Raw genomic sequence first — 217,918 nt, 5'->3', positions numbered from 1 at the left:
CCTGTCGTGGCACAGTGCCATTTTAAAGCTCGAGCACTGCATTAGTGCAGTTGTATTTTGACACTTTGGGGCTCAATTTTCCAAGTGAATGTATTAGTGATGAATGTGCCTGCTTAGGGGCTGTTTGTTTTTTCCACGTTTCGCAAAAGTTTTCCACAGCAAGGCTCTGGGAAGCACGGACTGTTTGAACCACAGGGCATCCATCATTTTGTCACTGTTCTGCACCCGGCCACCTAGGAAATGAAAGAGATCGAGAGAAAGGGAGAGAGAGCAGCAGCCAAATTGTGTCACTACTATATGCCAAAGCCTGCACCTTAAATTGCCCCTCTGTCTGCCCAGTCTCACAAAGCCAGTGACTAGCCCCTTTGAGCACCTCGGTAAATTTGACAGTGACGTGTTTTAGTGCAGACAGGCCCGGGAGGGGCGGTGCGGGTAGTAAATGCTAATGTAATTAACAGTGCTAGGTCCTTGACATCCGCCCTTTGACACCTGACTGATATCGAGGCCCTGCTGGAACACTTGGCTGATGTGACCCCGTCACTGAAGTACCTAAGCCTGCTGGGAAATGAGGCCTGCCCCAACCAGCTGGTCAGCCCGGATAACGACGAGGACGACTACCAGAGATACAGGTCAGTAACAACATCCACTGTGCTGATGTAACACATAAATAAGAAAAAGAAACTACTGTGACCCGTTTAGATAGATGGATAGATAATGTTCCGTGTCTGTGTGTTTATACTTTCAGTCAGACAGTTTTGATGCTAAGCTATTCAGAGTGATAGCTTTTTGTAAGTAATGGATTTGGAGATGTTCCTTTTTTGAACATCCAGCCCCCTACATTTCACAGGCAGACTGTGGATGTAACCACATCACTCTAAAAGCTTTGTCAACTGGCCCCTCTACACTGCATTTTGCAAAATGGATTTCATGTGTGACTAGTCACCACCACAAATGAGTGTTTACTACCCTGCCTTACCAGAGCAGATGATGCATTAAACATCAAGCGAGGCCTCAAGCCATGCAATATGACCACCATTTGTCAGGGACCTTTACATGAAATGCGATAAAAGGCGAAAAGCATACTCTCTTTTGTCTGTTTTAGCCCTAAGTGCTTGTTTCTGACTCTGCGATGCTTATTAATCATTTACCACCCATGCCTTTCTTGAATAATCTTTCTTCTCTCTTTTTGTCTACCTTTCCCCCCCCCCCCAGCCCCCTCTCTCACTTTCCCCTCCTCCCCCGTTCCCCTCTCCTCGCATGCTTATCTTGCTGGTGAGGAAAGCTGTTCTGTTTTGACTGACAACGTCTAGGGTCCTGTAATGTAATATTCATAATGTGTCACATAGTAAAACATCAATTTGAGCGTGATGCAGATTTCATGTCTGACAAGGTTAGGCTGTATGCAGGTCGTGACAGCACTGGCCTTGGGCAATAAATACCCAGCCCAATGCCTCGGGAGCTTTTGGTCTCTCAAGTGAAATACCCTGGTGCGTTGCATCGGTGCCCCAATTAGTGCAATGACATAGAAACAGACTATTCGTTCACACAGTGTTGTGTAGTGTGCGCCGAGGTTAAATGTTGTCCTGTTCTGAGCCGACCATGCGTACGATCAGTGGCCATTTAAAGTACTACAATAACACATGAGTTTAAGGCTGTTATTAAATTATACCACAATGGTTACTGATTTTGTGGCATTGTGCTAACAGGAAGCTGTCTCCTCACAAAACGTCTCATCCCATTCTCTCTGTTTCTGTGATGTTTAAAGATTAACATATTTTAATGTGACATTTTAACCTCTTATCTTGAGGAAAATTATCAGTTTGTTCAATCTCCTTTTGTGGCAGATCAAAGAGTTTTTCCATGTGGCGCCTAACCAGCAGCTGCACTTTGTGCTCACTCAACCTTCTTTTCTAAATGCTTTAAATGCAGTTGCTGAATTTTTATTTAAAAAGGCTATAACTATTTTTTTTTTAATTTTTTTTTTCTTTCATAGATGTTATACTAATTATAATGACTTAATTTTCTTAGCAGGTTCCATTGTTTCCTAGTGTCTTCATTTCTAATTAACTATTAGTTAAACTTTAACCAGAATTACAATCTTTAAGAAAAAAACATGTCATTGTATTTAGCATTTATAGGCAAAATTACAGTAGAAAACAGAGAAACTATGTTACTATTCAATACAAATAAATGCATTACATTTTCCATTACAAATTAAATTAATAAAACATTTAAAAAATATATAATTGGGTACCTGATCATTTTCCATATCAATTCAATTGTAAAAAAAATATGATCAATTATTATCATTTAGTTGACTTTAACACAACCGCTTCCAAACAGCACATATCATATTATTATCAAATTTTTCGAAAAAAGGATATGAGTCTGAGGTTTTTTTCCAGGCATCTCTCCTCCCCCTACCCCCCTGTGCTCTCTTATCCTCCCTCTTTGGTTGGGTTGAATCATTAATATCCCTACTGGCTGACAGAGCCTTGTCATCTGCTCTGACCCTGTGATGGTAGGTTACCTATGGAGAATAACCTCCCTGCATGTCTCCCAAGGGCATCTTCACATCTCATCATGAAAATGCCCTGAACAAAGTCCTTTTACAGGCAGGGAGACACAGGATGCGATTTGGGCCTCTTGTATTTGAGTGCTACTGCTCTCATAGGAAAACATGCTCGTATAAGGGGTTAGGAGCAGGTCATTTTACCTTGTAATAATATTCCTATAAGAATACATTCAGAGCCATGTCATAGCGTTTAATCATTTTGTTGTAGATAAGCACTCTATGTTTTCATTTAAATGACATCAGATCATTCTTAAATTCGCACAGAGATATTTTCTATTCCGTGTCAGTCTAAACGTTCTCCCAGCATCCCCTCCTTATAATCCTCAGGTGATGAAAACTTGACACGGGCTTTGCCATCTCCCCTCATCGCCATCGCCATCATCAATTTGCCACGGCTCTTTGCGCACAGGTCTTTTCTGTGCCCATATCCCCCGTCCTTTCTCACCCTCCACTTAGGTGCTGCATGCATGTCCTTTTTGGCTACTAGCTCAGCCCTGACATACTGGTTCCTCTATCCCTGCCTGCCTGTGAAAGGATCTGTTGTCATCTATGTATTCCAACCATTATCTTCTGACGTTTCTCTCCCTCCCAATGAAAGACAGAGTGTGTCTGAAAGCTTAGAGAGATATCTGTGATGCTGCCAGAATGACAGCTCTGGCAGACGGGTTGTATCTCCTTTCGTGCTATTTATATGTCGTACTTATTCTTATCAGCTTTGAAGGTTATTACATACAAGAAAATATCACCATTAAATCTGCACCACCATTACATCTCAGTAAACATGGCTTCTTTTCAAGTTGTGTTGATGCGTGCATTTACATATTAGAATGTGTGTCAGTTTGATTAGTGTGTCACGGTTTACACACTTCCTCAGATTCTCTGTTTGTGTCATTGTCAAGAACAGGCCTACAAGGAGACCTTTATGGCAGCTGTACGGTTTACGAGTTTTAAGTTGAATTGTTTTTTTCTCACAGATACTTTGTTCTGCACAAGTTACCCCAGCTGAAGTTCCTGGATACCAGGAAAGTAACCATAAAAGAGGGGATGGAGGCGCAGGCAAGAGGAGCATTCATGAAAGTGGTCAAACCCAAGTCGGAAGCTGTAAGTTAAGCTCTGTTTTTTGTGTGTAAACCCCGTTTAAAAAAAGTAGTCCCTCTGAAGTCTTGAGTGGATTTGTCACATTCATCCCCTTCTTCCCTTTTCCATTATTTTCATTTATCCTTCCTTTTTTTCTTGTGCATACTTGACTGTCAGTCTCTATTTACAAAGGTCCTAACACTGTGGCCCTTTGTAAAGAGGCTCTACTATGGCTTAAAGTGTATGTGTGTGTGTGTGTGTGTGTGTGTGTGTGTGTGTGTGTGTGTGTGTGTGTGTGTGTGTGTGTGTGTGTGTGTGTGTGTGTGTGTGTGTGTGTGTGTGTGTGTGTGTGTGTGTGTGTGTGTGTGTGTGTGTGTGTGTGTGTGTGTGTGTGTGTGTGTGTGTGTGTGTGTGTGTGTGTTGTCTCTGAGTGTGTGTGAGTGTGTAACTGTGTGTGACCACAGCCTGACCTGATTCCGTATGCATGAGCCCAGATCAAAGACGACGGCCAGCTGTCCGGTCGCGGTTGTGTTACCAAGTGTGACATGGCTGCCGATTGGAGTGACAGCTCACGTACATGCCGCTCACAATCGCTTAATTATCCCTAGCCCGTGCACTTATTCCTCGCTCTCTTGTTTTGGGCCACACAGACTAATTAGAGTTCGGGAGGTTCATAGATATACCCACTTCACCCCTTTCCATCCCCTTTTTCCCTCCGTCTTCCACCCCTTTGATAATGCAATATAAATGAACGGCTTTTGCCTAGATTTGATTTCATGTAATTGTAAGGTCATGAAATATTTACTCTTTGGATCAGCTAATCTTTGTCGTTTCAAGGTCTCTGGGGCTCTGACAGTGAGCTCGGGAGGTACACATGGATCCAGAGTAGCAAGAGCAAAGGGATCAAATGACAAATCAGAAGCATGTGTGTCTGTTGAGTTTAAAAGTGCACGAGGAAAACAAAATATTTATTGTTTGAGACAATCAGCTAAGATAGTGTACTCTTTTAGTGTCAGTTCATACTATGCTTTGTTCTTGATTCTTGATACAAGTGGCAAGCGGGAAAGCAAAACACTGAAATAATTTAACCTCAGTCTGGCATGTTTGGTAGATAGAGAAAAGTGGAATGAAAACACTGTTCATCCACTTTATATAAAAAGAAACTAAGGACCTCTACAATGCTTTTTGGCAGGATAAAGCCACTTCATGAGATTTTATTTACATAGCTTGTCAGTAAAAAATAAATGTTTGCCTTTGTCGCCACAGCCTTAGATGAAAGCAGAGATAATCACTGATTCTAGCTGACATGATGTGTGTGTTTTTCTGTCTTTGTGTCTTTGAACCTGCTGTATATGATTATTTATTCCCTATGCAAACTAAAATGTTACAGCTTTGATAAATACACGTCTACCTTACTGTATTGTGTGTGCTTGAAAATACAGTACTTACTATCTGACGTTCAGCAGTTCCTTTTTATCAGAGTCTACACATTGAAGATATTTTTGCCAGGACATATCCCGTGTCTGGGCCCTGGACTGCCGCAGCAGCATTTCCATAACATTTGTTTTGAGTTAGATGAGACGTGATGTGTCAACTATCACAGACTTGATGAGCCATGAGTACCTCCCGGCTCTAATTGTCCACATCATCAGAGTGATTGTAAGCTGACCAATAGTGCGGGCCACCAATTAATGCAACGTCTGCAACAGAAGAGGAAAGCGAGGAGAGACGACGGCATAATTAGATATTTGTGTTTGCTTTTATGTCTGGTACAGCGGGGTGTTGCTCATAACAGTGGCTCAGGGTACAGTGTCTGCCATTTGCTTCATTACAAAGGATGGTAATTAGCTGTCTTGCTGTCGCTTGCGCTACCATTTGAGTCTCAATTAGCGCAAGTATTAAAGGAAAAAAATACGGGCTACAGCCATGATTTAAAAGGTTTATTTATACTGTAAAAAGTTTTTTGCTCCGCTTATAGTTATTTTTCCTTTAGGACCTCATATGACAAATCTCCTTTCCGATGTTTACAGTAGATAAATTGAAACCATAGAAACAGCAGCAACTGTAGCAGGGTCACAGTTATACATGCCCATTCATGACAGCATTAATCTGAAGAAAGAGCCCCGGCTCTATCAGATCATTCCCATTGCATGATGTGGGTATTGGAACAGTTAATGGACTCGCTATGAAAGAGACAGTGCTGAACTTTGGAGACCCTCTCTTGAGTCATATCGGAGTGGATTGTGACCACAGTTTTAACTCCTTTTCAATCATGCCATTATGGCATGGCACTGAGCGCCGCCACATGGTTCTGATAAAGCAGTTAAGGTCTTGAGCACAACCTGAACACCATAACTTTTCATACATTCCCAATGTTTTCCATGTTGACTAAATCACAACCAGACAGTCACAGGCCGGTTGTTTGCAGGAAAAAGGCAGAAAGGCAGACAAGTGATGAGATTTGTGAGGGCAGAATTTACCAAAACGTTTTTTTAAATGTGTATATCTTCGAGTTAAAACTTTACTACTAAGTCAAACAATTGGACAAGGCATATAGTAGATTAGCCATGCTCATACACTGAAGATAATTGTGTGACTCCTTTAATTGTGCCTTCATGCACTAGTGGGCATGACACCATTAGTGGGTGCTGAGCTTTCTCTGACTTGCATCAAACTTAGAAGTTGGTCATTTTCTCTTTTTGGGTTAATGTTACAGTATTTTGCATCTCTCAGTAGAAAAGACAAACAGCCGGATAGAGTTAGAGGCAAAATGGCGAAGAAAAAAGAGTAGAAAGAGGAAAAATATATATAAATACCTGAAGTAAACAACAACAAAAAATGCAGCGGGCACGATTGAAGTGTTTTCCCAAAACCACAACACTAAGCAGAGTCAGAGTGGAAAAGCCTTGAGCTGTATTTTGGGAAATTGGGCGTGTTGGAATGCTATAATGTGATAATTCTCTTTGAGGATTTAGAGGTCATGGAATGAAATGGCGTTAAACCACGTAGAGCCATTTGGACTGTGTTGAGCAGCTTTCGGAAAATACATGTGGTACGTTTTGGCTCGGTTCCTCCACCTCCTTCCACCCTGCCACGGAGCCCACATTATGCTGTCGAACCCTTGGGTTAAACTGGCCATGTCTATCAAAACACTATGACAGTACATTCTGTTTTTCAGATCCCAGGCCCTGCTAAAAAAAGGTGCGTAGCAAATTTAACTAGTAGAATAACATTTACCCCTTGCCACATGTTTAAGAGTGTATCACAGTGAATGAAGTAGGTCCTTGGTTCCCCCCTTACTAGGCACGGCTTGGTAGCTACGTCAGCGGGTATAAATGTTCCTCGGATGTCACTTAGATTTTGTCTGGATGGAGTATTTGACTTGATTTTCTAGCATGAACACAAGTTTTTCCCCACATCCTTCTGCGTATAATGTAAAGCAGACTGCATTGCAGGGTGGCTCGAGCCAGCTCCCGGGTCCCATGAGTCTCTGCACACAGGGTAACGGTTCTTCAGCAGAATTGACAGTGACACAGCCAGGAAAGTCCTCAAGTGGATCTTTTCAGTTCTGTTTTTTCTTCCCCAGACACTAACCTGTTTTACTCTGCAGCAGACGGCAGTTCATTTTAAGTTTGCGCTGAAGGAAACAGTCCAAATCTAAGATCGACAGCATGGTTTAAGACCCATGACTTTGCATTATGTGATGCATGATTGTGGCGTTGTTGAAAAGCAACAGTGGAAAAAGAGAAGGCCATAGGTTGGTTGTTTTGCTTCCTTTTCAAGTCTCAAATGTACCCCGTAAAGTATGTTGCCACGTACATCTGTGCTCGAGAGTTATGAGTTCCCCGAAGCTCTCAAACATAACAAACAGCATGCAATATAGCGCTTTGTGAATGTGCCTTCAGTGGGTTTGCTGAATCATTTTACTGAACAAATGTGTCCTCAGAGAAAACTCAAAGAATATGGTTCTCAACAGGGGAAGGCAATACAACCCAACAGATTGCTGTGGAAGCAGGTTTATTACCACTCTCTGCTTTCTGCTCGGTTCTGTATTTGCACCAGCTATTATACATTTACTACGTTACTTTTCCTTCACGACACATTCCTGAATCAATATGTACAATATACAAAAGGTTGATTAAGGACAGCACTGCGGATTGGGTAGGCGTTGTGGGCAAACTGTAACCATACTGAATGCCGGTCTGCTTTATGTACAGACAAAAATTACTTGCTGACATATTGTGTTCTGCTTGTTTTCAAATGATGTTCTCTTTCCCATCTTAGATAATGTCTTGTTATCTCTTAATAGCATCACTTGAGACACGGCTGTTCTCCGTCTTTTAATGACAACATATCCTAAGTGTTAAAACAGCTGTTTATAATTGTTTGGACGTGTTTAGTTTGTATATTAAACAAAATACACGGCGTGGTTTGTGTCAGATTAGCCCATGTTTGTTCTCTCAGGTATGTGTGTTTGTCATTTTTCTGTGAGTGGTTTGCCTGTCCCGTGTTTGGATCAGTGCAACAGGCCCGGTTTCAAGCATTCTGGCAGCTTAATCTGTGAGGTCATGTGGGGGTTATAAACCAGGAAAACAACAGCCATTAGAGGGAGTGACTCAAACTCTTCACATAAATCATCCGGGCCCTGCATATCATAAACACACTGTAAAACTTTAAAGCACAATTAATTGTAAGTAATAGCGCCAAGATTGATTTATTGCCTCTTTCAAAGCCTGGAGACATGGGGTGCATGACCTGAGTGTCACGTCACTCTTGCAAGGGAAAATGATGGATGTATTACTCATTTTTGGCTAAACGCACAGCATAAAAACAAACATGTGTTTTTGTGAGGGCTTTTATGAGACGCTGAAGTGGCCGCGTTGCATTAACTGATTTTCCTCCCCTTCTGCTGGCATCCAATACAGAGAAGGAACGCCTCTGTGGCGAAGTATTTGTTGTCTCGACGTCTCTTGTGTTTAGCGGTGGAGTTTGAGGCCTGTCAGAAAACAGGCCAAGGCTGGCCAGCAATAATGAGATGTCTCCCTCTCCCATTTTGATATAAAGTTTTCATAAACTTTGCAAATCATGTGATCGCTCACGTAACTTTTCTCTTTTTGTATCTGTATAATGTAAGTCTTTGTTAAGTTTTATTAGTGCAATAATATTGAGTGCCTGGGATTGGCAAGCTACTAAGCCTTTGCTTTTTACACAAACTGTTCCAACTAGATCATTTATAAGGCTTTGGGAAGGGCCGTGTTTTTTATAGTGATTTTTCAAAGTTCCTTTAAGACACAAACACCTTCAGGGAAATAACTTGCTTCCAACTTCCAGTATTATTTAACTCTTAATGCTTTAAACAAATTTAAAACATATTCTGCACGCAGATCTAAATCTCACTGTTATTTCGTTTGTTTATGAAACCGAGTCTTCTTTCATTGCTTGCCAAGGGGTTGAAAAACTCCACCATCTCTGTACACGTACTTATAGCAACAATGTTATAGCCACTGAGGCAACTCTTAAATTACACTTCTTATCAAATGATGCTTTTAGCTATTACACAGTGCAGCGTCCCAGTGCGTTGGCCTATCAGTCCAATCAGAGCTAATCCTCCCAGTTGGTCTCTTGGTGACTCGAAGATGCTGCTAGCCTAATGAGAGACAGCTGGCTTACTGTTTTCTGAGCACAAAAAAAAAAATCCATCTTTCATTCTTACCCACTACCCCACCGGGTGTTTCCAGAGAAATGTGCCAAACTTTAAATCTCTGAAAGAGATCAGTTATTTCTTTGACTGTCTATTTTAGTTGATGTTGACAGTGCACATTAATCACTATTTCAGCACTCGCATTTATAGTTTACTTTGAAGTTGATTGTCATGTGCATCCTCTCGAGGCAGCTTTGCTTTAATTCACATTCAGATTTTAATCAGATAATTCAAGTAAATTGTTGTTGTTTATGACTTGCAGATGTTGATATGCTATTAAGAAAGTTAATGAATGTTCGAGCTTAAAATCTGTGTTAGATAAGGTGGATAGTCTGTGCGAAAGTGACACTTTTATTTATGATTCACCATTGTGTCCATAGTAAAAGTTTATTAGTGTGAAACAATAAAAGGTGTTCTCCTTTAATATGCACATACGGTGGCATAAGACTTTTCCTTAAATCCATTATACCAGTTTTCCTCAGTGAATTCTTAATGAGAGTCTTCTTTCAGCAGCGACTTTCAAAAGCGTGCAGCCGAGGACGGCGCTAGAGCTGAAAGTCCCTCCACTGAAGTTTGTGCTTACACAGACCTTCTTTGTGGTTTTTAGAGCTTGTCAGACATGTCAAGCACAGGCTAGAAAAAGTATATTGTTTCCAGCCACTTGGATTCCTTTCCCCCTGACATCTGCCACTCTGCCAAGATGATAAATTCTTGCCTCATTAAGCGTGGGTGTGGGATTACAGGCTGACAACACATTAATCACTGGGCTGGGTGGCAGCAGCCCCGCACCAGCTACAGGCATTGTTAACCAAACTTTTCTAATGTGTCACTCTCCTCCCTGACAGCCCATAATCAATCATCCTGATTGGCAGGGCTGATAGATTACACTATTTATACTTTGTGTAATGAAAGCTAGCGTTTCCACCTACTGTCATTGTGGGGACGATGATAGGCCAAACCGTCCAGCTGAATGAGAAAACATAAAAAAGAGACAGGGAGAAAAAGAAAGGGTAGGCAGACCTTGGAGCCGCTTTGTGAACTTTAAAACGGACACTGTTGAGCGCCGTGGTGGGGGAGCCTGTCTGTATTGTCCCCCCTGCATGGTATAGCTTAAAGGCAGTTTTCACACCATCACTGGGCTATTGTGATCTTTGTCGCTATCAGTGCCAGGCCGTGCTCTCCCAGGTACAACTATGCTTTGTCTGCGGTGGGATTCGGTTTCTCTGTGACCCCATCTGTGAGGTGAGGTATTGTTGTTAAAACCTCTGTTCTGACAGAAAGTGAATGATTTACACATGTATAACAACAAAATTACACGACACCATATACTGTATGTGGGTAGTTGTCAGAGTGCAGGGGTCGACGGGATAATGGATTTCCCTGCTTCCTTAATAAGGGCTTTAGAACTATGTTACATCACTTGACAGCCCCCCAAGCAGTCATTTTTTGCATGGGAACTTGTGGATGAAATGACACACTGCTGGTAGCCTTCAAACATAATAAGGTTATGTTTCTTTTTTGTTCATTTTCAGCCGTGCGTCTTTGTCTGGAATTAGAGATGTCCTCGGCACACCGAGAGAGGATATTGAATATGAGCTCTTAGTTGAGAGGCTGCCAAGCATTTTCAGAAAGAAATGAGAAAAAAACAAAACATTTCATCATGTTTTTGACAGGCAGTAAATCTGAGACTTCTCTTATGAGACAGCGTGCTGTCAGGAAATTAGTTAACTTGACCATATTTTTGAGCGCCAGGTAATTTACCCTCAGAGATGCAATCGCAAATAACTAGCAGGAGGCCGCATCCCTGACCTGACATTGCTTTGTGTATAATGCAAAATCTGGTGACATGCTCAATGGGTTCTGTCAGCTGCAGGATTGAATTCTCTGCCTACTGCGTCTCAGTTTGGAGCATGCTGGTCAATTATTTCTGAGGCTGTCAGTGCGTAGGGAGACACTGTTATTTAGTATGTGTTAACTTGGCATCATTAAGACACTCACCTGACAGAGAATAGCACACCTGAAAGTTATTTATTTTGATTCCCAGACAGGGATAACCTTCAAACACGTTGACCTCTCCCTATTTTGCGTTTTGTGAAATCCCACTCGGCCCATTAGAAACAGAATCTGTCGAGACGGTGGGGAATCAAATGGCCGAGAGTCGTATAATCTAACGCGGTAATGCGCAAGAGGAGCCTCCATTTGTTTGGACAGATTGCTCTGATCACTCAGTGGCAGTTCAGTGTCTATCCACGCTTGCCGAGTACACATTGTCTTTAAAGCACATACAGAAATGTCATATTAGATCCATGTTTTTGCCCACAAGCAAAGTATTGAACACTCAGAAATGGATGCAGCAGTTTTATGTTGTGTTCCTTTTAAGTTTCCCTTGAACAGAAACACTAGCTATGCAATATGCTGTCTACGCTTTGCGTAAACAGCCAGATCCATTGCACCGCATGTAATGATTTAACACTGACATAAAAAAGGGCTAACAAATGGATATTTGAGTGACAATAACATCAGAAAATAACGTTGTTACATTATTTTGATAACATTTTTAGGCCAGTTGACATAGAGAGTTTAAAATGTGACCTTTGTGGGAAAGTTAGAGTAATCATTATACCCCCCATATCCTCTCCAAAACCATCACCACGCCCACCACCAACCAGCACCGATGACGAATGGGAAACCTGATCGAGTGAAGCCTCAGCATCACCTCTGTACAGCAGGATGACATGATTAGGAGGTGACAGCTTCTGTAACAACATCTCTACATTTATCTTTTCCTGCTCTCTACCGTTCACCCTCTGTGTCTCTCCCTCTCTGTCTCTCTCTCTCTGTCTGTCTCTTTCCTCTCAACAAGTCAGACTACTCTATAATTAATGTCCCCGAGGGCTATCCGCAGGTCAAGCAAGGGGGGTGCTGTTGAGACAGGTAGTCTTGACACCTCCAGCTTTGTAGCTTATGCATGCAGGTGGGTACACGGCTGCGGAGGGGTGAGAGAGGCCAATGATGAGGGCGAGAGCATGTTTAGGTTGGAGGCTAAGACTGAAGGAATAGTGTAGGTTGAAGGAAGGCGGGCCTTGCTGTGCGACCTTTCCACCTGAGAGTCAAACTGAATAGTTGTTCACAGGATTAACCAGTTAAATCTGGTGCATTAAGGGCTTAGCCTGCCAAGAGCTTCACATTTGAGTGACAGAGAGAACATTCATTTTCAATAATATCTGCACAACACATCAATTAGCCTGAGGAAGGCATTTTAAGTGAGTCGAAAAATAATTTAAGGATGGCAGATTGTGAGTTTGCAAGTACACTGGCAAACAAATAAAGGCTTTATTTCATCTGGTCCAAATGTTCAACAAAGGTTTGCACAGCAGCATGGTGGATGTGAATTAATTCTCACGCTTTGAAGGGGTGCTGCCTCTCGACTTTAGAGACTCTTTAGCTGTTTTGTTCCTATATACATTTGAAGTGTGCCCTTACACTGTGCACTTCTCATATGCATCTGTCCAAAATCCACACACTCGTCCAATTTTCACAAACACAGCAGCCCTTTTCCCCCCTACAATCACACTCTGAATAGCCACTCATCCCTACGGGTTTCTACTGGTGGAAAAGGCTCTTTTTTTATCTGAGTTTTGAATAGAGGCAGAAAAGGGGATGAGAGCAGCAGGGTGATGAACAGGGCGACGGGAGAATTGGACAGCGATAAAGAGGAAATTAAGTTGAGACGAAGGAGGAGGAGGGAGACATTATTGTTTAGCAGTGGAAATATGTGAAAGACTGAGGGCTACCCAGGGTGCACTTGAGGTCATTGCGGGGGCAGAGGGGTCAAGTGACACTCAAACCACATTCTTCTGTCATTCACGGGAGTGTTGGAGAGGGCTGTGAAGGATTGGCATACACCTACAGGGCACAGATGGGCAGTGAAGTGGGTCAAGATCCTTAATGCCACACTGTTTCAGTGTCACCATTCTGCAAAGAATGTTTCCTCTTTGTTAGCTTGTGTGGTTGTGATGAGAGCTTAGTGAAGGTGAAGCTTCATTCTTTTGAAACGCGCGATTAAAGAACTGCATCTGAATCCTTTACAGGCTAAAACAAAGAGTATTAAGCTCATCATCTTTGTATGAGCAAGGCATGTTTTTGAATTGTCAGTGTCAAATTATTTGCATCTTTCATTAGTTATCAAAGGCGTTATAACCTCTGACAGTTTCTATTTGCAGTTGGTGTTCAGTTGCAAGCTGACAGGTTCATAGGGCCTCTTCCCGGAATAGGTCTGACTTGTATGCACTGTACTGTAAAGGTCTATATTACAATATCCTGTGACATGTACTGTAAGTCATGATTAAAACATATTTTATTTCACGGATATCTTCTCTAGGCAGTGTGGCACAAAGCTTTGTCATTTCATCAAGTCTGATTAAGTGAAAGTACAGAAAGTACAGTACTGCGGTAGTGTCTGGCAAGCAAAGCCATTTGGACACACAATGCATCTCTATTTCTCTTTATTACTGTTTGTCTGTCTGTGTTAATAAACCACTCTCAAAGGTGTCCACAGTCAGCGTGACAGATCTCACCTTGTAGAACAAAACACACTGTGTCCCTTTCTGTACAATCTATCATTACATCTATCTTTTACTTTGTTAAGACATACAACTGTAACCCATAGCCCAGACATTTAATATGATATGATAATAGGTATCCCCCAGGAACACCTGATATGCTGTTTCCATGCAGCAGGCAGATGGGCACACCACAACGGGCATCACTTCTCAGCGATTTGCCTGCCAACTGGCAACGTCCGTCAATAGACGTGTTCGGGGTAATCCGAGAGGTGGGCCGAGCTGCGGTGGCTCCGACTTTCATCACACCTGTGCTAAAAGCACGGTGAAGAGCAGCCTGTCCGTCCCATCTCCCCCCTCCCCCTCACCCCCCCTCACCCCCTGTAGGGGAATGTTGAGACGGCAGTGGATCAGATGGGCTCACATCCTGTCAGACTCATCAGATTTCAAGACGACTGAGTGCTTTTGTCAGCTGAATTCCAGACATCTTCTCCCTTTCTCTCTAGAAGGGTTTCAAAGATAATGTGTCTTAGGACGTGACCCCCCTCGTAACAATAGTATCATTGATACTGCGATGACTCTAACTAATGCTAATGGTACATTATTCATGAGTTTGATCAAGAAATGAAGGACAAGACTAGAAACCAAACCAGCAGGCCAGAAAAGGAGGTAGATAACAAGTCTGATGCTCATCCTCTCATCTCCTCCAGCTCCTCTCTCAGTGCCCTCTGTCACAGATGTCATTCTTTCCTGACACCTGTCTGCTCTTCCCTCTTGTCTCGCTGTCCCATCTCCTTCTCTGTGGGGTGGAACTGTTTGTTTTTGGAGGTTTGTTTTTTGGGGGAAGGAATACCCCGCTGCTCCAGGCCGCCTCCAGTCTTTCAGCTCATCACACGGAACATGACAGCCCTCCCTCTCTTTGGTGCTGAGATGAGCTGCTTCTCCTTTTCCCCATGGGGAGTCAACATTTTCTGCTGCGCTTTCTCTTGAACTTCACTTCAAGACAGCAGATCGATAATGTGTGCGCAAGCAAACGCTACCTGCTTTGGGCTGTGTACACAAACATTGTGTAATATTGCAGCGATGTGGTTCGAGGTCGTATACCAGTTCAGTCGAGGAGGAATTAATGTTTCATTGAATGCGCTTATATCTACTTTTTATTTTTTTAACAAATAAACCGTCCTTGAATGGAAATTCAGTTAAAACTAAAATAGGCAGTTTTGGAATTATCATATGTGTGCCAGAGGCAGAAATGTACGAACGGCTATAAAAGCAAAGCTGTGGTTTAAAGTGCAAAATCTCCAAATCATTTTCTATTATTTAACACTGTATAATGCCCGTGTAATCTGCACTGTTTGGACACTACAGCCTGTAATTATTACAATAAAATTAGGCATCAACTCTAGTAAACATGAGCGGTTAAAAGACTATGATTGGCCTGTAAATGGGAACAAAGTGAAATCAGACACTAACAACTTGTAACTTGTAATTATGCTATTTTGCTGACACACAGTGTCATTATGTTGCTTACTTAAGCAATAATGTGTTAAAAACTCAAGTGTTGCCATTTATAATGTCTCTAAATTAAATAGGAATCTAGTACCCTGAAAATGCAGATTATTGCAGTGTGTTTTTTGGATGTATGTCTGTCATGGCTACCATCTCTACCAAAGGCCCAGACCATGTTTGGTTTGCTGACAGCGGAAACTCAGGTTCATGGAAAATTGTTAATACCAATAATCATACTGGGTGGTCTACCACTGGCCCTCTAAGGCCTGCAGGACTCCACCTAGCACAACGTCACCAATTTGTGAAGCCCTTTTCAGGCTTTCGCATGTCTCCTTCTTTCTAGTTTCTAGGTTTCTCTTTTGAATATTCAGCACAATGATAACCTCAAGGTATAACAGTTAAACCTTGAGTTCACACGCATACACTGAGACGTTGTTTTTGTCTGGCTGATGTGTGCAAGTTGTGTGTATTTCTTCTTTGTATCTCTTTTCTCTCTCCTAGCTTAGAGTTAGGACTGAATCAGCTGTTTACACAACCCTCTCACATAGAATATACACACAGTCAGACAGACAGACACACACACACACACACACACACACACACACACACACACACACACACACACACACACACACACACACACACACACACACACACACACACACACACACACACACACAATACTTGGAGATGCACAAAAGCCCAATTGCACAGTAGCAAACACCATTTTTTTGCACACAAAAAAACTCACACACCTAAAGCGGGGGCTGTGCCTCCGGGGGCCACGTCAGTTACCTGCTGACACACAGGCTAGTGATTGATGAGACGCCGGGGGCGCTGGAGTAGACTTTGTCAGCTGCTCATAATTTATACATCTTATCTCCATCAGAAGAAAAGACAGAGTGCCGCGTTGTGTGTATGGAGATGAAAACACTGGGCTTGTTTAGGCAGCGGTGACAGGGTAGCTGCTAGCTGTTAGCCGTGGCGCAGAGTGATAACTCAGATTGCTATCTGTTAGTTTTCTCACCAGGTCCCTCTGTGGCCACAGCCTTCACTCTTTGCCTGTGACGAACCCTCTGTCTGCCAGTCATTCTCACTCACTTTCATTGCCTCTCTCTCATGTTTCCTTCTCCCTTTGTGTCTTCCTTTCTCCCTTCTGTGACCCTCTCTTTCGCTCTTTCTTTCTGTTCTCCGTCTATCTCCTGTCACATTCTCAGACCAGACAGGCCCAAGCCTCTGCTGAAAGCTGCTGGCTCTTCCTCAGTCCACACACAGGGCGAAGGTCAGGACAGAGGCCAGGCTTGAGTTACAGAGTAGTTAGATCTGTCAGCGTCATGTTGAAATCAATGATCAGATGTTGTTTGAGGGTGGGCCAGAGGATTTAATTTGTAACATTCTGAGAGTTCGTTTGTGTTTGATGTATTTAAAAGATCCATATGTACTGATATTAGGGTACAAGCGACAACTAGCAAATGTCATGTTGCATTGTGGTCCTTTTTTGGTTTTGTTTTAAATAGATAATTTCTTTGTCAGCACTACAGTAGTTTGTAACTATTGATGATTAGAGGGTCAGTGTTTCGGAAGATTAGAAGAAGCCCAAACCTCCTATCTGATAAAAACAAATGCTGCGACTCATTGAGTTAGTATTTGTGGTTGTAGCTATTATGATTTTTATTTAAATGTTACTCCGGTTCAAGTCAAAAAACAAAGGAACGTATCACTGATCCTTCATAGAGCTTGTCAGTGGTAAATTAATATGACTTCTGCTGCCCTGCACACTCAGCGTTTGATATTGCCTTCCTAAATGTGAAAAGCAAGTTGATCAACCCACATAACTTCACCTTACTCTCCTCCAATTGTCTTTTTAGCACGCTTTGTTCTCGCAAATTGTATTCAGATGTTTTTACGAGTGTCAGTTAACTACCGCATCAGCAAAACAACTTTGATTCCATAACCCCTTCCCACTATTGATCTTGCCTCGTAGATAAAAGAGTTCTCTCTCTGAAATCATGCATTTTTCATAGTGGTATCAATGGCAGCCTTTGCATTTGGCAACCCACTTAGCTTAAAGCTATACTCACAAATCCTGTCTGTTTTGCTCTATTGATTCAGAGGGTTTGTCTATTTGAGATATCAGTCCCTTTGCATCATTTGACTTTGTCTTTGATCAGCCTGATCGCTGTAAACAGCCACAAAGAATAAAGCAAATTATTCTAATTAATGTTTTGTTTTTTTGTGAAGATAAGCATTGTGCTCTGCTTTAAATATTCAAGTTGAAACATTTCGAAAGTGTGCGTGACTGCTACTGCAGCTGCTTTGTCTGTTTGGGCAATTATTTTGTGCATAAAGTGCTCTTACAATTTGACACACACGCACCAAATCAATGAACTGAATGTTTCTTGAGAATATGTATGTACTATTACTTTAAAATGTTCAGACACACTCACAGACATTGAGAATAGAAGCCAATATTACTGTTCTCACCGAAAGGTTGTTGGCATTGGGGTACTGATGCTTGTCAGGTGTTAAACAACACTTTGGACCAAGGACAGACAAATGAGAGATTCCTCCTCTCTAATAGATTCTAAAAAGATGAAAAATATAGTGCAGGAGGCAGGAAGGACTAGTCAAAGAGGTGACCCATCAGCATCTCAGCAGCGAGGCAAGGCAGCCTCCAGCCTGCCATGGTGTAATTGGAGAGAAAACATATATGGGAGCAAATAACCCCCTGTCAGGGGCATTAAAAGGAGATGTTGTGACGACTGAGAGCCCTGCCAGCTGAGCACAGCAAAGTGGAGGGGAAGAATAAGGCCCTTCAAATGGAAACTGCTTGAAGAAACCGTGCATCCAAATATTTAAGATAATAGTTGGCGGAACGGAGCATCTGTGTTGGTTTGTGGAACTTTCCTTCAAGAGGAAAACTTGACGTGTCGGCTTTGATGAGTATAATTTGAAAATAGTAAAGGATAACATTAACAGTAGAAGTGTCCTTATTACTGTGCTGGAGTGACATAAAGGTATTTGATGGAAACAGGGAGAGAAATATGACTGACTGTCAAAACTCAGAGCTAAATTGTGAGAGGGAAACAAGCTGACACAATTTCATAATAATAATTTCAAATAAACAGATTGGTTTATTCTTTAGGAACCATTTGAGTATACCAAAAACACTTAACTGCAACTATTTTATTACATATGTTTATTCTAAACAGTGTTTAATTTAACCACTATTCATGTGTGAAGTGTTTAAGCTTTTATCGGATGCTTTTAATAAGAAGAAGCCTCTTGCTGATATTTTTGTGTTTATCTTCGACATTAGTTATGAGGCCCCTGTGGTGCTATTGAAACCATCCTCCGCCAACCTTTGTTTGGCAACTAAAATATCTCCTCTAAACAAATTAGATTTTGGCATAGCTTTCTTATTTCAGCTTCTTAAATTATTGAATTACCCAAGGCTCCCATGTCTACTTCCCGATGATCTCAAAAATAATTTCCCTTTCCCTCTTCAACTTGGAACCTGACCCCTCCATTTAACTGAAAGTGTCAAAATGTTAATGAGAATCCCCCCAAAAGCGCTTAGAGGTTAAATAAAGTCTTCATAAGCTGTCGGTCGAAATTCAATAATCTATTTTCTTGGCATGTTTCCACTTTCCCTGCCACTCTGCCTCAATTCTTGTTCCTATCGAGGGACAGGGCTTGTCTTGTTCTGTTTTGTTTAATTTTGTTGTGTGCAGGCAGCTGTGCAGGCATCCTTTGTCTGTGTGCGAGATTGCTGCTTTAACTCGGTGGCCCCTCTCATTAATCATCCGGTCAGACTATTTATAATGCGGCAGCCAAGCCGCCACCTCCGTTGCCATTGGCTTTTGTCACCGTGGCACCGTGTTTTGTGGCAGGAGGAAGCCTAATTATTAACTGTTAAGATGACAGCCTGTACTGTCCCGTCAACATGGCTGGCAGACAGTTAGACTCAAGTGTTAGACCTGAAGCTGTTATACTGTACACCTCAACGTCTTTTGTCTTTATCTGAAAGGTATATAATGATGCTTTGAATTATATATTTTATAAATTTCCCAGATGAAAAAATATATTTGATTTAAGGTTTCATATTAAAACTAATCCGAATCCACTGTATGAAAATTCCCTGTTGAAAAAAAAATATTGTTTGAGGATGTCATCAATATGCATGAACTTTCAGAAGTATTTGTTTCCAGTAAACATACACACCTGTTTAATACAGTAATTATTTGATCATAATATATTTCCAAGAAAATTGCAGCTGTCAAAATGTGGTAGAATTGCTCACCTCAATGACAGTGCTCTCTTATATGAAATGGTTCTGGCAGAGGATGCCATTCATGAAGTCTGTTTTTCTTATTATTAATCAGTTGTGTTCCTGCTGGAAACAGATATCAAACTATCATGGATAATTGAATCACTCCCCTTGCAAAGCTTTACATATCTTGCAAATCTAAGGAAGCATGAGATGGCACTGGACTTGAAATGTCAGAAGGATATATGTATCTTTTTTTGTGGCGGGGAAAAAAAAGAATTAGTTAAAGCCTCCTGGAGAATGACAGTCTTTGTTATTTGTCTTCTGACTCCTTAGCAGACAGCTATCAGGAAGAAAGAGAAGTCACTGTGCACCACCGAGAAAAGAAAAAATGTGAGTCAGACTTTCCCCTCCTCCCTCCTTTCCCCAAAGCTTGAGATCCCCCTTCCAAAAATGAAAAGGATCAAGTTGCTGTCACTGTCACCGAACAAACATAAACTTTTCTGGCACCTAATAAATAGGCAGTGTGGCATTGTTCTCAAAGCCAGACAGGTGTGTCTGCCTCAGTGATGATGGATTCTACTATTCTGTATGGAAAGCCTGTTGGCTTTCTTGTCATATGTTGTCACACATCTCTCTCCTGAGAGAGAAAGGTTTGAAAGATGGCCAAAAGTAATTACACAGACGCTTCCCTGATGCTGTTGCCATGTGTTTTCTCCGGCTCATCACCACTAAAGGTAGAAAAAATCTGTTACTCACAGCTATATCTCACAGGGGGAAGAGGAGTGCAGACATGTTGGTGCTCTGCTGCTGTTCTTTTTGTGTTGATTGCTAGCTCATTAACCTGTCAACTTTATTTCTTTCCTATCTATGAACACTAGCTCTGGGAAAGGGCCCTGGGCATTTTTACTCATCACTAAGGTGGAGCAGCAGGCCCTGATCCGGGTGTGTGGTGATGACATTATTTTGCACCTGAATGGCAGGTACATCAACATCTCCTTGTAAACGTATCAAAGGAAAGACTGTGGCACCTTTGTTCTCCTCACAGCCCACTTGGGTTGCTGACAGCTTGTTGATTGATATTATCATTCTTAATGTCAGTAAATAGTGCCATGCCAGATAAATAATCATTTTCCTCTTGGTTCTGAAGAGCTCATTTATCTTTCTGCAGCTCGCCCTGGCATATGCCGAAATTGGAGCCGGAAGTAGTCTTCTATTTCAGTCAGAAAGGGACGTGTGGTTTTTCCCTCACCATCTTCTAATCTCTCCTCGGTCTCGGTATCGCTTTTCTCTCCTTGTCTCGGTCTCCCTGGTTATTTTGATTCTGAGCGAGTGAGACTTAACTGAGGGGAAAGATAGAGCTTAAGTCAGTTGTAATATGTTAGGACAACTCTTGATTAGATTCTGTCAAAGTGAGGTCTTTCTGTGTCTCTGCTCCTCCTGCCTCCCCATCCTGGACCACTAGCTGAACAACGAACAGATATCAGTCCACTGAAAAGCCCTTCCATAAATGTGTTACAAAAATAGGTCCCTTGTTTGAGCGATTCTTCTTCAAAGGGTGAGCAACAAAATTATCTAATTGTGCCCCATGTGTAGTTCCTCTTCCTCTTCTGAAGGGGTCATGCATGTAATGAGTTCTTGCAAAAGAACCAGGCTATAAAAACCTGCCGACAATAAGCCTTTCTATAACCGTACAGTGGCCACCAAAGGTCTTAGAGACATCATATTGAAAAGGTTAAACACTGACAGTGAACAAGCCTAACATGGTGGGTACACAACCTCCACTGAACAGCAACCAATGATGGCATTTGAAAAAAAGAAAGAACAGGTACAGGAAAAAAAGTCAGTGTTTTTTTTATTTTAATTTTAGACAAGAATCAAAAGAGAACAGGTAAAAACAAGCCTCACTTGACAAGGCTGGTGCATCAGGGTCACATTGCTCAGAAAATAAGACACACATACAACTGAGTGCTATAAGTGCGCTTTTCAAAGTACCTATTTCCATGTTTTTCCTCTCACCCCTCCCCTCTCCAATCCTGTTACCCCCTACCCTTTGCTATTATGTTGACAGACAGCACTGATATCTTGTGAGCTGTTGATAGATACGTCATATCTTGGGGAGAAACGGGTTTGTCCTCAGCAGGTGAATACGTGGCTCCCCCATCTTCCGAGTAGACAGTCACACATGACACTTTTCGACACTCTCCCCCTGATAGCACTTTGGCATGCAGGCAGAATCAAAGGGGGCATCTTTCACATGCAATTAGAGCGGGAAATAAAGACGATGAAGTGCGATGTACAAAGGAAAGCTGGGGATCAGAAGGCTGTAATGAAAGGTGATTAGAGGAAGAGGCCCCAGCCAATGAGCTGCAGAAAGCTGGGGAAACAAACTCATCCTGCTAAGGCGCTCTATTGAAGGCACTATTAGACAATATCAAAGCTGATAATGACAGACAGCCACTGGCAGAAAGACATGACTCCAAGCTATACTAGATCAATGTGTTTGTGTGTCTGTGTTTAGGCTTGCTACATTTCAAACTTGGTCTGAATAATAATGATACATCAAAATGAGTGGTGTAAATAGATTAAAAGAAATAATTGCATTAATCCCAATAATATTCTGTGATTAAGCCAGTTAGTCACACGTTTAAAATACTATTTACTTGTATTATAGGGGGAAATGAAACAAATACACAGGTGGTCAGAAATCATAGGGTTTTTTACTCTTGGTAACGTTATTTCTGAGTTATTGGCATTAATATATTTTGACGCTTCGCGAAAGAATCTGGCACTATCATATCGCGAGTACTATCTGTTTTTACAGGGCTGACTTTGGCTGCTGTTTCCCACTCATTTGCAACTTCATGAAACCAGCTTGGGCATGCTCCCATTTTCACCACACTAATACAAGGATATTTATATACAGATTGTATTCAGATTACTTTGGGTTTGCCTTTTCTCTTAACTTTCATCTGAATCAATGTTTCATCGACTTAAGTCTGTTAACTTCTCATATCATCCTATAACATCTGAAGCCGTCAGCTTCCTCACTGTCAAATCTGGTTCACCTCACTTCTGACTGAGAGTCTTTTTTCCTCTGTCCCTCCTTTCCTAGTTGTTTGGCCTCAAAAAAGCCAGCCGTCTTGCTGGTACTGAGTGAGTGAGTGATGGACATTTGTTTCACTTCTCTGTGGCTAAATTGAAGAGAAGGAACCCCATTCCTCTGCCTGCGATTGCCAACTGAGAGTGGTTGTCAGGGTTGGGGCTGGTCCAGGGCCTGCTAATGGTGCTGTCTGTCTCAGTCAAGTCCTTGAGACCTCGAGTCCCTCAAGAGACATCACGCTCCAAAGTTTGACTGGGATTAAGCACCTGGTGAATGAACAAAGGGCAACTAGCCTGTCATGGATGAAATCATTGTGACATTACAAATACAGTTCACGTCTTAAGAGACCATATTTGAAGATGTCGTGCAGTGTTACCACGATGAATGTTGGGATAATCATTTTGTCGAACCAGTTGATATGTGCAGTGTAATTCCTTGTATGCTTATAATAGTTGGAGTTAATATTAATGATCATACAAAAAGCAATAAAACAAGAGTAATCAAACGCTTCACTCACAAAAGCACATTCAATCAACGCACCAAACTAAATCAAGCATGTAGGAAATGGGTTATTTGGCATCTTAACAACAAGTTGCAGTTTAGGCCCATTCAGATTGTCAGCAAACATTACAGGCACGCTGTGTGAGAATCAGAGGCTTAGCAAAACAACGGGGCTGCAGCAGAGAGTTTAAGACCAGCACTGTAGCTATCACGGGATGTCAGAAAATATAGTTAATTGAAAATGATTAAGGCTCTCATAAAAGCCGATCAAGTCAGGGTTTAGGGAAAAGCAGAAATGTCCCACATAATCCTGCCTGTCGCTGTTCCTTCATCTGGATGAAGAGATCAAAAAAGAAGGGATTTGTAAAGGCCAGACCTCCCTGTGCCGCAGCCACTGAACTCAGCTCCTCTCTCCGGTATTCACTCTCCTTTTTAAACGCACGTCCTCCTTCTCGCTCACTTTTTGTTACTATGTTTCTTTTTGTCTTTTTCGTACTAATGCTTTCACTGCTCACAAGGTATGTAGAGGTCATCATACAGCCCTCTGCTGTGATTGTTGCCCCTTATATCGGTCTGCTTTGCATGAAGCTGTGGATCATGATGTGTGCTTTTGTGACAGGATGTTTAGAGATTGCACAGTATTGCCCTTCATTATCAGACATCAAAGAAAGACACACAAATGCGCTCACCCACACACAAGCCATGGGTTGTACTCCCATGTCTTCCTTTATCCATCTTCCAGAAAGAAAAGAAAAAAGAAGACAAGAGGATAGAAAGCGGTCTGAAATGAAAGCCAGAGGGGCCTAGAGAGAGTCAAAGTGAGACACACATAAACATTCACACACAGAGGAATCAGCTGTGAGCTGAATGGATCTGTGTTAGAGGGGAGTACACTGCCCTTATGCCCTCTCTTTGAAGTGAGGCATAGGCCGTATGTACAGGCCCCAGAGAGGGGCATGTCTACATCCCCCCCATAGGCTGGCTGAAGGCAGCGGTCCGAGCGGGGCACACAACACAGAGAAAAGAATGCCGAGTCTTAACTGAGCTGCTTTCTCTGCTCACACTACAGGGATTGTCTTGAGAGACAGATTGTTAAGGGCAGTGCAACCCGCCATACTTGATGTATTGTCTTTGAATGTTTTAGGATATAAGATACAATTTGAGAGAGTGGTTCTGTGTGATTTTCCTACTCGTTTACAACCCTGTGGTCTTGATAAGGATGGTGTAAAGACTTTTTAGCAACCTACGAACGCTGCTATCAGTCACTCTAAAGTGATAGCATGGAGCTAATTCACGTTGCCCTCTGAAAGATCTGCATTGGCCTTCACTATTTATCTTGAGATTGATGTAAAATAAATTCCCCTAAACAGAACCATGAGTGATGGGTGTTTAGTCCTAGTCTCAACATTTATGTTTATGTCAGTGGATGAAGAGGGATCGTGTCCATTTGTGTTGAGTGCAATGCCATTAACCTCTAGCCCGATTAGCAGGCGAAAGAAAAACTCTAAGCAGATGATTTCCGTCACTGTAATGTCACACTGTTGTTCTCAGCTGTCGAGGGCGCGCTCAGAACACTCCCTGTAAACACACGCCAATGCACTTTGACGGACTGTTCCCAGCTTGTGCGCCCGGTGCTCGGCTCACGGGTTGGGTGGGAGACGTTGAGACGGTGTGAGGTCTTGTCTGCTCTGGTCTGGTCTGGGCCACTCTTGCTCTGCTCTGGCCTCGGGGAATGTTTGGCGTTAGATAAGGCTGTGTTTGAAGAGGAGCTCCAGATGCTCGTATATTACAGGTTGTCTTGTCATGCCGCAGATAAAGCCTCAGAGAAGCTCCTGTCGCCAGGCCCTACCACACACAGACACACACTCACAAGGGAGATAAATGTTTACAGGAGGCATTCACCCTTCCACAGTGTCGGGCTGTGGACGGTAGGGCTGTCAGAGCTCTACCATTTTTAGGCTGCGGCTCATGCCTGCAGCATTTAGATTTTGACAACATGTTATATGTTGCGTATCGTTTCCTATAAACATGTAATTATATTTCCCAAGCTCTCAGATACTTCCAAAGTCAAAAATGATCGTTAGCCTTAACAAACTCTGACTGATAGCTACACTGGTAAAGGCCATGTGAAAAACATGTTAGCATGCTCTGGTTTCTGAGATTAGATTTTAAAGTAGTTTGTTATTTGTGACTGGCCTTCCAATTTCTCTTCACACTCTGTAAAACAACTGTGCGGATGTAATTGTAGTTCCCTAAAGGTGAGATTGTGAATTTGTCACACTCATAAAGATATAAAATGTTGCTGTGGGGTTCTCTGTCTGACTGTCATGCTTGCCTTAAGTTTATTATGCCTGGAAATAGCTTTTACTGTAGGTCAAATCTTTACAGAGTTAAACTGTGGTTTGCCGTTTACTCTCAGCTGGTAACCTGTTGAAAAAGGTTCAGTCTAAAAGCATGATACTTAATTGGTTATTTCTTCCCATCATTTAATTTGGCTAACCTCTGTATCTTTTAATTGTAAGTCTTGTCATCACATCTCCTTGAGGCGGAGACTGTGTCCCTGCTCTCCATCCAACCTTGAATTAAGTTATTCATCACTAATAAGACAAGAGATGGGTTGGTGTAATGCAGAGACAGGTTTCCCTCTGTCATTAAGTCATGTGTTTGCTAAAGTGGAATGGTATATTGCCTGGCATAAAACATGGCGTGTCTTCATTTGTCAGGCTCGTAGAGCTGTGAGACAAACGATGTTCAGAGTGTATGTCTGAGGGCCCTCTGAGACCACAGTTGAGCGGCTGCTCACTGGTGCGTTTCTCATGCTAATGTCATGGTCTCCCAGTCTATCTGTCACCCCATTACGCTAACATCATTATGCATAGGGGCCTGTCTCTGCCGTTGAAAAGAACAGAATCATTCCTGTCTCATTTTGAAGCAAATTGTTTGGGGAACATTTCTGGCTTTCTTTTTCCAGTGGTAATGGTGGGCCAATCATTTTGCAAGGCTCCAGGTATGCAGATGAATGAATAGCTATTTGAGCTGTTTGGTGAAAGGAGTTTTTGTATTATTCATGAGAGGGATGGTGTGTCTGAAAGAGAAAGTGTGTAAGTGTGTGTGTTCACGCGCATGTGTGTAAATGGGCAAATGTGTCTCTATCAAACACGCATTCACACACAAGCACAGTGTACATGCATTGTACAAGCATGCCTGAATCAACCATTACATTCACCCTACACAGTGGTGCTAAAAACGTTTCAGATAAATGTGCCCATGAGGGAGGTCACTGCTTTCCATTAGTAGTTGACTTTTTAAATCCTCAACTAATGGCTGAATGCAAAATATATTAAGCTTTTGATAGATTTGTATAAATAAATCAATGAACCCACTGACACTGAAAACCCCTACAGACTGACATTATTGTATTCTCTGAGCTGCTAGGTGTTTCTAAGTGATATCTATCCTTTGTGATATTTTCCGCTCTTTTCACTTGGACTCTTTTCCATCTCACCCAACACAGCTTCAAATCCAGGTTAAAATCCTTGTCTCAATCTATATCTTTCAGTCTTGGCTGACTGCAAACATTCTGATCCGTTATCTCAGCAGATTCCCTGTGCTGGTGTGAATCTCTCCTGCATGTGTGCCGTCTCGCTGTACGGGTGGTATGCTAGCCATGCAGCCAGCTGCTAATTCAAAAGCTTCAATCAGCTCAGCTAACTGAGGAGACAACCCTGGGTTGCAGTAATTGCCCTAGTGACAGTGCTTCGGCGACAAAAAAAAAAGGCCTCTGTGTCATCATTTGCACAAAGTTATGAATAGGTTAATAAAATAAAATACTTTAATTATAGCTTAGTTGCCATATTGTTAATGGTGCCAGTGTGGCTCAATTGAATAATACAGTTTCTACTATTCATTATCTGAAAGTGAACTTGCTTAAATGATATTTTACAGCCCCTTGATAAAATTACCGCTAGAGGCAATGTAATGATAGACAGACAAAGGCCATGCACAAATTATCATAAACTATTAGCTTGTTTCCAAAGGGTTTTATGTTAATCGTTTAGCGCTTAAGTACCCTGCAATTAACATATCAGGAGGAGCTGCCTTCCAGCTAGGCTTGCAAATTGAAGTCCTCAGATAAAAAAGCTATTGAGATGAAACCCTGAAAGAGAAGAGGAGCTATCGCACTGAAGTGTGCTGGAATTTTCACTCGTGTGTGTGTGAGTGTGTGTGTACATATGGAAGAGAGGGAGAGCGATAGAGAGAATTTAAGAGCACTGAGACAAAGAATGAGTAAAAAAGAGAGCAAGATGCCGTGAGAGTGTCTGTGATCAAGGATGTATAACAATTCCATTATCTCTCTTGGGTGATGACATGAGATGTCTCTTTCAGCCGCTTTCCCTTTGTCTAATGCTACACAGTGTGCGAGCTATAGGACGTTTGAAATGGCTCTCATTGGCTGCGATGGTGGCATCTGATGGAATGTGTTTACATATCAGGCTAGTGGCTTGATATGTAAATGCAGCGCGTTGAAAAGGCTACAGGGAGATATGGTTCATTGTTAGGTCTTCACAGTCTGTGTTCCCTTTTATGCTAAGCACAATTGTATCCACTGAGCGAGCATCTTGTAAAACACCCGTTGCCTTTGGTAGGTTAAACCCACAAAGGAGACCCATGCTTTGGAAGATATGCATGTTTTATAGGGTAATTGGCAGCTTTGCTTTGGTCTGCTTTCTTTGTTGTCTACACGTAGCAGCTGACACTTTACGACAATTAAATGAAAATACCCCTAACACATTTCTTTTTTTCTAGTTTTCTTGTCTTCTTACTTACTGTATGAAATAAAAGAGGGTAATTATATTTTTGGGAGTATTATTCAGATTTTTTGTGAAGAAAATGTATTATATTTCTAAACCCATTTTTTATGTTATTAAATCTCTTTTTTTTTCTAGCATTCTAATGGTTTTTGATCGAGCAGCCTATTCTGTTTGTAACCGTATAGTCATCATCACTGTACGAAGCAATTCACTGTGTGCGGGTAATGAATTGTTAGACCATCACACAAGGCATTCTGTACATCCTAGTACACATCAGTCCTGACTCAGTGAAACCATATTGCCCATAGAGTGCTCTGATATTTTCCTCCATCACCCCAAGATAGATGACTCCACTGAGGCCTTAATCTCATGTTAAAGATTTGTTGGCCTCTAGAAGTCGGGCCTAGCATTGAGATGCCTCGTCTGATTTATATTCACTGGCATGGAAGGGGAGCCAAGTGCACTATCTGCAAAGCAGATGCTGCAGCAATGCCCTTGTATTGGGCTTTATATTTTACCTGAAATATAACCGGCAAACAAGGTCATGTCCTTGAACTCCATCTTTTTTTATTTCTCTCTTTGTCTTTTTTTTTTTACTCTAGTCTATAATAATGATAACCTGACAAAAAATATGAGGTATGTACTTGAATTGGAAAAATAGCATAGGAAATAGCACAGTGTCCTAACCCTTACTCTGAGAGGTTTTGATATTCTTGCAGGCTAAATATGAGAGCAAAAGAGAAACTTCGTCCAAAGCAGGCAAAAATCCTGATGAACACTGCCTTTAAAAACACATTCTTGTCTGTCAGCCCCTATAATTTATGGGGCGGAGATTACAAAGCTACCGATACAATAAATTAAACTGATGGACAGAATTATGCTCAGTGCTTCCTGCTCTCCCCAATGACGCACACTAACTTAGCACTGGCTGACAATGAGTGTGATTTACCACCCGGGCGAGAGTGGAGAAGAGAAAACATTCACAGGCTGAGGCACCCAGGCCTCACTTTGGCCCACAGCCTAGTGAATAAAACCCTGCTTTAATTCACCCACAAACGTGTCGCCATTAAGAGACTAAGAATAGGGATTGCAGATCATAAATATTCTCTGATTTATCATCTTACAACAAAGAGCATGAGCCCGGCCAAGGAGAAGGGAGATTGTTTGACAGAATGTTGTCAAGGAGAGAAAATGAGAGGAAAAACACACTCATGCTCTCGTTCTCACTCAAAGACACTCTTAGCTAAATCTGACCGGGGATGTAGCCCAGTCCTATCTCCTACAGCAGCGTAGGAGCAGATGTGTCTGCTCTCTCCTCAATGTGTGACAGACAGACAAGATAAACAGGGAGAAAAGCAGGGAGAGAGGAAGAGACCAAGGGAGGGAGGTAAAGAGAGCAGGAGCTGGCATGGCACTGGCTAATTTATCTCGCTGAGAGACAGATTAAAGAGAGAGGAGAGTGAAACAAAGTTCCACTGGCTTAATCAGCGGACAGCCTGCTAGCAGAAGACATGATAAATCAGAGCAGGCTCAGTACAGGAGAAAGCCTTTGCTCTGGGAGGGAATGGGAGACATCCTCAGCCAAACTGCAGTATCTTTTACATGCACTGTTGTGAATAGCAGCTCGTGAACTCGCTATGTGTATTCTTGCAATCGATCCTCATTGCTATTGTTTGAACAAACATTGTTATACAGTAGCCTCCTGCTGGTATTTTTAGTAGTGGGTGAACAATCCTGCTTAACGGTGTTGTGTAAACAGGACGAAGAGACATGAAGGGCCTGGAGTTTCCTATTGTGTGCAGCCGTGCCTTTCGTTAGCTCCGTGTCTGACAGGGGACTAACCTAAGGGCCTAACCCAGGGACAGGAAAAGGGGCTTAGATATCCCTGTGTCATTAGTTCACTACGGGGTTACACGGGGGCCACTCGCAGCATGATTACACCCCCTGATTTATCTGCTTTGGAGCCCAAACACAGATAAATCTCCTAGCTCATCCCCGCCATGGGATCCTCACTGTCTGATAAACGGCCAAAGCTGAATAAACAACCACCAACCCCCCACCCCCACAAACACCCAACCCCTCATACGTTATGAATTATTCATTCAGATTGCGAGCTCTGTTAAATGTGTATATTTTGTATCTTAAATGGCAAAGGTGCTTCTATGATCTCAATCCAATCCTCTGTGCATGCATTTGATGAAATACTTGCGACGCGAAAGTTGTCGGACATTTTGTTTTGTAGTTGTGAACTTTATTACCTCACCCCGGCTGTCATCCTCTAGCATTTCCACATAAATATACTTTATGCAAATATGTCGCGGGTTAGCCTGCACCGCAGCTCCTGTAGATATTGGCCTGTCTGCGACTTTATGACAAAGTTTCAAATCATTCATTACAGTGACCCCTGCGGTAAATTCACTCAGTGGAAAATTGCCCTGGCTCTCCTGTTTGGTGTTTAGATGTAATCACGAGTGCATTTTTAACTTAATTAATTGTCCTTTTCTGTTGACAAGAGATGTATGCAGTAATAATTTGCTCGAAATAGATGCAGAGCGCAGGAAATGAGATATACATCAGGGCGCTTGTGTTCAGCCAGCTGCACCGCGGCTAATATGAAAGTATTTCAGGCTGCTCAGACCCTGCTGTTTGCGCAGTCAAGATTATATATACCCACGATCCATTGCCTGCCTCAGAGGCGCTCATGGAGGTCTATGATAACAAAGACTATGTGATTTATGGCCTGCTGTGAAAGCAGAACTTGATGAGATTAAACAATTTCATAGCACGAGTGTTTCTCAGAGGGCCCTCTGATTTGTAGCAGCAACGCCGACAGTAAATCAGGTTTATATATCTGAAAGCATGCTCAGCAAAGGAGTGCAATTACTGTTTAAGACAGCTACTTTTTATTTAATTTTTATACCTGGTTTGTCTCTTTTATTCCTGGCCTGTCATATAGCCACTCACCTTCATAAGTCCTTCTGAGGGAAGGGTTGAAGATGAGAGGAGGTGGGGAAGTCGAGGAAGGGTAGAGAGCAAGGCACAGTGGTGTGGGCCCGCTGCTATCTCTCCTCCACAGCTTTTAGAGCAACAACAACAACAACAACAACCAGGGGACAACAACGGCCACCAGCAGAACAACACGGGCATCCATAGAGCAGGGGGAAGCACTCACTTTTTAATGCATTGTTTGCCTGCTGCTCTGTCCCTGTCTGGGTAAATGGAGTAGGCAGAGTGTAATTAGAGAGCCAAGCTTTGCTCCGTGCCATAAAGATGACATGGTGTAATGATACAGCTTACAGGCCCGCAGAGGCTTCTGTCTCGCAACGGAGGATCTGGGTCGTTTGCCTGTGACTTATGATAGGTGTGGAAGATGACAGTGTTATCATAGTGACGTGGAACTCAGAGATGTGGATGGGGGACATTTTTTTCGAAAGGTTGTCAGGAATAGGAGGCAAGCAGAGATGGATCTTGAGCATATGAATCATTTGTGTTTACAGTTTGTCATGTCATATTTTGAAATGGAAATAAAGAGGAATTTTCAATAGCTTTTTTGTTTTTATGTAGATTTTAGTGATCTTACTCAAATAAATAGGATTAAAAAACACAAAAATAAGCCAAATTATTTGTATTTGATGCCACTAAATATGTTTAACATTGAGTCGAGGTCAGACTAATTACTTTTAGATAACTGTGGTTGTGCTGTATTTACATCATACAAGTCTGCATCTGTACTGATCAACAAATCAGTTAGTGTTTGTGCGTGAATGTTAGCGAGCATGTAAGTACATGTGCATTAGTGTTGCATGCATCCAAATAATGTGAAAGGCTGTGTGTGAGCTTTTTAATGTGAGTGCATCACACATGCAAATCCATGTGTTTTGAAGTTATGGTTAAATGTTCCGAGGTTGTGTGTCTGTGTCCTTGGGTGAAGATGTGAGTTGTGCATCTGTCTGCATCATCCCATATTTTCCCAGAACACATCAAGAGATCTCATTATTTCGACATATCTCCGTTTTTTTTTTACTCTTTTTCTTCTACCCGTATGCCTTGAGTCAAAATTAGTTTTCCTTCCCTCTGTGATCTTACTGACTGAAGCCGGCTCAAAGTAAAGAAAATCGCAGTCTTCGTAGCGAGGCTGAGTCAAACACACACTTCACACAGCCGCAGTCTGAGTTAAGCATTGCTAAGTAACCTTCACATTTCACTCGTGTGAAGAGCTAATTTCCTTTAAGTTCACATGTCACTTTTTGTGCCTCTTTTTGTGGGTCCTCTTCAAATGTCTCTCGGCGTCTAATTGCATAGGAAACATTCTAGACAAGCCGGTGTGACAGGCCCGCTCCCTGAGTCTTCAATTATTAAACATCCTACACTCTAGAAAACAGCCCTGACGTTAGATACAGCCCCTAATCAGAACAGAAAGCCTCATGATATGTCACACTCCTTACTTACTGTGTGTGTGTGTGTGTGTGTGTGTGTGTGTGTGTGTGTGTGTGTGTGTGTGTGTGTGTGTGTGTGTGTGTGTGTGTGTGTGTGTGTGTGTGTGTGTGTGTGTGTGTGTGTGTGTGTGTGTGTGTGTGTGTGTGTGTGTGTGTGTGTGTGTGTGTGTGTGTGTGTGTGTGTGTGTGTGTGTGTGTGTGTGTGTGTGTGTGTGTGTGTGTGTGTTTGTGTGTGTGTCTTTGTGTGTGCGTGTGTGAGAAAGATGAAAATATTTCTTTTCGCACCAGTTAAATAAGGCAAAACTCTGACAAAGATGATATTTGTTGTAGGTAGATCAGAACATTCACATTCACCTTTTTTCTCCTATTTCTCCTGAGATAAAATAAATAGTTTGTACATTATGAAACAATCAGTTGTGTTTTGTTTAAAAGTTTGTATGTAAGTGTTCTTTTAAGTAATAAATACAACATTTTGGGTTTCTTTTTTTGTCTTACTAACTTCAAAGGTCATGCTAGACAAAAATAAGAAATAGCCTCAAGCTAATTGTACTTGTACCTGTAATGTAGGCTTACATTTCTGCTTTAAATCACCTACACTTATTCTGCAAGACACTCAAAGTAAAGGTCGAATGGCTTTTTAACTTTCAACCTAAAAACAAATACAAGCTTATTACCATCCACCATCTTATTACCATGAGTCTCCGCTATGCATGATTAACATCCAGCAACACTCAACCTTTGCCCATTTGATGCTTAGCCGTACACAAAACGACAATGTTAACTGTTGCTGGTTCGCTCTGTGTGCCCCGTGCCCCGAGCGAAACATCGGAGCGGTTGCTCTTGTGATCAGGGATCATATGATACATTTACTCGGAGCAAGTTCATTGGAGTAGAACTGGTAAATCATTAAACACACGCTCAGCAGTCTTCCTGCTGAGCAAAAGACTGCTACACTACAAGTGCAGACACCATTACTTCAAATGTTCTTCCCCGTGCTATTACCTAAGAAAACAGAATTAATGTTTTTCATGCGCACAACAGCAATTTAAAACACGTTATTCTCTTCCCTCCTAAGCCACGATCATTAAGGTCAGATATAAAAAACATTAGAATTAATAAACTACTGCTCTACCTTTCATGCCGGTTGAGGCTGTTGCTGGCAAAATATGCATTTAAATGATTTTCCCCCAGCACATATATGTTTTTTTCCAGCTATATAATAACATTTAAATATAATATTGTGTGTATTAGTACACAATAATATTAGGCTTCGGTTCAGAAAGCTGAATTATGCACAGGAGTCCTGTGTGTGCATGTATATTACGGCTTGATTCAATCCCTTGTAGTGAATTATAGCATTTCTCATTTCATCATAACATGCTGTAAGACTCTGCAAGCTGGTGCTACTTATTTGTTCCTTTATTGTTTATTTCTGAAAGTGTTGTATTGTTCCTAACCCCGAACTTAAGAAGTATGACACATGGATCATAAAAATTGTTATTTAGTGAAGAAATAAACGTGTCATGCCAGCATTAAATGTTGACTCAAATAAGTTCTCAAGTTGTGTCTCCTCTGATCTCTAACATGATCAGAAAGCAGCACCAGTTTACAGAGACAAGACGAGAAAAAAGTTCCATGCACAGACACAAAAGAAATATTTTGATATAGACCCAAAGAGAAAACATATCAAAAGACATTTTTATACATGTCTTTTGCAAGCACAAAAAGCAGAAATGGTGTCAAGAGAAAACAAAACAGAAGGCTTGTTTCTTCCAACAATTGCTTTAAGCTACAAAAATCTCCTTGAGTCCCTAGCCTCCCCTCAATGTCAGCCCCCCTCCCCTCGCCCTCCCTCCCTCTCTCTTCTCTTTCGTTTCTCTCTTTTCCCCTTTTCCCTCTCTAAGGCGGGACAGGGCCCTCTTTGCACCCTGATAGGTTGCGAGCTGATGCTTAGCAACAACATTCCTGTGCCCTAAGTAGCAGTAAGCCTCTGGCTGAACTCTTTGATGTGGCTGTCAGGCCACATTTATTTCCTTTTAGCACTTTGTCTACTTGTCCAGATGTATAAGGAGATAAAAAGGCCTGGTGTTTACACTGGTCTCCCTCTGTAGCGCGGCTGTAATTAGATTGTATTGCTGGTCAGTCTTAAGGAGGGAGGTGAGGTGAGGCCAGGCAGGAACCACCTGTGTCAGGATGAGCTGTTCAGGGTGAGACCTCAGATCAGTGTTCTGAAAAGCAATGTGTGTAACACGGAGCAAAATACTGACTCTGTACATAGCGCTGTGGCAGCCAGCATCATAATCACATTCTAGGGAAATCTTCCCAGATCAGTTGTCACCGTTATTTTCTGTAATATAACATCCATCAAAATGTGAAATCGACAGCCAAGCTTGCAAAACTTTGTAAACTTTGTTGCAGTTGAATCTGAAAAACACCTCGATATGCGTCAGCCTTCCCCAACTCACTTTTTGGTATCTCGTATTTTTCAGGAAACCCTGCTGTGGAGATGGTTATGTGTTCCATGTGGCTCTCTTTGGGTTTTGCTTTTCTTGTCTTTCCATCCCTCCCCTGTCCCTCTCTCTCTTCCTGCTCCCCTCTCACGGTGATATGTTGGAAGTAATAATCATTTTTGCCTCTGGGTTTCAACTTTATCAGCATTTATTCACATAACAACACCAACAAGGAGAAGACAGACAGCATTGGTGTGATGTATGATCCAGTACGGGAATCATCTTTCATAATGACATCCAACAGAGCTTCCCCACACTGCCACCGCCCTTTTCTCTCTCACACACGCACTTTCTTCATTTCTTTTTCCCTATTTCCACTCCCCTCTGTCCACCCTTTATTATCGCAGAATCCATGGTGCTCCCCAGCCTGTAAATTTGTGCCGCATTATCATAAGCTGTGGTGATAACTCACATTGCACAGAGACAATAATGATGTGAACACTCAGCATATGCCCCGGGCCCAGCAAATTAAAACAATGCTCAGCCTGATGAGCAGACTAATCTGGACAGCAGAGAGACTGAGAAAGAGGGAGAGAGGAAAAGGGGGTTCAGGAGCGTCTTAAATACACGACACAGCAGCACCTCCCTCTGTTCAGTGTAGGTACAACTGGAGAAAACAACGGGGAGAAAGGGACAGGAATGAAGGATAAAGGAAAGGGGGAATAAGGGCATTAGAAACATAGATGAAGCGACCATCAATGTCTTTTATTTTTTATATTTTGTCCTACAGGTGTAATCAAACAAAGTCATATTTATGTCATTTAATAGTCAAAACTAAAATAATGTGAATCTTTGGATTTTTTATAATTTGCTGTGTAGCACTCTTTGTTTACCTTAACAGTTCAGTGTAAATGTAAGTAAGCAAAGACTAGTGGTGTAACCCATTTGTGTATATATAGTATATTAAAATAATCACTGTTCACTCCATCAGCCCCTTTTGAAGCAAGTACAAGAGAGAAATCTTTCCTTCATTTATTCTGCATGCTTCCTCATTAAAAGCATTGCGCCTTTGACATCCTCTGGACAGGTCATTGACTAAAGTGAAAGAGTTGTGGAGGGATAGAGAGGAAGGTCTGCGAGGAGAAAAGGGAGGATAGGGACACAGGAAAGCTGGCTGATTGATGTTCTGTGGGTGGGTTAAAATGGTTGTGCTGGATAGGACGGGAAGTGACAACCACAGATTGTTGAATGGGTTGGGTGTTTGATCAGCAGGCATGATACTGAGGAGGTGAAGTGGTGGTGTCATGCATAGCACGGGGACTGGGTGGGCGGTGATACTGAAAGCAAGGGGACTGACGTCCCATAGGACCAAAACCAGCCCAAGGCTTTATCCAGTATCCAGCTAACGCAAGCAGTCCTCCCTCTCCTTCTTCTCTCCAACACCCCCCTAACATAGTCTGTGGGTGGTGCCGTTAATAATGTGGCAACTAGGATGATTAATTGTAAGCAAGCAGCAGGATTAGGAGGGGCTTTTGGGGGCCAAGCAGGCCAGAAGAGGCCCAGGCCTTGTGATCTTTCAAGCGGTCCAGGAAATGAGGCAAGCAGGGGCGCAGCTTCACGGTGGCTCAGAAGAGCATGGAGGTATACATCAAATAAAATAGGCTCACAATTCATGTATTAATGCCTGAGTTGATCTGTTAGGCCATAATGATTGTCATAGACAGACTCTTCTGTGTTCATCATGAGAACCATTAGCAATTTAACCCTCAAATGGTAAAAGGCTAAATTAGGGCATCAAGAGCCTTTTTAAGATGCAATGTGTGTAAGTGTTGTTCCCATTCCAAAATTATTTATTTATTTTGTAGGAATAACATGAATACCTAATTGTTTTATTCACAAATGAGGATTTAAAAAAAAAAATCTCAGGACAGCATGTTCTTGTTTTGGGTTGTTTTACAGCTTATATTACATATTACATTCAAGTACAGCATACAAGCAAGGAGTGGTCTGGGATGTTTCTAAACAGGTTTCAACCACTCCAGAGGCAGCAGGTCTGCTGTCACAATAATATTTATATTTCAAGCTGCTTCTTTTAAAAGCATAGTCCACCACAGTATATGTGGTAAGGTCTCATAATAAACGTATTTAGCCATTTTTCTCTTTGATATAATGTGACACACATGCTGGCCAGACCTTAATGCCTTTCAGAGATGCGATCTGAAATGCACATTGCTCTCTTTGCCCATGAAGAATATGGTTCCATTTAATAGTGAAGACCATTCCATTTCTCAAGGTTATGCATGGGCATGTAGAGGAACAACAACAAAAGTGGGAAAAATGCAGCTCCAACCCTTCTCTAATATGTATTTGTCAGTTGAGTCTCTTGTTATGATTAAAGACCCAGTGAATTCCTTCCTGCAGGAAAGGAAAGTATTTTCTACAAAGGCATCGGATATCGCTGTGTCATGATAAACTGCCTGCTCCACTAGCTAAAAGGCTAAGGAAAGGAAGAGGATGTTTTGGACCTTGAAAAGTCCACGAAAAAACAACATCACAAGAAACTCTTGACCTGTTTGGGAACACGCTCTGAGATTCAGCCTCTGTTTTCTCTTTGTCTCAAAGCAGCATTTGTCACACTTGTTTATCCTTAACCTCTGACTTTGCTCACAATGAATAGCTCTTTCCAGTTTTGCAGCCAGGAATCTATGCACATATTTACCTCACATCTTAAGTATTTGACATTAAATAAGGTTAAGATGAGCTTTATTCAAAGTGAAAATTGCATTTCCTCTCTGTCGAGGGGAGTGCTCTCACATGACCATGCTACATTTGGCTGCTCAGAGTGAGTGACGTTTACCCTTTAGTTGACCACTGAAGGAGGTCATGGCTGAATGAAGGTTAGGACCTCTCCTCCCAAACCAGGTCGTAGATCAGATCTTCAAAGACAGGAGTGAAGCTCCACAACACGTGAGAAGTAATCAAACATGACCTGCCACATTATGTCATAAAAAAGGAGCAGTGTTTCCAACGTGTCCTGCACGAACCCCAAAGGGTTTATGACACTCAGTCAGCTACAGTGTTATTTGATATTTTAAAACTTGTCAAACCTTTTTTTATTAATCCTGTTTGTATATCTCCTTTCCCCTATAGCCACCAAATGAAGCTGGATCTGAGAGTCACCCTCTGCCCTACACTCCTCTACCCCAAGGATCCAGAGATGCCAAGAACCACAGAGGTAAGGGAAAAAAAGAAAAACCTTTGGATTTCATAACCTTTTCACTTAGGCGGTTTGTACATACATTTGTACAGTTATTCTTCAAAGTGAAGCAGAAGCAACATGATATATTATTATATTTCAGCCCACAGATTATGTAAATAAAAGTCCTAACCCCAACGGCTACAGTGAGTGGGAATCTGTTGACCTTGCGACTGAGCTGAATATATGTTATCTATTCTTATTGATCTAATTTCATCTGTGTGATTTGTTGATAGAGGGAATAAATCTGAGTAATCCAGGTTAACTCTGATCTGAATGTATGCGTGGGAGCACACAGCACATATACAAGATGAAGCATCCTTGATCTGTTGATACTAGACATTGATTAGGCCCCATATTGACCCGGTGTATTCGGTTGATGAAACTGTGTAGCAACTCCTTAACATCAAACACTGCACTATAGGAAGACTGCATCACATTAGATAAAAAGGCACTATGTCCTACATCCATTGTGCAGGCCCTGGCCGTCCATTTTATTATATCATACCCATACATCAGTTTCTATGAAAAATGTGTTTACTTCAACATGGATCCTCCGTAGTGTATCAGTTTCAAAACCATGTATAGCATTTAGTCAGTTTCTGTGTCCTTGGACTACAAACATGCATTTCTTTGTATATGAAAGATAATTTCACACTGTAGCTACATTGTAACCATTTAACAAAAGGTGAAGTAAAAAGTTTCAATATGACTTAAAGGTAGGGCATTTTAGCATATATTATTTCAAAACAAAAAGTATTAAGCAGGTATTCTCCATTGCAAATTGTTCAAGGTCTCAAATGTACACATAACCAGGAGTTCAGTTGGCAAGAAAAAATAACTGAGATTGGTGTTTCGTGACCAGATGCAACAGTTCATCCAGAGTCAGGAGCTACTTTTCAAATACGCCCCACTTTTCTCAGGTCTTTCTTAAGCCTGAGACATTTATCAGTGTCGTCACTAAGCACAACACCTTTGATGGGTTGACCACCAGTATGGTAGGCCAACATGTCAGCAGTGAACATATCTACCCCCCGTTTATGGTGCCAAGGACAGATCTATGTCATAAAAGTGGGGACGGTGGCAGCTCGCACTGGATGTAAGGACAGGAAGAGCCCGTGCTTTGTCAAAATCCGACCTGGTTGGGAAAAGTCCATTTAAAGGTGAGGGGATCTGACATGAAATATTTTCCCCTCCGTCTAAGATCTGAGCAGCAGTGACAGTCTCCATTTGTTATTTTTATGATGCAGTGCTGCAGTCTTAGATAACACAGCCCTCATCTTCGCCCTTCACCTCCTCTTCATGTCCCTGCCTCCAGCCCCTACCCCAGCTCTTTGTTATGCTTTTTCCTTTTATTTACACTTCTTAAACATACTTGAGTTCTCTTTATTGGTTGAAGACGGTCACAGTAACTCCTTATTCAAAGAGAACAAAGCTGTGGCAAAGCAGCGCTACAACAAACAACGTTTTTCAGAAAATAATTTCAAAGCATTTACCGTGTTAAATTCAGGGTAGAAACAAAAGGGCTAAAACAATGTGCAGAACAATTTGATGTAGTTAAATGCAACACTCATTTCAATATGAATAGAGAATGAAACAATCCGCTCCATGACTTTGTTGAAAAAGAGATTTTGTTTTTTGTATTGTAAGTCCTGTTCATGCTGTTGAATTGATTTTGTTTGGTAGATATAATTCAGCAAGTAGAGGCACTCTGCTGTTTTGAAAATATTTTGTATTATGTAATGTAATGAGATATATAGAATCAAGCCATGATTTGGAGAATTACATGACATTCTTGGGCAAGCAGCTTAAGAGTTTGTTAGTACACACAAATATGTTAGTGAAAGTGGTTATTTTTAAAGTTGTTCCGGTACAAGGAAGGTTATATAGTTGTATCATGACTGCTAGAGTAGCAGACAGATCAGCAGCACTTCTCACATCGCCCTGTCGGCTGCTCAGAGAGAACCTCCCTTTCCTCCTTCCAATCCTCTGCACCCACCCCTCCAGCGTGTCACCTTGTGTGCGAGCCCCAGAGCCTGGGTGCCAGAGGTAATTACAGCGACTAGAAGCTCCCAGAGGAGGGCAGCGCTGGCAGGTCACTGCCCAGGGAGAGAGGGGTGGAAACCAAGGACAGAACTCCAGGAAAAGCTCCTGTCTTAGTTGGGTGGAGGAGTCAACCTGGAGTAGGCAAAGCAAAACAAGGCAGCGAGCAGAAGAGCAGACGGAGTGAAAGGTGAGGGAGGAAGGAAAACATGTGGTAGTGAAATCTAAATTAGGATTTCACAGACCAGATCTGACAAGAGATTATTAGACAGAACAAGAGGGAAAGTTAAATAAGAGAGGAAATGACAGTAAGAGGACCAGCGTTAAACAGTGTAGAGACTTCAAAATGAGAGAGCTAGACAAAAAGACAAAGTGAGGGAGGATGGTGGGGGCTCCAGTGTGTCTTGGTGAAGGCGTGACACAGAGTGGAGTATATAGTCTGGCAGAGGGGCCTGAGGATCCTCCACTACTGTCACCTTGACTCTAACTCTCAGTACTGGTCCAACTGTCAACACAACTCTAAATCTAACCGTCCGAAATGGAGTCCCAGCCTAAAGTACTGTGTGTCTTCACTGGCCTACACCGTACTCTTAGCCACAGCCAATGACATGTTGTGTTCCTGTGCCTTACCATGAGGAATTATCATTTCAATATTGCAAAACAATGTGCTGGGTTATTTATTACCACCTTGTCATTTTCTTAGGGTGACACATTTTGAAGTGCAATCCTCAAGTTTATTTCATAGATCTAATTATAACTGTAGTTCACAAGAATATAAAAGAAATACTTCTGACTTGATTGATAGATCCATGTACACAGAGAAGATTTTTAATTAAATATTTTTCATTTCGTCTGTATATTTCAATAAATACGCAGATTGGAAACTGCCATTTTACAGGTATCAGATTAGATGTGAGTAGGCCATCCCTCAGCAGTGACAGCGGTAAATGAAAGGGGATATATTTGTACAAGCAGAGTAAGCAGACAAGGAAAAATGCCTGAAACCCGCCTTACAGTATGAGCCCCGGGCCCTTTTAATCGTGTTGTTCTGGGCCCGCTTCCAGCTACTTTGTATGTATGTATCTTAAATGGTGCACAACTGTTATTAAAATCCCGGGAGAAAAGCAGCCTTCAAAGCAACAACAAAAAAACACCTCCTTGACGACACCCATGGGGTTTCTCGCATTTGTTTGCCGGTTTACTTTCATTACATGTTGGGGTGATCTGCACCGCAACTCCTGCTAAACTCCCCCTCGCTCCCTCAACGCCCCCCAACAAAAATTGAACAACGGGAACAGATCCAAACTAAGAGTAAACTGTTTTATAGTTGCTGCACAACAAATAAACAAACATCTGGAAGCATTCAGAGCGGCCCATTAGAAGGGCTCTGGGCTTTGCCAAAAAGGGGTAAATGATGAGGAATGGGCTGTCGAAAGGCTGGCGGAGACAGGGGAGAGGCCAGATGACGGAGCTGTGGGTGCTAAGCACTGCCTTTTAGAGCTCAGCTGGGCTCAGATAGATCTACACCTGCTGCTATCTCCTCCTCCCCGCCTTTCCTCCACCAGACATCTGGATGGGATACATGACTAATGGATGACTAAACTGCTAGTGTTGAAACTTAGCTGTTGTCATTATGAAGGGGAAGGTTGTTGGTTTGACTGATGACTTAATGGTTTTTGCACAACGCACTTGGAAAAACTAAAAGCAAGTTTGATAGCTTTAAAAATGTTAATGTATCAAACAGATAAACAGCTCCCTAATGTTGGTTAATTGTCACTTGCTTAATAACCAGAGCTGATTATTGTGTTTATAACTCCGTGGGTCATATGGCGTTGTGAATACAAATATTAACTTTCCATAAAGCGCTGTTATTTGAAGTAAACACATAGTACTAGTAACGGAATCTTTTAATTAATACATTCCCTCATACATCTGTTTTCCGTGCTTATCTTGAGGGATTTTGTTCTCTTCTGTTTGATGTCACGCTGTAGTTTAAATGAAGATCATCTTCCTGATGATAATCTTCCTGTTCTGGTTTAGATCGCCTTGGCATGTTCCATGAGTATGGAAATGTTCTCTCTGGAACGCTGAGAGAAAAGACAGAGCACCTTTTGACGTTTCCCATTAGACACATGTACGTGCTCTGCAAGACATTTCACTCAGCCTCGTAATGATTATACCAGCAGGATCTGTCCCCTGATAAACATCACTCTGAAGCACAGAGACTGGCCCCCACACAACTAAAATGAGGCGTGTGGAAAGAACAAAGTGTAAGCTTTTCCTCCACCATGCTCCAGAGTAGTTATCCGTTTCAGATTTGCGTTTTATAAACTTTTTTATGATAAACTACATGCGTGCATTCAACATTGAGAAATGACAGATGATGAAACGTTTCATAGAGAATGATATATACAGATCTCCCTGCCAGCCGTGCACACTGAGCATGTGTTGAGTGAGCCTCTGCTCCAAAGTCTACGAGGTGAATTGACAAAGTAAAGACATGGCCTTCTTCCCGGGTAAAGAGACCATAAAAATGTTTCCCAAGCACTCGTCACGGCATTAATGTTTTATTTCTTTGCAATGTTTGCCAGTTTGCGAGCTTATGAGGTGTTTATGATTAACTTTTAATGACAGTGTAAGCTTTTCCTGCACATAAAGCCATAAAAATTAAAACCACAACAGATGGTCTTATTTGTTAGTACGAACATAAAAACGTACCCCACAGGCTATACTTAAATATTTCAAAAACCATAATAAGTACTCCAGTGTTTGAAACTAAAGTATCTTTACTGAAGTATTGTACTACCTTACTATATTTCTCTTGTTTTATAGATATTTTAATTGAACAGCTGCTTTTTTATTAGGGTTAATATTTTTAAACATAATCATGTCATCAAACTCATAGCAAGCATTCTTCTGGATACAAATAACAAAAATGATCTGTATACATTCTTTAAAAACAAGCTTCACTTTGACAATATTGAAATGCATCGATAATGATATTCTAATAAAATATATCTGTCAGGACCTCGACACAAACTGATGGACCCAAATGCACGACCTAGAGACAAAGTGTTGAATGTAACAAAAATGTATCTTTTATTTCAAAGATCAGGTAATTCCTTTTAACAGAGTAGGTACTGGAATTAACAAAAAGCACTCACAAGGAGGGAAAAACTATGCATAACAAAAGAGAACTTAAGAAAGAAACGTAAGCCTACAAAATAAACAAAACAACAAAACCTGACATGAGTAAAAGCGATCCTTTCTTAGCTGAGGCTTGGCATGACCATTCAGGGAAACAAACAAGACGAACTGACACAGGACAGGGGAGAGACAGAACTATTTAAACATGAGGTGAGTTGGAACAGGTGGAAACAATCAGGGGCGGGGCAGACACTGATGATGGCGGGAAAAACACACAAGGGGAGGAAGGAACAGGGCCTGAAATGAAAGACAAGAAGTAAGTACAAAATAAAACAGGAAATGACAAAATACATAAACAACTAACACATTTGACGAGACACAACAATATCATTATTATAACCCTCTCAAACCTTTTGTATATTTTCATTTAAAATGTAATGCTAGACTTTTACTTTTAATTAAAAATAAACAAATACAAATGAATAGGATACAGATATATGCAGATATAATTAAATAAACATTAAGTAAGTTGTTTTCTACTCTTTCTGGTCCAAGATTTGTTTTAATCCATCGATGTTTAGGTAAATAATGTAATAAAGTATTGTGTTACTCTGTGCGTATGTAGGTATGTGTGATCTACTCGAGCAGACACAAATAGGACACTAACAGTTAAACCTGCCATATCATACATATTTCTGACCAAGACTTGTATTGAGTGAACAAGAACCTGAAAGTTTAGTCAAAATCACATAAATATATTCTTTAGCGTGTCAGGTCCTGCTGAGTATCACAGTGGTATATACTCCCCGTATATGAGGACAGGCTCTATTTCCTTTATGCGAGTCAGATGATGTGATATTATTCCTCCCAGGAGTGGATTGGCTCGGCAACATGAATACTCATTAAAGCCGGTCCATGGAGATGGATGAGGGGAGAGGGGACGAGGCGAACTGGGCCTGCAATCCTTCATCGCGGCTTCAAATAACACTGCACTGTCCGCATCCAAAGTGATGAGAGCTCATTTTTGGAGGCAAGCCTGTCCTTGTTATTACTACCCTGGAAATCACCTCTACGTTTTCTCCTTCAGAAGCAGGCTAGATTAAAATGCCAGTATAACCTCCTCAACTTCACTGACAGGCTTAACTGCCGAACTCTGACGTGTCAGCTCTAAACTGCTTTGAGAAAGCTGCCTTCCACCAAGCGTCATTATCTCTCCGTTATCGGATGGCACTCCGCTCACAGTGTGTGAATAATTCTGTTTGTGCTGGGTTTGGGAAAATGTCAGTGACACTATTGTTTTTACCTTGCCGTTTGATGTAGCTGAGAGAGTCTCCTGAGTGCCTTGAGTTCTTAAAGTGATGTTGGACGTATACAGCAGAAACTTAAAGGGAAAGATGGGAATGTCAACTTCTGAGCCATTTCAAGATATTTGTTACTTAGTTTTCCTAGTGGTATGAAAGTGAATATTTCTCTCTCTGATATTCTGCCTTAATAAGGGGTGTTTCATAGTCAAGTTTAAAAGGACTTGTTTTGACTTAAGTGATCCAAGCAATTTAATTATGATGCCACAAGGAGTTCACAGATCAAATTAGATATTTCCTATCTCTGTGTTGTTAGTCTATATCCAAACACAATATTACTTCACAAAGAAAATAAATCATTTTTAACACTTATCCTGAAAGCACACTTTTGAATTTCTGCATCCATCTCCCCTGAAATATGATTACAAACCATATGTAGCCTTCTAAATCTTAACCATCTGTGACCATTGCAGACAAACCTTTCTTATTTACGATGATACAAACCCAACTGAACCTACTCGTTAAAGCTTGCTCAGCCAAAAAACAGACACACATTTGATCCAATATGTTGGCTTTTACTCCAAACGCCTCCGACTGATAGACAAGGACATGATTTTCTGCCAACCCGGCACAGCCCTGTTGGAAAAACACACTGCTGGTGCTTTGGACCTTGGTCGATTTCCCAGTTACACTGGTCATTCTCAGGAAAGTAGCAGAACATGAATCACCCAAAATGGATAGGTCTTACTATGAAAGTCTGGCATAGCTATGCTATTTTATATTTTCAACCATGATTTGTTGTTACGATTTGGGTCAACTGAGAGGTGGCCTGCGCTTCCCATCACTACTTTCAGTCAGACGTTTGGGCAGACTTGTGTAGACTTTATGGTTTGCAAAGGTAGGAGTCTATCAAGAATTTCCGAGAGGGTTTAGCTGCCAGATGGGTTTGGATATTTTTACAGCAGGATGGATGTTGGGTCCACCAATTTTCTTCTGTGTCAGTACCCTTTGAAACAAATAGCTCGGTGAGCAGGCGGAGGCTGTCTGTGTGCGCTACCCTTCATTCTGATGAATAGCTACTAACATGCTGGCAGATGCTGGACAACTTGTCATGCTAACAGGGACAGGCTTGGACCTCAATAAGTCCTTGTAGATTGTAATTATAGTGTATTACCAGGGGTGTTTACACATAGACATACAAGGTCTCATATTTAAGATGGTATGATACAGCAAGTTAACACAATGATATACAGCAGTTGTTAGATATATTTATTGTGTTGGTTAATTTAGGTTCATACATACTGTATATCTTAGTCGGGGTGTTTTTAATAAATTATATATTGAGTAGACTGTAGATTGTGATTCCAGGGTAACTGATATCACCCAGTAATCATTCAAGATGAAAAAATACCTAATGCTAGTCTGGTTAATGGCTTCAACAAATTAGATTCCAATTCACTCAGTGGATAGTTTATCATGCTGGGTGACAGCATATTCTCTATGGCTTAACAGCTGTGCTACATCATTGCATTTTTTTTGTCAGACATGATCGTAACGGAGCTATACATGCCATAGATTAACTTTGTAATGAGAAAAGGGGCCACCAGGGATAATTTAAAGAGCTACAAAATGTGATGTCCTGTTAGAGGACAGGCTCCGAGTGGAAATCACACGGGAAAAAATTAGCAGGTTAGCCATGTGCTACAGTATCTAACCTTAAACATGGAGGCGCAAGATGAATGTGCAAAGCTAGGATGGTGACAAACTCCAATCGTATTTAAAATAAGAAGATCAGACGTTTCATAACTATATCCGAGGTCATGAAAGCACACACATGTTTTGGGAAAACATACACCCAATCATCATGGATCATGGAAATTGCTTTGCCTAGAACTTTAAAAATGAGGTCTTAGACCGTGATGGATGTTTACAACAAACAGTTTGCTTCATAATCTTCCTCCAAAAAAGTGGAACTAGTCAGAACTTGTACAATAGCGAAAAATAAAAAGATGGACCCAAATCTTAATCTTAAAAATGTAAATTGTCCTCTAGACCTTAATACATTTTTATATTTGTTCAGGTTTGTTTTGGGATAGATATGTTGATGATGACATTTTCCGAAAATTGGAACAAAATGGACACTGCTCATTGGCTCCAACTTTCCTTTCATGCTGCTGCAATTTCTCAGGTTATATAGTACTGTTGAAATTAGGATTTTTGTTTATTTCATGTGGAACTTGAAAAGCTCTATGGAACTTCTCAAGTGATTCTGACATTACTTAGTATTTAGCCAAACATTGTTGTGTTCTCCAAGGCAACAATATACAGTATGATGATGTGCAGATGTTCCTGAATTATTAAAAACTGATGTTATTTACTAATGCCCAAACATGTCAAGTGTGTAATGCAATCATTCGAAGTTGAGAAACCACTGTTTCTCTGGAGTATTGTGGTTCATGAAACTTTACGCGCACACACACACACACACACACACACACACACACACACACACACACACACACACACACACACACACACACACACACACACACACACACACACACACACACACACACACACACACACACACACACACACACACACACACACATACACACACACACAAAATCATTCCCAGGTACCCTCAATGCTCTAAAGCTATTGTGGCAGAAAGAGCTGATCTCATCTGTCAATTACGGTAAGCTCCATTGGGCCACTGTCTAAACTGTTTTCTCACTCACTGGTGAATCCAGTGATTTATTGTCAACTGCCTCAGCATCAATATACAATTGGGAGACACTAAGCTGTGATGTCTGAACACAAACTATTGTCGGAGTATCAGCATAGCTCACATTAAGTGCCATTTCGATTATTCATTGCATCGGGCTGTGTGAAAGCCTTGTTTGGATGTTCTGCTTGTATAAAGAAAAGAAGGCCATTATTGCTAGGATTCCAGTGCTATGGATCTGAGCTTCTATTTACTTACATTTACTGTCCGACTGAATGAACAACATCTGCGCGGCACCAAACAGAGACACAATGTTTCAGATCTTTGGGTCAGCTTGTCCTGCCTTAGAGTCCATAGGGTCAACTGGATATGAGCTATTTTGTTGAACTGACATGCATTTTATCTCTCTTAGAATATAAAGGCGAGCCTGGGTAACAGGAAGTAGCAGGTCTTGTGTGGTTTGTACTGGCATCAACATTCCAACTCAACAAATGAAAAGAGCGAGGTCACCGAAATGCCAGGAAGTCCAAAACAACCTTTTAATCTGTCCTTTTGATTTACTGAAGTCTCTTTAAACAGACCGAGCAGGTTTCTCTGTCATGATGATATGAGCGGACAAGTTATTTTACCATCATAATTTGATCTCCAAATCGTTTCTGGCACATTGTGTGGCTGCAGAGCAAGATGATTGGATTGACTGAGTCGTTTTAGATAAACACATGAATTTATCCCAGATTGTTGTGATTTAAAGGCTGTTTACTTCCTCTGAACAACGTACTGAAAACAAAACTTCAAAAATCATATCCATCAAACCTTATCAAATGACATTGGAAATATGTAATTCTTTAAGTATTGATTTGTATACAGGATGTTGTTTTTATTGAGAGAACAAGCTTCAGTTTTTTTTACTGTTTTGAAATATATATAAAAAAGAGAGACAATAAAGCCTCAGTGAGAAATGTATGTAAGGAATAAAAACTTTAAAAAGTGATTATTACAGTGTAAATAAATAGAAGATTTCCATTCTTTGGGGTTTTGAGTGCCTGAAGACCTTCTAAAGAAAGCTAAAATATGTCTTTCCATTTGACACCATTAGCAAGTGTTAACACGTAACCTTTGGCAGCGCTGGCCAACTGCTCTACACCATTTTAGGCATCCTCTGCAGCAGCAGTTCTGAGCGAAAGATTTGGACAGCTGGATAACAGAGATGGGGAAAGAGGGCAAGATATTGGATTAAGTGAAATGAACATGTTCACATGTCTCGCGGTGGGATTCTTTGTTTGCACACTGTGACCCTGAGATGCAATGTCTCAGGGCTAGCCTACTGTTTGTTTATTGCCCTCTGATCCATGTCCATGTGTTTCTGGTAAAAAAATAAATAACGAGCTTCCTTCTTAGCATTGAACCCTTATGGTAAAGAGAATTTTACAAGGGTAGCCCTTTTGTAGAATGTGTTGTACCAGTGTTATTGTTTTTGCTTTATGTTGCAGGCAGTATATTGTAATAGCCTAACTGAAAGGATGATATTAAGATAACCTTGGGAGGAAACGATAACACAGCCATGGGCTTTTGTCCTTCCTGCCATCACTAACCCACTGTGACATTTTGGCTGAGGAACGGCTCAAACTATAGGACTAATGACTTAGAGATTTTTTCGAATACTTGAAGACATTTTTTATTTTTGCTATTCTACAGTTTTTTGTAAATGTCCTCCTTGGTCAGCTTGTATTGTGATATACTGTTAGCCATTACACTATGGCGAGATAGTCCTGACAAACACAATGAACAAATCAAGAATATTAGTGCTGTGATGTGCAGTCGATAATATTTGGCTTCATTAATTCCCATGCCCTGAGATGACATCCAGCCCCTATTAGGTTTGAAATCTCATCCCCTTCTCCTCTATACCTCAGCTGTGGCTCAACCAAGCAGCCAAGCAGATAATACGCTCTGAGCTCTGAAACATGTACCATTATAATTAGCTTTGTCAGGTCCTAGCCCCTACAACCCTCATGCAGATAATATGATAATATGTCTTCATAACCGGCTGACCTTACATGCTCAATATTTCTCCCCTTATGAAGATTACATGTCAATAAAGTAATTGAGTCCCGGGGTGTGTGGCAAGTGAAGATTTAGGTTATTGGACTTTTCGGGGCAGTGATGTACGAGCGTTATTATTCTACCTGTCAGGAGATGTGCAGGGGGCTGGGGACAGTCCGAGAGTGTCAGGGGGGAAAGGAGAGGAGAGGAGAGAAAAGAAGAGAGAGGGAGACAGAGATAAGGCAAAATAGAAAAAGAGGGGAGTGCGCAGAAAGACATGAGGTGAGCCAAAGAGAGACCGGGAGAAGGGAGAGTGAGGGAGACGGAAATGAAGAGAGGAGGGAGGACTGGGGAGAGCAGAAGAGGCTAGCTCATTTCTCATGAGGAGGGACCGATCCACAGTTAATCATTCCCTCATACCTCCATCTCTCTGTCCCCTCCCTCACTCTCTGCATATGAACTGGGGATATGTCATATTAATTAAGAGAAGTAGAGCTTCAGTGGAGCCATCCGTCTGAATGGGGCCCAGGGAGGCCAGAGGAGTATGAAATATTCCACACAACACAAAGCTATCATCACCTCTGCCTCACACCTGATTGGCTACTGTGGGTTAATTTGTTTAAATTCCTGCAAGAAGCGACAGCATGTCATTTGACACAACCATATACATTTTTCACCGCTTCAAGCTTACATTGAGAACAATTACAGTATTTGTTATTCTTCATTCATATTGACTGGCTGCCATGCATACTTTTTTCCTGTAAATAATTTAGAAATGTTTGAAAATATGAAGTCTTAATCTATATTTATAATAATCACATACATAAATCAACATTCTTTAAATATGCCAATCAATACCTTAAAACTGTAGTCCTTTGGCAATATTTCTAAAGCCAGTATAAACATGCTGTATATACAGTTATTATGAATTAAATAAGACATTTCATTAATTAAAGTATTGGCAAAATAAAGACCCAAGTGGGTGGAAATTACATTTATTAAGTTTAAGTATATTCTCATATGCATATGCAGTCATTCTCATTGTATTGACTTCCAAATGCTTAACTGTCAATAAAACAAAAAAATTAGAAACCACAATTTGGGTTAAAATATAAATGATAGAATCCCTGATTTTGACACTGCACATGTGTGCTGATCTTTTTTATTTTATTTTGTATTCCCAGATATAGTCACACATTGTGCTAAATGCCACATGTCAAGGAACTGTTTTGTCCATCATAATTTGACTGTCAGTGCTAGAGACAGAGGAAATGGGATGTGAAAATGAGTATGGTCGATTGAGGTCCAACAATGAAGGTTACACCCATTCTCAGCTGTGACAGCGACAGAAGCAGGAGACACAAAGCCAGGGTGGGAGAGCAATGTTAAAAGATATTTTACCATGTCCTCTTGCATTAGGCCTGGAGATTGATATCTTCCAGTCAGATGAAGCTCTGATGTGAGTGATCCAGCCCCTCCATCATTGTGACATCCAGCTCTTGGCTAACGCTCATCCGTGTTGATGGGCCCACCCTACGCCACAAGGGCCCCGGCTAACGTACCCACCTTCCCTCTCTCCCCGTCTCTGTCCGGCTCACTCTGCCATCTCTGTTCTTTTATTTCTATTGCCCTTCTCCCCTGTTTTCTGTCACCATGTCATGTCCAATCACTGTTTGGCTGGCCAGGCACTCAGTCGGGCAGGCAGGGAGCAGGAGCCCCAGGTAGAGAACTGCCTAACAGGCGTCAGGATGGGCACTGAAATGACTCTAATAATGGGGTCCCCGTGTGGCCCAGACAGGCCAGTCAGTTAGCAGGGCCAGGATGGGGAGTAATAAGTGTTTGATGTCTGCAGGGGAAGGAAGTGTGAAGGAGTACAGCCAACTCTGGACACGCCAGTCAGGCAGGTGCAGCCAGCCAGGGTCTGAGGGGATCGACTGTGGAACAAGACGTCAGATTAGTATTGATATGTGTCACGCTGGAGGTTGCCAGGCTGTTTGTTTAAGAGAGTGGTAGAAGCCATGCGGTAATTGATGTCTAGCTCATGAAGCTACAGGGAAAACCTAAAGTAGGTGCAGAGTGAAAGACAAGAGCTTTGTGAAACAACTATTTTATGGTGTGATGCAGGAACACAATTCTGCACAATGCGCGCCATGTGTGCATGTTTTTATGCATCTGTTAAACTCAAGCAGCAGTTCCTCTCTTGGCTAAATTGTCTGGCCATCTTTGATTTGATGGAAATTGCCACTGACAGGTAGTGAGGTGCCATTTTGTCCACTGATGCGTTAAGTCCATCATTGTCTGTGTTGTTGAGTTTAGTTAACATGGCACTTAGCGACTGACATTGCTTTAGAGCAGGCAAAACACTGTCATTGTCATGTCATTTATCTTTTGCTTACCAATTTTCAATGTGTTCCTCGGTGAGTGCCTCGCTGAACTCTTCCCGCTTTTTGCAGTAGGCTTGTTCAGCTTGACAGAGTTTCAGTGCCCTCTAAGTTTAAAGTGTATTTCAACCCCTCAATGCATTTAAAGTCCAGCTATCAGAGGGAAAAGGTCGCCTAGCACCTTCCTCCGATAAAGCCACTGCTGTCCTTTCTAATACAGCTATCTGGTAACAAGCTACTTCCCTTTGAACAGTTTTATGTGCTTGTAATTGACCTGACAATGGGGTTCATTATGCAGTCCCTTTCATGCTGTTTTGCCTGATAATTATTATTTAATGTGTTCGGATGGAGAGCATCATTAATTCATCCCTTCCTCCAATGTCAAAGAGATGAACAGTGAAGTTATCACTCTCTGGTGATTAATATTATGCTCTTTTGTTATTGAATCCTGTCCCAGTGATTAAACCTTCATTGAGTGACTCACCAGCCGCTCTTATTAACGGCACCATTACCGAACAGAGCCAAACCTCTAATTGCGATTTTCACTTTTTCTTTCTATTTCGGTCAGGGTTTTGAACCACTTATCTGTGCTTTTCTTTTAATTATAAATCCTGGGTGTAATGAAGAACACAATCGATCAGTGTCAGGCCGTGTGCTGTGCGAGAGGGGTGATTTGTGATCCACATGTTGACGGGCAAATGAGCGCTTATGATTACTGGCGTCATTAGAGGTTTCATGTGCCCTTAAGGGGAGACGAACCTTTTCAAAACCTAACGTGTCATTACAGGAAAGATTTTCTTTTTTGCATGAAAGGTGTTGTCAGTGAGCTGGCTTTATGGATGCCTTGAGAGAGGTGCTCCGAGGGGATTTAGGACTTTGTAAACTGTCTCAATCCCCCGCCTTAAACAACCTTCCTCTTATCTCCCGACTCCAGAGCTACTGTAACCAGTGTTCTCTCTTGGCTCTATGTGGGATAAATGTCAGTGAAATTAATTTTTTTTTTTTTTTCATTAGACCCCCCACTACTGTAATCTCTTTCTTCAGTCAAAATTGATGTGCCCTGGAATTCAATTTCCTTCTCATCCTCATAAGTTGGAAGTACAACGACTGATAGGCATTTATCTGGTTATAACTGTTACTCACCCATCAATGAATAATGCCATCCTCAATTTAAAGTGTTTGATTATAGCCATTTAGTGAAGTGACAGTGATGGAGTGTCATTGTTCAGTCTTGAACCAATGTTGCAGATAAAATCAAACATACCCAATACATGTTTGATTATTAATTAACTGCTTTATTCTGTATTTTAATTAAATTCCTCTGTTAAATGTGTCAATATTGACCCTAATAATGTGACTAGCCTCCTCTATAGCACTAGCTCTCAGTTTCTGAAGCATGAGAAACCATACAGAATGTGTTATTGTTACACTTTAAGGAGAATCATGTGGCAAAATCAACCTGTTATTGATCAGAGCTGGTTGAGCCACGACCCAGCAACTTCCTCCTGACAGCCTATCAGCCTGTGGCTATAGCAAATCTTTCAACTCTCCATCTCCCACTCACACACTCTCTCTGTCTTTTTTATCCTTTGTTGGCCCTCTGTGTGTGTGAGGTTTTTACCTGAGTCATGGACACAGTTCCTAAATCTCCCTCCTATTTCACTCGATCTCTGAAGGGAAATGAAATAAAAGTGTGCGCTGCTACAGTGGAAGCAAAAACACAATTCATCATATTGAATTAAAGCTCAAGAATGTGTTTGTTTACATTGTGTGTTAGTTTATATACACTGTGGTGAAAACATGACAGACGAACTGCTCACTGACTGACAGGAAGTATACAAAATGGCAAATATGGGAAAGTCTGACGTTAAACAAAAATCAACAGTAATGCTGTCTTTCTCCAGTGTAACTGACAGGTATATCATTTTCTGATCAGGCAAGAATATCAGTGCAAATTATAATGAATTAAGCCTAATAGCGAAAAGTTGGTACTTTTCTCTATACTTCATGATATATCTTTTTAATATTTGTTCATGCTGGAGGTTTTACTGTCCAAGGGTGCATAGCAAGGTTGGAGTATGGTTAAAGTACTCCTCCTGTTGTAGGCAGTATAATCCCCTCCTTCCATCCCTCTTTCTCTCTGCCTTCTCCCCAGACTCTGCCTGGGTGAAAAATGGGGCGCATTTCCCTGATAGCCTGTGTGGATGTGGAGAGTATAAATGGCTAATGAATTACAGATGAACATTGACGCAAATTAATCTTCCTGATGTCCCAGGGTTATATGGCAGCTATTTAAAAGTGTAATCAATACGCTGAAGTTGAGAACATGCAGGCGCTGCAGTTGTTTGGCCGCAGTAAACAGCCAGGAGGCGAACAGGGAAGGCCTGAGCACAGGGCATGCATCATAATGACAGCTATTTATGTTTAATGGACTAAATATTTTGTATTGGGAGAGGACAAATGTCACTTTAATTTTCAAAGTTACACACAGGAGTTTTGTTTGAGTCCCAAGAGAGTTGGTTGACATATCAGATGGTAGATGGGTAATTAATTGGCAAAAGAGTCTCTTTGTAGAGGAAATATGGAGCAGGATGGATTTAGTTTCAACATGTCGTCTTAAGCCTTCATTTATTTTGTGAGAAATGTCGGGGGCATCCAAATGTTCTGCTAAAGCGACTTTTCCCAGTGCTCTTTTTTTTTACTATGCTCACCTTTAATACCACATACACACACACACTTTTTACAATGACCACACTACAAGAGATGACATACATTTATTTTGTATGTTTATCATATGTTATGGTTGAAAATAGCTGGTTGATGTGTGGAAGAATACTCCTGGAGGTAAAATGTCCTGTATGAATATCAAAGTCTAAGTCAACGTTATTGTCTATCTTTCAGTTTGTGTGTAGTCACATTTTGTCACAAGAGCAAATACCTATTCCCATATTCAATGAGAGGCTTTGTAAATATTACAAAGAAAACGTACACACACTGACAAACATATTCAGCATACCAATACTGAGCAGAACAATGCCATTTCTGTTTGTGGCAATGTGCTGTGTGTGCCAGCCCGCGTCTCAGTAGGCTCAATCACAGTCCACTGGCTGTTGGTTTATGGGACGCAGGGGAGTTATCTATCTGCAGGCCTCCCTATAGAGAGGAGGTGGCGACTCCATCTCATGACGTTGGACTGAACTGATAAAAGGACAGCCGGAGATGGATTGTGTCCACAATAATGGCCCTGGCTCACAGCAGCCTACGCCCCAAGCTCATAAGTCACTCTCACATCAACTCTTATGGATGCTTGCCCCCAGCTCCACCTGACCCCCCCCCGTCCCCCCCGTCCCCCCCCCCGTCTACCCAGCAGTGTTATTTCAGTCCTTGGAGATAATACAGAAAGTGTAATTGCCCTGTTAATTGGCTTTTTTTCTCATTGCTTTTTTTCCCTGAGAAATGGCATCACTGATGGAATTTCGACTAAGTGCCGAACTAGAGGGTCGGACAAAAAAGGAGAGGATGCAAAATAATACAGAGAGCAAAAGAGAGGAATCAAAGAGAGTAAATAAGAGAGTAAAGAGTGTGGTGAAGGAGAAAGACAAAGTGGAAGCAGTTGAGAGGAGAGGAGAGGTTTGATATGAAAAGGAGGTAGTACGAGAAACGGGAAGCGGAGGGAGTGGGTTCATGCCGAGAATAGATAACCTTGATGTTAAAAGCTACATCCGTTGGATGTGTCTTTCTGTGACATATTGATGGCCCTTGAAAAGAGTCAAGCTGATTTTATGCAGGAACAATCATTAAACCCACTCCATCTCCTTCCTCTCTCTGACTCTCTCTCTCTCTCTCTCTCTCCCTTGTAAGTGTGTGTGTATACCAAGCATTCACAAAGGTGTGTGTGTGCTGATTCAATGCAGGGTTTTGAAGCAGGCTATATGAATTAATGTGGCTATAAATTACGAACAGACGCCCTAGTTCTAGTGCTTGATCTGAATTTAGAAAAAAATCTGTATTGACAAAGTATTCTCTGTTAAATCATTTTGTCAGTTGTTTTTAGAGGTGCTGAACATGTCAAGCGGCAGCCTCTGCAAGTAAAAAAAATAAAATGCATTTCCTCTAATGGCCACTTGAGGCTGGCTCCTGAAGTGAGTCAATCACCAGTCCCCCAGGTTAAAATGTTCAACTTTACAGCAGAATTGACATGTTTACAGCCCAGAAAACAAAGGCGTTTGGTCCCTGTAACTGATTTCCCTGTTGTGGAAAACCGTTTCGTTCAAATAAAATAAGGACCTAAATGTATGTTTAATTAAGAGCTGAGAGGTTGAGGATATCCTCTCAGGTTGCTTGTTGCTAGCAGTCTGTTCTGCTACATCACCAGAATCTCTACCAACTCTAGTGATTGTCAACCTTTTTGCCCATTTTAGATCAGCCGGGAGCTAGGCTATGTCAGAACTCCCGAAGTAGCCCATGGCCGCTCACAACAAGCCTCACAATCATGTTTCGGTAGACTTTAGTACGTCCATATTTACAAATGATGGTATATTAAAGGTGGGGTAGGTAATTTTGGAGAAACCAGCTCGAGTGCGCTAGAATTTCAAAATACGCCGGAAAAAATCTGCCACTTCCTTAGAGAGCCCCTCCTCCAACACACACAAACGCGCACATGAACAATGTCAAAACGAGATAAGTTTGTGCACAGATGGAAGGCTGACAGGCAGGTAGGCCATCCAGTTATTTTAGCCGGGCCGGCTAAAATGATTGGTCATGCTTTTTACAGCGCTACGGCTTCCAGAGATTACATTTTGTTATGGATTTTTTGTCAAAACACTTAAGATATTCATTGCTATCGGGATGTTAAGAGCATTCCATGGAATATAACAAAAAGTGTATCTCGAGCCGGTTTCTCAAACTTACCTACCCCACCTTTAATGTAAAATTGACAGTGAAATCTAAATAATGGATAATTGCATAATTCTGAGATCACTGGAACAGGCTAGAAATAGATGGTACTAGTATCTACTCAGCAAGACAAAATCAGACAGTCTTTTAAATAGTCGGTTTCACTTCAGCCAGAAACCTCAGAAACAATTCACTCAAACTCTTTTTTTTTTTTTTTATAATTTATTCAACTAAATGCATACAAAAACAAAGAAGTATAATTCATACACACAAAATGAACACAATTAGCAGAAGTGGGAGGGCTGAAGCATAGCTTATGGGAAGTAGCCCTCCCGTGAATCATCATTGGCATCAGAATAACATTGGCATTATTGCGTCAAAAACGTATAGAAATTAAGGAGTAGACAGAAATAAAGAAAAATTAAGAAAACTGGAAAAGAAAATGCATATACTGTATATATATATATACGCTGAACAAAAATATAAACGCAACACTTTTGTTTTTGCTCCCATTTTTCATGAGATGAACTCAAAGATCTAAAACATTTTGTATATACACAAAATAACCATTTCTCTCAAATATTGTTCACAAATCTGAACAAATCTGTGATAGTGATCACTTCTCCTATGCCGAGATAATCCATCCCACCTCACAGGTGTGGCATATCAAGATGCTGATTAGACAGCATGATTATTGCACAGGTGTGCCTTAGGGTGGCCACAATAAAAGGCCACTCTGAAACGTGCAGTTTTGCTTTATTGGGGGGGTCTGGGGGGGTCCGAAAACCAGTCAGTATATGGTGTGAGGGTTAGGGTTAGGGTTAGGGTTAGGGTTAGGGTAATGTTGTGAATCGAGTGGCCTGTGTTCATCGTCCATAACATACGTCTGCCCATACCATAAACCCACCACCACCATGGGCCACTCGATTCACAACATTACCCTAACCCTAACCCTAATCCTAACCCTCACACCAGATACTGACTGGTTATCTGAACCCCCAGACCCCCCCAATAAAGCAAAACTGCACGTTTCAGAGTGGCCTTTTATTGTGGCCAGCCTAAGGAACACCTGTGCAATAATCATGCTGTCTAATCAGCATCTTGATATGCCACACCTGTGAGGTGGGATGGATTATCTCGGCACGAAAATGTTTTAGATCTTTAAGTTTATCTCATGAAAAATGGGAGCAAAAACAAAAGTGTTGCGTTTATATTTTTGTTCAGTGTATATAGGACAAACTAGATATAGGGTCATTTTCTGCACATGTTAATAGCAGTTTCAACTACCCTTGTAGAAAATGAAAATACTATATATAAATATATACATATATACGCATGTATAAATAACAAATAATGATAATAATAACATACTGTATGCATATAAACGTTTGGAACACTTATTTTCAAGTGACTTTTTTACATTCATATGTTCACACATACACAAAATATAAATAAACACCATGTGTTCAAGTGTATAAGTACACAAATGCACTCATACACCAATACAAATATTGCAAGGCAATTTCCAGGGCTGAAATAATAATTCAACCCCATAACAATGAAAATAAATAAGAAGGACAACATAAATTACGAGTAATGTGGACCAGTGGTTCTCAACTGGTGGGTCGCGACCCAAAAGTGGGTTGCGGACCCGTTTCGAGTGGGTCGCGGATGTGTGAGTGAAGAACAAAAAAAAAAAATTGGATTTTTTCTTTTTTCTTTTTTTTTTGGGGGAAAAAGTCAAACTTTTATTTTGAAGGCCCGATTTTCTAATGCTATGCATGCAGTCGGCGTTGGACTGGAAGTGCCGGAGACCATAAACGGTTTTGAAAACTTCTGTCACGTAGTGATCATCTTCTCAATAAAATATCTTTGCCGATGTTTTTTCGAGTCTTCTGGCCAATCAGAATCAAGATTGTTGCCGGAAGTCCCCATCGAGAATAACTTTGCGGTAGAACTCTTCTTTATACATCCATGGGTACAACTTCAGATACAAATGAACACATAATGAAATATGACCCCCGGTTTGATGATTGACAGGTCCTATTGGAAATGGGGAGCTATCTACCCTTACCCACAATTTAAATTAAGTCACAAAGACTATCTCCTCTTTACTCTTCTCGCAGCAAGATGTCAGAACAAAGTGAAAAACAAACAATGGCATAAAATATTATTAATTTGTCGGGTAGTAATAGATTTATTTATTTTCTTCTCAGAGTGTACCAGAATGCATAGTTTATGTTAGTATTTCTAAAAAATCTCCCCCAGACCCCCCTGCTGGGGTTGGGTTTTCAGCGTGTGTGCCTTTTTATATAGTTCAGCTTTGATTCCAGCATCTCATTAAACCTTTTTTAAAAGCATACTTTAGTTCTGTGAAGGGATATATGCACTGTACTTCATTTGTATTAATATTGTATGCTGAAAAGCGTATATATTACAGCATGTTTTTTTTGTGGAATAGATTTGAGTGCTTCAAAATGTTGGGTCGCGATGTACTGACCAAGTAAAAAGTGAGTCCTGAGGCCTGACCAGTTGAGAACCACTGATGTAGACCATATTAAATAAATTAAAAAAAGGTTTCTGGGAATATCCAATATTTGTTAGCTGGAGTAATCTGCAAATAGAATCTTTTTTAATTTAGTTTTGAATTGTTGATGACAAGTGATACTTGAAAGGTCTGGGTGAAGTCCATTCCACGTTTTAACTCTGATTATAGATAAGCTGTGTGATTTGATGGTTGTTCTACAGGGCTTGCTACACAACCAGTTAGGATGCCTAGTTGGGTATTTCCTGACTGTAGTTTGGAACTGCTTTTGAATGTTATTAGCCATTTTGTTATGGAACATTTTGTGCATAATCAGTACTGTTTTAAGCTTTACTATGTCAACACATTTTAATAGATTGAGTTTTTTTAAATATGGGAGTTGTGTGTTCATATTTACCAACACCACAGACTATTCGTAATACTTTTTTGGGATGTTATTATTACGTGTTTCCCCATATTTCGGAGCAGTATAGGTAAGGGAGAAATAGACTGTTATAAAGAGTTTTGAGTATTTTTTCCTCAAGAATGTTCTTAGTATGATACAAAATACCTATTGTTTTTGACAGTTTAGTTTGTACATAATTGATACGATGCTTCCAGTTGAGTTTTTCGTCAACAAGCAGTCCTAAAAATGTACATGCACCAACTTTTTCTATCTCAGTATTGCAAATCCGTATAATGCAGTCATTTCTACTCTCAGACTTTGTATTGAATAACATGTAATTTGTTTTGGCCACATTAAGGGATAATGTATTAACTGCAAACCAGTTACATAGTATTTCTAATTCTGCATTCACAATTTTAAAGGTCCCATGACATGGCCATTTCTAATGATCATAATTTCATTGTTGAGGTCTACTAAAATAGATTTATATTGTGCAATTTTCCAAACTCACATTGGTTTCTCATACAGCATCTCTGTATAGTATGTGTATTCACTCTCTGTCCTAAACGGCTTGTTGGAGCTCCTGCCCCCCCCCCCCCCCCCTCCCTGTGAGCCCAGTGGCCGACAGCGAGACACTGCGGAACTCACACACACAAACTCCCAGCCAGGCTGCGGGTGTTTGTGTGTTTCGGGCAGGGTTTCGTCCGACCCCACACCAGTGAGCCAGCTCACACTGGCCAATCCGCGGAGCCGTTACGTTACGTCACTATACCCAAATACGTCACTATACCCAAGAAGTAAACAATGGAAAAAGAGAAATCCCCAACGAGGCGTTCTGGGGCAGCATAAGACAGGTCTTTTCTGTGTTAGAGTTTTACTCGCTACAGGGTGTACTTTGAGGGTTTTTGACTTTGCAGACCGTTTACATGCATAAAAAGCTACATAACACACAAGGGGACGGGTAATAACCAGAAAAACATGACATGGGACCTTTAACAAGATCGCCAAGATTATGATGGGAGCAGAGAATGGTGGTATCATCGGCAAACAAAATGAATTTTAACAGGTCAGAGGTGTTGATAATGTCATTAATATCAATCAGACACAGTTTTGGACCTAAAATTGATCCTTGAGGGACTCCACATGTTGTAGGAAGCTTGTTTGATTTTGCTTCGTCTATATCCACATATTGTAGCCTATTTATCAGATAACTCTTAACCCATTATTTTTGCTTGACAGCTTATGCCATAATGTTCTAATTTATGTAGCAGTATGGTTGACAGTATCAAAAGCCTTTTTAAGGTCAATGAATATACCAGCTGTAATCATTTTTTTCTCAATGTTGTTGGTAATTCCTTCAACCAGTTCAATTAGTGCTGAAGAAGTAGAGTGATTTTTCTGAAATCTATATTGGCTGGGGCATAGTATATTACATTTGCTGAAGAATGACTCCAGACGGTTGTTGAAGAGTTTTTCCAGGATTCTTTTAAATTGTGGTAGTAAAGAAATGGGTCTATAGTTATTAAGACTTGATTTATCATCAGATTTGAACTGATCTTAACTGAATTGATCAACCATTGTTTATCTTATGCAAGGAAATCAGGTATAACACATATACCTCTGTCAGAATTCCATTAAAGTCCTCAAATGTCTGCAGGATAAGTTAATGGCCCTATACTTCATGTAAAAAAATGTTGTCTTCAAAAGAAGAAAAAACTTTTGTTACCATATGTGTTGATTTGGTGTTTGAGCACTGTTCATAGGAGGCTTTGTACAGCTGGCTTATTCACACTGTGGCAGAATGGCCCATCAAGCCCCCGTAGAGAGGACACATGCTTTGGGTAATCAGCTCTGGAAAAGACCAGACTGTCTGACGATGAACTTACACTGCAGCATTCTCCAAGAGGAAGATAGAAGATACAGACTGTACAACCTTTTAATAAAGACAAGAGGGTTAGCTACTCCCCTTAAAAACAACAAGGTGCCGCGTGACATATGCAGAACAAAGACCTGATTGTTCCTCCACCAGGGCATGATGGAAACAGTAGCCGCCACATCACTTTGTAAATCTGTCCCTTTAATGGCTGCTCCCACTGTTCTCACTGTGTGCAATGGTTGTGTGCATGAGATAAAAGTGTACAGGGATAATGTGTATATGGTAGACTGCGTGGGTGTTGATTCAAGTTTGCTCAGCCATGGCTTAGGATACACAGAGGATATTGTAGACTACTGGGTTTGGCTCTGAACCACTTGTTATTAAGTATCCGTTCATCAGGCGGAACCCCACAGGCGTGAGCGGGGCCTCAGAAGGCGTTATATAAGAGTGAGTCTGGCTTAGTTATTCCCTCCTGTGTCTCCAACCAGCCCATATTTCTCCTTGTTTCTCCCGTAATAGGAGCAAGCTCTCGCTGTGAAGGGAATGCAGCGAACTGGAATGTGTTTATGCAGAAACATACTGCTTAATGTACTGCTGAATTGTACCCAGAGCTTGAGCCAGGTTGCACAGAAAATTAAGAGGCACTTTTTCAAGGTACTTTTCACCCACTGGGAAACAGACCTCATCCTTGGTACTTGTTCTGTTCTTTCCCTTGATATACTCTTCCTCTTCTCCTTTGATCACAGTTATAGCTTTTGGTTGAAAGCGCTGTTGGAGAGTTACAGGTCACACACTGCCAGAGTTTTCTGATCGGTGCAGGAGATTCTCAGAATATGTTCCCTCCGATCCTTCTCAGTCCCTACGGGTTAGTGACGAGCTCAGCAGAGTGTAGCGTCTTGAGGGGCATTTAGCTTTAGTTCCTTCATCTGTGAAGGTTATCTCTGAAAGGCTTTGGTTGCAACCTACAAATATATCCCCTCCAGGTAAAGTCATATAGGCGTCTTGGTCCTGGTACCTCAGTGGGTAATCTCTTTAAGGGACCCACTCCTGGAGAGAGTGAGTTTCTCGCCGGGTAAGCTGTGAATATGTGAAAGGCCCCTGACGCCCATGTGATCAGAGTGCTGTGAGACACCCCGAGTCCTGTGGTGTCAAGCCCAGTCTCCAGCCGTGGCACCTATATCCCCAGGCAAATCACGGCAGCTGGAATTCACCCTCCCCACCCCAACCTCCTCCTTGTCACAGGAGCGCATACACACATGCGCACACACGTATATGTTCCCCTGACACACCGGGGGAGCAGGCAGGCATGGAGCTGGTCTCGGATTTTATCGGAGGTGACAGCTCCTCACACTTCAGTGTTTGGATCACCTCAAGTAGCTGGGCTATGAGGGGAAATGAGCACTGCTCCACTACAAAGTCCAGATTTAGATTGACTGAGCTTGTCCCCGGGCCTGTGGGCTGCTGCTGCTGCTGCTGCTGCTGCTGCTGTACTGCTCCTCCGCCTGACAGAACACCCACTACTGCTGCGAGGGACTGGTGTGTGTATGTTTGTGTGTACGTCTGCGTTATGTATATGTGCGCATGTGTGTGTGGGACTTGTTGGAGCCTACTTTGAAGAGTCAGAGAGAGTGGGGGAACGAGAGCGATGTGTCAGGTTTGGTTAGAATTGAGGGTGGCATCAGAATATGCTTGGCACTAATATGGCACCAGTATCTCTGTCCCCGTCTCTGCTTTCTGTCACTTAGTTGCCATTCTCTTCCCGCCCTTGACAATGTCTCTTTGGATTATGTGATTGGACTTAGTGCTCGGAGCACCCCTCATCCCTCTGCGACACCGCCTCTCCCATAAGTCTCTCCTTTTCTGCCCTGTCTTCGTCCCGGCCCCCTCCTCCTCCCCTAATACACTTGATGTCTATTTAAAAAGCCTGGCGAAAGCTGTATCTGTTCTGCTGTCAGAGGATCATTGACAGCACTAATGCCACTTGTCCTTGCCTCATTTGGTGAGAGGTGACACCTAGCTGCAGCCCGGCCACATTCATCAAGTGGCAGGGCTGTGACATCCGAGCAGAGCAGCCACAGAGCGTAGGGCAGCCCCCTCTCTGGACAGCAGCACCTCTCATTACGAAAAGAAAACACGGACGGCCATCTTGAATCCCTGCTCTGGGATAAATATAGAGGGCATGTTGCTTCTTTTTAAGAATTTTAACTAATGTATGTACCTGAGCAAACATTTGCTCAACTTTTGCTATGAGATACATGCAACTTCTCAGTAGCTCCGGCACCATAAAATATATTGCATAATTGGTGCACTGAAGAAAGTTCTGAACTCCAAAATGTATCCGTATTATCAAGCATATTTTAGAGGTCTAATTTGGATAAATGAAAATACCATGCCTGCTAATTATTTAAATAATTGTTGCTGTGATGGGTCAGCGTGTGTGTCTGTGTGGGTGTGTGTGGGTGGCTGGGAGCTTGTTACTGTCAGTCCCTGCCCCGAGGCCACACTGGTCTCTCTTTAGAACAAGATGCTCTTATTTCCCAGCAGTACCTCCCAGCCTACAGTTCATGCCTTCCATTTGAAGCTAGACCCTTTGGATTTGTTGTACAGTGTTAAAAAAAACATGTCTTTGTTTGCTTTGGACGTGTTTTACTGAAATTCATCGTGTTTGTCCTTAAGGTCCAATGAATTAAATGCAGGTAATACATCCTAAAATGTTGTTTCTAAATGTCTCTACATTGGTACATTGTTTATAGATCCCTTGAGAGGTCTCACCCTACAGGTTCGGGAATATTGCTGCTCATATATAAATTATACACTGCTATTATATATGTGAATAAGGCAAGAAACTAGGGACTGGCAATGTGTAGTTGTTGTTTTTTCAGTTTGTTTCTAAGATATACCAAGAGTTACAGTGCTAATCCTGATAGAAAAGGAGGTTAATTCTTTCAAATGTATTTATTCTGTCAATTTCTCAGTTGTTTTACAAGCTACAAGCTCAATTGACTGTCTCCCTCTGGTTTTAGGGATATTCGCCAAGTGTCGCTACGTCTACTACGGCAAGCACTCAGAAGGCAACAGATTCATCCGAAACGACCAACTCTGATGGACAGCCACTGAAGAAAAAAGAGTGACAAGAGATGTTACCAGAAGGAAAGAGAAGAAAATCAATCTCCTATTTATTAAAGACTGGTGATATTTGAGTTACCTAATCTCCCACTGGAAGAAAAGATTTAAAGTTCACAAATAATATTTTGTTATTCAAGTGGAAGGTTTTAGTTTTTTTTAAAGTTTGCATTCCAGCCCTATAGTTACGGCCCTCTCTGCTGAGCTGGGTCTGATTCTGCTTTCCTGCTTCCAGCTCGGAGTCAGAGATGACACTCCCACTGACATGATTGCCTCTAAGCATCAGCATCCGCACAACTACAGACACACACAACACACACAAGCACGCAAAGCCAGCATCTCTCTTTCTTTCTTCTCTATTCTTTTCAGTGACAAACACACCCAAACAATTGCATCCTTTTCTTTGACAGCCATGATGGATCACCCGTCCACTATGCCACTAATCAAGGGTGAAAGGGGTGACGGTCACACACCTGGGGCTTGACATGGACTCATCTCTCTTGTGCTCTCTTTCTCTCTCCCCCTCTGTCTCCATTTCACACACACACACACACACACACACACACACACACACACACACACACACACACACACACACACACACACACACACACACACACACACACACACACACACACACACACACACACACACACACACACACACACACACACACACACACACACACACACACACACACACACACACACACACACACACACACACACACTGCTGTTTAAAACATTTAAGGCATAAACATGTTTATAAAGCCTTGTTAAACTTTTCTAAGTGTTTTAGTCCAAACTTAAAGGAGACCTATCATGCAAAATGTTATGTCTTTTATACATGAATATGTGTCCCCGGTGCGTCGGGGAACTCACGCAGCGTCAGAAAATAAATCCCTCTCTCTTTTGCTCCGTACCCAAATCTTTTAAAAACAGGTTTACAGCGAGCGGATACAGATTTTCAAACGAACTGACGTGTCCATCTGTGGTGACGTCGGCTGACCCACAGAAAGTTGCAATCAGAAACAATGCCTGACGTGTTTTGGACGTCTTTGTGTACATTAGCAAGCCTCGCTAACACTCAGAGCTAACCTGTACTGAAGAGCGCATGTGTTTAAAAAGCAGGAAATAAAAAAAGAATTGACCTTGTGATAAACCTGCAAGAGAAAAAGCATTTGAGCTCCATAGGCTACTATTTCGGAATAATCCTTGACGTGGTTTAAACAGGATGGCATTTTATCACAACCGAATTTAACTTTATCTCCGGTATTATTCTGATCAGGCATTAGCTCCGCCTCCTCCTCCTTTTATTATAAGCTAAGGACCCAAAATCCACGTTTCTCTAACAGGGCTGCAAACGAGGGGTTTGAGCAATATGAGGCATGGCTACAATGGGTGATCTGTTTGGTATTTTGAAAAAAAAACTTCACAGACATGTTTTATATAGGTATGAACCTATAATATATTTTTCAAATATAGCATGATAGGTCCACTTTAAGGCAAGCTCAGTCTATCTTGTTAAGTTTGTGTCAGACTGAAGAATGTTTTTCCCTCTTTTGTTTGAATGAATTTGATCTGTCTCTCTTAGAGAATATGAGCCATGATTTGGTCAGTTTCTGTTGCAGGTGTGTACTGTATGTTAAAACACATGTGTAAAGAGGTATTCAATGCAGCTTTTAAACATTCCAATACCAGCTTCAAAGAAGAACACAGTTGTAACCTAGTATGCATTCCAGGTATGGCGTTATCTATTACAGTATGGTGTCATGTTCTCCATGTTTTAATTGTTCCCGACTCTGTGCCATAATTACTTCATACTGAAATGGTCCCTTGACTAACAAAGCAAAAGGCTTAGTCTTCAGAAAATTGTAACCACTGTCATATTTTCTCTACAATTGTAGTGTCCAAATGCACTATTTTAAATATATATATATATATATATATATATATATATATATATATATATATATATAAAAATTATTGTATGATCACTATGGTTTACGGTGCACTGGTTCATGTGTTTATTTATAATGTTTAATGTGCAACAACCTGAGGTAACTGCTATGATAAGTTACCATCTAGTTACCGCTCTACAGGCAACCTTCGATTCTGAAACATGCACATGTATAATGTGATTTGGATGATCTGATATGAAATTGCCTTTGCTGGATGTCTTCAAGTTATTAAAAGGGTTCAACTAAGGTGTCTGTTGTCAAATCTGTTATGCTTGACCCAAGTCTCATTGGTAAACAGGTACATTTTCTCTTAAACCTTTTACTACAGTATACTAACAAAGGAGCATACAATTGGATAAATAAGACTTTACACTACACAAGATGTATGAGAGTTTGAAAATAGATTTTTTATTTTTTTGTGGGAATGCTGATACAGCATTCCAACTATCTGTTCTTCGACGCATGAAATTCTTTATTATTCCGCCGGGTTATTTTGCACCTCTTCTTCTCCCACATTCCACATCGCAGAAACTCCGTTCAAACATCAAAACGTTCAGCTCGGTCGGGAATCGATTGCTATTACTTTTCTCATTTGTAACTTTCATAATTCCAGAGATCGACCCATAATTAATCACATTTTTAACATGGAAGTGAATGTAGAAACTCCTCAGACTTGAACAATCTTCATTCAACTTCAACTGCCAACTGCTCCTTCATACTTTCACTCAGAAATCATTCCAACTTTAAAATGTTACACATCTTTCTGACATTATTCGTGTAACACAACTTTTAAATCTGATTCTCACTTTTAGAGATTTTAAACATTGTTCAGACCTTGGTAAAGAGGCGTTCTTCAGATTTTAGAGTGCGTGATGTCACAGCAAGAGTGGAGGACAGATTTAATTTTGCCTTCATATTTTCTTTTAAACATGCCATAATTCCCAAACCCTACATTCCTGAGACATAATCGTTCATGAGAAACATAGGAAAACCTCTCGTAGCTTGAAAAAAAAAAAAAATTAAGCAAAAAAAATTAAACAAGGGCATGAAGTGACAAAAATATAACCACCTGTGTCATGGAACATGATGATGTCATAACTCCAATTGACATGCTCAAAGCACCAGGCTTCAGATAATCTTCGTCAATTATGGGGTGTCATCATATGCCGTTTCCATTGAAACTCTCCCTCGCCATAAAACAAGATGTCGCTGTAACTCCAATGGACATGGTCCGATCGTTCCCCAAACTTCACTTGTATATCACCAGTCCATGCCTCGACAGCTCTACGCCAAATCTGAGATCTCACCATAGGCTGTTGCCATGGAAACGCATCCCTCGCCATAAAACACAATGTTGTCGTGATACCTATGCAAATGGTCTAAAACAGCAGCAGACTTCAGATAATGGTTAATGGTCCGGCCTTCAACAGCTCTGTCAATTATGGGGTGTCATCATATGCCGTTTCCATGGAAACGCATCCTTCGCCATGAAACACGATGTCGCTGTAACTCCAATGGACACGGTCCGATCGTCCCCAAACTTCGCTTGTATATCACCGGTCCATGCCTCAACAGCTCTACGCCAAATCTGTGATCTCACCATAGGCTGTTTCCAGGGAGGGAAACGCATTCCTCACCAAAAAACATGATGTTGTCGTAACTGATATGAAAATGGTCAAAACACCACCAGACTTCAGACGACAGTTAATGGTCCAGCCCTCAACATGTCTATGTGCCATTAGTGAGTTTTCCTCAAAAAGTGCTCAAACTTTACATGTGCTAACAGTCCAGCCATGAAGACATCTACGTGACGGTTTTGAAATATCTTCAAATGCCGTTGCCATGGCAACACAATGCTTGCTATGAAACATGGCTTTCTCATAACTTCAGTGAAACTGCTCCATACGGCCCTAAACTTCACAGGTTTGGTAACGATGCAGCCATCAAAACATCTAAGCGTATTATTGGGTGTCGTCACTGTTGCCATGGCGACAGATAATTTGTCGTCAAGTTAGTTCAATAGTTTGCAGTTCAAATACTCTAATGCTTTTCCAAGTGTTTTTACTTTCTTTTCTTCTCTTATCACACATTCAAGCCCCCAGTGTTCATGTATCATTTAAATCTAAATTCTTCACTTTCTTCTTACACATTACATTTCAGAATAGCAATTCAGCGTCAGCTTTTCAGCATAAAGCATACCCACTCACAATTTCTTCAGGAATTGCATTCTCTAGTTTATGATGATGTTGTTAAACATTCCTCTATTAGGGAGGCATGTGAAAAAGTTGTCTTCACAAATTCATGTGCATCACATTAATAATATGTTCCTGCCAAAAGAGTCATCAGCATTTTAATAGTCCTGTGTTTATGCATCATTACAACCATAAAAAAGGCTACAAATATATCCCAGACTGACTTCTCAGGTCTAGCCGAATGGAATGATTATATACTAAGAGGTGAAGTAGCTGAACACACCATTGTGATGAATTTGAGGGAAGGGACTTGCTGTTTATGGGAATTGAACAAAACCATGTTGAACTTCAATCAATGCAATTTTTCTCTGTTTATTTCTTATTTCTATTAGTTTAACAATGTTGTGCTTGTAAGAGTATACATGCTCGCTGGCCTGAGCTTATACGCCACTTTTGTGTGACCATATTCCAGCTGACATGCCATTCAGGAGCCTGGTCACTAGTGCCAGGGTTTCAAAATGACAACATTTATTTGTCTGTGTTTTGACATGCTCAGAGGAAACTGGGGCTGACAGCCGGAGGAGGTAGGAAGAGGGGAGCCACAACAAGTTCCCCCCCCCCCCCGCACGACACAAAATGTCATCCTTCCCCTGGCTGCGGCGCGCGCCCAGCCATCCTGCTGAAAAGAGCAGACATTTAAAACTTTGTGACATGTGTCACAGGCACTGCCATTGAGCCAGTGCCACTGACAGAGCTCGAATTGACAGGCCCCGAGCCACCGGAGCTGGCTGGGGGACACACCAAGTTTGGTGTGTGTCACTTCCTATCCTCGTCAGGGACGTATCCTAAGCTGCCATACCAACACAAACTGCATTATGGGATGGGCGGAGAGCGCCAGAGTAGGTTGACATATGCTTGACGTGCGCCTTTGTTCTTGTACGGGAATGAACACGAGGTCTGGCATCATGGACAGTAGATTAATTAAGGTGTGAGCCGCGGCTTTCTACCTGTAGGCGATGCCCTCCATGACCCCTACCTCTGTCGCTGCTGCTGCTCCTTGGGAACTTCCTGGCTGAACAAATGGCACGCCACTTTATCAGAGCAGATCAGTGACATTCTATAGTAGCTGCAGGCTGCTCTGCCACATGTGTGCACTCGAAAGGCAGGCATACCTCTATGTCTGTATATTTCCTGTGTATATCCATACTTGAGTGAGCAACTGCTGGATGCCTGTGTATAATATCTGTATTGAATTTCAAATACTTTTAATGTATTTTGTATTATGTGCCATTGAAAACATAACACCAAAAACTAAACATTTGAAACTTGCATTTTGTAAAAGTCTATATTGAAGTTTGATTTAATCCTATATATAAAATAATTTTTGGAGTATCCAGTGCATTCACATTTGTGAGAAAGATGTTGGATGTTCTTTTAAGCAGCAGTGACTCTGGTATAACTCATGACAATGATATGCACTCATCTTTGATATTGTTTACAGTTGTCATTCAGTAGTTTTAGGAGGTGTGTGGCGCAGTGGGTTGTGCCTAGGTGTTCGGATCAGTGGGTCTCAGGTTCAAACCCCACTGCAGTCAGCATGTCGTTGTGTCCCTGGGTAAGATACTTCACCCCAAATTGCTCCTGTGGGGATTGTCCACAGTATTGAGTATGTAAGTCGCTTTTGATAAAAGCGTCTAACAAGTAACATGTAATGTAACATGTAATGTTTTACCAGCAGGTAAAATGATTGCTAAACAGGAAGGTTAACTGAGTTAATACTCTAGATTATATCCTGCAAAAAAGACATTCAAGTTGAATATTGTTGAGCGTTGTGTGATTTAGAAATATAAATTATCTGTATAATCTTGGTAAGTGTATGTGATCCATCAAATGTTGATGCAATGTTGAAGATTATTTGTTAATAAATGTTTTATTTAGTCAATTATTTTAGTCTTTATCAAATGTAAGACCCTTATAGGAACGGTTTGTTCAGAACTTAGTTCAGAACTAACTTTTTTTATAAGGGATCAAAAAAGAGCACATAAGAGCGGGAAACGCATCAAATTGGTGTGTGTGCATGTGTGTTTGTTTGTTTGACCGGGAACCCCATGGGTGTTACAAAGTTGACTAAACAACCCAAAATTCAATGAATGTGGTGATCAGCACTTTCATATGTTCAAATGTCTACTGTGGAAGATATCATCGAGCCTCGATGCAATCAAATGTAAAACACACAAAAATAATGAGTGATGAAAGTAGTAAATCGGTCAGATTTGACCGGAACACAACAGGAGGGTTAATGAACACGGTTATACCACAATGCATTGCATATGAATTGTTTGTATATAGTGCATATTGTATTTTTTAAATTACATTGCAAAACAATATTTTCCAGATTTTTGGTATGTTAAAATGTATCTAGATACTGTATAATCTCTGAGCTCTATATTGCATTGGTGGCACAGCTCATTCACCTCCCCAAAAGGCACAGTAGTGCATGACTCACTGTCAAAGGGACTGAGGACCAATCACCCTGTCACTACATATCATCCCATAGCCTGATGACGGATTGGCATGAGCTAATGCAAATTTACAAGGAGAAAAAAGGGACTTGTCTTCATGAGTGACAACTGGCCATTGATAGCAGAACAGAAAACAGGATGGGGTGAGATTTAGATTTAACTGTCCCCATGGCTTTAGAAAGCTCTTTTCCCCTCACACCCTGCCCCCCCGTCTGACATACAAACTCTTTCCCTCCTGCACCTGAAGTCATTTGGCAGCACACTGCTGTCTCACTTGATCCAGAGAAGCCGAAGGGGGGGGGGGGGGGAAAGTGGCCCTTATTTCCGGGCCCGGTCTTAGATGAGTAACATTTGTCATTCAGGGTTTTGCTGTAGTAATTAGCTTGTCAGTGGGCACTAGGCTGAGTTGGCTCTTTCTGCTAAGAAAGATGGACAGACTGACACAGGAGCTGACAGCCAGTCGATAATGTGGCAATTAATGTCATAAATAATTCCACTGCCAATTATATCAAAATGGACTCTTTCACAGGGCCTGCTACTCCCTTATCATTTCCTCTGATAAGGGGAACAACCGTCTTCATCCCCCCTATAATTATGGGGCTTTTTATATGGAAATACCAAATGGCCTTACTCTCGCCACATGTTTATTGCACAGGGGTGAAAAGTAGACAGAGGGAGACATGGACAATAAATGTAACATGCTAATGAATCCGTGTTTTGTGCCCTTTACCTCGGGTATTTCAACGGGTCATATAACAGGACCTTGAGGCTTTCTAAATGAAATTGGCATGTGCAAAAGAAAGAAGACAGCACATGATTTGAAAATACAGACAATTATGTGAGAGAGATCAATTGAAGCTGATATTCTAAAGGTTGCAAAAGCTTAACCAACAGTGGGAATATTGATCCTGACGCCACATCACTCGGTGGGAAAAATGATATCCAATCTCTGTCTACAAGATGCAGGTCAATCAATCGCAACAGAATGGGCTGTGAGCAGGAATCAAAAAGGGCTCACTGAATAGTAAATGTGCTGTATATTGAAGGGAAATAAAAAGGGAAAAGTGGGAATTTGCTTTGAAATGCTTATTATCCGCCGCCTCGGCCTGTATCCATGGGGCCATTTGTCTCGACAAGTGACTCAGTCACTGTGAATGGTCCCCCATCAGCCTGACACTAAACTCTTCCTGTGAAATGTATGAGCAAATAAAGTGAGCTCAGCACATGTAAAGCCCTCCTAATGCATTGTAAAACAGCCTTAAACACATCAGATGTATCTTCGAGATGGGAAGGTCGCTCTGATGGTAATATATGGCCTGCGCTGAGAAGTCTCAAGGTCGTGTCAGATTCGCCTACATAATGCATGATTTCCCGTTACTCTTACAGACTCCAATCATGCCGTGCAAGCCTTGAGATGAAAATGTTACTAAGTAAATCAGCCACCTTGCTGGCATTTCTATTACCCCTCTGTGTGCGCTGACAGAGAAGATGAATAACGCTAAATAATAACACGTGGTAACAAATCATATTTACTACTCAGAGAGAGAAGCTGCAGCGGATGTAAAACCGTTAGCTGGGTTTTGTTATTCTTTCATCTTGCCTGTATGGATTTTACTTCTCTTTTTTTGTTGTGTCTGTGCGTGTGTGTAAATGTGTTCTTTGTACTTTATGGAGATGAGTGTGTCACTCCTCCACTTGTCACTGTCCTCTTGTTAGATTGTGTGCGTAATTATTGTGTCATTTATTGCATGAGAATTGCTTGCTTTGAATAAAGCCGTTAAATGACCCTGTTAGCATAATTAATTTAACCATCCTGAGGGGCTGAAAAGTCGCAGTCTCATGAATATTAATTATTGTCAGTGTCAGTGCTAAATATTGTACAACAACAATGCAACATGTTTTTGTTTTGTTTCTGTTTTGAAGTGAAACATTGTTTGATGCAATTTTTGAGTGAAATGTTGACTCTTTGTTCCAAAATGTTCTTTTAACAATAGCACATTTACACATAAGAAACATGTGAAATACAATACTTTCAAATTGTTGCATTTTACGAGATGAATATTAAAAGAGAATTTTTTTGACATCATTAAAACAACAGCTATATATTTGTTGGCAGACAACATACAGTAATTATACAGAATGGTATGGCAAGGGACATGCAATCTTGGCATTTTAATGTTCGCACCCTAAGGCCCCACAGCTAATACTTAACATGACACAAATCATCAGCCACTGATTTTACACGCTTGACTTGAACAATCAAGCATTTGAAAGAAAATTCCCGGAAATATTGGCATTTACTTATGATTTTCTACCAGGTCCTGAGGGTGAAGATGTTTATTTGATGTGTGTGTTGTGTGTGTGTGTTTATCCGATACATGGACATGAACAAGAATCTGAAAAAGCCCTCTAGAGAGTCGGGTGATTTTCTGGGCAATCCTGTATGACTCCATTGAGGCACAAGAGAATACTTGAACAAACAGTGTACTGTACATTTAGCTAAGTGATGTGTACCTATTGATGATATCACACTCTCTCGTGTAGCTGGCTGCTGCAGTATATGTGACTGCCATTCTAGATCACCATGGGAAGCCTAAAGCATGCAGGATATTACACTTTGAAACAAATATCTCTCATGAATGTCTTTGAACTGTAAACAATGTACATGCATTTCATATGAATACACACTTTATGGGCCCCACAGCAGTTTGACCCGGGGAGGAGTGTGTTTTGTTGCGTATGAGACTGTGGTATTTCCTGAGGCTCTTAAATCCTATCTGGGGGGGGGTCCTCCGGAGGGCAGCCACTCAAACTGCTCGACTTGGCCTTGGACGATGACAGTGACATACCGAGGCAGTCCATTTTTGAATCACAGCTCTGACTAATTGTGAGGAAAAGGTGAGGGAGATTTGTTCTGGGGCCATTTTTAAGGACATGGAGATCCTGCCCACCTCCCCGGGGTGTGGCTTAGCACAAATGAAATCCTTAGATCATGAATACTCTGAAGGTGAGCAGCTATTTACTGCAACCAATCTTGCTTTTATGGGAGCAATATTGGCGGTCAGTGGTAGGGAGCTCATGTTTTAAGTATGTTTTCCCTCTCTGTGGATAGCATGCATTTAAAGGAAGCTTATTGGCTTTCATTTGTCTTCTGTAGTGTAGCAACTTGGCTATTTTCAATGTGTGAAATGTATGTAATGCACATACATATCATTGGGAAAAAGCTTGTTTCAAAACTTAATACAAATTGTAAAAATCAAAGTCTAGTGCCATATAGCTTGACATTATTTGAAACTTCCAAAGAAAAAGAAAAGGCGCAAAATCAATATTGCATTACATTTATAGATTTGTCAAATACAGTTTCAAGAATAAAAAAATGAAAGTCAATCTTTTGATATTACAAACAGGATTAACCGGTAGCAGCTTTCTAAGTGCTTGCAACAACATGCTAAAAAGACATGTACAAAATAGCTTATACTGTACAGTATATGTTGAAGTTTAGCATCTATAATATTTACATTGTTCAGCGTCATAGTTTAACATTTGGTGACTAGCATCAACACAAAGAAACAACTTAAGTCCAATTAGAACGATATTAGTTTTGAAGGTATTTGTGGTCATAAAGCAAAATATTATTCAAACCTCATGATATACATGGTCTATTTCCACAATGATAATGTCTGTACAAAATTGCTTGGCATGAGTTATTTGACATTGGATCTAAACCAGAATTGTGCTCGAAGTTGTTTGAAAGTAGAGTTCTCACAACAAACTATACAAATCATTCACCATTTTAAATATGCATATGTTGATTCAATGCCAACAGCACAAAATATTGAGTTTCTCACTAGAGTTAGTTTGGATGTCCCTGAGCTAAAGGTGTATTGGTTGTTGTGCTTCTTCCTCTCAATGTGTGGGTAAATTTCAGCCGTGAACCTTCGCATTTGGGTATTAGCAATGTTTTCTTTTTCTCTCTCAGACAGGCTGATAGGCCTAACCTTGTCTGTCTCTCCAAACATATTGATTAGCCTGTGAGAAGAGAGAGGGTATACTTGAAGCAATACACTTCCCATTGTTTGACAAAAGTTTTTTGAAGCATTAATTGCATCTGAAGATGGCAGAGTAAAATGATCTGGCTTTGAACAAATAGTAAAAATGGCTGGGAATATCAGAAAGATGATTTGCAATATGGCAACCCAAGCCGCCTGATATGATAACACAATTTTGATTCTGTGTTAAAGCGCCAGGTACAATGACAGCTTGATAGTGTTTGTGTGTCAGATAGAAAATCCAACATCAGTGACGGGCTGAGACGAAGATTAGCCAACTTTTCCAGAAAAAAACAAATTTCAAATGGCAGTGTCAGGCAGAAAAAAAGAGAAACGCCAACCTCTGTGCCTTTGTTGTTCTCCTTTAATTCTGTTAATCACCCCCAGGTAAAGATTAGCTGCTCTTGCCAATTTAATTCAGCCTCAAATGATGCTGCTACAAGGTCACTTTTGCTTTTCTTCCTCTCTTCCTCTGTGTCTTTATCCTCCCCCTCCTTGCCCAACCCCCCCTCCCATCTCCTCCATTTCTCTTTCCTTGAGCAGGATTGAGTTGTCATGTAGTTCTAATAGGCAGCACAGGGAATCATTAGTCCACCTCGGCTCCCTGACTGATGGGTATTTCACTCCAATCATCTGAGTACCGTGCGTGTGTTTGTGTAGGTGTGTGTATGTGTGTACGTACGAGCGTGATGTACTCCCGCTATTTCCACACACACACACACATAGACGCACGTATCCTCCACCACACACGTCCCCCCCCCCTCCAACCACCACAGCATTATTTGCGCGCCTACTGCTATTGACGGACTGTCAGAGCTGAGGGGAGATGTCTTAATCAACTTGGACACACTGGGCATTGATTTGACAAGCTGCTGTAATGACCTTCTTGTTTGCGTAAAGGATCACTGTTTATCTGGGCCACAACTGATGCGCTGAGCATGCCTCATTGTCATGGAAACTATTATCACGGCTGAATAGGGAAGGGGCTCACTCTGCCGATCGCTTTATTTCTCTCTCTATCACAAGCACACTGTCTCTAATGCACACATGTGGCCACACATATTGATACAGTATGTTTGGTACGTAAACTTTCCATGTGTGTGCTTGTGCTTGAATGTGAGGTATAACACCCCCAGTCTAAATCATCAGGGGTCAAAGGGAACGGCTATAATTGGTGTCAACATCTTTTTACATCAATGTTATGGAAATCATTACAGACTGATGGATTGACTGAGACTGAGAAGGCTCAATAATCCCAAGACAGCCGTTTCATTTACCTGCCTCCAAGCTCTTTGGGAAAATTATTTTAAACGTTGTAGCTCATTGATTTACTAAGTGACCCATAATGACATCTAAAATGGATAGTTTATTCTCACAGGGAATTTAAAAAGAAACATAAAAAATAAAAAAATGATAATGTTTTTCTAAGCATTACATTTTGTATCGCTCTCCTCCTTGGTCTGATGTCAGGCCTTACAGTATATTAGAGGCTATATGACATAGATTTGTTTTCATATGAATTATGACCTTCTATCAGCCAGTACCTGTTTAAAGATAAAGAGAAAGATTGCCTTTGTCTGTGTTCATGCTCTAACTCATGGACGGTGTTGTGCTCCATCACCTGGTTCATGGCCACAGGCACACCCTGCTGTCTGACGAAGAAGCCACTCTGCTGAGTCGATTTGCAGGGATCTCAGGTTCAGGGTGCTGTCAGCTTCTGTCAGGGCAATCAGCAACACTCAGCCTCCCCTGAATAGCCCGCACAGCAGACGGTAAATATTATTGGCATTCTGACACCCTCTCGCTGCGACCAAGTGTGTAAAATTGTTAATAAGGAGCATGATGGGGCCTCTGCATGCTGTCGTGAGAATGGAAAAGCTTGCTCTTGTTGGCAATTATCCAAATAACAGGATGAGGACAGGTGATTTAAGTCCTTAGCAGAGTGGCGGAGAGGTTTGTTTTGGCAGGCAGGAAGTGAGGAAAAGTCACAGAGGTCACATGGTAAACATTGTCCTTGTGTTATATCCATCAATATAACTCCTTGTAAAATGTACCCCTTGTATGCACTGTTTGGAAAAATTGCTGAAGACACTGTCCAGAGACGAGGCACTTCAACACTTGAGGGCTATTCTACATTATATATGATAGTCATCTTAACAGTACTAAAGCAAGTAAAGGTTGTTGGTGTGTCAGTGTTAAGTATGGCAGAGGACGAGCTGCTTGTTTACTGAATTCCACTGTTATTAGTTATTTCTATGCGTCCCCCTGAATGTCTCAATGTGACACTGCGATAAGGCAAACAGTATTCCTTCCCCTTGCATATAGCACGTTAGTCATTACTTTTAAAGGCATAGTATCTCCAAGTCGCAGAAGGACACGTTGATAGCAGAATAAAGTACACAATCGTAAACGTTCATGCCAGTGTTTCTCACTGTATGATTACATTTTTATTGTTCATATTCTGATATGGCTTGTTTTTGCTGCCAGTGTCAAAGCAATGAGACAGGCCCAGAGGTGGCATTTCTCCTTTGCTTTATGGGGGGAGAGATGCTGAGGGGAGAGTCCTGCTCGGTTTTGTTCGGTAAACACACTGCCAAGTTAAATGGCTGATCAATCAATTTCAGTGGGATCGATCTGCATCAGTTCTGCCTGCATGCACACACCCGGAGCCACTTTATTGTAAATCAATCATTTTGAAAACAACTCACAGAGGGGCCCGTCCTCACTAACAAGCCATCAATTCCAGCTGCCTGTGTAGCACCCTTATCAGGCCACAAATCAAACGCCACACAAACATCTGCTCCATTTCCATCGCTTTCCCCCTCTGCCTCGCTCTGTCTTTTACCCCCGCTCTGTCCCCGCCGCTTGTCGTGTTTTGATGGTGTGTCTAGCGGGGAGAAGAGAGGAGACGCTGCGAATCTTCACCACACCACTTAAGATAACCCAAGGGTAATAGTGTTTGCACATTTGAGAGAGCAATGAGGACAAATGCCAGGGTGGGTCATACATTCCCCTTCTGACCGGCTGTTTGACATTGGAGTGTGAAATTGCACACTTCAGCTGAGGAGGAGGAGGAGGAGGAGTGGGCAGGGCCCAGAGACTCATGAGATTTCCACTGATTTCTATAGCTATGAGAGAGGAGTGGGTCAGTTTCTGAGAAGTCATCCTGCCTCATCATAACACCTCAGAATTGGTGCTGCTTATGATGTTTGAAGGATTCTCCAGAGATATATCTCTTGACACCAAAAACAGTGTTTAGAGCAGTGTATCTAGAAGCCGATTATTTCAGTTATTGCAGTACATAAAGGTTAAATATATTTGGGTCTGTTTATTGGCATGCTTACGGCATGCTTACGGCAGTTCAGGCCATTGGAGATGTTAAAGCTCCAACATGCAAAAGATTACTTTCTTAATATAACATTTGCCCCTGGGATAACTGGATCTGTTATCCACATTAGGTTACCAAGCATCTCGATTTTATGGCGAAACATTCACATATCCCTGACACGACGGCAAAGAGAGATACCTGATATGATGTCCTTCGCTCATCCACTGTCATCGTCTCCATGGAGATATACGAGCCAATGCGATTCCAATGCTATTCCTACCCATCACTGTGGATCCCTGTTGATTGACAGTCTGACAGGTGAAAGTGATGGAGCAGCTAATAGCATGTCAGTTAACGTAAATCAAGACTAATGCCAGCCTCAAAGGATAAGCGGATTGGCGGTGTGACTTGGACCGTGGGGTCACCGACCCTTCCGCAGGGTGGGGATTGGTAAAATACAATAAACATTTATCTCAGGGTCCCCATGGTGATAGTCAAGGTCAGGCACTGGGTCTCCTGCAATTTCACAGTACCTGTCTATTGTATATACACCGTAAAGTGGAGAAGTGACATGCATACCACTGATCCTTCTCATGCTTTTTGATGTGGTTGTACAGTATATACATTCTTTTTAATGAATTGATAGCTATTATCTGTTTTAAATGGAAGTTCTCAGATCTGAGGCGTATAGGCCTCACCAACATCAGCTTTTTTTAAATGAGCCATGAGGCCCTTTATGAACATTTTTCAGCCAGTAATGTAGTAAGTAATCGTTTTTAGTACGTTTTTGTTTTTATTTTTTATATCGAGTGATTTACGTATGTTTGTGCTCTTCCAACTGGTTTAAAGAGGGCAGGGCTCTGTAAGCAAAAAGTGATGTCATAAACATCGGGATGAAGATATATTTATAAATGGGATGACTTGTTGTGCCTGTATCTTAATCATTATAAAGCGTATGACATATAATAGTTTTTAATTACATTTTTTTAAACATAATATACTAGAAATTCTTTATAAAAATATTTTTGACATACTCTGATCTTTTTGGACATACTATGCATTTTTTCATAAAACTTTGACATCCTATACTTTATTACATTTTTGAAGACATACATTTCATTGAGTATTTGTATTAATTTCTATACTATGACTTTATTCATGACTTTTTCACAACAAAATATCATATTACTTTTTTCTTTCATTTATTTTTTACAAACTATACAATGACATTTTTTCATTACGTTTTTTTATATACTATGACTTTTTCATGGAATTTTTAAGATGGACAATAATATGACTATTATTACTATTGTATGACATTTCATATGACTTTTCTATGGACAAATATATTATGATGAGATTATTAATAAAACCTTATGGTATAAAATACTATTCCTTTTTTTAAATATGAAGTCAAATGACCTACGTTGTTATCCTAAATACATGTATTATAGATGTTCTTACTCTGAGGATTGGAACGTTACTAAGGGAGCACAATAACAGAAGAAAACATTTCTTTGTGATTCAAATAAAACAAACAGGAGAGTTTCCAGGTTTAGAACACAAATACATCCATTTTAATTTGAGAAAATACAAAAAGAAACCATGTACAATCTATGTACAAACTTTTTGTACAAGACAGTATATTTATCAGCAGATGATATTTGACGGAGTCAGGTAGATCAACTCAGCACCATCAAATAATCCTTGTATCCGTCATATTCAGAACACATCCAAACTAATTAGACTGCTATGTCAAACTCCTATTTGCTGCGATGATGATCTGTGTATTTACGCAAAAGCAATGTCCTGAATTCTTTTCCTGAACTGATAGGCAACCAAAAAAATAAACAAAAATTGCAACTTTTCTTTAAAAAAACAACAAAAAAATTGCTGAATGCAATTTTAATGTATTGTTAAGACTTGAGACCCACGTCCCATCCCAATAAGTAGTATATGTTCTATTATATCTAGTACAATTCCCAGCAAATAAGTTATTATATCCATCCTTTACAGCAAAAAATAGATTAACAAAAATAATGCAACATACTGTAACAGTAACGTATGACGCATCATAGTCTTTGATTTGTTCAGTGGACACAACACATGTGATGTTACAGGCATGTGCCCCTATGTGCATCTTTCAGTCATCCATATCTAACTACACTACATAACACAACCTGATAACCCAGCACACAGTGGAGACAATGTGTGTGGTTTGACAACTGGGGCTGCTATCTGTGGGCCCCAGCTGCCTCTCAGGCTTCCTGAATGCCACTTTTCGCTATAGTGGGACTTTATATGGGCCCTCCTCTTGACCTTTTGCGCTGCCTGGCACTATACTGGCATGGAGGCATTGATGGCTTGGATGTTCTCCATGCCAGTATAAGAGACCGTTCTCACAGTGGAAAACACTTGGACTCAGCTCCCTCAGAGTGAGCTTTTGTCCCTGAATGACTGAAGGATGCTTGCTAAACTAAACTCTTCATGGCACTTCAAAAAACACTCTAAAAAACTTTAGAGGTATACAATGCAAAAACCTAAAACATCTAATAGAGACATATGACAAGGTTTAGGAAGGAGAGACATCTCAGTCCAGTGTTATGAATAATGCCAGTCTGAATGAGTCGCACGGTGATGGTTCAGATAGAAAAAGCACAGTAATCAAGTGTTATGAAAACAAATGGTGCATTACTTTGTGAGTTTCTTGTTAATGCCAGTTTGCAGCATGTACCGTTTTATTTCTGAACAATGCTATATTTAAGTAACTCATAAAATACTCTGTAAACAAAAAAGAAGCAGTTGTGACAGATGACATGCTGAAAAAATGGAATGTAAACCCTGTAAAAATGCAAAGTAATAAAAACAGGAAAATTAAGGGATGCTCTCTCTTTTAAAAACCTCTGCTGAATTGGTGCTACCTTACGTCTTAGTGATGGCTGATTAATCAGATCAAATTTCTATGTTTCTTACTAGAGTACTTTCCCAGAAGAATCCAGGATCTTTCCTTTTCAAAATAAACATTTTGTCTTTTTTTGTTAACATAACAATCAGTTTGTCGATTCTATGTATAAGTCACTGCCATTATCAAATGTTAATAGTTCCTTACTGTTCAGGCTAGCAATTATGCCATTAAGAACCCAATTAAACATACATTTTACTCACATATATTTTGAAAAGAAATCTATATGCTACAAAGTGTGACAACGATGTAATCACAGTTCAAAAGTTCACTTTAGGACGATGTGTATGAGGCTTCAGTAAAGTTGCACCACACCCAAAAGACGGATATTGAAGCTCAGATCATTTTGTTTGAAAAATAAATGTGGTTTATATAATGGGTGAATTCAATTTACACAAACATATTAAGCACAATATTATGTTCTTTTTCCAAATGTTTTTTAGATTTACTTTAACTTTACAGCATCTAGAGGAGAATCACCGCATTAAACAGACAGCTTCTCACTGTCATATTTAAAATGATATTATGTGGAAAACACAGGCACACTGTGCTTTAGTGCACACACTCTTCCTCATCACGAGGGACCTAATTTAGGTCAAACAATGAAGGTCATTCAGTTCTGGCCTGCGCACAGAGGGAGCGACTCCATTATCTTCTTGTTATTATTACCACTCTGATCTGCTCTTCAGCTAACTACAACATTTACCCCCTAACACATCATTACTGTTCACCTTTCTTTCTTTCTTTCTGCGTGTTCACAGCCAGGGATGCCTAGTATCGGACACATTATTTTGTAGATACCACTCATCTGTTGCGACTAAAAGAGGTTCCAGGTGTGACTTAATCTATGTCTGCAAGGACTCAACAGAGCTGAGCTGCCAGGCTGAAGATGGTGGTTTCACAATGCAAGCTAGTCTAAGCTTTATTGGCTCCAGAGTGATGCAGTTTGTTATCGAGGGGCAGGACGAAAAATAAACATTTTGTTTTAGTATGATGTGAAAAAATGTTGATATAGTCAAACACAATATTCTTTGATATGTAATTGTAATAAAGATATTATTTGAGTCTTTTTTTCTCTCCCATAGTACTCTTACATGTTTATTCTATAGAAAAATAAGTATAAATCGATTATGTTTATGGATACAAAATAATTATGTTTAAATGTATAAGTCCACTTACATATTTGCATGATATTTATGTATCAGGAGTACAAGGCTCAAGCCTCCATCCTCCATCTCTATCACATCTGGGTTTGGATCCGTATGGCCGAAACAAGTGCAAAATACACGCTCGTGTTGTCACAGGCTAGCATAAAGAACACTGGTTCCTCGTCAGTATCCTTATTGGCAGTCTGTGGTATTGTTGCATTTCACCCCAACTATTTTTGAGCATTTCCCCATGTTAGAGGAACGGACATAGCAGCTTAACTCCTGAGAGTTTTGAGGCGTGTGACATCTGGATTGGCTACAGAGAACATCCAAGCTCTTTACTGCCTCTGTGCCAACCCTGTGCCAGGCAGCATTGATCAAAGGAGGACCCATTGATGCCCACTTTATGCGACATGTGGCATTTCCTTCCTCAGACATTGACTTTTTGTAACAGACATAACATTCAGAAAAATACACCACTCTTCGTTGTGATCCCAAATTCTGCCGCAGTTTTCACGGCAAAACGTTAACGGTGGGCACGCAGCTGCTGTCCGCATTAGCTCAAGGATAGTTGGGGAATTTGGTTTGTTTTTGATGCAACAATATCATTTTAGTTTTAGATCCAAACCCATCTGACTCATCTACTGTTTGTTTTTCTACCATGACTTTCATTTTAGAGCAAAGATCCCACATGCTGCTCCTCTAAAAGGTGCACCAACACATACAAAGCGATGGAACAGATGATCACGACGAGTGGCTGTGATGCACACGCGCAGACACACACACACACACACGCACACACACACACACACACACACACACACACACAGCGTGCATATAATGTAAATGCTCCTGAATGCATGAAGCTAAGGGTAGGTTGTTTCAAATCCTTCCCATGTTTTCAGGTTGATCAACTGCACTGTATCCGTTATAGAGGGGGCTCAGGCACATATCATGCGATAGGAGCTTAAAACAGAGTCACAGGCTTCATGATCGGACGTATCAGCAGAAGACATTTAGGTACAGGATTCTCCTTAGTCGGCACACACCAACACCGCACTTCGAGTTTTCAGACTACTGTTTTGCAAGACGATTTTCTTCTGCAGGACTGGAATGCTCTCACTTAACATGACAAGTCAACGGTGAAGTAGCAAACCTTAAGCAATGACATGATGTATAACAACCTAAGAAGATTAGTATGCCTTCAAAGCCAAGCAGCCCTCCTCCCTCTTCTTTCCTTCCGTCATCTCCTCAGCGACATTTTATTGAGGGGGAATCTGGTGGTTCCAGTTGTTCCGACAAAAGAAACTTGTTCAGTTTTAGTGCAAATAGAACAGAAGCAGACAGGAGATATGAAGTCGGTGAACCCAGCTGGATAGACGTAATGCATCTGGGCGGATCTTTGGGAGATGATATGATCAGTTTATCGCCGCAACCCTCATCCTCCAAGAACCAGTCACCTTAGCAATGGAGTCTGGTCACACGAAGAGGTGAACTATTGCAAAGAATTACAGGAAGTACTCTCTTTTTTTTGTCAACTCTTAAAATAATTCCAAAAAGTGCTAGGGGGAAGGGGCTGTACAATCGTTATTTGATTGTCATTATGTACATCACTATGGATACATTAATAAATAAAACAAAGTCCAAGATCATGGAAGTAACATTAAAAGGTATACACATAGGAGGTCCCTTTCCACTTTGGGTTTCTGTCCAACCCCTGATTTTAACAATGAGTGAAGAGAAATGTGTCAGTCTTCAACATCCCTGTCACCATCATCATCATCATCACCATCAATCCTCCATGGGTGATCTTCTATCTCCTTTGAAAGAGCGTACAGATGTCTGGTGGGTCAGCAAGAAAACCCTGTGTTCAGCATTCATCTTCAACTTCTCTGATCGGTGGAATCAGACTACTAGTGGATTTGTATTGGTTGACTTGGTTGGCCATGTGAGTGCTCATGGGCTTGATCTGAATGTTCCGTGGGTATGCATTTTCTGGTTCATCTGTAAACCATTTCTTTTCTGGAAGCGAGGGAGGAAGAAGAGAAGACAGAGTTAGTTTGAAAAGTAAGGAACTTTGGATGACTTAAAAACCATACTGCCTCAGTTTAAGTGGTACATTTGCATGGCATTCTTTGTGATTAGCATCAAACTTTGAGGTCCAGGTTTAGTCGGTTTTCTGGAGCACTGAGCCATTTTGACATTTACAGTGGGATTGTGTAATCAAATACAGATGTGTAAATTGATTGATAGATTAATTTCTGAAGTATTCAATTTTAAATAACTTCATCATATGGGTATTTTTTTAGATCTTTATTATTATTGGGTCATGTCTCCCACATAACAAAAAACTCACTTCCTCTTCCATTCTAGCAAAGCAGACACTCAAATGTGTACAGATTTTGAGATTTCTGATGCCATCTCAATACAATATAGGATCATTTAATTTAGATTGTGTTGCTCATAGCAACAGTGTCTCCCATTTTCAATGGAACTGCTTTGTATTCTTTAGCTCTTAAACTGGTTCAATGGATTATCCAAACTAGTTTCTCATCGAGGTGTCAAGTGACATTACATTTGACTATTAAGTCAATGCAAAGATGCAAGAGCAGGGCCGAAACAGACGTGAGTTTGCATTGGGATGCACAAAATGCGTTTCAAAATCCCCATCATTTAAAAAAAAGAAGCTTATCTTGAGGCTTTCTGACTCCATTTGGCGCATGTATACAGACAAAGGAAAAAGACTGGAGGAGAATAATCTGAAGGGCTTGAGTTTTTGTTGAGTTCTGAAACAAGTATGTTGCTAGCTAACTACAGCTAACATCTTTGAAGTCTGCGAATAACCTTTTAGTTTTAGTTTTGTTTTTCAAATGTGTGCAATCACTGGATTTTATTTGACTTAATTTGAAGGGAGACCATGTTGCTGGGAAGTAATGTCATTGTAGATATTTTACGAGTAATTTCCCATACTTTGAGCACCACAATCAATATTCAATGTTGTGGAGGTGGAGGCAGAAATCTAGTATTTGAATAGCTACTTATCACACATAGTGTTATACACAAAAAATATGTTTTTTTGGAGCTGGCCCTTTTAGCTGCCTTACACATGATACTATATCTTAAATGTGTACAATCATGCTTAAAGTTAAATATGGTATGGAAGAACTTTGGAATATTTGAATATGTAATTTCCATGTCATGTTTAAAGTGGACCTATCATGCTATATTTGAATAATATAGTGTAGGACCATACCTATATAAGGCATATTTATACTTTTAATTTTTCAAAATACCAAACAGATCATGCATTTTAGCCATTCCTCATTTCACTCAATTCAACACTGTCTTTGCATGGGCTGATTCTGTGAGAACAGCACCATCTACAGGCCTGGCATATGTACTACAGCGTCTCCAGCGCTTTCGAACGGCAATGTCCGTCGCTGTCTCCTCCTGATTGGTGGAGTTGGCCCAATAGAGATAGCGCCACTTCTGTGATGTCACAGAAGTGTTCAAATCTGGATCAGTCTGAATCAGATCCGTTGCAGCCCCTTTTTAAGACGATTTGGGTATGGAGGAAAATAGAGAGGGTTGTGTTTCCTGACACTTGGTGAGTTCCCTGGAACACCGGGGACACATATTCATGTATAAAAGACGTACAAATGTGCATTTTGCATGATAGGTCCCTTTTAAGTAGGCTATGAAAACACTATTTTTGAGCAAAGGGAACGGTGTATACCAGGTGTCAGAAGTTTGTAACCTCTTCACAGGTATCTGAAATGCCATTCAAGATGTCACTTCTGTTGGGTGAAGTTCAAATTGTCAAATTGTAACTTTGCTATGTGGAGCAGACCATGTGTGTGAGAATGTACGTGTGTGTGTGTGTGTGTGTGTGTGTGTGTGTGTGTGTGTGTGTGTGTGTGTGTGTGTGTGTGTGTGTGTGTGTGTGTGTGTGTGTGTGTGTGTGTGTGTGTGTGTGTGTGTGTGTGTGTGTGTGTGTGTGAGCAAGCTTTAGGCTGGGGGGCCATGTGGTACAGCACAGGCATTTGATGTGAAGAATTGTGCCCGAGGTTAAGCAAGATGTCTGCCATCTCTCTCCAGAGTATGCTGCTGATACGGTGAACTTAAACCATCACATCAGGTGCACAGGGTGGGAGGGAACTTATAGACTCATATCCCCCTTCAATTTAAACTTTAGATTGGTCACACCTCCCACTTTCTTGGTGTGACTGATGGCACAGGGCTGGACACACTTTCATAAAGTTCTGTGAAAAAGTAGTAGTCAGCGATTGGCTGCATCAGGGGGATTTGAATCAGTCTGACCTACATGTGAGCTATGATCTGAGTATGTTCAGTCAGGCAACAAGTGGTGCATTTATTCTGATGCTGGTCAAATTATAACCTACTTTACTCAAATAGAGAACACATAATACATTTCAAGGTATGCTACAGTCATCTAATAGCATTCAATAAGAGGGAAGATGTGGAAACACACAGACCTCTCACACAATGCAAACCATCTCAAGTTGAAATAAATCATAAAGACGCATGATAAATGATGAAAAGAAAAAGGGAAAAAAAGGATTTGTGTGGAGGAGAAAATAACTCATATCATCAAGTGAATGACTGAGGTAAAGGCATAAAGAAAAAGGGGGGTTTGGTCTCAACCTCATGCAATGTGGAGATGGTCCTGATCATGGCAGGGAGGAGGCAAGAGCAGCAGCAGACATTTTGCTTTCCAGATGAAAGCAAAACTTAAACTGAGGCATGGTTTACTTAACATCTGAAGAACATACTAAATAAAACAAACTCGCCTCGTCATAACAACATCCACAGAGGAAATAGTTATGACCAGGACCCCAGGTAAAGGTTGCTAAGTCATGCAGAATCGTTAACTTGCATACCTTGGCCCATTCTATTCATCCTTGTTGCACTTCAGAAAAAAAGGCAAGTAATCTACTGTAAGTAAGTAGTATTTACAGTCAATACACAACTGACAAATGACTACCAGTCTAACTAAGGCTTACATATTATTTCTACTATAGTATTTAGGCTAGATCATACATCTTTATTTTAAGATGTATTGAGGAATAATTATCTACCATTGAAAGATTCCTTTACGTGCATAAAAAATCTGCATGCTTTTTAAATAATGTCACAATTCCAAAATACTTCATTCTCCCATAAATAAAATGCAAAGTTTATCTTTTTGGGGGGAGAATAAGAAGTATATAACATGTAGGTAATCATATTTCGAACTATCCTATTATTTTATAATAAACAGAACAGGAAAGAAGGCTTCCAACATGGACATGCAATAAAAAGCAGTACAAAAGCACAAACAAAATATCAACACTGCTAATGAGGAATGGTTTCATGAGTAACAGCTTATAAGTAATGTAAGCCAAATGTGCTTTATAGTAACTACAGTGGGTAAATCATAAAACATTACATCCATGATCAAGGCGTACTGATCACGTTTGTTAAATAGGCACACATATCCAACGCACAACAATTAATAAATCACTACACATTAAAAAGAGTGAGAGACAAACACTAAATATTACGACAGATACAACAGGTAGACTGAACAACAAACTGAATGTGTGTTGTGTGATGTCAATATATCTGTCTGTGGTTGAGGCCTTAACTGAAAGCTTGTTTCCAACCACAAAGGCTGTGCCATCTAAACAAGTGGTTTTACTGTTTACAATGCCACAGACTTAATTAGTAAGAAAAGACTCTCTACAGTCTTTGACTATGATAAATGAACTTTCCACAAAGCGGGTTTACCATTTTGTTCATGTCATGTTATGATTGCTGTGATGCGAGAGTGAATACCACATGCAGATGATTATGAAGGAAACGTACAAACACCGAGCATCGACGCAGAGCACAAATCTCACAAACAAACACACACAACACACAGTATTTATCAGCGCATGTGTCACCGCAGTCTGCACACAAACACACACACCAGGTCAGGTTTAAAACACTTAACATGCAGGCTAATACTCTACAGGCCACTTTAGTGTACGTACTTCTGTTTGTCGCGGGGCTCCCTGGTCTTACTGCTGCGGTTCTGCCGGTTGGAGGCCGGGATGGAGTGGACGGAGGAGCTCTTTTTGCTGGAGGAATGGGAGGAGTGGGAAGAGTGGGACAAGTTTGTTCGGGACTGGCCTGCGTTGTGGTCAAACTGCATCAGGCAGAAGATCAGGTCTGAGGGCACCAGCTCAAACTCATACGGTGGGTTCGTGATCACATATCTGCCCAGAAAACAAATGATAGGGAAGATTAAATGTGTATAATACTTAAGGGGAGGCTTTAAACAGAGAAGGATACATCAAAGACAGAAAGGTATGCTGTATATCGAGTACGCTTAATCCCTAAAACATTAAAAGGAGGAATATGAATAGATGTATGAGAACAAATGGATCAAAACTAAGGAGCTCAGTATTGCACAGTATTTACTTAAGGACGTTCAGAGACTTTTTAGAATTTCGTTGTAACTAAAAACACTGTATGTGCATGTGGAAATGATAAAGCAATTCATTGTATACAATAAAGAGAACAATTACTGCAATATTCATTATATTTAATACATGTTTTGTCAATAAGGAACAACATTTTAATTACATTTCATAGATGTATTCATTACAATACAACATAATAATAGTATAATAATCATGAGGCAATGCCATGTATCATTTGAATAATGGGTTTAAATGGAGACATCTATGTCTGTTAAACAGTACGTTATTTATTTTGTTTAACAATTAAGGACCATACTGATACGTTTTGAGCAATTTGTACTTGACTTGCAGTTATCTAAATGTTTATATTATAGTATATGATTATCATTGGGTAATATATATTCAATACACGTCCAGGTCAATGTCAAAGTATTATCATTAGTCTCTTTTTTAAGTTTGTATTTTATTATTGAATATCTAAGACACACATTTTAGATTGAATTAGTTTAAAGAACATTTTGACACAGATGAAAGGCAGTGTTTGTACCGCTTTGTGCACGGGCTCGGTCCATTGATGTGAGCGTCTCTTAATCTGTAGATTCCAAAGCACAGCATGTTGTACGTCTTCAGCGCTTTACAGAATAAGTCCCCATAGCAGCCGCCGTCCTGATGAACAACAGAACAAAGACACCATCAGTGAGGTCTGTGTGAGGAACTGCATTGGTGGCAGTTCATGTAATTCTCTGTAAAGTTGTAGGGAAAATGCAACGTTCTGCATTGCTGAGGGAATCTTGTGAGCAAATGCAAACTGTTGGCAATGTAGACTGCAACAATATGCAAGGTTATTTGCTAATTCAATACAAATGATGCTATAATTCATCCAAGAAACAAATAAATACAGCATTGCAAGTTGTGAGTACAAATAACCAAAACCTGAAAATACGAAGTTGGAACCAATCGAATTTGGAATTTCTTTGATGGTGTTATTGTCTTCTCTAAAGCCATCTTCCTTCTCCACCCACTAAGGCCTGCTTTCCGTGATCACTGTTCTTCACATTGGATTAAGAGACGTGAGGAGCGGAGGCGGCCCGATGTGTGCTGCTGGGTACTGCCAAAACGTGTCATCTTCGCTTAAACATCCACTTACCCCCAAGTCTGCAAAAGGCCCGTCGTAGAGGGCTAGCTGGGCGACGCGACACCTGTCTCTGTTGGCCAGTGTCTGCGGTGTGCTGTATCCTCCTCTGAGAGCGTTCTCCTCAGCCAACAGGGCCTCCAGCTCTGGTGTGGCCCCCCCTGTGACCAGCGTCCGAATCAGTGTGAGGATGTTATCATTGAAGTATGTCTGGGGAGAAGAGAGAGGGATATCAGTGAGCAGATGCCGGTAGAGTCACAAGTAGGGAGGTGGTAGATGAGGGAGAAAAGCAAAGCCCATATAGTGACCCTCAGACCCTCGTCTTTTCACATAGTGATGACTGTGAGGGGAGGAGAAGACTATAGAAAGACTATAGAGGGCTCTGGCAGTAGCTTCTAATGTCTTGTTTTAAAAAAAAAAAAGATATATATATATTTGCATTTACCTCTATTGGTATGAGGCTTTGCAAATAGCTCTGCTTTTATCTGCTCAGGGTTTTGGAAAAATGTCTTTGAGACCCCTTTCTACACACAAGATACATTTCTGTTACTTTTGAAAATAGTAAGACCTCTCTGTACTGTTTTAATTAGAACACATTTCTAAGAAGCAATTCTTTTAACACCAGACCGTTCGACTAAATCAAAGCAAGACATTTCGCTGCTGAATTCTATAAATGTTTTTTTTTCAGGTTGGATGAGGCAGCAATCTTGAGACGGTTTTATTGGATCAGATTTTTTAAAACATCTCAATGCCTGATGCATGAACATCAGAGCTTAGTGAGGTATTATTTATTTTTAATAACACCCCTTAAGTTATTCATTGAAAATGTATTTTATAAGGTTAAGGTAGAATGTCCATAAATCTATCAAATTTAAGAGAGACATGATATTTTGATAATCACAGTATTGTAGGATCATTCCGTTAAATAAAACAGTTACTATTCTTTCCTCTAGCATCACTGATCTACACGCTGTATGGTGTCTGCTTCTGAAACAGCGATTTGACTGCTCTCTGCGGGTGTCAGGTTCTCTTGTCCTTCAAGCCGATCAGGAACTGCTTTTCGGCGTGTGAAGACAGCCGATGTCACTCCGCAGCGGGGCCAGAGTGGCAGCTCCTCTCCCCGGGCCCCTGACAGGCCTGCAGAGCCTCATGATGGATGAGCACTGTCCATTAGCTGGCTTCACCTCTGACCAGTGCCAGACTACAGCTGACGCCTGCTCTACTCCCCGCTCAGCTCCGCTCTGAACGCCCCTCTAACCCCTCACTCACAGAGAAAGCTGCTGGAATTAAGCCATCACAGCACCGAGGGGAAAACCACAGTTGGGCATGAAAGAGGGGAGTGGAAAAATGAGGTGTAGAGGAGGATTCTTTTTTATCTCCCAAGCTCCCCCTTTATAATTTCTCCAGTGCAGCAATGACATTGTCAAGATGAGAGAGTGTTCCTCTGGCTTGTTACTTCCAAGCTTGTGCCATCACCATTACACTAACCTTCAACACTTTCTTTGTTAAAGGATCTATTAAGGCTCTTGAAAGTTGAATTTATAATGTTAATGTCAATGGAGGTGGCAGGCATGGGCGATGAATGCAGTATACATTTCATTTACCAACTTCTGCCTACTTAAAATGCCAAAATCGTGCATCCACTATCCTCCTTTTTCTCTACTGGGTAAGCATTCAATCTCACAGATGGCCATTAGCTTTCCTTTAATGTTAACTACTGATATGTCTCGCAATCATTTTTTTATTTTTCTAACAATTAAGTTGAGTATTTGAAAACAATTTTCTAATTGAATGTGAAATAACGGAAAAACAGCGGTATAAACACCAACAAAGGCAAAAGAAAACTGAGGAATTCACTAGATTCTGGGTTTCTGGGGTCCGACTCAGTTCTGCTCATCTTTTTCCGCATGCTAAAGTTTCTACAAGTGCAACAACATAAAAGTATTACCCGGTAGGCACAGCTATGTACTTTGCATGAAACCTCTCTCTACCTTCTATTATTGTGAAGACTCAGTAAGAGCATCCAAACACACAATTTGTAATCTAAAAAAAATGGTATTGAAAAGCACTAAAGTGTGTTTGAGAACTCACCGCGCTCATCAGGGAGTCGAGTACACTGACAGCGAAGGCAGTGCCGCAGGCAAAGGGCTGAGTGAGGTACAGCTCCGTGTCTGGGTCGTCATCATCGTCTTGGTCCAGGAACTGAACGTTAGAGTCGTTCACTGAGAGACGGGAGGGGGAGAGTTAGAGACGGGCGCGGTGAAGAGGCATTAGCCTAAACACACACCCAGACACTAACACACCTGAGGGTTTATTGAGAGTTACATTTGAAAATATTTGGATATATTGTAGTATATAAGTAATGTAACAAAACCGTCTCAGGTATATTGGTATTGATCAAGTCTGGCAATATAATGTAACAACAGATGCACATTATATTTTGCTAACACACCTGTGCACATATTTCTTTAATAAAAGATTAAAACTTACATTTTTCTTAAAAAATGTTTACAGGTTTTTGACCTACAGTATGAACTGATTTACCGATAATCAGTTTACAATTAAACTATATTTTATTTATAATATCTTATTTTTTGTCTAATAGTCTGTTTAAAAATTAACTAAATATGTTATCTATCATTTGTAATTTTTTGTCAACAATTTTTTAATAGTTTTGTTTATGTTCATGGACTATACGTTTGTTTGGATTTTTTTGTGGAATACTTCCAAATATTGAATATTGAATGTATTGTATATCACATGCAGGGTGCATTTTATACATTAAGACAAACCACACATAAAAGAGAAGAGTCTTTTTTTTGCATACACAGTGATAACCATTGTCGAAGTCCTTAATTCTGAATAATTCATACATTTATCCTGCATTAGTACATTAGTAGCCACTGTATCTTGATATTTTGTAAACACACCAATTCTCAGTCAAGACACAATGTCCAGTCGGTGGGTTGAGTAGCCAGATAACATAAAGGACATTATCTTTTCTCAGAAAAACGTCAACTATTTCTCGTTGTATCCAGTATATAAAAGAATCGAGACTTCAACAATGGCTAATATGTCACTTGAGAAAATCATGCACTTGTAAATTCATGCTTTTCAGAGTTTTCCTTGATAAATGTGTTTTTTCACATCATCACCTTCAGAAAAAAATCATCTCAAATATTTACCTTTGCTCTGAAATTCAAATTAAAGTCTGGTAACAAAACACACTTCCTATCTCATGACTAATAATAGCCAGGATCTGCTACCAAAGAAACATTTAAAATGAAAATAAACCCAAACCAAAATAACAAAGATATGTTTTGTTTCTCAAGTATGGTGTATATATGGCATAATTGGTGCACTAAAAAACATAGTGTTCCCCAGTGTGAGCCTTTTTTCTTAGATTGTGTTTCTGTCAACAGTGGGCAGGGTGTATGAACTTGAAAAAAAAAGCATCACACAAGTTTTGTTTGACTCCTCTGTTATCTGAGCTTTAGAGATATGGTCTGGGAGGGAAAAAAGAAACTGGAAAATACATTTAAAAAATAAATAAACAGCCTAAAAGATGGTTTGATCTTGAGTTTGTTGTTTTTGAATCTGATTTCTGCTCAGGCTTCCTGTGCGCTATGGAACAGAAATGTCAGTCAAAGAGACAAGAGGCTGACGCAAACGGGCCTGGGCCAAAGGATTGAAAATGTGTGTGTGTCTGCGTGTCTGCGTGTCTGTGTGTGTGTGTGTGTGTGTGTGTGTGTGTGTGTGTGTGTGTGTGTGTGTGTGTGTGTGTGTGTGTGTGTGTGTGTGTGTGTGTGTCTGTGTGTCTGTGTGTCTGTGTGTCTGTGTGTGTGTGTGTGTGTGTGTGTGTGTGTGTGTGTGTGTGTGTGTGTGTGTGGAGAAAGAAGGGGGGTGAGGGGCAGGGGGGTTGTTGCTATGAAAACAGCCACAAGGACAGACTGAGCATGATCAAAAGCCTAGCTAGGCGCTGCAAAAGCAACTGGAGGAAGACATTTTTTTTTTTTTTTTTAAAAGGAGGCCAAAACAAGACAGTCAATTTCAACCAGAACGGAGAATAGAAATGTGTTCGAAATGAAGCCATGGGAGCAGCAAGGGCCTTGACTGCAGCCAGATAAATCAAGACAAGCTGATGAGGAGGAGCAGAGCGGCGAAGCGAGAGAACAAACGGCAGCAGAGGACAAAGGCCCGGCTTACCCAGCTCTGTTATCATTTGTATGTTGGTTCCACTTTTTTTTCTCCTGACTGAGTGAAACCAATGGCACTAGTTTGCCATGTATAGCTAATGGTGATGAGACAGCGCAGGGAAGGGAAGACATGGTGTCCTTACTGAAACAGTTTCAAAGACTGCAATAAATGCCTTTTGCTGTCTCAGACCACTCGTGTCAACCCTGGGATTTACTCCGAGACATTCATGGTTGTCCGGTATCTAAAAGTAAAGCATCCTGGATTAGAGTGCAGTGGATACAAAGCCAGAGCTGTCAGGCCGCTATACCACTACAACAACAATACATTATTTCACGGCAAGACAGTGAAAGGGATAAAGAGGGTTTTATCCATAAACACACCTACATGTACTATACAGTATGCCACGCACACAAAATAGGTCATGCAACTCGTGTTTTTATGTTCCAACTAGACTTTAATCTGCTCCTGGCGCTGTAGACTGAACATATGACAATGTAATTACAGTACCGTTCCAAAAAGACATGCAACTGCTCCCTCCTTTGCACACAATACTGAAGCTTTCAAGCCCAGGATGGCAACCAATGTCTTCTACATGGATAGCATCTACTTCTGATAAGTACGTATGCGGTCAGCAGTCTAATGGCAAGCGCCTCTCTGCAGGTAATGGCTAGCCCTGTTACAAGTAACATTAGGTAGCTCCTTTCTCTTTCTGGCCTTTTCTTAGCTGGCCTCATGCTCCATTGCTCCCTAATTGGGTCAGGGGAGACAGAGTAGCCAGTCTCTGGTGCTTTAGAAGGCCCCTCAGAGATCTGAAAGTTTCATGAGTCCCCAGCACCAGTGGGAATACAGCCACTGCCATTGTTATTAATAAATGGACCCATTTTGCAACCAAGGCAGTTTTGTTTTTACCCTCCACCTTTTCACTCTCTTTCCCTTTTACCATCTCTTGTGCATTAGTGGACAAATGGCAGGAGATGTAACTTTAATCCTTAAAATGCCTGTGTGACATCCTCAAGTTACAGCTGTCCACAGTGTCCTCAGAGGACAGATATCATACAGGCCTTGCAGCTAACATTATCACCACTTGATAAAAAGCTAGCCTGATCAAATGATTCACAAAATGAACTTGATTTGGGCAAAGCTACCAGCACCATGAGAGTGAACCAGCACCATGAGAGTGAACAAATTCCACACCACACATTCCTCAAGCCCATTTGACCGTGAATGAGTTGGAACTTTTGGAAATAGCGTGACGAGTCTTGTATAATCAGCTTTATGTGTCTGCCAGTGAATTGGGAGTTGATCTGAGGTTATTGGGTATGGCATGCAATGTTTGCATTTGAGATGTGTGTTCATAAACTGCTTTACCTAGTTCTGTGATGATGGGGATGTTGGCTCCGGTGGTGACGGAAGCCTGACGCACAAAGCCATGTACTGGACTGCTGTCTGGAGATGACCGGTCCATTCCAGGAGGCGTGAAACCTGAAAAATACACATAGATTTATAGAATTTAGCAAATATATAACGGGCCGGCAGTAAGAGAGATACAAGGTTTGTAGTAACTTCTTAAATCTTCTTATATACCAACATGGAATTACTAAATTGCCACTGAAACCCACACGATACCTTTCACTATGCCTTCAGAGAATGTGGAAAGGAAATACAACCTACCCACCAAAAAGGTAATTAAAAAAAAAAACAATCAAATTAGATTGATAGGATTTAATGAATCTCTGTTTCTCGTCGTAATATTAATATTTATGTCAAAATCAATAAGCGATACATTTAAAATTTATTATATATAAATCTAATTGAGTCCAAATCTGGGATGGCAGTTACTGATGTGCAAAGTTAGTTGCTTTATCATGAGTTAAGCTGTTTTTGCTCTCTATTATAATTGGATTTAGCTACTACCTCATGTAATTCTTTGGGTTACATTTAGTAACTGAATTACAAAGATGTCAGTTCATCAAAATGGATATTTCTCAATAGAACAACTGGGGGAAAATCAAGCAAGTCTCATGAGCTAGCTTGATATAGCTCTCTTGTTGTTTTGTTGATAGCCTTTGGCAAATCGGAAGTGAAATTATGCAGTTTATGGCAGAATAATAGATGAAACACTTGACAACATGTAATATTCTGGTCAGCAGGCAGTATGGTCTGTTGCATTCTTTTTAGATTTAAAAAAAGAACAATCCAAGCAAAAACAAGTCTGATAAGTGTTTTACTGAAGAAGTATCATAAACAAAAGGATGTGACCTGGAACTCTGTATCAGTACCATTATCCATAGTGCATGTCAGCTCAGTCAGCATAAGGTTGTTGATGTGTGTTTTCTGTGTCATTCAATTGTGCGAATTGACAGAAAAAAGGAAGGATGGGAAGGCTAAGTAAACAAGGCACCTGCCTAAAAGTTGCAATACGGATACTGTGCTTTTAGGGGTCAGCTAAGACATATTTAGCATTCCCATCCTTCCATCAACGGGGAAGCATAAATTTTAGATGTTGTTCATTTTGTTACAATAAAATTGGCGAAGTGGATCCTGAAAACCTTTTATCGGAAATGGTGTGGCAGGGACCATGAAATACAAGTGCAAGTGACAGGAGTATGAATTCACATGACTTCACATTTTTGCATTTCCTCAAAGTGACAAGTAAACACCTTAAATCTGTAATGCTATATGCATAATGCATCAACTGTGTTTTGACATCCATCATTTAGTGCTGACTACAGCAAAATGCCAGTTTATAGTGCCACCACCAAGGAAAGATAATGCAGGGAATATATTCAGGTCACAAAGTTTTAAAAGGGTTGCAAATTTGCTATGCATGTGAGTGTGTGTGTGTGTGTGTGTGTGTGTGTGTGTGTGTGTGTGTGTGTGTGTGTGTGTGCCTTTCCTGTCAAGAAGCTCAATGAGCTGCTTACATTACAAAAGAGATCTTCCCGCCCTTTGCAACAGAAACGACACCAAATAGTTTAGTACACAGTAGGAAGCACACACTGTACTGAAGCATAGATAATCATAGCTCTTGTTATACCAATTATTGAACTTGGAAAAAGCAGAGGTTTGACACTTTGAGTCAACCAGGGAGCACAAGCTAAGACAGTGTGAAAAATCATTTTGTCGATGTCCATAAAGGATGATGTTTACTCAACTGGAGAGTGACAGCAAGTTTTTGGGATACGGTCTCTTAAACACTGCTCTTATTGTATCATAGTGAACATGCAGACAGCACGGAACTGTAGGAGAACAGCTTCTGTTTTGCACAGTGTGCAAAGTGACTGTTGGTGAGAACAGCAATACACGAGGCCTGCTGCTGAGCTGCTTTCAAAACCTGTTAGCTTACAAACAGCTCAGAAGTTGTGATGTGAACTGGTGAGCTCCAAACAGAGAGCTGTATGTCTTCCTAAGATGGAGTCAGAGTACTGCAACAATGTGCTAAAGCTAAAATGTGTCTATTTGCCTAATCATAGTTGTCCTCTAAATCAGAATTAATTCAAAAATGTATGTCTCTTTATGCAATTAAACAAGAAGGCAAAAAGAGTTACAATTGATCAATATACATTAAACTTATTTTCTATAGTAATTGGCTGTTTTAGTCATCCTGTACTTTATAAAATATAATTATCTTATTGAGAAATTACAATTTAGAAGCCAGGGTTTGAACAGTATCCGGATCACACACTATGTCTCCTCTACTGGCAGGATGTTGCTACTGTGAGATTGTCTGTTCCGCTAAAATATACAATAGACAAGTGAGATCTGGGTTACATACCCCCTTACCCCTGTAGCCCCCCGGGCACAGCTATGCTTTGCGGTTGACTACATGCTACAGCAGCCGTGAGAAGCTCTCCCCCAGGAAAGTGCATGTTTACTTATTCATTTGCACCTTCTTGTTTTAAATTCCACAGACAGTGTCTGAATGGGAGCATCGCTAGAAGGAAGGAATCCCCAAAGCAATACCTATGATACAATACTGGTGTCTGGATATGTGCGTCCTTGTGTATGCATGATTGCATTTCAGTGTGGTGTGTGTGTATGTGTTTTCTAAAGTGAAGTATTTATCACTGAAATGGGTGGTTGATGTAAGACCCAATTATTGATGACAATAGGCTCCATCCATCGACCCTGGGAGAGGATATAGGCTAGTGTGCTTCCATATTGAGGGTGGCTCTCGGTGAATACTGCTCCCCTGAGCGGCATGCTCTAAGATTTACCCCTGATTATTGTTCCTCGGTGGCACTGCTATCGACAGCACATCACTCACTCAAGGCTGGAGAAATAACAGCATTGGCATTCTCCTAAAACATGTGGAAGTGCTCAGCACTAAAAAATAATGGCCTCTTGGACCTTCAACTTTGATTTGTATTTACAACACTCTCTGCCGTGGCACTAAATAGCATCGAGCTCAAGGGATTTCATGCCTTTCGGGCTAATCATAAACTGAGGATTACCTGTTTGTAGGTAACGATTTTGTTGGCATCTATGTGTGTATGATACGTGCGCAGAAACACGTGCACACGATTTGAAATTCGACTATGTGTGCACGCTTGTAACGCTGTTTTGTTGTGACTAATGAGGAGCAGCTGAATTGGCCTGCCTGGTGATTTGTACTAGCTGCTTAATGATGATGAGGCCTGATGGGATGCCAGGTTCGTGTGTTTGTCTGCAAACATCAACAATCTGTTCCAGACGATCTGCCAGACACCAGATCAGGGGGAACAACATCAAATGACACAGTCATGTTGATTACATCATTAAAAAAAAGTATTATCAAGGAGTTTTAGCAGCATGTTATTACCAGGAACAAGACTGAAATCATCCGAAAACGATGTGTAGTAAACGCTCTTCAAATGTTCGATGAGGCAATCAACTAAATGTTTAGTGTGTGCACTTCTTCAGGAGTACAGTAAAGTCAGTTCATAGCTGCCACTTACCACAAACTTGAACAGTATTTCAATGTGCGGCACTTGGCAGACTGTGCTTGACAAACTACATCTATTCCCCCTGTGTGGCCTTCTCATCCCCTCCCAATTTCTTTCCTCTCCTTTTACCCCCCATCTTTGACAACTGCCTTTCCCCCCTGCCATAACCTGTCCCCTTTGGGCTGTAGTGCAGATGTAGTGTAATAAGATGCTCCTTACCTTGGGAATTAGCCTGTAAGACCCCAATGCTGTCATCAAACTGCATAGATTTGATGTTGAGTGATGCCAAGATGCATTCCTTATCCTGCAGTGAGGCATCTTCGATATTGTTCTGATTGGCTGACAGTATTACGCACATGTCGCAGAGGTTGATGTTGACAGCCCTTAAATCTGCCCGACTTAATGGCGTACCCTTCAGGGTGAGGAGAACAGAGAGAAAGAGCAACAAAGAAAGAGAGAGAGAGAGAGAGAACAGCCAGACAGAGGGGAGAGAAAAACAAATTTAAGGAGTGAGCGGAGTGGAGCTTTGGGAAATTAGTTAACAAGTATTCTTGTTTTGAGGCGATGACATTCCACTGATCTAACTGGGCATTGGAGAATCAGAGACACGGACTAATCTAAAGGCTAGCCTGTGCTGAGGGCTGTGTTTGGGATTCTCCTCTGATCATCAGTCAAGCCAGGCCTAACAAGCTCTCAGGCAGCAAGCCACGCCATCTGTGATGGGCACTGCAACACACATAAACTTCATTTTGGATGTGGAGGATGTGTCACTGCTCTGGATGATGGGGGCTTACTACGCTCTCATTGAGTGATCATTCAATTGAGTAATGTGTGATCAAATCAAACTGACAATCTCTCTCAGGATTTCAATGTGCATGCAACTCAAAATGTCAGTGCGTTGTTAGTTGAACAGAAATTCTGGTTTAAATGTATCTTGCGTGGCAGTACGGTATACTCACAGGTAAGATGGAGACCTTAGGGAAGTTGTGTAAAGTCTCCCACTCTCTTCGCAGGTATTCCAGCGAGCCCACAAAAACTATTGGCTTTAGTTCGTGGTAATGGAAGTTACTGGCTCTTAAAGGCATCACCAAGTTTCGCAGCCCCACCAAAGCGGACGTGACATCCCCAAATATACAGACCACCACATGGCCGCTCAGTACTGTCATGGAGGCTTCACTCCGGGTCTGCAGGGAACAGGGGAGGGATAGGGAGAGAAGAGCAGAGAAAGAGGAGGATGAGAAGGAGTGCAGAAATAGAAGAGAGGAAGACACACAGAGACAAACACAGAATTACAGAGAAAAAGAACGGATTATGTGCATGAAGTGACACATTCTAGTTTTAACTATGTTTAAAAGTCTGTTATTAAACTGTTATAAACCAATATAAAATAGTTTGTTAACCAAGTATTCAGCTGAATTATGTATACACAATAAAAAACATTCTATCAACAAGCCTTACTATTAACACATAAACAAAGTTTGGTTAACCACTATTCTGTTTATAAGCAGTTTATTGAATAAGATATAGGAAGTTTACAAATCAAAAACAGAACATGTGGTATTTTTTCAAAGGGCAGAAAAATGCAGTTTGTAAGATTTTAGGCACAAACAGTATGTATGAGTGGGACCCTGTCATAAATCAGCGAGGTATAAATAAACAAAGCTTCTCTATGTTATGACGAAAAGAACAATGTGATGCCCTGCTTTCAAGATCTGTCGCCTGTCGCAGCAGCTTGATGTGCATTTGATTGCAAGTTTGAGTGTACGCTGAGTAAACTAAACGCTACTATGATCCCAGTGTATTTGAAACTAAAACTGTATCTTTGTTCACTGGAGACATATAGAAAAAACAAGGGACCACTATTTTAAGTTTTCCCATACTGTCAGTTAGAGATCTGATGCATTAAACATTTTGTTCTGCATTATTTATTGTTTTTTAAAAAAAATGGATGACCCAACTGATCCTTACCCCCCCTTTAACTACTGTAATTAAATCAACAAATACGCCCTAATGTAAACTATATAGCTTACTGTGTTTTAAGGTTTTGATTTCATTTGAACAGTGTTTACCTCGTCCAAACAAATTGTGCACTAACATAAATGCTTACAAACTGCCTTGTTGAAACATCCGAGCAAACCCATGCGTGGAATATTGAAATGCTGTTCAGAGATCCTTGGTTGATATATAAAAAACAATAAACTCACCTTGAAACAACAGAGAGGCGGTGAGAAAAATGTCAATATACATTAGTATGCGATTGTTTGGCTACATTATCGAGGGGAAACGTTGGTTCCTGAGCATACTTACTTTAACTTTTTTTACCGCATATTCTATAATATTTTCGGGGTTATGCAGTTACAAGGTTTTTGCCTCACTCACCAGGATGACTTTTTCGATCTCCTTTGACGGGCACCAGTGAAACATCCCTGTCGAGTCATACCTCTTCACGTTCATGTCCATGCTCTCGATTTGTTCATTTCCAGGAATAAGAAGGGGGTCGTGTCGACTGAGAAAACAGTACAGTATTTATTTATGTTAGACCATTTTGTGAATCGACCTTGTGGAGAAGGGAGCTGTAACATAAAAAGGCAAAAGACCACCAGGGTTTTTTGAGATGTTCACAGTCTATTCATACAACGTATCAAAAGTCCATCACATTCTCAGAGTGTTGGACTTTCTACTGCACTACATACTGTATGTCCCATAACTACCATATCATTCATTCATTCCTTCTTGTCCTTCTTGTCAAGTCATCAGAAAAACTCAAAGACCCTGGTGCTTGCAGCGGTGCAGAGAACAGCAAGACTTGAGTGCTACTGACTGAATGGCATGACAACACAAGGCCAATTACCAGCTTTTACCCTCTCTCCCAGCTCCTGACTCCACGCGGTGCAAATAGTAAAAGCTCCAACAGGCTCACACTTTAAATATTTCAGGAATTTGCCCAATCACATTTAGCTTTCCCAGCTGATGGCCATTAATGTTTCAGCAGCATGTCACAACCAAACAGGCTAATCCACAGCACTGGGCTGCTGAGTTTTATCCGGTGCAACACTGACCATGAAAGGGCTCCTGTCACTCAGTCCTGTTAGACCGCCTCTCTTGTTCTTGCATTTATCCTACAAGATGGGTTCTCACAGTCTTTCAGGAAATCCATAACATTTCATCCAAAACACTGAGTCAGGATAAACTGAAGAAATGTAGCGTTGTTCAAGAATAAATGCTTGTTTTACAGCAATGCAAATGTAATTTATTTACAATTCAACCAAAATAATAGAACCCTAGGTTAAAACAGCAAAAGCAGGGAAGTGCAGAGAGACAGACATTTCAGTAATGTGGGAGAGAATATCTCAAGAGTTTGACATCTCTCTCAGTTTTATTCTCTCTTTCCTCTATCAACACTGTCATTCACTGACAACGCTTTGATGTTGCCTATTCCTTCAGCCAGCATTTGGGTTGCATACCATTGCAGTAAAAGTAAGAGTTAAAAAAAAAAGCTGTCAATTAGCCACCTTCTCTCTCCACCTCTCTCCCCTCTATCAGTTAGTGCAGGTGATAATAACACTGACAGCATTTAGTGTTTTTACACTCAGCCTGAATCTTTCATCCAGAGCCGCGTGTTGCGCCAATCAACTCCACAGAGCCCCCGTCACTTCAATCTGCTCAGCTCTGCTCGCCTCCACACAGGGGCTGACTGGCGCATGCAGGCGGGCTGCCGCTCCAGCTCTCTCTGCCAAGACAGCTATCTTTCACAGAGCTGTCAGCGGTGTGACTGGCAGGCTGTCACGGGCTCCACACACCTCCTTCTCCCTCTGCCTTCTCCCTGCCTCAGGATGAACCTAGCACAAGACTCGGGGAGAGCAGACATGACGTGTGTGCCACAGTGCCACGCCCAAGGGATATCAGCTGCAGATAATACTGTGACATCTTCTACGATTGGATGCCTGACCCGTCAAAAAGGTTTGTGAGAATGGTGTTAATGCCATGGTGTCACTGCAGCTTGTTAGCATGGTGACACGTGAATTTGGCAACTTGACAATTAAGGCATGTTGAGGATAAGCCAGCTAGGACGCAAAGTGTCATTACCCTATACAAATATTCATTTCTAAATACATTTTTCTTTCACCACCGGGAAGTTTACGCCCCATAAAACATTCTCTACATTTCAAAATTGTATAAATTCAAAGTTAGGATTGCAAAGTAAACATATTTCCTTGGTGAGAAACAATATTTTATCTGATGCACTTTTATATAGGACAAATATTTCCCTTACAGCATGTCTCACCCTCTTCCTTTCTTTCTACCTCCCTCCCTGCCTTCCTCACTATATATTTCAAACAGAGTTGAGTTATTCCAGTGTATCACTCTGCAGTCACAAACTGGGGATGGGCGTGCTCCCCCAATCCCTCTCTGCCAGACTACGAAGGCAGCCTCTTGCTTTGAAAATTTCCCCCATCATGCAAACTGACAAAGGCATGCTTTTCAAAAGCCCACAGCCAATCTGTTGATCATTATTTATTTACAAAGGCCTTCAGGCTGCAAGTCCTGTAAAAACCATACTTGATACGTATGCTCACTCTCTCGCAAGCTCTCTACTGTGTTTTCCCCCTCCTTGCTTGTAGAATAAAGTATCCCTAAGGCTACCTCAAACAATCACTTTTCATTGTGCATAAAATTCACCTTGTAAAGCGCAACTGTTTAATATATATGGTGTTATACGTTGACGGGGGCAGCTGTGAAGGGGGGCTGAGGACTGTGATGGGTAATTTGATGTTTTGCTGAGGGCTAAGACAAGGAAAAAAATCTACACCTATAACAGAGGACCTGTCATCCCAGTACCCAAGAGCCAGCAGAATACAGAAGCACCCCTAAAGCTGAGAAAACTTTGACACCGCTTTGAAGCGTTTTCAGAACTGAGTAAATAACTCGCAAGAATTATTATCACTGCGAGATCAAAGCAAAGATGCATATATTACATGGCAAACAGGGATAATCTCCTAAGCAAAAAAAGAAAGAGAAGAAAGGGTTTTGTGCTTTAAGTTAGGCAAACTAAACAGCCTTTTAAACAAGCAGTTAGCTGGAAATGTGCCAATGTCTAGCAGTTCTACAAAGAAAGCATTCTCCCTCTGAGCAAGGGCAACTAAAAAGCTTCTCTGTTGCAAACTAGACTGAAGGGTATGACTCTGTGTTGGGCTAATGATTCGGCAAATGTGAAGGCTTATTAAGTGCTTGTTTTGTGGAGAACTGAGGGGGAGGCCGACAAAATACTGGACGACATCACATAGGCATGCCAACGCACACGGATAACTCTGCCTAAGGGAAGCAAGCAGGACCAACATACAAAGAACTCGACTAAACTATAAGGAAAATACACCACAGTAAAATAATAACCAAAAGCAAAACGGATTTGAAGAGTTAATAGATAGAAATGAAGTCTATTTTAAGTGATATTTGAATTAGCAGATATTAAAATATGTTGGATTTTTGTAATTTTTCAAGATGCAAAATCCAATAGGATCTATTTTGTACCCACACAATTCAGATAAAGGAGTTTCTAATACAATGTAGCTTACACTGACAAAAACCACGCAGCTTTCTCTTTAAATTACAGTAAATTCGTAGAGATGACAACCCAAACACTTTCCCTAATTAAGAGTAGGGCAGCGTAGCTATGAGTGTTCGTGTCCTCTTAGATCTTCTCCACCATTCCTTCATCCTGCCTTCCCAATGCGCACAGCTCGGCCTCCCTGTATTCTCCACGATGCCGTGTTGCTAACCCCGCCTCGCAGCCGGGGGAGCACAAAAACCTACCCCTTTTATCTTTCAAAATCAATTAACAGCAATTTAATTCCACAGGACAGGATAAAAGGAAGGTAATATTTGAATTCATATTTGATTGTGATAATACATCGCACATATGGCCTTAAGTACCAGAAACAGTACTCACAGGGGTTCCCACAATAGAGGAGTAGCCTGAGGGCAAAGTAACCATGCAGGTCCCTCTGATTGGTTGCTGGTGTCATTAGTGCCAGCATTGTTTAAGGAGCACATGTGGACCAGACCGGAGGTGGTGACAGCTGGGACTTTAAAGCCAGAGGAGTTTTCAAACGGCTCCTCACAGATGCTTTTCATGACAGAAATATTATTTCAGCTCTGTCATTAACAGCTGACAGCATGCCATCCTAAACAGCCAGTGCCAAACAGGGCACTTCTCCGCTCTCTTTCTCTCACAGAGTTTCTTACCTCCTTCTTCTGCCACCCCTAATTTGCCCCCTCCCATCCATCCAAACTCCCACCATCTCACCATCCGCCTCTGAAGTATCTCTCACACGCATCCCTCCATCCTTTCCACCCGTCCTCCCTCCCCTATTCCCTGATTCTGACTTCCTCTCACTCCCCATTTGAAGTGCTGGAAGGAGAATAAAATCAGCTTCTCTTACCTCATCATTTTGGGCGAGTTGTTGGGTGAGTTTCGCATCCCTCCATTGCGCTGCTTTTTTTTGGGCGAGAGAGTTGACGGATGCTCGTCTTCGACTGCAAACACATGCACAGAATGTCAGAATAGAGACAGATGGAAGTGTGCTGGACCTGACATGAAAAAAAATAGCCAACACTCAATCAATCATTGCAAACAAAAAAAATCAACAGAAGAAAAAGGAAATTAATAATTCAGTGTCAAATTGAGAAAATATAGAGAAAGCATTAGTAACGGACAATGGTAAATCTGAGAAAGGCAGGAGAAAACCACGGAGAAAGAACCAATTTACGAACTGACAATGTCACGGAAGGCTCACATCCCAAAACCCCCTAGATTTTGGCTCTTCTACGGTCTACTTTAACAGGGCTTTCAGAAATACACTACTGCATGTTTTCAGTACACTTGCTACATTTAGCAAATGGTTGGACCTCTAGCAGTCTGCATCAGAGTGACCATGCTTACCTACGCCATTATTTGCCATGTGATGGTACAGACTGTCATTGTCAGTGGGGCGCGGGCAAAAGCAATGACAATGAGATAAAGGTTATGAAGATGAATTTTGAGAGGATAGATTTTTGTTTGGTTTTTAACAAAACTATCTATACCGCACCCTGTCATTCCAGTTCTAACTAAAGCGCACAATGGCTCTTCTACAGGTCTACCTCCATGCCAAGGGAACAGTAAGCACTCAACACACATCACTAAGGACAGGGCACAAATTAGTGAATTATTAAAGCAGCTAAGACAAACACATCATCATCATCCACTAGAAGACAGCCAGGTCTAAGTTCAAATGAAAAAGTAACTATTTATATTAGATGAACCATTTGGTGTTTGACGCTTTGGTGTTAAGCATTTGCAAGACGCTGATCAATAGCCACAATGTTTTTTAAGGATTATTTTTATCAGATTCAACTTCACCTTCTTGCCAAATATGCTTTTCTGTGCAAAAAACACTCTATTTTTCATACTTTGCTCAACTCGCAGACAGACAGAGAGGACGAGAAAGAGCAGCCAGATTGAGGCCAGGCCCAGGCGTCTGAAGTTTTCAGGCAAACTAACAGCAGTCTGATCTTCACTACTGTCTGTGAGTTTCAAGAGCTTTTAGACAAGCACCGAGAAACTCTTATCCACTGTGCACTCTCCCAGCGCAAATGCCAAGTGCACCGTCACTTCAAACCCATATTAGTCTTTTGGTTAGAAATCAATAACACAGCATGATATTAGAGCAAATCAATGTGCAAGCCGTGACTATTCCAAGCATGTGGAAATTCATTATTGTCTGAGCCCCCGTCCAAGGCTGTCACCTAATTCTGCTAATAAAAGATAAGAAATATGACTTTGCCTTCTAATAAAATGTCATTCTCTGACATTTCCTTTATGCAATTGGGCATTTGGAGTAGCTAATAGAACAAGCAATTTCCACTTAACACATAATTCTCTCTCTTATGTACTCCAAAAAATATCCCATTAGAAACAATACATTCCTCTCCATATTATTAGGCAAACACCTTCCTGGTTTAAACTTAAAATGTTTGTAAAATCACTTATCATTCCACAACAATTCAATGAAATGCTTCGCTGCCTTTGGGTAATACAATTTTTTACAGTAATGAATAAACCGTAAGCTCAGTATCCTCAGAGTTCAGAAGTGCCGCAGCATTTCTGAAGATAGAAACTAATAAGCAACTATTTTTAGTTTATTCTGAATATTCTAAGTTCACATAATTTAGCACTCCTCAGTTTGGAAGCACCTTATGTAGACAGTAACAGCCACTAGCAGGCAAATCTGTGTAAAGCAGCACGAGCAGCAGAGTGAACCGTCATGCAGCAAACAAGACAATATGAAGGGACGGAGCAGGCGGTGTTACTGACTGATGCATCCCGCTAAGGGGGCAACCTATAGAGTTCCTACTGTGACTGAGCAGCATGGCATTACTGGGGTGGTAGCGGTATTTCACCGGCAGACTGCGGGCCCGGTTCAGACGACTCTCAGCCAGGGTTCTGGCTGCCACGTCTCCTGGACCTGAGACACTGAGGCGCAGTAGCGAGGGGTCAGCCCTAGCCCCCGGCCCCAGGGGGAGCAGGCTTCCTTTACGGTTATTAACAAGGGGGATGTTGGGTTTGCCCGGGTTGAACAGGGGCTCCTTGTTGGGGTGCAAGTTGTTGGAAAGGAATGCATTTGAGGTGATGGAGGTGGAGTTGCAGTCGGTGGTTTTAACAGATCGCTTTGGAAAAGAAGGTCTACCTTCATCCATTACTGTTAAAACAATGGAGAATAGAAAGTGTGAGAAAGCCTGTTTTAATTTCATTAATTCGTTAGTATTTAAATTATAGTGTTTAACTGTGGGAAACACTAGCTTTATTTGTTGCTATATTTGTTATATAGATTTTTTGGTTTAAAGGAAAATCTCCTTAAGCAAATGGAATTAATTTATGTTATTTGAAATACAAGAGTGATTAGTATTTTAAAAATCTCCATAAGAATCAAATACACACATTTAATTGTATTTTTAAATAAGTGACTTCTGAAAGTCAAAAAATCCTGCCATAAAAGCAGGAATCATTTATCATTTATTTTCTGAAATGTTAACATCTCCAATCTACTTGGCACACGCCCTGACTGAAATGTTCACAGTGACATTTACTTTGCATTAGTGACAAACATGAATTAATAAAAAGTCTCTCCGTTTGTATTTCTTACTTGTGCTACAATTTGTGGTAGAACAAAGCAGAGACACGGCTTGGCTTAAGCCAGTCAAATCCAATCAGACATTGTGTCATTTCAAGCATAATGTGTACCACAGTACTTTCACTTCAACAATATAAAGCTACAACTAATAATTTATAATATTACTAATTCAAAAACCTTACCATTAAGAATTCATTTTGGATTGTGCATAGAAATGAGGTTTGAGTCCAGACCAAAAATGCATCTTTTCTCAAACACGCTGAATTTAACTGTAACTTAGCAGTATAACCAGTATGTCCGGTGACAACCTGCTGTGTCCAATATGAGAATACTTTCTACTGCATGTAGAAGCCTGATGTTCACCCAGCAGTCATACCAAACAAACACACACAGACACATACACACATTGTGACTGAGGCTGCAGAGTCAAACCGTATGCTTGCATGTATTGAAGTGGTTGTTAAGTTGAATGGGAAAGGAGGAGCCCTGTTCTCCCTTTGGTGGAAGGGTGGTTGGTTGGTTGTTTGGAGGAGAGAGCATGCTTGGGTGGCCCCGGGCGATAAACAGACGTTTATCCCAGCCGTCAGCTGCCTCCTTGATTTACGGGGCGCCACCGATAGCTCCTGGATTCATCTGGCCCTTGTCAAACACGTGTAGCGTTAGAGAGCGCTCACCCGCCCTGGCAGGTCCACTGTGCATCCTGAACAACCCAGACGGCAACTGTCCCTTCCTGAAATGCTAATCACATGACGGTACTGTCCACCATGCAAGCTTTATCAGATCGCCGTGACCCAATGTAAACTGGATGATGAGGCAGAGGAATAAGAACTACAAATGTTTACTTTTGTATGTGAGCGAAGCTGGCTTTGCCTTTACGGGGTTTGCTGCATGAGCGAGCTTTGTTCTTTATCTGCATTGTAACTGCATGAAAAAGCTTTTATGCCATGCATTGCTGTTTCTAAAGATCAAACTTAAACTGATATACGACAGCTGCAATTATTTTTGATTCTGCTTAGAGGTAGCCACTATTTCAAAGAGGAAAAAAGAAATCAGTATACTTTAAAAGAACAAATACATTGAATAAAACATGGGAAATGTTGCTTTTGGGGTGACAAAAGCATAGCAAAGCTAAATGTACTTTTAACCAGTAGGGTAAAAAAGTAATGCATTTAACAATAATTTAAGATTTACCTAAATTGCAATCAGCTTTGAATCGAACGCCAGCCTCTTTTTGACTTCCACTGTTCCCTGGTGTTGTAGCGCCATCTGCTGCTACATGCAGCACAATACAAAAAGAGTATTTTATGGAACTACATGGTATTATCAAACACAAAATTATTTATTTTCAGTTGCTATCAATAAAAGGAACTTATTAAGTAATTATTAATTTACGGTCAACATATATTGAAATTATTTAAGTTATAATAAACAATATGTCTGAGTCAAACATTGTATTTAACACTTATTAAACGGTACGTTTACTTTGTCTCTGTACAAGACAACATCAGTTTATTCTAAAGGAACAAGGGAGAACAAGGCAAATACTAAAGCAAAGCATCAGTATTATTTATGTTACATGACATTGTGAGGGGTCTACAGTCTAAACACAGAGCTGGAGCAGAATGGAGAAGGACAGAGAAACACACTTACGTGATCTGACATATCCATTATACTTATATTTGGCTGAGGAGAATGCAAAGACAAGTGGCAGGTCACACAGGGGGATAAATGATGTAATGAAACAGGCACATTAGGAAATAGAGACATGGAAATAAAATCAAATGTAACTATGATGAAGTAGAGTTTTAGTGAAGAGGATGAACCAGATATTAAAAAGGTACAAATAATGGAGATTTTGTAAAAACCTTATGGTGGTACCGATTAAAGAACGGCATGACGGTGCAGACAGCTGACTGAAATGAACTATCCATCCTCAGAGTGAGCAATGCTTTTAGGAAAGTGTACTTGACCTCGAATGAAATGTAATGGCAGACTAATGGTTGTTTAAAAAAAATCCAAAAACTATTTTGATGGTTAACAGTTTCAATGGTAGATTCAACAACTTAATGTTTTTCTCATTTAATACTTTGAAGTATTACATGTTGATTTAATTGTGATGGACATTGTGATGTCTGTAAATAGAACAAATAAAGCCACCATGGGGAACAAAGACATCAACTTCACATATGAGGGCATGTAGACGTCCAAAACACAGACAGCAGACACTCGCTAGTCAAAACAGCTGCGCTTACAGAGCACCAATGCAAAGAGACTTGATCTTCACGTGCAGTAAACACCTCTTGCACAAATTGACTTTTTTTTTTTTAAAGGACGATGCCAAAGATGGGTACAATGCTACACTTTCAAATCTCCTGGGTTATTCTTTGAACATGCTTGACCAAGGTTTCCACTTAAACCAGAACTATTAATCTAGGAATTAGAGTGTATGACCTTGACTGAGGAGGCACTGAAGACTGGTACCAATAGAAGTACTGGTACAGCGGGCACTTGAACTGAGCTCTGAGCTGCTGACACTCCCCTCTCTTTCCCAGAGTCTCTTCCAGCAGTAAAGGTCACAGCGAGGGCCTAGGGCTGGCCTATGACACAGATCCTCAAACAGGGACCCACAGTGGCCCTGGCATCTGTCTCTAGCAATCTGCCCGCACCGCAGAGGCGGCAGACTAACTGGCTAGCATCTGGGGCGTAGCGCGGCGGCATAGGACAGAGGGTAAGGGGGGGGACCAAGCCTGCCTGGTGGACAGGAGCTGTCAGGGCAGGTTTGGTGACGGACCAGTAGGGCTGGGAAAATGAAAATACAAACATAATTTCTGTGTCAGGATAGATAAGGTCCCCAGCAATGAGATAAAAATGCATGTGGCTACACACACAGATGCACACGTGCACGCGCACAGAGCCCAGAAGGCCGAGGAATAGCCGAAAGCATCTCCTGAGTCCCAAACCCTTGTCCATAGCCCAGCTTTAGCCTCTCAATTGTATAAACCTGTCACATATCTACTTGCCAACTGCGATGATGGAGTGAAAAAAGAAGATATGCAAGTAGGAAACACCACCAAAATAAACAGCTATTTCAGCCGGAACGACTCTGACATAGAAGGCAAGAACCAGTATACACAACCATACAAGGGCGAATTCTACTTTATATTCTGCTGTACCTAAATACACAATTTGAGCTTTGAAAGTTATGTTTAACTATTCACAAGGGGTGGAAATAGCTCAGCTTCTGTCAAATGTTTCACACACAGTATATTATGCAAAAGATCAACTCATGCTCATGTATCATCTTATTTGCACTTCAAATAATCTATTCTATGATCAATTAAAGTAATTACATATATGAAAGATCTATCATAACAGTATTCTGCATTAAACAATTTCGCTTATTTGTTCTATTTGCACAAAAGGTTTATCTATTTCACTTTTTAGATAATATAGATAATAAAACCCCTTGAATGAGTGCACATAAAAAAAGGTTATTAATGTCATCATTAAAGTCCATAAAGCAACACTGAGGTTTATGTTTAAATCACCATAATGAAGGGCTCTGTGTCGCACTGTGTACGTGTGGTCCGAACGTGTGTCAGTACACAGGGTGCATTTAAGTGAAAGACGCCTATTTAAGAAATCAATTATCCAAGCACTAAATCTGGTTCTGGGGCCGTATTCACAAAGGAAATAATGGGCGTGTCAGTCTTACATTTAGGACTCCTAATTGTATTCACTAAGAGCAATTCACAAAGTATGTTAGGCCTAAAAGTAGCACCTACGTTTAGGAGAGCTTAAAAGTCCTCGAGAGGACTCCTAACTCAGTAAGACCTATTCACAAAGAATCTGAAAATGGCTGCGAGACGAAATGTTTTGGAGACAATGGAAGACTGTGAATTGATCAAGAGATATAGGCTAAATCGTGAGGGTATCAAACTTGTTGTGGAATTAGTACAGGATGCAATAACATCCCCGACTAACAGGAATAACCCAATTAGTCCGGAAATAAAATGTTTGGCAACACTACGATATTTAGCAACAGGGAAAATGCAACTTTGCAATGCCGACGATTTAGGAATATCGCAACCATCAGTCAGCCGTGCCATAAACCAAACCATCAGCGCGCTCTCTAGACCACATATCATCCAACAGTTTATCCGGTTTCCTTTGGACAATCAACAACTACACAGGATCAAAGCCAACTTCATGGCAATTGCAGGTATGCCCGGTGCGGTCGGTGCTATTGACGGGACGCACAAATAATTGCGCCATCAAAAGATGAGGACGTGTTCGTCAATAGAAAGAAAGTACATTCCATCAACAAGCAGATTGTTTTCATTCATCATGATAGGGGGACTTGAACGGCGGTATGGGCTGTTATTGAAAGTGTTTACGTGCTGGAAATATACTCATTGGATAATAGTTTGTAGGGTGCTTTTAATTGCCCCCTTGATTTAATGCAATTTACGTATTTGTATTGTTTGCTCTCTCTCTCTCTTTAACGTGCATATACGTCATTATCGTGGTCTGCACAAACTTGTCATCATGCGTGTATTCTGCTAACTGCACTGTCCATAACTATTTGATAGGAATACATTTCTAGCCTAGGCTATTTCCTTGTTTTTCGTTTATTTAGTGGGCTCGTTTGTGGGATGTTGGGGATGAGTTTCACCGAGACTGCCTGCTCTGAACAACCAATCACCGTACTGACCGCTTCGAAACTCATGCACGAGAATCAACGTAATCCATAGCAACGGCGCGTCACTCTTAGTGATTTATCCTTAGTATGAGTAGGTCTCAGCGGCTTTGTGAATAACTTTTAAGAAAAAACTCCTACGTAAAATGTTTTAGCGCGAGTTAGGAGCACTCCTAGCGGTAAGATAAAATGCTTTGTGAATACGGCCCCAGATGTACAAGAGCATGGAGTCATCATGGATAAAGACGTCTTATCCTGTCAGTGTGGTTGGGGGAAAAGAGGTGGGATGGGGAGGGGAAACCCACCAATCCCTGACTGACAAAGCCCAATGCACTTCTTACTAAACTCACTTTGTTCAGACAAAGTCAGAGTTAAAAAGGGAAAGAAATCTAAGACGGAGGAGGCATTTCTGAAATCCTACAAGGGGTTGAGGGAGAAGTGAGATCAGTAACCATGTAATGGCCAGTAATTGGTACCGAGGGATATCCGCGCAGGCCGAACTACAAGAGGCCAAGCCAAACTCATCATGGCGTGTTTGACACTAATCTAGGCTGAGTCGGCAGACGGTGAGAGAATGCTGTGGAGGAAATCAGATCTGTACGTCTAAACCGAAGGCTTTGATAGCTAGGCCGACTGCTGCCATGTGTAATTGATGAACAATTTAGTATTTCCTATCCACTCAAAAGGAAAATCGAAAAGGAGGGTGATCTGCCATCATACTCCTACCTTTTCTTATCAATCAAACTATCAGTATTTGTAGCTCTTTTTTCTCTTTTCTTGTTTTACTCATCTATTTATCTTTCCTCTTTCTTACTATGCGATACAAAACCCCTCTCTCCCCCCATTTTATAGCCTAACTGGATGGTCCTCACTCACTATGCGTAGGATGCAGCATTGGTTTTTATTAATGTATAAAGCCATTTTAGGAAAGCTTCCACTCTACATATGTGCCAGATTTGCTCCAGTTTGTGACTTTTACAACCTCAGATCCAGTGCCTGGATACGGTTCCAGGTTCCTGCTGTGCGGACTGAGGCTGTAAAAAGGAGTCTCTTTTATTATGGTCCTTGGTCTTGGAATGACCTTCAATCACGCCTCAAACTGACGGCACTTGTCTCTATAGCCTGTTTTAAATTGAAGTTGTCAGAAGTCCTTACCACCAGCTGCTCTTGCAGTAATAAGTAGTGCCTTTCTTACTGTCCTAATGTGCACAATGTAGTGACTTGCTTTTTTCGTCTTTTGTTTTCTTAGTTATGTTCTCTGTATTTTATATGTTTGTGTTATGTGTTATGTGTAACGTTGCTGCCTTCTTGGCCAGGTCAGCATTGTAAATGAGATTTTATCTCAATGCTTTTTATCTGGTTAAATAAAATAAAATAAATGTTTTGTTTTTCTTCTCCTTCCTCCTAATTCTCCTTCCTTCTCTCAGTGTATGTGTCTAAGACTGTTTAAGACTGCAGGACAGAGAGATACCTTTCTTAAGACCATTTCAAACAATATGCGAGCAGAGGCTAAGCAGAACATTGTATAGGTCAAATGTTAAACTTGACTATTGTTCCAAAACCTCGGTTGGATGCTACTCAATCGGAAGCTGTTGGTACCTGCTCACGTAGATAGTTATGTAAATTGTAAACCCTGTAATGATGCTGTATGATGTCCTTTTTGTTGTTCTGTTTATGTTTTTATGTTTCATGTGAAACCTACTTGAGCAGGTCTCCCTTGAAAAAGAGATCAATGATCTCAATGGGATACACCTGGATAAATAAAGGTTTGAAATGAAATGAAATGAAAAACAATGCTGGGTAACTGTTGTGTTTTTCCTGCTCAATTATTGTTTTAATTTCCTAAAAGAGTAAAACGGCATTTCAGCTGCTTGAGATAGAAGTGTCACCGATAAAAACGTGTTTTAACATCTGCTCCTCATTTACTATGATCTGCAAGACTGTTAGAAATCTTCCAAAAACTGTTTCATGTGTGATTTTCTCTTATCTTCGTCATTAAGGGGAAACTAAAATCTCTACAAAGTTGTTTCAAAAGGTAAAAGAAAAAAAGGAACAGAAGCAAAGCTGATTAACTGAAAAGTGTAAAAAATGAAAACAAAGTTAACTAAGGTTATTAAGGACTTTCAAAGCAAATATACAAGACAATAATTGAACAGACATTATCATTAAATTGTAGGATGAAACCTTCAGAAATACGTGCCATTATTGAATACAGATACCTTACCTCCAACAGTTTTAAACACATTAAATCAAATAGTGATATTATCACAGAACTGCATGACTGATGCAGCATGCGATAGCCACATATAAAAAAACTACAGCACTGTACAGTATAGCAGCACCACAGAGCCACACCACCACTGACCCACCACACATAATACACTCACAAAATAAAAGTGCCAAATGATAATGATGGAAAACATAAACAGAATATGATAAAATGCAACTGTAAATAACTGAACATAGATCGGTAGATAGATAGATAGATAGGTAGATAGATAGATAGATAGATAGATAGATAGATAGATAGATAGATAGATAGATAGATAGATAGATAGATAGATAGATAGATAGATAGATAGATAGATAGATAGATAGATTGCATTTGAAAGAAGGACAACAGCTAAGTAAAATCTGTTCATAAACAAAAATGAATACATTCTATGGAGTCACGGTTAACGGATTACACACATAGTAGACGTCACAGACACACAGGTACACGTACAGCACCTCTGCGAGGTACAATACACATGGAGCACACACCACAGACATGTAACAGCATGTGTTGGGCGGTGTAACTTACAGGCACGTAAAGTGGTTGCGCAATCATGAACAGAGACAGAGGAAAGTGGGTAGGCCCTCTGAAGGGTGTCCATGTTACTATGTACACTGCTTGACATGCAAGAGCAGTCTTGCTCTGAACGGCCGCAATCAAAACAACATGCCAGTTTCATTCTTTTGTAGACGGACATCCTGGCTACAGTCATGTTTTGGGATGAGAGGAAAGGAAAAGCAGCAGGTTAATGGCAAAGGGAGAAATATTCATCCAGGGGAAGTCGGACGGTATCTTCATCAGAAAGTGCAAGCCTTAGCCACGTGCTCTGACAGACTAAAGCCACAAATTTAACTGAAACATTTAAGCGCTGACATTACAAGAATTACTTTAATAAAAAAAGTCATCCAATAACATTTTCTTTTGACTGAAAAAATACAATTTGGACACTACAGTATAGTTGTAATTAAATGGTCAAAAGCCAGCTCATTATTTCTCGTCATATTGACATAGTCTGCAGAGGTCAAGCTGTGTGCTAAGGCTGTGACAGGTCAAAAGGCAAAACTATAACAGTGGGAAAGAGGGGTGAGGAGAAAGGATAGTGGGCGGGAGGCATTCAGGGAAGAGAGGCATGAGCAATGTCTTCAGCAGAAAAACTCATATAATGTTTCACACATTTGTACATCCTCTATCCATTTGGCTAAAGGAGTGGATCACGTACCTGTATCCCAGCATGCAGCTGTAGCGGCTCTGTCCAAGGCATCGCACTATTCTACTGGCTAGATGGGCCAATTCATGCTACTGTTTATTCAAACCCTTCACTGCTCCTCTCCCCAAGGCCAGCTCCACTTTTATGTGTATGAGTACAAAAATTATCTAAAGAGAATAACGATGTTTGTAATGTTGCTGTGATTCTTCATGTAACTTTTGAAAGAGGAAACATCATTCTTAAAAATATTAGTTTATAAGTATTGCACTATATATTTTTAAATTGTGTAAATTCATGGTTTATAACTTGCAAATAAGTGGGGTAATTATGTCTCTCGTTTTTTCGTACCAAATTGACTATCAATGGAAATTAATAAGGTAAAAATGTGTTTCACTATTGCGTTTCAGAAATGGATAAGTGGTATATTTGTGTTGCTTTGCTGCATATATGTAAAGTGTCTGAAAACCACCTCCTAGTGTTTTTAGTAAATGTATATTCATAAGGATATACATGAATGCCACTATGATTGTATTGTTTAAAAAAATTAAAATGCAAGTAGTGCACTCTTTGGGTATGTGAAAGTAGTATAACACAATAAAAAACGTTTTAACTACTAGCTAACCTGTAGCCAAAAGAATGGCCACTTCCTGTCTTTGTTGTTTGTATACGTGTGTTGCCGTGTGTAAATGTGTGTGTTTGAAGCTCTGAGCCCCGAGGGAAGCAGGAGTGAAAGCCCCCAGAGTAGCACATCTAGATTGCTGTGACTCTGGGCAGAAACAGTCCCTGGTCCCCATTCTCTCATTACCAAGGTGCAAACAGACAGCACACTAATACTGTCTGCTACCTTTACAGAGAAACTTTCAGCATCTTTGACTCGTCTGAGCCATATCGGAAAATAAGATCTCGGATGAAGTAATAGGTTTCAGATTCTGGCCAAGGAGAGAATGGGAAACGCAGAACATAACCCATGGGATGACTGCATCAGGGACTTTTGTATCCTGCGGCATGCACATTTGCCTTATGAGCATGAAATAAGCATGCAGCAAACACAGTTCTGTTCTTAGCAACAAGGGGAGGCAGAGAGAAAACTGTTCACAGTATCGAAACAGTTTGCAGGTATGGCAGAAAAGGTGCAGCGAGGCTATCACTTCATGCTGAAATGTCCTAACTTCAGAGGTTTTGCTTAAGCAGAAAGACCACAGTACAGTAATGTATGTTTACAATGTACAATATTGACACGTGGAAGGGTTGTAATGGTCAACACAAGACACACACATACACACACACACACAAACATCGACAATGATTTTGACTTCTGACTTCACAAATACCTAGATTCTGGCCTAGAATGATAAGGTGTCCATTTCAGGGCATTCCTAAAGGAAGATTCAACATGACGGCTGCCCTGATAAACTATCTGCATGGGTTTGATCAGTCAACCAACTCCTATTATCCACCAAAGCACAAAATATTAAAACAGAAGCTATCAGGGCAATATGTTGAATACAAAGGATGTCCCAAAGCAAGCACCGTCCTGATATATCCCCATAAAAGCATCCATATTCAGCAAAAGTGCAAGGATAAAAAATATTGTTAAAGTAGCTGAAGAGTAAACATTAGCTTTTTCCTGTGGAGACGAAAAGGGAACAGAAGACAGATGTTTAACTACACTATATTGTATAAACAAAATATTGATGAAGCCATCTCCGGATGACAAATTTGAATATATGATGCAAATGCACAGAAATACATTTGAGTTGATCCTTGCATTTTTGCTGAACAGGTTTCGAGGCGGGTTTAGGTTTCCTCTCTACAGACATCACAATTGAAATATTGTATTATTGGACATGACGCTGGCATGGCACCACCATCTAGTGGCAACCTAACGCTATGACAGTTACTACTGTATTGCTTGTGGACTTCATCCAGTGCAACGAGTTGAATACAATCGTGAAAATATTTTTTTTAAACTGAAGAAACGGCCTAACAACTGTCCACATTTGAAATGCACAACACTGGTGAGGTGACATTTCAATTCTGAGAGGAATTGATGATTTCTGAAACCTCGACAAGAGTAGGGCGAGGACCCAGAGTTTAGAAAGCGGCTGAGATCACAGAGCAGTGGAGGGAGACCAGATTGTTTTGATTGTGTTTTGGCAACCTAGCTCATTAAGATTTGCAGAACTTTGCCACAAGGACATTTTCTGCTCTCTGAAAGCACAGCCACACACAAAACCTCCTTTGACAGAAAGCAGATCAATTGAAGCCTCAGTGGTTCTTGTAATTCTTTTCTTCCCTTGTGTTAGCTCCTCTAAATCTGTGATTACTGTGCGGCATCTCAGATTTTTATTACGTTCCTTCTGTACTTTGTCGGAGCGTGACTCTATAAGGAGGTTAATCAAGGGTAATGACATAAGACTTGCAGCAGATTGGCTTCCAAATGCTAAATAGTGGCATCAGATGACTGGGCCTATGATGAGGAGGCCTGATGCTGGTTTGAGTTTGATTTCAGCTGTTTTGGTTTTGGTCTGGTCTGAGCACAGTGTAGAAATGAGAGAGAAGGAGAGGGATGCAGAAGCTACACTGGTACATGCAACATCGATACAGTATACTTTTTGCTGAAGAGGAAAAAAAAATACTTGCACTGCACGCAAGTAACAGTACAACCATTTTCTTTTTACTCACAATAAATCACTACCAGTGAGTAGGTAAAATAAAGTGGTGTTTTCCAATGGCAGCAGGGAAGGAAATACATCAAAAGTGTGTCACTGGTCATTAAGAAACATGGGGGAAACAACACAAGAGAATACAACATGATAGAACACTGTAAGATAGACTTCCAAACTCTCCTGTTAGAAACTAATTGGTTAAAACATAATGCCATGTCCGTCACCTGGCTCTGAGACATGAATATATTAAGGAAGCAAACAGAAGTAAACAGTTTTAGCTGAATGTAACTGGAGTGTGAAAGACCTGTTGATTCTATTGAGCTTTGAAAGCAAGAGATTGTCTGAATAATTGAAATGACACAGACAAAAGAAGGAAATGGTGGGTATCTATTTTAAAACCAAGCTTTGTCTGTGAAAGGCTGCTTACTTTAATTGTCTGTAACCTTTTCTGGAAATATGGGATATTCACCTGAATTATTTATCCGGTGGCTAACATGTCCTGACAAGTGACTGCCGTACATAGGTCAGGTTATATTCATGTTCTGCGCCTGCCTAATGGTAATGTTATGTCTGCATAAATACAGGGGGGGAATATCTATTTGACGGGGACATTTGTGTATTGTGAAGTCTTAAATAAGAACACGGTGACTAAGCTCAATACTCTGAAAAGCTCTTATTAGGAGGGTGTGAAAGTTATAATACAGTGGGTAATTTCCTTAAAAAACATTAAAGGTTGCAGAGAAAAGCTTATTGTCTCATACAAAAAAGCTATGCATGGTATAATGTTCAGTATACAGGCTTATATTAGTAATTATTAATTATTTATCTATTATCTAATATATCATTCCAATAACTTGCACTATTCCACTTTCTCACTTTTAAAAAAAAACTATTTTTCTTTTTGTATTACTTTTATTATAGTATATTTTTTAATTGTTTTAATATTGTCTGCTTGTCTGTATGTTGGAGAAGCCTGTGACCTAAGATTTTCGTGGTGGATAAGGGTTCTGTAATGTTTTCTTATTTCTTGTTCTTTCTCTGTCAACTAATACCATTTAAATTATATAATATATAATTTATTAAAATACATTTTCAGCCATTTCAACCAAACACAAAACACTCAAAGATGACAAGAACTGCATTTCACAAGAAAATAAATCAGATATGAAATGATGATCTTACTGTAATGAGTGTAATGGAAGTTCAAAATAGGACCCATAGAAATAAACACTTTCCTAAGGGTGTAATGGTTTGACAACATAAAAACACAGTGCCACAGTACAGAAGAAACAACAACAACATGAGAGGTATATTATTAGTGTTCAGACTGTTCAAACCTAAGCATAATGACACAGACAGACCCACTGGGAGGTTTTGGAGTGAGAGGAAAGGAAAGAGGGCAGTCAAAAGGACAAAATAAAGGCACAGCTACTCACGTCGTTTGCAACCACACTTCTTTATCCGCTTAGGGTCTGTGATGTCGTCATGACAAGCTTTGCAGTAGAAAAATGCCCTAAAAGTGACACAGTATAAAACGTTCACCACTTAGAATAATCAACATGTCCTTTTTACATAATAAATGATCAGCTTTAATCCAAATTACCTCTTCACTTCTTTGGCATCACTGGCAATAAAGAACCCAAGAGTTCCCTCCTGCATCTTCACATTGTTTCCCGGGTTAATGAGGATGCTGGGTAATCAGAGAAAAAGACACATCATGCTCATTAACGTCTGGAAAACACGCAACTCATGCACACAACATGCTAATCAAGAGGAATGGTACACAGCCTTTGTTGAAGCCGCTAATCGGACCTGCTTTTTCCTTTTTTCATTCTCAACACATGGTTTACTTTTCATAATTTATTTGGTGATACCATTAAAACACATCTCTGATTTTGGGCAATTTGATGATGTGATACTCACACGGATAGACAGAATGTACAACAGTATGATCGCACATTGAATTTTAATTATTTTCTTTACTGAATTATTTTTAAATGCCCAGGTGTAAGAAGGGGGGACAGAGAGATACGAGTAAAGGGACAAGGGGAGAAAGAATTACAATGGTGTCTATGGAGTGGATTTAGTGTCAACACTCATACAGTACATTACATGACATGTTACTTGTTAGAGGTACAGTCATTTAGTGAAAACAAATGTTATGGCGGCCACTGAGACATGGCTGCGTGTTGTTTTCGTGTTAGTAATTGACAGTGGGATGCAAGGGAATGAACAGCTCTGTTACCTTTCCAAGCTAAGCATATTCTACCCAGTAGCTCTGCTGTAGTCCATATAGGATTGAAAAGCCTTCAGGCAGATTAACTCACATTAAAAAAAAGAAGTGAATTTGCTCCATTGTAATGTAGTGGGCAAATAATTACAATGCAATTCAAAAAGGAAGTTAATGACTTCTAATTAAATATTATATGTATCATATTTATATCTTAAGCCCTTATATAATAAAACATATATAATGGCATGCCTAACAGCTGGACAATTTTTTTTTATATAGAAGCACTTTAAACGACTGGCTGTATCATTCCCCATTAATTAGACTGAGACAGAGAGTCGACACCACACACATACTGTATGCTCACACACACACACACATCTTGGTCATTAATGGTTACCTGTGGGCAACAATCATCAATGATGTGAGTGCGAACTAAGAAATCATAACACTGAACCCACAAACCGTTAGGAGACAGAAGTCAAAATACATCAAGCCCAGATGAAAGATGATTAACAATTGATTATTTTTATCATCTACTCTTACGCTCTCGTATTTCCAATTTGTGCAAATAACACTTCTTATTGCTCAAAATGTTTGTCAGTGCTGGATAAGTGTTTCTTATGAACTTGATTATAACCTTTTTCTCTATTTGCAATCACTATTTTGTTACATTATAGCAAATCATTTTGAGTAGGTATGTTATCTGTGTAGTGCATCGGAAAAAAATAATCTCTTAATACGTCTTTCCTCTGAGCTCTAGAAAAAGGCTGCATTGGACAAAAAATAAAAATACAATATTTAGGGAGCAATTGAATCCATACGCACATCAGGTTGTGACCAGATCGCATGCAGATCAGATTTGTCCCTCCACATTTTTCCTTAAAATAAGTAAAATAGCATCCAACATTCACTCAGATTGAATAGCCCCCATAGAAGTGAACAGGCATTAGGCCTGGCATGCTTTTTAGTGAAAATAAATGTAAAGAAACATATCATATATAAAAGACAGTTCCACAAAAATTGCTGCCCAAATCTGAGATTTTACAGGAGTATCTATCCAAGACATTTTTCTACATTCAGATGCAAACTAGTGAATAAAAGCTTAAAACACATCAAAACCTCATATTGTGAGCAACAAAGCAAGCATCAAACACCTTATGTGTGCGTCATAGCATGCAGTTACCATACAGCATGAAGAAGACAATAATTACAGGTAAAAGGACAGGTACGTAGATGCAGACGGCTGCAGTAACTTCTGTGCAGTTGGATTGTTTCTCAAACACCAAACTGACAGGAAGTGACCTCACTTAAGAACATCTACTCGAGAGACGCACAACTTGACTGTACATAGTGGCTGAGACGCACAGAAATGCACATTCACACACACGCTCTCCCTCTCGAGGTTAGCACATATAAACCAGACGTACAGACATGCACAGATGGATATACATTTAGCACTGACACATGAGAGGGTGATGGAATGCAAAAGTAAACATGTAGAGCACTTTTTTAAATGTTAACCTGAAATGATTAAATATCATCTTAGATAAACTCAATGATATCTAAATTGTACAGCTCCATGATCTTCCTGGAGTGTGAAATCATCAAGGCAAGGTGCTGCTGGTGTATTAAAATCATGAAGAAACAGACATGATAAATACCAGCCACTGCCTGCAGCAATGGCTGATAATTAGCCAATGTTTTAAAGGTCAAATCCATAATGTAGAAAACAAGATTATCAGTGATTATCGACACCACGTCTGAGGTCTAACAACCATAACGTGCTGATTATAGAACACCATGAGTGGAATACATATATTGGCAAAGCAAACATACAGTAGGGAACATTGAAAAAGAACTGAAAGTGAGAGAACTAAACTAGGAAAAGGATCAAACTGAAAAGATTAAATAAGAGGTATGGAGAGGGTGAGCGTTTGGCCTTGGTACAGCGACAACAGCAAAGACAAAGAAACGGCACTTCTACAAACATGTCCAATTTATCTATCCTCTCTCTGCCTGCAAAGAAGTTAGTGCATTATGCACAAAGGACACCATAAAAAAGAGTAAGAAAAGAAGCCTGTGAGATAGTGTTTGGAAAAATATCCTTGGGGAAACTTCCAAAGTCAGAAGCTTTAAAGTGGTGGAGATTGGGTGGGACTTTGGGAAGTAAGATAAGGTAGAGGGCATACCGCTTTCGGCTTCTGCAAACAACAAGAAACATCTCAAATCAAACAGTTATCATGAACATAAAAGAAGAGGAGGAATTACTTTCGTTAAAGTTTCTCTTCCTTTTAAGTAGGTACACCTTATATAGCGGCATGGAGCACAACTCTGTACAGATACACAATTTAATTATTTCATGTTCGATATAGATCAATGATTTTTTTGACAAGGGCGTGAGTAATACCAAATGCCATCTAACTTTGTGGCTGTACATTTTCTAGAAAATATATGTTGTAGTAAAATAACACATTTTGGTGTCATCAGAAGAAGAAAAAAAGACTATTAAAATAACTTAACTAGCTACAAATAATTAAGACTGCAGACAAAAAAGCATTCAAATATTATAAGGTTGAAATATGCACACAACTAGAATATCTATTATTTCAAAATTACTAAAGTTTGTGTTTAACTTAGAATGTCAAAAGGTCCATGTTTGTGCCATGGGAACCTGTCAATACACAGAAAAAAACATTTGACAAAGGCGAATGGGATAGGGGTGGGTGAGATTTGGCAATAGAGATCACTGAACAACAGTACTTCATGTTGTTGTTATTGTTGTTGTTGTTGGTGATAACACTGACACTGATGCATAGTTAGTGGTTATCACACAGACTTAACAGGGACACAGTAGAATCAAGTTTAATCATCAAGGGGAAAACATGACATGATTAGAATGTGAAGCAAAATTGGCGCAAATGTATCTCTAAACTGACGACACGATGTAATCGAAATGAAACAAAGAAAGGCTGTTGCAGAGCGGTTACTTCTGTAACCAAGTTTACATATCAACCAAGTCTATTTTAGATGTATTCCTCCACACCTGCAAGGTTGGGTAAAGGCATCAGACTTGAGGCACAAAGGTATGTGCCTTGTGCTCGCCGAGTAATTTTTAAATGTTATTTTGTGTTTTTGCGTGCGCTGATGCTCATATTGGCATGCTATCATTCAAATGACATTCACCAACTTCATGTCATCAAATGTAATATGAATATCAACAGTTTAAGGCAAAAGAAGATTTGAGGAAAATAACAAGATATTGTACAAGAAAATCCACTTGAAGTGAGTCACACACAAGCTCACTTTTACCACAGTTATAACTGATGTTATTGGAAGAAAGATGCAATAAACAAACCTGCTCTCTCTCTGCTCCGACTTGTATTCGATGGCAATAAGCAACAGCTTCAGCTTCACGTAACACAGCCTGGAAAACAAGTGCAGTAATTACAGTAGAGGACAGCAGTATACAGGCAAAAGAGTGAGGTGTTCAAACGCCTTCGAAATTCACATCCTGTCTTTCTTTCTTCACTTTAGAATTATACCTACCACTGACAGTGGGCTTGCTGAGAGAGGAAAGAGTGATACTTACTCACAGATAGTTGGGAAGGTGAGGCCGACAAAGGCACTGGACAAATACTCTGTGTACATCTCATTAGCCACTCCTTCTAGGTAATACTTCTGCCATGTGTCCTCCTCAATCTGACAAGAAAAACAAGCATGGAAATGTCACATGTGAAGATATAAAAAAGGAGGAAAAAAAGCAACACAGTTTTCTTCCAATAGCAGCCCAATATGGTCTGCACATGTTCCACCGCACAACATCAGCCCGGTCATTATAAGCTGATCCATCATCTTTATGACAAGAGAACAGTTCTTTGATAGAGACAAGCACCTCTTCAATTTTGAGCCACAGAAACCCTGAACAGATTCCATATGAAATGTCACAGTAAAATATGATGTGCCACAACGACTGAAAACTCTCAAATGGAAGTCTTGTCTCAGGACAAAGATGTCAAAAAATGTCTGGGGAGTGATCTGTGTTTGATAGATCTAGTCCATCTGTCAGCAAATAACCTACAGTATCCACTTATAACCTTGCCTTCAATTCCTGAATAAATCATCCAATATACAAAAACCCAATGTCAGAATTCATTAATCCATATTACTTTGGTCTGTTCAGAAGAAGTGACTGAGACAAGGCAAGTTAATCTTGTCCTCTGTGTTACCTCGATGAAGGACCTCATAGAGAAGAGGTTGGCGAGCATGGTGGACAGGCCCTGGGCCAGACAGCTCTGGGCTATGAAGCCTGCCTTCAGCTCCGCCAAGCAGATCGCATCGTCACCCTCTCTCCAGTTCCAGCTCGGAATGTTAAGCAGATGGGCCTGAGCACATGACAGACACAGAAAACCAAGTAAATTACTCATAATTTATATAAAAAAAGAATTGCTCCCTGGCTGAATGTTAGCGTTAAATTAAAAGATCCAGACCACTCTCATGTTGAAATGGCAAATATACTGCTTATAGACAATAGCCGATTAGCTTAGCACAAAGACTGGAATCATGGGGTAACGGCTAATCATCTATAAATATATCTAATAATACAAATTAAATATTCATCTGAGTACATGTTCACTGTATTTTGTGTTGGCAACATTTCTAAATAAAAACATTTCAGAAACAATTTTCTATCAATGTATGATGTACTCATGTACATTTTGTTTTAAAAACTAGGAACAAAAAAGTCCATTGAAAATTGTTCGATCTTATATGTCCTAGTGGAGTACAGGATTGGAGAGCAATTGAGTGAGTGGTCACTTGTATGGCACATGATTTAACCAAATGAATTATCTAAATGTTGAGGATGAGGTGAAGGAACCGAATCCATCACAGGGTCACAAAACGTCTTACCTTATTGTGATACTGTAGCATTTGTGTGATTATTCTGATCTTGGGATGGTAGTTCTTGATCGAAATAACCCTGCAAGAAAAACAGACAAAATGTAAAACCATCTTCATATTTTCCACTGATTTCCAAGTTCAGAGGAAACAATACCTCATGATGTTGGAGGCATCTTCAGCATCAGGATCTGCACAGTATTTATTGGCTAGGATTAAGCAGGCATCTGCTGACTCGATCTTTGTGTGGAGAACCAAAGAAACAGATGTTAACAGTACAGTCAATACTTAACGTAATATGTTATAGTTTTATTTAGTCATAATACTGATCAAAGGGCCTAATACTAATATTACATTCTCTACTGGCTCTATTCAGTTAAGAAATACACATTTGAAAACCCTGCAATGCCATCATGCACTGATTTCCTTCACTCTCTTTACCCACTGAAACTTTAAAACAAGAACGCAAAATTACTAATGGAATTTGGATCCTAATCATTTTAAATGTGGTCTACACCTTAGCTGAACCTCCTTGATAATAATTGTTTGTGATTTCAACTCTCCAAGAGTCCCTTCACCAATTGTACCTTCACTCTGGCGAGGTCGTGAGGGTTGAGAACAGATCCTTGGTAGAATTCTACTTGCGTAAAATGTCGTTTGAATAAGGCTTCCAGCTCAAGATTAGGGGAAATACTAGCACACAGAGAATAGAGAAGAGGGGTTAGTGCACCTTAAATACATACTGTGCATTGTTTCAGACATTGTGTTCCACTGATCTACACAGGGTTAGCAATAAGAAACTTACTTATGGAGAAAAACAATTTCAACATTGACATCATCCCTGTCCTTGTGTAGGAAGTCTTTGAGGAAGTTGGAGACACTTTCGAGGGTAATATGACCACAGACCACAATATGCCTGGAAGGGGGGAAGAAATCATCTTGAGTGGGCAACATAAATCACTGCAGACACTGGCATGACTCCCAAAGATGATCAGTCAAATCAAAGCACTCTAACATCTTACTCAAATATAGACTGAAAAAGTCTATATACATGTCAAGAAATGTCATTTCAAAGCAAACAAGTAATTGAATTATATATTTTTTGCCATAAAAGTGAATATTTTCCCTCTTGTAAGGCAAGTGGTTATATTCTGCACAACAAGTGCAATCAAACACTCAACTCTGAGCCACATTAGATAATCTAAGATATAATCACACAGCCCACAGTGGTTGGCTTCTCATCCGTTCTCAATATAAAAACTGCCCCTTAGGCCAAACCACCGCTTTGTGAGCTGAATGAATGTTGACAAAGACATGTACATCAATATGTTTTTGCTTTTATTCAGAACAGTACTTAGAACTTTCAAAGTGATTTGGAGGCCTGTGGTTGACACAAATTCTAAACAGGACCACTGGGTTTCTGACGGGTCCCCTGGCAAAACTGTGGCGCATTACAGAGGGATCTGTCAGACGGTGCACATGGCTGATTCCAGCAGTAAGGAAGTTAGATTAGAAGTATTTTGGAATTGAGGTTGTGTCCCTTTGTGTCCTCTAACTGCACCGTAGGCCAGAGTGATCAACTTTAAAAGGTCAGCTCCACAGTTATATCGCAGTATATGAGATTCATTTTGGTAGTTGGAATGGACACCATCTTAGTCTTCACTTTGAATTCCTAACTGTATTAAAGGGGCCCTATTATGGCAAATTTCAGGTTCATATTTGTATTTCGTGCATCTACTGTGACATGCTTTAATGTTAAAAATTTGCTTTCTTTTTCTTTTCTTTTTCACCCTCTGTCTGAAAGGAGAACTCAGTTTGCTCTGATTTGTTCGCTGGTCGGCTCAGTTGTGTAAAAAGCTTAAAGAAGTCCCGCCCCTTATCCTATCACGGACAATGTGTTGGAGTGCTAGAAAAAACTAATATGTTGTAGTATTCCTTCATCATGTATTAGTCATTGTTCATGAAGATATTAGTTTTGCTTGATATCTTTTTTTCCTTCTTAATCCTCTTAGGGCTTTTGCTAATCTTACTCCTTTAATATTATTGTAGCACAGTTTTTAAAAGTTATTGCTATTAAAAATGGTTTGAACTCAACCAAGATATTGTTATAATCTAACAGTATTTAATCTTGCTAAGCCAGTAGATTTAAAACACTTTACCGTTTCATTTTCCCTGTGGTAAACTGAGCTACCCTTTTGGATGTAATGTTAAATGTCACAAAATCGTATTGGAAAACCTTTAAATGAGAAATCCAAACACGCTCAGTAGAATCAAAGCCTTATATTGACATGGATTAGTGTGGACACTCGGCAGACACCCTAATTACCCTGTGGAGACCTGTATGGGAATCTGTCTAATGACAATGGCCTTATCCACTACTTAACAGGATGTGCCAGGAGACAAATGAACCACTTTAGTTTTGAGTGCCTGGAGGCCCGGCAGCTTTGCATTTAACACTAAGAGTATTGGGTTACTCTTTCCTAACATAAAAAATCACTGTGGTCATATTTGTTCACTGTTCAAGTTCGTATGATCAAACTGGATTTGTCTCCTTCAATTGCATTATTATACTCCCTGAGTAGATATATTCTACACAAGAAGGAGGCTCTGGCTACCACATTAGCCTTTAAAAGTGTACGTGTAAAGTTGCAGAACATTATTAAATCTGACTTAGTTTGGCAGGTTTAAAGGAAACAGATATTTATGAGATGCCACAGTCCAGATCAGTGGTCCCCTATCCTGTACCAGATGGACCAATAGGGCCTAACTGAAGTGTAATTGGCAAAGTAAAGTGACAGACATATTGAGAGAATGGCAGCTTGTGGATGTTGCAGGACATAATGGTCTTCGCAGATGTCGCCTCTGTGCTTTAAGAGAATCTAATGACCAGCCGTGATTGCACGCTTGGCCAGAGTTGAGCAAAGGCCCGTGTGGTCTCACAAGCTGATGAGCTGAGATGTCTGTAGGCAGCCGACAGTACTTGGCACAAGATGTTTCTCATTGCGGAAAATGAAAAAACCTCAAGTCACGTTTTCCTACTCGCATCATCCAGATGCCCTACCACAAGGGTAGTGGGGATACACATAGTTATGTGGCGTATTATTTGGTTTGTGTGGGCTCAGGATTAAGTGATGAACTTCAAACACATACACACTAATACACACTAGTTTTAGTTGGTGGTTTATCAGCAAAGCAAAACTTTCTTCCTCGTGTAATTACCATTGTTACTTTCTCTGATCCTTTTTTTTCTTTCCCTGATCAAGCCACAAATTTGAGGCTCAGTAGTTTTACACAAAGAATATTCTTGTGATATCATGCATCACTTGAAAGACATAATTTAGGTAGACCAAGTTTCCTTCTTTCAACTAGCCAATAGTCCTATAAAATAGGACAATGACATCACAGTTTATTAGGATATAAGAAAATGATATATAATATGATTTAACTATTAATAATTGCTTCATGAACAAATTACTAGGGCTGTATTGGCAAAGCTATAACTGTCCAATATATTTATATATATATATATATATATATATATATATATATATATATATATATATATATATATATATATAGACACAGGGGATTATGATTCAATATATGCAATATTTTGTGATACTATAAGCACTCATTTCAATTTTGGGACACACCACCATATGCACAAAATCTGAGAAAAATAAGTTTACTTTTGCGACCTCCTATTAAAGTATATGTACTGTATGTGTGTAAGGCAACACAAAATGAACAACTGTCTGCAATACATTTTTGCATTTTTACCAATAATTAATTTCTTTACAAGAATATAATATTGGAATACTAAATTATATCGGTATTTTTTGACACCCCTAAAAAATACCTCCCATCTGGTTCAACTGATTGTATTGGTCTTTTTAAACTATAGACATACTTTAAATAACAAAACCAAGGAAAACCAAGCACATCAACCCAAAAACTTAACATCAGTTTTACACACAATCACATTATATGCAAAGGGATTTTTCAGAGCGTGCACATAAAACATGCAGTCGGGTAACATCCCAGGATGTCATTGGGGAAACACTGAATACAGAACAAACAAACAGAGAGCTCAAACATCAGCAACAGAGGTCACTCAAGTGGTACTGCTCTAATCCTTAGGTAAGTGATGAAAGACACTAAAAGAAACATCGTCAAAGTGTTTCAATGTATACAATTATTCCTCTTCAAGAAGTGTGCAGGTATATATAAATGCACTCTGACTTTACAGTGTAATAGTATGCAGATATCAGCCTTAAGCGAGCGTGTGTTCAAGCCCGATAGTGTCCGAGTCTTTAGGCCTGCTAGCCTTAAGTTGCTATCCCTTACAGAGGACATTCAAAAGTAGATGTCAGGGTTCAGTCGGGGTTGAAGCTAGTTTCCATGGCAACCCCTCTATTGAAGTCAATGCTAATGGAAACCATAGAGCCATAATGGAAACCACAGAGTCCCGATTGCAGTGGGCGCCAACAGTATGCAACACTTGTCATTATTGTATCAGCATAAGCAGGCTGAGTACTGTCACTGGTGTATGCTACACTGCACAGAGTTATATAAGCAACACTACGAGAAACAGACATTTAGCATGGAACCAATGTGAGTCTCTCTCACTTCCAAATACCCTTAAAGGCCTGTTTCAAATGACAGTGGCCAGGCAGTGAGATGAAATAAGGGTTACATTTAAAATAGTTCGCAATGTGTAATGACCTCATTGTTTGTGAGCTCTGTAATCAGTCAGATACTTGTAATCTCCTAATCTCATTTCCATGATAGACTTTTTCTTTGTGCTGACAGCTGCTAAATAACTGAACCCCGATGGCAATCCTAAAGCCACATGACAGAGCAGTTCTGTCTATCTGTCAGGTCCTATCGTGTAAACACCAAAAGCATACATATCTAAATGATTATGCAAAGAGCCTTGTGGCACTCTTAGCCTGTGTGTTTGGTGGGTATCTTCTGATTGTTACCATATGTTTGCACTGTATGTCCAAGCTGAGAGAGAATTTGAAAGGGGTGCGGAAAGAGAAAATAAAGTGTGTTTGGAGAAACTATCCTCAGCTTTGACAAGGGCTTCTCTCAACACCCATCTGTGAGTCTGGGCTGAGGTCACTGGCCAAACATAACATTTCATCAATCTTATCTCAATGACAGGCAAACATTAACGAACAAAGACCTTTTTTTCCAAATGCTGACTTGCTAGAATATGCCCCGCTGAATAGAGTGACTGGAACCAATCAGAGTAAGATGGAAGAAGAGAAACAGTAAGAAAGAAAAGTGCCATAAAAGAAAATGAGATGAGAAGAGAAGAAGGAAAAAGAAGAAGTCCACCCTCCCTGTTCTAGACACTTTTTGGATGAAATATATCTGTTTGCTGAAATTAGTAAGGTTTGAGCCACAATGGGAGGAGAACAGTACTGGACAATAAGCTCTTTGGTGCAATGACCACAGTGTCAAACATATATCACAGTGCACTCGAACCTCTGCAGGGAGAGGCCAATTAGACATATACATCAATTACAAAAGCTTTAGGAGACAAACTCCACCACCACACAAACACGAGAACCAGGCGAGCACAAATGACCAAGCAGGAAAAGCAAGCCAAAAGCAATTGAGAGCCTCCACTGGGAGCGAGGCTTCCAGCATTCAGGGTGTGGGAGCTGACTGAAGATCAGGGCCAGAGTCATGTCAAGCATTGATGATGCGATGGGATAGCGGTGACAGACAACAGGAAGAGGCTTTTTCATGGAGTTTTCAGAAATGAAAAAAGCCACATGACTGCAGGTCGTAGAGAACATGCCAGAAATGATGCAAATAGAGAAAATTATTTTACGGAAAAAGTGCAAAAACAAAGTCAAGCAAAATGAAACAAGAGAATAAATAATATCCTGCAATGGCCATTGAGATTGATGATGCTTAAAAAGACCACCAATAATAATGCACTTGCAGATGTTTACATTTTTCTATTTTCTTAAAAAAAATCCTTTGGAAGTGGATAGTAGGGGTTTCATGACTATTTTTTTCCAATTCGATGTATTGTATACTAATTATTCACTATAGGCGAGGCTGTTTCATTAATGAACAACACAGAGTGAGCCGATATATTACATAGGAGAACCACAGGTTAGTATACTCAAGGTCTAAAGTAGTCATGAAAGCTCTATTTTCCAAATTAAATGATAGCGCCACACAGGATGTGTCAAGGAGGACAACGAAAGAAAATGAACAGCACACAAATGAATTCAGGAGAGCTCTGAGTAAAGGAGAGATAGAGGAAGAGTTATAGAGCAAGGTAGAGAGAGAAAGAAGGAGACAGAGAGAGATTACAAAAGACAGAATAAGGGGGCATGGACATGTGAGTCCTAATGGCCAAGGTCTCCAGTCACGCAGTGTGACTTAACGTTTTAAAACTAACTTTACTGTTGTTCAAAGAAATTATAATCCCCTGTAACTATAAACTTTGAGGGGGTGCACTTAAGTCACACAACCACACCTTGTCTGGATTTCAACTTACTTTCTGCCTCGTGTTGAGTTATAACTCCCTCCGTATTTCTTCCGATTAAGGATGAGAGCAGCAATTTCTGGCACGTAGCGAGCAAACATGGCCTACATGCATGGAACAGAAAAAAGAAAAGGCATGCAGAGAGGGTTCTACCGCACACAGAAAAAACAGCAGAACCATCTGGAATACTTACTTTCTCCCATTAACCGCACTATAGGAACCACCATATTTCTTTCGGTTTCCTATTAACTCTATGATTTCAGGGACGTAGCTGGCAAACATGGCCTAAGGAGAAGATAAAAGAAAGAAGAAGAGACTAAAAAAGAGACTTTTACGCCGCAGGTTGGGTTGTGGGGAAACTGGTGAATTAATCCAGATTTCTGAAGGGGGTTGAATACTGCTTTGCTATTACAATTAAGTTAAAAGCTCTCTTGCTTGTAGAGACTTGCTAAACTTTATTTACCAAATCCTGTTGTCGCTTTAAAAAAAATAGCCCCCATTTTAAAGGTAAATGTTTAGTAACAGGTTTGATTAGATTGAATTTTGTCACAGCTTTTCAATAGTCAGTCTGTGATACCCAATACTTTTCTGAATAGCAGAGTTTTAAAGGGGGAATTTAAACCTATGTGCCATGTTTTGTCCAACAAACACAGATTATTTGGCAGGTTGATTTGAATAGGCCCACCTGATGGTCCACAGCTGCAAAACACATTAAGACTCATTTGTTGGGCTGGAAAATGAGCTGGATGCATTTTGCAAAGTTCCACAGCCAGTTATCCTAGCACAGGGTGGGGTTTAAGTTTACCGACTAACAATGGGATTCCTCACTAGCACTATGCTCAAACCTACAATAAGAATGAAATAGTTGCCCTTTCCCTGTAAATACATACTTAACTCATGCTAGGAAACTGAATCTCTACATCAGCCGGAATAAGTCAAATGACGTGAGTTTAATATGATCCCTGGCTTTAAAAGATCTCCAGCCTGAAGTCATTATTTAGCCACCGCTGCTGATAGGGAGCAGGTTGAGGTACTACCCTAAAGACTTCCAGAGCTCTCAGCACTGAGAAAAACACACAACCTATCACCATGGCCACAGCACGGTACACATCCACACAGCTGCAGGTCATCAGTGCATAGCGATAGCTGTCTAAATGCATAGCACAGTAACTGTGATTTAGTTAGATCCTCGATTTTCTAAGAGAAGGAAGAGGAGGCGGGGTCTACAGTATGCGTCTGTGAGTGCTTACAGGTGTGTACACCCATGAATGCTTATTGTTTTTAAGTTACTGCACTAGTTGTAATCCAATAGGATGCTAGATAAGAGGAAGGTGAGCGAGGGGGGGATTTTAAAGCTGCTGTTGCTATGGTAACAGTCAGGTTGGCCTAAGCCTCATCTCCCTGCCCCTGTGTTTGTTGGAATTTTGGGAAAAGACACAGGAGGAGGGGTGTCCTGATACCGCAACTGCTTTTAAGAGAACAGCAACAACATTATCAGACAAAAACATACACTCTTATCAAACAAATACAGGAGTGACACATAAGGGGAGGGACGTAGGAGCACATAGTACTGTAACTACAGTAGACGAGATACAGTAGGCTATACGAAGGATACAACTTTACTGTGACAAAAAAAAATACATTTAATGGTTCAGGCAACATAGTTCTAACATTCTAACAGCACTGCTAACATATCATAACATACATCATATCCTAAGTAATAAAAAGTATTCCATAGAAATGTTTCATTAATATATAATTTTCATCATTCATCAACAGTTTTTTAACGTTCTAGTGATGGGGACAGGCAGGATTTTGAAGGAGCAAAAGGGGGTAAAGGAGAAAGAAAAGCGTGATTTTACCAAACCACCCAGGATGAAGAAGACCATAAACAGGCGCCCCAAGGTGGTTTTTGCATAGACGTCCCCGTAGCCCACTGTAGACATCGTCACCATCAGCAAATAGACACATTCCCAATAGGAAAGTGCTTGAGAATTCTGGAAGTTTTCCCAGGGATCCCCTGAGTTTTCAACCTAAAATGTAGACAGGAAAGGGAGGGAATGATAATTAGACCTGACTCTAACCACTCATTTGTAAACAGTGTTTTGTACAGCAAAACTCTTTAATCAAGTCTGATTAAATCCAGCTCCAAGAGTCACACAGTATATGTGTTATATATTGGGCAAAGGCTACCATCTAGTGGTCAAACAGTGTGATGCTTTACTGAGTCGTTGAGCAGAGCTACAAATACAGAATGTGTACAATAGAATCTTGAAAAAACATGTGACACTACACACAATATGTATTGCTTTTAGGATTATTTTCATGGTATGTTGCCTAAATGTGAAGTTTGACAGTGGATAGTTACAGAAAACAGGGGGAGCGGGGGGACATAAAATGAAAGTCAAACTAAATGTTTGGAAATTGCAGTTCATTGAGTCTTAAATCACCAAGAAAACACATGTCATTATATTCCTAATACTTCTCTTACTATATCTGTTTTATAAAAGTATTGTGGTACCTTCCACTCTTGAATTATTTACGCATGAATTGGTAGTTGTTTACCTTCAAACAGATGGCCATAATCAACCTTCCTTTATTTTTTACTTAATTCTTGGTATGCATCGATCAGCATCAGCATCTATACTTACCATATCAAGCACAACGGGCTAACCCACATAAATACACTCCCCTCATCAAAGTCATTATAAAATGTAGTGATTCTACTATGAGTTATTTAGTTATTGCAAACAGTCTATAAAGTCTCAGTGCCAAAGCCATTACTAGCCATGTGTTACTTACTTAACATAAAAAATGAGCAAAGCCAATGATTCTGGTGAGGTGAACATATTTTTAATTTATTTGTGAAAACAGAGCAATGGCATTGGATCATTCCTAGCTATTGGCAGAAAACGTTAACTATGTTCCTGGAAGGGATATTGAGGGACAAAATGTGAATATCCCTAATAGCAAGATGTGAAAAAAGTAATCACAATATAATTTATTAAAATTCATTTTGAAATTGGCCAATTCTTAAACAGGATATACTATAATATTTTGAAAAGGTCTCCATGTCACATAGTTGTTTAGCAAATGTTTAGTTACCTCCCTTACTGGCTCCCTAATAACTAAACCTCACATCTATCCCCTTACCAAATGTATGAATCCTGCCGCTGTGAGCCATGTGCTGATGAAGATGGAACACAGGTTTACCAGCTTGATGGAATTGCTGGGTAGAAGAGGAAGAAACACAAAACTCTCAAAAACGTCAGATCATAAGGACAGAAAAACAGAGATTCATGAGCTAATTAAAGTAAGCTGTTGTGACTAAAAATAACCTACAGCCAGGACAGTTGAGATATTTGATCAAATATATGAAGGATTAATGCTAACATAAGCTCAATGAATTATAGAATGGGACAAAATGCTTTAGTCTTTATTTTTTAAGTCTTTATTTCGAAGAGATTAAAAAATAACAAATAACAAATGTGAAAAACAGAATACCGTATTGTTAAATGCAGTATTTATCCACATTCATGGTAATATTTGTATATTCAACAAGAAAAGAAAAAAAAAGTCTTCATATTAATAATAATAATAATAATAATAAATGTGTCCGAATAAGGTATACTTCATACAGTGTGACAAAGTATCACAATACATGTATTTATTATTAACCTTAACAAATAATTGTGATACCGCATGAAATATGCATGAGACATGTAGTTTAATACACATTTAAGTTCTGACTCAGACATACTGTATTCCGAAAATGCCACATTATAAACAGTATTTAACGTTTCCGGGACTCACTGTTACAAACATAATGTAGCTTCTGCTTCACAGTAAAGATACTAGGTGAATATGTTTCTTGTGAATGAATAAGGAAAGGTTTATTATTACCTTGTTTTCAATATGTTCAAAAACTGAAGTATTTCCGAAAACTGTATCAATCGTAGTGCTCTTAGAAATCTTAAGCCTGTAAGAAAGAGAGAACGACATAGACACAAAGAGAGGAAGATTAGCACATGTAATGGATGCAGTACAACCAATGATATTCTCACATTAGATTAATATTCATGTATCCATGAGTTGGGTGTTTTGTAAAATAGTTTTACATCAATAACAGAAACATTTGGCTATGAAGAAATAAACAGATAGTATGGCTTAAATGTTTTTCTACACCACTTCAAAATGCATTCAGTGAGACACAAGGAGATGACACAAAAAAGTAGAAACTTTATTCTAGATGATGTGTTGGAATTATTAATGCACATAAACAAGTTAGGAGGAACATCTTGTGGCCTAGTTTATATGAGCCTCTGTCGCATTCAAAAGCAGCTCGCTCAGGGATTATAGAACAGTGCAACACCTGCCTCATTGTCCTTTTACATAACACGAATGATGCCATGTAACGTGCGTGTGTCGCATCTCTATATAGTTCATATTCCTCTACAATCAGTATACAACCTGCAAATATAAATATAAAACAGTGGCCATACACCATATGCCAAATATCTTTCAAAGACCATCCAGCTCCAAACAAGAAACAACATCATCTGGATAAATAACTTATAGATACATTTGATGGACATCTCCAGATAATACATGTCTGTACACTGACACGTAAACCCTTACCCCAGTATGAGATGATGCGCATATAAGTCCGCACTGAATGATAGAATCCTGTCTGCCTTTCCTCCTGTTGACGGTGACCCTGCCTCACCCTGTACCCCTTCTGAAAAAGCTCGCCACCGGACTTCTTTCGCCTTCGAGTCTCTTTTATAGCCCTCAAATCAGAATCACTGACGGTACGACGGAAGAGCAGCTTTGAAGAAATCATGTTTACACGTTATCCCGTCAAAAGGAAGTCCTTTTTCGTCTTCCAAAAACGGGTGACAAAAATTTCCCAAATATATTCTTTGCGTTCCAAAGCACCTTCGGAAAACACAATCTAAAGATCCTTTCCCAGATTTAGCTTATTCCAAAAAAAACGAATATTTCCCGATTCAGCATCCCCAATATTAGACGACAGTTAAAAAGAGAATTTCAAAAGAATGTGAAATCGATGGTCACTGCTGCAAACAAACAATCGAAAACAGACAGCTAGAATTGAATTGCTTGTTCAATCACATCAGCCTTGCCAGGGACTGTGCCTCCGGGAGCAACATTTCAGTTCTAATAGGTTATTTTTTTCCCTTTTTTGTTAAAGTGCCTTTAATCCCCACAGCCCAAACAGATGTAATCTTCTAATGCCCATTTTTGGTATTTACCTTACCATTGTAAAGCTTTGTCTCCATCAACAGACAGCTGTGTCAAACCTATTTTCTAAATTTAAACCCTTCTAGGGATTATCAGAGATAACAGGTAATACTAAAGTGATGCAGAACAAAAAAAATAATCCTGGCTTAAATCTGACTGACCTGTCCCCAAAGGTACAAGGGCAAACAACTCTATAACAATTTGTTGATACTAAAATGTAATGGACAGTTCAAGGCTGGGTAATTTCAGCAACACACCTACTTCATGGTCACACAAGGACACACAACATCTCTATACAACTAAATGTGTTACTTTAAATTTGAATGCCTTTGAGGAGAGACTGTCCAAAAGCATAATCTACATTTGTAAGGTTTGCCCTGTCTATTACTACAGTATTGTGTGTGTGTGTGTGTGTGTGTGTGTGTGTGTGTGTGTGTGTGTGTGTGTGTGTGTGTGTGTGTGTGTGTGTGTGTGTGTGTGTGTGTGTGTGTGTGTGTGTGTGTGTGTGTGTGTGTGTGTGTGTGTGTGTGTGTGTGTGTGTGTGTGTGTGTGTGTGTGTGTGTGTGTAACTCAATTCTGCTCCCTTTAACACGTGTTCATGTATGAGAAAATCCCTTTGCAACACATGCAACAGTCCCTTGCACACACACAAGTGTCAGCTGGCCAGATGCTCATTCAAAAAGGTTTTTCTGCTTTGTGCCCACTCTTAGTTTATTGAGGCTTTGAGAGAACGGCCTGTCTGTCAAATGTCCTGACAGAGCAGCCTATTGGGACCGTTTATCAATCAGCACTCTCGGACGGTTGATCTGAATAATACTGACAGTCAACCCTGCCAGGATTAGATCATATAATGCTACACATGGCACACACACAAGCATAATGTACACTGGGAGCTAGTTTAGCACTGGTTCTGCCTGGACAGTCATGCTGGAAAGACAGCATGTGTGTAGTACATTAAAAACCAACAACAATTTATTGTAGCCTAAACTCAATGTATTGCAGTGCAATTGCACTATTGTGTAAGCAGCCTTGCTACAGAAAACAAAAATTAGCTTCCCTCCTCTGAATGTACATGGAGGCTTCCTGCCTGTGACTAAAAGGCCATATGAGGCAGATGCACTCATGCCCATGTCAGGTGCTGTAAGCCTCTTTCAGCAGAAAAACACAAGCATCAACCAACAGTATACTAAAGCACCACCAGGAGGCAGTAGCAGGTTACATTTAAAGCCATGCCTGAAGCTTCTACAGTTCTGTACATCCTCAGAGCCAGAGCTCAACCACACTGAGGTTACTCACCTAAAAACTGAAAATAATACACAACACATTCGAGAGCATGTTAAGTTGGTTTGTAAATGCATCATTTAAAGAGCTACTGATGCCATTTATTTCCACAAAATTGTTCTATTGGGGGAATAATCCAGACAGACATTACTGTTCCCTTGTTTTAATAACTTGGGAGTAAAGCCTGAATGTATTAGCGAGATGAAAGAGTTGGGGCTCAGTAGCCAATTGAGCGCCATATGCTAAACCTAAACTAGCAGGACTCTCTTGAGAGCAATGCTCAGTTTAAGTATTTAAGGGAAATTAATTAATTTTACAAGGAAGAACTCTCAATGCCCTCTTACATTAGCCGCGGATCGTTCTCCTCCTCTTAATCAATGTCCAATTTGCAGAGGCAGAGAGAACATAACTTGAAATGCATAGAGCAGATACTTCTTCCTGTGCAGAGTGGGCAGGAACACTATCACACAGAACAGGGCAGAACCCCTATTAGCGTTCTCTTTTCATTATGCACCTCCACTGGATCTCTAGCAGTGTTCTCATGCAGAACTGTAGCTGAAAGAGTGAAGCGAAAGGTACTGTAATTATGATGCATTACTCTGGCTTAGGTGTGTATTCCCCAGCAGTGAATGGAAAGAAAAGATCAACTAATCCTTTGGGACAAAGGAGCACAACACAAGTTCCTAACAACCACCCTGGGCTAGTTTAACAAAGCCTGTTAAGGGACACAATATACACTTAGCTCAATGATAGTAGCACCAACTATGGATTATTGTATTGATTTTAAGGAAAACCATTAGGACCCTGTCAAGCATTAAGACGTATGTAGAGGGCAATAGTCTTCAGGGAAGTAGCAATTACATTTATTTAACCATGAATATCAAAGGTTACCGTATGAAAGCAGATCAGGCATCGGTTGTGTTTATTTTCCTGTCACAACAGTGTACCGTGTGGGTCCTGATTTCCATATTAATACAGGATAGAAGCAGCTAATCATGATTCCTGTCCTGACTCCTTAGAGCCTGAATATTACCAGACACTTTCAACACCCTATTAGTATTCTGGAAGCGTGTTGGGTGCACCCCATATAACTGCAGAACTACCCACTCTTCATTTTTATAACTTAGGCTTTGCAACTCTGTCTGAAGCATTTAACATGGACAAGCACACCACCAGGAGACATACACCTAAGCCATGCCACAGGGAGTTCTGTTACCATGACACACTGTGGTTATATATGCCCAACACTGCAAAAATAAACGTGCTCTAAGGTTTGAAGGACATGCCACATGATGTTTTGTCATAGCTAAATAAATATTCGTCCAGATCATTCCCTTTTTGAAATAATAGTACTAAAAATAAAATGTATATTAATAGCTCTGGAATCTAGGGCATCCCTAAAACAATATAAATTACAACTGACACTGCAGATGCACTGTATATAAAAGGCCTCTTAGCCTATATGAACCCCAGGGTGCAGGATATTTAATAATCATAGCTAATTATTCAATGCAGAATGTGGGGCAGCAGCCAGACCATCATTTCAAAGTCTTTCAGCATCCTTTATCAATAGCAACGGCTTTCTGTGGATGAGCCGAGGACACCTTACATCATGAATACCAGAAACCAGATTACTTGACTTGGCCATATTTTATTCAGTGCACAGCTTGTTCTCTGTGAAATGCATGGGCCACAGGGAGCCTCTTAAGAAACCTTCATCATCTCAAAGATTAGATTTAAAAGACAAAAATGACAGCATACACATTAGGATGAAAGGTAGACTGCATATTCCTGACAGCATAGTCTATATCATGGATACTATGAATAATTAAAGTTGACTTGGGTGTTATTTTAATAGTTTCTCTCAGATTGAATAATATTTTGTTTATAACCAAACTTGGATGTTGACTGCTCCCAATATAAATAATCTGCTGAAAATTCCCAGAGTTGATTGATTTGTCATTTGCTCAAAGTAATGCATTCAAAATACTGTAACCCAAAACCTAATGAACCAAAAATGATTAAATAAAACACTGATCTTACATCTGAGAAGTTTAAATCAGTGGACATTTGACTATTTGCTTGACATAATCTAAAACAATGAATTGATTAATAAAATAGTTACCTTATTTACTCCCTCACGGATATTATTGGTATCAGATTGTTCATTTAAATCTCACTATATAGTATAACTAAAATAACCAAAGTTAATAAGATTAGTCATAATTGTTCTGTTCAATTAAAGCATGTGTGCGCATAACCATGGTAAGCATGGTTGTTAAACCAGGAAATATGTAGACACTGGTTTAAACCTGTATGATCTAATAATTGCTCATGGTTCTTGAAAAAGTTAGACTTCTTTTCAAGGCTATACAGTTCTTCTATCCAAGACATTTGAATTATTGCTAGTTATCAGTGTAGGCCTTTTTTACAGTAGATATTTTTGAAATGTCATAGCAAGAAAAGCTCAGGTGTTACTTAGAACATGAGCGATGCCTCTGTGTTATTTAAGGGTGTATCAAGTATTTACAACACCAGGACCCTGTGATGTGTTACAGAAGGAAAGAAATGTTTGGGCAAAAGAATAAATACAAATAAACAGAAATACCTCTATATATAAAATATGTCTTTCTGAGGTTAATTTGTATCAGTTTTTTTTTCCTGTCTTTTAGCAAATATTTCTTTGCACTGAGAACCTTAAATAATTTCACTGTAATTGAATACAATTGCCTCTAATACAGATAAACATTGGATTAGCATTCACCTAAGTTATAAATAAAGTAAAGAAGCCATGTATAAAAATGACATGGTTTCAAAAGAAGAGTGCCAGTGAACCTGAAGAAGAATACAGCTATAAGGAAACTCTTTTCACTGCAGTGTAATTTAGGCCACAACACTCTGAACGCACTGAGAAAAGTAGGTCGTTATGTAATGCAGGTTAGGGTGTTTTCCAGCCTGCTCATGCAAGAGTGTGTGCATGTGTGTGTACGGGAATAACACAAACTTTTGTGTTGGAATCTTCTTATGTGATTGTGAATTAATCCATTAGATGGCAGTTACGGACTGCAGTGAGGAATTTCAGGTGCACCGCCTCAACACCGCAATTACGAATGAGTCGAATGCGCGCACATACACAGACACACACACACAAAACCACAGTGTGTTTGTGAGTCACTCTCACTCCCATTGGCCAATCCACTCTGCTGTGTCTGTGTTTCCTGAAACATCAGAGGAACCCAGCCCTGTCACTTTCAATGATCACGGAAAGTTGACTGCAGCCCCTGAGCGAGAGGGCCTCAGAGACACACTCCCAGTAATGGGGAGACAGAAGGAGGACTAGGAGGCAGAGGGGGAGACACAGAGTGATAAAAGGAGGGGTGACATGTGAAGATAGAGGGCAAAATAATAAATGGGGAGTGTTTGGACGGAGGCGTTGAGAAAGACATTTGAAAATGGTGAAAGAAATATACATCACATACAAGAAAAAGTGGATTAATAACACATAGGAACAGCGGAAAATATATACAGACTTACCGAGCCAGCTTCTGTTCAGGTAGACAGAAACAAACACGGGAGGAACAGTAAAGAAGTCTACCACTGAGTTGACCTCCAGCCAGAACCATAGTTTATCATTGGCCGCTATAAACTGTGAAAAGAAAGAGAGATGGCAAAGCAAATGACAAATGAATTCTAATGTTATACAAAAACAGCAACTCTCCTCCACAGCCCACCATAAAACTGCATGCTGACATATTGTATAGAATGACAAAAGCTTCACCCCACTTGCTGAGTCATGCGAATGGTTGGTGGGGTAAGCTGCTTCTGAGTTTATTTATTCATTCATTCAGGATGGCAGGCTTGCGTTGCACAACTGGAATGTTGCTCTGGCATGACAGACATGCCATAGCAACATTATGACAACAGAGTTTAAAATAAAAGCATCCTGTGTGCGTATTTAGAAAGTTGGGTCTGCTTGTTTGAAAGCATTGTTGTGTTTATATTTATTATCATTTACAAAAATATATAGAGAAAAGATAATATGAAAACATTAAATACACTGTGATTGGAGTGGAAAATAAGAAGCATTACATATATTTTTGTAAGATTCTGTTTATTCTGCTGCATGTAAAACAATGCCTGCCTGCATGGCTGTGCTTATTGTTTGTGCCAGCTTGTTAAACAGTATGCCTGTTGATGTGTACTGTGCATGCACAACTTACGCGCAGTCCAAAGTAAAGTAGGAAGAAGACATTGAAGGCCATATCGATCTGTAACGTGAAATCTTTCCAGAAATTCTGGCAGGATTCTATCGGACTAGAAAACAAAGAGAAAGAGACAGAGGATGAGAGGAGGAAAAACACACATTATTACAAGGTTATGCATTCATGAACTGACACTGTAAACAAAAATGTTTTTCTTCACATTGTATTCGTTATTTACAATGAGCTTTGCATAGCAGTATGACTACCTAACATGGTGGATTCAATATCACATCATTACAATTATAGTGTACTATACATATTATATGCAAAATGAATATTCTACTGTATTCCACATTATGTTCGTTTTTAATCAGTTACTTTGGAATGATCAATTTAGCCAACATAATTTGTTGCAACAATAAGATATTATCACAATTATCACAATGCAATCACACCAAGAGGCGATGTCCTTGCTCCTCAGTTCAGGATAATCATAGATGTATGTTTTTAAGAGGTGCATATACTGTATGTCCTGATCTCTCTTTGCTCACCTTTTCTCAGTTCAGCTCACTGAGAAGAAAGCGCTCTCTGGTAACAAAAGCCTGTCTGAAGCTGTCAAGGTCAAATGGTGCTGACCAATGCTTGCCATTTAAACTGGCTCTACCCAATCCTTTTCCCGTAGTGTACATATTTTCACATTAACTGTAAAACCTTTGGCTGTTGATGTAACAAGAATAGATACAAATATGTGATATAAAACCCCAATGACTTTCCATAGTGTTATTGCGTCCTGCAATTCACATACAAAGACAAATGTATATGTAGATTCAACCATATAGATAAAACTGAAATAGGCAGTTGCTTTGATGTGACAGTACAATCCAGAAACATAAATAAATCAGCATCTGTAAAAAAAAAGATATTCTCTTTGATGACAGAGACTTGCACAGATAAAACATGCTGCATAGCTCTCTCTATGTAACGCTTGGTGTTGCTTAAAAAGGCAGAAGATGATATATGAGTCATAATCTTTCTGGTGTGTCACGTAATCCATCTCCATTTTTATGTTCATGCTTCTTGTGGTGATTAACCATTAGCTAGTGGGTGCTCTCTACAAAAGCAATAATAGGCTGTGTCCCCAGGCTATTTTTCACTTGTTCATGGCTATAGCATGTTGCTCCTGCGTAGTGAGGAAATCCCACAGCGGAAAATATGAATTATGCATCATGATACGGCTGGCTATAGGCGACCTTTGGGAATGTATAGACTGGCAAGGGAACACACACATGGCCTTTACGAGAGTATACAGTTACAAGTCCCATATGTTCACATTAAAACATTAAAATATACGCTTGTATGAATGGAGCCCACAGGGGCACAGGATGAGATCGAGAGCAGAGCTTACTGAAAAATCTGCGAACCTCCAGAGAAGAGTGAAGCTTAATCATCTCCCAGTTAACATCAAAACATTTGATCTCACGATGATGCATTATAATGGATGGCTGAGTACAGGCATGCCAGAGAGGACGTATTGCTCCAAGAGGATGATCCAACTTCTAATCTAGCAGGGTAGGCCCCCTGATTCTAGTCATGAGTGTGTGGTCTGTCTGGAACATATCCTAAGGACTGATGTGACCTTTACGATGATGGCTCATGGCCAAGATGATTAGAAAGAGTCTGATTTATGTAGCAATTGTTTAAAACTAAAGTGACTTTATTTGGTTAAAAGGCATTTTCTCATATAATGCTATCAGATTATGGACGGAGGTTTATTCGTTGTTGACCGCTTGGAGGAGTAAACATTGATCTGGCCTAAATAATCAATTAACAAAACCCCATCGGCATCTCCATGTGTGTCTTTTTTAGGCAACAATCATGATAGCTAAAACAATCCTGTCATGAATCACACTTACAACTTAAACAGACACAATATTCCTCATGTCCATCTATGCACTTCCCAATGAAGCTCATGTAACCTCACTCGCAAAAATGGATCTCAAACCACAACCTAAGATAACCTTAAAGACCTTTGTGCAAGCGAGTCCACACATACATGTTAATAATACACTTACAAGCACTTTTGTGCACATACACTCACAGATGGTGCACGCTGAAGACACCATTTGGAGTGGTCACTGGCGTTTCCCCTCGGGCCCAGCTCTGGCCTAATTCTGTATAACGGCTCATCTACAGTCACCTGACCCGAAGCATTCTCCGTAACACGGAGAGAGCATGGCGGCACACAGAACGGCTGAGTGGTACATGGAATTCGTCTCGATTTGAGCATTGTAAGGCAGAACAAAGGCTACACTCTAAGAGCTTTAATTTAGTCATTTTTACATTCATTATTCGAAAGTAAAACTATCATTAACTGAAGTAGTGGGAAGATGCATCAGGCAGACCTATGGTTTTTCTCTTAGGCTCGGAGGCACAATAGGAAATTAAGAGTGCATCAGTGCAGGCTGGGAGAGGTGCTGTAATTGTGGAGCTGCTGAATGTGTTTCGAATAACAGCACATAAATAAACTTCCCAAATGGCAATGCAGACTGAAAAGCACAACAAATTAATTCAGTAGTTGCTATACAGTATATGGCAAGTCATAATGTTTAACTGCATCCTCTTTCAGGATGAATACTTCTTAAACACAAATCTGCATACAGGGTAGTAAATAGATGGAGCAAGAGAAAGCAAATAGATATAATTAGATGTGTTGTTTGAGCAGAGATGTGACTCATCAACTAACACACACAGCTTAACAGTGAGCCATCCTTTTTCTGCTAACATTAAAGCAATATTTCCAAATAATATGTTTAATCTCATCTCATTTGAATGGATAAACAGTTGTAAATAACGTGTAACAAGGTGTTTCTTGGGAATTATTACTCTCACGCTCATCTCAGACAAGCATTTAAAAAACTTCCAGATGGTTGTTTCGATTTTACATTACATTACATGTCACTTGTTAGACGCTTTTATCCAAAGTGACTTACATACTCAATACTGTGGGCAATCCCCACAGGAGCAATTTAGGGTGAAGTGTCTCAGGGACACAACGGCATGCTGACTGCAGTGGGGTTTGAACCTGTGACCCCCTGACCCGAACACCAACGCACAACCCACTGCACCACACATCCTGCAACTTTACTGTTTTAGTTCAGTTTCATTGTTCTCATTAACTCACTGGTATATGCGGTTGGGTATTTAGCAGCTGGAAATACATTTCCATAAGGAGGTGGGGAACAAATCAGAACAAAACAATACAAATGTTAAAGTTGATAATACTGTGTATATGTTTCTTTTACAGCTGGATCTGCTGCCCCTTACTGCACGTTTCAATCTTAGAATAGCAGGGACAAAATTAGGACATATATAACATGCAATACATCAAAATCAACTAGGGCCCGACAAATTCAGTCCAGCGTCCCTGGGAATTGGGTTAATCTTGGATGGTACTGCGGCGCCACGTGTCCGGGGACAACACTCTGTGTCGGTGCAGGAGGGACACTCCACATTCACAAGGGATTCCTGGCCTCATGCTGCCAATGTCCTGCAAAAAATAGATCGGCCCACCAATGTTCTTGTTATCCTATCACAGAGGTTGGTAACAACATCCCACCTGACAGGAAGGCGAGAGAGGAAAGAGAGAGAAAGAGATGGATGAAAGAGAAAGGAAGACAGCAGCAAGACACAGAGAGATAAAAGAGACACTGAGTGAAAAGAGGCAGTGACTGAGAGAGGGTGAGGAAGAGCAGAGAATGTGAAAGCACAAAGGGAGGGGGGTTGAGCTCCCAGAGGAGACAGTTTTTCTCACATATAGCACATAATGCTTGTTTTAGGCCACATTGGAATTGCCTGGAGATTCCCGAGCTCCATAATAAACTCTGGTGCCTTTATATTTGACTTTGGGAACACCTGCACCAAATAAGTTATTCTCTAACCCCATTCTGCTTATAATAAAAAGCTTGAAGTAGCAGACATACAGTATACTGTATGGCCCAGTATTTGATCCAAAAACACAATTTTCTCACAATAAAGTATTATTCTATTGTATAGTGTTTCATGACATGAATCTCATCTGATGGGTAACTCTGCTTTGGAAAAACCCAAATCAGAGATGTAAAACTCATTTGGTTGTTGCTGATGATGTTCTAAAAATAGTCTTAAACACCTTCCGTCCGTCAGCAGGAGCGAGCCCTTTGTTAGCCCACCCATGACCTTGGCTGGCTGCAGGAGCAACAGCAAGGTTGCCCCCTGAGAAAAGAATAACTGTGCTCCCGGCTTGAATAATGCTCACAACAGTTCAGAGCACCAAATCTGAGTCATTCTTCACATCTCATACATGCATTCTGCTCTAGTAGGCTCATAAGCATCTTGGAACGTAGTTACATTCATCGTATTATTTGTTAGTGTTCACCGCATACAATACAAACCAAAAAATGAATGCATTTAGTGAGCGATTGAGCACAATAACTGAAGTGTCTCTTACATGCATTATTTCTCCTGAGGGTAGTGCTTGTACGTGTAGCAAGGGCTCTGTGAAGCTGGAAGAAGGGCAGGTTGGAATTTAAATGATTGATTTAGGCCAAGGCACCATTACTAAAATAAGAAATACTTCAACACCTACAAGGGTAATGGGCAAATAAAACCTCCCCAGGGAGGCTAAAAATAGCTCACTCAATTGTTTCATCTGAATATAAATGACTTTCATCCTGCTTCAAGCATTTCCTCTACAAAGAGGTTATTTATTTTAGAGTCAACAGGAGTAGTTCGTGAGGAAAGAAATAGCAACACTGCATGACATTTGAAATGAGACAGCATTTTTATTTGCAAGAAAGAAATGTAACTTACTGTAGAGAAGCTTATTCTTAATTTATTACATATATTGAAGTTTAAATAATTAATATTAATTAAACATTTGAACCAAAAAGGCAATTAAATAATCTCAATTTCATTAATTAAACTTAGTTACTCATGCTGTGTTCCTGCTGTGGCCTGAAATCAAATCCTTCCACTCTGCATTGAGGGATATCAGGCAACTGCAAATGGCCCCTAATATTGCCATGGTGATTTGAATAAACAAAGAGATTGGACCACTCAGCGTTAACTAACACCAGAAACAAATATCAGATTGCAGAGCAACTTGGCTAATTGGGTATGTGTTTTGAATTAGACTTCAGTCAGTGTTTCCCACACTGAATCTGCATTTACTTCATGTTCTGATCCCCGCATGTGAGCTGCAGGACTCCAAATCGCTTCGCTTATGCTCAGATATCAAAAGCAATTGAAACGTTTTTATTTTTTCACAGTCGCATTGTGTTTCATAACACTCTCAAAAGCTCATTATCTATGACTGTGATGTTGACATTGATTACTCAATACAAAAATGTCCCTAAAAGTGTAAAAAATCTGAAGAAAGTAGGTTTTTCTAAATAAAAACTATTTTAAAATAAGTTTCTGCCACCAATGGTGTATTTATATCTGAAGCCACTTTGGAACAACTTAGACTTTTCATGGGTACATGGGCCTCTCTGACCCATGTGGAGACCCCCTCCCTTCGGATCAAGGCAAGGTCCTTATAAAGGTCACCCTTCATCGCCACATAGTCTGCCAAGCTTGTCTCAGTGCTAAGCCATATTTCTCACCTTACCCAATTAATTAGTCATTAGGCACAGTTTCTTTTTTCAGAGCTGTCATTGATCGCTCACTAATGATAGAGTTACAGGACGAGGCCGCTGCTTAAGAGGCCTCTCAGACAAGAGACAAAGTTGGTGTGTGTCTATACGCGAGTGCATATCTGCAAGTTAACGTGACTATGCAATTGGTGCCTGTAATAGATTGTGTGACAGGGAGGGGTCGAGAGAGGAGAGAAATAGAATCAGAATTGGAGCAGGAACAAGGGCATCCCTTAAAGAACAGCCTGCAGAGACTTTGTCCTACATTCCTCTATATGTTTTGCATAGGAGCAGAAAGGAGGAAAAAGAAGGGATGAAGGATGAGCCAAGGTATTAAAGCAGATTCAGATGTGGGCGGGAGAGGACGCAGTATCCTCCCATTGAAAATGTCACGAAAATAGCATCCGTTTGGCAAGTGAAGTCTACTGCAGAGGAACAGAAAAGGCAGAGGCTTATCAAACATTATTTGATGCGCAGGACTGTGGTAAACAACTACTTTCTCAAAAACAAACAGATGGACGGTCATTCTCAGCAAAGCCACATACTAAATCCAATGAATTCCAAAAACAGGCCTCTTGACGACATCACCGTTGCCAAGTCAATGACTACATATCTTTGTGCTCAACTAGGGAAGCAAATGATCAGTGTTCTCTCTTAAAACTCTTTCTACCTGCTTCCACAAAAGGCTCTGCAGTGTCTTTCTGTGGGTCTTTGCGGCAGGATACTGGCCAACAGAGTGCCTGCTAGGAAAGCCCTACATAACTGCAGCAGTAGGAATGAAACAGTTCCTGGGAGACTGGCGACCAGATAGGTACGCTGTTCTTCAGGATTTTGTGTGTGCATGTTTTTATGTCCTTGCCCCAGGGGCCTATACCCTGCTTCACTGAAGAAGACAGAAAAGCACATCGTGCCTCCCCGGGTCCAACCCACATGCACTTATTCCACCACATGACTCTTTTATCTGTCACGACAGAGTCTCCACCAGAATCCTTCCCATTAATGTTGCCTTTTTAACAGACGATTTCTGAAAGACGTTCTCTTCATCCAATGGTCAACAATGTCAATTTGACCATAAACCATTGAGCCTGAATAGTTAATGAGTCTCTACCACAAGACTGTAAATATTTGGTAGGGTAATTATTACCATTAAAACGATATAAATCAGCGCTCATCGATTTCTTTCAGTCATTAACATTTAGATCTGTACAACTGTAGATCATTTTTAGTAACTATGAATGGGGGTATGAATATAAATAGAGATTTATGCAGCCCCTGTAATAACTAAGGTGTTAGCCAGAGAAAGAGCTTTTGTCAAGATGTGTGTCCTTGTGCAAAATGTTTTGAAAGAAAATTGACCTAAAAAAGTTAAACTTTTGATTTTGAAACATATTTAAGATCTAACCCTTTGCTTTACTGGACCCTTGTTGTTACGCTAAATCACTGTTTACCTTTGACAGCTGGTGCAGACGAAACATGATAATTGAAAACCATTTGATGGCCCATATAAAACATCTTGACTTTTTTCGCATTACATTATACAGTACGTACAATACATGGTGGCAGACATAAATACAGGTATTTTTCAGGCGACAGATATAGTGTCATGTCAGCTCTATGACATGTAACAATGGGTGTAGAGCACATAAGAGGTTACAGCTGTTGTAGTAAATGTATAGCACTAGCCTGGCCCTGTTAAGGATGTTGAAGCCCCCTGATTTGTGTCAACCTTCTCTGGGTTGATCAGCAGCCCCCCTGAGGGGATGGCACACTCAAGTGACAAGCTTGAGCTAATCACGGTGATGAGTAGAGAAGGCCTCGGCTTAATGGGAGCACGGGGAGATCAGGGTAATGCCTTAGGGAAGTTGATTTTCATAGGAATACACGTAAAAACTTGCATAACATACCGGATGAAATGAGGATATACAGTGGGACAAACTAAAGCTCTGCAGTCAGTGCTTTAATTATTCTCCTTTTGTGCCCTGCAGGTTTGATGTTATGGCATGAGACATCTCTGAAACCTTGTGCTTTCTACCTTCCTAACCCTGGTGTGTGTTTCTAGTTGATAGCTTAACATGTTTTCATGTCTGTCAATGAAAGCATGCTCAAGAGTCATGTTAGCCTGGTGATAATGCCAAAGTAATACTAGACCTCATCTCAGGGGATCAGTTACGGATGCATTATAACCTTCCCATAGGGGAAGAGATCAATGCAGTGCAGAATTTAAAATATGTATATGCAATCTAGGTCCAATGATTCAATGCCTTTCAGTCAGGTAACTTGAGTGATTTTTTTGTATGCATCACTAACCAGAACATTACACATGTGAAAGCATGTTGCAAGCTCATTTCTTTTGATGACATATTGGAGGTTTAATTTCACCCTGACTGACATGTTGCCTGAACCCCATCCATTCTCTGTGGCTGCTTTTTGTGTAGGATGTTAAAGATTTACTGACCATATATCGCTTAATGTGCATGCTTAGTCATAATCTGGTTATTATAGGAGCTTATAAATGTGTATAAGTAGCAAAGACTGTGTGTCTTCTGATCTACTTTTTTTGCAAAAAATACTCAAGAGGTAGAGAGGGGGGAAAAAGGGGGAAAGATAGACGGATAGGAAAATATATATAAATATGTAGAGGTAAGTAAAGCTTTTTCTCCTGAGGTATAAATGAGAAGCCAGATTCATGCCAGGAATAATTTCCGACTGCTGCCAAGTTAAGACTGTATAAAATGGATTGCATTTTGGATTTACCTATTTTGAGAATTTTGTAACCCTCTCTTAAGACTCTGCATTAGCTCTGGGACATGATTTCAAGGTTCAAAGATAGCTTTTACTCAAAGATAACATCCTGCACGACAGTTAACAGCGAATGAATATTAGAAAAAGATTCAAGAATGATACAGTAACATGGTCAATATGTTCTGGTCCCTTTCTAGTCAACCATCCACAACCTCAGGGGCCACAGACCACTTTAAGTTTTATTTTGGTTAAGTTTTGCATGAAATATTGATTAGTCTAAAAGGCACGGAGGGTTTCTTTGTCTGGCATAGTGAAACAACATCAGTTATTTCATTACCAGAGGCACATTCAACAAATGATACATAATTGGAAACAGTAAATTGCCGCTTTTGCTTTGATTTAAAATCATTGAACTCTGAATTATGGTGATCCAAAAACTAAAAGAACTGTTGACTACAGACACTGCCTTCACTGCTTACTGAAGGCAGGAAGTGTAGAATTTCTGTCAAATATTAGTATACATGATTAGCCCCATAAACTAACTGAGACTGGGAGAGTGTTTGTTTTGAGAAAATAAACTAAATAATATATAGAACTTGTATATTTCAGAGTACATGTCTTTGTTTTGAATACCACGTTAAAATATCATTCCTGTTCACATGAAGCACTCACCATATTACACCATCAATCAAAGTGAATTAGGTTGTGTTTTGCTGCACCTGTTAGCTGCTGTTTTTCTTTACCAGACATCTCACCAGTATGGTCTGACAATGGTACTTAGTGCCAGGGCGAATTAGTCAATATCTCTACCAGACAAAAACGGACCAGACAATAAAATATTCATACATTTAAAACTCTCCTTTTCAAAAGGTACAGTTTGGGTCTGGAAAAAGTGAAAGTAGCTGCAGTGATTATCGGAAAGATGCCAGGCCTGCAATCGGTCTCTGGGTGGCTGCCAACCAGGAATACGCATAAACTGACAACACACACACTCACTTACTTACTTACACACAGAACCAGTGCCCAACACATACACTATCTGCCTGTCTCTGTTACCATGGAAACTGACAGGCCTTCCATTGAAATATCCTCTGATGCAGATGTGAGTGTGTGGGTGTGTGTGTACTCTGTGTGTGCACCACGGTTTGTGTGATTATGTTCATTTGCATTTCAGAGATTGCAGAGTTTGGAAGTGAGTAAGGACACATGTGCTCATATCACTCAGAAACTGTATGTGGGGTAACATTAATGCTTCCAAAAAATATGTTTATCAATATTTTTACACTGCTGGAGCATTACTGAAGTGTAAACTTATTTTAGGAAATGTTTTATGAAATTGAAACTTACTCTGATGAGTCTATGAAGTATATTCCGAGGGCCCCGATGCTGAGCGCAAAGACCAACACCACCTGAGGAGAGAAAAGCACAGACGAAAGGGAAATTACTTTTATGCATTGAGTGGAAAAGGTCATATAACTCTGCTCATTTATGTACTGTATAGTAAACAAAGTATTCAGTTGGGGCGAACACAATATGCAACACTAGGTTCAGTATCTGTAATTATACAGTGACTGGCCTCCTGTGGGTTGCAGAACATTTTAAAAAACATGCGCTGAATAATGAATGCTCTACCTCATGTCAGTGCAGCTTATTAAATACACGCAGAGTCAAGCTTGTACAATCACAGGAAGTAAAGAAAGGATATACATGTGTAAGCTCTAGTGCACAGAAGAGTAGTAACAATGTGTCGGGGTGATGAGAGGAAGTACTTAGACAGGACCACAGTTATCAGGTGTTGACATGCACTCCTCAACCACTACAGTGAGTAAGTGTTTGCATTGTGGGAGATTGTGGCCCTGCTGAACTGTGGTCTGTATAATGTTTCATGGACTATATATGACCAGGAAGATGGGGCACCTTGCGGTCCTGTAAGCAACACCTGAGCCTTTCATCTAAAGGTTATTTAATCTTGTAAAGAGACCAACACCCTATAGTGTTTAAATGATTTAGAAATATGTGCAATTATTACACTGGTTTGTGAATGTATTTTGATTAATGTAAATCAAACCAGGCTATGAATTGCACAAGTATTACACAACTTTTATTTTGTGTAAAACAAATAAATTAAACAGTTTAAATTAGAAGTCAATACAAAAAGCTTTGTTGATGGATAATGCTGTTAAAATGAGGTTCTGTTTAAAGTACGTTTAAGCTTCCTCTGGCAAAAAAGGGCCACAAGAAAATGTGCGTCAAAACATTCTTCATTAAACTGGACTTGTAAATATTAGAGTTGTCATCACTATTAGAGCTGCTTAGTAGAGTACATGGATTAGTCTATCAATAGAAACATCTCCACATTTTGATTCATCAAAAATGATCCTGCAATAATGGCAGAATGGCATATTCAGCCAATCAAATGTGGAGATTTCTTGCCTTTTTCCATTTTATATCTCATGAAACTGTAAATCGTTGGTTCTTGGACTATAAAACCAAACATGTGAAAGCATCACCTTACAGCCTAAAAATTGGATGTACATTTTATAGACCTTAAATTAATATTCTAGAAAGAAATCTGCAGATTAATCAACAGTGGAAATAATCTTTAGCCGCAGCTCTATTCACCATCACTGCTGTTATCATAATCATCAGCTGACCAACGTAACCATGCACAATGGATTCTGCCCTGCGGTTTCCTTCTCCCATTCAGCCGTCTCACAATAGGAGCCCAATGTCCCTGCTGATTGTGCCATTCATTATTGATGATGGAAGCTTGATTACTTTCATGTGATGGTCCTTTGGATTGATCCTTTGCATTGTGGCTGAGGTATTAAGCAAACACCCCCGATCACCATGCATTTTTAATGATTTGCTGCTTGAATGGAACATGACGGCGATCCTGGCCACAGAGTTGCCCAGACCTTACAATTCAAAGACATCCGTGATTCACAGAGGAGATGGGCAGATCGCTTTAGCTAAAACTCTATAAGAAAATCGTTTTGTTTTTTTATAGAAAGCACTGATAAAAGGCCTTACCTCATCCAAAAGTGGCATGGTATGATTAGTTAGTATTTAGCAGGTGCAAGGTGAAGGCCAAACTTGTTAAAGTCTTCAAGTATTACATTTATTCAGGAGTGTGGTTGGAGTTGCTTAACCTTTATAGCCCACTATTAACCTCTGCTTCAGACTAGCGTGTGGGGGTTATACTAGAAACAACTAGCATAGCAAACTCAAACCTTTAAACAACCTGATAAGGGTTCATTTAGCATTTTGGGCAATGCACGGGTAAAAAAAACAGCTTTTGACAAAAATATCTGGTTGTGCTGCAACCGTAATGACAATTTATTAATGTAAGTAATTCCACAAAAAAAACATATCCAGAGACTTAAAAAGACAAAAAATGAAAAGATGGCTCTTTATGTGAAAGATGAGTCTATCAGCCCCCCATCACTGAGAAGCATTTAAAGCATTGTGCTTTGATGCATGCACAGTAGATATAGATGCACAGTAGATATAGATGCATACACTGACGTTTCATCAGAGCTAGATTCTGCTTCTTCTGTTTACAGAAGTTGCATGGTCATAAGGATTAAGGAGGAGGAGGGAAAGGGAGACAGAGAGGATGGTAAAGAGTGGTGGAGAAGTATGGCTGAGCAGTGGTTGGTTGCTGGAAAGCTGAACACCCAGCGATGAGCTGAGTTGATAAGAAGCGTCATCATCTTAAACTGACCCAGTTATTCAGCTGTAAAAGTCCATCCATCCCCCAACCCTTTTTCACACACACAATGTCTACGAGGGCTAGCTGTCGACCTCAAACACACAATCTACCAAAGACAACCAACCGAGCCACCGCCAGTGCACATCAGGACCAATGTACTAACACTCAGGGCGAACCTACGAGAATAGGAATGGAAGGGGCATTCCCTCCGCCTACAAAAGAAAATACATTTAAAAAAGGATTGCTAAGTGTAGCTGACACTGCATCTGTAGTAGCCGTTAATGACTTAATCTGACTAAATTCATAGGCAGATTTAATTACTTCACATGTGATTAGATGACATGACTGTCAGATAAGACAAAGTGGCCGGTATCAAGTCAGAGGAGCAGCGACCGGACATGATGTCTTTGTTTTGTCGTTAATAGTCGTGTAGGTTTTCATCAGTGTATTCCTTTCTAAATGTAAAGTGCAAAGCTAAATATGTCAGATGTTTTCCGAGGTGCACTTCACTGGCTTTACTGTAAGACTATCTACCTTGTGTGTGTTTGTGTGTGTTGCACTTCAATGTGTGCTGGTTTCAAGTTCTAGTATTGCAAGAAGGCTAAATGTAGCAGCGCTCACATGACACCGTTAACACATAATAAAAGTAACTAGAATGTATAAACACACGTGCGTGTCTTAGTTTCTCTGTGTATTTGGCAGTCTAAAGATTGTTCTAGCGCTCATCACGGCTTACCCATTGAAGAAATATGAAGTGTCCTAAAACTGAGGCACGATTCCACACAAGATTTATTCCTGCAACAGGGATTCTTTCTAATGACTTCCTTTGACTCTTAAGTGGCATGTGACAGGGACAGAGCAGAGTCTTACAGACAGGTGATGGGGGGCTGACAACGTACGGCATAATCGCTTCACATTAGGGCCAACTACCCAGGTCAACGAGCAGTGACTCAAAGCCTCCTGCTTCCTCTGCATTTCAGTCAGACCAGTCTCTTTGTTGAGTATACACACCTAGTGGACAGGGTTAGAAATAATATATTATATTATAATGTATGTCAATTAATTTAGGATAGCTGTTATTAAATACTGTAGTTAACGCATGGGAACGTTTTTGGGCTAATTCCTGTGAACAAAAACACCTGCAAAATCATGGTCCATGTTGCTATAATCATTCATCTAGAAAAGCCTCACAGGTTGACTGTTCGCCGTTTCCATTAAAGCCTTACACCATTGGATATGTAAGAAAGTTGGAATTTTAATATGCCACTTTTAAGCTAATATACAAAATGAAAAACCTACTTGTTCAGAATATTAATAAAATCCAAAGCCTGGGGCTTATAAGGTAGCACAATTGTGAGCTGATTTGCATGTTATTATTACAGTGCATCGGGAGGTCGACATCAAAGGCAGGAAAACAAATATCCTTGAGGGGAGTGTAGTTAGTGTAGAAATGATAGGGAATCTTAACTACAATATTTCTGTCAAACACTGAAATAAATACTTTCTAAGAATCCTAACGGGTTCCCCAAGATTACATGAGCGGGAATCCTTGGTGGGGAGTCAAGGATGCCCGTCGGTAGTGTGTGGCATCAGGATAAGCTTGTTCATTAATCTGGGCTGGCTTGCTGTGTTAGCCAGCAAGAAGAGTTCCAAAATGTCCGATTGATGCCTCAGCCAGAAAGGATTTCAGGTCCAGAGCCAAGTAAAGTTCTGGCCAAAAAGCTGTACTGTTCCTGCCTTCCTTTGGCTTTCATCCCTAAACATACATTTGCAGGTTTCAAACAAATTAGAAGCGCTGCAGTCAGTGTGAATTAAATCATATGACCAGAAAATTCAACTCCATGTCACACCTACAAATTATGACAATGTTTGCACTGCAGAACAAAACATGTACTTCCATTCCAAGTGTTTATTTTCATATAAAATGTTCCTACATTTTCATGTGTAGCATGAATTGCGATGCCAGAATAGGAATCAGAATCACGTGTCGGTGCAGAAGGTGAGAGACTGAGCCCTAACTGGGGGAATGTCAACAAAAGAAATCTTCATTAAACTTTGATGGTTCACATCCATACATCCGCACACATCGTGATCTCCTCTTTCACTCTGCTTCAAATGGCAGGGGGCTCAAGTCAGGTTCTGCAAGTGTAGGTGTGATCTGACATTCTGTCAGAACAGCACGCTCTGTATTCCAGTCACACACTGCATAACCCAACACAGACTACTGATTCCCACTGTGTGACTGAAGAGATGTACCACAGGCATAGAAATTCATACAAGACCAACCTCACCAGGTGGACAAGAATGACCAAACATGTGCTGCATTCGTAATTGGTGAATAATAATTTAAAAAAAGGGCCATGCACATATTGTTTTTATAGCATAACAAACTCTCTATATGTTTTTTTTCCTACATATTAACAAAAGCTGTGCCATTATTAATATAAATGAACAAAGACAAAAATACATTTTCTTTTTAGTGACACATTTTCCAAGCCTTTTTTCCAAAGATATCTTAACTCAAAGACCATCCAGTCCGAGCCTACTGAAAAGAGTACTGGAAATACCTCCTTCTGAGTCTCCCTCTGCTGATAGGAGGCTCTGAACAGACTTTGCGATGATATAAATGTTAATTGCACTCTCCTGATTAATAGTCCCTTTTTTGTAAATAGAAATAGACACCCACAATCGTTTAGCATGTTTGACTATCAACAGAGCAAGGCCAATTATACCCAGACTTCCAATATACAATTCATAAATGACGAGAGGGGCAAAGGACATAAACAGGCAGGATACACGGTGAAGCCTGAGTTTGTTGCGCACTGGTGTGTGTCAGAGCTGTTTTCATTACTCCCTCACAGTTAGCAAAGTCTAATGGGGACACGACGCACTGACAAATAAAGGGGAAATAAGATGTCGGACATATTACTACATGAATTATTCTGAAATGTCTCACCGGTATTGTAGTATTTCTGTAATGCTGGACGATTAGAAAAGTCCTACGTCTAATCTGACGTTATTTCTTTTCAGCAGCTGCTAAGCATGCAGGCCCGTTGTTGAGAAAGAACATGTTTATATTTCAATTTCAGATTTGTCTTGTGGGAAAGGATCATGGAAAAATAAGCTCCAGAGTTTAAAAAAGTATTTCTGCTCTTCTACTTCTTCTTCTATTACTGCCTGACCCTCCCTCAGTCGGTTCCTTTTATGTTACTGTGCAAGGCCATGAGTGTCTGGGGTACAGTGCAAGTAAACAGAGTTTCAGTAGAAGGACATAACCGTGTCCTCTAAAAATCCTCTTTTTTGTAATGCACATTTTTTATTATTCAATCTTTAGGTGATGATAATGCTTCAGAGATTGCCTTGAGCCAATCACAAACCTATGAGAAAATCTTAAAAGTAAAAAGAGAAATGTTCTCTGTCTATAGCAAAGATTGTCTGACATTTTTTTTTTTTTTTTTTTTTCAAATCAGACATTGCAGAATCTGAAAGGCGATACTACTGGGACTTTGCCTGATTTTGAAGTGTGAAAACACAAACACGGTGTGAAATGTAACACCTATAAGAGCACTGACTCAACTTAAAATGAACTTTTGCATCATCAGCACGACAGGTGCAAACCGACAAGCCAAAACAAGCAGACAATCATGGTTAATGCGGACAAAACTATATAATAAGCAATGATCACACAATTAATTGACAAGTCTTAAGTAACCAACTATTTTGATAATCAATTAATTGTTTAGAGTCGTTTTTTATGCCAAAATCCTTAAGCTCCAGATTCTTAAACTTGATTATTATCTTGTGTACTTAGATTCAATTGTACACTTAATATTGCTAGAATATATTTAAAGAAGTCTCCTTCTGTCTTAGATTATTTCACAATGTTCTGACATTTTATACACGTATCATTGGTTATGAAAATGATAATGAGATTGATAAATAATGAATATAACTGTAATATGTTGCAGCTCAGTATATAAACAAATTATAAGTCTGTTTGCAGAGCTACCAATCGTTGCCAAAGTGATCTTAATTGAATAGCTACAACGATACCCATCCTTACTGTTCAGACTGCAGACTTTCTTTTCTTCTTACATAACACCATATTATAGTAAAAGAAACTGGCAAAGTCCAACAGTGTTTTTTAATCTGTGAAACAAGGCGATTACATAAATCATAAATACAAACACTGATACCCCTGGAATTGGCTCCACTTAACCCTAGTGGCCTTTATGAGACAACCGCATGTTGTGGAACCTAGGCAACAGCAACAGTGATTGACGTGGCAGAGGGTGGTGAGGGGGTCGGTATGAAGGAAAGCCTTTCAGGTCTGACAGGATGACAGCTAATAAAATGAGCATCTGTCCATGGGAGATGAAGAACGGGCCCGTCGGCATCCGTTATAGACGAACAGCACAACCTGTCTGAAAAATCCCCTCTAAAAGTATTTCCTATGGCATCATTATTTGATAAAAAACAGGATATTTTGTGCCACTTTTGCTCTATGAGGGACGTGTCACTGACAAATTAAACCATCCTAGCAGAGGTGAACCTTGTGAGATAAACAGTGTTCTCTGGATACTAGAAAGGCAGGTCACACTTCCTCTCCAGCATCCTGTCTGTAGTGGCATGCTTCCCAAGAGAACGCCAATGGGACCATGACCTTGAATATTCGCAGAGGATTCAGAAAAAGGACAAAAGAGGAGAGAAGGAGGTAGAGAAGATAAAAAGATGGCAACGGCAGGAGATGGAGGGATGAGAGGCTATTAGAGATAGCCCCCCTCGTGGGACATGAAGAGCGTTAAGAGGTGGCAGAAAATGGCTTGTGGCTGAGACAGATTGAGAGCGAGAGAGAGAAGCTGAAGAGAAGGAGGAGAGGAGGGATGGAGAATATTAGAGCATGTCCTCTAAGGCACAGCAAGAGCTTAAATGCCACAGCGTGTACGCGTCCGTGCTCGTGACTTCACCTCTATGTGTGAGATTGTGCGTGTATCATGTGTGTATTTCCTCAACCGTTGTGCGTGTGTGTTTGTCCCTGAGACAGAAAGGAGGACCCCCTACTAAGATTATGCCAGTGCAGAGAAGAGGAGAGGATGCATGTGACCAGCCTGCAAAGAGGGGAAATTATTCAACTCATATCCATCCATTTCCATTCACCAACCAACCATCCAGAACATGAGCCAATAAATGGTTTCTTTTAAAAGCTGCAATATATATGCAGAATATCAAATTGGGATATAGAAAGCTGCTGCTTGTGAGTGACATAAATGCTCATTATTGATATATATGGTGACTAGAGGGACACATTATTTTAGCGAAGTGTGCTTTACCAGCAATGCTTATTCAGTGGTAGGATAGACATGAATGAAGGTTTTAACATGGGAGTTCAGTGGAGGCTCTATGTGACATAACACCACAAACTGATGACCTCTGGGGAATGTGTGGCTTTTTACTGCTGAATATCATGGGTCCACAAAATTGTTCCCTTGCCTCAGGGTGTCTAAAGTGTCAGTGTTATTGCCACTGTGAGTGGAGGGCAAACATGACAAGGACAGCAACCAGGCCAAATTCTTGCTTTTACTGCAGTAAAATTGTGAAAGAAAAAAATGTTCACAGTGGATGAAATACAGGACATTTTTGGGACAGGGAAGAAGAACTGATACATTTACAAATATGATACTCTTCTAAATATATGTGTATCCTTGTTGCATTTATTGTATTTGAACCGACTTGTGCAAGTAATGTCATTTTCAAAATGTGTAAGGCTATTGAGTCTTGCCATTGAGCCAACTTTCCAATATACTAATCAACCTGATGAGGGGGTGTAAGGTACTATTTTCCAAACAAAGCTCCACCACGCTTTTGTTTAAGGCAGTAAATGTGCTTTTGCAGTTCTCAGGGACCTTAAGAATGAACCGCCTTGATTTGCCAGAATCATCATTACCATTACTTGATCATTTTCTAGCTGAGTTCAAGTGAACTATGCACACTTTTCCTTTAACTATTGTAAGTACCAACCATTATCTTCCTTCTAAGTTGATAATTGTGTTGTTATTTAAAAAAATGTGCATAGTCCTTTTGCTGCACTTCTTTTTTATAGTAAGGGCTAGGTAACAGTTGTTGTGTGATACAGTATGATGTAGTGTGTGTCAATGATGAAGAAGAATTTTAACTTAAGTGAGTTTTACAATAGAACCAGGTGACAGTTAGTAGCTACTCATTTATCAATACACTTCAGTACAAATATTTGCATTACAGCTAAATAAAGAGCCCACTTCTAGTGATTCATGCATCCCTGCTGGCCTCAGTTGAATCCTCAAAATGTACAATACTCTCTTCCTCCTGGAATCCCATTAAGCATCAATAAAAAAGAAAATACTTGGTCTCCCACAAGACGTCTTCTCAGACGTCTGCAGGGAATATTTTTAGCCTGAAAACGTGACACTGAGTGGGGCTGTTACTCTCGGGTGTCTGTTCACAAACTGAAACATAACTGAAAAATATAGGCAGGGATTTTCCTGGTTTTATGTGAGGAATACTGTGACTTGATACCACAGCCTATGCTTCTATAGATTCATGCCTTAAAGGCTGTTTTATTCAAACTAGGACAGCATAAATGTAGTATATAGTGTTTGATAGACAGCACGGATTTTAAAGAAGCGTGTGGGTGGTCTGAAAGAACAGGAGGTGAATGTGGAATGTAATGTACCTAAATACTGTAAATGCATCATCTGTGGCAGATTCATAATCACACAGCTGTTTGTAATGATTCATACCCAGACTCTTTCAATTAGCCTGGATCTGTAAACACTTCTGTCAAATGTATTTTGTCCATGGATTTTGTTTTATCTCACTATTGTTTTACGAATTAAATTTGTCCATGTATCAACCACTATCCGCCTTGACATTTACATAACTGGGATCATTTTCCATCCGAACAATGACAAATGATCACTTCATCTGCAGTAAAAAACTGAGCAGAAAGGGATGTTTTCTGTGAGAATACTAAAACGTTGTGTGGAAGAGGTGTATTCTCTCTCTGCTTTGCTGGACATAATGTATTCAGGTCACTACACTGCTTTCCAGACCTTGTTACTGCCACACAATTCCATTACGTGCCTTTGATCATAGCATAAATCATCCCTGCCATCGTTAATAATATCAAAACTTTATCACACCAATGCCATTTCTATTACAATGCATGCAGAGCAATTACTTTGTCTGATGCATATTGCCAAATTGAGCAAACCCTCTCATCCTTCTACAAATAATGTCATTCTGCATTTGGCAGCCAAAGGGAAGATCCAGGCGCTGCCAAATATGGAATTAAAAAACGTCATCTTCCTTCCCAATAAAGCAAATGGATCGACTAGCATCTAAATGATGAAACAATATAGCTGCACCACATCGTGTTTTCTCTTTGCTTTCTTTAAACCACCCTCTTATATCACCACGAGATCCTCCCCTGACAGCGCATAGGTTTCATCTTGGAGGAGACGCAGCGGTGACATGATCTTTATCTAATTAAATCCAGGTTTCGTTTAATTTCCTGAAGGTTAATGAGAAGTTTATCATCCGCACCGAAGCCCACTTTCGCTCGCTGACACTGTAATGGGTCCTGATAAGGTAGAAAATGTGCTCACAGCAAGGTGACAGATGAGACGAGGATCTACAGAGAAGGAAAGGCTGTTATAGTAACGTGTTTTTGTTGGCAGGCTATGTGTTAAGTGGAGAGCAGCAGCATCTCAGTGTATCCCTCCTCTGTTTGCTCTCAGATCAAACCCTACACACAGCTGTCCAGCTCAGTCAATAAAGTGGGCGGATGCCTGAATCCTGCCATGAATGACCTTAACACAATACATCCGCCTATCAGTAGGAGGGGGTGAGGTGTCACAATAAGCCTTTCAGTCCAGAGTGAGGACTTTAAGGCCCATTCCCAAACCGCCCCCTACACCCTACCCCTCCGTTTGCGCGTTCACGCGGAGGGTCCGCCATATTGAGGGCTGTTCCAAACCAACGAGTGTGGAGCGGTGTGGAGGGGGAGTGGGCTATCAAGCCCATAAAAAACAGCGAGTCTGCAGAGGTGCTGACTTGAGACCGGTCTCTACCTGACCGGAGTCGCGCTGTGTGTGTCCGTCAGGAAAAACGCTGTTTACAAGTAGTTCCAGCAAACATCCACTGATAAACTGCGATGTTAACAACCTCTTGATAACCTCATATGTTTTTAACTTAGGATCATACCTGTGTTTAGTCTAGAAAAAGGTAAATGTGTGTATTTTATTATAAAGTTGTGTATATTTACAGACTGTTGCAAAAACTAAGAAGCTTATAAACATCAGGTTTTAAACTAAAAGAGCTTTGAAACACAATTAAAGATGTTTGGAGTTTTATTTGAGTTATTAATTTAAAAATGTTGTCTAAGAGATGCTGATTTGAAACCGTTGTTACATACAGTTACGGCATTTCCTGTTTCTGCCGGAGAGAGGGGAGTTTGTCCCAAAGCTTGCCGCTGTATTTACTCCCTCCATCTGACAGGAGGGAGCCTCGTTGAGCTGCGAGTGTGGCTACAGACGGAGTTCACTCCGTCACGGAGGGGTAGGGTCGAGGGAGTGGTTTGGGATTGGGCCTAAGTCTCTCTTATAATATTGAGAACAAAGCCAAATTATCTTATATTTAATTTCAGTCTTATTCAGAGCCCTTAATATGATTCTGTATTTTGAGATATGGCAGAGGAAAGTAACACAAGGGCAATTTGCTAATGGTTTCTGTTCCTTTGCCTTTTGGGCTATACATTATTAATTCCACTTAAGTCATGCAGTTATTCATTTGGTGGATAATTAATAGTCTCCTTGGCTAAAGATAATAAAAATCCAACAGGAACTAAAAGTTATGGATTTTACTTGCTCCGTTTCAGAAGGTCCATTTAAATACAATTTTACATGTGCAAGGAACATCAATCAATAAACCTCTAGCTTCTCTCTGAGACCTAACCTTTATTCAGAAGACATTGAGCCAAACTCCACTTCAGTGTCCATCACTTCCACCTCTCACCTTTCATCTGATTATAGTCTGCTGGGTTGATTGATTGTTGACACCCGTATCAATATTCAATAGCCAACACTTGTCAGAGAAAAGTTCAGCCGGCTGCTGCCTGGAGGCCAGTCGGCTCCCCTGAGACTGAGGATTTTATAGGTTTAAATATCAGTCACAAGCCTTTTACAATCCACCTCTCCATTCTGATGAATGACTGAAAGTGCCACATAAAGCTGCTGAATACACTCATATCTCAAGCACCTGCATACATACATTCTTAAATTGAAATGGGGCCTGGGGCAGAGCTGTGGTAAGTGTCCATCAATTCAAATAGGAGCTATAACTGCAAAACCCAGTCTATGCTTTACATTTTTCTGGCCTTAAGCAGCAGTCTGACTGCGGATAAGGAAGGGGCTCAGAATTCTTCAACTATAGATCATTTTTGGAATTAAATGTCACTGCAACAACATAGTTATTGTATAACAGGAGTACATATACAGCATAGTTGAGAGAACATGATACTATTTGTACTGTTTCATCAAATGTGTACTCCTATAATTTAGACTTATTCTGAGTCCTTCTTAATTAACTCCAAAGAGTAACCCTTTTAAAAGGGTTTAAAGAGACAATCCTAGAATTCCCCCAAATTACCCACAAAGTAAATAGACAAAATACAGTGTTTATTGTTAGAAAAACACATATTAGTTTTGAACCATCTGATCTGACAGCATTATCAACTAGACACCATTATTGTTTCAGTCATACTGTAATCACTAGCAGGCTTTTCATCTTGAAAGTTCAGAATTTACTAAAAACGACACACTCCTGTTTGCTTGTGAGAAAAGTTTCATATTACCAAATTCATATTCCTCCAATTGGTTGTACTTTTAACTTGAGAATATCTCAATGTCTCTGAGATATCGGCTACCTCCTCAAAACACAAAATATTATTCATTATTAAAGTTGGTATTTCAAGTTCATTCAAATGGTAGGTAAGACATAGAGAAGGACCCATGGATAGTGGAGAGTGAGAGAGAAAAAAACAGAGACTGACAGGGGGCAGGCACAATGCTAATACCTGAGAAAGGGAGATGTGATGTTGCCACGGTGATAGGCCACTTGTGGGAATAACTGAGAGTACAATCGGCCAGAGACACATACAGCAGCAGAAAAGTAATAAAAAGGGCTCAGGAAACAAGACATCATTCAGTCTTCAGAGGCTAGCATCGTCTGGCCCTTTCAGCCCTGCTGTCAGAGGAAGTTTTATGCTTTCATTACTTCAGCTAAGTAGCCCCATGATGGAGCTCTCCCCTGCTTCTTGTTTGTACTAAATCTATCTATGGGACTATTTCAAATGACAATAAAGTAAACAGATTTTTAGCTTGGTGGCAGCCGTTTACCAGTCAGGGTATTTATTTTTTCCTTAGTATTGATTTAACCTGAAAGGTCATTTGACCCTACCTTTACATTGACTGTACCTGGCCCTAATAAAGCACAGCCATGTGCATATCCCATAATAATCAGAATGTGCACAGAAACCTCATATAGCCTATACGGTACACATTACTCATGCAAGCTTATGTACATGCACTCAAATACAGCTGTATCCTAGCATGCAAAGGAGAGGAGGGGAGAGGAGAGGAGATGATGAGAGGAGAGGAGAGGAAAGGAAAGGAGCAAAGTTGTACTTATTCTGATCCTTCTTTGAAGCATTGAGGCTTTGAAGTCAATACTGATGCAATGTATGGCCTGAGGCAGAGCCAGACCTACAAACCGTTTAATTATCACCTTGCCATTGCTCTTATATCAGAGAGCCTCAGTAACAAGCCACTTCGTGTAACATGTCTCCACTTTTACAATTTACGCAAGCAAGCTAGATGTAATTGATGGTTAAACTCAAGATGATTAAACTGTACAGAACATTTAAAAACAGTGCACATTTGCATACCAGAAATCTAACTGAAATCTATATCCAGATCGATAACAGTGTAATGTCAATTGTCACCTTGCTTTCATTTTTTTCTCAATTCATATCCCTCCATATGACACTTTCCCTTGCCATCTCATAGAATAATCTTTCTCCCTCCCATGCTGTGCCTCTTACATCACCAAATGATCTCATGGAAACTCTGAGCAGTGAGCACCAGGTTGGTGGAGGTGAAGGGTTTTAGGAACATGGCGTGGCTGTCCCATCCCAGGAAACAGAATCCCAGTGGGGGTAAACGGATCGGAAACCTGGCTTAGCAGATGGTCCCCACTGTGCTGAATCCTCTGATAAGCAATTAGAAGCGCAAACATGACACGAGTGACAACAGCATATTCAGAACGAACCCGAGACCATATCTGCGACCCGGGTCTGATACTGTCACAGGAGTCATAGGACGGTCAAAAAAGATTGAATTATGCAGCATATAATACAGCGATGCTCACACATGGAAAGCTGGCATTCGATCATTCCCTTTGTAAGGCTCTGCACAGCACAGTATAGCGAGGTGTTTGCCATCAATAAAGAACCTTATGTGACAGTTGCTTTTTGTTGCCTCTTAGGTCAGTTTCAGGAGGAGTAGAACCACATCATCTATCTTCCACCAGCGATGTTACTGCAATAATAACCTGTCCACCCTATAAAGCAGAGGGAGGGATGCAGCCAGCCACATCTCCAATGATCCTTTCACTCCCACACTGCGTGACTCAGACCTGCTGATGTATAGATGGTGAGACAGACTGAGAAGAGGAGGCAGTTCCTACTTCACAGAGAGACTGCACCAAGAAAATGTTAATAATTTGGTGCTTCATCAGTCCCCGCCGGGAAATTATCTTAATGCTCAGGCCCCCCCGGGGAGCTCAGAGGGATTTAGAGAGCAGCACCTACAGTATGGAGCTGCTCTGATTCTTCCTCCAAGAGCCTCCAGGTCATTGTATCATCATTCAGAAGCAGATGCTGATTTATCTTTTGCTTGTGCGAGGGAATTTCTACCTGAAATCGCATTTAGTAATCTAGTTTTGCAGTCAGAAATCACGTTGAGGAGAGAGAAAAGGATCTTTGAGGATGTGTGAGAAATGCTTCTTTATCTTCAAGTCCCTGAGTTTGCGAGCTGGTGCAGAAACTCGATTGACAGCTGAGCAGCAAGGGGGTTGAGGCACAATATAAAGTGTGTTTAAGACATTGGATTTCATAAGCAGTAATTGTAAAATAAGAACCATTCAATATATAGTCCAAAGAGATCTATGTTCTCATGTGTTTGTTGAGTTAATTAGATATCTAGCGGTGCACTTCTTAGGTGGGTGTCAGCTTATTTAGCACGAAGATGTGGATGAAAAGACGTGTTTGTGGACAGGGATAACACATTACATAAACAACTTATTAAGACCCAGTGTAATTACCTCTCCTCCTATACACTGGCTCCTAGAGTATGTTACCTTCCCCGGTTTCCAGTTAACCAGGTTCTTGTTGACACGACAATAATTAAAATCATCCTACTGGAGAAAGCTAGGTGTAACTGGATTACTTTTGTGCAAAACAACAAACTGAATGTAGTTGTCAGCCTATGACAGAATGAGGCTTTATGCAAATGCAGTGTGAAATATGCAAATGATTTTCACAGCTTTCATGAAACGGGAGGTTGCTCTGTTTGAGCTCTACAATAATGCACTTTTGCATCAGGGTGGAAAAGAAAACTTCTGTTTGATCAGTAATATTGCCACCAAAGGAACATTTGCTTATTTTTTTAATGTCATCTGTCCCTGATCCTATTTTTGGAAAGCTTTAAGAAATGTGTCAGGCGGTGGCTGCGGTGTTAGATGTGGTTGGATCAATGTGATACTGCAAGTTCTGATCCATTAGGTGTGCGTCATCCCAGAGGCACTGAGTCACCGAACACTCCTCCCCAGAAACACACCAGGCAGCCATGACAGAAAGGAGACAGGGAGAGCGCTGTCTTGAAGGGGACAGGGAGCTCCAGATGACAAACACAAGAATGTCTCCATCCTCCATGACTGCCTACTTTAGGTCTCTCTCTGTCTGCTCGCAATTTGTAAGCCTTTCGAGACCGTGTGCCACAAAATCTGTGTCTGCTTCTCTGTCCTTCTCTAGCCTGCAGTGTAATGTGCTTGTGAATCTAAATGTAATCTCATTTTTGACTACCATGTCACTCCTAGCCCTGAGGTTTCCGCAGAGCAGAGCATAAATAATCATATTGTAAAGTAAACAGAAAAAGAAAATGTGCAGCTACTTGCTGGAAAGGGAATATTTGAATGTTCAAATAAAACGGACGACTGATTAAAACCTTAAACAAGTTTTGTAGTAATTAGCTAAGTGATGTTGGATTTCTTTATCCAAGAGCGATAGAAGATAAACAACATTTTGAATACATTTTGAAACTTGAACTGTTTACTTTTTTTTTTTCGTTACACAGGCTATGAGTATTTTTAGAATGAGTGTGCCGAGTCGTTTCTCTAAGCCCAGTCTTAAAGGTAACATGAACATGTATTGACGCCACAGTGTCTCGGTCACATTGCCTTGTAAGTCGCAGGTGACTTTGATCTAATAAGGAGAAGTCTGGGTAACCAGCTAAGTGAAACATCACTCTTGTGTCTCCTCTCTTGACCTTTCCCTCTGCAGAACACTTTGAGGCAGGGTGGGACAGACAAGGGCACGGAGGCTGCCGGGAGAGAAGATGGGTGTGGGTCATTGGCTCTTTAGCGATAGAGGCCCAGGTGGCAAATGGATGGTTTAATAGATGGGGGGATAAAAAGAACAAGCAATGATGAGTCATCCCGCAGAACGGCTCAGAGTTATGACGGGCCTAAAGCGGGGCTGCAGGGAAAATCATTCATGAGGACAAATTGAGACCAATGATTTCAGAGTTGTAAAAAGCCTCCCTTGTGTGCTGCAAATTCAAAAGCAATGGGATGCTTATTGATCAAATGTAACAAAGGGAGAAATACAGCTATGACTACACTATGATGTGACTTGTGTTGTCTGTTATGCAATATAAACTACTATTTCAAATACTAATTATTGAAAATGTCTTCTCTGGTTTATAAGACCTGCAGCTGTAGTTGTTTCACACACTCTTCTCCTTCAACTCTTACGTGACAGAATGTGAAAAGGAATGTTTTCTGGATATCATAATACTGTGCGCTGTGTCTGTATTTATATATGCATGCTCAGATGTGCCGCACTATGCCTGTTTGCAAAGTGAGAAAGCAGTGTGTGAATTTCTACCAGCCGAAACGATGCAGCTTGATGGCAAGACTCCCTGTTGCTCTTCTTTCCTCCTATGACACCCTGCTTTCCCTCTCATCCCCTCCTCCTCCTCCTCCTCCTCCTCCTCCTCCCTCTTCACTCCTCCAACGCTCAGTGCACGACTTATGTTTCTTATGTGGCAGCAGACCAGAAACAAACCAAGCCAGCAGGGCTGCCTTCACACAGCTGACGTGTGGCCATGGTATGAGAACACATTCATGTAGCACTAAATCAAAAACTGAAACCAATAAAAATGTATAAAAATAGCCGGTTATCATTATAGATTAATGTACATACATACTAAACATGATTGATTGACTATAATATGTACAAAAATACATTTTAAAACTACCGTGCTCAAGGAATTTCAATTGTTCAGTTATGCCACACTGTTTTAACTGCATGAAAAAGCCTGAATCTTCAGAGTTTAATTAAAAAACATAGCAAAACGTTACTTCAAATAGAATACCTTTATAACAGGAGGAGTCAACAGCCATGCTACAAGGCTGTACTTAGACACAGCTTTGCTTCTGGTTAAATGCCAACTTAGTCATGCTAGCAAGCTCGCAGTGACAGTGCTAACATAGCAGGTATTAGGTTTACCATGTTCACCATTTTAGTGAAGCATATCTGCAAGGTGACATGCGTTTTTTTGTATTCAATATTAAGGACAGCCAAGGCTAATGGCACGTCATTATTTTCGCAGGTATTTGGTCATAAATATTTGCAAAATTGAAACGTTAACGCAAGAGGAGCCAGGAAAGTACCACATGTATGCCGATTCAAATCCATACAATCAAGGTTATTACAATTTTCCCTGGAGAAAGTATGTGTATCATGACTACCTGTTGAGATATTTCAGTCTGGATCAAAGTGATTGACCAACTAAAAGACCAGAAACATCTTTAATTGCCATCCTTCATTTTGGCAAAAAACAACACTGACCAAATCATTGACAATAAATATTTGTATGGTGGACTTCACCCACTTGTCTTTTTTGTGATTCTGATAAAAAAAAAATTGCTAGCGGCCTATCCTCAAAGTGTGTAGTTTATTGGTGTACTCTGACACGCCTGTGTAGTCATAAGAGACTTCTGCTGGCACCACACCCTTCCCTCTCCTCCTGCTCCCTCCATCTTACTTCTTCTGCTGCAGTGCTTGTCCCCCGTGGTCCCTCCAGCATAAACAGCTATTCATCAACGTTCAGAGGATGTAAGTCAATGCCAATTGAATTTCCATCGACTGAACTGATAAATTACAGCCAATGACAAAATGAATAAGCTGTGAAACTAGCCAAACTGAACCACTGGGAGGAATGGGAGGGAGGCCAGGAGACAGCCTGAGGGTTTCAGAGGGCACTGAGTTTAAGGTGAGGGAATAGGAGCAAACTGCCTCTGAGATTGAGTTTCATTATGGAGGTACACACTGCAGGAGCAAAGAGTCATGTCCCTGAATGCTGAACACAGAGGTGAACAAATGATAGATTTGTCAGTGTCAACAGCCATTCATTTACAGAGAAATTGGGTTGTGCAGCAAGCCTAAGGATTCCTGGGGAGATGGTCTCTGCGGCTATTGATTGTTGATTTCTCACGTCAACTTGACAGGCGCTTTCTAAGACAGATGCTTTTGACACACACTATGGGAATTTAATGTGTTTTTTGTGCATTCGCGTAAGAATATCTGTCCATATGTTCAGAGTAGAGCTGAGTGATCATTTGATATTTATTCAGTAAAATCATATCATGAACATTTGACCATAGGATGTTATGCTTTTTTACATTTGTACCGTATACATACATAGTTTAGTCACATGTGTTACATCACTTTTGCAAATTATGGTAGACTCTAAAGCAGAGGTGTCAAACTCAATTTCATCGCGGGCCACATTCGCATAACTCAAAGGGCCGGTTGTAACTATATAAATATATAATATATATAAAATAATGTATTCAATTACATTATTGCCTCTGAATTGGATTATTATCGGATAGGATAATAACTTAGTAATTAACTACGTCTGAAAGCAGAAGTCCAGGGCAAATAATTACAAGCCTCTTCAGTGCGCATGTCACAAAACGAGATGCATTGTGGGGCATGTAGTTTATGGGCAACCTGCTTCCGTAAAGTGGCATGTAACCGTATAATAAACGTATTATATTCTTTGCAAGCTCTTGCGGGGCCACATAAAATGAAGTCGCGGGCCGGATTTGGCCCCCGGGCCTTGAGTTTGGGACCCCTGCTGTAAAGGGATGTTTTAAAATACAATTATTAATATTGTGATAATGATTTCAGCCAAACACGGCCAAGTCCTAGTACAGGGGGAACTTACGTCAGAATGTGTGTGGGTGGAAGTGTTTGTCTATTACTCATTCATCAGTATCACACACTACTCCCATTGGATAAATAAATTATATAAAACATTGCATAGTAAAATCCTCCCTCTTGCGATCACTCGACAAGGAACAGGAGTTCTTATGAAGAAACATTTGCTGCCTATTACTTTTATGCATATGGTCGAGACTATTGTCACTGAGAGCGTGATGCAGGAGATGGTGCCGTGCTGACAGCTGTATCCATGCTGAGAAGTTTACTGACAACAATAAATTAGTTTCACGCACACAACGGGAAAGCATAATCAGCCAGCCAAAAACAGACACATTTACACATTCATGAATGCACACATCCACAGCACCGATCAACATACTGTATGTACTCAAACACGCATTCAACGCACACACATACGTTCATGGGTAAACTCTGCAAGCAGACTGATGGTACCAAACGGCTGCTGTGAGAAAAAAATATGCTTATGCAAGCAAAAAGGACTGTCAGTTCATAAATGCACTGTATACATAGGGGGTACATTCACACTGCACAAACATAAACAATGCCAGTCTGAGAAGTAGAACAGTGTGAATGACAGCTGTTGTCCATGCCGGCAGTCACAGGGGGGGTGAGAGATTGCATTCACACTTATTTTCTCCACAACAGGATGCATTGAAAAATAATTGAATGCACCCACGGTTTCTTTTGCACAATCTAACCTTGTATTCGACACACACACACACACACACACACACACACACACACACACACACACACACACACACACACACACACACACACACACACACACACACACACACACACACACACACACACACACACACACACACACACACACACACACACACACACACACACACACACACACACACACACACACACACACACACACACACACACACACACACACACACACACACACACACACACACACACACACGTTAGAAAATGGAAAGAATGAGATAAGAGAGGTGTAATCGCAGGAAAAATAGTACAGTAGAAGGAAGTGTGAGAAAGTGTTCTTCCTGTCAGAGGCTCTAGTCCAGAATCCGTTTTCCCAACATCTGGACTGTGCTGGATCGGTTACAATTGCAGTTAGAATGCATTTGCTGTCACTCTACGGCAGGGACAGACAGATGTGTCGTATTGGCAGATGACAGGGGTCAATATGCAGAGTGTCATGCAGTGTGTGGCTTGATGGCTAGGCAGAGGGATGACCACGAGGTTTAGGGAGTGGACGTTGTGAACAGATGGTCCCCGGTTGCCACCCAAGATCCCATTAAGAAAGATGGAAGGCCTGACCTATTTCCGGACCCACCATGCCGCGCAAATCTACTGCACAGAGAGATAGCGAGAATATCTACATTCAAAGGTTATAATCCTCGCTGTTTTCGTTGGACATTATGAGATTACATATGTTGTTACTGTAATGCAGGAATCAATTGATTCAGGTGCTGTAGCAATGCAGCACAAGAATTCCGCCCACTCATATTTTCCAGCTGTTATTTCCTCGGACATTGTGCCCTTGAGTGCTTAATGAGGTCTTTCTACAGGCCAACTGGGGTGAAACGGTTGTCAAGAGAGACCAATGAGCCATCCACTATCAGACCAGAGGTACTCTGCCTTCCACCTATCCTCTGCATGCACTGCATTTGTGTGGACAGCTGTCTCGCAGGGCTCGAAAAGACACTTCCTCCTTAAGCTGCAGCTGGCACTTAGTCGCTTAGTTGCTTCCTGCTCTGAATAAGTCCACAGACTGACTTTCTCACCTGTCAATCAATTTCCAGCAGATCTTTCAAAACAACTTTTTTATATTCGGAAGTGAATATATTGATAGAAATGTGTGTTTTAGTCTTCTCTTTTGTTTTGATGCCTGCTTTACCAGCAGAGGATCATGTTCTGTAATCTCCTTATTCATTACCCTCCATGTTTTTCCCTTTGACCGAGCTTAGTGTCAGCTGACAGCCTCAACGGAGGCAGTTCATTTGTAAGTGAGGTGATAAATATTTGATACGGTGATATTGTAAAAGTGATGCGAGATACACAAAGCTAAAGCCCCACACAGAGGAGCAACATAGGCACATGCTAGCATCAATCACTTCCCCCCAGTATTTTATACGGCACATAAGGTGACACGGACCCTAATCGAAATTGGACATATGGCTCTGTGTGTGTGATGGTGGATGGAGAGGCTCATGCATGTAAGTTACAGAGGCTATGATCACACAACAACAGGGGACTTTGACATACGACCAGTCTGAGGAAACAACATTATCAGCACCTTTGTCTCTTGAAAGTACATAAGGCAGAAAGATGAACACACACGCCTGTGTGCACATGCTGCCCTTTGTTTACGGTTATTACATGCTCTAAGCAATTCCGTGAGCTATAATAGCTTTCGCCTCTTGCAGGCTATGGCTCAGCAATGGGACTCCTTTAGAACAGGGCTTTAATGACCTCAGTGATTCCCATGCAGCACATGTCTGCTCTTAATGGTTATGCAGCGTGGGTGGATGTGTGTTCATTTAATTCCTTTCTCATCAGAGCAAAGTAGTTTGGCAAGGGCACATGAGCCGTCGATACAAGCAGGCCTTGTTCTTCGCACTCCAGCGATTCATCGTAGCATGGGGAAACAACATGGAGGACACCTGGGCCAAGCTGCTGCCACGGGTGGATTTAGATATGTCTGGTGATTCAATAAGCCTGAAGGTGTTTTTGATCTTTCCCTGGCAGTAAAGTCATCAAGGCAAATGAATGAATAGAGTTGGAGGGCTCTGCATTTCTGCCTACCAGAGGTGATCTGTCTCAATCTGCTTTGGCTCTTCTACCTGGAAAGAGTAGAGCCTGTATCTAGCTTTAATCCTACCTGTGTATATGTGTGTGCGTGCTCTGCTCTTCCCAGGCAGACACCCCCCTAATGTCAGATGACTGAGCGCCACTATACAGCAGTTGCCATGGTTACCAGCCAGGTCCTGTGTACACGGATACTCATTGCAATTTTGATCTGCAGTGAAGCACTGATGGTAGAGCAAGAGTTCCACAGAATCACCCACCTACACAAACAAACACACACACACCGTACACACTTACTTTGACAAATACACAAGCTGTCGTGCATGTACTGTTTATGTGGAGAAATACTAGCATGCATGCATCCACAAATGTACACATTCCACCCACATGAAGAGATACTCATTCACCTACACAGAGCGCTCATCAGTTTTGTACATATTGTGCTGCATGTCATTAGCCCAAGCATGTGAGCAAACACAGCCTGCTGGGTAAAATGATCAGCCCCACCAGAAGTAGAACAAATCACAGTAGGTGATACACTGGGATATCTCCAGGCGTAGAAACCCCTTTAAAGCAAACACTGCCATATTTTTACCCCGACTATCACGACCGCTCTGTGTTTCCTTCTCTATCTGAACGTCTGTATCTTGGTTGGTGTGATGTTTTTATGCTCTCTCACACACACACACACACACACACACACACACACACACACACATACAAACATACAGGGCAGATAGGGAGGGCTCAGTCAGAGCAGAAGATGAAAGCGAGAGGAAGCTGAGTCCATGCCAGAGGAGCTGTGTGAGTGGGGAAGTGATGAAAGAGAAGCTCATTTAGTAAATTGACAGCTCCCTTCAGGATTCTACATCTTCTTCACCATGAAAGGCCTGAATCCTTCTAAACACCCAGCTATTCTCACCAGGCGTGAAGAAACTGTCACATTCCAGCAAACATTCACAATGACAGAGTCAGTATTTTAGTTGGGATCCATCTCTCTCCAAACTCCCACTGCTGCTTCAGTCAGTCCACAGAAGAAACGTCTGTTAATAGTCTAATGCAAGTTAAGATGGGAACTAAAGTAAGATCAGATGAAGCTTAGAGGATATTTTTTAAGAATAAAGCTGCTTTTTTAGAGCAGCTGATGAATAAACCCTCATTACCATATCACAATTATAAAATGTCTAAAGTGATTGTTGGGGTCAAATCACCCAAGTGTATATTGTCCAGCATTGGAAATGACGAGATTAACTTGAATGGGCTTTATTCAAACATTTTGAAATGTCTGTCGCTCAGTGTAGCTAAGAGGTAGATGAGCGCTGTACCATCACATTTTCACAATGTGTTTGTACCCCCTTAAACCATGTCCTTATGACAGGCAGTGCTTTTGAGGTACGTATCCCTGAAGACATCAAAATCACCTGGTATTACACATCTCAGCTAATTCTATTGCTGCAACAATTTCCTTGTGACCATCAAGGGACAGAGTTCACTGTCATTATGGTTGGAATACGAAGACTCAAGCAGAATGGGAACAGGCTGAATAGAAGCAGAGCGTCATATATAAGAGTTAGACGGTTGCAGATACATCAGGATTTGGCAAAGAGCTGTAGAGTGCAGGAGAGAATCTGGGGCCAGAGTGAGGGATGAAGCTAAAGAAAGGGCGGTCAGCAGGGGAAAGGGACTGTAATTCATACAATGAGAAAAGCCATAGTGACAGCCCCTTACCTCTTGCACAAATACCTTGCTATCTCTTGTACAAATAAATCCACAGACACACACACTCACACACACACACACACACACACATTCAGCTGGCAGATGCATAGCTGAGTGAGTTACAGCATGCCACACATAGGCCATTGAGCAGAAAGAAGGCAGGCCAGCCAAATATCCGACTTTCAGCGAGGACTAAGCATCCCCAGAATTCTGTAGGGATTAAATTAATTGCCCTCCAGTGGGACCTGTATTGCATGTCACTTGTTAGACGCTTTTATCCAAAGCAACTTACATACTCAATACTGTGGGCAATCCCCACAGGAGCAATTTGATCCAGGGACACAACGACATGCTGACTGCAGTGGGGTTTGAACCACCAAGGCTCTATCCACTGCACCACACGCCTCCCTGTATAAAAGAGGCGAGTGCAGTGGATTTTGCAGCGGATTAATCTGAAAGCCAATTTGGGTGTGAGAACCAGTCGCAGCCTGTTGGCCACAGGCACTTGTCTAACTGTGGGTTGGGCAAATGATTAATGAACTGCTACTGGTGTTTGAGGCATTTAAATCCACTAAAAGAGGGAGAACTTACCAGAACTCTGCCAGTGAGTGTCTGAGCGGAGATCATGACACCGGCCCAGTCTTTGACTGAAGTCATCCATCCCACTTCGCTCATGGGGACCTCCTCCTTCACACCTTCACCCTTTGGTTTGTCTGTGGCTACGGGCTGGATCACCTTCACCTCCTGAAAGAAAAACAATAATCTGTGTGAGGAAATGGAGCACATTAAAGATAAGTCAAGCACATGGAAAAAGCTAAATCTACAGGGTAAAATAAAAAAGGCACACATATCAAATGGTATTTAGGTAATACACTACAGGCACAAACATTGTTTTTTTATAGATGGTACGAGTTTTGTCTACTTTCAAAATAAGGGAAGGAATATATCCAAACTAAACTCATCCAGACAAATATGTTACTAAAGTTTGTATATTAGTATCTGTAGATTTTTCCATTTACCAAGAGCAAAAATGTGATACTATCTCAATTGCATATTTATATACTGTATTTTAACATGTTTATCCTATGTTCCTTTTGTGTCTTGAGAATTGAATGGAAAAATCTCAAATATATCTTTAAGGTGAGTTATCTCAAAATGAATGAATTTGCAGGCATCAACAACGCTAAGAACAGCCTGAATATAAACCAACCAAGAAGCTAATTACTGATATACTGTAAGCCCTATTGTAGCCCTTGCATGTGTGTGCGTGTGTGCGTGCGTGCGTGCGTGCGTGCGTGTGTGTGTGTGTGTGTGTTCGATAACAACATAATGTATGTGCAGTCGCTCCTCACACACACTGCTCTTTAAAAGTTAATTGTTCCGCAGGGTTGAGAGAAAAAAGCTGCTGTTCACATGCAGACCTTTCAACGTTCCTTCTTGTGTCCGACTGAGTGAACTGAGTTGCATGGCAACTCATTGAGATGCTTTGCTTGGCACAGTCACATGCAGCTGTTCCTCTCCAGCCATTCACTCACTCCTGATTTGACACAACTAGGCACTCAGCTTCCCTCTCCTTCTGGCATGACAATGGAATGAGAAGATTTCCTTGTGTTCAAGGTTCAAGGTTCTTTATTGTCAAACGAACATAGCAACAGAGTAATTATGTCGATTAAAATCTTAGGTCACAGGCTTCTCCAACAAAGCAACACAATTGTACAGTTTTCAAGGCTTTCAAGGCATCTCAATGCTACAATTAAACTCAGAGTAAAGGTTTGTGTATCACCCCCAGCCTCATAAAACCACACATTAATCCTAGCAAATGGCGTCCACAGAGAATCCCTGGAATTGCAATAATTTTTGAGCCTCTTGATGGCGGCCCCATTGCTCCTTTCCAAGAAGGCAGGCTCGTATTACAGCAGGGTACACATTCAGCACTTGGAACACATTTTACAATGTCCCTCCTCAAAGTGACATCTGACAAGTAGCCATCAAAGCAGATTATTATGCCACGTCAACAAAGTGACATTTGTTTTCCAGCACTGAACATGTCACATTGCTACCGTTTGTTTGGATGACCCAGACCCATCACATTTGAAAAGGATGATGCAAGTGAAAAAATAAATGTGTTTACAGCATATTCGTTTGTGTTGTTACACAAGACGCACAATGTTCCAGGATAAGTAGGCAACCAAAGGCAAAGTAACCACTGGGGTGACCAATACTGTGGAATATGTGCCCACATGCAACACGAAAACAAAACAGACTGCAACTTGAATATTTCTGAAGGGCTAAAGCAGAGGAACCCAAGTGCTATAACAGATGAGCCCAAGAAATCGCTGTGTCCATTTCAAGAGGATTGGCTGGTCAAATTGGATTATATTTCATAATGATATGGCATGGACACAGCTGCCATTTTCCTAATTTGATTCCAACCCCATAACAATAAACTGTCCCTAAAAAAGCCTGACTTAGTCATAAGATCATTATCCGCTCCTGCCGTCAGGCCTCTCAGTACTGCGGTGGATAATTCAGTTACTTATACTTTATATACTCATTAAACGGCTTAGTGTTACGAGACTCGCAAACTGTTTAAGTACCTATGATGGGTGTAATTTGAAACATTTAGTTTTGTCTTTGAAAGTCACACAAAATCAGGGCCTGATTTTAAATGAAAGTGATGGAGACTTTTCTTCTGAAATGTAGGTAAATAATTCATTAGTGTGTGTATAAGACACAAACTCATTAGCCCCCATTCAAAAAAAGAGAGAGTTGTGTCAATTACCTTCCACTCTAACAATTTCTCCAAAAAGATCAATGTTGCCTGAAAGCTAAGGGTTATAGTGTTACATTAAAAGATAACTGTACATATCTAATTGAATGTGCAGGCTGCATGAGCAAGATTCTGTCTTCTCTCAAACTCTCAGCCATCAACGACCCTCTGTTCAAACTTCTCCACTTCTCCCCTGACTACTATAGCCACTATGCGTCTCGCCTGTCACATGCTGCAAATACTCAGCAAAGTGTGTATGCAGAAGGGTCACAGTGCACAGGGATGTCACTCTGATTGGCTACATGTCTGCTCGATGGCACTCCAGGCATGTCGTGGTGGCGTAGTGTGTGCTTGTCTGTGCTCAGCAGTTACTTCTTAGCCAGAGGGGCCCCAACAACTTCACACTCCACACACGTATGCCTCACTGGGAACACACCACATAACACTGGAACTACCGTATGTCACGTAAGTCACGTCTCATAGAAACTCTACCTGCCCCTAGCTCTCCTTGCTACCGTTTCCTGAAAATGACGCCTTCAGATGTTAGCCCTGTCACAAGCATTTTGTGGTTAATGCTGCTAACTGAGTGTAAGGTTCGCTTGTGCTACCATGAAAAAACGAAAAAAATATGTTTTCGTGAATAAGATTCCTTTAGACAAGCTAAAGTGAAGCTAGACATGTTTCCTGCTCGGATTTCACGTTTTCATTTAAAATGTGTACTCTGTGTCTAGACGTCCATGGATGTCAGGCTAAAATGGGAGCAGCAATTCTCTCTGGTATACCCCTTAACATAAAGGATGTAGGAACACATTGAGCTGCAGTAATGTTTTACTGTGTGTGCATGGGGTGGAGGGGAACACATGAATAATGGATGCAGTCACAAACTGATGGTCGGGCAGATCGGAAGAGACAATGTAAACAAGTAATTGCTTCTAGTTCATTTGAGTGGTCGGCGGTAGGCCTGAGCGGAGGGAGGGAGAAGCACTGAAGCAGCCTGCTATGGGAGTATCCATCTGTTGGCTATATATACACACCTGTGATGTCAAACTGAGAGAGGGACAGGCAGAGAGAGAGGGGGAAAGAGGGAGCAGCAGGGGTCGGTAGATATGTTAAGAATTTAAAAGGGGAAAAAGGGATATTATCCAGGAAAGAAAGATTTTTGAAATACATGTATCAAAGTGAATGGTGTGTTGATGCACACCATGACAGGTATTTATAGGAGAGTGAATAACCCATATCTGTTTTACCTATGGCCTTGTTTTTAGCACTTGCGACTAATGTTTAAACTAGGGCTGTCAAACGATTACAATTTTTAATCAGATTAATCACAGCTTAAAAATTAATTAATCATGATTAATCACCATTCGAACTATGTCCAAAACACGCCATTTCTTTATGTATATTGTTGTGGGAATGGAAAGATAAATGAAAGAAGGCAGGTATATCCATTTAACATACATTATGTATGTATGTTTATTATAACTAGGGCTGTCAGTCAATTAAAATAGTTATTCGCGATTAATCGCACATTTTTTATCTGTTCTAAATGTTCCTTAGAGGGATATTTTTCAAGTTTTTAATACTCTTATCAACATATGAGTGGACAAATATGTTTTATGCGAATGTTTGTTTATTATCATTTGATCAATGACAAAAATTCTCATGAATATTAAACATAACAACCTCTGAACATTACAAATATCCGCTTCAATTCAACCTGGAACCTCTCTCATACAGTACAATACAACAATACAATACAATACGTGTCTGTGTGTGTGTGTGTGCGTGCGTGCGTGCGTGCGTGCGTGTGTGTGTGTGTGTGTGTGTGTGTGTGTGTGTGTGTGTGTGTGTGTGTGTGTGTGTGTGTGTGTGTGTGTGTGTTATTAACACGTTAACCTGACAGCCCTAGTTTAAACATTAGGTAATTACCTTTCTCAATACTGATATTGATTGTAAATGCTCTGGATCCAAAGTGCCTATCCTGACACGATGAATTGTAAATGACCTTTACCCTTTTGAATTTTGTCTCATTTATGTCTTTCAGTTCAGTCTTCAAATGCTATCCACAGCTTAAATTACTATTAATACCAGAATGATATCAGAATTTCTATGCAAAACTATTTTTCATTACATGCTGCATTCAGTGAATTATAAACACTTTATAGAAGTTATAAATGTGTGACAATTAAACATTTGATAAAATGTCTATTTAAAAACTGTATGTAGTTCAAACTCCTACTTCAAGAAACCTATTAATAACAACACAGATTAATTCTGTTAATATTAGGATTGTACAATTAACAGAGCACACAGGGGAGGTCTGGTAATAATGAGAAAGACAGATAAAACATGACCAAGAGAGAGAGTGACAGGGAGAAATCTACAGGACGGGGACAAACAGACAGAGGCTATGGGAGACAAAGAAGGACACCCACTCAAACAACAAGTCAGCGTGAGCGAAAGAAGATAGATTGACAGTGTGATAAAGCAAGGGGGCAGAGATAATGACATAGACACAAATTACAGGACATCAAGAGAGATGGAAAATTGAGCAAACAGGACAGACAGACAGACAGGGGGGAGACAGTGACAGAGAGACAAGATACTGCAAGACAGGGTGGTAAACAAACGGGTGAAAGACGGACAGTGGGACAGATTGGGAACACGAAAAATGGGAAGTGAGACAGAAAGAAAAGACAAGAGAGAGAGAGAGACAGGAGTATGCCCATGTGACTCCGCTGATCTAACAGGACTTGGCTTAAGCACAGCTGTTCCTCTGGCTTTCGTCCGCATCGCTGGGGAAAACTCTATTCCAATGTGAGAAGTTATTTATAGGCACACCCAGGGAGACGTGAAACTAGTGAATCCCATAACATGCTTTGTTCCCCCTGTTTGCTATTTTAAAGCCGGTACAGTTACCCGGTGTCCCTAGGTTATAGATCTACCCTGGGTCACAGCAAAACAAGGGGGAAGAGGGAGGAAGAATCAGAAGCCTCTTCACAGACTAATGCACACACACAAAAACACACACACAGGTGCAAGGCTGCATCTCCATGTGGATACAAAGCTGTTATTTCTGTGTTTAGGTCATGTGGCGTGCTGAACCATATAAAGCTAGGGACAATTGTTCAGTTTACAATCAGGCCGTGGGAAATTAAATGTTACCTGATTGGCGTATCTCTGCAACAACAACTTCATGTTCATTTATAATATATAACTGCAAAACAATCAGATTAACATGAAAATCAAAAAAGAGACCTGTCAACCGTCAACAAGGAGATGCTTGTTGCCATTTTTCTTGGATTAACATACAGTATATACAATTTATTATCTGTTTGCTGGTGCCAACTTGTTAGGATTGAATGGGCAATTATTTGAACTGAATTTTCTTTTATTGGTCATAAAGAAATATTTACTTACTGGAATATTCTGATTTCTTACAATGGTAGTTTACAGGCCAAGGCTGCTGATCCAGTGGTTAAGGGCTTACCTAGGCTGCCATGTGTTTGATTTAGGGATTTACATCTCACCACTATCAACACAATGTTTACTATCACCACACTAATGTGATTTTCAGAGGCTGGAAAGCTGCAGAGCAAATCTGCACATGTGGTATTGAAGATAATGGCAACACAGATTAAGCTCAGGGGGGTGAAGCGACATCACAGAGTCATCATCGCTCTAACCCAGGATACCAAAGCGATTATAATGCGAGTGTCATTGAAAAGTTGGTCCATGTCAAGAATCACATCAGCTCTGTGCTGCCCCTCTGTGCAGAGCCTACTGAGCACCGCAGGCCAGAGTGGGATTAGACGATTTGTGGACACTGTACTAAATAGATGAAATCAACAATGTCGGCAAACAGCAAGACAAGCCAAACAGTTTACATTTCACTGCATCACAACTGGACTGCACACCCGTCTGCACAACACATTACTCAAAATGGCTGCATTCCAACTAAGCTTTATGTCCCAATTGTGACATCAAATGAGCTAACAAAGAGAAACAATAAGACAGCGATATGAATAAGAACAATGTAAGCTTGTCTGAGCATCTGTCTAGGACGTCCATACATTCTTTAATGTCCCTCTGCTCAGACAAAAGAGGACAGAATAAAGACACGTCTGTATAACTGTTACTCTCCTCCGTTGAATTCATAATACTGTACCGCGTCTCTTCCATTGATACAACATTTCAAGTCCCAATGGTCCAGCATAATAAGAGACGAGGAAGTGAATTGTGGGACATTGAAAGGTCTGAGCTCGTCATCCGTAACATCTTTTATCTACTGACATTAAGATGATTAAACTCAGGGACTTAAATGAGGGCATAAAATGTAGGTTATATAATAAAAGATCCTGAATTAAAGTTTTATCAGAACATTTCTCTTGTTATAAGCCTGACTAAAGTGTGAAGAAAATGAGCCAATGTATGTCTAGATGTAAGAGCTTTAACAGTCGGGAGAACCAACTAAATAACACTTACCGCAGTTTAACTTAGTTTACCATGTGGCTGAGCAATAAATGGCACCACAGCGGTTTTCAGACCTAAACAAATCAATATCATATTTTTTATTGTGCACATAATTGGAGTTTGTACCAAGCAATCACCTCTGCTCCTGTCGGTGAAGCCTAAGAATTATTCCTAAACAAGGTAAGCAGCTGTAAATCAGACAGGAAGTGCCTCTCCTCTGCTGCTGATCTTTGCTTATCCTGTATCTGATTGCATGTACGGATAATTGACCCTGTAATCACAGCAGAAACCAGACATTAAAACGATTTATGGCCTCGGACACAAAGTGAACGATAATAAACACAGAATAATTACTTCAATGAAGATGGAGAAGTGCTAATTTAACAAATGGCTGTGTAGGGGGGAGGCAGTATTTAAGTCATTACATACCACACATGCAAATCTTATTCTCCCCCATATGTGCACATGCAATAATTAGTCATTTCATTGTTGACAGTTATAATTGATTGTCTTTTTCTTCTTCTTTTTTTAACCAAACTAGAGGGGGCTTGTTACTATGGTGATGACGCAGGCTGTCTATCACACATTCTTGTTTTCTATGCAGATGAGGAAACGCTTCAAATTGGTCCATTTAATAAAGCAGACAAATGCCCTTCAATGTAATTGCTGACACAGGAAGAATCTAAGGCAGAGGTTATTGCGCCAAGGACGGAAATCACAGTGTTTGATTCTCTGTATAATGAGTTCATTCTACATACAATGTATTCTGACCCCAAACTACAGCTTACTACACTGTTTTCCCAGGGGGGGAAGGGGGGGTTGCATACAATTGTATCCAATCAGAAAGTAGGTGGAATGAAAAAAAAACACATGCTTGAATGGCAACAGCCTGTGTAGCCGTTTGTGGCACTATCACCTGAGGCTGATTTCCACCATTTTGAACCTACAGTCAATGTACATGTCAATGGGTTTCATATGCATGTAGAGCATTCAAGACATGCACCTTTAAAATATCTAAAGCAATTCCTGAAGCTTTAAGAGATCACAGAATATCTACGTCCAATATTCTACATAATGTATACAGTATATATATACAAAATAAGCCTTCTGCCATAGTTTGCCAATTTGTTGGAGTAATTGTATGTCATGTTAGCAATAAATGCTACGGTGACGTCCCTCAAAATGACTTTCTTGTCCTTGGAATGTTCTTGCCGATTCAAACCACCAACATCAATCTCTTCGGCTATTCCCTGAAGGTTGACTCTATTTTTCCATTATTGCTCTAAGAAAATTGACTTTCATTCATTCGAGAGGGCTGGACAATGTTGTGTGTGTGCCTGTGTGTATACAGTATATGTGTGTTAAGGGAAAAGATTCTATTCCAACTGGGGCTCGGTGTGTGTCGGCATTGCTTACCACGCCTATGAATCAGGAGGTAATAGTGTGGCTCTGAGCTCACAGCCCGTCTGGACCTTCTGACCATGAAGCCTGAGGGAAAACTCATATCTGCACTAACAGAGCTCTATCAGCAGCAAGGCAGGTTTAATATTAGTTATTCTATCACTTTCTTATGAGAGTGAAAAGCTTTTGCAAACGGAAAACCTTCTGATACTGTGGCTTGCCATAGTATTATTTATGATGTTGGCTAGTAGACTAAAAGGAGAAAAAAAGCCTGATATTAATCCTACCCTGGAGTTTGCATATTTAAAAACATTACATAACGAATGTAATGTCATCGCATAATATCAAAGGTTTCCCTCATCATACACTTCCAAAGGCAAATTAAATCCTATTCCAAACATTATTTCAAAAATTGCATTGTTATTAATAACACTGTTTAATACAAGAATAAATTAACTCTTTTTTTTTGTTGAAGTTTTTCCTTGTACGATGTGAGGGTCTAAGGAAAGAGGGTGTCGTATTGTCATATTGATATTCTGTACAAACTGTGAATTCCACTGAGACAAATGTAACATTTGTGATATTGGGCTATATAAATAAACATTGATTGATTGATTGATTGATTGAACTACTGTATGTATATACTAATGGTATTAGTTACATAGATTGATCGTAAAACAATTAAAGATGGATAGATGTTCAATTTGATTGATAAACATCTGTGAAAAATGTTAAGATTTGGTATTGGTTGGTTATAGAACCAAATAGAAGTATTTTTATTACCAGACACAATTTCATTATGTTCTATAAATAGGGTTTTGTACACCCTGTTAATGAACTGCAAGTATGTGTATTTCTTCTCTGCAGATTTCTTTCACGCGCCTCCGTGTATTTAAATAACAACAAAACAACAGCAACAGTTACAACAACAGTCTTATCAACAGTCACCTGTCTTAGCTCTGATCCCCCATTTCCCTCTGAACACTTTAATGAGCTTTCCTCCTGAACACAGACAGACAGACAGAGCTCTCTGTCAATAAGCACCACAGCAAACAATGGACGGATGAAATGGGGGGCCCATTACCTTCTGCAGAACGAGCCATTTAGGAGTTTTCAAGGAGTAGAAAACAAACAAAATGGACGCCCTAATTGGCTCCCTGCTGTCTCACTGGGTATGATCAATGACCCCGCTCCATAAAGAGCAACATCGAGGCATGACTGACAATTTATAACAGCAAACCTGTTGGTGTTGCACTGGAATGCAATCATATTCAATATGTATTTCAATATGCATTAACCTGATAATACATTTTTGATGAGATGTTGTAATTGAGTTTTGATTCCCTGATTGTTAAGGTAATAGTTTGTGATGTAGGTATATTAAATATATAAAAATAATTTAGGAAGTGTCCAACCCTTTACAGAATATACCAGAAATACAATAAGTACAGACGATACACTTAAATCTGCACATGAACCAACAAGTGCAGAACAAAGAAGTATGTGTTGTTTATGTATCAGCAAGCAGAGTGGATTCCTAATTTCTTAACTGGTTGAACCAATTTATCTCATGGGAGAAAGAGTTCATGATTTTTCCGCGTTGTGCTTTGGAGCGCTACAGAAATATTGTTATGGCTATTTATTTGTTTTGTGCTTTTGGATTAGACCTGAAAAACAACTCTGTTATTTAATGAATCAGTGCCTCCAGAAAATGTGTAACCAGAGAACAACAGATGGGTGGGTGATGTTGCATGATGGGAGTTTCTGAGCATTGCAGTCCATGCATAACTATGAGTTTTTCAACAAGCTAACAAATGTAGGAGCAAGTCCTAAGTTTTCCTTATAGCCTTTGGTTCACAATAACAGAATCAATTTCAAATGTTAAAACCGTACTCTGGATAACTGTGTGACGAATCCTCACATCTAACAGGGAAGGAGCCTTCATCTTCCACTGCTATACCTTCAGAGCTCTGAAAGTGGTTAACTTCTCTTTCGATTTGTCCTCTCCCCCTTACCCATCATCCAATCAAAACCACTATTAAATCCTTTCACAGTTGGCTGACTATAAATCAGCCCTGAGATAGAGCTCAGGGTTATAACCTCAAATCCAGCTATCTTCCCAATCGTCCATTTATTCTCTTCTACACCCATTTCCGTATTTTTTTCCTGTACTTTCTCTACCGTTCCTCTCTTTCTTTCTTTCCACTCCACGCCACTCCAGCGGCTTAAGAGAAGTCTGAAGAGACCAAGGAGATTAGTCTCTCTCTGCCTGAGAAACAGGTCTCATTACCTTTATCTATTCCTGATGCAATAATACTCTCAAAAGTCTCGATGATGCCAGCCGGTGCACAGGACTATGCATGAAATGATTATGGAATGCTTGGGTCACATGTTTGATGTTGAAAAGTGGCTAAAGAGGTATGGGCTTCTTAAACTCAACTGTCTATTTCAGTGAACAGTTCCCCTGGTTAATTGTTTTGTAATTAGAAAATAGCAACACAAAAACGGGCTGATGAGGAGGAATGAAGGAAGCAGGATTTAAATATCTTTAAATGAATGTGTCCCTAAGGTAATCAAATTGCATAACACAATACAAGGGTATTACTAATACTATGTTATTTTGGAAAGTGTTCTTGTTAAAGGCAGTACAAATAAACGCAGTCATCTGAGCCTAATGATTCAGAGACGTGTCCTTGATTTGAGAACAGCTCTGAGGCTAACAATGAAAGTGCAAATGATTTTCTAACTCTAGGCTCATTTAATCATTTTAAATTTAGATCTCACGCCTAGGGAAAATAAATCAGCTTCCTTCATACAGAATTTGCATGTTTTAACCCTGGAGAAAGGAAGTAGAAATGCAGAGAAGACACGCAGGGGCTGTTCTGCTGGCTTCTGTGGAGAGATGTGTTTCTTTACTGTGACCCCTAGACAGAGAGGACTATGACCTCAGCTAACAAGATCCATTAGGAGCGACTGGAGTCAGGACAAAACATTGCAGCAAGTGCGTATACACGGTCTGAAGGCTACAGAGTTACCGTGTAATTATGCAAGATGGCAGTGCAGCAAACCAATCTGTGTTTATAGGAAAGGTCATTGCCTTCGGAGGAACACTGGACCGTATTGCAGAGCATTAAGCAGCCCCTATGTGATGTGAAGTGTGAAGCGGACTGCTGGGGAGGACTGAGGCGTCCTATCTGCACAACTTTACCACATCAAAGGGTGTTAACTGTAGAATAAAACATCCACAGACAAGGCACACAAAGCTCAGAGGAAGCACTCTGTATCCAAGACAGCCCATGGTTGTTTGTCGTCGGTGCAAGACGAGAGTTGTAATATGTCAGTTCCATTCAGTGGGGTTGTTATTGTGTTTGGAAATGGGTTGGGATTTAAGGAGCTGACTGAAGGTTTTGTGTGATTGCATTTCATCCGAGGCTGAGGGAGGTGTTCCCTGCCATGGCGGCGTGTTATTGGGGTTGTTTATGCTGGTAGAGGTGGCGTACAGCACCTCCAGAGAGTCAGCATTTTTGACCCTCGCAGCAGGCTGCACTGTTGAGCTCAAATAAACAACACTGAAAATTCAGCACAAAAATAAAAAGTGTTTTCGGGGTGCATTAGGGAGGGAGCTGGAAACATGGGATGATGTGAAGACTGAATCAGCTCTCCTCTACTGTCCACACAGTGGGCAACACTGTACCAACCCTAGTCACTAGGGGTGACACACACAATGTGGCACATTTGCATGAGTTGGGGATTTACTTTATGAAATGATACTGGAGCAACATGGAGGAGTGTATGTGCGTGTGTGTGTGTGTGTGTGTGTGTGTGTGTGTGTGTGTGTGTGTGTGTGTATGAGAGTGATTATTCATTTTGAGATGATCACTTGCTGTCCTTGCAGATGACAACTACAATGATGTACTCCTCGGCTCTGTTTTGATGTGTGGGGACAAGGAAGGGCGTTCATCACAAGGCTTCACTTAAAAAAGCTGGCAACATACAAAGTGGTGGCAAATACATAAAGTGTGTATTCTTTCCTGTGATGTGAACATCTATGCAAGGGTTTTGTGCAAGTTACATCATAATGAAGACAGATTCCGCTTCATCTGGACTACAGCTAGGAGAGAGCCTCGGCAATCCACTCATCTGGATGCATTATGCCTGTTGCTGTTAAGTAACCTCCAGCTCAAGAGCTTCTCCTCATACAGGGGTGAGGAAATCCACATCACTAATCCACAGCCTTAGTGCATTTGTTTAACAGGCGCCGGACAGCCAGCAAAGGTTTACTGTAGGAACGTCTTCCTTTGGTCTTCACGAGTTAATAGCCACTGTTAATCAATACTGTAAGTGCTTTTTAGCCGCCAGCACCGAGCTCATTTGTCAAAATAAAAGCCGTAAGAGCCCGAGGGACCAATCGAAAGGGATAAGGCAACAGGGAAATTTGCAGCTTGGTAACATAAGAAGGAGTCAGTGAAGGCGTGTGGGGGGGGGGGTTGCGGCAGAGGTTCAAGCATGTTCAGCAGAAGCTTCATATTACAGCATACTGTGGTGGACATTTTAATATTATAACAGCTACTGTGCACAATGATCCAACACCCTCAGAGCACAACATTTTCAATTTTGCGACAAAGTTAGGTTATATTTCTGCAATTTTATTAAATTCCCTCATACCTTAGGAGAATAAGCATACAATGTGTTCAGGACATATTGTTATTAAACTATTAATATTATGACAAAGGGTAGCACCAACAAATACTGCAATTAAAATCCACGGCTATTTATACTAAACCACTCCAAGATAAAATTAATGAATTTGTCTGGCACAACACAATCTTCACACACAGGCTTTAATTGCAACATGATTTTATGTTTGGTTCAATAGTTATTATGACAGTTGCAAGCGACTGCACCCATCTTAAAATGAAGGCTTAGCAAATGTAATCAATAATAATTGGAAATTCAAGTTGTTTTTTTAATGGGTTCAATACAAGCCTGAAGAATATATGCGCATGTAATTTAAATGCACTAATCTCTTTCCTGAGAAATCTGCTACATCTCCATTAGGAGAAATCCCTTGAATGTGCATAGGGCACAGGCATGGATGAGATCATGACGGACCAACGGTGCTCTCGGAAGAGCGGTCCATCGCTCATAGCTTGTCGCTAAGCAACAGAGACCTGGCGGGCAGACAGTAGGTGTGTGAGACAGAGTGTGTGGGAAGGGGAGGTTTGGAGGAGGGGGGTAGAGAGAGGGACAGAGGCAGAGCAACAGGGAGAAAACGACACAGAGGCAGGCTGGGAGGAGATTTAAACGCCTTGGGCAAGAGTCAATACATGATAGTGTGGTGAAACTGATTATTCTGACGGTTGAAAAGTAGAGGATGGAAACATTGGTGTATGTCTCAAACACATTAAATAAATAATAAGAGTGTAAATAATAGGGAAAATCCCCAACATCAAGGCAGTCGATGCAAATGTGGGTTCATTTACATTGTCTGTCAATGTATTTTCAGGCCATCTTAAGAAAAGTTATGTTTCTTCCTGTTGAGTTGCAACAAGAAAGCTGTTTTGTTGGCGCCTTAAAATATACATTGTTCTCATTCATAACACTCCGTTCGATGTCTCACTATGGGATGCGCCTCATCGCGGAGCAAACAGAAGCATCAATCTCATTACGCCAATCCTGATTGGCTGGTGATCTTGACGTCAGCGTCAGGGAATCCACCTGCCCTATAAGTAGCTAGCGCCACGTCGCGGCGTCATTCAAACACCTCTTCTCGCTTCAGAGCAAATCTCGATAGATCAGTAGCCGGGCTAGCTTAACGGTCCACAGACTGAACCCAAAGCTAACTTTTGGTTGACGGGCGCTCGCCGGCTACTTTTCTGCTTCGCAAGAAGACTGTTAATACTAACACACCAGTTAGTATTGCAATCTACACCGTTGTTTCTTTCTTCGGAAATAAAGGTAAGGTTTTAGATTTTTCAAGCTGGTAACACACCTGTTGCTAGCTTGCCTTCCCTCACTACCGACACCCCGGTAGCGAGGACGTTTTTTCTTTTTCTCTCTCACACCAGAGGAGAAGAAGAACATAAAAAGATATTAACACACCAGTTAATAATCTTTGAGAATAAAAATCTACACCGTCGCTTTTTCTCCGGATTAACGACTGGTTGAAAAAAAAAAGAATTCTCGGCAACGTACCTGTTACAAGCGGATCCTCTCCATGCCGTCACCACGGCGAACAAGATCGACACTTCTCTCCCTCACACCAGAGGAGTCAGGGACTCGGAGGCTCGGCTCTGCGGCTGCGGGTTGAAGATATCAGGCACAGACTCACAACAGGTCTGCTCGTCCTGCCTCGGGCTGGAACACGCCCAGGAGGCTATCGACAACCCCGGCTCGTGCAGGCATTGTGCCCGCTTCACCATCAAGAGCCTCCGCCGACGGCTAGCACGCCAAACTAGCTTGTCGGGACAGGACCCCCTCATGTCCGCTGATTCGCCGGCCGGCAATCAAGAGATGGGGGCGTCCGCCGCAGAAATTGAGCCCCGCACTGTGTCAGGCTGGGGCTCAACAACAGCGGCAGCTGCAGAACCGGAGTCCAGCGCCGTGTCAGGCTGGGACCCGGTGGCGGCAAGAGACGCAAGAGCGGAGCCCCACGCTATACCAAGCTGGGGCTCCCGGCTGGACCTCACCATGGTCTCGCCCACGGAGGATGTCCTGGAGTTGGACTACATGGAGGACGAAGAGGATGCCTCTGAGTTCCTCCTGTCTGACTCGGATGAGCAAGAAGATGATATCTTTGTGTCATCAGCTCAGGCTGCAAAGCCGGGAGCGATGGCTGCTCTCCCGGGCGATAGCGCACCAGCTTCGCCCTGTCTGAGCATGGGCCTGCAGGCCGTGTGTCAACGCGCCGCGTCCAGGCTGGACATCCCATGGCCTGAAATGGCCAAGGAGACCTCCAGGTCTCGCTACGAGGGGAATACTTTGCTCCAAGCAGCGAGGACGAAGAGGCAGCTCCTTCCAGTCTTCCCGGAGATGCTGGACGAGGTGTCGGTCTCATGGAGAGACCGCCCCTTCAGTAATAAGGCCCCAATCCAGGGTGCCTCCTCCCTGGACTGTGACGGTATGGAGAGGCTCGGCCTGCTCCGCATACCGCTCATGGAACCGCTGGTGGCAGCCCACCTCCAACCGAGGCTGGCTCCGACACCAAGCAGGAACCCCACGCTACCGGTGAAGGCAGACCGATTCCAGTCAGCGATGACGGAACGGACCTATAAAGCCGCAGCGTAGTCCGCCAGGGCACTCAACAAATCCTCACTGCTGACCGCCTATCAGGCGGAGCTCTGCGAGGACCTGTCGAGCAAACCTGGGCCGGCCGTGTGGGACGAGATTGAAGCGATCAAGGACATTTGCCTCCGTGTGCAGCGCTGTGCAGTCCAGGCCACGGGCAAAGTCATGGGCATAATGGTGGTACAGGAGAGAGCCAGGTGGCTCAACCTGACCAACCTCCCAGACCAGGAAAAGGAGGATGTTCTCGACATGCCTATCGTTCCCGAGGGTATTGTCAGCTCCGCTTTAGTCTCGATGCAGCGGAGGTGTGAGTCGAAAAAGAAGGAAGACGAGGCCCTCCACCTCTGTCTCCCCCGAAGGGTCCAGCCGCTACCTGCGACGGTCTCGCGGCAGTCCTTCGCCCAAGTTGCCTCACGTCCTTCCCTCAAGGTACCGAGGCAGCAGAGGCCACAGCCCGCCCCGAGTCCACAGCCCAGGCACGAGTCGAGGACGAGCTGGCCGAGAAAATCTCCGGTTCCGGCAGCAGCTGTTCAGGCACAGCCGACTCAGATTTTCAGTCACCAGTCGAGGAAGAAGAAGCGGGCGGCCTGACAGCCTCCTCTCCTCTCCTCGGTGACAGAGCTGGAAGTTCCCTGTTCCCCAGCTCCAGATGTGTTTTCGGGGTGCCACCAGGCCTCCATCTTCCCGCCGCCTCGAGTGATGCCGCAACGCCATCCTCAAGTTCGCGCCAGAAGGGAGACTGATTTAATACCAGAGACAGCGAGTTCTGCTATCTGCCTAAGTCACAGAAACACATGTCACAAATACCGTTGTTTTCAAATAAACCATTTTTCACTGTCGCATCCAGGCTTCAAGCCGAGGGCGCAGTCAGAAAAAATTCAAAGAAAAACAATAAAAACGATAAACAGTCCGTCACCTGTCCCTCTTTTGAGAGCAGCTACGACCTCTCTCAAAAGGCGGATAATAGACGGGTCTGTGAAGGCACCACTGCCGCGCGCATGCACAGTGTCGGCTGGGGTTATCAACCTGGAGTACCGCCGTGTTCAGACGCTAGAGGGCCCCATAACACAACAAATGGAGACTCAGAGGGAAAGAGACGTGACATCTCCGCTCGCTTTAAGGAGCGAAAGGTGGAAGATGCTCACAGCTTCTGCTTGGGTTTTCAAGACAGTAACACGGGGATACAGGCTCCAATTCGCTGTCACCCCCCCCCTCGCTTCTCAGGTATTCTGTATTCACAAGCCCGGGGAGAGTCAGCCCATATTCTGGAGCGAGAGATTCTCTCGCTACTAGAAAAGAAGGCTATATCTATAATAGAGAATAGAGTAAGGCGGGGCTTTTATTCCAAGTATTTCCTCGTACCCATTCGGGGAGGGAACGGAATTCGGCCAATACTAGATTTGAGAGCTCTGAACAAATATCTCAAAAGATACCAATTCAGAATGCTCAATCACACATCTCTGCTACGTCTCGTGCGACAAAACGACTGGTTCACATCAGTCGATCTGAAAGATGTGTATTTCCACATCCCAGTATATTACCCACACAGGAAATATCTGAGGTTCGCATTTCAGGGTGTCTGCTACGAGTACGGAGTACTTCCCTTCGGTCTGTCTCTCAGTTCAAAAGTCTTTGTGCGATGTACGGAAGCCGCGATAGCCCCGTTAAGACAACAGGGTATTCGCTTGGCAACTTATCTGGACGACTGGCTGCTTCTCGCACAGTCGGAACAGGAGGCTATTACGCAGACGAATGTACTCGTAAAACACCTGCTCGACCTAGGTTTCATAATAAACACAGAAAAGAGCATGTTGTGCCCAGCCCAGACTGTACTCTTCCTGGGTCTACACCTGAACTCGGTGCCCTTTACAGCCCGCCTGTCAGCAGAAAGAGTGAAAGCTTTCAGAGCTTGCCTCGCTCATTTCCGGCTGCGCAAATATGTTCTCTTCAGATCATGTCTGCGGTTACTGGGGCTCATGGCGTCAGCCGTCCTGGTGGTATGACTGGGACGGTTACACATGAGGGAGTTTCAGCGCTGGGTAGCTGCCCTCAGACTAAACCCTGCACGTCATGGCGCGCGGAGAGTGATGGTCACTGTGAAATGCGTAATGGCACTGTGCCACTGGCTGCAACCAACTTTTCTAGTACGGGGCGTGCCTATGGGTGCTGTCCTATCGTGGAAGGTGGTCACCACAGACGCATGTCTGACGGGCTGGGGAGGTATTTACGAAGGTCGACCGGTGAGGGGTCTCTGGAGCAGAGACCTCCAACGGTCACACATAAATTATCTGGAGCTTTTAGCGGTGTTCCTCACCCTGAAACGCTTTCTGCCTTTTCTCAGAGGACACCATGTCCTCGTGAGGATAGACAACACGACCACAATATCGTATATAAACTGCCAAGGTGGTTTGCGTTCTCTCCAGTTACACATGCTGGCACGCAAACTGATCTTATGGAGCTGCGGTCGTCTCCTCTCTCTGAGAGCGACGCACGTACCAGGAGTGATGAACCTCGGGGCAGACCTGCTGTCCAGAGGTGCACCACTATATGCAGACTGGACTCTACATCCAATGGTTGTGAGTCAGCTGTGGGTGCGTTATGGCCGAGCCGCGGTAGATCTGTTCGCATCAGAAGAAAATGCTCAATGTCAGCTGTTCTTTTCAATGCGCGATCTAAACGCACCGTTAGGCGTGGACGCGCTCGCGCACGTTTGGCCTCCAGTCCTCCTGTACGCGTTCCCACCCCTGGCTCTGATACCCCTAACTCTGGCCAGAGTGAGGGAACAGCACCACACACTGATCCTGATAGCTTCGCACTGGCCTGCAATGTACTGGCTGGCGGAGATTTATCAGCTGCTGTGCGGACAGCCGTAGCAGCTCCCCCTACGCAGGGACATATTGTCTCAGGCGGGGGGGATGATCTTTCACCCACACCCAGAGCGCTTGGCACTATGGGCCTGGCACGTGAGTGGTACAATCTGAATACAGTGGGTCTCCCGCAGAAGGTGATAAACACTATTCAGAGTGCAAGAGCTTCCTCCACCAGGTCCCTCTATGACTGTAAGTGGAGGGTGTTTGAGGACTGGTGCCTTCAAAAAGGACACATCTCTTTTCAATGTCCTGTCGGGGTGATTCTATCATTTCTACAGGACCTAATTGATAAAAACAGAGCTTTCTCTACGATTAAAGTGTACCTGGCTGCTATTTCTGCATGCCATGTAGGCTTTGAGGGTAAGATGGCTAGCCAACATCCTTTGGTCTGCAGTTTTATGAAGGGAGCTCGCAGGCTCCTCCCTGTCTCCAGGTCACTGGTGCCCTTATGGGACTTGGCAGTGGTTTTAGATGGGCTCACTCGAACCCCATTTGAACCCCTGGAAGAAGCTGACATGAAGCACCTGTCGCTGAAGACAGTGCTGTTACTGGCCCTGGCATCCGCCAAGCGAGTCAGTGATATTCATGCGCTCTCTGTACATCCTTCGTGCACTCAGTTTGCCCCGGGGCAAACGAGAGTGTTGCTGAAGCCCAACCCTGCCTTTATACCTAAGGTGGTTGGTTCATGTACCCCCATTGACATTGAGGCGTGACGTGGCGCAAGCTACTTATAGGGTGGGTGGATTCCCTGACGCTGACGTCAAGATCACCAGCCAATCAGGATTGGCGTAATGAGATTGATGCTTCTGTTTGCTCCGCGATGAGGCGCATCCCATAGTGACACATCTCACTACATGTTACTGGGGTTACGTAAGTAACCTATAGTTTTCACAGCAGGAAATTCTGCTGCTTATAGTCAGTTCTTACTGTTGTTTTCCTCGTGCATGCACAGAATCACAGCACTGACAGAAATGAAGGTAAGATATTATCACCACAATACTGTAATCCTTTTATTATCAATATGTGTTGTATGTCCACAGTGTCCACCTCCCATCTACAGTAATACAATCTCCAGAGCCATGAATCCCTAGAAAGAAGCAGATATGTAAAATGAAACTGTAAAGCACAACTTTTTAAAAGGCCACTTGACAATGTGCTATTTAAACACACACCTCTGCATGAGCCCATGCACAGCTACTGTTAAACCTGATCCTTTTTGTTTCCATTATGACCTAGTATATTAACATTGCTGCTGCCGTTTCATTATAAGAAATGTACCACATCAAAATGAAACAGTCTCCATTCATTGCCTTAAACGTGTTGGTAGAACATCTGGATTTGATTGCATGCTTACATTTGTGTTAATTGGAACCACAGCCAGTGTTTCTCAAATATTCTTATAAGCTCATCAACAAATACAATTACAAGCAATTTGCTGCTCAAGAAACTAACGGGTGAAAATGGCTGCAGAAATTAGCTTAGTGCAGAGTCTCTGCCACATACCGCGGCAAATAGCTGGAAACTGATTGAAGAAAATTCAACTCAGGAGCACAAGAGGACAGATCTGGGCTAATTACTTACTTTCATAGTTAAACAATCAAATCTAAGAATAGATACCCGTTTCCGACAGAAATAATAGTTTGGATATATTTGATCACAATTCAAAATGTCAAGGTTAAAGATATCTAATCTTTTATTCCCATATTAAAAGGTGCTGCGGTGCGCAAAGGAAGGGCGTTCTAATAATGCAGGTGGCAAAATACCAAAATACCGTCACGTTATTTTTAGCTCCGTGGAGGGTGAAAAATATTCCAAGTGCAACCTTGGTACACACTCAATCCTCGTGGCCTGGGCTTTACAAGACATATATTCTCCTGCATCGGCCTGATGTCACAAACAGCAGCCAAGTCTCAAGGAAATCTCAATGACAAGGACATCGCTGTGCTGGGGTAACTTAAGAATGTCACAATTCGTATTGAGCTTTAACGTGATCATAGTTGAGCGAGCCGCGGTGAGTGTCCTACCACTTGAGCCACTGTGGACCCACCGCATGCTTTACATGCTGCGTCATTCAGTCTTAGGCTCTCTGTTGTCAGTCTCTTTAATGTGCTGTCAGTCAAACTTCAGTCCCGAGCTTTTCACACAACATGACCCGTTTCTAAATTCTCCCGTAGGGCACAAGCAAACAGTATTGTGAACACTGTACACGAGATATACAATAACTGTGGTCTCCAGTTGCATTTCATCAAACCCATTATTTGTGACTTTCAAATAGCCTACTTAAGTAGATTGTGATGTCGCATGTGCCGATCGATCAGCATAGCGCAGCTAAATACTCCAAGAAAAATAGCGTAACAGGAGACACTCTCTAGACCAAGTTGCTGATGGAAAATATCCAAGGGATCTCTATAATGGACCCAACTGACAGCACTCTAATTCAATCACGTGTGTTGCAGTTGCAACTAAGCTGCCTCCAAATACCCCCGTCTATTAAAAACCCTGTTCAACAATGACAGAACGCAAAGACTCCAGTATGCCTGAAAAAACATTACGCAAAAGGAAAGTAACCGAACACCCAGGGCTCTCTCTGTCTAGCATGTGCAAATGTGTATCCGTGTGTGCATGTATGCGCAGGGTACATACCTCTGTGTAACCTCAGTGAGACTCATGTTGTGCTTATCCTATTACATATAGCTGTAGTGCATCAGAAAGAGATGTAGGCAAAACAGAATGTGCTGCTACACAGACATTGTTTATATGATGTAGTTACAGTATAAATGGTTTATTCCCCTGCATGCAGTGGACATTATAGATAAAAGGAAATAGCAAAGTTATTTTTACACACTCTGATCACCCCAACAACTAAATAAGCTCACAATATATTCTTATCTTCCTACTAGTGAACATGTATGAAAGAGGTAGGAGACATATTTGATTAAGACTGTAAAAAGGTAACACTGTGGTTTCGGTGTTGGTGACTTCTTAATCAGTGTACACTGGAGCCCTACAGCTGTTGTTTACTATTAAAAGCAGGATTAGAGCCACGTTTTGCGGGGTAGTTCTAGGAGACAGCACTGATCGCGTACTCGTTCCACGAATGCCTGAGTCTTTCAGATCATTTCCTGTGTCAACCTATTGGGGACAGAGGCCCTCTCCTCCTCTGCTTTCTAACCGCAAGACGAGAAAGGCCGTCACAAGGAGAGACAAGTATGACTAATTGCAGTCATTAGAGGTCGGAGTATTTCCTTTAGACAATCTTCTGCCTAATTCCCCTCGGAGATACACAAATCAGCATGTTCGGAAAGAGTAAATACTGCGGCACAAGGATCAAGAGCACTGCTAATGTATAATGTGCAATAGATTGTGAAAAACAGCTTGAGGGATTGTTTGTTATTGATTTATGAATATCAGGGTAAAAAATGCCACCTCCCAGCTCAGACTTGGTCCCATCAATTATTCAGCTACAGTATCCGTGTCCACAGAACAAATAAACAACACACTGGTGCCTTCATTATTCATGAGGGGTTCCATCTGTAGCGCCTCATATATGTCCCATAGGACGCTTTGCAGCGGCTCTGTGCAAAGTGGCACTGCATCGAAAATATGATGTTCCAGCAATGGAGCTAACTCTGTTTAAAGACTACATGATTACCACTGATGCAGCATAATGGCTTACAATAAAAAAAAGCCTGTAATAGCATTTCAACAAAATAACAAGCTAGACAAAGAATATAATGTTCAGCCAATTCCTGGTTTAAACACTATCTGGTACAAACAAGGGTAGAGTCACCTTTTAAAACCAAAAGGGAGCTCCCAGCTGTTCTGAGTTGTTTTGTTTTCCCAGAAGAGAGAGGCGCGCGGAAAGCATCTTTCCCCGGCAGTGATTGGAATTGCAAAACAAAAAAATGAAATTTGTTTCTGAACACTGTTGACAGACAGTGAAGACTTCCGAGCACCAAAAGAAAAATGTAACTGCCTCACTTCTCCTTCAAGTCCCTGGTGGCTAGCTGCATTTAGGGGCTGTATATGAATCTTAAATTGAGTGTGAAATAGAATTCTCTCCCTTTTCGGCACGTAATAACAGCACTTTGGAAATTTGAACTCAAAACCTTTCAAATCAAAATCATTTGGATTGCTTGACCCACAAATCAAACTCATATTGGGTCAGACCTCAAACATAGCAGATAAATTGCTTCAACTGTCTCACAATAAATGACTTTTCCAAAAGTCAAACTTGTCCTTCTGAATACTTCCTTGAGCCTTTAGACTTGCTTCCAGCACCAGGTCCTTGAAACCGTCTTGCCTCCCTGCATACTGCGACACAGAGGTTGCATGGAAATGCAAACCACCACCACCGGGGTGCCATGCGCAGCCTAAATGTCAGACTCCTAATGCTTTTAATGGTGTGTGTGTGTTGGGGGTGTGGGTGGGTGGGTGTGTGCAGTATGTGTGAATAAAAACAGCAGGCCAAGGCTAGCTCTGAGACTGCAGTAAATCACATTATGCATTGCAATCTCTGTACATCACAGCCACTGGCTTCCCACTGCTGTTCCAACTAGTCAATTTGCCATATCTCACTGCTTCAAAAAGTCTGACGGGAACTCGAGACATCGCAGGAGATTATTGATTCATTTATCATGTTTGCGTGATTGAATATTTGTGCAAAATGTACTTAAAAAAGTAGCAGCGTGAAACAAAGATGCGCTCTGGAAATGGACGTAATGACTAAACTCTGGGAGGCTGAACAAGGCTACAACATATCCTGTTTATCTATTTATACCAAGGAGATGTATTTCCTGACTTGTGTGTCTTAGTTCTTATCGCATAGCATGCATTTTTAAATCGCATAAACCCTGTATTTTCTCACACCCACACGCATACCTGGCCAAGAATGGGTTGCTTTGATGGACAGGGAGCATGGCAGCGATGGTCAGAGGCTGTGTGTCAGGGTAATTACAGAGCAGCCATGTTAGCAGGCCAGGGCTAGCCCCACAGGAACAGGAAACGGTATATCATAGGTAGGGTTTCACCTCAAAAGAAACCCCGCCTTTGTTTTGTTCACTGGAATGTTATGTGACAACATCCAAACGCCTAATTTTCTCCTACGACCCTTTTCAACTAAGACCCTGACCCTTTACGAAACAGGTGAAAGGCTTCTTCCGAGGTCATGCTAAAGTCGCAGTTTTCAATTTCAGATCACCCAAGCAGGGGTCAACTCCCTAACCGAGAAAGGGTCAATGACCAATCGAATAAAGAGCCAAAGGGCAGTTTATGTTCTCAGAGCAGAAGATTGTATCTATTATTTCCTTCCTGCTGTGCATCCTTCTCCTCTTCAACCACGATCTGTTATTCTGAATGACTCGTGAAGGCACTTTTTTGCAGTGTGATAACAATGCTAGGTTTCCACATGGCATCTGTGATGTCACATATAATCTGTATCCTTGTTTACATCCCGGGTGGAGGGCGAAATGAACAAGAAAAGACTTCCCAGCAGAGACCAGTTTTGTGTGGCTACCAAATTTTTAGACCGTGGCGCCTTTGGGGGAACACAAAGGCAGGACAATGACAGATGAGGATGCTTTTGGTCGGGGGAAAGGGAGAGAGAGAGAGAGAGAGAGAGAGAGAGAGAGAGAGAGAGAGAGAGAGAGAGAGAGAGAGATAAGGAAAAGAATGGGCGGGCAATGAAAGGAGAAAAGAGAGAAATTCCTGTACATGGGAAAACACCAACATATGGAGATCAATACAAATACACATAATTAAATCACATAAAATCAACAAAAGGGGGAATTAAAGGGAACAGACGGATGGAGATGAACATGCTGAGAGCCTGTGGCTTTCTGAAAACTTTCCCAGGCAGCAGAGCAGCTGCTAAGCTAAGCGGTTTCATGTTCCAGCCCCTTTCAGGGCTCAGAGCAGCAAAACTAATCGGAACAATTCCGAGCCTCTGTCCGTCAACATGGCCTATATAATTGTGTTTGTAATGTACATTACAATAATGAAAACAAACAGAGTCGTTACTTATACTTCACAAACTTTTCGCTACTGATGAGCTGAGTTTAACTTTCCCCTCATACATTTTTCTTTCTAAGCTTATCCAGAAATCCAACTATTTCACCAAATCTGTTATTTGCATTCAGGATTTCTAAGCCTTAAAGATTTTAGAGGGTAGGAAATTATTTCTAAGTTCCTGCTTTTAAATGCTCACTTTTGCTCACGACAAAGGGCAGGACTCAGGGTGAGTTTCTGAGTCCTAATGCCCCTTTACAGGCTAAATGAAATGTCTGCTTCAATCGCCCACTCCCTCAAGACTTCAGACCATTACTGCATGTTCCTGCAGATGCGATAACCCACTCCTGCTGCCTGCTCCTGAGAGCTGACCACTCCTGCCGGCAAAAACGTTTTTATATAAAATCTCTTAGGCCCGTCCCTCTGGGAAATAAAACACATTAGCACAAATTGGTTCTTTTAATGTCACTCTTATAGTTACTCACATTTAGAGAAAAAAGTAAGCCTTGCTGGCCGGCTTCAGTAGTGATGAAGTTCTTATTTACAAAATCACATTCATTAATATTACCTTTAAACATTTGTAGAGATAATAAGCCTGTATTAACCAAACATAAGATGACCTCAATTATAAGTCCTCCTGTGCAGCACCAGATTTTCTTAAAGAAGTCAAAACAAAATGTACTAAAAAATAAATCACATTTTTCCATGTCGCTATCTACAGTCCCACCACCTGTTTTCTGGTTTGGCTCTTCCACAGCAGAAAATTGGACTTGACATGGCAGGGGGAGCTCAAGTGGAACCAACAACATTAATTACAGTTCTGTCCCAGTAAGCCAACAGAGCCAGCATGTACAGCGATCTGGAACTAGTACATTTAAATGGTATGCAACCATTACTAATGTTATTAATTACACCTGTGCTTTTCCTGATATGACATGTCAAAATGTCTGCTATGGAGAAGGCCTACTGCCAAAGCTTTCAGCTGGCGGCTCAGAACTGGCCCCATGCCTTACTGCGGCAGGTTAATACTGTCTATCCAGACTGAGTCAATATAATCAGCTGATATCAATTTATCAGAGGTATATCTTTATGGCATATATAATAAAACAGTGTTGCCTTTACTCATTTTAATTAATCAAAAAACACTGACAGGTTTTTTTAGCTGTAAAATGTTGTGAAAGTTCCATTTTAAAATCTTTACTACCAGAATTTAAGGGATTATGGTTTTTTTATGTTTGGTTTATGTTAAAAGATATATAAAAAAGATGTTTCAAATAAATCTTGAACAACCATTTAATTAACTCCAGTATCAGTTCGGCTCTACTTTTGTCTTCATACTAGGAGTCTGGATATTTATCCTCTTTCTTGGAGCCTTTCCCACTGTCATTGTGTTTTTGTATCTTGGGCTAGCATGGGAGTATCTGGCTTCAATCTCTTTTTCAGAACGATAGTTACAAAAGAGGGAAAGATTGTATCTCTATTCAATAGGCTCAAAAGCTTAAGTAGTTTCCGGTACATCATGTGTTTTGGTCACATGGTTTACTGCAAGCCAAACGTTCTAGTCAAATAAGAGAAAGTATATCCATGACATTTGCAGCATGCAATTAGTATCCCCAAATAATTTATCAAGTAGATTCTGAACAATCATGATCTTCCTCCCAATGGCTCCCCTAAGGGTAAAATGCCATCTTTGCACAAAAAGTCATCTAATATGCATAATCTAATAAGCCGTTTGCAATGAAATGTGCTGAGCAAATGTTCCCAAGGGGATAAACTATTTCCTTGAGCCCCATTCTTATGACAAACGTTGCCTTTTAGCCACACTGCTGGTAAGCATGAACTGGTCAGTATCTTTGTAACGTGCAACACTTTTACTTGGTGTGCAAGGCAAAAAGAAAAACCTTACTTTGATGTTCACCATGCTTTACCACTGTCCGTGCAACATCCACTAAATAAAGGGATATTTAGATAGTAAGCTGACCATGCACCACCCCCCCTCCACTGCTGCTTTATTAGCAAACTGTTCATGTCCCTGCTCAGATTTAATGCAACCAATTAAACCCTGCTGTTGAGATGACTCCAACTCGTTGTTTATTCCCTGTGCATTAGTTAAAGAGCTAAGAGAGGCTCTCTAAAATGAAATTGGTCTCAGTTGGGTCGAGTCACATTTTCATTAAATTAAAGGAAGGAATTTAATGATACATACAACTGGATGAAACGCTTCTTTCTGTAGTGCCATCTATGTTTTTTATAGGAACTTTAAGGGAACCATTGTTTACGAACAAGCACCTACAGCGCCACACACTGCACATGTGTATGAGAAGCATTGCTCAGTCTCCCTTCTTGCGCTCTCCGTGGTGCTGAAAAGCTTCACTTGTGCAGAATAGCTGAGGCCTGTGTCCATTATGTTTGGGATATTCTGCCAAAAACAATGAAATGAGGCACAACTGCTTAGAGCCGCCGTCGCAAATTAATCCCACGTCTCAGATGAGCAACTTTGACAGCACCAAACTGTCTGACTATATGAAATAATCTATGCTGCTCCCCTGGACAACATCAAATGATCATCATTATCATATTATATAATTAATACATTGTTAACATAACATATTATATAATATAATATATATAATAATTATTGAACCAGAACCACACATTTCATAGAGACCATAAACTACCCAGAAGCACCCAGAGAGTGAATCTTGAAATCTTTCAAAATTATATTCATCTGCCTGTCCTTCAGAATCCATTGTGTTAACATTTTACACATTTAAAAGCTGAATGCCAACAATGTTGCAATCTAGTTTGAATTCTTCTGTTTCAATAACTACTAGGGAGCCACATTTTTGTAACTTGACCTCCACTAAAATGATATTACCACACAATTTACATTGTAGAGCAGGAAAATGGCACTGCAATTAAAGTTATGAAAAAGGAAAAGGAGGAATGTGTTAATTGGCAGCACTTCCAGGCATTATGCGTGTCCATCTGACAAGGCAGGAACAAAAAGGAGAGATCACATCTGGCTCTGAAGCCATAACAAGCGGTTTTCTCAAAAGATGCCAATCATAGAAATAACAACCGCACCCATTAGTTAGTTAATCAAATGATGCATACATTTCCTATCTCTGTGTGTGGGCCAGATTAAAATATCCACAGCAAAATGTCCCCCATCAGTAGGGATGACCTAATATACCAGATACCAGGTTGTGGCCAAAATTCTGAAAATACAATGGTACCTCTATTTACTACAATAGAGCATGTCACATGGTACCCAGTAGTACGTTTTGGGCTAAAGAGTAATATCTTAAGACCATTATTTTCTCTGATAATGCAACCAATCAGTGTCACATTTGGCAGGAGGTGAGGCAACTACTGGCAACACGGTCCTGTTTAACGTAGCTAACAGCTAACGTTGTGGGGCCAATGTGTAACATGTTGATGCTCGCAACCTCTATTCAGAAAAAAATCAGTATTGGGAAAGATTATTTTTAATGTTATCGTGAAGTCTTCAAACATAATGTTTGAAAATGTAGTTTTTGATGAGCAGTAAGTAGCCTACATTTTTTAACATTAATATTCTCAAAGCAGTATTCATATGTGGAAGTTAATGGGATTTATTGTTTTGTTTTTCAATTTAGATATCAAGATGTAGGGCTGCTCAATTAATCGTATTTTAATCGCAATTAAGATTTCGGCTTGCAACGATTATGAAAACAACATAATCAAAATAAAACGATTTTTTTTTTTTAAATTGGTTTTTCAGTTGAATTATATTTAAAGTTCAAGGTAATCAAGTGTTAAAAACATACTGTTCAATTTCTTTTTTCAATAAATGGATAATCGTTTTTAATAATCGTGATATCAATTATTGACACAAATAATCGAGATTATGATTTTTGCCATAATCGAGCAGCACTATCAAGATGTTTAATAAAAATGTCTGGTTTCATGACATACCTACCCAGGAGAAGCAGGGCAACTTAATGGTCTTCCAACTACTGACCAATCCTAGCGTTGCTTCCTCTCAATGGTATAGGCTGTTAGCCAGCAGCTCTTTTATCATCCATCTTTAATGAGGCATTCAGAAATGAACCCTACACTCTGTGCATCATCTGAACATGACGTCTACACATGCTGTCATGCAGGTCTCCACACAAGGCGCATCATCTTACAAAGCTCCTGTCACTCTGAAATTGCCTCACTTGGTTCATGTCTGGATACATTTCACAGCTTTCAGAGCAATCCCGGGTGAGACAGCACCTTCTGGGATTTCACTTTTGCACGCATCATACAAGGCTCTAATTGACAGCTGGGCTATTAATTCTGCTCATCCACTCTGGAAAATGTCAGAACAATTCAAGAGGTAAAACCATTGAGTAGCAGGCCCATTCATTGTAGCTAAACAGGGTTCAGCTTGTAGGCCGTCCCTCATTGTCAGCTGAACTAGTATTTTCCCATTAAAAACAATTGTATGAGTGTCTCACTTAACGAATGAGAAACGGACTGAAATGCTGCCTAATGGGCTGCAAACTTAGCATTGTAACATGGTGGCAATGAAGGCACATTGCTGGCATGCAGAGAGAAACCTGAGCCCGCTGTTAGCCTGCTAGGAGAATAACAATCAGCATATTAGTAAAGCCCCCTTTGAGGTTAATTGAGACAGGTTGCTGAGGGCAGTTGCTGTGGTGGTGCCGTGTAATATTAACACTTTCCTATCCGTCTCTGAGAGTTCATAGTTCACCCAAAGGGCTGGCCTAACAGAGACATTTCTGTTGCTAAGAGAGCGTGCTGAAACTCTATATAGGAAGCAGAGACACCGCCTGTTGAGAACTTTGAAGGTCACTGCCTTGTCCTCTACACACTCTCTCACTCTGTGTCTCCATCTCGCTCTGTGTGCAGCAGTGCACACACAGCTCAAAGCAACAATTATAACGTTAACCATGTTTTGATGTCCACAAATCAGAGCTCCACTGCCTTCCCTGATTTCTGATGGTTGGTGGTGGGCTGAGGGGAGGAAAGCAAAGATGAGGGAGAGAATAGGAGATGGCTGGCTCTGCCTGATAATCCACACCAGAAAGAACTAGTCCCTCCCAGGGCTGTGCACGTGCTGGCCCCGTCTGATCGCTGTGCTTCCCTCGCAATGGAATAGAAGGTTTGGAAATATCTAGTACTTTAACACTTTGGTATGGAAAACCTAAAGACAATCTCTTTATTTTGGAATAATTATACTATTTTGTAGAAAATGAGCAGCAATAATTAGTCAACAACAGTGGCGAACCGTGTCTATCACAACTGGACCTTCTGTAGACACACACACCCCCCCCCCGGCGTTATAATGTCCGTCTTTTCACTGAATTGTCGTCTTGAAAAAGGGTACTCACAACAATTCCGCAACAACTTCATCTTCACCTGTTGCACTTGTCATTTCAACGTTAAAACAATAAAACGGCATGAATTGCTTCGTCGCATTCATCTAGATCCTCAGTCTCGAGCCAGTTAACTAGCGGGCCTTAGAATACCCTGGAACCGAGGGAAACCCTGAAAGAATACGCCCATTGGCTACAAATCAATATATGATTGGTTGATCAAACTGTCAGTCCAAATGTACGCTCTCATTCAGTGCAACGGCCAGGGCATTCTATCAAGGATATAGAATACCCAGAGACCCAGAACAAGATCTGATTGGTTGCTTTCTTTTCTAACACAAAACCACTGAAATGCGTAGTGCCTGGACCGAGAAGTACAAACAAATCAACATAGCACTGTAATATTACAGATCAACAACACAGATACCATTCTCATTTATTCATTTTATATACATTTTATTTATATAATTAAATCGATTTTTTGTTTGTTTTATCTGAGTGATCCAGGGTATTCTCTGAATACCTTGAAGGCCCTGACGGTTCGACACTGGTCAACAAAGTAATTTGTCAAAAGTCAGTTTGGACCTTTCTTGCTTTCCTCTATTTTATATAATATTAAACTGAACATCTTTGGGATTTGGACAGACAAAACAGGATATTTAAAAGGCATCAGCTCGAGCTTTGAGAAATTAGGATGGACATTTCTCACAATTTTTTTTATAGACCACAAATGATTAATCAATCAAATAATTGTTGGTTTGAGCACTTCTAAAACATTGTAAGAGAGTCAAAGTTGTACAAGATTAACAATTTCAGTGCATGTAAACTGTAAGAAATATTTAAAAAAGTCAGTCGGATAAGAATACTTTGTACATCACACAACAAAAAACTACAGAATTAAGGAAGCATAGGCTGGTATGAAGACGCAATAGACAATATGTGCACTACAGACTGTTATGCAGTGATACCATTGCTGTGCTATCCTTCTTAAAATAAAGTTCAAAACAAACAAACTAAGACATATCAATGCGTGATTATCAACACCTTTAAAATACCATATTAACTCTTCTCTCTAACTTGATGTAGCTGAAATAAAATGAAAGTGTCGGTAGAGCGAGCACCCAAGCTTCACATCACACTCATCACACACATCCTCTGATGTTAAGCAGTTTAAGGACAACAACAGCTGAGGAAGAAATCTGGTAGAATAGAAATCATAAGCCATGATCCTGCTGGCTAGCAAGCGGCCTAGCTATCTCCCTCCTGCAGGCCTCCCATGCCAGCTTAGCCTAGCCGCTCTCAACCAGCAGATCTATATGCAAATGGTTTTCCACTGCCAGTTTGACTATGCAAGGGTCAGGTAGCTTAGATCCTCACACACATTTCACATGATAGGAATGCCAGTCTAGCACTCTTCCCCCATGTGGAGCCAGGTATATGCTTCCCCTTTAACCTTTAACCTCTGAATAGTTCCTGGGGCGTGGAAGTCCTTTTAATAGTCCGGTGACTGGCCAAAGAAGACATAACAGCATGACAGCAGGGCAGCACGGTTTGGGTACAGGGGGGGTTGACCTCTGTGTCTGCCTCATGATATACATAGTCTGGCTTGATATATAGCCTCTTCTTGTCTGTGGATTACAATACATCAGCATGGCACACTACAGTTGTCCCTAGATGGCCATCAAATCAGGCCCAGAGAATTAGGGATTAGAGCTGTGGAAAGGGGGGAACTCCACTAGGGAATATCTCATGAGTCACACATTCCTTATTAGAGGAGTATGAGAAAAGAAAGTTAATCAGCGATTCTACGGTAGATAAAGCAACTTTGTTCAAACTTACAGTGAATCAAATGTGTGTTGCTACCGTTTCCTATCATTGTTAAAAGAAGTCTTTGAATTTCGGACCCATGTTCGATAGGATAAAAGCATTTCAATATGTCGCCGTCATTCAAACAATGTGCCCATAAATAAAAAGAATAATGAAAAAACTAATGATAGTGAAAATATCCTAAGTTGTGGTGTGATAAGGGGGGGCTGGGGACAGGCATGTGGTGGAAACTGGTCACGCTTTGCCCTGGGACAGCTGTGAGGCTTGCTCACTCCTCGCAAGTGTCAACAACACATGACAAGACACATGTAACTCAACCACTGGCCACAAGAACATAGTTGGCCCCCTTTGTGCTGTACACATTCCTGGGATGACAGGGGGAAAAAACAAAGAAGCGCACATAAATACAGCCGTTTGAAACACAAGTCTTTATCAAGTGTTTTGTGCCATCCAGTAAATACTGATTTTGTCATGTGTTTTTTTTTTTTTCTTCGATTAGCTATGGGTTTTAATAAGCTAGTGCGGGTCGAGCTGGGCCAAGTAAGGCTGGGGGTAGTGAGAGCGACAGCTGATGTTGGGGTGTGTGCTCTATGCTGTTCTGGCGAAATACAGCTGGTCTGTTGCCAAGCAAAAAGGAATACACGGGCTCACAACAGTTCCTCTCTGCAGGCACCTCCGCAATCCTCTCCACTTAAAGGTAATCGCAGGTCCCAGCATACCTCACTCACTCTGCCCTGCATTTGGCTTTTCCTTGTCACATAGATTGACACAAATTCAGACTGAGCCTCATGGAAGCACTCAGGTGGGCTTTAAAACTCATGTTTGATTAATTGCTTTGCACTAAAAGCCAAGCTGTCGTGCATAAAAATCAATCTTCAATTATGGAAATGCTTTGCGATGATTTAAAATTCACCAAGGCTGTCATATCTCATTAGAGCGCTGATCATACGATGGATTTCACTTTGTGGTTTAAACCTCTCAACCTTTAAACTTTAAGCTATGAAGTGTTAAGTAATAATAGGTGTGCTTTATCTCGCACCCTCTAACTGCAGAATGGTAAGGGTCAGAGAAAATGGAGCCTAATGTGCCCTCATCCCAACTCCGCATTAGTCTCATCACAGGAGCAGAGTCCTCAGTGAGGGGAACCACGGCACAGCACATCAAACTCTCATTAGACAGGATGAAACTTTAATGATCCCATGATTGCCATGGGGACACTGGGCTGGTTCAGCAGCAAGCAAACATGAGATACAACACAAACTAAATGTAAATGATCGTGGATAAAAGAGAAAAAATAGTGGTTGCAATATTTATATGTGTTAAATAGACTTGTTTAGGCCAACATGCCAACACATTATAGTTTGAACAGTAAGACTGTTGCAGAGGAGGGAGCAATGAGAGATTGTAGAGGCGGAGCAGCTTCTGCAGCTCCATCAGCCCTCTTGTTGAGCCGTTTGGACAGAAACAATTGGACAATCCTGACGGCTGTTGGCGCCAAAGTGCACATAAAACACTCCATGTTGCACCTTCGGGGGGTGAGGGGGAGGCTGTTGTTCCGAGGTGAAGTGGGAGGTGATTTTGGTAGGCCTCATTTATATCTCACTACAACACAGTGTAGTTTAGTGTTTGGAATGAAATACATGACAGTCCACTCAACTTCGCCCTGTACACTGTCTTTGTATTGTCAGAGCAGTTTCAGAAGACGTCAACTATAACTACTATAGTGCCGTTTCAGAGCAAACCTTCTCCCAGCTTATGACAGGAGTCAGTAAGTCCTCCTTCACAAGTCCACTACCAGCTCATCTTTTAATGATGCAGAGCTGCTGACTCGATTACACCTCAACGTGAGGCTGTATTTTTAAAACCAGATGTTCTCTTGTGTAAAGAACTGCAAACTAGTTGCCCAATTAACTTGTTCACAAAGCAACACAAATATCTGCCAATGTTTTTCAAAATGTACTGTTCTGAAAAATAGAAAGACGTGTAAATGCAATTCCATTATTTGTCTAACCAACAGTCAAAACCAGAGAAATATAAGATATCACACAAAAGAGAGATTGAGAAGATTTAACCAGAGTGTGATTGACATTTTTGTAACTTAATTGTTACTTCAAATAAGAATAGTTACCTATGATTTTTCAGTATAGATTTTTTATTTATTGACAATTTGTTTCATCCCTAACAAAATGACCGTTAGAAATAACAAAAATGTCATCCTGACGCACTTCAAACTTATATAAACCGAAAAAAGGTAGCCGAAATAAACAAATATTGTTTTTTTATATAATGATCAGATTTACCGTGTTATTTTCTTAAAGGTCCCATGTCAGGCCTTTCCGGATATTACCCGTCCCCTTGTGTGTTATGAAGGTTTTTCTGCATGTAAACGGTCTGCAGAGTCACAAACCCTCAAAGTACACCCTGTAGCGAGTAAAACTCTAACACCGAAAATACCTGTCTGTACTGCCCCAGAACACCTCGTTGGAGATTTCTCTTTTTCTTCCTGGGTATAGTGACGTGCCCATACCCAAATGGAGTGAGTTTGGAAAATTGCACAATATAAATCTATTTTAGTAGACCTCAACAATGGAATTAAGATCAGTAGAAATGGCCATAACATGGGACCTTTAAGCAATATTAATTCCAGTATGCTAATTTAAAGATAGTGGGCTGTTGGCTGTGAGATTTCATTGTTTGTTGTAGATATACAAACATGTATTCTAAACTGCAAAATGAGTGGGTTTAGTTTTACATGACGCTCATGCTTTCAGTAGTTTGAATAATTTGGTTCTTCCATAAACACATAACAGTTCATTTGAATAATTTTAGAAATGTCCAATGTTTTAATAAAGCCATTTTCTCCACAGTATGATGTTGACAATCATATTTGAATAGAGATTAGTGCCACAAACGCACAGCCTCTTTACTCCTCCTCCCCACGCATCCCAAATAACAGAGGCATCATATAAGAAATCCTGGAGGTGGAATGACGCAGAGCAGATAACTAGACCATTAGATAACCATACAGCAGAGGAACAGCATAGCACAGAAAACAGCATACAAACTCTACACATTCAAAAAGACAAGACCATAGGGAAGAGATAATAGAGCAGGTTTATATGCCAACAAGACTAACATGCAATATAGCAGGGGTTCTCTCCACTTCAGCACTGAGCGGTTTTGCTTCCATTTCTTTCAGTCAGGCATACACATTAGCTTTGTCTAGAGTGAGACTTTCCCTCAGTAGGAAACCCCTTATGTGTGATATAACAAATATCATGCAGACAGCCGGAGAGCTGGTGTTTGCAGAGGGATGCACCGTAGGGAAAATCAAATTACAAATATGGTTGATATGTGGTTTTAAAATGCCATCTGAGCACCCAGCAGATAAATGAAGCCATAAATGTTGCCATTACTGGCACAGGGTTAGAAAAATCAATATGGGTTTGTTTTAAGTTGCCTTTTTAGTCCAGGGAGATGGCACCATACCGATAAAACCTTGTTTTGTTGTCTGCCGTATTGCCCTGTCCTGTTTTAGGAAGATAGAATTAAAAAGGTGATCCTTGGGCTTTCTGGCTTCACAGTGATAAAACCTTACAGGTCACCATTAGACTGCTGTCTGTGAACTGTCCAGATACCAAAGAATCAGAACGTTGCACAGCACATTTAATTTTGCTGCATTTAACTTATCTATTTCCTTATTCCCTTATGACCCATGACCTCTACCTTACAATCCTGACAGAGAAGAGGGCCATTTAGACGAATAAGGACACAGCTGTGTGTCAATGGCAGAGTACAGGAGGACACTTTGCAATGCAACACCCCTCAAACCCTTCATCACCCTGACACCCACTGATTCCACTTCCTCTTGTATCACTCTCAGAATTTTCACCTCTATTTCCTTGCCTCCGATTCCAGGTTCTCGGTATTGGAGAGAAAGCCGACAACCCCCCCCCCCTACAGCCAAATATGCATCCTGTTTCTGACACATGCCAACTTAGCCGGCCGCACCAGTCAGCTGAACACAGATCCCGTTTCCCCCTTCTTAATACTCCTAACAAGCCTTCTCCCTCTGCAGCCAAGTGTCAAGCCTTCCAAAGTCACCTAACGGGACAGCTCTGCCTCCCTCACACAGTCACACAGAAACATGCTTTCCTTTTTACCGTTTCAATTTTTTTTTTTAACAAGAGATGAGATGCAACTGGATACTCACCAGCAGTCACAAGATGGATACCTCATTATATTTGCACGGTTTACTTTCATGGCTTTCCTAGCAAGATGGTAGCAAGTATGAAGGATGACATATGGTTTCTGTGCCATTTCCGATTCTGGGATCCATGAGCGTAACAAAATGATTGGAGGCAGACAGCCAAGTAATAGCCTAAATAGCATAGTGTGCACAATTATCCCTCACTGTCAATAAGAGAGGTTTAGATTGGAACATTTCTTGTAAGCAGACTTGAAAATAGCCTGAATCACCAGAGGCTTGATAGTATTTTAACTCTGATATCATGTAAACGTATACTTTCATAATGCAGTCAATACGCTGGCTGGACTATTCAATGTGTTGTATATTGGTGAGACTGGGAGTTATAAATCAAGTCAATATCATTGGCAACATTAACATTACTGACAATATCAATTTATGTGGCAAAAATGGAAAAAAACATTGCAATGGAAATCAGATTGAAGTTCAATTCTTCACAAACGTAAAACAAAACCGTCACTATTATTTTGTAAAATGTAAAGACGCACTAAAAAAAAACAAAAAAACACAGAGAATTGCATCTTACACTGTCGAGGCAATAGAGGTTATTTTCTGCTGCTGTGCCAGTTAGGGATGATGACTCTTTGCCCTGTCTCCCACCTGTCATAATACCAAACAGAAAAGGGCCAAGGCCACCAAAAGGACACGGCAAAAGAGCAGCAGGAGGGACACAGCTCATCCATTTGAATTGGACACAACCCAAACATATCAAGGACGCGGATCGAGCTCTTTTCCTTCCATCAGGCACATCCTCTTTTCCAACTCTTTGTACTCAAAGTTAAGACAGACAGCACTTGCAATCAGCTAATTATATTACATTACATTACATGTCACTTGTTAGACTTACATACTCAATACTGTGGGCAATCCCCACAGGAGCAATTTGGGGTGAAGTGTCTTGCCCAGGGAAACAACGACAGTGGGGTTTGAACCTGTGCTCCCTTGATCCCAACACCAACGCCCTACCCACTGCGCTACACGCCCCCTATATTCATAATAATGATCTAAATATTATTAATTCCAAGTAAGAAAAATACGTTTTAGGCCATGTTTTGCACACTGGGAAACATTACCTTTCCAATGCCCCTCTGTTCAGTTTTGAACCATGCACAAGTGTGAGTCATACGAAGCAGGCTTTGATAAACATGTGAATCAGCCATGATTCATCGTAAAAGCAGTCCACCCCAAGCTAAATAATTGACAGTCACAATCTTAACAATTTTAAATCCTACTTCTATATCAGTACTGCAAACATGCTATTTTCATCATTCCACAAAGCATTTCATTTGCAGAAAAAAAAAACATTCCAGTAAACACAGAGTGTAAAAAATTAAGAATCAAATTGGAGAAATCTATTTTTTAATACTTCATTTTGCAGAGTTGTACTATGAAAGGGACCTAGGTGTTTTAAGTCTGTATGAGGAGTCCAATTGGGCTTCATTAGGACTCACTGGAAGAATGTGCAGGATCATATGTTGAGTTACATGAAACTTGTGTATGGCCCCCTGTGACGTGTATTTGCACCCTACAAGTCAAGAGCTGGTGTATTATTATAAGGATGTTCAAGCAAAATCAAACGAAGGAACTGCTCTCATCTGATCCCACCCATATCTGGCAGGCAACACCACCCCCATCGTTCAAGACTGGGAGTTGGTCAACACAGCCAAAGGATAATAACAATCTTCAAGAGATGTATTCATTATAAAAGGCACTGCAACTGGCACTTGATATCTGTTTGGTGGGTGCGAGTGAGGAGGAGGAGGAAGCCATCAAACTAGCTCAGTGGCATGTCACTTGCACGATGAAGGCCATACAGAAGAACAACTCATGCCTGTTACACAAACATACAATATGTGCATCAATAGCTGTATATGTGGCGTATACATAGATTGTACATCTACTAATTGATTGTGGACAAACATACCTTCGGTTTGACGTTGCAGTGGCAACAAACCGTCCACATATATTGCATTGTCCTCCACAGCAGGATGATGAAGAGACCCCCAAAAAATGTCACCATGGAGGAGGCGAGGAATGCCCACCACATACGCTGCCCATTATTGTCGCAGGGCACCTCAGACGAGAACGGTATGACAACGTCTTCCATCTTGGATATTAAGATTGAAGAGTACTGATTTATATTATTATTGATATTGCTTGTCCTCATAGAGCTTTCACTTCCATGGGGAACGGAGCCACCTGCCTCAGCTAGCATTTAGGAGCCTTGGAGAGCCTGTGCCAGCGTCCCCAGCCCCACTCACCAGCCATATTGTTTGAAAAAAAAAATCCCCCTCTTCCCTGTAGAATATGAGAATTTTAGCAGCCTATGAATTGTTTATTCGTAACAGCGTGAGACACCCCACACGCGAACCTATCAAAAAAAGTGGGTCGGTGGCCCTTGGAGAGAGGCATTTAAATCCGCAATATTGACGAATGTGAACCGCTTCTTAATCAGAGGGGTTTTCTGGCTCTTTCACGCCAAAAGCCATGGCGAAGGCGGCGTCGTGTCCAGCCGTCGAGGCTGCCAATGCTTTTGTCGGGTAATGGTAAACACAGCGACAGTGAAAATGTTAGCAGCCTGTTCTCGGCGAGGCGACCTCTCTAGCCGTCTTCCATTCAGGGATTCTGTCGATCAGCAGGCGGAGGATTCGATCGATCGATTTCACTTTCTAGCGCCAGTCGACTGTTAAAAAACACAAAGCGAGAGATTGCTTGAATCTACGGTCGGTGAGTGGGCTCGGCAGCGTTGAAGACTACATAATCTTGCGGGTGTTTTCGTTGTCAGTTGTGCGTAAAAGGACAATCGCTCGGTTGGATGTCACTGTCTCCATTGGATCCCCTGCAGACCTGGCACGGAGCGGCCAGTTGAGAGCGCCTGTCAGATCCTCTCCAGAGGAGAGAGCGGGGAGATTTACAGGTAGGAGGCGGAGCGAGCGCTAATAATAAAGATGGACAGAGGGCAGTAATAAAGCGACGATGTTTATTCCCAGTGCCGACCGGGGTCTGTGCAATGCTGGGGTGTATGGAAGAGACCAGGCAACAGTTGAGCCTCTGCGTCTCTGATGCGCGTCAATGACGCACGTCGCAAAAAAACGAGGAGGCTTTAAAAAGCAAGCTATATCGATCACTGATAAATTCAAGAGTTATAGATGATATAAAATCTACAGGAAATGACGAGTCCCCATAGGAATTGTCGTGGTGAGAGTGGATATAAAACGACGGTAAAGTGAGGTTACTTATCTTTGACTACAACATGGATGTTATTGGACTGACTTTTCATTAAAAATAGTGCTCCCCCTTTTCAATTGCCGAGTCTGTGGCTTGTCATCCATGCAAAATGGGCGTAACTGTTTTCATTTTGAGAAAAGAAGTTGATAAAATGCCTCACACTCACACACACAAACATGCAGGCACAGGGAGTGTTATGAATGTCCTTACCGGTCAATTACTGTAATATGCTTACACTTTTAGCACACATATTAGGTCAAAAACAGGTGTGGATTGGTGATGACGGAGAGGCATGACTACAAGTAGTTTATGGCTACACACAGATGCCCCTTAAGTAGTCAGCCACACCAATGGAAATGGGGAAACAGCTGGCATGGAGGCCCTGAATAACCAGTGACCCCTGTGCACCAGAGCAGCCAGGTGCACACAGCCACCTGTGTCCCAAGGCTCCAGACCTCTTGGTGATTAAAAAAACCCACTAATCCTTGAGTTCTTCAATTGAGTGACAGTGATATTAAAGGCTACTAGCCCTTCTGCAGTAGGCTATGTATGACTTGATGTGGATGCAACATGATAACAAATATCAACAATAATATATCTATATAATATTTAAGACGTTTGAAATTATGAGACCTCTCAAGCACAGGTCATTTGAAAAGTAAACATGCCTGAAATGTGAAGATATGTGATGTGTGTTCTCGGAGGATTATTTATTGTGTAAGGAATGAAGCAAGTTTCACATCATTGAAATTATTGCAGATTATTTCCCTTTTATTTCCTTCACATCATCAAGATTTTTAAGAATGAACCTGCAGCAAATCACCAAGATACAAATCTGACAGTTAAAACTATTTTTTCAAGTATAACATATAGCTATAGTAAGATATTTATTGAAATGTACTTGATTTATGGGTAGAGGCATCAGTGAACAGCAGTTGAACAGCTAGTCTCAGGCAGCCAAGTATTAGGATGGCCTTGAAGAGCAGCTCTGAGGTTGTCCTCCTGCTGGTCACATGGTGAACTGTCACATTTTAGGAACATGGTGCTTCTACAGCAGCATAATGAGATATTGCACCATCATTTGTTTTCCTCAAAACAGTGCAACATTTAAAAAAAGGAATAACATTATTCCTAGAA

At 40.9% G+C, this 217,918-nt stretch overlaps 2 protein-coding genes across 21 annotated transcripts in view; one reads left to right on the top strand and one right to left on the bottom strand.

Annotated features, from left to right (window-relative positions):
- lrmda (leucine rich melanocyte differentiation associated) overlaps nucleotides 1-66,925 on the top strand; it is a 193,394-nt gene extending 126,469 nt beyond the window's left edge. Inside the window, exons 4-7 of the mRNA XM_079689021.1 lie at nucleotides 490-629; nucleotides 3,550-3,676; nucleotides 38,146-38,230; nucleotides 64,620-66,925. Coding sequence (XP_079545147.1) covers nucleotides 490-629; nucleotides 3,550-3,676; nucleotides 38,146-38,230; nucleotides 64,620-64,699 — 432 coding nt within the window. The 3' untranslated portion in view covers nucleotides 64,700-66,925. The remainder of the gene's footprint in view (nucleotides 1-489; nucleotides 630-3,549; nucleotides 3,677-38,145; nucleotides 38,231-64,619) is intronic.
- Nucleotides 66,926-80,316: 13,391 nt separating this feature from the next.
- Nucleotides 80,317-216,780, bottom strand: LOC307043675 (calcium-activated potassium channel subunit alpha-1a). Of its 20 annotated transcripts, none has more exons than XM_079688324.1 (33): nucleotides 215,478-216,779; nucleotides 177,875-178,027; nucleotides 153,777-153,838; nucleotides 144,034-144,127; nucleotides 143,348-143,459; nucleotides 137,174-137,249; nucleotides 136,424-136,499; nucleotides 135,133-135,303; nucleotides 133,464-133,555; nucleotides 127,559-127,669; nucleotides 127,341-127,446; nucleotides 126,911-126,993; nucleotides 126,766-126,835; nucleotides 126,084-126,239; nucleotides 125,447-125,556; nucleotides 125,213-125,281; nucleotides 121,228-121,314; nucleotides 121,061-121,137; nucleotides 116,277-116,450; nucleotides 110,425-110,457; nucleotides 109,966-110,046; nucleotides 107,998-108,342; nucleotides 106,045-106,138; nucleotides 101,984-102,110; nucleotides 100,564-100,788; nucleotides 99,824-100,016; nucleotides 96,048-96,161; nucleotides 92,574-92,704; nucleotides 90,498-90,692; nucleotides 89,898-90,016; nucleotides 88,919-89,143; nucleotides 87,782-87,810; nucleotides 80,317-84,902 (listed from the first exon to the last, which is right to left on the bottom strand). In XM_079688324.1, exons 1-33 carry the CDS (start codon nucleotides 215,766-215,768, stop codon nucleotides 84,751-84,753), a joined length of 4,233 nt encoding a protein of 1,410 aa, XP_079544450.1. In that variant the 5' UTR covers nucleotides 215,769-216,779; the 3' UTR covers nucleotides 80,317-84,750. The 20 variants fall into 20 exon arrangements, with proteins under 20 accessions (XP_079544450.1, XP_079544463.1, XP_079544461.1 ...); XM_079688337.1 differs by having other exon boundaries at nucleotides 108,022-108,342; XM_079688335.1 differs by having other exon boundaries at nucleotides 109,966-110,043.
- Nucleotides 216,781-217,918: the final 1,138 nt, after the last annotated feature.

This window comes from Notothenia rossii, assembly GCF_949606895.1.
Source record: "Notothenia rossii genome assembly, chromosome: 6".
NCBI classification, from domain to species: Eukaryota; Metazoa; Chordata; class Actinopteri; order Perciformes; family Nototheniidae; genus Notothenia; species Notothenia rossii.
The sequence above is the reverse complement of the archived record's forward strand: the minus strand, read 5'-3'. Positions and strand labels throughout refer to the sequence as shown.

Excerpts from the sequence above, each read along its gene's own strand:
- LOC307043675 (XM_079688324.1), bottom strand. The coding sequence starts at position 215,768 with ATGCTAGCTGAGGCAGGTGGCTCCGTTCCCCATGGAAGTGAAAGCTCT. Across the intron at positions 178,028-215,477 it reads ACTGCAACGTCAAACCGAAG|GAGGTGAAGGTGATCCAGCC; the intron begins GTATGTTTGTCC and ends TTTTTCTTTCAG. Across the intron at positions 84,903-87,781 it reads GATGAATAGAATGGGCCAAG|AAAAGAAATGGTTTACAGAT; the intron begins GTATGCAAGTTA and ends CCTCGCTTCCAG.